The sequence below is a fragment of the Rhinolophus sinicus genome, linkage group LG09, assembly GCF_036562045.2.
Source record: "Rhinolophus sinicus isolate RSC01 linkage group LG09, ASM3656204v1, whole genome shotgun sequence".
Lineage (NCBI taxonomy): Eukaryota > Metazoa > Chordata > Mammalia > Chiroptera > Rhinolophidae > Rhinolophus > Rhinolophus sinicus.
The window spans coordinates 18,617,187-18,891,673 of record NC_133758.1 but is presented as its reverse complement, the minus strand read 5'-3'; the positions used below and the strand labels follow the sequence as shown (position 1 = coordinate 18,891,673).

The 274,487-nt window shown below is 40.7% G+C and overlaps 5 protein-coding genes, 1 long non-coding RNA gene and 1 pseudogene across 17 annotated transcripts; 3 read left to right on the top strand and 4 right to left on the bottom strand.

Moving 5' to 3' along the window:
• Window positions 1–22,591: 22,591 nt before the first annotated feature.
• On the bottom strand, window positions 22,592–44,206 carry MRO (maestro). Of its 6 annotated transcripts, XM_074339968.1 has the most exons (9): window positions 44,026–44,204; window positions 43,616–43,753; window positions 39,715–39,944; window positions 34,706–34,808; window positions 33,716–33,862; window positions 32,462–32,644; window positions 27,206–27,361; window positions 26,214–26,321; window positions 22,595–25,852 (listed from the first exon to the last, which is right to left on the bottom strand). In XM_074339968.1, exons 4-9 carry the CDS (start codon window positions 34,802–34,804, stop codon window positions 25,799–25,801), a joined length of 747 nt encoding a protein of 248 aa, XP_074196069.1. In that variant the 5' UTR covers window positions 34,805–34,808; window positions 39,715–39,944; window positions 43,616–43,753; window positions 44,026–44,204; the 3' UTR covers window positions 22,595–25,798. The 6 variants fall into 6 exon arrangements, with proteins under 6 accessions (XP_074196070.1, XP_074196069.1, XP_074196071.1 ...); XM_019721079.2 differs by lacking the exon at window positions 39,715–39,944 and having other exon boundaries at window positions 22,596–25,852; window positions 43,941–44,202; XM_074339967.1 differs by lacking the exon at window positions 39,715–39,944 and having other exon boundaries at window positions 22,596–25,852; window positions 44,022–44,202.
• A 37,065-nt stretch (window positions 44,207–81,271) lies between these two features.
• Window positions 81,272–137,668, top strand: ME2 (malic enzyme 2). 2 transcript variants are annotated; one of them, XM_019721766.2, is made up of 16 exons: window positions 81,272–81,293; window positions 95,119–95,236; window positions 102,734–102,867; window positions 106,683–106,832; window positions 109,235–109,310; window positions 110,423–110,584; window positions 110,988–111,091; window positions 113,343–113,452; window positions 113,553–113,650; window positions 113,949–114,062; window positions 116,355–116,469; window positions 118,403–118,545; window positions 123,134–123,236; window positions 128,768–128,838; window positions 129,503–129,601; window positions 134,450–137,668. In XM_019721766.2, the coding sequence occupies exons 2-16, from the start codon at window positions 95,129–95,131 to the stop codon at window positions 134,615–134,617; spliced, it is 1,755 nt and encodes a 584-aa protein (XP_019577325.1). In that variant the 5' UTR covers window positions 81,272–81,293; window positions 95,119–95,128; the 3' UTR covers window positions 134,618–137,668. The 2 variants fall into 2 exon arrangements, with proteins under 2 accessions (XP_019577325.1, XP_019577317.1); XM_019721758.2 differs by lacking the exon at window positions 81,272–81,293 and adding an exon at window positions 81,563–81,805.
• On the bottom strand, window positions 85,582–86,521 carry LOC109440832 (protein BEX3; annotated as a pseudogene).
• Window positions 137,669–140,393: 2,725 nt separating the features above from the next.
• ELAC1 (elaC ribonuclease Z 1) lies at window positions 140,394–163,901 on the top strand. Of its 3 annotated transcripts, none has more exons than XM_019721816.2 (5): window positions 140,394–140,614; window positions 142,864–143,008; window positions 146,622–146,786; window positions 152,076–152,543; window positions 153,947–163,901. In XM_019721816.2, the coding sequence occupies exons 3-5, from the start codon at window positions 146,630–146,632 to the stop codon at window positions 154,411–154,413; spliced, it is 1,092 nt and encodes a 363-aa protein (XP_019577375.2). In that variant the 5' UTR covers window positions 140,394–140,614; window positions 142,864–143,008; window positions 146,622–146,629; the 3' UTR covers window positions 154,414–163,901. The 3 variants fall into 3 exon arrangements, with proteins under 3 accessions (XP_019577375.2, XP_019577367.2, XP_019577382.2); XM_019721823.2 differs by lacking the exon at window positions 140,394–140,614 and adding an exon at window positions 140,621–141,223; XM_019721808.2 differs by lacking the exon at window positions 142,864–143,008 and having other exon boundaries at window positions 140,403–140,614.
• A 1,003-nt stretch (window positions 163,902–164,904) lies between these two features.
• On the bottom strand, window positions 164,905–180,891 carry LOC141573117 (uncharacterized). The gene is made up of 3 exons (XM_074339778.1): window positions 180,819–180,891; window positions 179,261–180,073; window positions 164,905–165,956 (listed from the first exon to the last, which is right to left on the bottom strand). Exons 1-3 carry the CDS (start codon window positions 180,889–180,891, stop codon window positions 165,853–165,855), a joined length of 990 nt encoding a protein of 329 aa, XP_074195879.1. The 3' UTR covers window positions 164,905–165,852.
• SMAD4 (SMAD family member 4) lies at window positions 179,554–229,563 on the top strand. Of its 4 annotated transcripts, XR_012498748.1 has the most exons (13): window positions 179,554–179,691; window positions 193,350–193,728; window positions 194,965–195,139; window positions 195,574–195,603; window positions 200,126–200,338; window positions 203,419–203,538; window positions 203,633–203,749; window positions 205,197–205,247; window positions 212,922–213,105; window positions 214,231–214,399; window positions 221,592–221,730; window positions 222,264–222,376; window positions 223,214–223,349. XR_012498748.1 is itself a non-coding variant. In XM_074339963.1 (12 exons), the coding sequence occupies exons 2-12, from the start codon at window positions 193,480–193,482 to the stop codon at window positions 223,423–223,425; spliced, it is 1,659 nt and encodes a 552-aa protein (XP_074196064.1). In that variant the 5' UTR covers window positions 179,554–179,691; window positions 193,350–193,479; the 3' UTR covers window positions 223,426–229,563. The 4 variants fall into 4 exon arrangements, 3 of the variants coding, with proteins under 3 accessions (XP_074196064.1, XP_074196065.1, XP_074196066.1); XM_074339963.1 differs by lacking the exon at window positions 222,264–222,376 and having other exon boundaries at window positions 223,214–229,563; XM_074339964.1 differs by lacking the exon at window positions 223,214–223,349 and having other exon boundaries at window positions 222,209–222,348.
• A 16,075-nt stretch (window positions 229,564–245,638) lies between these two features.
• Window positions 245,639–259,563, bottom strand: LOC141573142 (uncharacterized). The gene is made up of 5 exons (XR_012498747.1): window positions 259,237–259,563; window positions 251,983–252,166; window positions 250,303–250,545; window positions 249,057–249,120; window positions 245,639–248,941 (listed from the first exon to the last, which is right to left on the bottom strand). It is a non-coding gene; the product is annotated as an uncharacterized LOC141573142 (long non-coding RNA).
• Window positions 259,564–274,487: the final 14,924 nt, after the last annotated feature.

The following is a 274,487-nucleotide window of genomic DNA, read 5'->3' as shown; positions in this document are numbered from 1 at the left end:
TTTTTTTCTTCTTATTTTGACTTCTCTGAAAGGCCCTTTGATTAAAGGAATCTTCTGTTGAAATGCATCTGAGCCAAGAAGAACACCCTGTTAAGCCAATTGTGGGATTCTCTCCAAAGTGTCAGCTGAGAGTAACAACCTCACAGCTGGGCAGACATGAATGAAGAAATGGCCCAGGGGTGGGTGGATGGCTCAGTTCGTTAGAGCGCAAACTCTCAACAACAAGGTTGCTGGTTCAATTCCCGCATGGGATGGTGGGCTGCGCCCCTCCCCCCGCCCCCCTCCCCACCCCCAACCGCAACTAAAGATTGAAAACAGTGACTGGACTTGGAGCTGAGCTGCACCCTCCACAACTAGATTGAAGGACAATGACTTGGATCTGATGGGCCCTGGAAAAACACACTGTTCCCCAATATTTCCCCAATAAAAAAAAAAGAATATTATTTGAGAGAGAAAGAGAGAGAGAGAGAGGAAGGAAGGAAGGAAGGAAGGAAGGAAGGAAGGAAGGAAGGAAGGAAGGAAGGAAGGAAGGAAAAAAGGAAGAAGGAAAGAAATGGCCCAGAGCCATGGCAGAATCCTGGCTGAAATTTTATATTTGAGAAGCCTTGAGGCCTGGGCTGCTAGAATGTAGAAAAAGGAATTTGAGGCAGAGGAGTTGAGAACCCCCAACAGCAAACCAAAGGTGTCCCCTTCCAAAGGAGTTGCATGGGGACAGGCTTAATTCTCCCAGCAGCAATGTGTGACAACACGTGTCCATTATTGTCAACCAGTGAAGCTCACCCGAGCCTTGGTGTCAAGGGTTTTTCTGGGGATCAGTCATGTAGGACTCTGCCTGATCTGAGTTCCTCAGTCTTCAGCTCCTCAGAGATCAAACTCACACAGCATGACCCAAGGTTTCATACGTAGAAAAACACTCTTTGCTTACCCTTCAAGTTGTTCTCGATGCCATTAGCCAAAGTTGGGTTTACCATCCACCCCCTCGAATGGTAAATCTTGTGCTATTCCCTGCTCTCCTCCCTACCATTTAGGTGTCTGGGGAAATCAATCTCACACAATTAGTATAAAATGTCTTCAGAGAATGCCAGACAACTGGAGAGAAGATAGGAAACAAAACAGAGAACTTAAAGATTTTTTTCAAACCAAATGTTTCATATAGGATGCAAAATGTTGGCACGTCATAAAAATACGGATGTGTAAACAGCTGTAGTTGTGCTCAGTTTGTAGTGATGGGAAGTGTATTTTTACTTTGAAAGAAATTTAAAATAAAAAAGAAACACTCTTACCAGGCAGCATATTCCAAGGGCACTGAGGAGCCAGTCAAGGGGCCAGTCCTTCTGAAGATAGGCCGTCCTTTGGGATGTACAAGGTTTGAGAAAGTGGGGCCTGCTGAGCTAACTCTATACTACTCGGTGACTTTGAATATAGTTGCATCTCCTGCGACTCTAAAGTTGTGTGAGAGCTTGTCTCATGTGAACATTACAGCAAAGCTGAGGCAAGGCAGCTATTTATAACAGAGATCTCATTTGGTAAAATATGCCCACATATTTTTAAGACTATGCAGCATTATTAAAGTAGAATAATAATAAAAACATGCATGCTGAGGCAGGTGTTAGGCAATCTAACACCTGAGACGCCTTTTCTTATTGAATCATGGTCTGCCTATGAAAGCCAAGCCTATGGACAGATTTGCGAGCTCGCTCACTGCTCATTCTATCAGTGTGATTATCACCACAGGGACACTTGTGGTACATGCATGAGGAGTCCTGTAGGAAACGATCATTTCCAGCTACCCCAGGGCTGTACTGAAAGGCCGAGCTGAGGGCTTCAGGGTTCTGTGGCTGAGGGATACTCTGGTTGCGTAGCTTCCTCAGCGATGGCCACGTGAACCAAGCGGCAAAATTGAGAACTGAGGATGTCGACCATCAGGCTGAGCCACACCCAGCTCCAAGCCTCAGAAGATGGCTCTCTGGAGACTCCAGAGGTGAGAAGGAAGAGCTCAGACTCCTCACATGGGATCCTCCCAATTATGATCAGAAGGTGTGATGCTTAACTTTAGGTGCCAATTTGATTGGGCCAGGGTGCCTGGATATTTGGTCAAACATTATTCTGGATGTTTCTGTGAGTGTCTTTGGATGCGATTAACATTTAAATCAGTGGGCTCTGAGGAAACAGATTACTTTCCATAATATGGGTGGGCCTCATCCAATCAGCTGAAGTCCTGAATAGAACAAAAGATTGACCTCCCCTGAGCAAGAAGGAATTCTGCCAGCAGATGGCTTTGAACTTCAATTGCAACATTGGCTTTTCCCTGGGTCTCCAGTCTGCTGCTGACCCACCCACCCTGCAAATTTCAGGTTTGTCAGCCTCCATAACTGTGTGAACCAATTCTTTAAAATAAGTCTCGTTCTCTCTCCACACACACACACACACACACACACACACACACACACACCTTATTGGTTTTGTTTCTCTGGAGAACCCTGACTAATACAGAGGGGCAGGGTTTTACAAGTATTATGTGTCATCTATTTTAATCCTCACAACTGAGAAGGCAGATGTCATTAAACCCATTTCCCAAATGAGAAAACTGAAGCACAGAAATTAAATAATGTATCTAAGAGCAGCATAACATGAGGATTCAAGGCAAGAATAATAGAGCCAGACAGCCTGGGCTGAAATTCTAGTTCTCCCACTTACTAGCTGTGTGACCTGGAACAAGTTCCTTTAAGTTCGTGATGCCTCAGTTGCTTCATCTGTAAAATGGGGATGATAATAATAATAATACCACCTATCTCATAGAATCATTATGAGGATTAACTAAGTTAAAATATGTAAAGCACTGAATCAACTACAGTGTTTGGCATGTAGAAAATGGTATAAGGTTTAATAAATATTTAAAATAATCAAGATTATAGCAATAGTAAATGATGGATTCAGAATTCAGACCCACTAACACTGTCAATATTATGTGTTCTCTGGGGTTTTTACATTATTCTACATCAAACAATGTGGAAATTCCACTTCCCAAATCAACAACAAAAACACCAGCCTTTGGAGTATTTGCCTCACCCGCACCCTCCCTTCTCTGAGAAGTATGCTCTCTCACCCACAGGAAAGGCCTCTGCACCCAGGTACTGTACCGGGGGGAACTTCCTCCCTCACCCCTCTCACCCCCCCATAGTGCCTGGACTACAGCAGACACCTGACCCAAGTTGGGCAAACATATTCTCTCTCCTGGGAATTTAGATTGAAGATGCATAGATGCTTGTCAGGCAGGCTTTGCTGTTGCTTGAACTGACAAGCCACCTTTGGAACTACGGAGTGAACAAATTCATCATGTGTCCTTAATCACAGAGAGAGAAGAATAAAGCAGGGAGAGAGAGAGAGAGAGAGAGAGAGAGAGAGAGAGAGAGAGAGAGAGAGAGAGAGAAGAAACTGCTGCTGCTGGTCAGGTTTCTTTCTGTTTCACTCCCTTGCGGGAACCTAACTGCACCCCCCACGCCTAGTTCCTACTGGCTACCACATGACCTTAGTATAAAGCCCTTTTCTGTGCATCTCCTTTGAGTGGATTCTGCTACTTGCAACCTAGAAGAGCCCTAACTGCCTTCATTTGGCCTAGCCTGGCCTGGCCAGCAGGAGCCGTGGATTGAGCACCCATACCTGACCTGGATGTGGGGGCAGCTTTATCCCCACCATCATCCATTCACACTTTGGCATAGGAAGCTCATCACAGCAGCCCCCTGTGAACGGTGCTTTGAGAAAAGGGAGGAAGCTGAGTGGTTCCTTGAGGTGAAGGGCTCTGGGAAGGATTTGCACAAAGCCCACATCTGGGTGAACCGAACCACGGGAGAATAATGAACACCCAGTGGGAGGGGAAAATATGGAGGGACATCATGGGGCCAACTTCATCTCTGCCACAGTCCTGCCTGGGGCTGACCTGACCTGGACAGACAGAGGTCAGTCAATGCCAAGAAAAGTCCTTTTGGCTTAGCACATACACAGTGTCTGACATTCTCACTGGGAACAGAGACCAAGGACACCAGGTTATTGGTGTAATTAAACTTCCCGTCAAAATCTGTGAGCATGAGAGTTTATCCAGCCAACAACTGTCCCCTGACCATAGGAAGGAGAAGAGCCACAGCTGTTTTTACCAAATGGATTGCATTAAATTAATTACGTTACCACTGGACAGCTCATTCAATACCCTCAAGGAGTTTAAATAAAATCAGAGGCGTTAGAACAGAAAGAGACAATCTAATACATCCAACACTTCACCCTAGAAATGAGGGTTGTAGGTTCAGAGAGGCCAGGTGACGGGACACAGTCCCAGAGCGAGCTGGTGGTTCCTGGCTCATAATCTACTCTTCTTCCTTCTCCAGCAGGATGCCGTGGGGACCTGAAACATTCACTGTGATTGGCTCTTCAAAAGCCCTTTCCCGTTCCCATTTCTCTATCCTCTTGCCTATCTCCTTCTCCAGATGAAAACCTGAACACTTGAAAGATGGCCAATCAGAATTGAGATGTCTTGTAAGTGTCAAATACACACCGGATTGCAAAAAATGTAAAAAATTTCATTCATAATTATTTATATTGATTACATATTGAAATTATAACATTTCTGATACCTTGTATTAAATAAAATACATTTAACTTCACCCACTTTGTTTTACTTTTTTTGGTGTGGCTGGCTAATACAAAAGTTTTACATTATATAGGTGACTCACGTTATACTTCTGTTTGACAGCACAGTTCTGGAATGCTATGAGCTGCTTACAGCCTTAATCCTTTTACTACCATATTTCATTTCAGTGAGGTCTTCATCTTCTCAAACTAAAAGAGTGACCCTCACAGGAGACCTCCAGGCCCCATGCAGTCTCTGTGGCGGAGGTCTCTTTCAAATCAAATCAAATCAAAATAGTGTTGGCCTCTTGTCTTAAAGATGGTTTGCAAACCCACTTAAACTGCCCTAAACAAAAAAAGACGTGTTTATTAAACAGATACAATAGTATCTCTTGAAATCTGAAGGCAAGAAGCAGAATCAAGCCTCATGAGGGACTGACTACACATAAGCCCTTGAGAAGCCAAGAATCAAGGTTCTTCTCTTCACCTCCCTTTGCAAAGAGTTTTATTAGCTCTACTTGGTCCAACCCCTTTCATTTCAGTTGAAGTCCTGAACCTAAAGAGCCTGTGTATCATCCGAGTTTAGCAAAAGCAATCACCGAAGTCACCAGAACAGAGTGACGAAACAAGATGACCTGCTTACCAGATTCCAGGTAACCTATTTTCCCTCCAGTGGTGCCAGACACTGCATTTTACATTTGGGTCCCATGGCTCTGAGCTGTGATTTATTTATTAGACATGACAATGAGCTGAGTCTGCCTGGTGCATGCAGAGGAAAATTCAGTCTGGATCTGAAAGTGGAAGGAGCTGCTGCCAAGAATTGCCATTGATTTAACGGGGGCAGCGAGGGGAGGGTTAGCCACCTCAGTCTCAGGAAGCTCAGCTTTGCAAATTTAGGTCAAAAGGGATGGAATACACTTATGATAACTCATAATTAGAGATCTGCCTATATGGAGGATTATAGAAACAAAACTTCATCCCTTAAAAACCTGATAGGATTTGGTCAGATAAGAAAGCTAGACCTCTCATCACAGCGGCAGATATCCCCCAAAAGGAGTGAACAAAGCTCTGCAGAGAAGACCCCCTCACCCACTCTCTTACTCCCGTCTTCCCAGACTGCCAACATCTCTTGCATGACAGTCATTCCATTATTGCACGCAACCTGAAAGAAACAACATGTTGCACCAGCATGAGCTCTCTCACTAGCTTAGCTAGATTCAGAGCCCTGAGAGAAAAGGACAGAGTCATAGCAGTTTGGATGGGATGGGCAGGAAAAGTGTGGGCCCACCGCAGAATGAAGGGGAAGCAGAACATGCCACCCCAAAATATGCCACTTTGGCATGAAAATTATTTTGAGCTGAAGGCAATTAAGAAGTAGCAAATGTGGGGGAACCGGTTAGCTCAGTTGATTAGAGCGCGGTGCTCTTAACAACAAGGTTGCCGGTTCGATCTCCACATGGGCCACTGTGAGCTGTGCCCTCCACAACTGGATTGAAACAACTACTTGACTTGGCGCTGATGGGTCCTGGAAAAACACACTTAAAATAAATTAAAAAGTTAAAAAAAAAAAACAAAAGAAGTAGCAAATGCAGGAAGCGCTCTTTCTACCTTTTCTCTTTTCTGCCTTAAAACAGGATACAAGTCTTCCTCTTGTTGGAGACAGACACTTATCATCCCAGACAGGGCGCCAGAGGAATCTGCGAACAAATCATACTCCTTAGTGTCCCTCCCCCCCTACATTTACCTTCCCACAGTTTGCCTAAACCTGCTTTCCTTTGTCCTGTCATTTCTCCACAGACGTACTGTCCTTTGTTGAAATTCAGTCAGAGTCCTAAGCCACCACTTTGAGTTACTCTTTGTGTTAGGTTTCTCCTACGTGATGTGCTGCACACATTAACCGACTGTTTTTCTCTTGTTGATCTGCCTTTTTGTTAGTCCCAACTGAAAATCTAAGATGGGTTGGGTCAAGGCAAAATTTTGCCTTCCCTATGAGAACCTTCAAAGGAAGAGAGATGAAAGCCAAGTAGAAGACTCACTGACCACTTGGTGAAGGAGCTCGAGGTTGAACTGGACTGAGAATGAATGGGGGGAATTCCACAGGGAAAGGCGGAGAAGGGCCCTCTGGGGTGAAGAAAGAGGAGCGCTCAGATCAGAAACCCCAGGAACTGTGGGACCCCAGAGCTTGAGCTTGACTTCTTTTGCGGTGGGAACATTTAGTATTTCAGAGGCTGCCTCCCTGGGGTGGCCTGGTTAGTAATCTGAAGCCCTGTCATGGATCTTTCCTTGGTAGTGAAGTCTGAGTTGGTCGTTTCTCCTTCTGAGAACTGTATTGCCACATTTCCCAGGCAGGGCAGCCTGAGCACTAAGCCAGCCCTGTGGTAAGGAGAACAACGGGGAAGATGTTACTTTGTCTCTTCTCTAGCCTGACTTTGTCTCTTCTCTAGGACTTCTAGCCTTGGTCAATGCCTTCTACCCGTGTGCACCAAAGAAACCATTTTGAGCACCTGTGACACCTACCATGTCCTCTGTCTTCACCTCAGGCTCTGAAAGGCCATGTTTGAGGCCAAACTGTTGAGGCCGAAGGGACCCACTGTCCCATTGGCAACTGCTGAGGTGGCAGTTGCTGCAGGGAAATTATGATGAAGCCCTACTCAGAGCCCCTTCCTGTGCTGCCAGAGGCACTTACAAATCCTATAAATACAGCCATTTTACCTTTTCCTGACTCTTCCTACTGCTTCAAGGCTCCCTTCCCTTATAGGGAAGCAGGGGGATGGGCTTGGTCCCCTGAAGCAAATGGACTCTTACCAGGACCCTCCCCACCAGCCTCTGAGCAGGTGCAGACCTGCCTTCCTCCCTGGGGCTTAAACCAGTCTCTGCTGCGGCAAGTGATAAACAGGTCACTCTGTGGTTCCTCTCTTCTAAAAAGAAAGTCTATTGACTTATAAGAGGGTGGGAGGAAAGCGTGTTAGAGTTATAGGATTAGGCTCTGTGAAGCCACTATTAAAGTTTTATTAAGCACCTGGCCTGGCTGTGAGGGTGAGTATTCCTCAGCCTACCAGCTGTTCCCCGCACCACCACCCTGCTTGGGAAAGTCAAAGCAGGACTCTGGCCTCCATGCCCAGAGCGGTGGCCAGCAGAGAACTCTCACTGGTAACACCTCTGGCTGCTTGCAGGGAACATCTAAGTTGCTTTGTGTCATTTTTGTTTTTCCTTCTCTTTTCACACCCTCTGTGGGGCCACTGGCCCGAATGAATCACCTTAGTGCCTTCCCATCACTTCTTCTCTCATCTGCTTCAACCCAGTCTGGGGGAGATGTTTGGTTTGTACAAACCAGGGGAATGGCAGAAGCTGTCAGTATTTTTGGTCTAAAATCCCAAGAAGTGACTCTTCTAGTGGGAGGGTTCCTGGGTAGGCTCGGCTGACTGAGAATCAAGTTCAGAAGTGCCGACTGAGTCCTGTCTTTTGTCCAACAGGTCTCACCTGAAAATCCTGGCTGGTGCCCAGCTGTGGCTGACTAGCCAGAGTGCCAGGGCTTCCACCACTGACTTGGTAACAGGTTAGCAGCAAGGTAAAGGACCGAGGAGGACTCCCATAGGTCTGCTCGTGTGTGGCAAGGTCAGAATCCAGGCACACCTGGAAAGGATTTCCATCTGAGAGACTATGCATATTAGGTAACTAGCCCTATAGTAACCCCACCCCACATTTCCACCTCCCGGGCCTTTGATTTGCACTATGGATGGTCTTTCTTGAGCCACAGGCAAGAGTGATGGTGTGGGGACAGAGTCCCAGAGAGCAGTTTCCAGGCTCTCGGCCTCATGTGGAAAGGTGCTGGCTAGGGTAGTAGATGGCCATCAGCTATAACCAGTTAGCCATTAGCTACTAATATAACTGCTGTGGCTAAGCTAGCAAGCACGAATTGCAGCTAGCAAGTGGGGTTGGTTTGTTGGTTGGTTGGCAGGCAGACAGAGGAGTGGACGGCAGATTACGAATCGTGTTGCTCCTGCTTCCTGTGTCTCCAACCCAGCCGCCAGCGAGACTATAGTGATATGACTCCCCCATCTATGGCTCCGTGGGTGTTCCTTTTTGGCCTCACCGTATCCTGCGTTCTTGTGCAGGGAGCAGGAGCTGAGACCCTGCATGACAGACGGCAACAGAGGAAAGAACTGGAAGCCAAAGATCAGCTGGTAGCCTAGCCCAGAATCTCACCCTCCCCAAGGTGAGTTCCACAATGGTGAGTTCAGCTGTTGACCTTCCCCACAAATTGCAATGTTTCTGTTTTTAAAAAACTGTCTCGTTACATGACTCACAGCACCACAGAGATTTCATGAGAACCAAGTAAGTGATGGGTTAAAAACTATCAGAGTGGTATTTAGTGACAAACTCTTACTTATCAGAGGCCTTGATTTTTTCCCCCCTCCTTTCGCTGCCCCCTCCCCCACTCCGGTTCAAGCCGTTGTTTCTCAGTCTTGTTGTGCAGGACACAGCTCCCTGGCCCATGCTGGTGTTATGAGCCTTGTGCTCCTCCCGGCTGTATGTAGCCCACCACAGCAGCCCACGGCAGCACTGTTGTTCACAATCTTAGCTGTAGAGAGTGCAGCTCACTGGCCTATGTGGGAATCGAACCAGCAACCTCGGCGTTAGAGGCACGGTAATCCAACCACCTGAGCCACCGGGCTGGCCCCTCAGAGGCCTTGATTTTAATAGCTGTACTTCCAGGTTGGGGATGCTGTGAAAAATAATGATTGGGAGTATGGATTGTTGCGTGTGAAGATTATAAAGAAGAAAGATTTTTTTTTTTTTTGGTCTTATACATAAATCTACCTCTGTAAACCACCTAAGATGAAAGGTAAATACATTCACTTTGGGAGCTGAGCTATTTGGCAGAGGAAAATTGTGCTCTTCTAAGTTAAAAGCATCTGTCATAGTTCAGAAAATGCGTGTGTGGCAGGGGCAAGGGGTGTTTCTACAGGAAGGTGGGGACCTGGGAAAGGACTCTCACTGCAGACCAAAGCTGTGACAGCTGGGACCAGAGTCCAGGCTGCAGGCTCTCACTCTCCACATGATGACATGCAAGTATTGGGGAGGGAAATCTTTCTCTCTCCTCTCTTTGGTTCTGTAGTGGGAAGCCTGTGAATTAAACTGACAACGACAGATTAACAGGAGAAAAAAGGTTATTTGTATACACATGGGAGCCAACAAAAGAAATAGCTGTCTTGTTAAATAGTTGAAGTTAGAAGATTATATATCTAAGTTGGTAGAGGAAAGGGAAGGAAAGGCTATCATGTGCTTTAGGAAAAATAAATGGGCTTTTAAGAGAACAGCCAAGAGATAAAGTCTGTGATAATGTTAGTCTCCACAAGTATGAGGGAACTTTTTATCTCCTTCAGAGCCCGGAGAAGGGACTTGGGGTTGGTTTCATTCACATTCCCCCTTCTGGGGGTAAATCTTCTGTGAAGAAGGAATTTATTTCCCTTATTTCCCAGAACTTGCTTTTAATCAGATAAGGGAAGCCCTAAGAAGGTTTCTTTTTGCATCATTCTCAGTTGCCTTCAGCTCAAAATAATCTTTATGCCAAAGTGGCATGTTTTACTGTGGCATATTCTGGTCTCCTTCACAAATAAGAAACTTGTCAACAAACATCTTCAGAATAAAGCAGCCCCACAGAGCAGTCCATCCAGATTTCTACCAAGAACACCTTGCCCCCACTGTGCACTCACCTGCGCCGAGTATCCTTGACCTTCGTGGAAGACTCCCAACTCCCTTCTGCTGGGTGTGGGAGGAAGGGAGGGGGAGTGGAAGAAACATGACAACTATTAAAGGAACCACAAGCCTCTACCTTTGCTGCTGTTCTGTTCCCAACCAGCCTGGCGAGGGTGGTAAGAAGACCTCGAGGCCAGGAGACAGCAGTTCTGAGTCTGCTCATCTGCAGCAGGGGTGTGTGGCCCCTGGCCTGTCTATATCACACAATTGAGGTAATCCTATGAGATGGTGGTTCTGAAAATGCAATAGAACAAGTCCTGCACACACATGTAATATGGAGGATTACTTAAAAAGAAGGAGTTAATGTGGACACACACCTGGATGGATGGCTCGAGTGCCCGCAAGCAGTTTCCTTTGGGCAAGTCTCCATGGCAACGAGACCCCACAACAGGATTGGACAGGGTGAGCATAACAGCACCACTGATGAAGTGTCTGCTCTGGGCCAGGCACCGTACTTAGATCTGGGGATGCAGCATGAACAAAACCGACCCACTCCTGCCCTAAAGGACCTCACAGCCAGGCAAGGGGAGTCGGAAATGTATCAACCGTGGCTACTCCTACTTATTTCTCTGAAAAGAAGACCTAGCCAGACCATCAGCTCTAATGCATATTTTGGAGCAAAAATTAATAAAAGGCCTGGTCTTATATTAAAATAAGACCGGGTATAATATAATATAATATAATATAATATAATATAATACCAGGTATAATATAATATAATGTAATACTGGGTCTTGTATTAGTTTTTGCTCCAAAAGACTCATTAAAGCTGATGGTCCGGCTAGGTCTTATTTTCGGGAAAACAGTATACTTCGAGCATCTCCTGACTCAGGCAAAGTCCCAAGACAGCTCTTCATGTGGGGACTCATACCATCCATCTGCCACTCCTCCTGGGAAGCTGTGGACCCAAAATTGGATCAAATGCCTGGTGATGGAATTACCAGGAAGTGCAAAGACTATTGGAGGGTGTTGAGAGGGGGAGGAACGTGGGCAGCAGGCAGGGAATAGAAAGAGCTGAGGAAAAAGCAGTGGGCAGCAGCTGTAAAGGCCTGGAGGAGAAGATAATGAGATCTGGCGGGACTGCATGGAGACAAAGGAACGGGCAGGAGGGGCAGCCTGTCTGTGTCTGTTGACCACCTGCTCCAGGCTGGAAGGGGAAGTGAGCAGTCCCACCAGCCAGACTTGCTTCTGGGCTGAATTAACATTGTCCCTTCCTTTCTCACCTCCCCAGTGCTTCTACTCAGCTGATTTCTGAATTTGCCAGCCTTGTAGGTCTATGATATGATTTCAAGGGCTCCAAAATAGGCCCAAACACAAAAATCACCCAGTGAGGGCGGGTAGGAAGTTTCACTATTAGAAACCCCTTCCCCTTTGGGGAGGGCGTTTTGAGATGCTTGTCACCTGTCACAAGGCCAACATTGTGCCTTTGCAAACCAACAGATTTCATGCTTTATCAGTTGTTTGCACCTCACTGTTAATGAGTTTATCTTAAAGGAGGGGAGACACCCTGCTTGGGTCTTGACAGAAGAGCATTGGGGAAGGAGAGAAGATGCCCTGCTCCCAAGTGTTGGAGAGAGAGCAAGGAGGGCAGCTTACGCTGAGATTAAAGACTTTGGGGGAGGGAGGGAGGCAAGAAGGTGTGATAGAGAGCGGAGACTCGAGAAGAGGGGAGAGAGGAAGAGAGGGAGGTTGCAGGAGGGATAGAGAATCCTGCCTGAATGATGACATCATGTTTTTCCACTTACCTCATCTGGCACAAGCTACCCAGGGGCTTGTTTTCATATGGATTAGAATGTTCCTTAATTTGGTTTCTGTGTGTTTACCCCGACGAGCTATTTGTCCTAGTAAGTGTCTCTAACAGCTCACTCCCTGCCAGCTCCCCTCATTCACAACCTGCCCTTCTGGAGGCCCGAGCACACGTATCTCTGGACACATGCAGAACGCACCCACCAAATGGGAAAACTAGAGGTCATGAGAGAGATGGGGCGTGAACCTTTCATAACCTTGGAATAGGCCCGTGCAGAAGTCTGCGCCAATCGTCTCCCACGTCAGCACTTTCTCCAGCAAACTGGTCTCTGCTCTTCCTTGTGCGATTAGGCCACAAATATTCACTGTGCCTCCAAGACCCTGACTTACAGACCCAGAACCTGGAGCCAAACTTCCATCAGATTCAGGGAAGAAATTAAATGAGCAGGAACCGACTGAGTTTAGGAGAGAGAGAGAGATGCTGAGTGTATAAAGGCTGCGCTCTGTTGCACCACAGTCTGAATGTGATGCTTGGGCCTCATTGTTCCAGCTGACACGGACAATAAGACATGAGGACATTGGGAGGCCAAGAGACCATGGGCGATTCAGCAGCGAGTGTCAGTCTGAAACTTTTCCTGTCACTCAGCAAGAGCTCAGGTCAGGCCTCTCATCCTCCTGTACCTCCATTTCTTGACCTGCAAAACCAGGACAATTATACCTCGCTTCAATTATTCCCTCACTGAACAAATATGGGATATAGGATTACTATATCCCAGGGACTGGGCCAGGACTGGGGAAATAGATAAATAAATACAACAGCCGTTGAACAAGTAAAGGCTGAGCTAGTTGGTTCATCCACCTCCAAATCCAGGATCTCTGAGTGATGAGCTCCCCTGAGAAGCCTTTTTGGAGCAGGTCAAGGACCAAAGGCTAAAGCATAAGCTATCTGCCCCAGTACGCCCAGAAGACAATGGTGAAGAGAATAGGAAAACTGCCATACAAAAGCCAATTGGGAAAAAGGGAGAATGGGAACCACACATGGGGGTCACTGGAATAAAAAGAGTAAGGACTCCCTATGTTGGTGGCAGCCCAGTCTGGCTGCCCACGGTTCTGCTCCTGCTCCCTGAAGGGATTTCCCATGAAGCTTGCCTACCACAGCCACTTCTCAGGTGAGCATGGGAAAGCATGGCCTTTCTGGGGATCGTAAGGTTAGCAGCCCATTGTCTGAGCAACTTGAGGACTGATCTAAGGACTGTCTGTTAGCTCTGGGATTTCTTTGGCAATAAAACTTCCTTAAAATATAATAGACTTCTGGTCAACCCCACATGCTAGTAACGCAAAACCGGAGTTCTTGGCTAGTTTTAATATTGCCGTCTAGACTTGGGCCTTGGAGTTCTGTCCCCCCCACCCATCCGTTGTAAGTCAAACGTGTAAACTGGAATGACCAAGCTAGATAGATTACGATTCTCCCATCTCAGTTATAGCTCCATGATAAAGGAGACCTTACTCTGTGGAGCGAAGGGCCCATTAACAGAAATTGCTTAGTGAGGTCTGTGTAGTTAGAGTATAGAAGTCCCTATTTTAGAAAAAGAAATATAAAATCAGGTGCATGGGTCTTTTTAAAAATGGGATAAGCTTTTCATTAAAAGAGAAACTATGAAGCAAATCATTTGGACCTGAAAGGACTTTGTTATTTAACATCATAAATCCCTTCTGATAAAAAAGGACTTAGAAGACAGAGAATATTTACAACCCAGGGAGCCAAAAGGAAAAATACTTTCCTTGCTAATCAGATTGACACAAGGTCTCAAGAAAGACAATTTAATTATGCTCTGCTCAAACCACACATCACTTTTGTGTTTTCCTGCAATTCAAAGCAAAAAGATAACTCTTGCTAGCAAATTGGTTCATGCCAGAATCATTGTTTATCCCTCTGAAACCTAAGTCTAAATATGTAGCAACGTCAAGAGTTGTAAAACACATTTAGATAATTGTAGAGAATCAAAATATGGCTCATGCAGGGCATAGTATATTAGTTTTCTATTGCTGTATAACAAATTACCACAAACTTAATAGCTTCCAACGGTATCCATTTATTATCTCATAATTTCTGAGGGTCAGGAATCCAGGCACAGCCTAGCGGGGTGCACTGTTTAGTGTCACGAAGCCGTAATCAATGTATTTTATTGGGCTGCATTCTCACAGAGGCTTGAGTGAGGAAGGATTTGTTTCCAAGCTCATTTGGTTGTGGGCAGAATTCATTCCCTTGAGCTATATGACTGAAGTCCCGGATTTTTGCTTGCTATCCACTGGAGGCCAGCCTTCGGTCCTATAGACACCCTACAGCTCCTTGCTTCTCCAACATGGGCACTTCCTTCATCAAACCAAAAATGAGAGTCTCTCTAACACCTGTGCCATATTCTATTGGTTAGAAGCAAATCACCCGTCCCAGCCACACTCAAGAGAAGCACACATTAGACTGAGAGAACGTGGAGCATTAGGAATGAGAAAAACCAGTTGAATCACAGCCATACCACTTTCTAGCAGTGTGATCTTGGACAAGTAGCTGAATCTCTCTTAACCTCAGTTTACTTGTGTATGAAATGGGCTGGTTATCCTCATACGTGATTTAGGATGTTTTTCACCTCAGGCAATTGAATACCAATTAAAAGTAATAAACATTAAGAGATATATATATTCTTACAACAAGCAATCTGGAGATGGGGCAGTTTCAGGGTTAGTTAATTTTACCCTTCCGTATCTTTAAAGACAGGATTTGATTTGATTTGATGTTTTATTCTGTTCACTTCAGGGTGCTGGATGTTGTTAACACCTTCATGGTTTCAAGACCAATACAGTAGTTCTCAGCCTTCTACACACACATAAACAGCATTCAAATAAAGATAAAGGGAACTATGCTTCAGCCACCTTTTTCTCATTTCGGGCGGGCTGATGAGGTTTCAATTGGGGGGGGCTGATGAGGTTTCAATTGGGGAGGGCTGATGAGGTTTCAATTTGGGGGCGGCCGATGAGGTTTCAATTTTTTTTTAATCAATAGATTGTTTCTTAGAGCCGTTTGAAGTTTACAGAGGAATTGAAGTTCCCGTATACTCCCTCTCCCCCCTTCAGTTTCCCTTATTATTAATATCTTGCATGAGTGTGGCGCATTTGTTAAAATTGATGACCCAGTGTTCTTATCAGCTAAAACCCATAGTGGGCATTAGGTTCACTCTTTGGTTTGTACAGTTCTCTGGGTTTTGACAAATGCAGAATGACACATATCCACCTTGACAATATCATGCAGAATAGCTTCAGTGCTCTACAAATCCCCTATGCTCCACCTATTTATCTCTCCCACCCTCCCCTTGAGCCCCTGATCTTATCATTACCTCCTTAGGTGGCTTTGCTTTTCCAGAATGTCAAAAAGTTGAACTCAGGCAGTATGTGGCTTTCCGAATTGGCCTCTTTCACTTAGTAATATGCATTTAAGTTTCCTCCAGGTCTTTTTGAGGATGGATAGCTCATTTCTTTCTAGTGCTGAACAATATTCCATTGTCTAGATGTGCCACAGCTTGTTTCTTCATTCATTTTCTTGGAGGATGATGAAGGTCTAGAACTGAATAGTTGTGAATGTACTAAATGCCACAGATAGGGAAGAGGGTTTGGCACGGAGTCTGGAAGCGTGAGGAGGAATGAGCCAGCCCCAGACAACAGGGAGAGGTGTTTCCCTTGGGGCAGCCCCAGTCAAGGTGAGTGGGCAGGGCAGGGGTACCTGACAGCCCAGGGGTGCTCCTGTAGTTCTCACACCACAAGGCAAGATGACCTTTAGGCGATTACCAGCTAAGCACAGAAAAGACCAACAAATACCTATGGAAAGGCTGGAGGAAAAAATGAGACATTTCCTGCCTTTGCTGTTAGGATACCTTCCACTTCCCCACTGCAGAAGAACAAAGACTTTCTCTCTGTGAGAATTCCAAGTGTGGCCCAGAAATCTTAAACATTCTTCCTTCCTTCCTTCCTTCCTTCCTTTCTTCCTTCCTTCCTTCCTTCCTTCCTTCCTTCCTTCTTTCCTTCCTTCCTTCCTTCCTTCCTTCTTTCCTTCCTTCTTTCCTTCCTTTCTGTCTTTCTTTCTTAAATGTATTGGGTGAGATGGTAGAAGAGGGAAAAAGAGATCAAATATATGGTGATAGCAGGAGGACTGCCTCTGGGTGTTGCACACACAACGCGATATATAGATGACGTTTGATATAAATGTACACTTAAACCATTCTTTAAGCAGACGAGAATGGCTCCTAGGAGGTGAAAGACAGGATGCTGTCGCCCTCCTCTGGTCACTGAGCAGCTTTGGTTTTCTCCCTCTGGCCAAGGTGCGTAACACCAGCTTGCTCGCTGGAGAGGGGCTGGCTGGGCAGTCTCCCCTTGCTTCACGGCAGGAACGGCTTGAGATGCTCGGGAGCTGAGGTAGCAGGAGTCCTGAAGGTAGCACACCTTTTGCTACCCCACTTCACACCTGCAATGGTGCCCTCCATCCTCCTTCCTCCCATGGCGCTGGCTCCTGGGTCCCAGCCTGCCTTCTCTCCCACGTGGGCCTGCAGACCCCCACACCCCTCTGCTCATCGCTTGAAAGACAAGTTCACTCCCTTTCCATGTAAGAAGTTCACTGCGAATCCCTACCGGGAACCTGCAGAAATTACAAAGATATAATGTGCCCCATTTACAGTGCCTGACTCCTTCCTTTTCAAGGTGATAAATTGGGCTTTTACCCCAGCTTTTCTTCCTGGGGAGGGAAATCTCCAACAACCTCTCCTACAACCTTCCTAGATATAGTGAGGCCCAGAGCAACTCCTTACCTCTTCCCAGGCCAGTGATAAAGATCCAGCTGAAGAACAGGTGTCCCCTTTTTCTCAGGGAGCCTAATTTCATTTATGAAGACTTATTGGGGTGCTGCCGAGTCCCCCAGCACTTCCACCCTACCTCCTGGATCTGAGATGGCCTGGCCTTTTATGTAAAGAGCTGCCTGCTCAGGGTGGCTGGAGAGATTTTGAATAGCTTGCCCACGCAAAAGTCTTTCCCTTACAGCTGATAATTTTACCCTGATGTATCCTTAAGCCATCAAAATGACGTTCAGTCTCACAACTGCTAAGAGAAATGCAAACTCAAACTGCCAGGAGATGCTATTTTTTACTACCAGATTGGCAGAGATCAAAAAGTCTGATAAGTCACCATGTTGGTGAGCAACTAGGCAAGCACAGGCACTTTCCTATTTATTGCACATGGGGGTGCAAACTGGCACAGCCTCTGTGGAGAGCAACTTGGCAATATCTGTCAAAATTTTGAATGCACACTTTCACTCAACAATTCAATTTCTAAGTATTTACCCTGTAGATGTACTTCTGCGTGAATGAAATGACAAGGATGTTTATTGCAACACAATTTGTAAAAACAAAAGATGGTAGGAAATCCTCCACATTCAGTAGGAGACTGGTTAAGTAAATCACAATAGAACCACTCAATGGAACACCATGAATTTCTTTTCAATGAGGCTGTTTTGTATGCTCTAATAGGAAAATATCTCCAAGGTTTATTGTTAAGTTAAAAAAAAAAAAAGGTAGCATGTAGAACAGTGTAATTTTTTCACTTGAGTGGAAAAAATACACATATTCATAAGTGTTTGTAAATGCATAGAATATATCTGGAAGGAGACTCAATAAGCTGGTAATATGATTTTCAAGGGAAGGAGAACTAGGGGAGAAGCAAGAGAAAGGCACATTTTATTTGATATCCCCCTTTTTATTGTGGTAAAATACACATACTATAAAATTTACCATTTTAACCATTTTTAAATGCACAGTTCGGTAGCGTTAAGTACATTCACATTGTTCAATAACCATCACCACCATCCATCTCCAGTACTTTTTTATCTTCCCAAATTGAAACTCTGTACCCATTAAACACTAACTCCCCATTTCCCCCTAGACCCTGATAACGCCTCTGAGTACACTAGGCACCGCATATAAATGAAATCATACACTATTTGTCCTTTTGTTTCTGGCTTATATCACTTTGAACAATGTCTTCATCAATACCCCTTTATAGCTTTTAAAAGCACCTGGGGAGCTTTTCTTAAAATACTGATGCCTGGGTCTTTCCCCTAGGAAGTTTGATTGCATAGGTCTACAGAGAATAGGCATCTGAGTTTTTAAGACCCTTTAGGTGATTCTAATGTTCAGTCAGGCTGAGTGTGCCCCCAAACCAGGATGTGTATCAGACTCACGTGAGATGCTCCCAGACTCCCAGACCTCTGACCTGCGCATTCAGAATGTCAGGAATATGCCATCTTAACCAACACTGTGAGTGACTCCTAAGCAGCCAGTCTGGCCCTGACAAGCCTTTGGGAAGCCCTTACCAGGTCACACTCTGGCCTGACGGGGGGACACCACGTGCAGCCTATACCCGGCTGCAGAAATTGACATGTGTGACGGGCTGTCCCCACTGGGGACTGTGGAAACAGCATAGGGAAAATTTGCTATTTGAGAAGAGAAGATTGAGAGGAGATATTCCTATGTTTGTTTGTTTGTTTGTTTGTTTGTTGTTTTATAGTGATAATGATCATTTCCACACTTACCTGAGATAGTTTAGATTCTAGAATGAGCCTATGGAGGGAGGGAGGGAGGTTACAGGAGCAGATTTTCAGTTTCTTGTAATCTCCTCACAGGAAATGAGTGGGAGGGCTGGGAAGCTCTGACAGATCTAAGCAGCCCCTGAGGACCTTCCCCTGGGCTCCGCTAGGAAAGGTGTGTGCCTGTATGCACTGCCAGAGCACTGACCTGTACAGCCCCCCCCCACCCCCAGGGCTGTGCCCCGCAGTCCTTCCAGGGACAGCTGCTGCTCCCGGGCAGGCTGAGAGAAGACCAAGAGGCTCTCTTGCTAATCCTCTCCCATGCAGCCGCCTTTATGCATAACACACACACACACACACACACACACACACACACACGTGCGTGCTGCTCAGTAGCTACTTGGCTTCTAGTCCCAGCTACATGGCTTCTAGCTCCTCCAGGCAAGGTGACCAACCACCCCATTTTGCCTCGGACTGTCACAGTGTGTCCCTCAAAATCCTGTGACCCAGGAAACCCCTTAGTCCAAGCAAACTGAGGTGATTGGTCACTCTGCCTGGAGGGGACTATGATCAGGAGTGTTCAGCTTTGTGAAAGGTGAGGGGATAGTGGCTGCAAAGTCAGAGGGGATCCCGCATTAACACCTGTATTAACACCACCGTCGATTTAAGATGAGCAAACTGAGGCTCAGTGACTCGTCCAGGCACTAGTTCCTCAGCCTGGTTCTGTCACCCCAGATGCCACAATGACATAGCTGGTATTTTCCCTGAGGCAGAGGGACAGCCGGTGAGGGTCATGATGAGCCAGGGCCATGACAATCTCATCCAGGTTTGGGAATGTTTGCCCTGCCAATGGCTAGGTCTCTCTCTTACCTCCTCCCTCTTGCTCACCTCTATTCTAGAGACTGCAGAGTTAGCTCAAACCCACTCGCACCCATCGGAGCAACCCTTGTTCTTAAAAGAGAGCAAGTGAGCATCGCAAACATGTGCTTTCTGCGGGACCCCGGCTCAAAACCCTTCCCCACGTGCCTGGCTTTTAAGTATATATCAGAGCAGCACTGTCCACGAGAAACAGAATATGAGCCTCACCCATTATTTTACATTTCCTGGGAACCAGATTAAGAAACAGTAAAAAGAAGCTGATGAAATTTATTTTGAATAATACCTTCTTTTATTTCAGACATCTAATTCAAGATGTCTGAAATATTGTCATTTCAAAAGGTAATCAATATATCATCTCAACATGATTGAGATGAGATGGTTTACATCCTTTTTTTCGTACTAGGTGTGCAAAACCTAGTGTATATTTTGCACCGATGGCACATCTCAGCTCGGACTAGCCATCTTTCAAGTCTTCAACTGTCACGTGTGGTCGGTGGCTGCCATACTGGGCAGCTTATCCTGGAGGCACCACAAATAGCCCTGAGAAAGGCACAATCTTGGCTCGTGTGTGATCACCCAACAGCTCTGCCTCCCATGAGGCCAGGGGAAAGGGCTCTTAGGAAACAGGATATAGAATTATTGATTGTAGCAGAGAAAAGTCAAGAGCAAGCCAAGAAGAGCAGGGTCACATGGAGCTGTTGTCACCACATGACGCTGAGCAAGGGTCCCACACTGGAAATTCTCTGCCGGGATCCTTGGTCTAAGCCTGGCAGGCTAAGGGGCTGCAAGGGGTGTTCACCCTCAGGGCTGAGTGAGAAGGGGTGTCACAGGCCATACAGAGACGTGAGGAGTGCCTCACACATGCCTCGGTCCCCAACCAGCGGGGGCTGCCTCTGGCTGACCATTAACGGCAATCACATACAGAACACCTCTCTTCCAGGGCACATTCCACAGCAGCCGAGGAAGCAGAGACATTAGCTCATGCCGGCCAGCCCCGTCAGCAGGATTCTTCAGGCAGCACTTCCTAATGAGGGTCCCAGGAAAAGATCAGCAGTTCTTAATATAGAACTGGAAGAGATCAAAAGAATTCAAAGGCCCTGGTTAGTCTCTAAGGGCCCTGAATTCTTAAGAATGTAATGATGGATCAGAGAAGGGATTTATCCCTAGAACCCACAAATTAGTTGTCAAATCTTAAGTACCTCAGGAGAGAGAGAGAGAGAGAGAGAGAGAGAGAGAGAGAGAGAGAGAGAGAGAGAGAGAGAGAGAGAAGGAACCCTGGCTAGATTGGGCTATTTGCTGTGGTGGGTGGAGGTGGGTTAAAAGACGCTCCACTGAATTTTCGAGCACTCTTTGAAATATGGGTGCCTTGATAAGTTGTGTACATCTGTAAGAGTTTCTCTATGCAGTTACCCAATCATACCTGCACACACACACACACACACACACACACACACACACACACACCACAAATTTTTGGAATCAGTGGTACTCAACAGTGTCGAAGAAATCAATCAAAGAAATGTGCTTAAATTTGGTAAGAAATGACATTCTGATGGCAGGAGGGGGCGTACAGCAATATTAATTGATCATGTTGCCTTTCTTGAAGATTCTGGGCCTATGTTAATACAACTCACGCTGTTAAATAGTTCTGGAAAGGGCAGGGCAGCATGCAGTAACTGGGAGTTCTTCAGGCAACCATCAAACCTGCTGTAACAGCCTGAAGACGAAACTGAATAATAAACGTCCACTTATATGAGTAGAGCTTACATCAGGTGAAACGGTTTATTCAAAAGATCAAGGAAATATGCCTGATGGGCCCCTGGGGTGGCTATTTCATAACTTGGAGGAAGGGGTTAAGTTTTGAGGGCAGAAGTAATTTCCACCACCTCACCACACATATCCAGCTAAACCCTCCCTTACAATAAACCACCTGTGATGTGTTGCCCACCATCTCTGTGCAACACATCACATATCACGTGAACTGTATTTATTCCTCCCAGTGGAGCCAGGGCACGGTCAGAAAGAGGAGAGTAGAGGCATGAGCTAAAAAAGAGGCAAGGGGTTTTCCAGTTGTTTGTTGTTTGTTTATTTTTAATGGTTGTTTTATGGCCACCCATGAAAAAAAATCTATTGACTGTTGCTTTCATTAGTTGATATCTAAAGAATTTTGAAAATGGAAGAAACTTGAAGGTCAACCCTCTGCCATGGACTGCCCGCCATTTGCGACACCCCAGGTTTCCAGCTGTAGAAACAGTTAGAATTATAGAGGGTGTCAAGAAACAAACTCTGCATGCTGAATGAAACAAAGCAGAAAGATGAGTTTATTGCAAGGCTTTCAAACTGCCAGTTGGGAAACTCAAGGCTACGGGAGCAATGAGTTCCAAATTGCTCACAGACTAAGGGATTTTTATGGGATAAATAAAAAAGCAATTTGGCTTTTCAGCTGATGGGTTGCCCAGTGGCCTTCTTTCTTACTTGGATCAGGGTAGTTATGTCAGGAGGACACGGAAGTCCAGAGATGGTATGAACAGACTCGGCAGTGGGGGGTTGGTGTCCTCTGCTGATTTCTGAGGATAGTTGTAAATTTCTACAAGGTTAGGTGAAGTTTCCTATATGTACCTGTGTTGACCATTTCCATTTTGTCCTTGACATAAGTGACTCCATTTTAGTTTGGTTCTACAAGGGTAAGATTTGGATGCCTCCTAAAGAGGGTCTAACCCCACCTCCCCCCTCAGACACCTCCCCAGTCTACAGGCTGAGAAGGGAAATGTGTTCCCTGGAGCCAGTTGGGGACAGTCTTGCAACAATGTTGGGGAAACCAGAAGTTCAGGCTTTGATTTCTTAGGCAAACTTCATTTATTGACATGTAAATTTAAATCATAGTTAATGAAAAGACTTGTGAAATCCAAAATGCTGGGCCAGCCATTCCTTTTCTTGGGAAAGGTAAGAACAAGGAGGTAGATCCATACATAGGTGGGTCCAGGTATAAACACAGATCCAGGTAGGGCAAAGGTCTTTTAAGGCTAAACAGATTTAATTGTGCATATGTCATTATTTTCAGGATAAAATCCTTTCTTTGTTTACAGATAGTTAATAGGAAGCAATACTTACCAATAAAATAGATTGACCATCGAGTAAACCACGTTTAGTGCAATAGATTGGTTGGTTCCTTTAAGTCATAAAATTTGTGTTTAGGAAATTGAATTTGCTTTCTAAAGTTGTAAAATGAGCTCACTAGGTTTGAATTAATTTAATCCAGCATTCTGCCCATTGTCGATTCCCAGGGTTACTCTTCTCAGGCTTATAAAGCTCTAGTAAATAAACTGTCACTCTAGCAGTTTTAAATCCAGTTCAAAACATTCATTCTTCCATAACAAAGACATACATATTTTGAGTTAAATATTGATGCCAATATTAAAACAATCCAAAGGAAGCATGTCAGGTTTTCCACTATTTCTGAATGTTACTCTTCCTATCATACTGAAAAAGTTTGAGTGTCACTAAATTTTACAGAATAGATATGTGTTAAACTTGTAGACTGAATCCTATTACTCATAGCAGTAACAGGGTATTTGTTATCTGGAGAAGTATCCTGAGATAAAACAATGTAGTAAGCCTAATTTTACTGTTTTTTTATTTTTAAGATTTTACATGTCCATTGTTTGTTGCTTTTAAATTGGGGTCTATGCCAGTCTTGTATTTCATTCTTTCCACCCTTTCCCTTGTATAAATGGGCTCCAATAATGAATGGCCACCACGTTAAGTAACACTGACCTCATTTCTTGGGGTAACATTTTATAGTTTTCAAGGACTACCTCTTTTGATCCTCCGAATATCTTGTGTGGTGGGTTTTATTACAGGTGCAAGAATGGAGGCTCTGAGAGGTTATAACCAGATCATTCAGTGATCAAGTTAGGGTGCACAACAAGGTTTTCCAGGCCAAATCGTGTGTCCTTCTGGCACACATGTTGTCACATTTGGGAAATGAGCTCCTCTCCCCCACGGACGCTCTATCTGCTGGTGCAGCCAATGCAAGATGTTCGAAAGCTTTGAATGTCTGGCCACATTTTTGTTCTGGCAGAGGCATGTGCCACCAGCAGCATAGTGCAGGGAGTGACATTGTAACTCTCTGATCTCCATTTCTCAAAAACATTTTCTTCTTGCAAGGTGACTCTTTGGCCATTACCTAGTCAACATTTGCACATTGCTGCAGGAAATTCATTAGCTTGAAAGGAACAAGAAGACACTTGGACACATTAAGTGGGTGTTAATTATTAATGAGAGAGCACCCAAAAGATGCAACACAGAATTATTAGCGGAGCTGTTGGGATGGTCCGGACAGAAAGAACAGGGCTCATCCGGCCATCTTGAGAGCAAGAAAGGCACTGTTCCTGCCCTGAGTGTTCACAACACCCTGACAGGCGCCCAGTGGGAAAGAACAACCTGCTATTCTTATTCAGTTACGATTCTCCTTACTTTAATGTTTTAAGCCATTCCAAAACCTATGAGGTGACAGATTCATGTTTGGTCAAGGCACCAGCATTTGCAATTCAATAAATTCAACCAATCTTTGTTGAACACCCATGGTGGGTAAGGTACAAAGCTATACTCTACGAGTTGGGTTATTATGTCCATTTCACAGATCAGCAAACTGAGGCTTGCTGGGTTACCTTACCCAGGGTCACATCAGTAATTGGCAGAGCCAGATTCAAATCTGAGGGCCCCTAGATTCAAAATAGGAAGGAAGAAAACACATTCATGCCTGGCTCCTGCTGCCCCTCCTGCCATTTCCCACATTTTTGTCTCTCCTAGGACATACCTCACCCCCTCAACTGTGTTGCATGAGCCTGTCTCTGGAGAGCTGGGGCAGAAAACTGAGTTCCTGATTCTCAGAATGACATTAAGACCTTTCTGTAGCATTTATAATCCTCTTGTGTTTTCCATTTTCAAAATGGACATAGTTGGTCCAGGGTCTGACCTGAATACCAGGTTCAGTGGCAATATCAGAATTTCTATAGAAGAAGCTCTAGAAGCAATCTGGTTGGAGGGAAGGTGGGAGGGACTAAGAGATTTTTTTGAAACCTTATGAGTGCTGTGACCTACCTCATATAACTAAGATTGATCACCAAAAAACTGACATAATAGCCAATAGCTGATTAATAAAAATATGTACTTAGCTCACAAATTAATAAAAAACGTGTACGGTGCATTAAAAAAAGCAAAATTGACTGAGTTAAATAGAAGAGCAGAAACTGAGACTTTTTTAAATTTATTTATTTGTTTTACATTTCTAACCATCCATCAATCATTCTATGACAAGGCAGTACTGCACAGTGGTTGAATGTAGGCTCCAGAAGTCAGACCATATGGGTTTGAATTCTGGCTCCATCATTTACTGGGTCATCTTGAGCAAGTTACTTAATTTCCCTGTGTCTTCATTTTCTCATCTATAAGATGAGGGTGATAATGGTACCTTTCTCCTGGAGTTCTTGTGAATATTAAATAATACTTGCACAGCTCTCAGTGCCCAATAAATTATAAATATTTTCAGTAAAGTTTACTTATTATTATCCCATATGTTACCACCAGACTGGGGTTTTTCTACACACGCTTTACAGCTTATTTTCCTTTATTAATTCTTGTTTGGAATGATCTTTGATGCAATGACTATTGGAGTTTATGAGAAGCTAAACATACCCCTCCAAGTCACCATTTGGGCACCTGACCAACTATAAATAGGTCTTGCTGAGAAAAGGTATCAATAGCAAACAGCAAAGCATCAAAAGCAGATTAAAAAATAAAATATTTAAGGTAGTAGCTATTCTCCTAAGCCTCAGAAATTAAAAATAAAAGATAGATGACAGCACTGAAGAAGGAAAAAGCTGAGAAATAAGCACTGAATCCACATGTACTTTAAATGTCTTAAAGAAAGTGTGTGCCTTCGCATCCACTTTGTATAAGGAGAGAATGACGTATGTGAAAGCAATTTAAATTTACTTTGGACATGGTTATACAACTCCACGGTATTAGTTTTGCCGTCAATTGCTCTCCCAACATCCCCTTTTCTATTACGATCACAAGAGGTGAGCAGAAGCATCTGAAGAGTTAAAAGGGGGCGTTATTAGCCCTCCTGCAAAACACTCCTGTGGAACCATTTTTCTGCGTCTCTGTTGTTTACAGAATTTTATTTGCGTAGAGGTACTGCAGGAGCTCTGGATGATAGTGGCTCTGAAAGAATTAGCAAAGGTGCATGTGAGGGAGAGAGTCAATAAACCTCCTCAACTACACAATAAGTGGACAGTGGCCAAATGCAGAGCATGGAGACAAGGCATCTTCAGATTCTCAGAGTTGAAGGCATCACTGCCTGTGTCCATCAAATGACCTGTACTGGAAGTGCCAATACATTTTGTGCATAGTACTCCAGGCGTTTTGCCATTTACATTTCATTATGGGACAAATGCAATTGAAACATAATTGGCCTGACTGGATTTAGGGGCGATAACTCCCCAGGGTGCCCAGCCACCTTCTGCATTCACACCAGGAGCGCAGGGACCTCTGGGAGGATTCTCTCCTTCCCTCACTCACTCACCAGCTGACGGCAGAGTTTGGGGTTCCTTTGATCTTCTTCACTCTGGAAGCTGCACTCCTTCCTTTGTCTCAGATACGGGGAACAGGCTCGAAACGTTGTTTTGCAAGCCTGAGAAATATGATATTACCATCTTATTGTCAAAAATATTAGAGAAGTCTATAATCCCAAGCAAAGAAGAGGATTGCACCTCATCTGTGGTCTGGGGAGCCACTGAAAGTATGAAAGCGACATCCAGGAAGTTTGAAAACTTGAACCTTAAAGAATGTATGCTTATAAAACGATAATGTCTATAATCTGGGGCTGGTGGTAAGGGCATAGCTTTATAGTTTACCACAGCCTCTGTTATTGTCCCATCAAAAGTGGCGTTGGAGTCTTAAATCTACTCTCTCTCTCTCTCTCTCTCTCTCTCTCTCTCTCTCTCTCTCTTTCTCTTTCTCTTTCACACACACACCCCACTTAAAAAAGGACAAGTGGTTGGGTAGAACACTTTGATCCCAATGGTTTTGAAACACTCACCCAGTCCCATTCCAAAGCAGCCCTGTGATCGATCCAACCCTGTTAGGAAACACTTTCTCCAAGAATAAAACAAAAGCTCCATAAGGCACTGAGAAGCCAGGGGTGGGAAATCTATACTAGGTGCAATGGAAAAAGCTAACTGGGCATGAATAAATAGCCTCATTATGTGGGCTGCTGGCCTATGGATTAGACCTGAGCCTCTCTGCCCCACCCTCCATTAACCTGAGCTCATCTAGCAGTGAAAGGTGCAGGCATTGGGCAGGTGGGGCAGGAGAAAATGGAAAATAACACTCTTGCTCTGAGAGAGATTACACATTAAAGAGGCACTTTTCCCAGGATTCATTTGGATATGCCACTAAGTATTTATAACTGAACTGGCACAAACTAAGAGTCTGGCATCTCAACTCAACAGGGCTACAACACAACTCCTTCTATGAATGACAGAGATTTCATGCAATTGTTAGTCATTGACTTACCTTGGCAACCTGGGGGTTTCTATCCTGTAAATGGATCAGGAAGGAATCTTGAGTCTGCTTAACCTGACTGGTGAAAAACTTCTTCCATTTCCGCCCAGCAAAGGCAGCCAATTGCCCAAACAAGACAAAGGCTGAGTATCTCAGGCTGTCATTCTCCTGTGGATCCCCAGTGAACAAAACAACAAAATGCAAGTCATTACCAAAAGGCAACTGCATCAGAGAAAAATCACAACCGTCACTCTTTCTTGCATGTTACAGGGTGGACTATCAGATCCAGTCTAAAGCACTTAGCTGGCTGGGCGGGGATGAGCTGAGTCTTCAAGGAACCTCTTTCTCTGGCAGATGATAGGATTAGACTTGGCGATCATTAATGCTTCTCCCAGCTTCCCAGCTTTTTTCTTCATTATTTAATATTTTGGAAATAGAATATGTTTCTATGGTTCAAAATTTAAAATAACCACATTTCTGGTCAAGATGGCAGAGGAGGTAAATGCTGTGTTTGTCTCCTATCACAACCACATCAGAATTACAACTAAACTACAGGACAACTATCACTGAGACTCACCTGAAGTCTAGTTGAACAGAAGTCCTATAATGAAGGCCAGACAGAAGAAGCCACCTTGAGACTGGCAGGAGGGGCAAAGACACAGAATGGGCTGGTCTCACACCCACATGTGCGCATTAAAAATCAGGAGGTATATCTTGGCTTATGAGACACCCCCCTAAGGAGCAAGAGGCCTTAGCCCCATATGGGGCTCCCCAGCCCAGGGTTCCAGTGTCGGGAAGCAAAGTCCCCATAACTTCTGGCTGTGAAAACCAGGGGAGATTGTGGCTGAGTGAGATGAGGTTGACTAGATTCCCAGGCGCTCCTCTTAAAGGGCCCATATATGGACTGATTCACTGACTCTGAGCTCCAGCTCTGGGGGAGCAGCTTGAAAGGTGCCAGGGACATAAGGGGAGGAACTGAGTTGTTTGGCTTCAGGGCAAGGGCTAGAAGAGCAGCTTTCCCCCAGACAGAAGTGCTGGCAGAATCCATTGTTCCTTTGTTGAGCGCTTCACTCTCCCAGCATACAGATGCAGGGAGCCACCGTATCTGAGTCTCCATTAACCTGGCTAACACCGTTGGCCCCACCCTCGTGATTTCCTGAGACCCCACCACGCTCAATTTGCTGGCTCACCCAAGACCCTTCCAGTGGCTTTTCCATACAAATTACCTGTCTTGGCAAATGCTACAGATTTTTCTAAAATCTCTTAAAGGTTCACAAACCCCAAATAAGCATCATCTCGCCCTACAACGCCCAGTACCTCTTGCTGATGCTGGCACTAGCAGCAGCCAGCCTTAGTTCATGGTGTGGCCTCTCCCTGGCACCTCCAAGCTCAGCATGGGTGGCAGCCATCTGCAAATTGCTTTGTGGCTGATGCCAGGTGGCCCCAGGCAGGGCACAGGCCCAGCTGACCTTGGCCTGTGGTGGGGCCCCTCCCAAGAAGACCCATGGGCAGTATGCCCAGTGGTCGGCTTCAGACTGTACCAGAGCACCACCTGGCCCCCTCTGAGGACAGTACATCCAAAGGGAAGACTGGGCAGGTACCAGAGCCCTGCTAAAGTGAATCCTGCTCCACAGGGTCAGCCCAGCACAACAGCTCCTCCACTGTAGTCATGGCCAGTCCTCAGCCAATCAGCCTAAGGGTCATCCCCTCCTACTGATGACTGATGTGCAAAGAGCACAAAGGCTCACAGCTCAACTATAACATGATCCACACAAGGGACACACCTGGAGCACCCGGCTCAGGTGACCAGAGAGACTGTGCCACTGGGCCCCACAGGATACCTGCTACATACGGCCACTCTATTAAGACCAGGAGACATAGTAGCTCTACCTAATACATAGAAACAAACACAGAGAAGGAGCCAAAATGCGGAGATAAAGAAATATGTCCCAAGTGAAAGAACAGAACAAAGCTCCAGAAAAAGAACTAAACAAAATAGAGACAAGCAATCTACCAGATGCAGCGTTCAAAACACTGATTATAAGGATGCTCAATGATCTCAGGGAGAACTTTAACAAAGAGAATGGAAATGTAAAAATGGAAATAGAAAACATTAAAAAGAACCAGTCAGAAATGAAGAATATGCTAACTGAAATAAAGAATACATTCAAGGGAATCAACAGTAGGTTACATGAAGCAGAGGATTGAATCAGCGATTTAGAAGATAAGGTAGCAGAAAACACCCAATTAGTACAGCAAAAAGAAAAAAGAATCCAAAAAAATCTGGAGTGTTCAAGGGGCCTTTGGGACAACATTAAGCATAAAAACATTCACATCATAGGGGTACCAGAAGGAGAAGAGAGAGAGCAAGGGATTGAAAACCTATTTGAAGAAACATGATGGAAAACTTCCCTAACCTGGTGAAAGAAATAGACATATCAGCACAAGAAGCACAGAAAGCCTCAAACAAGATCAACCTAAACAGTCCCACACCAAGACACATCATAGTTAAAATGCCAAAGGTTAAAAACAAAGAGAGAATCTTAAAAGCAGCAAGAGAAAAGCAGTTTTTTACCTACAAAGAAGCCCCCATAAGACTGTCAGCTGATTTCTTAACAGACCAGAAGGGATTAGCAAAAAATATTCAAAGTGATGAAAAGCAAGGACATACAACCAAGATTACTTCACCCAGCAAAGCTATTATTTAGAATTTAAGGGCAGATAAAGAGCGTCCCAGACAAGAAAAAGCTAAAGGAGTTCATCACAACCACAACAGTATTACAAGTAATGTTAGAGGGACTACTTTAAGGAGACAACAACAAAGAAGAAAAAATTATGAATATTAAAATGGCAATAACTGCATATCTACAAAAATTACTTCAAATGTAAATGGATTAAATGCTCCAATCAAAAGATATAGGACGGCTGAATGGATAAGAAAATAAGACCTTTACATATGCTGCCCACAAAAGACTCACTTCACACTGAAAAACACACACAGACTGAAAGTAAAAGGATAGAAAAAGATATTTCATAAAAATGGAAACAAACAAACAAACAAAAAATCTGGAGTAGCAATACTAATAACAGACAAAATGGATATTAAAATAAAGGCTATAACAAGAGACAAATAAGAACTCAGTAATTCTACTTCTGGGTATTTATCTGAAGAAACCCAAAACATTAATTCAAAAAGACATATGCAATCATATGTTCATTGCAGAATTACAATAGCCAAGATATACAAGCAACCTAAGTTTCCATCAATAGATAAATGGATAAAGAAGTGGTACATATATACAGTGGAATGTTACTCAGCCATAAAAAAGAATGAAATCTTGCCATCTGCAACAATATGGATGGACCTAGAGGGTGTTAAACTAAGTGAAATAAGTTGGACAGAGAAAGACATATACTATATTATTTCACTTATATGTGGAATCTGAAAAGAACAAAATAAATGAACAAGCAAAACAGAAACAAACTCATAGATACAGAGAACATTTTGATGTTGCCAGATGGGAAGGGTGTTTGGGGGGCTGGGTGAAAACGAGGAAGGGATTAAGAAGTACAAATTGGTTGTTACACAGTAGTCATGGGGATGTAGAGTATAGCATAAGGAAAATAGTCAATAATATTGTAATAACGATTATGGTGTCCGATAGGTACTAGATTTATCGGAGTGATCACTTCATAAGTTATATATATGTCTAATCACTGTGTTGTACCCCTGAAACTAATATAATATAGTATTGCAACTGTAATTGAAAAATAAAAATATTATTTTTAAAAATAACAAAAAACAATTATTAAAAAAGTCTCTTTCCTACCCCCTTCCACCTGCTACCAAATTTCCCTACCTACAAGCTAGCCATTATAAATTTTGTGTGTATCCCTCCAGAAAATTAAGAAGAAGAAAAAATACATATTATATAGTCCTTTCTCAAATTTTACACAAATGGAAGCATACCATTCCACTGTTCTGCACCTTGATTTTTCCATCAAACAATATATCTGGGAGCTCTTTCTATGTCAATGCATAAAGGAATTTTTTTTTGGCTGTATCATAATTCATTTGACCCATTCCCTGTTTATTACTTCCAGCGTTTTTGCCAGGTCATGTCTCTTTACCTTTGATTTGAATTTCTCCCATCTGTAGTAGAAATAACAGTTATGTTTCTTCTCTGACACCCTGCCAACTCTTGCTGTTCTTAGTCTGACTGGCCGGTTTGTCCCTGAGTGTGTGTCTGTGGGTTTAACCCTTTCTTCCTCTCCAAGGTGCGCTGTCTGGTCCAAGTATCTTCCTTCCCAGGTGAGGAGACTCAGGGCCTTTCTGTGACTTGCCACCACATCATCAGGTAACAGAGAACCAGGATAGTAACGCCGTGTCCTGACTCTTGATGCAGGGACTTTTCTGTCAGTGTTTCTTGGTCCTGTGCAGCTCCAGGTGAACCAGAGAAAACAGGGCTGGGATAGATCTCCTTGGGGGCAAGGAGTACCAGAACCGGGCATCACAGAGACAGCAAGACTGAAGACCACTGATCATTTGGTGGCATATTTAAAAATACTGTTTTAGCACATGTGACATGCACAGAAATTAGTGTTGCATTTTCTTCACTGCTGTGTGTGTGTGTGTGTATGTCTACAGTAGGCTTACTGGTTAACTTGCACAGAAGGGATCTCAGAGTGTTCACAGTTTCAGACTAAACAACACATCAGTACATTTTTTCGTTAGCCTGGATTGGCACCTGGCAGTTAAGAGTGCAAGCCCTGTAGTCAAAAAGTCTGGTTTCATATCCACTTACTGGCTCTGTGAACTAACTTGTCTGTGCCTTGGTTTCCTCAACTATAAAGTGAAGATAATAATAGTGATAACCTCACAGGGTTATTGTGAAGATTATATGAGCTAATCCATGTAAATTGCCTAGTACTGTGCCTGGCACACACTAAATGCTCACTAGATGCTATTGTTATCGTTACATTTATGAAAGAGCATTGAACACTTACTGGTATTGTCACCATCATCACCATCGTTATACACATATTCACTTCTCTATTACAAGAAAACTTAAGGGGTAGTTTTGGAATCCTATTCTTCTTTACATCTTCCATAACACTCAGTACAGTGCTAGTCTCTCAATAAGATTTGATAATAAATAAGTGAATAATAGAGATCTTGTTCCCTGAGCAATATACTACCCAAGGCTCATGTTTCTAACCCCACTTTGATTTTCATCACCCAGAATGTTTCTGAGTCGTCTCACTTACATCATCTAACAGGGTCCTGGTCTGAAGAGTGATGTCTATGAAGAAAGAGCCCAGACCTTTCGCCTGGGTCTTGCCCAGGATGATGGTTAGAGTCTTCACACTCTCGTGGATGACTTCAGAACTCATGGGGTCATACAATCCATGTACCAGCAGGTCGAGGACAATTCTCTTATACTTTCTCACCTGTTTTCAAAGTTTGAAAAGTATTAGTAGTAGCACAGGGATTGCTCTCCTGAGTTGAAAAGCAACTCCACTTCTAATCGTCCAATAACCTAGGACTTGAACTGAGAGATTATGGCTTTCGTTAGGACCTGCCACAACAACTCTCATTAAAATACAAACACTTCCATTAAGCTGACCCAAGTCAGTCTTAGAAAGAGAACAGGAAGAGTGATCTGGAGCCTGACCAATGGGTGGCCAAGGCTGGACAGGCCATGCCAAGGAGGGCGGTACACCTGGGTGATCTAGGTTTTTAGGGCATTCTGGGTACCTTTATAGGGGACAAGAGGAAACACTCACTGAAATTGACAGATGCTAAAGGAGGAGGTGGGGAAAACATCTTTTTACTAAGCAAGCGTAAATTATTAGAAAATAAATTCACCAAAGAGGGTGATGTCCAGCTCTGTGTGAATCCTGCCAGCAGCTGTTTCCCAAGGCTGATAATACTGAGGTGTGATGACCCTAAAATACCCCCAAATGAGTCATGCCCTTGTACAGCTTCCTTCCCTTGAGTGTGGGAGGGACCAGTGACTTGCTTCTGGCCCATTGAATAGGACAATGGTCATGGGATGTCGTTCCCATGGTTACTTATGTTATATAAGACTCCATCTTAGCAGAGAGGAGTGGGTGACATGCTCCTGCTGGCCTTAAAGAAGGAAGCTACCACGTTGTGAGTCGGTGTCCTCTAGGACCTCAAGGTGGCCCCTGGCTGACAGCCAGCAAGGACACCTTGGTCCTACAACTGGGAGGAACTGAATTCTTCCAACAGCCACTTAAGCTTGGAAGGGACCCTAAGCTTCAGAAAGGAAGGCAGTCTGACCCACACCTTGACTGCAGCCTTGCGAGACCCTGAACAGAGGACCCCGCTAAGCTGTAGCTGGACTCCTGACCCAAGGAAACTGCGAGCTAATACATGCTAGGTATGTGGTGATCTGTTACACAGCAATAGATAACTAGTACATGAGGTCATGAGGTACCATATCCCTGTCCTGGGGCCTCCAGGCCATGAGGGCTGGCCGAGCACCGCCTTCCTACCTTGTCTGGGGTCTCACAAGCCATGGTTCCCAGGTTCCTCATTGCCATATAACGCTTTTTAGCACTGGGGTCCCGGGCTCTTTCGGCCAAGATGAAAAACACATTCTTCAGAGGCTCCGACTTCTGGAACCTCAGTTTCCAAGAGACCTGGGTGGTGAGTCAAAATGTATTGATTTGGGAGTGTTCCGAGTCATACAGAACTCCAACCCCAATCTCAATCCCTCCTGTGTCGCCTGCTGAATTTCACCCCTTCTTTCTCCATCCTGGATCCTTCTTCCTCCTTCAACTCTTCTCCATTTTTCTGCTCTACTTTGTAGCTAAACACCTTGAAAGACATTAGCAAAACACATCTGCACACATCTCAGGACACCAGAAGGATGCCCCATCTCAGCACTTAAGATTAGGAAAAGAAATGCATGAATAATGCAGATTGGGAAATGCTGTGTGGCTAATGCAGAAAGGTGCACATCAGTGACTGAACTCTCAGTGCAGCGCTAGCGATGGGCTACCTTCTGTGGTGTGCATAGGAGCCCTGAAACCAGAAAGGCTCTGGTGTTGTGCACAACACGGGATGTGGCAACATGTCCTGGAGTCAGAACCAAGACGATGCAAGAGGCAGTCAAGATCCGAGAAAAAGCCATGTCTCCACCATCCTGAGTAATGTGGTTGGATGGGGCGCTGGAGACTGGATTCACGGCCCTGTTGGTGTTTAGGTGACTACCATGTCTTCTCATTATTTCAGAATATTCATTGCAGTTCAGTCTATATTTTTATTATAATTTCACAGCAACCTAAATTTGTCTTAACTTGTTATTGTTATTATCTTCTTGTTATTCTATAAATATTCTATCCATGTGATAAGAACTGTCATCGAACTTTTTTCAGAAGAAGGAACCTCACAAGAATGAGCCTACTGCAGAACAGGCAAGCACACATGTTATAAAGCGGCTGCTGGCAAGGGACATCTGTTCATAACATTTTGTGTCAGACCTTGGAAAAGAAAGACATCACTGATATCCTTTTCTTCTTGGGCTGGGTGGTGAGGATGGAAAGGGGCTGGCCCAGCATTCTTCTCTGTGTTTGGTCCATGGAACTAGAAAAACAAAGTCATCAAATGAGCCACAAACACGCTTGGAAGCCTCATCATTGACAAGCGTCAAGTATCATTATACAAAGTACTGTGCTGGGGAAGAATATAAAGAAGCACCATCCCTGAAGCCTCTCCTTAGGAACCTGTCACCTTGGTGACAAGATGGGACAGTCACATAAAAAGATAAAGAGCAATTCCAGGCAGCCCGGGGAGGAATCATAGCACCAGGGTCAAGAGTGCTGTGGTTCCTGTTTCATACTGCAGTCTTCTATCAGAATCACCAAAGAAATAAAATACAGATTCTGGGCCCCACCCACAGAGCGCTGACGTAAAAAGCAGCCTGAAATTTTGGATTTTTTTAAATGCTCCCCAAGAACGTAAATTGGTACTGCATGTTAGAGGGGATTTTGATATTATCTCCTACAATTTTAAAATGAGTCTATCGGGGTGGCCGGTTAGCTCAGTTGGTTAGAGCGTGGTGCTAATAACACCAAGGTTGTCAGTTCGATCCCCACATTGGGCCACTGTGAGCTGTGCCCTCCTTAAAATAAAAAAAATGCACATATCTTTCAGCAATTTTTCACCCCACAGCTACACTGGCACATACACAAAGGACAGGCACTGTAGTTTTGTACTGAACAGTGTCATGTCCTTTAGTAACTGCAATGTAATAAATAACACATATACATTACAACTATGCAACTATCGGATGACTCCTATGCAGTCATTGAAAGGAATATTGGGCAGATCTACATGTGCTAAAATGAGCTCCAAAACGTTCTGTTGAGTGAAAAGTGCAAATCAGTGTGTAAGAGTGCTACTACTGTTCGTGTAAAAGCAAAATGAGGGAGGTAAATCTAATATATGTACATACCGTGTTTCCCCGGAAATAAGACCAGCTCTTACATTAATTTTTGCTCCAAAAGACTCATTAGGGCATATTTTCAGGGATGTCTTATTTTTTCATGTACAACAATCTACATTTATTCAAATACAGTCATGTCATCTTCTTCTGGAACATTATCATAACGTACTAAATGTGTCCATCTGGCTGACGATCTTAACTGGGGCTTATTTTCAGGGTACGTCTTATTTTCTGGGAAACACAGTATATGCTTGCATATTCGTAGAACAGGGAAGAATACCCAAGAAACTTTAATAAAAATTGCCTCTGGGGTGGAAATGTGAGCAACTGAGGTAGGAGAAAGACTTACTTTTTTCACACTTTGTTTTTACATATACAGTTTATAATTTTACCATGTGCATATATTATTTAAAATATATGGTATAAATAAATAAATACAGGGCCGACCCAGTGGCTCAGGTGGAGTTCTGTGCTTCTAGCGCCGAGGTCACTGGTTCGATTCCCATATGGGCCAGTGAGCTGCGCCCTCTACAGCTAAGATTGTGAACAACAGCTGTCCCCGGGGGCTTCCGTGGTGGGCTACCAAGAGCAGTCAGCGGCCAGCATGAGCGGCTGGCAGCCAGTGAGAGCTGCCGTGAGCTGCTGTGAGCAGCCAACCGGCCGACTGGCGACCGACTGCCCCAGCCGGAGGGAGGACAAGGCTCATAATACCAGCATGGGCCAGGGAGCTGTGTCCTACACTAGACAGAAACAATGGCTTGAACCGGAGTGGGGCGGCGAGGGGGAAAAAGGGGGAAATAAATAAACAAACAAACAAATACAGCTCACAAAGTGATTCTGATCTATAGCCTATTTGAGGTCAAGTAGTACAAGCTTCTTAGACTTTAATGTGCTCTCCAGTCATCAGAGGACTTGTTAAAAATGCAGATTCAGACTCAGTAGGTCTAGGGTGGGGACTCCAGAGTGTGCCTTTCTGATAAGCTCCCAGGGGACACCAATGCTGATGGTCCCAGGACCACACTTTGAGTGTGAGGGTGTAAAGTTAAGATCTACAAGAATCAAGAGAAGATGATGGCTGGAACAGATGGTGGAGACCTCCCACAGCATGTGGGTGAGCTTGAAAGGAGAGTCAGAAGTGTATTTGATACACTGGACTTCCAATGGGATTCTGTGGACAGGTAGTTAGTATCATGGTCTTGGTAGTGAAAACAATTAATACAGGAGAGTGGTAAAAGATAAGGCTACAGGAAGTAAAGGCCAACTGGAGGACTTTGACCGTAAAGACTTTAGTTTCAATTGTATTTTGTAGATAAGAGTGAACCATTCATTCTTTTTTTTTTTTTCAATTGAGGTGAAATCCACATAACATACAATTAATTGTTTTAAATGTTTAGGTGTTTAAACCACCACCTAAAAATTTTCATCACCTCACAAGGAAACCCTATACCCACTAAGAAGTCGTTCCCCATTCTGCCCTCCTCCCAACCCCTGGCAACCATTCATCTGCTTTCTGTCTCTATGAATTTACCTATTTTTTATATTCTGTATAAATGGAATCATTCAACATTGTGATCTTTTGTGTCTGGCTTCTTTCTCTTCTCATAATGTTTTTGAGGTTCATTCAATTTCGAGCATGTATTGCTACTTCATTCCTTTTTATGTCTGGATAATATTCCCTTACATGGATACACCACATTTCTTTACCCAGTCATCTGCTGATACACACTTGGGTTGCTTTCACCTTCTGGGTATTGTGAGTAGTGCTGCTATGAGCACTGGGGTACAGGTATTTGTGTGAGTATCTACTTTCAATTTTTCTGGGTATATACCCAGGAATTGCTGAGTCACATGGTAACTGTGTTTATCTTTTTGAGGAACCACCAAACTGTTTTCCACAGTGGCTGCACCATTTTACATTTCCACCAGCAGTGTGCAAGAATTCCAATCTCTCCACATCACCAACAGTTGTTATTTTCCAGTTTTTTAAATTATTACTATATCCATCCTAGTAGGTGTTAAGTGGTATATCATTGTGTGTTTGATTAGCACTTCCCTAATGGCATCTTTTTGTGTGCTTGCTGGTAATTTGCATATCTTTTTTGGAGAAATGTCTATTCAAATCCTTTGCCCATTTTATACTTGGGTTGTTTATCTTCTTGAGTTGTAGAGTTCTTTATATATTCTGGATATTAAACCCTTATCAGATATATAATTAACAAATATTTTTCCCATTCTGTAGGTTGTCTTTTCACTTCCTTAATAATGACTTTGATGCACAACAGTTTTCAATTTTGACGGCCTAATTTATCTCTTTTTGGTATTGCTGCTCGTGCTTTTACTGTTATATCTAAGAATCCATTACCAAATTTAGGTCATGAAAATTTACCCTCATGTTTTCTTCTAAGATTTTTATAGTTTTAATTATATTTAGGTTATTGGTCCATTTTGAGTCCATTTTTATATATGGTATGTGGTATGGGTCCAAGTTCATCTGAACCATTAACTTTTGTTTGTTTGGATTCTTAAGTTGTTTTTAGTAGGAGAAGTGACAGGCAAGGAGCTGCAGTAGTTCTCAATCGTGGCTGCTTTAGGGTCACCCAAGGAACTTTTAAACCTCCTAGGGCCCAGCTGCACCTCAGAACAAGTCAGTCATCTCTCTGGAGGTGGGCCCAGGCAGCAGTCATTTTTAAAGCTCACCAAGTAATTCCAATGGGTAGTTGGTCCAATGACCAACCAGTATGGTTAGCCTGGGCCTGAGGGGTTTTCTGGGACAAGGGATTTTCAGTTCTAAGACCAGGAAAGTCCTGGGCAACCCAGGACAAGCTGGCCACACTACTGATTGTGCTTGAGTATTGAACTTATTTCAATGCAGGCAGTTGATAGAATCCAGCCTTGTTAAACAGCTGTGCTTTGAAGCATTTGACTGACCTGGAAATGCATGGGGATTTGGCCTCTTCACCATCTTTGTTTTGTCCCCCTGGTGGTTTCAGTAATGCTGTCTTGGTCAGAAGTCATTGGAGAAGTGCATGGAAACACCTCTTCACCTATAACTCCTGAGGGCAGTTTCCAGGCTCTCGGCCTCATGTGGAAAGGTGCTGGCTCGGGTAGTAGATGGCCATCAGCTGTGACTAGTTGGCCATCAGCTATTACCAGTCAGCCATTAGCCACTGATATAACTGACGTGGCTAAGCTAGCAAGAGCGGATTGCAGTTAGCAAGGGGTTGGTTGGTTGGCAGAGAAGCAGATGACAGTTTGTGGATCATGTGGCTCCTGCTCCCTGTGTCTCCAACCCAGCTGCCAGTGAGAATATGGTGGTATGACTCCCCTATCTATGGCTCTGTGGGTGCTCCTTTTTGGCTTCACCATGTCCTGTGTTCTTGTGCGGGTGGCGGGAGCTGAGACCCTGCATCACAGCCCCCAGTCTCTATTTCTTCTTCACCTCTGACAAGCAGACGTCCCCCACCACTGCAATGAGGGACCCAAATCAAAACCCAGAAAATCGCACCCCTACCAATTAGCAAGATTTTCTTTGCTTGAGTAAAGGCATTCCTATACGCTTTACGTTAAGCCAGTGGTTCTCACACCTGAGCATGCATTAGAATCCCCTGGAGGACTTGTTAAAACACAGATCCCCAGACCTAACTCCCAGAGTTTTGGCTTCTGTACATCTGAAGCAGGGCCCATCATTTGCATTTCTAACAAGCGCCCAAGAGATACTGGGATGCTGCTGGTCTGAACACTTTGGGAACCACTACCTAAAGAGAATGAAACCACAGTATTACTATGCCATTCCTCTCCAGAATAAAGGGATTTAAAAACTCACACTGAGGCAAACAATAACAACAACAACAAAAATCCCAACACACACCACTGTGCTTAAAGGTTAGAGGTTTCCTTCTGGAGGTTTTCTGCACATGACCTTCTGTTTCAGTAGAACCTGCCACTCCTCAGGTTGAATGCTCCGTATCCGAGCTGACGGGTGCCTAACCACTGGGATGGGGAGTTGAAAAGAAGCAAAGATCCCTCAAGCTGAGGGCCACTCACCAAGGAGGGCACAGGCCTCGTCATAAAACAGCTGGTGTCTCTGTTGCAAGGCATAGGAAAGTCATGCTTGAAGCTCCTCTCCATTGGGAGGAAAGCAACCCTGGCTCCCTTTCTTTACACTTGACTTCTCAGGCAGGGTCTGCACAGCCGACGAGGGCTGCAGCCATCCAAGGCAGCCTTCCAGGCTTCAGAAGCCAACTAGCCAGACTTGTCACTTCTTAATGGCACATCTAGAATGTAAGGTGACGGAAGGCTCTTGAGCAAGGCAAAGTAAATGAGAGCTGAGCGCTCTGCGTGGAAGAGTTAGCATGTGGTGAGAAACACACACTCATACAGGGCTTTACCTCTAGCTCACCACCTGTGCTAGCAAACCCTTCCCCACCTCCCCACCTGCCCATCACAAGATAAAACCTGTGACCTAGTTCAGTTTCACAGGTTGTCAGGCTCATCTCAGTCTTTGGTGCAACAAAAGCATTTCTCACAATTGGCTGGACCTCCCACATCTGAATCCCCTGGAGTGCTTGTTATAAACTCCAGGCCTACCCCATAATTATTGGAACTGAATCGGAGGAAGCATAGTTTTTACAAGGTGGCGGGTGATGCTATACACATCCTCTGCACTGGAAATGAGATAACCCCAGAATTGACATACTGCATTAATCTGAGGCCATGCGTCAGGAGAGGCCCCGAAGTCAGAGGAGCAGCTGGGGCTCAGGGTAAGCGTCAGTGTCTTTGCAGAGAACAAGGGATTGAAGGCAGATATTTGTGAAGCACCTTGAATTTCACTTTCAAAATAAAATGCAAATCACATCGAGCTGTACAGGCTATGATTTGTGCGCTCTTCTTGGATGCTATTCTTAAACTAAGTTTCCTTAAGAAACAAAACAAAATAAGTTAGGTAAGTCAGGGTCCCAAAGCCCCTCATCTGGAGCTTTTTGTGTCTCATGAGCTTGCAGCTTCTTAAAGAACTCCCAGCACCCACCTGCCCTCCCTCTTGCCTGCAGTGTCCTCCCCTCTCCTTTCCGACAAATTAACTTCTTTAGACCCAGTCCAATCAAACAAAAAGATAATTTCCATCTGTCACAATACAGGATCTCAGAGAGGAACATTTAAAAGAAACTACGAAAAAACATAGTACGTGGATTCAAAGATTTCTTAGGTAATCTAACTGCACCTACAAGACCACTCACCCCCAAACAGCTGTTCTTTGCTATGAGATCTAGGTTTTTTCTGGTGGATGTTTCTGGTCATCACAAGTGCCTAGTCTACTGCGACCGAGGCTTGGAGGCCACCTGGCCACCTTGAAGCCATGGGCTTGGCTCTGCTTGTAGTTTCATGCATCCCCACTTGTTCTTCAATGAATTCTTCTTCCTCTGGGAAGTGCTTCCTGGGCCAATGCCCTGGCCCCTGTTTTTACCATCCCCCGACCCTGCAGCTTGGTTTCATTGCCACATTGTGGTTGTACCTGGTCTCCCTGAACACACATGGATTTGGGGTGACTTAGAAGACTGTTTGGGGCTTTTTTTTAATATTAGTTGTAATTTATTTTGAAATATGTACAAAGTTGCAAGATAAGAGATTTGGATAATTTGATATGTGTTTAAGAATCTGATTACTTTTGTAATCACTGTTCAGACTTTTTTTAAAAAAAGATTTTATTGGGTAAGGGGAACAGGACTTTATTGGGGAACAATGTGTACTTCCAAGATTTTTTCCAAGTCAAGTTGTTGTCCTTTCAATCGTAGTTGTGGAGGGCTCAGCTCAGCTTCAGGTCCAGTTGACTTTGTTAGTTACAGGGGGCACAGCCCACCACCCTTTGCGGGAATTGAGGAGTTGAACTGGCAAATTTGTGGTTGAGAGCCCACTGGCTCATGTAGGAATCGAACTGGCAGCCTTCAGAGTTAGGAGCACGGAGCTCTAACCGCCTGAGCCACTGGGCCAACTCAGATTTTTTTTTTTTTTTTAATTGATTGGGGTGAATTGTTAGTAAAATTACATAAGTTTCAAGTGTACAATTCTGTAATACATTATCTATATATCACATTATGTGTTCACCATGTTTGGGGCTTTATGCTGACTCCTAGGTGCCTTTGCAAATTTAAATCCTTCTGACTCAAAATAGTAGGTTTATGGTCAATAATCCTTTTATTTATTGAAGCCAAAAGGTATATTATAAAGGCCAGAATTGTAAAACACTTTGATCGTATCTGTAAAATGAGGAGAAGAAACTATTTGATTTCTAATAATCCTTTCAACCCTGAACTTATCAATGATAATAATAATATTAATAGCACCATTTATTGGACACTTGTATATGCTAGGCACTTTATTTTGCACTTCGTATACACTGCAGGAGAAGCTGTTTTACCTGACGTCTGCCTAACCAACTTGCCAGGTTAACCGTATACTCCAGGCCCTCTGTGAACTGTACCAACCAATGCTTTTGGCGGATAGTACTAACTCCCGACTTCCGCTCCACTAGTCCTTATATGCTTACCAAGAATCACTTTATAGCAGCTGTACTTGTTATTGTAACTGTGAAATTTGAATATTATAGAAACTGATTAAATATGCATATACAAAGAAAGTTGTTTCCATGAAAGCAAGGTTGAGTGTTTTGGAAAGTTTCAACAATGGGAAACTGTTAAAACAAACAAACAAACAAACAAACAAAAAACCCTGCTATCTAATGAGGTGTGGACAGTAAAAGTTTGGGGAAAAGTTTAATAATTTGGAATGATTATTGGAATTAGAATGATTCTGCAGAGAGTGACTTTATAAATGTCTTTCTAGATGTCATTACGTTCTCACTACATTGAAAGAAACCAAAAGTAGAATTCATAGATGAGGTATTCTGTGCTCGGCTTATGCAAGTAAGACAACTCAAACAACAGCAACTAGGGGGAAAATCCATTCAAAGGAAAGGCCATGGCCCAACATTAAAGATTGGGAAATTCAAGCCCGCCTGATGGTTGGAGCGCCGTGCTCCTAACGCCCAGGTTGCCTGTTCAATTCCCACATGGGCCAGGGAGCTGCGCCCTGTATAGCCAAGATTATGAACAACAGCTCTCCCTGGAGCTGGGCTGCTATGAGTAGCTGGAAGTCAGTGTAGGCTGCTGTGAGTGGCCAATGGGCCACTGCCTCAGCTGGCGGAACCAGGGAGCTGTGTCCTGCACAACTGCTTGAACCGGAGTTGGGGGGGGGGGGTAGGCAGAAGAAGGGGAGAAAAAGATTGGGAAATTCTATATTTTAAGGTAAAATAAAATATTTAAGGTATGTATCATCTTCTATAATTGTCTGCTTTAACCAACTTCTTCCATTAACTCTCTAAACTCTAAAATCTAGTCCCAGTCTCTCAAATGAGAAGCCTTTTCTGTATTTCATTTAATCTTTACAATAATCTTGAGAGGTAGGTTTAATTACACCCATTTTAGAGAAGGGGAAATCGGGGTTAAGAGTAACAAACAACTCACACAAAGTCAAATAGCTAATAGTGGCAGAGTGGAGTTGCAGACTCCAAAATCTATACTTCCTATCACTATGTTCTAAGATACAGCCAGCTCCCAAGCAGTGTCTTCCTGTGCGCTGACACACTGTGTAGACACTTCAGTTTGAAGCATCACTATCTTCCCTTCAGTCCCCTGTCATCCTAAAGCTGTTTGCTGATTTAATACAATGGTCTCTAATCCATCTATTGGTTATAGATGGATCGATATAGATTGGATTGACATAGTTTATGAAAAGAAAAAAGAATTGACTTCACGGTCAACATTGCCCACTTCAGTTTTACAAAGAGAACGTCAACTCCCTCTGATACCAGTGACCGAGTGACAGTCCAGAAAGGACTAGGGAGTCCCAGGGGACCTGGCCTTCTACCACTGCAGCCCGGGCTGGCCCTTACCTGCGGCCGTCAAGTGATGAGGTGCTGCTGCGCCTGCGGCTGGAGCGCTGGTCCAGGGCGACTCGGAGGGAGGGGCTGCTGCTCTTGGCGTGGTTGCCAGATGGGATGACTCGGCTCAATTTTCCCAGCCCTGAATTCCTAACACAGAAGAAGGGAATGAAAAGGTGAAGCAGGGTCTGTTCTGGATAACGAGTCAGTACAGAGTTTTGGAAAGTGAAGGGGAAAAAAGTCAAAGTTTCGACGGTATTAGGGTGGGGGAGGGATTTGTCCTGTGCTACCGACAAGGTTGTTCTAGGTGGGCACAAGCATCACTTTTGCCCTTTACCTCCTCAAACTGTGCTGAGGTGTTTTTCCTCCTCCCCCTTATTGTATTTCCCCCGTATTCTCCCCTCACTTCGAGTCTCACCCACTTTTCTAAAGAAAGGACTGCAATTCTGAGGCTCTTCTGCACCAAATGGAAACGGCTCTGCCCAGTACCATTCCCCCGTGGCGCCACTAGATGGCAGCATCACTCAATGGACGGGTTCCAGGCAGCCTCCGCACCAAACCGCAGCTGTAGCGCTCCCTTCCATAATCCTGTTAGAGCAGCATTTAATCTAAGGCCGGGACACTGTGTTCCAGGCCAAGCAGCCTCACTGTGACTGATTGGTGCACCAACAACTAGAGCTTTAACTGTTGATGCCCCTTCCGGTTCAACAAGCACCACAGGTCCTGAAAGGACTGATTTAAACTCTCAACAATTTAAGTGATTTATTGGTAACACAAAACAAACCAAAAACCTGGGTGTAATGGTACTTGCAGGATTTGGGTCCTCCCTCCCCTCATCCTTCCTCCTTCCCTGGACTCTTCAACCACGTGCATAAATCTATTTATCAATAATTATTTATTGTCTGGTTCTGTGTTGGGTATGGATAATATATCCAATGTGGATAATATGTCCAAAAAGGGGGGAAAAAGGTTATATTTTCAAAGCTCTAGGAGCATATTGTTATGCTAATAGGTAATATTTATTGACTGTTTCTTCTATGTGCCAAACTTTGGGGTAAATAAATACTTCAAATACTTCATAGACTATCTTGTTCGATTCTTACAGCAAACCTAAGGTAAGTACTCTTACCATCTCCATTTTAAGAATGGGGAAATTGAGGCACAGAGAGATGACCTTGCCAAAGGCCATGCATTTACTTAGTGGCAGAATTAGAATTCAACCACAGGCAGGTTAATTAATATCAGAGCTTAGACTCTTAGCCACAATGCTATGCAGTGGGCAAGTCTGGGCAATCTAACTAGGAGAGATAGGCAAACAAATACAAACCGGAGAAGTATATCAGAATGGAAGGTTGAAAGAAAAAAGTGGAGGGGGAAAAAACGATGCCTCTGAGAAAGTAAGACTGAGGCTAAAACAATACCCTTTTCGGACTGGGCCCAGAAGGGCACCCCTGGTGACTTCTGTGAATGCAATTTCAACAGCAACGGAGAAAGGAAGCTAGCAAATCTAAGGGGTGATGTGGAAAGAGGAAATTGAGATATCTTGCTGCAAAAGGAAGGCAATAAATAGACTAGAAAACACAACAAGGTCAAGCAAAGGCATTTCGATTCTTTAGTGTGCTTTTAAAAATAGAATAAAGCTTGGGCACGTTAGAAAACCATTGCAAAGGAGAACTAAGATATGGGAGTGCAAGTAAGTAGTAAAAAGTGGAATAGGAAGAGGCAGAGGGTGGGACCAAAGTGACGAGGACAGGGTTAGCTCTGGAGAGGAAGAAGAGAGATGCCCCCCCACTTTGTGTCTGAAACTGGGAGATAACCACAGAGATGGAGATATGTCCACAGGAAATGAGAAGGACGAGAAAGTCCAAGTCATCAAATTAGCCTTGATCTTTTCAGTAAAACCAGAGGTGGGTTAACTGCCAAGAGTAGGAATACGATTGGGGGAGACATACTGGCACTGAACTAATCCATAGAGTGCTTAGGATGACCAAAACGCAGATAAAATTAAACCAGGCCACAGAGGAAACTGAGGAAGAGAAATTGGCACTGCAAGAATCGGGATTACCTGCCAGATCTCACTGGTGAACCAGGCCTGACATTTATCTCGACAGCCTGGACAGAAACACAACAGATACACTATTAGTGACCCCTTATTCTGAAGTGTCTGTGTATTAAGGTGTTGAGACATTTGACAGAGAAATAGCGTCTTCCTTATTTGCCTAATGGGAAAACTAAAGTGCGGACAAGTTTTCCTGTTTGGCTTAAAACCACAGGAAAAAAAAAAAAACAACCAGGAGCAGACCCAGAATTAGTATGCAGAAGCCTTTCTGATCCAACTTGACATCTATTAAACACATCTCACAAAGGACCTGGCCATGGCTATTGGCCCCAGAGAGTCCTAGACGCCACACAAACTTGGGAAGCTTCCAAACCAGGGCATGATGCCCAAGAGAACTAAGATTCTCATAACGTGGCCTTAGGGAACTTTTCGGGGAATGAGAGGGAAGTTTCTTTGGTAATTCGATTGCAACATACTGATATAATGATGACATGATGTCCTCACACCATAATTATTTAATTTTATTGTTTAATGATTCCTTTCATTCTCAGTTAATACGTCCTTATCATCAGAAGTACACTAGGGCTGATGCAACTGAAAAAGTCAGAGGGTAATTATTTAGTCTGCACTCCTGAAAAGAGCAGCAGGCAGAAGTCAACTAATCAATGATTCACTTTTGATTTAGACAAATGACAGGTAATCATCAAAATACTTTCTCTTCATCATCAAGATTTTCAGAACACCTTCTTTCTGTGTATTGCCTAATCAGGAAACTTGTCTAAAAGGGATGGTTTTTAGTTTCCTCCCTCTCATCTTGTTTCAGGAAATACCCACAGCCAGACCAAGCCCTCTCTTGATTTTCACTTCTAAAAAGAAATGACATCAGCGGCCTCCTCAGCCACAAATCAGGAATACCAACTTCTCATTCATTCACTCTTCCTTCTTCAAATGTGTTCTGAGATCCTGCTTTCGACAAGGCAGACTGCTCGTCAGGTGGCACAACACTCAAACTGTGCCCTCCAGGAGAACTGGCTGCGAGAGGAGTTGAGATGCTGTGTCCATAGGAATCAGTGAGTGCCATAGAGGGGAGCTGACAAAGAACATGGGGTCAACGGGCAGTCCAGCAGGAGAGCCTCTGTAAAGGAAGGCACATGTGTACCTGGGCTTACCGGAAACAGAGTTTAGCAGGCAGAGTCAGAGAAGAAAGGCCTTGTAGAAGACAGGCACAGCACAGGTGTAGGCACCCGGCCAGATGACCCCAGATGAGCCAGGGAACCTCATGTTCCCCAAACTCTTCCACAAGCCACCTGCAACGATGGCAGAGCCGGCCTGCAGCAAGCGGACATTCCCTGGGAGGTTCATCTCAAACTTCAGGCCCTGTTTGCTTCCCACTCTGCTACGCATCTGGTTTGTTTTAATATAAGAGCAACAATCTTTTCGTCTCAAATCTTTGAAAAAAGTAGATGTCTCAGGGAGAAGCACCGGTTTATCCCTTGGCTTCAAACACCCTCTGGCAAAGGGAAGCACGGTCTAAGCCTTCTGCTACTCGGATGGGGAGGTGGCCCGAAGCCTCCCAGTTCTGCAGACTCTGAACAGAAAGCTGCTCTCAGCCGTGTCCTGTCCGACCCATCGTCTGGCTGTCCTGCCTTCTATTGTCCTAACTTTATTACTTGACAGTTCTTAGTAGTACCAGGATGGAGGTTCAAGCCCTTCAGTAAGAAGACTGAGATCATCTCTGAAAATGGTTCATTACTCGTTTTACCAAGAAAACCCTGTGAAATCATGCAAGTCAAGAGGTTCAAATCTCCGTGTTCACTTTATGAACACCCGTGAAACTGACCAGACCAAAGGTATGCATCTCTGAAAAGCCGCCAAGTCTCTGAAAGATGTTACTTGACAGAAGCAATGTATGCCACTCCATTGTTACAATAAATAGCGGGGTGCCCAAGCCAGATAGTGGGGAAGGACACAAGGTCCATGAGCCCAAAAGAGTGCCGACATTTTGCTGCGCATGCAAAGAGTAACGCAGAGAGTAATGCTACCCTTAAGAGTTTAGAAGTCAATTCCCTGCTCATTGAGCTCATCCAGATGAACAAAGACCCCGAGATACATCTCTGGGCTTATAGAGCTCATGGCCCGACTACCCTACCTGAACCCCTCCTGCTACATTGAGATGATCCTTACTGAAAAAAAGAGTAGATTGTTGCCCAGAAGAAAAAGATATCCCAGAAGACACTGAAGCAACTAAAACTTATGGCCCAGGAATACATTCAGCATAAAATAAATGCAAATAAAGTTCAAACCAACAAACAGAAGTTCCAGCGTAAACACCTTTCCTATCTGAGACATTAATTACCCCACACATCACCAATACCCCTACTTCCACACAAGAATCATGAACATCTATAAACATTTTCAGCCCAACTGCTTACATCTATAGCAACCTGTAAACTGTGCTGGACTACAATGTTTAATAGAATCGGTTGAATCCAGAAAATGCGGTGTGCTGCCGTACCTGACCTAGGCAATGAGGTCGGCGTCTGCCTCAGAATCCACCCTGGCGAAAGGCGAATGTAACTAATCCCAGGGACACTGCTGTCCTTTAAACAAGCTTGGGACCTGCTGTAAACTGCGTTTTGTCCTTGAAGAAGAAACAGAACAGATTAGCGTTTCATCACAAGAGGGAAACACATAATAAGTCCTTTTTAGGCTGTCTGCCCCTGATAATTGCTAGAAATACATTACAGGCCGTGCCGTTTTGCCAACCTTCAAGATTCTCACATTAGTTTCCTATTTCTGCAAGGGTCCAGTGAGAAAATGACACGTGCTTTATTGTTGACAAGAACTGGATCAATAGATAGCACATGAGAGGCCTAGTCAAACCCACAGACATGACCCTGTGTCATTGTGTCCCTGTTTTTAATATCCCAAAGCATTCTCCTACTGTTTGGTGATTTTGTTCTCCCAATCTGGGGGTGGGGAGAGGGAAGGTGGGGGAAAGGTCACTCTCATGCCTCTTTGACAAGTAGGGAACCTGAGGGGCAGAGTGAGTGGGGGACTTGCCCGAGTCTCAAAGTGAGGTGCTAGGACTGGGTTCTGCTTCCTCTCCTGCTTTGACCAGCCAGAGTGCTTCTGTGGATTCTGTCACTTACCTCTAAAGGCCATTCTTATTCTCTATGGCCTTCCTTTCTCCCATCCCTTTTATCTCTTCTCACCTTGTTTTCCTCTCTGCCCCTCCCCCCACTTCCTCGGCTCTGTTTTAAGTTTGTTGTGGACATTGCTTAACACGTTCCTTCCTCTCGATCTAACCATAGTCTCAGGATTGCATCTGCTTTTCCTGACCAACGTGCAGGCATTTTTATGACAATGGGAACAATGTCAGGCATAAATTGACCAATTAAAAGAAATACACTCATGTCCAAAAGTGCTTTATTATGTGTGCTGCTGTCATTGAATACCCAGACTATTACTGGGATAGCTGACTCTCCCATGAGTGATTGGAGAAGACTATAATATTAATAATAGGGTATTCTTTTACATAACCCACAACAGATGTATTTTAGCAATCCCATCTTCAATCCCATAATACCAGCCTCCCACCATAGCTCCATCACAGCATTACTGCACCTTTCCGAATATTGCTCATTTAATTCTTCCAGAAAAGAACAAAAGAAGATGATTTTATCAACGCATATATGTTCAGGAATCAACTCTGTAAACTTCAGGTGCTCTCGCTACAACAGCTTCTTTTCTTTCCTGCTGGTCTCTGCTCCTTTAAGGGACTGTGCATTAGGTCAAAAGAAAGGGAAACAAGCAAGTCACTCCATTTTAACAATTGGGAATTTTGTTTTTCATAGCTTTTAAGTATTCCTGTTCTTGTTCTTTCTTATAACCTCAGGTAAATGAAAGTTGACCATGGCTTAAAACAATATAGTAAGTTTTAGATCTTAGAGTCAACCACTGTCTCTGTTAAAACTGATATCTATTGGTATAACTGTTTTGGAGGGAGAGTTGACAATATTTATCAAAAGTCCATGTATACATACACTTTAACTCAGTAGTTCTGTTGATAGGCATTTACCCAGGGCTCTGATGATTTTGTGCGGATTAGGAAAAGGAACTCCTTCCTCAAGACATTGTAAGTCTAGCTGCCAGAAAATTATCATAATAACTATTTAAAGTAATGATGTCTACAGAGTTACTGGTGTCCACACAGATGAGGCACTTTGTGCAGTGTACAACCTATGCAACTGTATGCGTTTGCCCCAGTTAACTTATGAATATATATAAAGTACAGTATCAAGATATATGTAAAAAGGTGTCCATTGAAACATTCCTTGTAATAGCAAAAAGTTGTTGCAAATGTCCAGCAACAGGGGACAGGATAAATAAATAAATTAGGGTACATTCTAAACCAAGGTATAGAGCAGAATTTGTTATAATTCAATGTGTATAGATTTTTAAAAAAGAAATACATGCTGAAATAACCTTTTTTGTTTTTTTGAAAAGACACTCAAGAAATCATTAACAGGAGTTTCCCATGAGGAGAGTAATTGGATGAGGAAGGAAGTTTTTAGTTCAAATGTATACTTTTATGTATTGTTTGAATTTTCTTACCGAAAGCATTTATTGCTGTCAATTAAAAAAATTGATAGGGATTATCAGAATAGAAAGTTATAGGTCTTTTTATTTCTTGCACTTTAAAGTATTAAAAAAAAATCTCAGAAACATTTTTTAATTGCTGTGCCCATCCCCCCACAGACTACATTAAAAAATAGACTGCAAGGTTTGTTTGCTTTGGTTTTTTTTTTTCCCCGTGATTTCATGACTTATTTTATTTTTTTAATTATTTATTTTCAGTTACAGTTGACATTCAGTATTATTTTATATTAGTTTCAGGTGAACAGCATAGTGGTTAGACGTTTTGTTTTTTCATAGCAGGGGCGCCAAGGAGGAGAAAGGCCGCTGGTGAATCGGAGAAGCAGAGCCCTCTCTGTACCTCTGTTCTCTTTGGGCATATTCACCTCTCAGTTCTTGAATTGAAGTCAAATACTAAATTCATTTGTCGATTATACAATTAATATATTTAATTGTAAAACAAGAATGTCATTAATTTCACTTTCTTTTATTAATTCAGTTCTAGTTGAGTATAAACTCAGTGTTTCTAGAGTTGCCCATCGTTTAAAAACCCAGGGACCTGTTAGAGAGCTACTACTGACTGGTGTTTCCTTCATTTTACAGTTCTAAGTGGAAGAATGATATTAGATATCTTTCTCACTTTGATTTTGGTCCCTAAAGAAAAGGGGATTCTAGCATTCTATATGTACCTGAAATTTAAACGTTTGCTAGAATTAAAGTAAAGCTGAATTCATTACTACAAATTTTGTGCTAAGAATTCACTCCCCCAAATGAATATGTATTTAGGCTATACATAATTTATTCCAAAAAATGATGAAAAGAAAGATTTTCTTTGGAGAATCACAAATACATTTAATATAATTAAGTAACATAGCAGCCCCAAATCTAACAATAGAGTGACATTATATCTTAAGAAAAAAATAGAACTATTGTGTTTCTTTAAAAAAAAAATTCCTTTCAGGAACAGATGTAGGAGGAGAGTATTCTCAATGTTATACATGTTACAGAACATTTTTCTACTTTGGAGTTTTACCGTTTTGAATTATTTGTCCCAGGGTCAAGGGTATCAGGCCTTGATTTTGATTACAAGTTATACACATTTTGATTATGTTACAGGCATTCCATTCTGCTACACATTGGGAAATAGATTTTAAATACTGAACTCATTCCAGGGCAAGGTCTTCTCTCAACACATTAATGCAACAAATGCTCTTTCATACCTGGCTGAGTTTCTGTTTGCAGACTGATTATTGTAGAGCCCTAGTATTTATTTGCTTACCACACTTGCCTTGGTTAACTTAATTGTGTCATTAAACATATTTATTAATTCAATAAACATTTATTGAGTCTTCTCAGTCCAGGCTCTCTGCCCAACATGAGGGCGTAGGGAATATAAAGATAAATATACAGATAAAAAAATATATGATCCCTGTCCCCAGAGAGGTCACCAGCTGGCAGCCCGTGGGCTCTTCCATCCAATGTCCTTTATGTTTTCTCTGCACAATCAAGGCCAGGGCCTAACGTAAGACAAGAGAGACACCTAGAACAAAATTTTAGGAGATACTCTCAGGGGTATGCAAATGTAGGGGAGCGCCCGCGAGTGAGGGTCTCAGGAAATTTTGAACTCTAAGGTTCTCCTACCTTCACCCTCCCCCTGACCCTGAATGCGATAGTTTTCTTTGGCAGGAAAAGCAAGATCGTTTCATGTCATTTTTACATGTGACAAGAGACTCTGACTTAACTAGGACTATATAGATATTAACTGGCTACCAGCTTCCTTAGTGATGGTGTATATATATTAGTCAAGGTTCCCCAGAGAATCAGAGCAAACAGGGTGTGTGTGTGTGTGTGTGTGTGTGTGTGTGTGTGTGTGTGCGCGCATAGAGAGAGGTTTAGTTTAAGGAATTGGTTCGCAATGGAGGAGGCTGGCGAATTCAAAATCTGCTGGGATCGGCTGGCAGACTGCAGACCCAGAGGAGTTGCAGCCCGTAAGTAGTCTTCCGGCAGGATTCCTTCCTTCTCAGAAGAAGTCAGTCCCTGTTCTATTACAGCCTTCAACTGATTGGATGAGGCCCACCCATATTTTGGAGGGTAATCAGCCTTATTCAAAGTCCACCGATTTAAAATCTATCCCAAAAACATCTTCACAGAAACACCCAGGATAATGTCTGACTAAATATCTGGGCACTGTGGCCCAGCCAAGTTGACACATAACATTAACCGTTGCAGCATATAATGCATTAGCATCTCCATCATGTGTATTTGAGGACAATTGTTCTTAACTGTTCATCTTTGCATGTCAATTTTTAAGATTTCCTTTCCCATCATGATTTGAGCCTGTTCTCCTCCCTACATCTGCTCCAGTGCTGGCACTTCTGTGGCCCCCGCTGAAGCGTCCTAACTGAGCTCTTGTCCTGAGCCACCCAACATGGTACTTCTGGAGCCTTCTTTCAAGAGTACCAAGACCATTGTGCCACTCCCAGGGCTCCTCGTTACTAAGTCTCCTCTAGGCGGAGGCTTAGTCTCAGTCTTGTGCTCGGGCAGGGTAGACACCTAAGCATGCGGCCTCAGTAAGCGCTGAGCTCTACGACTCCTACTTTCCCCCTAGGCCTGGCCTGCCAGTATCCTAACCCAGCCACCTTGCTGCCCAACCTCTCCACATGGCCTCCTCATCCCATCCCTTCTCCCAACTCACAAACATACGCAGGCTCATCTCAAATACTTCCCCCAAAATGTCTACTTTCTGTCTATTTTTCATGCCTAGGGGTTTGCAACCCTCCCTGTAACCACTTCTTCAGGCCTTGCTCAAACCCCACACCGAAAGGCCTCCCTAGACCTAAGAGCTTAATCGATTTCTCCCCGTGTACTTTGCACTCTTATGATGGCCTTTTATCACAGCCAATTTGTATTCAAATTATTACATAGGAAGCTATCTCCTCCACCTTGGGTTGTGAGCCTGTGGAAACCAAGGCCTGTGTTCCAGTCTCTCTGGGACCTTCCTCCAAACCCGTGGCACCCAGCACGGTGCTTTGCACATGGTAGGTATCTTAGTCTGGTCAGGCTGCTATAACAAATGACCATAGACTGCGTGGCTTAACAACAAACGTTTATTTTTCACAGTTCTGGAGGCTGGGAATTCCAAGATCAAGGTGCCAACAGATGCAGTGTCTGGAGAGAGCCAAATTCCTGGTTTGCAGACTGCCACCTTCTCGCTGTGTCCTCACATGGCAGACAGTGGGAATGGGAAGCAGCTGTCTCTTCTTATAAGGGCACTAATCCCATCCCTGAGGGCTCCGTCCTTGTGGCCTAATCACCTCCCACAGGCCCCACATCCTAATACCTTCTCGTTCAGGAGATGTGCCTTAAAATGTAGCAAAGTTGCAGTGTGAGGGTAAATAAAGAGAAACTCTCACTGTTCAGTAGACATGCTTCTGGAAAGGTGTGTAAAGACTGAAATTCTGTAAAATCAGTGAGATTTTAAAATTAGTTCATTGGGAGTTGATTATTTTAAAGGAAATGTGAATGAAGAATCATCAATTTTATCTGCTTCCAAGTTTTGACTTTAGGGCTTTCTAAAAGTATGGGGGTTCCTCAAAAAAATTAAAAATAGAACTACTGTATGATCCAGCAAGTCCAGTTCTGGAATTTATCAGAAAGAAACAAAATCACTATCTTGAAGAAATACCTGCACCCTCATGTTTATTGCAGCATTATTCACAATAGCCAAGACATGGAAACAACTGTGTCCACCAGTGGATGAATAAAGATAATGTGGTACATATATATGACATATTATTTGGCCATAAAAAATAAGGAAACCCTGTCATTTGCAATGACATGGATGGACCCTGAGACCATTGTGCTAAGTTAAATAAGTCAGACAGAGAAAGACAAATTCTGCATAATCTCACTTATATATGGAATGTAAAGACAATGAACTCAAAAAACAGAACAGATTGGTGGTTGCCAGAGGCAGGGAATTTGGGATGGAGTAAATAGGAGAAGATAGTTAAATATATATATATTTTATAACTCATGGAAATTACATGAAATTCAAATTGATGTGTCCATAAACAAAGTTTAGTTGGGACATACATACATACATACATACATACATACATACATAAAAGTAGCCTGCCAGTTCTTTGAGGCTCAGGTTCCATGACTACAGACCTGACCCATAGAGAAAATGCTGAAGGGGAATCTATACATACGTCACTCAGTACCCGGTCCTCTGGGATCATACTCTTCATTTGAATTACTAATGGGGGGGGGGAGGAAGAGAATGTCTTGCCCTCTGTCTTGGATGTTGTCTCTGCCACCACACATCTTGCTACTCTGCCTTAGTGGATTTGCCAAATTTAGTGTTTTCATGAAATCACCAGATTGAGAGTGACTGCTAGCGCAAATACTACCAAGTAACTCACCCTAATTGTTGTTCATTCGTTCTTTGAGATCGCCTAGAAGAACTACAAAAATTCCAGAGTCTCATTGCTTCAACCTTGAGCATGTGTTTCTTGGTAATGTCACTTCATTGGTTTGAGGGTAAACAATTATGAGGAATATTGTTTGGAAGCATATCGTGGACATAAAGTGGCTTATATGCACCAAGGATACCAAATAGATTAAATCTCTGCCCTTTAAGAAGTTTATAGATGAATTAAAGAAACAAAACAATTTCCCTGACTTCCTTCTCTGTGCGGTTCACACGGTCCCACAATCTTCTGAACTAAGATTCCACAATCTTCTAATCTTCCAACTAATCTTCTAATACCTTCAAGAACTTTGTAGGATCAAGCTGAGGCTCCTCATACCGCTCCTCAAAGCTTTCCGGGCTCTGCCTCATTTTACCTCTCCAACCTTACCTCCCTGGGTCCATTACCTACATATATTCCGTCTCCCCCTAGACCCACCCAGCTCCACGCAGCCCAAAGGTCCTCCAATCCCTCCAGTATCCATTGTTTGGTTCAGTCTTCCTGTCATTGCTCATAAAAGATCACCACAATGGCACTCATCAACAAAGGCTTTTTTTGAAGAGATCACGCTAGAGAATGAAAACCTATTTTAAAGATCTCCTATGGTGGCCGGAGCTAATTAGCTTCCATTTCTCCCCTTTAGACATACCCATTATTATCCAAATGATAAACTTTTATATGTAGTGTGGACAAAACAAGAAGTTCTACAGAAAATAACCCCTCTCAGGGGGATCTCATCATAAATTCCTAACTGGACAGGTCATGGTTGGTAGTCAGGGCCCAGGCATATAATTAATTTCTTTAGTAAAAGGTTTATCTTTGCATTAAGCAAGCCCTGCCCATTGTTTTTATGCATCTAGGTTAACACACTTTTGAAATATACTCCCTTTCAGACCCCTCAAAATCTTAACTATCCTGTAATCCAATCAGCACCTTGCTTTTCCCAACGCCGTATAATCTTCCTTACAGTCCGTCCTTAATCGCAAATACATAAAAGAAGCTGCAAAACTGTTATTCTCCAGAGCATTTGAGATCTTGCTCCCCAGCATATGTTGTCAGTTTAGCTCAAATAAACTCTTACAAATTCTCCACAGGTTTGGACGTTTCTTAGGTCGATGGTAGTGAAACTACATTGATTTTTATAATTTGGAACTTATACAGACAAGGGTTAATTTGAAGTTTGATTTTTACAACTGACAAATAGCAAATAATATACAAGCAAATTTGTTTGGGGAAAGGTTTAACTATCTGAAAAGATCAAATGTTTTTTGAGCATCTTCAAGTATTTTAGGAATATCTTTTCCAAAAACAAACAAACAAACAAAAAACTGGTGAATATCAAATATATGGTGATGGAAGGAGAACTGACTCTGGGTGGTGAACACACAATGGGATTTATAGATGATGTAATACAGAATTGTACACCTGAAATCTATGTAACTTTACTAACAATTGTCACCCCAATAAACTTTAATTAAAAAAAAACAAAACAAAACATATCAAACATCAGGTTGATTGCATCCAGGTGAAATAAAAATGAGATTTTTGGTTAAAAACAAACAAAAAAACAAAAAAACTGGTGAATATCAAATATATGGTGATGAAAGGAGAACTGACTCTGGGTGGTGAACACACAATGGGATTTATAGATGATGTATTACAGAATTATACACCTGAAATCTATGTAACTTTACTAACAATTGTCACCCCAATAAACTTTAATTAAAAAAAAAAATCAAACATCAAGTTGATTGCATCCAGGTGAAATAAAAATGAGATTTTTGGTTAAAAACAAACAAAAAAACCTGGTGTACTAATTAGAAACAAATCTTAAGAATTTATTATTAAAGCACGATTTATAAGGTAATCTACCAAGATTTTTATTAACTTAATTGAGATACCATACATACTTCAAAGTAATCAAAATCCATTTCCTTTACATATTATGTAATTTAACTTTTTCTCTAATTTAGATCCCTTTCATTTATTGCAAATGAATGAAACATTATTCATTTGAAGACTTTATTCATGTAAAGATCATTAAAATAATTCTTTATGCCTAACTCCTGGCTCTAAGGTTTATTGTGTGACTATTGGCAAGTTATTTTAACATCTATAAAGCTCAGGAATGTCATCTATAAAATGGAAAAAAATAACACCTCTTGTGAGATTTGTTGAGAATTAAATGTGAAGGTATCTGGTATAGAGACGGGCCAGTGGTAAGACACTCAATAAACATCAGTTTCCTTATCTTCTTCCTCAGTGATTCTTAAGGGATGTCATTAGCTTGATCTTTTGGTACTATAGTTTTATTTTGGGTATGACTTAATCACTTTTGTAAGACCAAAACCCCTTTATTGGCATTCTATTAAAATAAATCCAATTGTTTTCCATTAGTTCTAGTAAGTTTTTCTGATAGACCTGAGAAGAGCTGGTCACTGATATATCCCATATCAACTAGGAATGCATTTAGCTGCAAGTAACAGGATAGTCAGCCCAGTGTCTGAAAAAAAAAGAAGAGTTGTTTTTGTTTCATTTTGCTTTGTTATGTAACACAAAAATCCAGAGATAAAGTTTACTAGCATTGGTTCATCCCTTCAGGGGTGCCCCAAGGATTTCCGTTCTTTTCATCGTTTTACTTCCTCTGCTATTGTCATTATATCAGTGCTTCATCCTAATTCTTGGCTGAGATTGTTATCATACCTCCAAGTATTGTTTAACATTCAAGATTAGATGAACAGGAAAGGGTTATCAGAATTCCCCCAGCACACTTTCTCGTATATACAGAGGGTGCCAAAAAAAAATGTATACACATTTTAAGAAAGGAAAATATTGTATTAAAATTACACTGATGGTAACCACTTTGAGCACCTCTTTGATGGCAGAAGTCAAACATGACTTGTATTCATCTTTTGTTATCGGTATATATTGAGTCTTATAACTTTAATACAGTATTTTCCTTTCTTAAAATCTGTATACATTTCTTTGGCCCCCTTTGTATTCTTGGCCCAAAATAGCCACATGGACGCCTCCAATTGCAAGAGAGGCAAGACAATCAAGTATCTGTCAAAGGAAATTCTTTAAAGGCAGAAAGGTGGATCAGATAATTTCTTAAGATTTGTCACAGATCCGAGATATGATTCAAAATTCAATATAAGAACCATAAGTGTACTATGTACACTTCTTAAATAAGTATGAGAATAGCTTGTATTATGCTCTTATCTGGACCTTATTCAAATTATGATCAGTTAGAGTGTCAAGACCTTTTTCAGAAAGTCAAATCTTTTTCTTTTTATTATATTTCCTCTATAGATTTACTAATCCGTACTTTTCTCTATTAATACCTTTCCAACCGATTTGAATCAGTATCATTCAGTCATTCTACAAACATTTACAAAGTTCTTTGTGCCTCACTCTGGGAATATAAAGATGGAGAAAAAAACCTTTTTTTTTTTTTTTTTGGTCTACAGTTTACAATCTGGGAGAGAGAAAGGTTTCTAAAGTAAGGAATAGGATGTCATAGGTGCTATGAGAGAAATTACAGAAGTGAAGGGGAGAGAAGGGCAAGGAATGGGTAGTTCTTGATCAAGTAAAGTAAGAATTCTAAGAATCTGAGTCATTAACATCAGAGACCTTCTCCAGAACTAATTTTTCCTGGACTGACTGTGTGTTTTCCCTTAGTTAAAAGCTTCACTTTAATTAAACTCTTTCAATGAAAGATTTGTTAGTAGGGAAAGTCTTTGTGTTTTCAGTGATGACAGCGGTCATCACTGCCTATCAGGATGACCTCTAATTTGTGGGAAGATAGATAAAGAGAACACATTGATTTCCCAGTTTCCTTCAAGATCGATGGGAAATCACTCATTTTTTTGCCTTTTGGCCACTTGGCGCCTCTGACCCACATTTGTGCATGACACTAGGAAGTAAGTAAACATCTATTTGTGATCACCAGCTTCTGAATTCATTCCGTCAACTTTCAGCTAAATGAAGATGCAATAACAAATTCAGTAACTTAATGGGTCAACTAGTATTTTCCAAACTGCAGACTGTGACGCGTTAACAGGTCATGAAATCAATTCAGTGAGTCTTAATCAGTTTTTTTTAATTTAAAAAGTTAGAATAGAAAAAGAATAGAATAGAAAATACCAGAATGCATTTCACCTACTAAGATAAAAATTGTTTGATGAAAGTTTTGTTGCAGCTGTGTGTGTATATGTGTGTGTGTGTATTGAGCCACATGTAAAATGTGTTTCTTACTGTGTCACAGTGAGAAAGTCAAGCTACTGAGCTAGACTCTAATCCCCATGAAGGCACTTATTAGCCTCCTGGCAAATATTTGTTGAATCGAACGGATTTGATGTGTGTTTGTGGATTTACTCAACAAATATTTAAATTTTGTGAAAACGCAGGCCACCAGAAGGCTCTCCAGATCTTAAATCAGATTCAGTAAATGCTCCTTTTTAGAAATAAATCATCCCATTTACCAGGACAGCTTCACAATCTTTAACCTAGCTTAATCCCCACCTACTGTATAAAATAGACCCTAAGGTCTCTAAACGGTGTCCAGAAAAGGGTTTTATGAAAGTGTGAGGAGCAGTGGGTCAGCAAACAGAGCCTTCAGATTCGTGTTAGTCCTTTTCTGGCCCAAACACATCCCTCACAGTCAATCAGAGCAGATCTGCAGTGTCCTTGACCCCAGCATCGATGATGATATCACAGGTCCCTGTCCATGGTGTTCCTTTTTTAGGACTTGGGTACTGAGCGCTTATCGTTTCTGGCTATCATGACTTCCCCATCACCACTACACTGCCACCAGAGACTTTGCTCTTCCTGGAAGCCACATACATTCTTACTGTCCCTCAGTGGGCAGAGCCCCCCACTATCCAGAGCCATCACAGTTCTCAGTGCCAAAGATGTGCCCCCGAGGGTCCTGTGCTATGCCCGGGGGACTGCAGCTTGCCAGCTCTGGGCCAAGCCCGAAGTTGCTTGCACCATCTGCTCTTCCATCTCCCTGCCTGCCTTGGACAAGAAGGCCAAGCTGTGGCTGGGGCATCAGGTTAAAAGTGCAGTGACGGCTAAGGCAGCCTCCGACCTGCTCGCTGCCTGATGGAGGACATGACACTGTGATGAGTGGCAGATAAGTGAGCAACCAACCAGGAGTTTGGGCAAGACTCTCAGAGGCCCCTCCTCTTCCACCCTCCCTACTGCAAAAGAGAACGCACACCTGTGCCCCATTAGCAGGGGCCAGGACTCTAAGTGTTTTCACAGCCTTGACGACAGTGTGGGTACCAGTGCGTCCTGGAGCAGGGTCTTATCACGTCCGTGTCCCCATCCTTGAAGGTGAGGCATGTTTCTAGCATAGTATAAGCTCTGAAGCTCAGGTGACCCTTGTGAAAGTCCAGCCTGGGTCAGTTAGGCTCCAGACCACATCGGCTGCATTCCTCTGAGATTTCTGAACTCCAAACAGGCAGCAGGTGAACAGGCAAAGGGTGTGAGCACTTGCCATCCAAAAGTCATCTTCTCCTCTGTCCTGAACTGGATCTAACTTATGCTGAAGGTGAGTGGATTGGCCGGTGTTTCTCAGCCCCATTTCCAATTTAGCCTTTGACTGTGGGCTGGTTCTCCTTCCTCCTCTGCCTAGACTTCCTCAGGCCCCGGGAGCCCCAGGGACTGTTGTTTTTGCCGACGCTTGCCTCTCCTGTGAGCTCCTTCCCATCCTGAGTCAGGAAAAGAGTGTCCCAGTCAACAGGCAGCCGGGGCTGAAGTGTTGAAGGAAGCACAATTCGTCCTTTCTTCTACCCGTTACAAATCCCCTTCAGTAGCTCATCACTGCGGACGCTGCCTGGTTTGTTTTGTGGAGAGTCCAGCTGTGGGGACAGAGTCCCGGAGAGCAGTTTCCAGGCTCTCAGCCTCACGTGGAAAGGTGCTGGCTCGGGTAGTAGATGGCCATCAGCTGTTACCGGTTAGCCATTAGTCACTGATATAACTGCTGTGGCTAAACTAGCAAGCGCGGATTGCAGTTAGCACAGTACATTGCAGTTAGCATGGAACATTGCAGTTAACAAGTGAGGTTGGTTGGCAGAGAAGCAGATGGCAGGTTGCGGATTGTGTGGCTCCTGCTTCCTGTGTCTCCAACCCAGCCACTAGCGAGAATATAGTGGTATGACTCCCCTATCTATAGCTCCGTGGGTGTTCTTTTTTGGCCTCACCATATCTTGCGTTCTTGTGCAGGGAGCAGGACCACAGACCCTGCATGACACCAGCGCTTCAAGGGGCCTGTAGATTCCTGTGGGGAGAGCGGGAAAGGAGAGCAGAAGTGGTTTGGTGGGATGGAACCCCAGAGCCCGCTACCCAGACAGAAAATGCAAAGGGGTCCATTTTGGTCTCCTTGGTCCCAAATCAAAATATCCCATTGGTTTGATGTCTGTCTCAGAGCACACAAGAGTTCCAGAACCTCAGTGTGGATAACTCATGAATGGAGCACCACAAAAATATTCTAAATGAAATAGAATTCGCTGAAACTCCCCTAGGAGCCCCACTTCAGAAACTGAGATACTTGGTCATTCCTATGTGATCTGGAAGATCAACTAACATTCCAGAATTTTCTTCTAATTACAAAAATCCAGCAACCAACAGGAGTTTTTAGGCTGTCAGTTGTCTGGTTTTGGGCACTGCAGCAAAATGGTTAAAAACTTATCTTTGGAGTCAGATCTGGAATCTAGTCCCAACATTGCCACTTAACTCTCTAAGCCTCAGTTTCTCTGTCAATAAAACGGGGATAATTCCACAGCCAACCCAGTAGGTTGCTATGAGGATTGATTGAGAGAACCTATGTTAAGCACCGAATACAGTATCTGGCACAAAAGAAACTATAAATGTTAACTTGTTACTATTATTATTTTGAGCAGTTATGAGAATTGGTGAAAGTAGGCTACGGTAATTAAGATAAAAACAAGTGATATAGCATTTATAGCGCTGGGTCCTTACTTCAAAGTAAAAATTAAACTGATTCTATTTCCATGTATTCCCCTTGTTTGCTTATCCACCTGCCAATGCACTAGAGACACAGAACATAGTATAGTGGAAAGAAAATGGACTTCAGAGACAAACTGTGCTCACGTCCCTCTCTTCCACTTCCTGAGAGATTTGGGCAAATGACTTATTCTCTCTAAGCCTCAGTTTACTCATCTACAAAATGAAATAATAATTTGCAGGATTGTGCTGAGGATTTGACAAGCCTCTTCTCACCCTCATCTCCCTGGGGGCAGGCAGCGCTTCCCATGTGCACAACTATCTCAGGTACCCCAATGAGAGCCCCTGTCACGTGGCACTGTATAGGCTCCCCTGCAACAGTTTAAATGTCTTGATTGAAGTGAGTTTATTTTGGGTGTTTTGGGTCAATTTATGGTATTTAGTGCAGACTTTGGACATAGGCAGTGCTCAGTATAAGCTTATTAACTGACGGAATGAAAGAATAACTGAAAATGGCAGAAAAATCAAGTTGGTAGGAAAAATGAAGTTTCTTTGTTACTCCTGTTCCAGGGGGCCATCTTAGCAGCTATAGCATAAGCGAACTGTGTGGTACGCTGAGAGTTTCTCACTGTAGTAGATGTGATTTGATTTGTGTTCCATCCTAGTAAGGGGTATCACAATGTACCCCACCATATCCCTATGTCCTCTGGGTTCTGTGTTCTCTAACCTTGCTTCTGAACCGTCCTCTCCATGGAAATCTTTTCTTCAATTATGACACAAATCACACATGGTCACCAAAAACACAAGTCTGGATAAGCTAAACTAAAAACAAACCTAAAACACTGCAAATCCTACCACCGAATAATTAATGTTAACTTTTCGGATTTAGCCTTCTAAGTTTTTTTTAACAGTCTTATTAAGATATAATTCACATATTGTATTAGTTTTCTAAGGCAAAATATATTACTCAGGGTTTTCCAGAGAAACTGAACCAATAGGGTGTGTGTGTGTGTGTGTGTGTGTGTGTGTGTGTTTGTGTGCATACAGTACTGAGAGAGAGAGAGAGAGAGAGAGAGAGAGAGAGAGAGAGAGAGATTAATTTTAAGGAATTGGCTCACGCGATATTGGAGGTGCAAGTCCAAAACCTGCAGGGTAGGCAAACAGGCTGGAAACCCAGAGTATATTGCAGGCCAGAGACAGTCTTCTGGCAGAATTGCCTCTTTCTCAGGGGATGTCAGTCTTTGTTCTATTCAGGCCTTATATTGATTGGATGAGGCCCACCCACATTAGGGAGGATAAACAGCTTTACTCAAAGTCTAGGGGTTTAAATATTTAATCTCATCCAAAAAACACCTTCCTAGAAACTCCAAAATAATATTAACCAAATATCTGGGCACTGTGGTCCAACCAAATTGACACATAAAAATATAAATAGCAGGTTGCCATGACAAAGTACCACAGACTGAGGGCCTTAAACAGAAACGTATTCTCTCACAATTCTGGAGGCTAGAAGTCCAAGGTCAACGTGCTGGCAGGGTTGGTTTCTTCTGAGGCCTCTCTCCTTGGCTTGTAGATGGCCGTTTTCTCTCTGTGTCTTTACATGGTCTTTCCTCTGTGTGTCTGTGTCTTAATCTCCTTTTCTTATAAGGACACCAGTGTATTGGATTAGGGCCCACTCTACTAACCTCATTTCAACTTAATTTCTTCTTTAAAGGCCCTGTCTCCAAATGCAGTCCCATTCTGGGGTACTGGTGGTTTTAAAACTCAACATATGAATTTGGGGAGGGTGGGGAGAAGACACAATTCAGCCAATAACACATACCATACCGTTCACTCATTTAAAGTGTGCAATTCAATGTTCTTAACATATTCACAGAGTTGTACGGCCATCATCAAAATCAAATTTAGAACATTTTCGTCACTCCCAAAAGAAATCCCGTTCCCCATTCGTCACTCCCCATCCCAACAGCAGAGGGAAGACCTAAAGCTCTGTTCATAATTGAGGCCCAGAGATTGGTCCAGGGCTAGAATCCAGCTGAGGAAAACAGGGCTTCCACCAGAGAGGAATTTGAGATACTGCTAGACAGTCACTTACTCAGTTATACTAATTTTTTTTAAGTGTCAAAATGAAAATATCCCCAGGAATTTCCCTATCTGTCAGAAAATCCCATGGCTCGCCCAACCCAACCATTTGATCATGTTGCTAAATACGCGTATTTTATTCTCTGGTTCATCAGCATGTCACAGCTATATAGTTCAACATACTGTTTATTAACCTTGGTAGTAGGTACAAAGCGCCCTTCTCAGGGAGTGAAGAGCCATCCAAATAAAAAACATTAGCTATTTACCACACACCTAAGGTTTAGCTCTTCACATGAATGTCAGCAAAGAACCATGATGTTAATTTAGAAACGTTTCCACAACATCCCCACTTGGAAAGGACAAACCACTTAGTTTTGTTTACATTACTTAGGAAGGGCAATGTGAAATGTCCAGGTAAATTATGTCATGGGTTATGTGGTTCTTGGGTTGAGCAACAAAACCAAACACAAGGAGAGGAATTCCTTTCTAGTTATGTGTGTCCCTGAGGTACTGGTTCCTTTTGACTTTGAGTTACGTTTGCTTACTAAAGTGACTTCTAGCATGACATTCAGCAGCTACCTTCAAACTTCTAGCCCCATAAATTTCAAGTATTATCACTGTGCAGTTTGAAGATTTTTCACCCAGGATACTACTGTTTTATAAAACAAGTAAGTAAAATGATTCTGGGGAGGTAGGGTTTCCCATAAAAGAAAGGATTGTAAGTGACAAAAGTTACAAGTGATTGAAAACACTGTTCACAGCTCATTATGGTGGGCTAGATGGTGGTAAGAGGGAAAGCCAGGCACCTTTCAACAGGGCTAATGTGTTTTTTGTGGAATCCAGTTAACTAAATTTAAAAGCCTCAAAAATTAGGAACACCATTTTCTGCAATGTTATAAATGCAGCTGTGTACTTTTGTCCTCTCTTTATATCAGAACATTCAAGACACCTCAAAGAATTGCAGAATTATCTAGTAAACTCAGAATCCCCTGTGGTTTGAAGGCTGTATTCAAACTTTTAGCCTGCTTACCAGAGTCAGATACTTACCTGTAAGATAGGCTTATAGTCACACTTTGCTTTATTTTGCAGTATGAGGATATTCCAGGCCTGAAATCTGGGAACAAACCCAATACTTCTTGAGTCGAAAGTCAGAGCACAGCCCAAGTTGTTATAATTCTGTTCCAATTCCCCTTCTGGCTTGATAAGCCAGTCCACACCCAAATTTCCAGCTCTTTTTGTCCAAGAATAGAACCAGAGATGTGAACCACCCTCATTCTAGAAAAAGACAGGGATGCTACAAAGGTGCACGCTTCTGCCCAGATTGTGTACCTCTCCCACCAGCTAGAACAAACACAGACCTTATCTATTGCTGGCATAAGTAGTCAAAAAGCATAATCCAGAATTTACATACAGACTGGTTTTTTGCTTCTCTGTGATGCAAGTACATATTAATAATAAAAGAAGAAGCTACCGTTGACAGCATTAATTGACTTTCAGATTAACTCATGGTGATATAGAATCCTGACCTGAAAGTACAGATAGATTCATATCAACAAGGAGAAGAAGCAAGAAGTCCTAGGACCAAAACAGTATCTTCCCCTCAACTTAGGGTAGAGGCTTCCTTCTCAACCCCCGCCCCTCCCCCCAGCTTTGTCTAATGCCATCACCAATTTCTCAATCACTTAAGATTCCAAAATTTGGAGGAGCATCTGTGACCCACTCTTATTTTTTGTCTCCCTTATCCCCCTAGTCATCAATTGTCAGGCATTATTTCCTTGAAAAGTCTTAGGTCCTTCCTTCTTCTGTTCTCAGCTGAGGCAGGTCCTCAGTAACCACACATTGGTTATTACAACTCTTAGTCTAGGCTTCTCTCTATCCCATCTGCTTGGCACATCTTTACCAGATATCCCTGAAATGCCATCTCCATTGAGTCATTCCTCAGTGCAAATACATAGAATGGAAGCCCCCCGGCACCTCCAACATCAGTCTATAATCCACTGCCAGGTTTTCAAGGTCCTTCATAACTGAGATTCCTTCATTAGATTTTCACCTTCTGGATGGCAAGGCTGGTCTTGCTGATCCCCCATTGTAAGCCGGCACAGCATATAACACAGAGTGGGCAGGGAGTGAATCCCAACCAAATGAACCAGCAAATCTTGAAGCCCATGGAACAGGTCATATCACCACTTGATTATAATTACGGAACAGAGTAGTTAATGAGTAGTAGGGATGTTTTGCATTTGTGCAGGTAAGAAAGCACAAGAAGGGCATTTTGACGGGTCAATGCTTTGCCTGATCTTGTAAGTTCTTGAGATCCTTCTTGAGTGCAGAACAATAAAGCACAGTTATTTTATAAGTACTTATAAATTGTAACACAGACTCAGACGCATTGATGTAAAAAATTGCTTAAAGTTTGCTAAACACAAGTCGAGGTTATGAGGAATAAATACCCTGTCTTGTAAGAGCTCATTGATTTTTTGGAGGGGGGAGGGCGCGGGGAATCATGTATGCTTACACACAAATCAGAAACACTATAAATAAGATCACTTGAAAATGTGAAAATGAAAGGACAATTGACTTTGAGTAAGCCACTTGACATTTCTGGGCCTGAAATTCCTCATCTGTAAAATGAGGAAGTTTGTAAAGCCATATGGTTTCTGTGTGCCTTTCAATTCTGACGTTATTTTATTCCGTATGCAAAAATTCACCCTCTGCGCCTTAAATCAACAAGTTTATTAGTTTGAAAATTTACTTTTACGATTTCATAGGCCAGTATAGTCAATGGTATAGTAATAGCTATGTACAGTGTCAGATGGGTAGTAGACTTGTTGGGGTGATCACTTTGTGAGGGGTGTAAATGTCTAATCATTATGTTGTTTTGTATACCTGACACTAATAATAACGTGTGTGTGTGTGTGTATTAAAAAGACAAGATTTCATAGGCCAGTAAAATTCCCTTATCTTCAGTGTTCTTCTGTGGACTCTTCATAGGGTTAGAAGCCTTTTATTTTAACAAGAAAATAATTATTTATTTTTTAAATTTTTATTGAGGAACAGTGTATTTTTCCAGGACCCATCAGCTCCAAGTCAATTCGCTGTCCTTCAATCTGGTTGTGAAGGGCGCAGCTCAATTCCAAGTCCAGTCGCCACTTTCAATCTTAGTTGCAGGGAGCGCAGCCCACCATCCCATGCGGGAATTGAACCGGCAACTCTGTTGTTAAGAGCTCGCACTCCAACCAACTGAGCCATCTGGCCACCTAGAATCTCTTATTTTTAATACCACCATCCTACAAAACACTACCATGATGTATTTTTAACAAGCCATTTTAAGACCAGAAATTTAATCTTTGGATAAAAGATAATCCTCCTGTTTAATACAGTTAGGGTTTTTTGTTAAAAGTTATTGCAACCTCCTCATTTTTCTCATTCCACCACAGACTAGTGAAAACTTTGCCACAGATTCATATCTGCTGTCACTCTGACTTACTACTTTAGCTTCCCCATCTGCAACACAGGGATACGAGTAAATCCATCATTTTATCACCTATAAATATTACAAAATCTAACTTTTTAGCATTAGAAAGTACATTAAATAGAAGTAAGGATAATTCGGTACATCCATCCATCAGAAAGATGTTTGCATCTTTCTACCAAACCACCCCCAGCTCTCCAAACTGACAGTTGACACCCGGCAGTCCTTTGATTCTGAAGGTGGAGGTTGGAACAATACCAGGTGACATGCTTAAAAATGCTTATTTACCACCAGCTTCCCTCTTAACAAATCCCACATCAGCCTTTCTGCTCTCTGAAATTAGACTGTGAAACATGAAGGCAGTCAAGTGTATACATTTAACGTAATACTGAAAAAATGACCCATTTCTGTATGTTTAAATAGTCTCCATATTCAAGGGTCAATGGAAATGTCTCCTCCTCCAGGAAGTCTTCCCCACCTCTCTAGCCAGAAGAAATCTAGCAGATTGTTTGACCTTATCTTTTGGCACTTTCCAGTTTCTTCCACCTTGGTGTTATAGTAAAATATGTAAAGGGTTTATTTCCTCTACTTGATTGTAAAGTCCTTGGTGTCAGGAACTGTCTTCGGACAGTATATGTAGCCAGACATATTTAGCGGGGTATATCTTACAGGAAATGGATTCTCAGTAAATAGAGAAGAGAATGAAGCAAGGAATAAAGAAAAAAAAAGCCTGTTACAAAAATGAGAGCTCTTACTACAGGGAAAAGCCCTTTAAGGGCGTATTTAAGAGAAGGTGAGGAGGTGGAAGAGGAAAGTGAACTTTAAAAGCCAAGGGATTGTGTCGAAACAAATAAGCAGAAGATAGAGGAGGAAGAAGATGGGCCTCGGATCGTGTTATCTTAATGGGTGATACTTCACAGCCTGACTTTCCTTCTTCTCTCACTGGTTGCTTTTCAAGTCCACTTGTTGAATGGGTTTACTTGCTATCCTTAAAGAAGTCGGAGCGAGGCATATGCAATAACCACAGGCAGGCTTAAACTCTCAGAAGCCAAGTTAATTCTTTTCCTAGAATGCAAGCACTATCTCTCTGACAGCAACCAGCTGACGAAGTTATAAACTTCACTGCAAAGGAGCAGATTTGTTCCTGCAACTAAATCACTGGACAGTCTTGGTCAGCCACATTATGTCTTCTTCAAGGAAACCTACCCCTGTGCTCACAACGCCAGGCTGTTGCTTCCTAACCCAGGCCTGTCTTGACAAATCAACTTAGCCTGAGTCAGCAGGGGCATTGGGCAGAACCTTCTGTCTCTGGTTGGATGAAAGGTCACATCACCCACACGTTGCCTATCAGATCGCCCTTCCCAACTTTGATCTTATTTTCAAAGGATGTTAGGTTAGTTTTGACCATTGAACCCCATCAGTCCAGAGCTGGCTCCCCACGACTGAACTGTCTTCACAGAGCCAAGCACCTCAAACTCAAGTTGTACAAAATGGAACTCTTCATCTTTCTATTCACACCAAGGCTGCTTTTCTTTCTGGTTTCTTAATCCTTGATAAACATATTTATCTCCCAGGTCAGGAAGCCATATAGGCCTTTCTGCTACCCAGCCCCAAGCGCTCTTGCTTTCCTGGGCCAATTCAGATGCTGGAATTTCCTCTCACCTTTGCTGCAAACTCCAGGGATGAAGCCATAGTTCCCCTCCTCGTCCAAGGGATGCCACCAATGCCAAAATTAAGTCTAAGAAAACTTAATCACTTTTCTAGGAAATCCATGAATACGCTAGTGGTGAGTTTAGTCAACAACTTTTGTCTATAGGTAAAGAGCTTCAACCTCAACCTATACATTTTCTGAAATTGAGTCTTTTCCCGGGAAATTATGTTAATCATTTATTATATAATCATACTCTCAGCCCAGAGGTAATCTATACAGGGATAAATCCAAGTGAGTTCTATTCCAGACAACTGTGCCTACCTGGCACTTTACATAAGAACCAACACTTTTGTAATCTCTGTGAGTCAGGGCAGGGAGGAAATGAAACCAGATGAGTAAGGAACATATTCAAGGTCCCCAGCAAATAAAGGCAGAGATTAGATTTACAATGTTGCAAAGTTGAGGGAAAGGTTTGTGCTGAGATCCTGGTTTTCTGAGTTTTCGATTAGTCATCCACAAAGGTACTGATTAACAAACAATAGATTTGAACAGAATTGGGACTCGGTGATAAATGCATTACAGGGGATGAAGTAAAAAATCACATTCAGATTCCATTGATATCTATTGAACATTTATTATTTTCCTGGTTACACACCTGGGTGCTTTCACATGCCCATTTAATTTGGTCTCCAGAACAACCCTGCAGAGATAAGTTTTGTAAGAGGTGTTGAGAGAATCACCACAATTCATGGCTAGGAAATAGTCGAACAGAACTGGAATCCAGGTGTCCTAACTCCCGGTCCCATGTCCTCTTCGTGACATTATGGATCTAGAGAAGTGACATTTACAGAAATGGCAGAGTTGGGAGGAGTGGCCCACAGAGGGGAAATATGCTGAGTTTGAGTTTGATCCCATGAATATGAGCAGTGGTGGGACATTCAACTGGGGACATTCTGCACTGACCTGGCTCAGTCTTCTTTCCATCCCAATTCACATAAATGCCGCCCCTCCACTGAACCTGTGACCTCCACTGCATGTCTCCTCTTGGATCACACTGAGTCCTGCAAGCTCAGGCAACTGCTTCACCCAGTTCCCTGTTTTTTCTCTATGACTCCCCAGGCTTTCGGGTTTCCAATTCTCTCATTCCCCTTCAAATGCCTTTGACTTTTTGGAAACATCAGCTCCTCGATCTTTTATTTTCTTCCGAGTTTTTTAATTAGTTCTTCCAGGTTTCTCCATCTCCCCAAATGATCCTAGACTCCTTGGCTGATTTTCTAAATCCTGCTCTTAAACCAGCATCTTTGATTCCCTCACACCCCATCCTTCTGGAGCATCTCTCAAACAACACCCCAAGGCTGGCTCAACGTTATAATCCACCTTCACATTTACTTAGTTGTCAGAGAAAAACTTCTCAGTCTTGCTGAGAACACTTACAAGTCCATGATCTCCAACCTTGCCTAACGCTCAGCAACCCCCTCAATCCTTTCTTTTCGGGGTCTCTTTCTATTGCCTCCTGTATCGTGGAGAAAACCTTGAGATGGTCATGCATGCTCTCCCCATCATCCTTCTATCGATAAATGTGGCAACACCCACCCCCTTCCTTACTGCTTTTCCTCCCACAATGCAGAATCAGCGGTCCCTTCTGCCCAAAGCCAGGCCCCACCCACCTCTCCTTCTTCAGGACTCCGCTACTTCATAGCACTTAATGTCCGCTCTCTTCCCCTGCCGGCCCCTTTCAGCTTCTAAACATGCTCCAACCTCTCCTCCTTGACCTCCCTTCACCTCATAGTCACCTAGCCCTTGCCCAACTTCTCCCCTGCTTATCCAAACTTTTCAAAACAGAGTCAGTCTCTGCTTCCTCATCTCCCACTTGCTCCTCAACCCACTGCAGTCTGACTTCCAACTAGCTAATGAAACTGCATTGCTAAGATCTTAAATGCCCTCCTAAGTGACATACAATTTTTGTCTTCCTAGACTTCTCATCTCTACTTTTTTTAAATTATGGTAAAATATAGATAATGTAAAAGTTACTGTCTTAACCATTTTTAAGTGTGTAGTTCAATAGTGTTAAGTATATTCACATTGTTGTGCATCCATCTTACAAAACTGAAAGTCAGTGCTCATTAAACAACTCCCCGCCCCCCTCAGACGCTGGCAACCAGCATTCCACTTTCTAAGTCTACGAATTTGACTACTCTAGAAACCTTACATAAGTGAAATTATACAGTATTTGTCTTTTTTGTGACTGGCTTATCTCACTTAACATGTCTACAAGGTTCATCCATGCCAAAGCATGGCTGAATTTCCTTTTTAAGGCTGTATAATATTCCATTTTATGTATATGCTACATTTTGTTTATCCATTCATCTGTTGATGGCCATTTAGGTTGCTTTTACCTTTGGCTATTGTGAAAAATGCTGCTCTAACATAGGTATATAGATGTCTCTTTGAGACCCTGCTTTCAATTCTTTTGGATGTATACCAGAAGAAGTACTGCTGGATAATATCATCTGCTCCATTTTTAAAAGTCTCTCATTTCCTCATTCTCTGTTCTCTGCTACACTGTTTCATGAGACACTGGCATCATTCTTACTCCCAGTTCTCTTTGTACCCTTCCTTCTCAGTCTCCTTTGCAGACTCACCCTCCTCTGTCTGCCCTATAGGTCTGCGTCAGTCAAGGTCCCATCAGAAAAAACAGAAACTGCCTTTTAAATAGAGGGTGTTCGATGCAGAGAGTTGGTTATACCAACATTGGAAAGGTGAACAATATGAAGGGGAATGTTGAGGTAGCCCAGATCAATAACTGCAGGAAACCACTCCCACCCATAAGGCTGGGGAACAAAGGAAGGGGTGAAGTTACCCCTCACCTTTAGGAGGTGACTAGAAGTTCTCAGAGAGTCCCCACCCCCACTGCACAGCTGGAACTTGGACCTTTGCCCATGGTGCTCAGCTGGCCTATGCTGACAGCTGGGGGAGGTACCTCAGCTGGTGCTGGGAGTGAGTGAAGAAGCTTGAGAATGGAACTGTGGCATCCTCAGTGCCTTGAGTAACAATCCTAACAATTAGAAGCAGGAAGAAAGCCTATTCTGCCCTCTTCATGCCATCCCATCTCCCTGTAGTGGCTCTAATTGGCAGAAGCCAGTAGGAATCCAGCTGGTAAGGGAAATAGGAAAACAGTTTGCAAACCCTGGCCAAAGACTCAAAGGGCAGAGTCTAGAAGGGTGGACTTGGAGCTGAGACAACGCCCAAATGACCAGCCCAGGGCTCCATCCTGGGTCCACTGTTCTCACTAAATACACTTTCTAGGAGTGGTCTTAGTTTCCTAGGAGCAAACCCTCATGGCTCCTGGTTCCGACCACTACCTACATACAGTGACTTCTGAATGCACCCATCCAGTGCAGACTCCTCTACTGAAGTTCAAGTGCATCTTTTCTTCAGGTGCCTGCTAGAAATCTCCACCCTGATGGCCCTGGAATTAAACCCGCTTCAAATTGGACTTGTCATCATTCTTCTTCAAGTTGCATCTACTCCGTTTTCTGTCTCAGCTGGTGGCATCACCTGTGCCACTTAGCTAATCCAGAAGCCTCGGAGGTCCTTCTCACTTTATTGGCTCCTTCGCCTCCCAAATATTTTTCAAGTCCCCCCTCCCCTCTGCTCCATCACTGACCTCTGTCCCTGTTCAGGCCTTTGGTCAGTTCCTCCTGTACACTCCTCAGGGTTCTGTTGAGCTTTCTTCTTGGCCCCCCCTTAAACTCACACGGTTGCCCAAGTGATCTCTTCACAATCCAGAAATGGCCATGTCTCTCTTTTGCTTAAATAAAACCCTTTAGTAGCTCCCCATTCTTCTGTCGTCTGTTCCTGCCTCCTCTCCAGTATCATTTCTTTCCCCTCCCCACACTGTCCCCTGCTTCAGCAATTCTGAATTTCTTGAACTATACTATTTCTCACATTCTCTTCCCTCTGACTAGAAAATCTTTCCTCCTCCACACCCCCTATGAGTGAACGCCATTCATCCTTTAAAACTCAGGTCAGATGCCACCCCCCAAAATCTTCCTCCACACTTAGATGAAACATACTCAAATCATGCGGTATGGGAAATGGTGAGGTGTGTAGAGCGGTGTCTCCAACCCTGCAGCCACTGGTCTACAGGCTGCTCCACTGCCATGGTCATAGCCAAGCCACCACTGGACTCCCGAATGGCCCAGTCCTGCTGCCTGACCACACACCACTGTGCCCCCCAACTTTAAGACCACTGTTCCTCTACCTTATTGTAAAAGCAGCTCCTCCTGTGAGGCTTTCTATCTACACCTCGTTCTCACCACCCACATCCAATCACCAAGCCCTATAGTTTCTCCCTCCTACACATTTCTCAACTCTGTCCACTTCTCCCCATCTTTACTGCCCCGCAAGACCAAGCTATCCTTAACTTTCATCTAGAAGATTGCAATGGACTCTTCTCATTAGCTTCTGCCCCCTGCCTAATCTGTTATCGCCCTGTAGCCAAACTGACCTTTTCTGAACGGAAATTTGATCTTGTCAACTACCTGTTTACAAACTGTTGGATGGTTGGTCTTTGTTTTTAAGATAAAGCCTAATTATTTAATTACAAACCCCTTCAAATCAATCACCTTTGCCTGTCCGCCTCACCTCTTTATCTTAGTATCAATGAAGCAGTCCTCTGTCAAATAAATTCTCCTTCCTTTGAGTCTTGATATACTTGGATTACTCTTTCCTCACTTTGCCTGTTTTCAACTTAGCTTCAGGCCTTGGCTTAAATGTTATTTCCTCAGGAAAGCCTTCCCTGATTCCTAGGCCCCATTAGATCCCCCTATTAAACACTCTCTGACTCTTTGTGATTCTCTCTTTGTAGCATTTATTATAGTTATAAAATTGTATGACTCGTTGCATGTCTGTTTCTCCCACTTAGTATATAAGGGCAAGGCCTGTCTGGTCACTCTTATAGTCTAGTGCCTGGCTTGATAACTGGCACATAGTAGGTCCTTGCTACTGTTTGTTGAATGAATGTTAATTAATATTTGTTGAGTTAAAATTAATTAAGAGTTCCCCCATTCCCATTAGTTAGGTGGCCCTTCTCTATGTCCCCATTATACATTATAATACTCATTTCTATCATTGGACTGACATAATTATTTGTATTTGTGTCTGCTTCCCACCTCTCTTCACTCTTCAATCCTTCACCTATGGCCCCTTCTACCACCTGGACACTCTTTGAGGGCAGAATTTTATGCCAATCTCCTCCTATCAAGAGCTAGTGTTGTGGTTGGTTGGTTCTTATTAGGATTGCAAGATGCCCTTCAGCAATAAACATAAGGAAGTTTGAACAAATAAAGGCTTCTTACTTAAAGAACCTGGAAATTACATAGCACACCTGGGGTCATACATCAAGGTTGTGGGGTGGGGTGGGAGGCAGGCGCACACAGGCCTGGGGGTCCGCTTTCATTGGGGTTGAGTGTGAGGGCCTAAGGTTTCCTGGGGTCACTATTGGGGAATTTAAAACATAACAGTGGCAATGTAAAGTGCAGGAAGAAAAGAAGAAACAAGTGGCCCAATTGGTCAGTTATTGAAATCAATCAAGATTTCGAAAACAAAGGAACCTCAATGGTGGATGCATCCTAGATCTTTATCTAGTTGTGTGGCTGACATGTATTTATTCAAAACAGCCATCCTTGAAGTGGATGACTCTTGATTCCTTGGCAAGCAAAGCTCTAGTGAAGTGGGTGGCTTGGCAATCAAAGCTCTAGTGAAGCACCTGCATTACAGAAAAGAGAAAAAAACAACTGGCAGGGCTTGCACGGCAGGCAAGGACAACCAGATGTTCATTTGAAATCAAGTAAATACTCAAAAAAGTGTTGACTGACTGAATGGAGCCTTTGTGGGGGTAAAGGACAGGATCGAAGGTGAAAACTCACAATGGAGGACCCAGATTTGTGAGTCATCTCACTGGATTATGTTTAGGATTGAACCTTGGGGATCACCCTTCATTATGGGGCAAGAGGAACAGGAGCTGTCAAAGGCAGGGCCAGCAATCCAGAGGAGTGTTGTCAGGGAAACCGAAGGAAGCATCCCACGGAGGGAAAGGTCAGTTGGGTCAAATTTTGCTGAAAGAGTAAGGAAGCTGGGGACTGAAAAAAGGTTGTAATTCCACCAATAAAGAGAAAGTTTTGCACAGTTTTAGTCAAGTTGTGGAAATGGAAGCCAGATAGTATGAGATGAAGAAGGTGCTAGTTTAAGGAGAGCAGAGCTGCAGGCTGTTTGTTGAAAAGGCTGAACAACACGGAGGTGAGTGAAGCTGTCCCACTGGACAGAGTAAAAGAGCTCCAGAAGGTTTCTTCTCATGTTTTCATCTCACTTCTCCTTTCTGTCTTAATAAGTGCAGAATGGGCTGAATTCATGACAGGAAATTTCAATTTCCCTTTTGTCACTATTGGCATGATGTTTTTTGAATGTTACTTTCACAGCTGCATGAAATAAAATTCTATTCCTTCCCCAAACTTACACGAAGATTACTGTTGTTTTTCATGCCTACTCAGAGAATGTGAATGATATATAAAAACACATTTTTCTTTACAAAAGGAGCTAAAATACATTTTTCTACCAATAAAAAATTATAAAATGCTTTAAAAAAAAATCCTCGTAGTAGGCTGTCAAAAAAGTATTCTAGAGCAGTTACTCCAAGAATAAGAACATCAGTAATAAATTACATTTTTTTTTAAATTTATTGGGGTGACAATTGTTAGTAAAATTACATAGATTTCAGGTGTACAATTCTGTATTACATCATCTATAAATCCCATTGTGTGTTCACCACCCAGAGTCAGTTCTCCTTCCATCACCATATATTTGATCCCCCTTACCTTCATCTCCCACCCCCCTTACCCTCTGGTAGCCACTAAAATTACTTTCTTAATGTGTCTAACAATATGTGCCCCTGGCACAAGGAGAGTCCTAAACAAATTCCTCTTAATAACGAACAGGATGACGAAGAGGTTTTCTAAATTACAATAAACCTTAGAGGTTGGGAAATTTGGCCAGTTTTCAACTTGAAAGCAACTTCTGTGATGCTAATCAGGTAAGCCTGCATTTGTGTCAGAATGCTGAGTCCTCCTGCCACCGGAAAGCCCAGGTAACATTGTGCCAAGCAAAGCTGAATACATTTAAATGGAGTAGAATTTACTGAGAGTCACAAATGACCTGTTGACAGAGAATGTCTCCAAATAACCTTGAAATTAGAGACAAAATTGCTACAGGAAACTATTTTCCAGTATCACAAGTTGAACTCATAAATTGCTCATAGGTAGAATAAGGTCCTTACTGGAACTTAGATAAAAACAGATAACCTAGTACAGGGAGCTTGTGAACTTGGACTGAAAAAAATAGATTATTTTCACTAATCTCTAACTGGATTTTAGCATTTTCTTCAATTATGAATATAGACAACAAACAACTAGGATTAACTGCAATCACAGATCTTTTATATTACCGGTATCTTATAGTTGTTGCAAATACTGTGAAATAGCTTTTTTTTTTAGAAGGGCGCAGCTCACAGTGGCCCTTGCGGGGATGTTATTAGCACCCCGCTCTAACCAACTGAGCTAAACAGCCACCCCGTGAAATAGCATTTATACTCATCACTACTGGTTATTAGACCCTCCATTAGATTTTGATTTAATGCATTATAAAGTAGCACATGTATTATTATATCAGAAATTTGGGGTTTAAAAATATTTGGATAACTTTTTCATTATAATTGGATTCTTCAGGTATTCTATGTGTTTTGCTTAAGGCACTTAAAAAACTATTCTGCAGGCTTTAATAGACTGTCAATGGTGTCCATTATACGAAAATGATTAAGAACTGGATCTGGTATTCTATGAACGAAGCTTATGGTTCATCATTTCTACTTGCAGGCATAAAGAGAAAAACAACAGATTCTGTTTGCACTACTCGGTGCACTTAATAAGTTGGAATCTAGATATAATTTTTGCAAGGTTGTGTTGTTTAGGATGAATCATTTAGTCCATGTTTTTCTATGCAATGGAATGTTGGTTCAAGTGTAAGGAAAGATAGTCTACCTCCTTTGGATGCCTGTTAAAACAGGATGATCCTGATTAATTGCTATGCCTGGAACAGACCCCAAGATGGTCAAGTCTCAATGTGAACCACTGGAATTGAGTCAAACCGTCCCCAGACATTCCTAAGGTAACCAATGGCCGTGGAAGGAACACCTGGAAAAATTCTCAGCCCAGGAGTGCAGCTTGGTGTGTGAGGTGATTCACTTTGCAAAACACTTCAGAATGGCAGCAAGTCTAAAGTTAAACAGTATTGGAAGGAAAGGTACATCTGGGAGATTTCTTTGTGGTTAGACCGCATCTTGTTGACATAAAAGATGAAATATTCAACTTAACAATTTCAAAGCTTTTTTTAGCGTTCTGATATCTTGTGTACCAAAGAACCCACCATTTATTACTCAGTAGGAAAATGTATTGGATAATCAAAGCCATTTTTTCAATTTAGTTTCCCTTAAATTACTATACCTATTATAGTTACTCTCTTGGCCAGAGAAATCTTGAACCCTTTATAGAAAAAAAAGTCCCTGTACTGCCCTCAAGAGATAGAATCTCAGAGATACCTTTCACAGTCTTAGAACTATGAATTCTGCAGGATTTAGTAAGGACCCATATGCAGAATTATGCTCAGGATACCAGGAAACACTATGTGAATGATCAAGGCAAACTCCTGGGCTTTTTTTCCCCTGGCATCAGCCAGAGATTTTGCATCCATCCTATTTGGTGCAAACGTTCTATCTAGCTGGCGCCTAGTTCATAACTACACATCTGATGAATGAACAATACAATTGTATTGCTCACAGTTTAAGCATAACGTAGTCTCAATATGGGAAGGAAAGAACATCTGTGTTTGCTTTGGTACAGGAACTTTCTGAAGGTAAAGGAAGTATCATGGGCTTCTTACTATCTCATATCTAGAAATAGAAATCCATTCACAGCAGCATGAATTCACAGAATCTAGAACTTCAGGGTTCCTCCATGCTTCTCAAATTTAATGTGCATGGAACTACCTGGGCATATTGAAACTGCCTGGGCATGTTGGATTCTGATGCAGCAGGTCTGAGGTGGGAATCCAGATTTCATTTTGTTAACAAGCTCCCAGGTAATGCCAATGTTGCTGCTCCTTGAGTCTTTTCTTAAGGGCTTACAGAAAATGATGGGGCCAGGACTACAGTTTAGAATAAGTAACACCAAGCATCCTATGATTCAGGAAGATTTTAGGAGCATCCTTATCAAGACTGAGTCACTTTCATAAATGAAAGTTGTTATTTCCACAATGACATGGTGCTAGTAAATTTCTGCCTTACTCTTTCTAGGTTACCTAAAAGTCCTAGAAAAAAATCAGATGTGGTACAATATTATCCATAAATATCAAAGTGCTATTTTTCCTTGAGGAGTAAAAGTTCTTCTATTGTGAATAAGCCTATGATAGTAACTTCTTTGTTCTTCACAAAAATTTCTAGAACTTTCCTTAAAATATTTTGGTAATGAAGACACTGCTTATCATAAAGTTATATTTATTTATTTATTTACATAAATTTTATTGGGGAATATTGGGGGACAGTGTGTTTCTCCAGGGCCCATCAGCTCCAAGTCATTGTGCTTCAATCTAGTTGTAGAGGGCAAAGCTCAGCTCCAAGTCCAGTCGATGTTTTTCAATCTTTAGTTGCAGGGGTGCAGCCCACCATCCTATGTGGGAATTGAACCGGCAACCAACTGAGCCATCTGGCTGCCCACTATATTTATTTTAATTATATAAAGAATTGTTAGTACTTTTTGGGGAGATAATTATCATCATTAGCACTTCATTGTATTTTGGGAATAACAAAAACGTTATTGTTTCTTAATGATAGTACTTACCTACACCAAATGCTTTCATGTCTCACTTCCACAGTAGGTTGACAGGTTTGTTTCTGCAGTGCTTAGCACAAATGCTTTTAGATATACTATTTACTTTCTCTTGTATTTTTAAAGAGTTTGCATTTTTAATGACCCTAATTTATTGGAGGATAATTCCCAGCGGCACAGTCAGCATTCATTATTAATGTTTTCTGTTCTAAGGCAGATGGGCTTGTGTAAATCTAAACATGTGATTAGCACAGTCGATCTGCTTTTGCTATAGATGATGTGTCAACCTAAAACCAACAATCCTACTTACATATGCTCTCTTTACAAAGAGAATTACTTTCCATAATTCTCTGAAACTCAGCGATATGGATTTTCCTTAAGGAAATACATTGTGGTGTTTGGATGAAATAAAGCTGCTCTATTTTCATGGCAATCGATACGGAAGTTTTTCCAAGCATTTTCCTATGAGTTTGAGAAAGATGGGTGAATATGTGTCCATCTTGAGATAACTGGTATACTCATATATATCACTTTAAACTGCCTACTGAAGAAATTTATGGGAAAGTCATGTGGCTAGGTGTGCCCCTAAAGCCGCTCCCATGTCACAGGGGAACCACCCAAACTGAAGACAAAGCCTCAACTCCCAATAACGCAGGATTCACACAAAGTGATCCTCACCCACATCCCTCCCCCAGAGCTACCAGCATCAGTCAGTAAAGTGGTTAGATTTAAGGAGGGTGGGTAGGGGGTGGCTGGAAAGAGGCACAAGGGAATGTTCTATATCTCAGTCTGGATGACAACTACACAGATGTGTACAGATGTAAAAATTCATCAAGCCAGAGTGAGATACTTTACACACCTCACTGCATGAATTTTATAACCATCCCAACTCACATATAAAATAAACCATTTGCATTGTGCATTGCTGTTTCTTTGGAGTACATGCCCCTGAAACACTTGTGGATCCAGTGCCTTCCTTATAGGTTTCTTCCTTGGTGTACTGCTCTGGACCCAATCAGAAAAAGGAGGGGACGGTTCTTGGCTGCCCAGAATGTAGCCGATAAGGCTTTGTAGAGTTGTCAAAAGGGTCATGCCAACAATACAAACAATGCTGAGCTCAGAAAGAAGACACAAGCTCTTTTTGGAAGGATGAATTACAAAGCAGGGGATCATGTAAAACAAGGTGCCAAGGTCTAAATCAACAGGAAACTGGGAGGAGGAAATAGGTATCGGGGCTTGGTCACTGAACAAACCAGACCAGCAACCAAATTGACTAAGAATAACAAGTGAATGGAGTGGACCAGCCATATCACAATGTCTGCCTCCTCCTTGTCATTAACAGGTATTTCATTCAAGGAATGAATTGACCTCAATTTAACCAAAATAAATCCCATCCATCATAGCTCTCTGCAACCCTTCAACCTGGGATTCTTCTAATATAGGACAAACTGGGTTTCAGACAAAATAATTTTACCTCTATTAATGAAGCATTTATAATGACACATGTAATTTTTGAGGTTCCCCTCATTCAGCTTGCTGCATCTTGACAATTTCTGGCAAGCAGGGTTATTGTAGGTCATGCTATTTATAGTCCCTCTTTTACTGCGGTGGCTATCGCATTTATCATCTAACTACAGTGTTCTCAAACATGCCCCGCCCTTCAAACCTCAGACTGGCACAGTCGTTCCAGATTTTACATAGTTGTTAAAGTGTTTAGGAGAGGATAATTCACTTTTCTCTGCTTCTGCTCAGTTTTCTCTTATTTCCATCACTTTCAAGTTTCTCATTCCATCTGCCTTGCTTCTTTTTTTATCTTTTATCTTTATTTTAAAATCATCATTACAATATTTTAAGAGTACACAAACTCGATTAAAGAATTTTTGTGATAACATTTTCTGGGAAAAATGAGTAAAGTATATCCACCAATATCATAACCGTGGGTGGGTATACATGTATTAAGTTATGGTCCCTGCTTCTTTCAAGATAACAATTTAGCGTTCCGGTGCTTTTCTGAGAGAGAGCATTGTATATCTATTTTTGGTGACTGTTACCGTAGGGATCATTTGTAAATGCCCTGAGGGCCAATAATTGTACCAGCAGCAGTGGAGAGTGGCAAAGAATCACACATCCTTGCATGTCCTAGATCCTCCCTCCTCTGCTTCTCCATTCTTCTGAAGATCTGTAGCCAGCTCTTAAATCTCTCCACCATCCTCTCCCAGCCTCCACTGGCTGTCCAGGATGGCCCCAAACTCTTAGGCTTCCTCTCGCGTCCTGCGGCTCGACCCTGCGACTGGTACCCGCAGGCATCCCTCGGCCCCGCCCGCGCCTGCGCAGAGCCTCTTCTGGCGCAAACGCGCTGCCAACACTCCAGACAACCCCACGAGCCCCGGGGATGCGAGATCCGCGGTAAGCCAGCCTCCTTTTGTAGAGCGACGGGTGTCTCCTGTATCTCCGGACTCCTACTAATCTGCACGGCCCCTCTCACATTCCTCGGGATCGCGTCCACCGGGCTGCGCGATTGGCCTCAAAACTGACTTCAGGGACCCCGACCGAGAAAGGTCCTGTGCTGCAGAAACCTGAGCGCGCGGGCCGCGAAGCCTAGAGGCGCAGCCCCGCCCCTCGGGGCCGACTTCCTGCCTCCGCATTGGTCCGCGCGCCCGTCAGTCTCCGTCCATGGGGCGTGGCCGGCTTCTCTCTTCGCTCTTTCTGCTCTTGGATCCCTCCTCTCACTAAGCTGCTTTGCTGGCTTCCTCCGCCGGTGACTGGCCACTCGTGCTAGTAGGAGCCTGAGCTACCGCTGGCTCCGGGGAGCTCGGAGAAGGGGAGGGCTCGCCCGCAGGAGCTGATCATCGCTTGGGTGGGCGGCAGGTCCGCGGCCTCTGCCAACAGCACCACCTGTCGCGGGGACGAGACGTCGGGTAAGGTTCGCGCAGCGCGCAGCTGCGGGCGGCCTGGCGCGGCGGGGCTCCGGGGGAGGGTCGGGGAAGGGTCCGGGAGGGATCCGAGGGGAGCTCCGGGAGGGGAGCGTGTGCTGGCGCTTGCCGTCCAGCCTGGGGAGCCGAGGGCCGAGCCGCCGCCGGCCGCAAGGTTCCCGCTTGGCGGATGGCGGGGCGGGGTTAGAGGAGAGCTCGCCGAGGGCGCGGGGAGCCGTCAGGTTGCGGCCACCCCACTTCGACCGTCCGCGGCTCTTCCCCGGCGCCCGGTTTTGGGGCGCGACTTCCCGGTTTCTCGACTCGCTGGTCCCAGGGCGAACCCCTGCCCTCCACCCAGTGAGGCCCCGTGGCTTCCAAAACGCGAGCATCTCTTCTTTCCTCCTCCGCGCTCTTTAAAGAGCGATTTTGTGGCTCGAAACCCCATCAGTAAGTAGATCTGTTTTTCTGCAGGGGTGAATTAATCGTGAGAGTTAGGCATTTGTGCGTGTGTGTGTGTGTGTGTGTGTTCGTTCTTCGCTTAAAGGAAGTTTGTTGCAGGCTAGAAAGTTCTAAGATTGGAACGGTTCTGTCCATTCAGGTGAAATGGAATCTGTGGACCAGGATTGGCAGGTGGTTGACGCTGGTGATAACGATCTCTGCTTGTGTGTTGTTAACATTTGTGGTCTGGGTTTGACTTTCTTGGTTCTGAAAATAATTCTAGAAAACATATGTTGCCCTTTGATGAGAAACGTTAATCAAAATAATAATAAAACAATAAATAAACAGAAGTGCTTCCTTACAGAACGGGTTATCTCATATCTGATCTACCTTCCTAATGCTGTGGCAATCCCTTCTAAGCAAAGCAGTTAATAGCATTGTTACTTCTTTTAGTGTTCCAATTGATGATGACGATAACAATATAACTACGTATTGGTTAATTATGGGCCAGGAACTGTTCAGAAACTAAAGGTTAGGAGGGTAAGTAGCTTGCCCAGGATCACAGGTTTTAAGGGCAAAGCCTGGATTCAGACTCAGCAATTTAATTTAATAACTCTAAGCGCCCTCTGAACCAGGTACACTTCTTAAGCATTGTTCATATTGTTAAGCTGATTGCAGTGTTGCACTCAGAAGTTTTGATCTTTAGTTGCCAAACATTCTGGAAGTTAGAGAAGAAACAGTTGTTCCATATATACATACATACGGAATATAGTACACACACACACACACACACTCGTTATAGGAGTTACACAAAAGATAGATAAATATATATCAATGTAAGAAACATCCAAACCTGTAGAGAATTTTTATGAGTTTATTTGAGTCGAACTGAGGACATGTGCTCAGGAGACAGATCTCAAACAAATGCTCTACAAAATAACAGTTTTGCAGCTTTTATGCTTATGAAGTCAAGGAGGGAAAGTAAGGAAGCTTACATGGAGGTGGAAGAAAGCAAGGTGGGGATTGGATTACAGGATAGTTCACAAGAATATGTGCTCTCCTGAGGGTGGTTACCTGTTATTTCAAAGGTGTGCTAACATAGATGCACAGAAACAACAGGCATGCTTAAGGCAAAATAAACCTTTTACTAAAGAAGTTGTATGTCTGGGGTATAACTACCCACCATGACCTGCCCAGTTAGGAATTTATGATCAGATCACCTGTGAGGTTACTTTCCATAGAACTCCCTTTTTTGTTCACATATGTAATCTCTCAATTGTGTAACTACAGTGTTTACCCGAAAATAAGACTGGGTCTTTTATTTTTTGTTCCAAAAGACGCATTAGGGCTTATGTTCAGAGGCTGTCATCCTGCAAAATCATGCTAGGGCTTATTGTCCGGTTAGGTCTTATTTTCGGGGAAACACGGTACTATAACTAGTTGAGTTACATGTTACTGTTACATGGTTTGCAGAGATACAGAAAAAAAAGTTTAACTCCATGGTCTAATATTGGACCTGTAATCTACTGTGAACACTGATTTGTAACTTGTGTCTAACAGTTTATGGTGGTGATAAAGACATATAAGTTAGGCATAGAGACCAGAAAGGCTGATAAAACCTTTACCATACCTTAATAGGAAATGTTGGGCTGTGTTTTTGCAATTCTTCATTCTCTTGAGAAGTAAAGCATGCTCTTGCTCAGTAGTTATCCCTGAGAAAGAACTGCTTATGGATTTCACTCTTAGAAAGTGTTTATAATGTTTTTGTCTTTTAATGTATTTGTTATGAAAACACATTAAAATTCATTAAAGAAAAACTCATTTACCATGTGAGAATTTCTTTTGTAAATTAACTCCTAATGCTGTTCATGCACAACTGGTACTTAATTTCATATGAAAGTAAGTTATTCTAAACTAATATTAAACTGTATATTAAGTTAAACTAAAATAAATTCTAATTTATGTTGGAGAATTTCAGACAAACTTAACAACCATGTTTTAAAACAACACTGAAACCTGTACTTTATTTACTGAAGATCAATTTAGAGGACAAAAGTCATACTAAATATCAAAATTACATTTGATTTTATAAAAAGGTAACTATTTTATTAAAAGCTAATTAGTTTATTTATAAGTCAGTATTTTTCTTACATGGCTGCATATTATACTTCCTTTGATCAATATATACAAATTTTAAAAGTAATGAAAAATATTCATTCTGTAGATATTGTTTATGATGACATTTGATGTTCCCTGGGTCTGTATAGCATCTAAATTCTCGTTCTTGACCTAGAGATTTATTTGAAATAGTTTAAATAAATGTTAACTGTGATTATCCTCATAACCTTTTAATATGGATTTCACATTAGAAGATGTTGATGCAGAAACTAACAGGCATTTAGAAGGCACTTCTAACCACCTTAATGCTTAGAGAACTAATATTCATAGAAGATGTAGAGGGCACTGTGATAAGCATCTTACATATATTATCTAATTTAAATCTTAAAACAACCCTATTTAGTAGGTCCTTTTGTTTACCATCCCCATTTGAGTGATGAGATTGTAACTTACTCTGATTTACTCAAGATGACAGAGCTAGCAATGGCAAAGCTAGGATTTACATCCAGCAGTTTGATTCCGGAGCTTGCCTTTGACAAGTGTGCCAGATTGCCTGGATATGTATTTTACTGAATAAACCTTCAAGTCAAGTAGTCATGCTCTTTATGACGATGATAAAGATCTAAAGGATTGATGCTTTATATATATTATTATCACTGTACGCAATTCTGCAAAAATAGTTTCCCTCCCCTGTTTTATTGATGAGAAAAAAGACTTCTAAGTAAGTAGTTCCCAGACTTTTAGACTTCATGGGCAAGTTTAAAAAAAAAATGCGTATAGAGAGCAATTGGGACCAGATATAAGATCACTAACTTAATTCTGTTAAAGACCTCCTTTCTTCCTTCTTTCCTTCCTTCCTTCCTTCCTTCCTTCCTTCCTTCCTTCCTTCCTTCCTCTCCTCCTCCTCCTCCTCCTCCTCCCCCTCCTCTTCCTCCTTCTCCTTTTCCTTCTCTTTCTCCTCCTTCTCCTCCTCTTCCTCTTTCCTCTTTGCTTTTTAATTGCTTTATTAACTTTACATTTTCCCACTCCAATGGGTGAAACTACTGGTGACAGAAACTTAAAACTGGGTGCCAGTAATACAGAACTGGTAATACAGAACCCACCTGACACATGGAAATTGCATAAAGTTCACAGCAAACGGATCAGTAAAAGCATATCAAGAAATGCAAGGACTAATAAAACAACAGTGGGAACCACAGTATTAATCTCATGGAAAATGGCAGGAGTCAAGGCATAAGGCAAAATCCATCACGATGGTCCCGGTGATTAGAGAGAGCTCCTCCATACGGATACACAGACAATTCCTCAACTGCAGCTCCCTAAGTTTTCTCCGGATTTCTCTCATCTCCTCCATGAACATTTCCATATCATCTCCATCTCTCCTCATCCATCATTGACCTGCCTATTGGGTATGGCCCCTCGGGAGTTAGGGGCAGGTCAGTGAACTTGTCCCTGTCTATGATTTCCTGCTGGCTGGTGGCCTTCGCCCCCTCCCAAAGGGCAGTCTTCCTCTCCATTCTGCATGGGCTGCTCCGTTTCCCTGTTATCCTGGTGGATATGTGCTTTAATGAGATTTGTTTCCTGGTTGTTTTTCTGGGTCTCTGCCTGCTGTCTCCTCCTCCTCCTCCCAGTTCTCCTCTCAAGTGTGCGGCCCTGACACTTGGACCCGCTGACCTGCTCCGCTTTGCCCGGCCTGATGCCAGCCTGCTGTGTGAAGGGCAGCAGAGAGCTGGTACCCAGACGGGAGTGACAACTGTACCCACCCGGTTAAGGACCTTTTAAAAAACTACTACAATCTACCATCCCCATCCTTTCATAAAAGAAGGGACATTTTTGCTACCAAAAAGGTAGAAATATCATAATTACAATGCAAACACAAACATTAGTATTGTGAAAAAACATGTGGTTCTAGTTTTTCTCATTTGGTCACAGACCAATGGAAAACGTGTTTCAGACTAACACCAATTCAGAGACCATTTGGGAATGCCTGGGTGACACACCAGATTCCAAACTGGTAATTAGCTGAGTTCAGATTCAAATTCAAGTCTTACTTTAGAGTTGCTCACTCCTCCAAGTCATGACCTCTCTAATTCTGACGTCCAGCACACTGACCTTCTCCTTTCCACCCTGAGGTAGGTGGCCAGGGGAGTAGTCTCCAGCACCCATTGCCCTAACAGTTTCAGCCCCAGACCAGTTTATACACACCACCCAGAGAGGAAGTTCTACTGGGCAAGGCAGTGGGAATGACACACCTGGAGTAGAAACAACAGGTATATCTCAATATCCAAGAAAGTCAAGTAAGCAGTTTGATTTTACATATTTATTCAAAATTAGAGCTCCACATTCTTTTTACTTTACTCATTTTTTACAGTTCTGTTTCCATGATATCTGTATAACATAAGGAGCTATGTGTGATATTCCCCCCCCCCATTTTATCTTGCCTCCAGCTGGTCTTAAGCCTACCTGTCTACCTGTCTGTCTGTCTGTCTGTCCCTCAATCCTTGGTTCAAATTTTGGCAGAGATTGGTTTTTTCCTTAAGTTTTTTTTTTTTTTAATGTATATCTACTTGTTCTCAAGACACTATTAATATTATAATTGACCCTTGAATAATTTGGGGGTTAGGGGAGCTGACCACCCACACAATCAAATTTCCACATATAACTTAAGTTGCCTTTCTGCATAAGCAGATTCCTAACCATGGGTCAAAAATACAGTTGATTCTTGAACAGTGCAGGTTTGAACTGCCAGGGTCCCCTTATATGCAGATTTAACTCCATTGCAGATTTAGATGTGTTGTTCAAAGGTCAACTGTACTTTTATATTTTATTTTATTCTTTATCACTTAGTAATAATGTAATAATTTGAATGATGTCACACTGCTTTTAAGTCTTTAATTATAATAACTTTTTGCGTATATTTTTTCATTTGATCATCATAGTTATGAGGTAGATTTGACAGGTAGTATGAGCTTTATTATACAGGCTAAATTCAGTGTTTGATAGACGCAAAATTTTAACCAGGAGCTGAAAGTAGAAGATGTCGTATATCAGAATGTTAATCCTAACTACTGAAAGGAAAAACGTTTTTCCTGCTCACAAACTCAGTTCTTCTGGCCACCAAATGGGGATTCTTTTTCCTCCACACCCAGCAATTCTGATCAGACACTAACAGAGAGCGCTGCAATTTAACTGAATTCTAACCATGTGGAGATATCTTCAGATTATACAGTTTTAAGAGCTCAGTCCCAAAAGACTCTCCCCACTTCAGATGCCAGTCACAAGTGAGTTGTGACCTGTGCTTCTGACCAACCAGCTATAAAGCAAAGCTTCCCATAACTGCTCCTCAAATTGGATAATTTGCTAAAATGGCTCACGGAACTCAGGGAAACACTTCCCTTATGTTTACTGGTTTGTTATAAAGGGATACAACTGTTAACCTAATAATAAAAGGCCAAAGAGAGAGGCAACAAACATTTATTGGAGATCCAAAAAAAAAAAAAAAAAAACTATTCAGGAAGCATTGAATCAGGCTGAAACCCAAATAGTGTTCACTTAGGAGGTGAAGGCAAGGGGTATTTATGAGAAAGGGAAGGGGAACAACCGTGTTTCCCCCGAAAATAAGACCTAGCCGGACAATCAGCTCTAATGTGTCTTTTGGAGCAAAAATTAATATAAGACTGGGTCTTAAATAATATAATACAATATAATATAAGACTGGGTCTATAATATAATACCGGGTCTTATATTAATTTTTGCTCCAAAAGACGCATTAGAGCTGATTGTCCGGCTAGGTCTTATTTTTGGGGAAAGATGGAATTACCTGGGGAGAAGGAAGGAATCTTTATAGATGCAGATAAGCTAACATAATGATGCTAATTCTAAAGCCTGTCATTAATTTTTAGTCCAGCAGGCCTAATGTCTGCTTTCTTGTTGTCTTCGCTTACAGTTGTTAGGGATACAGTGCTGCTTTAGGCTCAGGCCAAAGGCTGTGTTGCCCAGTTTTAACATTCTAAAGGTTTGAGGAGTGAGCTGGGATGACAGATCTGACCCCATTTTAAAGTGGCTCTGTTTATATTATTTTTCATATTTTCCCCTTTGGATCAGATTTTTCTTTGAAAGTATCACTGGTCGGTCATCGGAAGGCAACACTGATTAGTTATTAAAAGTGTCTTTGGTTCTCCATTGCCGGGAAGGCTCCTTCCCTGTGTGTCCTGCCACTGTTGATCCCTCGTCACCAGGAAGGCTCATTCCTGGTATGTCATATCCTCTGTAGGAAGGAAAGTGGTTTTCTTAGGAGCCTTGGGCCACATCTGAGCAACAAGAGCAGCCGACCAAGGAAGGCTTTACTGTCATGTTCCTTTAAGGTCAAACATCGTCTTTAGTTTCCTGAGGTTTCTCATTGGATGTCTCTTAGGTCTTAGTGATCATCTCTAAACGTTGGGCAATCGTTATCTGAGTGGGGCATCAAGCTAGACAAAGCAAAGTTGTGTAACAATAAAAATTCCTATAATAATAAATAAAATGTTACGTCCAATTTGGGGAATAAGTCTGAACCCGGAGGCAATGTCTGAAGGCAGTCAGCTGAGAGTATGAGAGAACCATGAGTTGCCAGTGGACACTGTATTTAACCATTTGGCATGTGACCAGATTTTATCTAGTTCCATCTGTACTTCACCAGGTGTTTATCCAAGTACAAGAGGTAGTAACAACAGAACAAAACCTACCTTGTTCGGCTAGGGTATGGTCAAGAGCAGTTTTAGCTAACATAACTCGTGCAAAGGAATTTAAAGATTTTTTTTCCTGGTTAGTTCTTGGTTTGGTGGTAGCTTCAGCAATTTCCCTTAAGGTTTTTGATAAGTTTCTAATTATGTATTCATTCATTGCAATGCCTGCCTAAAGAAAAAGTGTTCTTCCAAACGTGGCATCTTTACTGGGATTGGCACCACTAGGCATTAAATACCCCTGACAGTGTTTGCAAAGAGCTGCGGATTTTGATCTGTGAAGTAGTTTTAAAGATGATGCCCAATGTTAGGTGATCCTTGCAGGTAGGAATTTAAGAGGAAAGAGGAAGCAGTAACTATTATAGTGAGTGCTTCTCCTGTCGTGTTATTTGTGAGATAGGAAGGAACTAAAGTAAGGAAAAATGAAAGTACAGATTATACAGGCCCGGCCCAGAATTTTGGGTTATCTTTTCACAACAGATGTCGTCTGCTTCACTTCCTAGTAATTTTTAATTTCAAATCCTCTGTTGGTTGAGCAGTCCAGTTAGGTGCAAGAGCTTTCTTGATGGGAAACATGAATTCACTGGTCAACACCTTTAAATTTGGCCTCACACAGATTAGTTAAGAGTACTTAATAAGGTCCTTTCCATCGTGGTTATAAAGAGTCCTTCTGAAGGTGTCTTTTCCAGTCACGTGGTTGTAAATTGTGTTTAATTTCTTTGTCTCCTTTAATGAATTGGATATCAAAAGCAGAGAAGGCTGAATGCGTAAGTCAATCTGGTAAGGTTGTTGTAAGTAAATACCTGACCAGTTTTCCCAAGGAGGCTTCCCTAAGTCGATCTTTGTTCGTTAAAGTTGTGTGATCATATCTGGAACTATGCATGTCTTTCTCAAACGTGACAGTCCAGTCAAAGCTTTGGTAATAAAATCAATATTTCCAGTGTTGTTACAAGGAGAACAAATTCTTATTGAACTTAACATAAATAATTACCTGACAGCGACAATAGGGATACTCACTAAGTTTCCAGATTCCGGAGGGATCAGGTAGGGAGGAAAAGATGAATGTTTCATTTCTGCCTATAAAGGCATAATTTACCAAGTTGCTGTGGGTCATAGGTAGCTTAGAAGAAAAAAATTTCCTTATATCTAGAAAACAAAGACCAAAGAAAACCCCAGTAATATTTGAAATAAAGTCACAGAAGTTATAATCATCCTCATAAATTCATTCAGTCCCATGGTAAGTCTTAGTGATCTTGGTACCACATTTATATAAAATATCCAAACTTTTTGTTAGCAGTTTATTTTGTTTTTGTTTTTTTTAAATTGGGGAATGTTGGGGAACTGTGTTTTTTTTCCAGGGCCCATCAGCTCCAAGTCAAGGTGTATTTCAGTCTAGTTGTGGAAGGCGCAGCTCAGCTCCAAGTCCAGTTGCCGTTTTCAGTCTTTAGTTGCAGAGGGCGCAGCCCACCATCCCATGTGGGAATTGAACCGGCAACCTTGTTGTTAAAAGCTCAGGCTCTAACCAACTGAGCCATATGGCTGCCCCTCTGGTCAGCGATAGCTCATTTCCTTTCAATCTAGTTGCGGAGGGCGCAGCTCACTGGCCCATGTGGGAATCGAACTGGCAACCCTGTTTTCAGAGCTCACGCTGTAACCAACTGAGCCATCCAGCCACCCCAAAACATAGGTTCTTTTACTGCAAATATATTTAATATGTTTTTAGAAACGTGCCCTTTTTAACAGTACAGTCTTTCAACCCTAATTTATCTTTTGGTTTCTCTGCAATAAGAAGTCAAAAAACAGACTTTATTTAACAATTAATGTTGTATTTTATTTTATTTGGAAGTGATCTAAATATTCAGTAACTTTATATCATTTAATTTAGCCAGCAAACTTTAAAGTTTCAAGTCACAAAAAAATTTTAGGAAACCAGTTCTAAGCACATACATTTATTTGAGATCCAAAAGACTACCTGTATTATCAAGGCTTTGAATGAAATAGTATTGCAGGTAAAATATGATGGCCATTTATTGGCTTGGCTTCCTGACCTCACAAGCTTTTAAGAGTTCAATCGGAGATTCTTTATGAGAGGATTCAGAAAGCAGTCTTAGAAAGATCAATCACTATTCTTGTTGCACTTAGGTAATATGGACGGAAAAGTGGCCACATACTAAACCTACAAACTCAAGAGACCGAAATTAACCACATACTGTGCTTCCCCAAAAATAAGACCTAGCCGGACCATCTGCTCTAATACGTCTTTTGGAGCAAAAGTTAATATAAGACCCAGTCTTATAATATATATTTTATATAATTATATTAAAATTTTATATTATTATATTAAAATAAGACTGGGCCTTATATTAATTTTTGCTCCAAAAGACGCATTAGAGCTGATGGTCCGGCTAGGTCTTATTTTTGGGGAAACATGGTAGGATGGTCCGAACATCAAAATTCCTAACTAAAAGCCAGTCATGGTGGGTGGTCACATCCTTGGCAAGTAACTTCCTTGACAAAGATCAATCTTTACATTAAGTGAGACTGTTGTTTTTTTGCATCTAAGATAACATACCCTTGGAATGTCAATAATCCCTTTTTCCAGACACGTCAGGGCACAACCTGCCACACTAGAGCAAGAGACCACAGAATCCCTTATTGTTATCTTGTTCTCCGAATGCCATCTCTGTGCTGTAAAATGTTAATTGTTAACTATCATGTATCCTCCAATGTAAAAGAATGTGTCTTTCCATTTTAGTTTTTATCCAATCCCGGAGATTTCCCCACTTTGCTTTCTCCCACCCCTTAATCTATCTCCAGTGGATTTTGTGTAACCCTCGTTCTGTCTCCTTCGATTCTCATGTGTAAAATAATCTTGCAAAACTGCCATTTGCCTGAACCTTCTCTTCATCTGTTGAGAGTTTGCTTCCTGGCAGTTGTCATCAGTTCGGCTCAAATAAACTCATTAAACTTCTCTATGGTTTGGACATTTCTTACATTTTCGACAGTAACTGATCAAACCAAATTTAATGCAAACAAATTAGTTCTACTGTGATTATCTTTGGTAAAAACTGGGGCTAATTGTCAAGAGAAAAAGTATGTTTGTACCTTTGTAGGTATTAGATTCTAATCCTGTTGAACGTCTTTAAGGTTTTGTTATATACCTGTAAACTGGACTGGATCCTGAATTCTTCTAGTTTCCTCCAATACTTGGCTACGACATGGCTCCACAGTTCACTCCAGACATTGGGAATTATCTTGCTCCTACTAATCATGATAATCATCCTGGCACTCTGTATTCTCTCAAAGGCTTTAAATGCACGTGCACAATGGCTAACCACCGAGCAAATGATCTTCCTAAGACTGGCATGTCAGAAAAGGACTGAAGAGAATGACCGATGTAAAGAAAATCGTGAACCTGAAGTCATGACCTATACATACCATAGAGAATCAGCAAAGAAAATAATCACACAGAAGATCAGTAAAAGCCCCAGAACTATATAGAGCAGTAGCCAAGAGTGGGGCAAGTGCCTTAGATTTTGATCACATCTCAGTTAGGAGTTAGGCTGAGAGTCTGATCAAAAAGGGGGAAATTGTCTAAAAAAAGTAAAAAACACAGGGCCAAAATGGAGTCACTTGCTCCCAGGACAGCAAACCAAGATTTAATTGCAGTTTTAGTCTCTTCCAGGAGTGAGACCTTTTAACCAATCAATATGGCATTTCCTGATTAGCGCTGATGAGGTGATCTGCTTGATAGACCCCTGCCCTTTCCCCAAAGGAACTTTACGTGCCTGAAATACTCCTTGCTTTTGTTTATGACTTCCTTGTCCCCCCCCGCCCCCCCCCCGCCCCACCTCGCATTTAAAAACTCACCATTCGCACAGCTCCTCAGAGCTCCTTTCTGTTTGCTAGATAGGTTGCTGCCCGATTCATGAATCATTGAGTAAAGCCAATTAGAATCTTCAGATTTAGTTGGTTGAATTTTTATTTTGTAACATGTCTTTCAGGACATTAACATTTTTTGAAGAAAACCCGTTATTTTGTAGTATGTCTCGTGATTCCTTTTTATTATTACTATCGAAATATATTTGACATACAGCATTTTGTAAATTTAAGGTGTACAACATGTTAATACATTTATGTATTGCAATATTGCCATTTTAGTGATAATTAGCACATCTGTCACATTGCACAATTATCACTTTATTTCAGTGTTTAGAATAATGAAGCTCTAGTCTGTAGCAGGGCCCCATAGTAGAGACCTTGCCAGGTCCCCAGCCTCACCTTTCCCTGACCTACCTATAGCCTAACAATAGATCATCCCCCTGTGGCTTGAGGCTTGAGCTCGGCTTGAGCTCGGAATGTCCTGTCCCACATCCCACACAGTTCCCTGCTTTAGAAAATTGCCCTGAAATATACGATTAATACCCTTAGGTTTATTGATCACAATCTCAATGGTCTAGCATTCTTTCCAGGCCACTCCCATCATTGTTCCTGGGTTGCTGATGCCCCTGGAGAGCCCTGTTGCCAGAGGGAAGGCTCCTTGCAAACCCTTGGAACCTTGGTAGCCTCTGGAGGAACACCCAGATTTTCTCTTAAGTTCCCTAAGTTGGTCTGAGAATGTTAAGGCAGTTTTGAAGGTGTTAACCTGTTGCCTCCTCGGACCACTGGTGCTTTGAAAATAAACGCTTATCCTAGAGCCCAACTCCTATGTTGATCTATCGACGCGGCTCAAGCCCCGGACTTGGTTGCCCTCCGGTTTCAGTCTCAGCAAGTTTGTTCATTGTAATACAATATGTCTATATTCACTGTACTGTGCATTAGCTCTCTAGGACTTACTTAACTACCTGTGGCAAGACTATACCCTTAAACAACTTCTGTCCCATTCCCCACTTCTGTCCCCATTTCTCGTGATTCTTGGTATGCTTATGATCGTATAGATTTCTTGATTTTGTGGTTATATTTAGGTACCACATTTATATGAAATATCCAGAATAGGTAAATCCACAAAGACAGAAAGCAGATTGGTAGTTGCACTGGGGGAGGGAGGACAAATGCTTAATGGGATGGTGTGTGCTTCTGGGATGAGGAAAATGTTTTGGACCTAGATAGAGATGGTGGTTGCATAACGTGGATTTTCTAAATCCCTCTGGGTCGTGCACTTCAAAATGGTTAATTTTATGTTGTGTGAATTTCACCTCCCTTAAAATTAACTTAAAAAAATCCCAATGTAAATGGTTTTGCTGCACCCCTATATACAGGCCATAGATTTTTCAGCAAATAGAAATTCCACTAAAAAACTTATTGTATGATAATTGCAATGATGTCTAATGATTAAAGTAATTAATGAGCATTGCAAATTGATTTTTGGTGGGAGAATTGATAGGCCGAAGAATCTATTATATTCCTATCAGTAAATATTTAAGTATTATGTAGAGTTTTCCATTTTGAAAAATTCCTATCTTTGGGATAGATGTGAAAGGACAAAAACATGTTTTCCATCCAATTTGAATGATACTTTAAATATTAAATAACAGGTTTTTCTAAAAACAAAATTTTAATACATTAAATTTAAACATTGAATATATACATTTAAAATTTTAAGTCGAGATAAGAACCTGGATAGCTTCTCTCCCTCTGAATGGGTATGTTCCAGGGTTTCTTATTATGTACTTTTTCACTTCAAGCTAAATAACTCCCACACTCATTTACATGGAACACCACTCTACTAAATGTTACCTTGTTTTTTAACCTCTCAACTTCTTCCTCTCCTAAGTAAGAGATACATACCTTGCCACACTTGCGTGCTACAAAAAGGACAAATGTTTAGCACACTGTAGTAGATACCTACACATAATAATGACGATTATCCGGTTATCCGATTATCCAAGTGTTGTCAGGAAAGTAAGTCTTGCCTTCACTTTATTGTTAACCGTTTATGACCATGACCCCTTGTAGAAACATAAATGCCTTTTGGAAACTGATAGGTGATGTACATGCAGTTGTATATGTCTCAGCAGTGGTTTGTTTGCTTTGTTTTCCCAGGTGAGAGAAGATGCTGTCCCGGTTAAGAAGAGTTGCCACTCCCTGTGCTCTGGCATGTCGTCATATACACACAAAAGAGAAAGGCAAGCCACTGATGTTGAACCCACGAACAAACAAGGTTAGTCACATGGATGCTAACGTACCTTTTCTCTCTTCCTGGTAAAAGTTTGATTTGATGTATTGTAGACTGACAAAGTGAAAGTTTTGTATTTTGTAGCTTTATACTAAAACTATGCAGAGGCATTTGCTTTTCCTGCGTGAACTTTTTCACTTTTCTCCATATGGCAAGAATCATGGCTGCTTTCTACCGCCCAGATTTCACCACTCACCTACTTCTGCCACCAGTAAGGGATTGACGTAATTTCCAAGTTCTGGCTAAGAAAAACCCCCAGAATGGCAGGCTGGCCAGGACTTTTGGCCAGATGTGGGATATTTAGATTTACCCAGCTCAAATCAGGTACTCATCCTGGACCAATCAGTTGGGCCCTTGGAAGATGGGGTCCGAATTGTAAAATGAAATTTTATCTAATGTCCACCCTGCACCCCACCTCCACACAGCTTTTTGGACACAAATCATTACATGCAAGTGATTGTGCCCATTGTCACACTACCCCTATAAAGGAGAGAAACTTCTGACCCTTTTTATACTCTTCGGGCAGAAATGATGGGCAATTTCGAGATCTAGTCATGCCTTTATTCCTTATCCAAGCTGGATTCAATGAGCAAGTCCCTCTTTGTTTTTTAGGGGCAATATTAAATAAACATAATTCTGGAAAGAGATTTCTTACAGGAAGCTTGCAAGAGGATACATTGGGTTTATTACAATATATGAAATTTACCTTTCGGGAATGGTGCATTCAGATTAAGGTGTGATTTATTTTAAAACAACTGTAAAAAATTGGCCAGTTCCATTTGTTTCCCATTTTGGGGGGATAATGAATTGGATAATATGATATGTTTTGAGGGGTTTCAGTCCTACAAAGGGGAATTTGACTAAGGGTCACACAGAGTATTTGATCTTTGCATTTTTGGTACCTGGCACAGAATGAGAATTCAGCAGGCAGTAAATTACATGAAGCTTAGTGAGGGATATTCTAATCTCTCTTGTTTCTGCCTCACCTCCCCAAATCTTGCTTTTCCTTCAAAATGCAACTCTTTCAAAATCCAGTTCCCTGTAGAGCCTTTTCACACCACCATTGACTGGAATAATTACATCCCATCTCTGAAATGCTGTAGTAGTTTTTATCCTCCTATTCCTATGGGAAGTAATCAATGTATGTTGCTTTGTGCTTCTTCTCATGTCTTACTTAAGCTGTTGTTGGAAAAACTGATATAAATACGTTTTCATGACTTTGTATTTTTAAAGTATATTTCAGGTTCCTTTTGAGTAGGGACCATTCAAAATTTCTTTGTATCTTTTATAATGCCATGGATATAGCAAACATTTGATAAATATGTTGGTTTTATTTTATTTTTATCCTTATAAAGACTATTTAAAATCTACTTTGTGGGGGTTATAAGAAATATATAAAGTACATTGTGTCAAATGAATTTTAAGGAGGAGGATAGTCTAAAATACATTATAATACTTCTATACAGAAAATAAGGTCTAATGCTCTGGCCTTTTGAAATCTCTAAGGTTGGATTGCATCTGTGTGGTTACCTCATTGAAGGACCACTTCTGAAAATCCCTGAAGAGTTTTTTTGTTGTGTTTGTTTAAGGAGGAACATAGACTAATTTCCAATTTATGGGTCATGCACTCTTTGGGGACTTACCACATAAAGAAGTCAGGTTCGTGCTTCAAACCTTATAGACTAAATTAATAATTTCTTACATATTTACAAATACTGTTATGACTATGTTGCTGCCTTGATTAATAAAATAGTAATTAAAGGCAGTAGTGAATTAATTCTTTCCAATATATGTCGGTAATCATTGTCTACTAAAGGTATGCCTGTTATTATGTCTGTAGAACTTTCTTGTTATGGTAAACATAATGTACGTACTTGTAAAATTGACAGTTTTAACCATTTAAAATGCAATTCAGTGACATTAAGTACATTCAGTGTTGTGCATTCATCGCCACTATCTAGTTCCAAAACATTTTATTACCCGAAAATGGAAACCCATTTCCCACTAAGCAGTCTCCCTCCATTTCCTTCTTCCCTTCCTCAGCCCCTCGCAAGTACTGCTCTGTTTCTGTTCCTATGGATTTGACTTGCTGGTATGAATATGAAATTTTTAATGATTTTTTTTATAAGTCCTTTTACTTTAAAGGATGGACATCATTATGGTGAATTATGAGCAGAAGATTAGATGCTAATTTGAGCTCGGTCATTTACTAGCCATGGAACCTACGCAAATCATTTATCCTCTCTAGGTTTCGGTTTTCTCATTTGATGTAGGTAATATAGCATTTTGAAATATTCAAAGGGTTGTACAAGTAAGATTGTATTTGTAAGACTGTACTTACAAGGGTTGTAAGATTGGATTTTTCTTTCTCTCTCATGCTCATTTGGCTAATTTTTCTAATAGTTTTTTGAAACTCAGTTCTGTATCTTTTCCTCCAGGAAGTTCACACTTCCTAGTTTATTTCTGGATCTCTGGCTTTATGGTTCTCAATTCTATGAGGGTATTTGTTTGTTTTTAACTCCCCCCAGCCAGTTCTCTAAGAGAAAAACTAGTTCAAATATTTCATGTGATTCTTATTATTTATACAAATAACATTACGACAAAAGAGAGAAAAAATCACATTCTTACCACCCCAATATATCATCTATTTTTATTTTGCCCGGATTCTCTTAATAAAATATACTTAATATTTCAGATTATAGCTTATAGGTGTTTTTTTTTAATTATAAATTTTGATTCTTTTTTAAAAATTATTTATTTATTTATTTTCTTAAGTCAAGTTGTTGTCCTTTCAGTCTTAGTTGTGGAGGGCACAGCTCAGCTCCAGGTCCAGTTGCCGTTGCTAGTTGCAGGGGGCACAGCCCACCATCCCTTGCGGGAGTCGAGGAATTGAACTGGCAACCTTGTGGTTGAGAGGACGCACTCCAACCAACTGAGCCATCCGGGAGCTCAGCAGTAGCTCAGTTCAAGGTGCCGTGTTCAATTTTAGTTGCAGGGGGCGCTGCCCACCATCCCTTGCGGGAGTTGAGGAATTGAACTGGCAACCTTGTGGTTGAGAGCCCACTGGCCCATGTGGGAATCGAACCGGCAGCCTTCGGAGTTAGGAGCACGGAGTTCTAACCACTTGAGCCACCGGGCCGGCCCTAGCATATAGTTTTATAGGCCATTTTATCACTGGGAAAAGTATGTTAAAAATAATCCTCATGATGCCTCATAAACCTATGATACCGTGGCTGCATAGTAGTTTAATTGGTAGATTTGGGGTCACAAAGACAGATGAGAGTCCTAACTGGACCTCTTATTGACTGTGTAGTCTTCAGCGTACATGTGACGACCTCTTTGGATCCCAATTTCTTCATCTAGGTTGCCATAGAGAAGAAAAGAAAAATCGTAAAGCTACTTTAGGCATATGTAAAATACTATGGAAATGTGAGTTACTCCCTTCAGGTGATGTTTTATAATTTAGTTAGCCATCACCCTGTTGTTGAATATTGTTTCCAGTTTTGACATTACAAATCATTAATCACTAGTTATGTCACCAGTTTTATAAATAAGTGTTTGGTAATTTCCTAATCCTTGGCTGATTATTCTAACTGCACCTGGAGGGAAAGAAATAGGAGGGGTCTTTTACTGCTCTCCAACCATGCTTTACCTGCACATTCAAGAGTCTAGTTAAGACATTTTTATGAATATTGACTTATGTGGAGAAACAACTTGTGTGTAAAGGAAAATAGGTCTGAGGATCTTTCAGAATCACCTGCAGGAAGTATACTTCTGTGTAAACTGGGAGGGTGTTGGGGCTGCATAAATGAGGAAAAGGCAGATTTGGCGGGACAAGTGACATTGGGAGATGGAGGAGGAGAAGAACAGGTAAGTGGAAGATGGTTTCTGCTGTTAAAGAACTAATCAAGGCATTCATTTGAAACTAATGTCATCTTTGCAGGCTTGTTTCACTTACTAACACCAGACTAGCAGATTTCAGAATTTCATCAACTATGAACATAAATACTTAATACATAAAATTATGTATTTAATAATCATTTTAACTTCTACCCTGAATTATAAATAAATGCTTTTGAGTATCTCTTAAATCTAAATAGGAGATAGGCAGTGAAACCTTGTATATCCAATTCATTTATCTTCAGCAATAGTATAGGTAAAGCACTTCGAAATGAACTGTATAGTTATTTAAACATCAATTTTAGCCTTTTCATTTTAGCCTTTTACTAGAGTTGGAAAAAGGAAGTAAGAGTGACAGTTTTGGTTTTACCTCTATATTTAATAAAATCTTATAAGATGAAATGTGAGATACAAAAGATTTAGTGATTTCAGTTCTCCCCTTTTTTCTTTTTCAGTCTAGCTAAAGGTCTGTCAATTTTGTAGATCTTTTCAAAGAACCAACTTTTGGTTTTGTTGATTTAAAATATTTTTCAATTGTTCTATTTTCTGTTTCATTTATTTTCACTTTAATCTTTAGTTTGCCCCCTGCCTCCCAATTTCTTAGGGTAGCATGTTAAGTTATAGATTTGAGATCTTCCTTCCTTCCTTCCTTCCTTCCTTCCTTCCTTCCTTCCTTCCTTCCTTCCTTCCTTCCTTCCTTCCTTCCCCTCCCTCCCTCCCTCCCTCCCTCCCTTCCTTTCTTGGCATAGCTCACAGTGGCCCAAGCAGGGATCGAACTGGCAACCTTGGTGCTACCAGCACCACGTTCTAACTAACTGAGCTAACCAGCCACTCTCTCTTTTTAAAATATGAGCATTTACAGCTATAAATTTCCCTAAGCATTACTTTCACTACATTCCATAAGTTTTGGAATGGGTGCTTTAATTCACCTCAAGTATCTTCTAATTTCCCTTGCGATTTTTTCTTCGACCAGTTGTTTACTTAGAAGTTTGTTGTTTAATATCCAAATATTTGTGAATTCCCCAAATTTCCTTCCGTTATTGATTTCTGATCTCAGTGCATTGTGGTTGGAGATACCTTGGATGATTTAAATCCTTTTAAATATATTGAGTCTTGCTTTATGGTCTAGCATATGGTCTGTCCTAGAGAATATTCCTTGTGTACTTGAGAAGAAAGAAGTGTGTATCCTGGTGCTGATGAATATAGTGTTCTATAGGTGTCTATTAGGCTTAGTTGCTTTATAATATTGTTCAAGCCTTCTATTTCCTTGTTGATATCCTGTCTAGTTGTTTTCTCCATTATTGAAAATGAGGTACTGAAGTCTCCAACTTGTTATCTTTCTCCCTTCAATTTTTTGTCAGTTTTTGCTTCACGTATTCTGGACCTCTTTTGTTAGAGGTATATATGTTTATAATTGTTACATCTTTTTAATGGATTGAACCTTTCATCATTATAACATGTTCCTGTCTAGTAACAATATTTGGTCTGTTTTGTCTATTATTTTTTGTTTTGTTTTTTGTTTTTTTTGTTTTGTTTTGTTTTGTCTATTATTAACGTAGATGCACCAGCTCTCTTTTGGTTATCCTTTACATGGTCTATATTTTTCTATCCTTTTACTTTCCACCTATTTGTGTCTTTGAATCAAAGTGTGTCTCTTATGGATGGCATTTATTGGATCATGTTATTTTATCCATTCTGCCAATCCCAGCATTTTCGCTGTAGAGGTTAATTCATTTACATTAGTTTAATGATTTATAAGGTTGATTTATATCTGCCATTTGTTTTCTAAATGTCTATGTCTCTTTTGTCCTTCTCTTCCATTTTTGTTCCCCTCCTTTGTATTAAACAGGTATTGTTTAATATACCATTTTAATTCCCTTGTCATTTCTTTTACTGCCTATTTCTGATTTATTTTCTTAGTGGTTTGCCCTGGGGATTACAATTATCATCTTTATAACAGTTCAGATTGATACCAACTTAATTGTAATAGTACACAAAAACTTTGCCCCCGTATAGCGCCACTCTTCCCCCTTTTGTGCAGCTTTGTCATACAAGTTATGTCTTTATACATTGCATGACCATCAACACAGATTTGTAATTATTGCTTTATGTAGTTGTCTTTTAAATCAGGTAGTAGAAAAAAAGACCTACAAACAAAGTACTTTTATACTGTCTTTTATGTTTTCAACCCCCCTCCCCCCCAGTGGACGTCTCGTTCCTTAGCTTTTCCTTTTCAGCTTTTTGCTTAGCGAATTAATTGTTTGGCTCATCTATTATTCACTGCTTTAGGGAGTTACCATGTTAAATAACTGCCTCTGATTGTTTTTGACAAGTTTTTCTGAGGAAAAGTTTATTCACATTGGGTGAGCTCCAAATCAGGTCAAATAAAGACAGCCTTGCAAGTGGGGTCTTCAAGGGAACCACCAGACAGGTCAAATAATGACAGTTCTGTGGGTATAAGGTTTTAGAAGAATCTCCAAACCCTTCTGCCCTCTCCCGTGGCTACCAGGCTCTGTTTTTCAAAGTGATTATTTCATAGTGGTTGCTATTTTCAAGGCTGCTGTGTAGCCGGGGAGACGAGAGTAGGAATAAGGCAAGTTAAAATGCCATGAAACTTGCTATTCTTGCTGAAATGCAGCTGTTTTTCTTGAATAAATGCTTCCCTATTGCTGAAGCCTTTGGTTAATTTTCAGAATTCTGAAAAAGTTGATTCTCATCATTTGGCCAATGTTCCTGTTGCTTTTATGGAGTAAATGATTTTTGTCATTTTCACTGACATCACTCTGATACGAAGAATTTACCCCAGGGCTGAATCTAGAAATTGAAAAAGATTTTATGACATAGGTTTTTTTTCCTTAAATATCATTTCTTCCTTCCTTCATTCTGTCTTATTCCTTTCTAGTGAGGGTAGCAGCCTCTCTTACCAGTTTGGTTTATGTTCTTTCAAACTATGTTCTGTTGATTTCCTTTCTAAATGTATGCATGCATCTGTGCATATGTACTTTATTGGGATTTTCTAAACATAACAGTTAAGAGTATGTGTGTTTTGATTTGCAACTTGCTTTTTTTTCTTAACTGTGTATCTGGGAGATCTTTCTACTACATGCTTAGAGATACGTGTTTAAGTATGTTGGTATAGAAATATAGGTTACTTAACTATTCCATAATTGATGGACTTTTAGTTTGTAATAGCCAAGAGAACTAGAAACAGTGCTAGAACTAATCTTTTTGTATATGCCTCTCTACTCAATGTATGAATATTTATCTAGGATGGTTTTCTAGAAGTAGAATTACTTCATTATAGAATATGTGCATTAAAAAATTTAACAGTACTTTAAAGTTGTCTTCCCCAAAGCCTAGTAAACCAATTTACATTTCCAGCAATGGTATGTGAGAGTAACTCTTTTACCCTACCCTCTCCAATACTAGATCTGATCAATCTTATGAAATTTTGAGCGTCTGGGCAAAAATGACATCTCATTGATTTTTTTAAAAATTTATGTTTAAATTACATTTTGTGAGACAGCGCTGTTGCTACCTCAGTAAGTAATCGTTTTTAATCCTTTTATTCTTCCTTTTTAGGGAATGGCGTTTACATTACAGGAACGACAAATGCTTGGTCTTCAAGGACTTCTACCTCCCAAAATAGAGACACAAGATATTCAAGCCTTACGATTCCATAAAAACGTGAAAAAAATGACTTGCCCTTTGGAAAAGTAAGAGTTGGTTAGACGTTTAGTTTTTTATTGATGTTATGATCAGAAAACTTGGGAGTTTCATAGTTATTATGGCATGAGAAATATATACAGTCTCATAATGAAGTTTGTGTTTTAGTCAGTTAACTGTTATTTTTATAATGTTTCCTTCACTGCAGTGAATACTTCACTTGTGCTCACTGTTGCAAAATTTAGCAGAAATCAGTTTTCTTTAATGCTTAAAATCAGAGAGCATTTCAGGTTTGAATGGAATATTAGAAGCAAAGGCTATCATCTAATCTGCACCCATTCTATTCAACAACTTTTATTGATCACCTACTTTGTGTGTGCCACTGTACTAGCCACTGAGGATACAAAGTGGGTAATAAATAGGGTGACCATATAATATATCATCCAATCTAGGACACTTTGAAGAGTGACAAATAAGGGTAACTGAACTTGGCCTAGGCGAACTAGAGTGTATATCCTCTCCGGTAATACACAGCCCTGCTACCTAGGAGCTCGTCAATAGATAGGTGACCTGTGTCTGTCATTGTACTCTATACTACAGTATACAGGACAGGAGGAAAAGGTACATGCAGAGTGTATTCTGAAAGCGCAAAGAGGGGCACCTAATCCAACCTGTGGAATCAGTTAAAGCTTCCAGAAGAAAGTGATGCCTGGCTGAATTTCAACCAATGTTATAGGTAGCCAGCAAAATGAGAAAGAAGGGCAAGGTCTTTTGGGTAAAGGGATCCGTCTAAATACAGGATTTAAAATATTTGTTGGGTTAAGTATAGGAGATTATTGATTATTGGTGGCAGGTAAGAGTGGTTTCTTTGTGATGGGGCAAAAGTAGACTATAATTGAGAAGTGAATGGGAGTGGAGGGAATGCAGGCTTGTTCAAGAAGTTTAGATAAGAGGGGGAAGAAAGACATTAAACAGTAAGTAAAGCAGGACTCAGGTTTAAGTCGGGGTATGTTTCAGGCTGGAAAGAATTTGAACACAGCAGTGAGGAATGAGCCCAGGAGAAAGGGTAATGAAATAAGATCCCAGAGGAAGGAAAAGGGCTGAGGGTCAAGTGCAGAGGTAGAAAGGCTGGCCTTGAACAAGAATAAAAGAGCAGCTCATTCTCTGAGGCACTAGCAGAGTATAGGAATAAGTAAGGAGAAGCTATGCAGGTGATGGAGCACAGGTTGTGAGATCTCATCATACCCGATGACCTTGATTTTCTTTATGATGTAGAATATGAATGGAACTGATGAGGAGGAGGATAAATGTTTGGAAGAGCCAATTTAGCCACAAGGTGAAGGCAAACAAGAAAAGGTTCAAGGGATGAGAGGAGGTCCTGAAGGCCTAGTGACATGATCTTGTTTGTATTGATCTCATTTGGCCCAGGAAAGGTATTTCTCCATGGGAAAGGTGAAATGTAACATTGATTCATGTTTGCGGTTTGCTGGGCTGGCAGAGATGCTACATTAATTCATTCAGCTAATATTAACTCAGGACTGTTATGTGCCAGGCATTATTCTAAGCTCTGGAACTACAAAAAGGAAAAATTCCAGCCTTTGTTTTCAGGGAGTCCACAGATAGAAAAGGCAGACACTGTGGAAGGGTAGTGCAGTGATAAAGATATGGAGGGAGGTTCCTAAATGGTAATGATGGTGAGAGATTGGTTTAGAGTGAGAGACTTGATCATGGGATCCAGAGTGGGGAAAGAACAGGAGTCAGAAGGGAGCTAATAGGATGGGAGAAAATGGAGCAATCAAGGAGCTAGAGATCCCTCGGGGAACTGAAACGAGGGCATTGTAGAGCTAGCCAAAGGATAGAGGATCACAGAGGGAAATAATGGCATTCAAGATTTCTGAGCTATTAATATAACAGTCCTAGGCGAGGACAACAAGAGCCCATGTGAGGTACTCAGAAGAGTGACTGAAGTGGAGGTGAAAGTGATGACATTAAGGAGATCCACGAATCACACAACTTCCCTCTGTCACGTGCCTGATAGGTCATCTGTTCTTTCCTTAACATTTCTGCTGTTTATTTCATAAAGCTATTCAGTCTTAATAGCCCAGTTGTTAGTTTTCTTCCCTAGACTGAGGAAAAATCTCCTTCCCTTTAATTTCTACCTATTGGTATTATTTCTGCCCATGGTAGCTATATAGAAAATGTTCCTCTTCTAAATGGAATCTATTCAATTTTCTCACCAAATATTTGCACACCAGCTATAGTCCACATACCGTGTTTCCTTGAAAATAAGACCTAGCCGGACCATCAGCTCTAATGCATCTTTTGGAGCAAGAATTAATATAACACCCAGTATTATATTATATTACATTATATTATATTATATTAACCTGGTCTTATATTAATTTTTGCTCCAAAAGATGCATTAGAGCTGGTGGTCCGACTAGGTCTTATTTTCGGGGTAACACAGTACTTTGGTAGTTCCTGGAAATACAGAAATATATAAGGCAATAGTCCCTAACTCATGCTATCATCTGGGCTGGCGGAAAGACAGAAAGTCAAGATTTGGAGTGAGGGTTACAGAAGAGGGAGTAGGGTGTTATGGAACCTGAAAACAGGAAAATCTAAGGGTACCTATGATGGGGATGAGGAACAGGCAGAAAAGGACCTCAGAGAGTGAGCATGCCCTGCTGAGCTGCTTTCTGAGAGCGTCAGTGTAGGCCTCCGCCTGGATAGAGGGTGTTCCAGGCAAAGGGTGTCTCGTAGGCAGTAATTCCAAGGTAAGGGTTGTGATGCATTTGAGGAGCTGAAGTAAGTTCACTATGAAGATGAGGCTGGAAAGTAGGTGGAGGTCTTGATAACTCTTCAAGGAGCTTAAGCCTAGTAACTGGTTCAAGGAGAGTAGATATGGTCAGAGTGAAGTTTCTGAGAGAAGAATAGATTGGAGCAGGGGAGAAAAAACGTGTATATAAAAAGTAGTTAGAAAGTTCTTGAGGCTGCCCAGGTAAAAAATGTTGGTGGCTTGGACTGGGTGAGGGTAAAGGAAGGAAATAGATGTATTTGAAAGAGATTTAGCAGGTAAACTCTGTAGGACTTGTCGATTTACTAGACTGTGGTAGGGGAAGGTAGGAGGGAAGAAATCTAGGATGGACCTTGCAATTCCCATTTGTTCAGATGATGACAGGAGGAGAATCACATCTGGGGAAAAGAATGAGTCTGGTTCAGATATTTAATTCAGGGTGATTACTGGTTTTTCAAGCCAACGTTTCCATACTCTAAGCTTTATATTTTTAGAAGACATTATTTGTATATTTATGTGAATTGACCATTGCCCCCTTTGTGCTCCCTCTGTGCTCTGACGAGGCCTTGTAATGTGTATAAGCCTACTTACTGGATTATAAACTCCATGAGGACGGGGTCACTTTTTACATCCCTGGAGGTTAGAATAGTGGCTGACACATAGTTAGTATTTAGTAAATATTTGAATGAATGCCACTTTATTTTGCTTGTTTCCTTATTTACATGTCAGTCACCTTGAAGATTAGTTCTTTAAGCGGGTGGGGTGTGGGGTGCTCTCGTGGTAATTGTTGCATTTCCAGTGCCTGGTGCAGAGCCTGACTCACAGTAAGAACTCTGAATGTTAGCTGTTGTTTCTGTTATTCTCTTCATCATCATCATCAGCTACCATTTATGTACAATTTAATTTTTGTTAACTTTAACTCTTGGGTGTTAAGTTATGATAATTTAGGGTTTTGGTTTCCGGGAGGGGGGTTGGCCCTCAATTTAAATGATTAGATTTAACTTTCAAAGACTAAAACTTTAAATTAATACTGGCTGATGTAGACATTTTTACTGTGCTTAATTCCAGATACATCTATATAATGGGAATACAAGAAAGAAATGAGAAATTGTTTTACAGAATACTGCAAGATGATATTGAAAATCTAATGCCAATTGTATATACACCAACAGTTGGTCTTGCCTGTTCCCAGTATGGACACATCTTTAGAAGACCTAAGTAAGGCTTATTTTTAAAAATATATTTGAAAATGGTTATTGTGTAAGAAAAAATCACTCCATGACACCTATTACATTTCTATTTTATTTGTCAGCAGTCTTATCTCAACTACATTCCCCACGTCACAAAAGCTTAATTTGGACAAAAAAGGATTAACAAAAACTCAACATATTCATAACTTTTGTTTTTGTAGAAGTAGCACCATTCTTTCCTAATTTTCTTTAAGCTATTATGATTGTTAGAGGAATTGTGCATTTTGTACCCCAAAAAAGGGTATTCTTAATTCTGGTGGCAGATTTTCCAGAATTAGTAATTTTTTTGACAATCTGACCAAATTAAGATTGATTGTCATTTTTTTGTCAGCTTTCATTACTGTTGTTTGTTCTTTTTATGAACTTTTATGAATTTTAATTTCAAATAGCACCTTCAAATATTTTAAGTGGAAAGAGACTGGAGTGGGCATTGCCTCGTCTTTGAGCAAGTCACTCTATCCCTCTCCATCTGTTTTCTCATCATAAGATAGGGATATCAGCACCTATCAAAGAGCTGCTGTGAAGGTCAGACGAGGAAACTGATGTGATGGTTGTTTGTAACCTTATAAGTATTATATAACTGCTGTTTTTACTTAATTTGAGTTTTCCTGTCTTGTTCCTCTAACCAGTCATTTTCCTTAATCCTTATACCTTTCCCATGTCCTACTTGCATATGGCTCCAAACAGAGAAATTCAAACCTTGTGTGATAGCATTTATCTTCAGTCTCCCTTCATCTAGCCTAGTGGCTTTCAAACTTGACAATGCATATGAACACCTGTGGGACTCACTTAAAATGTTGATCCCTGCCAAACTTCCCTGTCTTTTCCACTCCTAAGATTCTGATGAAAAAGGGAAAGGTCTGGGGTCCGCACGTAATGAACACGATGGGTGATGGTCTTGCAGGTACCATGTTTCCCCGAAAATAAGACTGAGTCTTATAACGTATTTCCCCAAAAATAAGACAGGGTCTTATATTAAGTTTTGCTCCAAAAGATGCATTAGGGTGTATTTTCAGGGAATGTCTTATTTTTTCATGTACAACAATCTACATTTATTTAAATACGGTCATGTCATCTTCTGGAACATCGTCATAACGTACTAAATGTGTCCGTCTGGCTGACGATCTTAATTGGGGCTTATTTTCGGGGAAACACAGTAGTCCCTGGAAGACACTTTGAGAACACTGTCTGTTCTGTCCTATCTGGTGCCATCAGTGAATGTGTCTGAAACATTTCTATGGTGTTACCCAGCTCTTTTATAGTCTCTTTTTCACTTAGAATAGTGGTTGTCAATTCAGATGAAGGGACAAAAGGAAACTTAAAAAAATACTGGTGCCTGAACCCCACCCGCATAGATTCTCCTTCAGTTAGTCTAATTTGGGCCCAAGTTTTGGTGTTTTATAAAGCTCCCGGTGTGTTTCTGATTGCACCCAGGGCTGAGACCTGATTTGAAACAGAGAGCATGGCTTTGCATGAGGACACATGCTGTGTATCACTTACATCGTACACTGACTGCTGCAGTGGGGTTTTTTTTGTTTGTTTTTTACCTAGAAGATGGTCAGTAAATCATGGTTAGTGAAATTGATCTAAACTACAGGCCACTTAAATCAGAATCTCTGGGGTGGGACCGTAGCATTTTTAAAAAGCTCATTGGATTATTCTATTATGGTCCAGAAACTGTTTAACTAAAGAGATTTGAGCTGGGATAATAATGCCAAAGGGAAGATACCAATGAGAAAGTTAGGTATAAGCATCCACGCGAACCTGCTGGCCCTCCTCTCTGCTTAGAACCTGGGTTTTTGTTGGGTTTCATTTTTCCCTCCTTCCCTTTTTCCCTCCCTCCCTTCCTTTTTTGAAATCTAGATGAACGATCTCAGTGTGTTTTAAATAACTCTTTGCTTTTTTCTAACGCTTCAAGGCTGTCATCTTTTATGTGAAATTACCGAATTTTCTTCGCTCCCTTCTTGCTCCTTCAAATTTCAAATTTTCAGTTTCAGTGCGTTTTAGCAGTAGTAGTTTATTTAGCCTTATTATGGTCTCCTGCATTGTTGGTTTGTTTTTATATTGCTGTTTACTGGAGGTGTATTGAGTGTACTTGAAAATGATATGTGGGTACATTTCTTCCTATGTAACATGGTCACATCATTTAATAATCTTTGTTGCAGCCTCTATGCGAGCAATGCAGTTACAGGGCCTATCATTTGAAGTAGTTGAAAATGTTTACCAGTGTGACTTAGCTAAATCTGCTTCAAAATTATACTGTGTCTTGATGTTTTATTAAAATACCTAAATATTCCGATTGTGAACGAAGACTCAGAATAAAACCAAAAAACTGTTGTGAAATGCAAAGGTGTTTTTGTTCTGTTGCAGGGGATTATTTATTTCAATCTCAGACAGAGGTCATGTTAGATCAATTGTGGATAACTGGCCAGAAAATCATGTTAAGGTACTAATAGCACAACCTTCCTTTTCACAATGCTTTTTCTTTCCTTGTAAGTTACCTCTAAATTTCCAAGAAACAGTTTTTCATTGTTGCTGTGATTTATTTTGCACTTATATACATGCAGATTTAGCGCTCTGAGGAGATCATAATAGTAATAACTATAAAATGGGTTATTGGTATAGAGTTTGACTTTGGGAAAGAAATTGGAGCCTAGTACACAAGGTGAGCCTGCTGCTGTCTCCTGCCTTCTCTATGTTCCTTTTCTAGTTCAATTATTATTTTCTATCCAAGTAATATTATTCCATTTCAATTAATTAATATTAATCCGTTAATAATACTATATTATTAAAATGTCATAAAAACTTACCTTTGGGCAGTGGGAGGACTCCTATGCCGTTCTTCTAAATCTAGATTTAGATCCTTAAGCAAATATAAAACTCTTTAGAGTTGTAAATCTAGCAAATAATTGGTTAATCTGGCTGTCTTTTATAAAATAAAATCTAATGACTTAAGATCTTTCATTAGGCTTTCGTGTTTATTACACACAGTAATCTTACTTGCCTTTATGACATGTCTTCCTCACTAAAATAATCTTTGATGAATAATCATTAATTCTAATAATGTAGAAAAAATTTGGTCATAATTAAACTCACAGTATTATCTTAAAACCTTGTAGGTAGGTATATTTTTTATTCTAGATCTTTTCTTCTTTCATTCTTGCTAAAATTTTTCTTGTTTGGCCTAGGTTATTACGTTGGAGTAGCATGTTGTTTATTTCTAAACTTTTATTTTTCTCTTATGGGTAAATCTCTCTATCAGAAGTTGTTCTCCTCTCCCCTATTTAGTCTTTGTGAAGATATTTAAGTTGATTTTCCAGTCAGAAGTATTCTGTTCCTAAACCAAAGACAGAGGAAATCAAATCTAGTTAATTCTCTTTTTGACATCTAGATTCTAGAAATTCTAGAATTTTAAGTATTCTTGGTTGATTTACTTTGGAAGTTAGTCAAGAAGCAATTTTATTTTTAAAAGTGAGAGTGAAAATATAAAATCTTTTAAAAATGCTTTTCTTTATGCCCTATTTTTGACAACTTTTGTTTTTATTTTTTGTACTTAAGGCTGTTGTGGTGACTGATGGAGAGAGAATTCTGGGTCTTGGAGATCTGGGTGTCTATGGAATGGGAATTCCAGTAGGAAAACTTTGTTTGTATACAGCTTGTGCAGGAATACGGCCTGATAGATGCCTGCCTGTGTGCATTGACGTAGGAACTGATAATCCAGTAAGTAAATTGATTTTTCCCCTGTGATCCTCCTCCCATGTTGAAAAAAAATTTGTTTTGCATTTTTATAAGAGTTTATTTGAGCCAAACTGATGACATATGCAAGGGAGCGAAGCTCTCATATGTTCCACCAATTTATTTTCATTATATTCCTTTTTTAAAGATAATATAAGAAGGGATATTTTTGTGACTAGATGTTAGTCTTTATCTTAAACTCTGCTTTTAATATTTATACAAATAATGGTAAATTAAGCTTATTCAAAGTTTCTTAAAGAAGAGCAATAAGGTTTAAAAAACTCGCATTTTTTTATTTTACAATTTTTGTTTTATGGAATGTGTTTAAACTGGTTAAATTGGTTACATAAACAAAATGACTTATTTTTACATTTGGTCTATTTTGTAGGCACTCTTAAAAGACCCATTTTACATGGGGTTGTATCAGAAAAGAGATCGATCACAACGTTACGACGACCTGATTGATGAGTTTATGAAAGCCATTACTGACAGGTATTTTTCTTTTTAAGTTTGCGTATATAAAAGCATTTTTAATTTAAGAAAAATCACAGTTTTGTTTTGTTTTCCTTATCTCTTGTGAAGATAGGTAGAAGGAGATTAAATTTTTGAGACCTTCGGTTCTTTTCCTGCCTGATCAGATATGCTGATACATGGTGATACCCTACATAGTCTGCCTTGCTTTCCTGCGTTTTCTGACATCTTAAGTGAAGTCTGCACGCACTGCTCTTATCATACCCTCACTGTCTCGTTCTCTCAGCCCTTGCCATCCAGGCTCTCACTTCCCTATTCCAGTGAAACTCTTTTACAGCTTTCATGTTTTAAATTCGCTGCCATTTGGTCCTCTTCTGTCTCCATCTCTCTGCAACATCTGACCAAGTGTTGCACTCCTATGTCCTTGAAATTCTCTCTTCTCCTGACTACTAAAAGACTTTCCTAACTTGGTCTTTCTCCCATTTTTTATTTCTTTTGTTGTCTTCACTGGTTCTTCCTGTTCTCTTGTATTAAATGTGGATGAGTACATAGTTCTCTTCTCTTTGAGTCCTGGAAGCGATGAGCTTTATGCATATGACTCCAAAACCTGTGAAAACCCATCTGTGTAGCCACACCTCTCTCTGAGGCCTACATTTCTAGGCCTCCATCAAGACATTCTGTTGCTCTTTCACATTCGTGTCCAAAACAACTTCCCTTTCCACCTGCTTATCTCCTATGTATCCAGCCTCTATCAATGGCAGTAACATTCACCCTGTTGCCAAACCTTTGATCTTGGTGTTATCGTTGATTCTTCCTCCTTCTCCATCAACCCCCTACACAGTCAGCCAATCCTCAACTCCAGTTGTTGCTACCACATAACATGCCTCAGAAATAGATCTCTCTTCCATTGTCACAGCCTTTCTGCAGATTCTCATCTCTCTTCTGGATTCTTTTAAATTTTCCTCCAATTTCTCTCCTCTCCAGTTCATCTCCACATTGCCACCATATTAATCTCTTTAAAACGTACTTCATTATGTCATTCTTTGGCGTGAAATCTCTCAGTAGTTTCCTGTCGCCATAGGGTAAAGTTCAAACTCTACCTTTATGACTTAGCCCTGCCCTACCTTTTAAATTATTGCTACATACTTGTAGAAGATGTTGAAAAATTAATTCCTTTTCAGAGTCAAAGTTGACATACCAGAAACTAAACTTTTCATAATCTGAGAAATACCCATCCTTGCCCTTCCCCTCACTTGCCTGCCTTAGACAACCAAGTAATATCTTCCTTAGCTACTTCTCACTTCTCAGTTGGTCTTCATCTTCAAGTTCTGCTTGTTTGTTCTAAAGTCTCATAATTGTCTCTTTCACTTCCTATGGCTTTTGCTTCAGATCTTTTTTGTCCTCATACCTTGATAGCCTCCCAGCTGCTTCTCCTGTCTTTTTCAGTTCTCTCCACACCAATATGTACTACACATCAGTGTGGTAGGTTTATCCTTCCTAAGGGAGTCTTACATGAACTCTTCCCTTTTCTGAAGCCTTCAGTGATTCTACATCAGACACAGAATAAAGTCCCCATTCTCTAAATTGGCATTCAAGATTCTCACTTATCTGGCCCCAACCTACCTTAAGCAGTTTCTCCCTTATCTTTTTATATAAACCCTGAAATATATAGCCAGACTGTTGAAAATTCAGGGTCACCAACATACACCTTGCTTTTCTTCCTTCCTCCTGATTATTAGTTCTTCTTTCAGGGTCCAAATAAAGTCCCACCTCCTTTGCAAGCCTTCCCTTATTACCCCATCTCACCAAGATGATTCACGCCTTTTTCTGAATGCCGGTGAACTCATACAGCAATTATTTCTTAGCCTCTCGTTTGTATATACTTCCTCTGTGCGGTTTAACTGCTAATGTAATGAGAACATATATAGGAAATTTATTTGAGACTCAGAGACAACATCTCTTTTTAGGAAGTTATTTAGTGCCTGTATGTTTTCTGCACCCTTCTAGGCACTTGGAAATAGTTTATACAGATTAATATCCCATAGGCTCACCATGGTACTGCATTCATTTTAAGCGGCCCACAAATTTTTTGAATAAGTAGATTTCTACGTTTTGAGTCCAGTGTTTCACAGGCTCTGAAAATTGCCAGATGGCCTTAAATGAACTAATAATGCATTATTTTTTACTGCTATCATAAGGAATATTAGACAGGAAAGCTGTTTAGAAGTGATATTTTCAACCCAGCCATTTGGGGTTTTGCTGTTTTTTTTAGATATGGACGGAACACACTTATTCAGTTTGAAGACTTTGGAAATCATAATGCGTTCAGGTTCTTGAGAAAATACCGAGAAAAATACTGTACATTCAATGATGATATTCAAGGTAAAGCAAAAAGAAAACTTTAGGATTTTGATTCCTACCTTTTAAATGCTTTTTATGTGACCATTTTTTTAAATTTTTAATATCTTTATTTTTCTTACAGGGACTGCTGCAGTAGCTCTAGCAGGTCTTCTTGCAGCACAAAAAGTTATTGGTAAATCAATCTCAGAACACAAAATCTTATTTCTTGGAGCAGGAGAGGTGAGTTTTTGTAAGCTTTTTAGAATTTAAAACCAGCACTCTGTTTAGAATTGGAAATTGGGGCATAATGAGCTTATAACTTTATTGAGATAGATAGATCTTATAATTCAAGAACTCTTGTAAAGTAGTTAATTTAAAATATGTTTAGAGAATATCACAAAGAATCAACTTTTGTGTGATTCATAAAGGAAGAATAAAGCAAAAATTCCTCATAACATACAACATTCATATATAAAGTAATTCAAGCATTGCATCATATTCTAGTCTTTATATTTTAAATTTATGTTTTGTTGGACAGGCTGCTCTTGGAATTGCAAATCTTATAGTTATGGCTATGGTAGAAAAGGGCCTCTCAGAAGAAGCAGCGCAAAAGAAAATTTGGATGGTTGACAAGTTTGGCTTATTATTTAAGGTAAGGTATTAAAACTTGGTGAAGCAAAAGAATGTAGTTGTAATTATATTTTTAGTTTGATTTTTAAAATATTATCAGTTCTTAACATTTTGTATCTCACTAGACTATCTAAACTACTAGTTATGGACCTTCTAGTATATTCTCAACAGAAATCCTCCAGTCTCAAACTTCTGTCTTTTATAAAGATTCTTGCTTCATATTCAAATCATAATCTTTGTTGGCACCAGACTTATTCTTTCTTGTTTTGTTCTCTGACTCTTAAAAGATCAAATAGTCATACAAATAAGATTGTACTTGACCCTTCTAAAACTAGGTTTTTAATGGGAACTCAGAAGTTTCTATTCAAATTTTTAGCAGGACATCTGATATTTGAGCGTAACAGTTACTTTTCATTTGTTTCTTTGGAGCAAGCTTATCTCAGTGTACTTTGCTTCAGTTCTGAAATCGTTTCTTAATTAGTATCAATATTCTATTAGTACAAAAAATGAAATGAAAAAGTGTGCAAGAGAAAACTCTTGAGTGATTCAATTATACATAATTTAAAGTAACAGTAGTTTAAAATATACCAGACAATGTGCAAACACTTTACATATATTATTTCATTCAATCTTCTCAAAAACCCCATAGAATTTTACAGAGGAGGAAACTGAAGTTTTAAAAAGGTCAGGTGACTTTTCCAAGGTCATCAGCTTATAAGTGATCGAGGTAGGATTCATACTCAAGTAGCCTATGAAGCCTGTGCTCTTAACCATTCAACTGAGATCCCTCTCAAGTGAGCATAAACTGCTCTCTTTGCTTGTATGTATGATGCGAGGATTATAAGACATCATACTTTTAGAAATCTGTAAATATATGGTGATGGAAGGAGAACTGACTCTGGGTGGTGAACACACAATGTGATTTATAGATGATGTAATACAGAATTGTACACCTGAAATCTATGTAACTTTACTAACAATTGTCACCCCAATAAACTTTAATTAAAAAAAAAGAAATCTATTGGGATATGTATTTTTACTAGTACACAGTTTGGTGCTTCTTTTTGTATGTCGGTTTTCACAAATGTTTTGTGATTCTTTATCATACTTGTAACAGGTCAGGTCTAGAATGAATATAGTATTGGTTAGCACAAGTGAGAATCCCCCTGTTCATCTGCAGGTTCAGAGTGTATTTTCCTCTTAGGCTGTGCAAGTAGCTTGATCTATACATAGATTTTAGGCTTCCAATCTCTCCTGGTGAGTCAAAACATTGCCCTCCTTTTGGAGACTTTGAGAGTTTCCTGTTGAACCACCATCTTGGAGATCTGTGGGCCTCCTGGACACGAGCATAAAAAGCCACTATTCTGAGAACCTGCATCTGGTGAGGCTGTATTTCAGTCCTTTGATTAATTTCCCAGGCAAACGATGATGGTGTGCAGGTTTTCCAAGCCCCTGCTGGTTTTCATCTGGGGTTATTCTGGAGCTGTGATGGAAAAAGTCACCTTTGGACATCTCTTTTGCCAAAATAAGGATTTAGATTTCTCAACCTGGCTAGTTTTTGCATCCAATAGGTTTGGCCTGCTTTAAATCATTGAGAAATTCTTCATTGTTCTCGTTTGTCACTGGTACTTCTCCTGGCTTTGTGACACTACTAAGGATTTGTTTTTTTACAGTTTTTGACCAGGGACTTGGGGAGGAAAGCATTTTTCTTCATTCAGCCATCTTGAACCGGAATTCCCTGTTCCTCTTGTTTCTGAACTCTTGGTAGTCCAAGTGCAATTCTGAAATCCTGCAAGCTCTGAAATCCCACTTTTTTTTTTGAAATTCATTTGGTACAGATCTGGCTGACCTGTACTTACCTGGTGACAAGACCAGAGTAGTGTTAACCTTTTGTACTTGGTGTGATTATTCATAAGTTTTGTTCAGTTGTCGGGTACCCACTGGGAGGCATGTGTAACATTTGATATATTACCATAATACATTTCTAAAATACAAGGAAGATTAAATTTCAAACTGCATCAAGCCCAGATACAGGATTGTAGGCCTTTGTGCCATATTGGATTTAGGAGAACTTCAGAGTAAATGAGTTTTTGAGAGGGATTAGAAATTTTCTGGTTATAATGGAATTTATGTTTTATATTTGGCTTTATGACCATTATGAAAATATTAATAGCATTAGAGGATATGGGTTGAAGAGAAAAGTGAATGAAAATACGTTCCTATTGTAGAAGCAGTGTAACTCATAATGATGTCTTTTCAGTTAATCCTCAATAAGCATTTTCCAAAAACTACTGTATTTTATGTAAAAATACAGGGGCGGAAAGCTAAAATAGAGAGTCATCAGGAACCATTTGCTCACTCAGCCCCAGAGAACATACCAGATACTTTTGAAGATGCAGTAAATATACTTAAGCCTTCAGCTATAATTGGTAAGTAACATTCACAAATCATTCTCTTAACTGTTGCCAGTCCTAACTACCATGCAGGATTATTAAAATGAAATGATAGGTTTTACCTAACTTTCAGCGTATATAATGTTTTCTGTGATAATTGTTTGATTACAGTGTGTAAAGTTCAGTTACTATATGTTGCTTGTATTGTTAAGTGCTGGAAACTATGGGATTGATCATGCTTTGCTTTTAGAGTTGATTTGACTGTTGGGCTCAAAACCTGAAAAAAGATCAAGGTCATTTGACAGACTGGACCAAGAAAATCCTCTGCAGAGTCAAAGATTTTCATTGGTAACAAAGCTGAAAGCTTTTGGTACATTTTGAGAGTCAGGCATTGGCTAGCTGACATGAGACTATGTCAACATGGCATTAAGTTCACAGCAGGAAATCTAACAGTCTTTAAAAGAGGAACTATTTCATTTCCTGTACAGCTGTAAGATCTGAATTTACATGTTTTTCTTTTAATTTTATCAATTTCATGTAGGAGCCCTATTGAATGTTAAATAGTAAAACAGTCACAGTCAAGTTTCTATGGTCAGGAAAAGTATGTCTTTATGAACTTCTTTGTTGATTAGAGCTCACAGTTTTTAGAACAAAAAGAAATCTTTAAAGATTATCTAGTCTAAGAATCTGTCCACTGACTCCATCCCTGGAGGGTAAAGGCAACAAAAAGAAAAAAGAAAATTGTTTTAGATCTCCTGGACTCCTAAGAATACGTCCAAGAAGCTCCACATGGAGAAACACCAGTAGAAATTCCTTTTTTACATGAGAAAAACAGGTCCAGAGATGTTAAGCAGCTTGCCTGAAATTTGTGAATGTTTCATATCACCGGGCGTGACAGCAAGCACTAAAACTGATCTCCAGCCAGATCAGTATTTTTCTTTATTACATAACAATTTATAAGACAGACTTAAAAATTAATTATTTGACTGTTGAATCTAAGTCTTCTTAGCGGATGAACCGGATAAATTCTCAGCAGAGGCATCACTTAGGGCAAGTGTTCTTCCTCCATGCAGTGTTTCCTTTGACACTGCATACCTAGCACCTGCGAAAGGTTTTCGGATTTGCTCTTTGTTGTTTGTTACCTGTACGGTGCCTGCCTTATACCCATTTTTATGTCCAAATGGCCTAATACAGCGTCTGAGACATTGTAAGGGCTTAATAAAAAGTCATTAAACTGAACGGGAACAAGAAAGTTGATGGCTTTTATCTCTTCTGAATTCCTATTATTTTCTAACAAATGCCACAGTTTATTTAACCATTTAACCCTTGAGTTGCAAGTTTTTATCTTCTTTTATTAAATTCGTAATTGTGAAATACACATAACATAAAATTGGCCATCAGAACCATTTTTAAGTGTACAGTTCAGTGATGTTAAGTGCGTTCACATTGTTGTGCAACCATCCTTCTCTTGCAAAAACGGAAACTCTACACCCATTAACAACTATATTTCCCCCAGTCCCTGGTAACCACACTCTACTTGCTGTATCTATGAATTTCATTAGTTGACGTGCTTCATATAAGTGGAATCATGCAGTATTTGTCTTTTCGAGACTAGTTTATTTTACATAACATAATATTCTTAAGGTTCATTCATGTGATAGCAAATTTTATCTTCCTGATTAGACATAGTGATGGAGATAGTCTTATGTTCTTTTTTATTTTCCACAATTTACTGTATCATGGGTGGACAATAAATATTTAAGTGAAAACGTAGCATTTGATTGTTTTTCATTTCAGCTTTTGAGATTGTGTTCCCCTAGCACTAAGCTCAGCATTGCAAAATCAGTCTTTGTACTGGGAGTTAATGGGTGCTTTTGTTATGTTAAACCTACTATAGAAATGCTGTTGATAAGAATTGGCTTTATTTTACCTGTAATGAAGTTGCAGTTCTCCCCCTTATGTATTACAGGGGTGGCAGGAGCTGGCCCACTTTTTACTGCGAATGTAATCAAAGCCATGGCTGATATCAATGAAAGGCCTATAATATTTGCATTAAGTAATCCTACAGCAAAGGCTGAGTGCACAGCTGAAGAAGCGTATACACTTACAGAGGTATTAATAATAATTGAATGAATTGGTTGTGTTTATTTTTCCCCCTCTATTAACCTGTTCATTATACATTCTTGCTTAATTCTTTTCATGATTACTCTGGAGATTATAACGTGTGTCCAAGGATCATCAAATTCTGATGTAAATTATTGCTTATAACAAGTCTGGAAAGTAATGACCTCTATATTAACTCTATTTTGACACCCTTATGCCTTTTGTGCTATTGTACACTTTAATTCTCTATATTGTAAACCCAAAAGACATTGTGGTTTTAAACAAAAATTATTTATTTAAATTTACCTACATTTTAATATTTTTTATTGTCGTTCGTTGTTCCTGCATGTCTGCTTCTATCTAGGATCATTTTCCTTCCAGCAGAAGAACTTTCCTTTCTATTGGTTTGGTGAATTCCTTTGATAATTTCTTTCTTTTGCCTTTATTTTAAAGGATATTTTCACTGTGCATAGAAGTAAAAATTGGTAAATACTTTATTTCAGCACTTTGAAGATACTCTGTTGCTTTTGGACTTCTGTTTTCCTTTTGATACATCATTTTGTCTTGGATTTAAGCAGCTTTACTACAGTGGGCCTTAGTGTGGTTTTCTTTGTGTTTATTCCACTTGAGGATTGTAGAGCTCCTGAATCTGGCTTAATGTCCTTTGTTGGGGGTGGCGGGGGTATTATTTTGGAGATACCTGATTTGGCCACATTCTCTCTCCTCTTGTGGGACTCCAATTATGTGAATGTTTATCCTGTTTGCTTGCTATGTTTCAACCTGGTGATTTTCTTTGGACTTATCTTCCAGTTTGCATATTCTCGTTTTAGCTATGCTACTCTGTTATCAGAGTCTTAATTTTATTGTATTTTTCATTAGTAGAATTTTTTTTGATTCTTTTTATAATTTATTAATTTAGTAACATAGACTTAAAATGACATATTTTAGAAATAATCAACTTACAAATACTGCTTTCTAGCTCTTGTGTTTCAAGAAACAATTCTTTTTACCCTCTAAATGTTTTACACCAGTGTTTGTTTTTATGTGGGCCATTTTTTTGACTCACCTGACAGCTGTCTGGAACAAATTTTTACTTTCATCTAAATTGTTTAAGATTTAGTTCTTTTGAATTCTTTGACACTGCCAATCATTAGGTTATATCCCGGTTACGAGTATCTGCTTATATGCCATTAGGACAATTATTTTTTTCCTACTATTCTGTAGGAATATGTTTGTAATTTCTACAATGTAATCACTTTCTGTATTCTTATAAGTGATCTTCAAGCGACTCTAGGAAGTGATTTGTAAAGGCTTGCTTACAATGATATCCAGCAGTAATCATTGTTAGGTCGTGCCCTTGAGAGTAATTAATAAATCTGTGATAAATGTCTTTGTCCTCACTCTTAAAAAACTTTTTCTATTATAGAAAATTTCAAACACATAAAAGTAGAGAGACTAGTGTAATGAACTCCTATGTACCAATGCCAAGCTTGAAAATAATCAGCTCTTTGCAAATCTTGTTTCTTCCACATTTTACCCACCCCAGATTATTTCGGAGCAGATCACAGACATATCATTATAAATATTAAAGTATATCGCTCAAAATTTAAGGATTTTAAATAAATACAATCAGTATCATACATCTTACAATTTTAACAATAATTTTTAGTATCATCACACCTTACAATTTTAACAATTTTTAAATACTTGTTTGATTCTTTTGTCTGACTTGCAGTTCTCTGCTAAAATTTTCTATCTTAATTTCTTGAATATGGGTCATAATTAAAGTTAATATCTGATAGTAATAAATATCTCACTCTCTGTCAATCCATTTCTATTATCTGTCTTTCTTTCCTCTTCAGTATTTAGTTCTTGTCTTTTTTATTTTTGGTATTTTACTTTTTTGCTTTTTTTCTTTATTGAGTGCTAAATAGTGTGGATGAAGAATTGTGGCAATAATTTGAGGCTCTGGATAAAGCTTCCTTCCTCTAGAGAGGGTTTACCTTTTCCTCTGGTGGCTCTTAGGCCGGGGCAGCTCCTTATAATCTAATCAGGATGCTATCCATGTGAGGCCTAATCTGTTTCCACAGTTTACCCTTTCTCTTGATGTGTATGTACCCCTTTGGGTATGAATCAAAAGCCCTGGAGTATTTATCAGCACCGCTCATCCATAGTGATCCCTGAGCTATTTCTCTCTCTCACATCATGAGATTCCTGATAGCTTTGCTGCTCAGCCACTCAGCCACAGATTTTGCTTTTGAAATCAGCAATCATCTTGAGGGGGAAAGCGTCAAATGCTGGGCTCACATATCTTGTTTTTCACTTCTTTTGGATCTTGGTGTCTCCCACCTCCAAACTCTCACTGTCTTGGTAGCACTCCTGCTTCTTGGGAAATGTTTTTAATATATTTTACTTAGTGTTTCTCATTGTTACCAGAGGGAGAATTGGTGTAAAACAACCTAGAAGACCATTGCCAAAGCAGAACGCTTTCTCAGAACTTGCTGAACTTAATATTCATGTACTTGATAATATGTTTTTTCTTTTTTTATTGAATATATTTTTTCTCTTTTTTCTCATTGTTCAAAATTTTATTTTGACACATATAGTCTCTCAAAATTCCTTTTGCTTCTATGTCACCACTCTGTGTTAGTCAAAATAAAGTTTCTTGAATATTGGTTTCTAACAGTTATAATAATTATTGAAATCTTTTCTTTTGTAAGCATCCTCAAAGCATATAGATACCAAATAAAAATCAATTTTTTTAGTATACTGTCTTACTTTTTACCAAAGTATGGTATTATTTTTAGCCTGATTGCTCATCCTACTCACGAGTCTTTGCTACTTAAAACTAATGGTTATTGCCTCCTAAATTAAATCTTAGTCTTACACAATGACTATTGGATAAATACACTCAAGGTATCATGACTGGCATTTCCAAAATACAAAAATATTTAAATGTTTCGAGCAATAATATCACCAGAATACTGTTCAAACATTTAAGAATTTTATTTTTTGAAAGAATATTGTTGTAATATATATGCATTGTTAGAATGAATAAAAACTCCCCAAGGAGACTAGTTTGATGAACTGTATTTCACCAGTTTTAAGATGAAAACTTCTTTCACAATTTTTATAACTTTGAAATTGTGTTATCTCTTAAATTCTTAAAAGTGATAAGAAAGCATTGTATCATTGTTTAATTTTATGTAATTTCTTTCTTAGTGTTACATAAAATAATGGCATATACAGAGGGGTGCCGAAAAAATGCATACACATTTTAAGAAAGGAAAAAAACCACTAAAATTGTAATACTCAATATACACCGATAACAAAAGATGAATACAAGTCATGTGTATACATTTTTTTGGCATCCCTGGTATTTATGTATTTGAAGTCACTTCTTACATTTTTAGTCTTCTTTTGATTTCATAGAGGTTGTCTTGGTGTTACTCTTTCACAAGGCAACATGCCATTTTTTCTGTGGTTGATAGTGTAGTATAGTGTAGTTATATACCAGTGCCTCTTTCCTAAGCTATCTAACTGGGGGGCACATTATAGCAGAACAGAAAAAGACCATAGGCTTTGGAGTTATAAAAATCTGGATTCTAGCTTAACTGCTACAATTGTGATGTGTGACATTTTACAAAGTACTTGGAAATAGCTAGGCTTTAGTTTTCTGATTTTATTTTTTCAATGAAATGGAGATGATGATAATCTCATAAGGTTTTTATGCAAGCTAAATTAGCTGAATAAACATGTAGAAAGCCCCTGGTACAGAGCTAAAGAAAGCATATGGTAGCAACTTAATATTTTTATGTTTTCACCTACATTCACAGATGTTTATATCAATCTTTAGTATTTGGGATGGTATTTATTGGCCATCTACATTTTTAAATTTTTTTAAAGGAAATGGACGTGTCAAGTTTTAAAAAATTTATTAATGGAAAATTTTCTGCTTTATTCGTATGTATGTTACGCATAAGCCTCATTCTAATAAGCATTTTAATGAAAGAATTATGTTATATAGTAAATTATGTCTGTTTGTAAGTAAGGTTTCCAGACGGGAATTCCCGCCCGTCCTCAAGAATTATTTTCACTTTCCCGGTCCTGAATCCCAAGAAAAGTTGATCAGGAAATCGGGAAAATCGGCTACTTGAACCCAGTAGTACCCACAATGGGAAATAAACATACTATTCACAATGTATCTCTTAGACATTTTTCCTATTTATTGCTAGGGTTTCTGGGCGAGAATTCCCACCCATTCTCGGGAATTTTTTTCACTTTTCAGTTCCCGAATCCCGAGGAAATTTGGTCGGGAAATTGGGAATATTGGCTCCTTGAACCCTGGCGATTGGTAGTGTCGGCTGTCACTTTGTGGAAACGATTCATCATGGAGAACAGAAAATAGTTTATATCTTGGGATTCGGGACCGGGAAAGCGAAAAAAATTCCTGAGAACGGGTGGGAATTCCCACCTGGCAACCCTATTTCGGAGTAATGTATTGGTCTACTTTGCTATAGGATTCAATTTTGTTTGAGTTTACCTAAATTTTCTAGTTCACATAGAGTAACACAATCGGTTATTTCATTCTTAACAGGGAAGGTGTTTGTTTGCCAGTGGCAGTCCGTTTGAGCCAGTGAAACTCAGTAATGGGCAAGTGTTTACGCCAGGTCAAGGAAACAATGTATATATTTTTCCAGGTAAATGCCACCATTATTTATGTTATAGAGTAATCATTAATTACATATGAATACTTCATGAATAGAATTTAAGATTAAAATGAACAGTAGTATTTATACTGTGTTTACCCGAAAATAAGACCTTAGCCAGACCATCAGCTCTAATGCGTCTTTTAGAGCAAAAATTAATATAAGACCCAGTATTATATTATATTACATTACATTATATTATACCTGGTATTATATTATATTATGTTATACCATACCCGGTCTTATATTATATTAAAATAAGACCGGGTCTTATATTAATTTTTGCTCCAAAAGATGCATTAGAGTTGATGGTCTGGCTAGGTTTTATTTTCGGGGAAACACAGTAGGATTTTGGTATGAATGTGCAGGGAGACTCAAGGAATTCAGCAAATCCAACTTCCTCTATTTCCTCTGAAAATTTATTTACATTGTTTGTTAAACTTGTTTTTATTATAGAAATAATGTATTCGTGATTAATAAAAATGCAAAAGAAGCAGAATGTTATAAAATTATTTAACTCTATGTCTCCCCTTGGTACCTCCTTATCACAGTTCTCAACTGTAACTACTCTCAATGGTGAAATACACGTAATAGTGTACACATACCTTCTAATACCTTGCTTCCTCTACCTCTCAATTTGTGTTATTACTACTTTTAGTTTTCCTAGTAGTTACCTTATTATAATATACTTAAAGAGCTTTTGTTAACAACTTAACTTGCCACAGTGAAAAATGAAAAATTCTGGTGTTTAGCTTTCTTCTGTCTCCTTATTCCATCTCTCACTTTTGGATAGTTACTGGTTCTCATTGTAGAAAGGGGTATTTTGACATATATGTTGTGTTCTCTTGCTTTCCCTGCTTTATCTATGGATTGATTCTGAAATTACATGATCGTGTAAATGTTATTCACCATCTAAACAAGAGTGTGATTTGATAAATATAGAATATGTAATTCTATATCATAAAAATCAGTCCTCAGTAGCTCAGTGAAACCCATGTGGGATAAATTTTAAAAATTCACATCTGAGAACATCACTGTAAAGCTTCAGAAAATAGCAAAGAGATGACTATGAAGAATGCAGTCAGAGCAAAAAGCTTTCCTTAAAGGAGCCGTTGTTAAACTGACCACTGACTCCTCAACACCAATGAGATGCCACAACGCAGTGAAATGATTTGTTTAAGTTGCTTATACAAAACACTTCCTAAGCTAGAGTTCATTACACAGTGAAAATATCTTTCAAGTATTAAGGCAAAATGGAGACATTTTCAGAAAAAAACAAAAACGGGATTCATATCTACAGACCTGTAAGAAAGGAAAAGAAATTTTAAAGAGTGTTCCTTAGGGTCAAGATGGTGGAGAACAGCATGGGCCAAGGAGCTGTGTCCTACACAACTAGACTGAGAAACAACGGCTTGAACTGGAATGGGGGGGGAGACGGAAAAAAGGGGGGAAAAAAGTTGGTAGAGTAGGTAAATGCTATGCTCACCTTCTCCCATGACCACATCTAAATTACAATTAAATTATGGAACAACCACCCTTGAAAACCACTTGAAGTCTAGCTGAACATAAGTTCTATAACTAAGGAGATAAAGAAGAAGCCACATGAAGACTGATAGGAGGGTGGAGATGTGAGATGGGCTGGTCCCACCCCCACATGTGGCTGTTGGGAGTATGGGGGGATATCCTGGCTGTGGAGGTCCCCACTGAGGAGTGAGGGGTCTCAGCCCCACACTGGGCTTTCCATCCTGGAGCACCAATGACAGGAAGAAGAGTCTCCACAACAACTGACTGTAAAAATCAGCAGGGAGTCAATCTGAGTGAGATGGAGGGCTGCTGTCGACCCAGGCATCCTCTTAATGGGCCTGACCACAGACTCACAGACACTCCTCATAAGCACCAGAGAAGGGACAGGAGCTCGAAAAACATTAGGGATATATGGGGAGGAACTGAATTATCTGGCTTCAGGGCACTTCAGGGGGATCACTTTGTAAGTTTATATAAATGTCTAACCACGATGCTAAATACCTGAAACTAGTATAATATTGAATGTCAACTGTAATTGACAAAAACACAATTACATATTTCCGTGTTTCCCCAAAAATAAGACCTAGCCGGACAATCAACTCTAATGTGTCTTTTGGAGCAAAAATTAATATAAGACCCGGTATTATATTATATTAATTATAAAGACCCAGTCTTTAAAGACCCAGTCTTATTTTACTATAAGACTTATTTAATTTTTGCTCCAAAAGACACATTAGAGCTGATGGTCCAGCGAGGTCTTATTTTCGGGGAAACACGGTACCATTCTTTTGCAATCTCTAATGAAATAATAGATGTAGGCATTAAGCATCAATGGCTGCTAATGTCACAAAAAGTGAGTCAACCAGATATTTTGTACCTCCTTGTGAAAGAACACAATACTACCATTGAGATATTCTTCTCCGCACCAAAAGCAAACCTGAATCTGATAAAGCCTGTAGGCCCAACCACCAACTAACTGAAGATAGAACAAAAGAACATGAGGGTGCAATCAGCAAAGTCCCGACAGTGGGAAACTCTACAAAGTCAAATGATCCCCTTTCTTCAGCCAGTGTATTGTGAAGAGAATTGGTGGTTGGGGGTTGTCGGGGCGGGAAGGAGGAGAGAGGAAAAGAGATCATGTGGATTATAATAAATATTAAAAAAAGGCAAAACTAAACTATCATGTTTAGGGATGGATATATGGATAACAAAACTACGAAGGAAAGCAGGGAAGTGATTGCTGTGAGGGCTGAAGGAGGAGTCATGAGTAGGAGGGGTGCTTGGCAATGTTCTATGTAGTTCTCGACTGAGGTAGTCAGTAGCTTAAATTAGGATGTGTACTTTGTAATAGTCATTAAGTTGTAAATTTACTTCATGAAAAAAAAAGTGTTCCTTAGGCAGAAGAAAAAAGTCCTAGCTAGAAGCTCAGAGGTGTAGGAAGGAATGAAGAGCAAAGAAAGTTGTGAATATGTGAACTAAACAAAATGAATGTTGTATAGAGAGAGCAAAACAATAATGACACGTGGGATTCTGAAAAAATACAGAGACAAAGTTAAAATGCACAACAATAATAGCTTATCATTCATTGAAGAGCATTAAATTGTAAAAAGGGACTTGCTTTGTCTGGCAGGGTGGTAAATTACAAATCAACATGGAATTTAGATAAGGATACATGTTACAAATTTTAGGATAACCTCTAGAAGACTAGAAAAATGTCCAAACTATGGTAAGAGAATGTTAGGGGAGGAGATGAAATATTTTTTTAAAATTCTAAAAGACAAAAAGAAGAGGAAAAGGAACATGGAACCGGCAAGACAAATATAAAAGAAGACAATAGATTTTGCTCCCAAACATTTAAGTAAGTGCATTAAATGTAGATGGACCAAATGCTGTAATTTAAAATTTTACATATATATATATATATATATATATATTTTCTGGAGGCTGGATTAAAATAAACACCGGATACTCTTCCCATCCCTTCCCATCCCTCTGTTGGAATACTCTTTGAATAGTTTAAAACAGAACTTCTAGGCTGGGAGACGATAGACACAGTTGAGGACAGAGGTGCCAGAAAGTAGGGAGAGTAACAGCCAGGTCACTGCAGTTATGCTTAGAGCAGGGAAGCACCATCCTCGTGCTCATAACTACCAGTGCTTTTGTTTTCTTAGTTCCTAAACCTTACATATGAGACACACTCAAAGATTACTAGTCATCTAAGGAAAACCTCTTACATGAAAGATTTATTTCATAAAAGACACTAAAGCAGACAAACAGAAAAGGGCAGTTGAGGAAAAAGCAGGGATTATGTGGGAAGAAGGAGAATTACAAAAGTTATCAATATCCTCATAGAGATGAAATATTATATCCCCAAAACAAGACTATTTTATTTTTTTAATTAGAAAACAAAAATAGGCTCTTGAAAATGAAAAATTTTGTAGCCAGAAGGATTAGAAGAAAAAGTTGAGTAAGTCACCTAGAAATTGAGCAAAGAACAGGAGATAGAAAATAAAGAAGAGAATTAGAGAAGTAGTCCAGGAGGAACAATACCAGATAATGGAAATTTCAGGAAGAGAGAACAGAAAAATCGAGGGAAGGATTATCAGATGAGCATTTCCCCAAACTGAAAAACTCAAATTTCCAGATAGGAAGGGCCTACCCATCAAGTGACAGACATGATGGGTGAAAAATAACACACCTCAAGCCATATCATTATGCAATTACAGAATATTAGGTACAAAAAAAAAAAAAAATCCTACATACTTCCAGAGATGAAACAAAAAGATAATCACCAAAAAAGGACATGGAATCAAATTGGCACGGGACCTCTCTCACCAACAATGCTGGAGGCTAGAAGGAAACTTATTTCCAAACTAAAATTTTAAACTTAAACTATCAAATAAGTGGAAAGTAGTACAAAACAAAACAAAAGGGGGGGGGGTCTTCAGAAATGTAAGATTTCAAAAAAAAATGTATCTCCCATGCACTATTTTTCAGAAAACCACAGGAGAATATATCCTACTAAAACAAACAAACAAACAAAAATGAGTAACAATAGGAAGAACTGGGATTTAGGAAATGGACTCAGGAGTAGAAGGAATTCCCATGATGATAGAGGGATTTCACAGGATAATTACTCCATATCTAAAATGGAGAAAAACAAGACCAGATTGGAGCTTCAGCAGAGATTTACTCAGAAGACGAAATTACAGAGTATGTGAAGTAGCTGAAATATTAGAAGATAATTTAGACAAGTGTTTTGGCGTGAAATAATTTTAAGTACTGAAAAACCAAAGTCAAGAAAAAAAGCAGGACGGTAACTTTAGGGAAAAAAAAAGTTATGCAGAGAGGAAAAGTTATCATGATATAGTGTTAATACGGGGCTCAGCTGTAAATACATTTATGAAGTCATAATAATATAAACACTGAATATTAATTCAACCAAAATTATGCTCTAACTATATTGAGAAGAAGAGAGAAGGCTGGAAATGTGAAAGAAAGCTAAATACCTATTTCCTACAGGAAGGAGTCGGTGATCTCTAAAACTCAAAAGTCGATCAGAAGAACTATTAATATAAGCAAGCAGTTTAAGAGTAAGAGAGATGAATGAATATTAAAATAATCAGCTGAAAGAATTGAAAGTGGTTGCCTCTGTAGGGCAAGAAATGGAGGTGGGCTGGGAATTAATATTTTTTGTAACAAGTGTTGATGAATTGCATTCATTTATAATTTGGTAAATGTAAAAATAAGTTGAGAAAAAACTTGATATTTCTAAAATTATTTCTTCTAATAAGAATTGTAACGGTTGACAAAGATCATTTGATTGTAACTCAGATTTCTGTTTTCTCTGGGTAGCTTTGTCTTTTGGGGGGGTTGGTGTTTGGGATGGGGGGGTTACCATTAATTTGCTTTAAATCTAGGAATTTATTTGGCTCCTTTCACAATTTATTTGGCTCCTTTGTGACCTTACTAAATAAACTATTTACAATGTTTTCTAGGCGTGGCTTTAGCTGTTATCCTTTGTAACACCCGGCATATCAGTGACCATGTTTTCCTAGAAGCTGCAAAGGTAAATGTTTTAAATATTGTTTGATGATTTTATAAAGCATGAATTATTAAGGTTAAAAGCAGAGAGAAAAAGAGAGAATGGGTTAAATCTGCTTCATGAATGGAGAGGAAGTTATTCATCCATTGCTTTTTTGACTTGCCCATGTAGTTTTGCATAAAATTATTTTTTTATCATGATTTTTCAAATGTTTGATGGTAAGCTATTAATCCTTTCATATGTATAACACATCTGTACCTGTATCATATATATCTGAAGGTATAGTGTAATATCATAGATAAGATATAACTCCTTGCATTTTTTTTATGTCAATAACTGTCCCATTGGCGTGTTGGCCCATCGGAGCTCCAAATTTTGCAATATGAGTTTTGAAGAATGCACATTAATACAAATATTAATGTCTATTTTCATAGTAGCTGTGGTAATTATGCCAAATTCTCTATGTTGAATGGAATATGTCAATAAATCTTTAAATCTGGTTATTTCTTTATTGTTTAATAGTGAACAGTTTTAATTTCTGCAGTGTAAGTGTATTCCCGGTAGAAATAAGGAGAGTTATAATACCTGTGTTATTCTCTGCTCAGCCCCCCCAAAATCTATTTTATTAGGTCTTTATTATTCTATGTTATTTAAACAAACAAGAGTAAAATGCAGTTTTTCTCTGCAGGCACTGACAAATCAATTGACAGATAAAGAGCTGGCTCAAGGGAGACTTTACCCACCTCTTGCTGATATTCAGGAAGTTTCTATTAACATTGCTATTAAAGTAAGTAATAAGTTATACCTCATATAAATTTTAATGGCATTTTCTTATGTAAGTAACACATTTATTAGAGACAAATTTGAAACATTTAGAGGGTGCAAAGAAGAAATTTTAGGTGACCGGTATTCTTCCTACCAGAATATAACTGACATTATTTTGGGTTTTTTTTGGGCCTTCTCCTCTGTATATACATATGCTTACACATGCACATTCTCTTGTGCCTATTTTTATGATTGGTTCTCACTGTACCTTTTTTGCATATTGTAAGCCTTTTCCAATGTAAATCAATAATCATTCTCATCTGTGATCATTAATGCTGCATGGAATTCTCTTTGTTATTGTATCATAAGAATTGAACCATTTCTCTATTTCCAGACAGTTAAGTGTTTTTTGTTTTGCTAGAAATAATATTGTAGTGAACATCCTTAGGTAAGTGTTCATGTTCATTTGTGTTTGTTTTTCCTTAAGATAAATTTCTAACCATCAGGGCAAAGGTATTAACATGCTAAGGCTTGTGATATATATGCCAAATATTCAGAGAAAAAGTACTGATGTGCATCACACCTGTTAGAGCGGAGTTTATCTATTTTCCCACACCTTTGCCAATACTTAGAATTAATTATTTTTTTTAAATCTTGCATATTTAATAGGTAAAAATTATCTCATTTTTATTTAAAGCATTTGTTTTTACATTGAATTATTTTGTTTATTGAAAAATCGTATTTCTTCCCATGAACTACCGGTTCATGACCTTTTGTCGTTTTCGTATTATGACATTTGTGTTTCTGCTTTCTAATACTAATTTATAAGAGCTCTTTAGTAAGGGTAATGATCCTTCTCTTTGCTATGGTGCAGGTATTGTCCCATTTGTCATTTGTTTTAACTTGGAATTGTTAGATGTGCCATTTTCAAAAGCTTTTTCATAGAGTGATCTGTTAATTTTATGGATTGTTTCCTCATCTTTTATGAATGTTAAAGCCTTCTCCCCCTCCAAAATTATATAAATATCTACTTGCATTTTCTAATAACATAAACCTTCTTTCTTTTTTTTTGAGGTAAAACCATTAAACACGGTTCATAAGAAAATACAATGAAAATACTATTCAATTACAAGAGTTTGAAACCTCACTAGTTGTTCATACACTTTTAAAAATTCATACAACTGTACAGTCTACTTAAGCTAAGTTTGTTGTTAACCAGAAGACCAATATCAAAGACCTAGACACTTGACTACTCTTGCAGTGGCTATAGTTTTGCGACAACAGAAGATTAACTGTTCCCCTGTAAATATTCCTCACTTCTTCAGAAACCACTTGGCTGGTGATGTGGACTGTTTCCTCATTCTTTGGGGGAGGTGTGTGAGAACAAACACCTGTTCTCTCATGTCAGATTGTGTAAAATAGCTATTGCCCCTCCATGAATATGGGGATTGGGAAGATAGTCCTACAGTCTTCTTCATGTATTTAGGTGTTTAGACAGGCCAGTTGAATTTTCCCCCAAAGCTTTCTTTCGAATGTTCAGATCCTGTTTTAATCCTCACTATAGATTACTATGTGCCTGGGGGTCTGAAGGAGGACAGTGATGCCACTTTGAAACATTTAATGTATTTCTTCCAACTAAGCCCAGCTTTGAAATTTCATTTTGTTACTGGATACCTCTGTTTAATCAATACTAAAGCCTTTGGGATATTGCAGATTTGCTTTAGAGGTAGATAAAACAGAAATCATGCAGCTAAGTCAATTGAGAAATAAGGAATTTGCTGTCTTTAGAGAGTTTCATGACTAGAAGTTGATCTTTTGTTCTTGGTGCTTGAAGAACTTTGCACATTTTACATTTTTATCTGTTTGGGGGACATACCCAAGTCTTACCATAAAACTTTTAATCTCTCTGAGATTTATTTTAGTGTATGATATGAGACAGAAACATTTTTTCTTCTGAATAGTTAACCAGTTGCCCTGCTACCAGTTGATTGAGAATATTCCTTCTATAAACACAAGATCTTTGAATCTATTACTGGGAGTCTGTTCTTGACCATATTTGCCTAAAACATTAGGCACTGTTTTAATTATTATAATATGTATAAAGTATATTATTCGATACTATATATTTCCCATCATTATGGTTTTTCAGTATTGTCTGCTCTGAGCTGTATTTTATTTATTTATTTATTTATTTATTTATTTATTTATTTATTTTTATTTATTTAAAGGATAATCCTTTTTTTTGGCAGGGGGGAATATTGGGGAACAGTGTGTTTCTCCAGGGCCAATCAGCTCCATCGTTGTCCTTTAATCTAGTTGTGGAGGGTGCAGCTCATTGGCCCATGTGGGAATTGAACTGGCAACCCTGTTGTTCAGAGCTCGCACTCTAACCAATTGAGCCATTGAGCCGCCCCTGAAATTGAGTCTTTCAGTAGTAACTCTTCCCTATTCAGTATCTCTCTCCACTTGTTTCTCTTTTTTTAGGTCTTGCAATATAATTCTGTTGTTTTCTTAATCTTAAATGTGGTGTGTCTCTTATTATTTTCCTAGATATTAAAACGTTTGTTATTGTTTATAATAAAGGTTTTCTTTCCATGTATGTTCCCTCACTGGTCATTTCTAATATATAGGGAAGTTGTTAATATTTATAAATTTACTTGATAACCAGTTTCTCTGTTGAACAATTTTGATTTTTGTGATAGTTTCTCAGTTAATTGTTTTGGAATTTTTGGTTTTGAATCATCTGCAAATAATTTCTTTTTTAAAATATGTATAGCTCTTTTTTCCTCCCTATCTTACTAAATTAGTTGATACTTAAGAGCATTTTTAAGCAATTGGGTCGATAATGGCATCCTTATATTTTAATATATGGTGATGGTAGCTTTTGGTTGAAATAACTATTTTTTTATCTTTTTAAAGAAGTAGAATTCTATTCCTAGTTTACTAAGATTTTCTTAGACATTAGGATTAGATGTGAAATTCATCAACCATATTTTTGACTTGTACACTGATGATCATAAGATTTTACCCCTTTGACTCTTAATGTTGCATTATTTTAATACTCATAAACTAAGCAAAGATTGGGATTTGGGAAAGGGTGACGTGCTTAGGAAATAGTAAGCAAACCAGTTGAATTGGAGTCTAAGGTACAGGTAGGAAAATGGCATTAGACAAGATTTGAAAGTTATAAATTTGTACAGACACACAAATGCCAGACGGAGGAGTCTGAATACCTTACTATTGTGAAACAGTGGAAGCTTTTAGAGCCCAGAACTAGCATGAGTAGAGGTCAGCTTTAGAATTTATAGAATATTATAAGTGGGACAGATTTTGGAAGATAGCAGTCAGTTAAGAAATTACTGGTGTGTCTCAATGAAAGGTAAATACATGAGGAATCAGGAGATCTGTGCTGGGGGTTGGTATAGGCGCATAGCCTCAGGTTCACATCTTTCCCCCTTCCCCGGCATAGAGAATTTGCTCCTTCTCCACTGGTTTAAGGCTTTCCTTTTTAGAAACAAGGGATCAAAAGAGTAGGCAATGCTTTATATCTGTCCCCCACCCCAACCCACAGCCACTGAGCGTTTCCATAGCCACCAGTCACCTCTTGCATGCCCATATGACCAAAGAGAACTCGGATCTCATGCCTTGCTCCCATTCTTTCTTTTCTACAGTAGGGTAGAAAATAATTGAGACACGTTTTCCATCACAAAATATAGTGAAATTGAGCTCCTGGAACCAAAGATTATTTTTAATAACCATAATTTGTTAAAGTTTTTCTTTAAGAAAGCTGAAATAAACTTTGACAGTGGTCACCATTTGGATTGGGAATTGGAGGAGGAAGAGAAAGATGGAATTGTTTGAATTATTTTTTACCATGAGTTACTCTATTTTTTTAAGTTAAAATAAAACCATGACTTGAATTTACTATGCAACAAACAGGCACTGTGCTATCCGGGGAGGAAGCTTTTCATACTACCTCATTTTACATCAGCACTTAGGTTCAGAGGGTTAATCCTCACCACCAGTCATGGTGTGTGGCCTGGTTACAAAGATCAGAAATTCACTGATGCCAGTGTAGGTGGGAAGTAAGCTACCTTAACCGTGTAGGGTCTGGGATCTAAAATCAGAATGCTTTGGGGTTGAAACACAGCTCCCCTAACTACCTTGAGCAAGTTGCTTAAAACTCCTCATGCTTTGGTGTCCTCAGATGTACAATGGGAATAATAATAATAATAGTAATAGTAATAGCACTTACCTCATATGGTTCTTGTGAGGATTAAATGAGATATCCATGCAAAGCACATAGAACATGCCTGGCACTCAATGATGGTGAGTTGCCATATATAGGTTCTAGCCTTAACTTTGAGTTCTAGTGTCAAACCCCTGGTTTATAATAGTTTCTGTGTCTTCTAACCCAAATTCTAGAGCAAAGCATTTGGCTCACTTTGGGTGAGGTTTTCACCTCAGTCCCATCAGCTACGACTAGGAAATAGAGGCTCCTACACACTGTGCCAGCAGGACTGTCAGGGAAAGGGACATGGGCTGTCCAGGTCAATCCACATAACTGACACAGAGTAGAGCTTAAAAATGTTTGTTGGATTAAAGTATTAAGGAAATGCCAATAATTCAGGGTGGAGGTGACATTAAGCATGTCAAACTTGTGGTAAGAGTTCAGATGGTTTTTGTTTCATTTTTTAAACTTTTAATAGTTTACAAATGTTTTGAAATGAGTCGAAGTAATGTTATTTTTTATTTTGAAAGAAGAAAAATGCCATTCTTTTAAATTCATTTCTCTGTGTTTTAATAGCCCATTTTGTTTCAAACAGGTTGATGTTCAGCGCCTACACAATAATCTTACTTTATTTTCCAGGTTACAGAATACCTCTATGCTAATAAAATGGCTTTCCGATACCCAGAACCTGAGGACAAGGCCAGGTATGTCAGAGAACGAATATGGCGAAGTGAGTACGACTCCCTGCTGCCGGATGTGTATGAATGGCCGGAGTCTGGAACAAGCCCTCCCCCACTACCGGAATAGAAGCACCCTCGAGTAAATACTTTCCAGGCTTCAGGGAACCGTTTTTTCAGACAAAAAGATAATATTCTCAAATGTATGGGTCTTTTCTGTGTTTCGTCCTCCCCCACCGCTTTGCTTGACTTATTTTTCTCCATGAATCTACACTTCTGTAGAAGGTACATGTGTGGACTGCATTGTTAATCCCACGCTGCCATCAAATAAATGTAATGCTTTCCTTCTGATTTGTAGCTCATCCATATCAAAGAGATGTTAGAAATGTATTTGTACACGTCTTCACTTGTGCTTTTGTTCACGCTTGCCAAAGGATTTTCTGTTTACTAGTATTATAGATAGTAATCTTCTCACCCAGCTCTTTTAGGGCTACTAAAACAGAAACTTAACTTCTGTGGCGATGAGCACAGAATTTTGAGAAAAAGTCAAATTTAACCAAATTCTAGGGACAAATTGTCAGTATCTAAAAATGTTCTTTTATTTTTTCTTCGTGATCTGAAATTCCTTTTCAGTAGATAGAACAAGAGAAATATGAAAAATCTACCCTATTATTTATTTCCTAGAACTAAATTGAGACTTAACTATATAACATGGTGAGAGAGAAATGAGAACTACTACTGCCTTTAGACAAATAAACAAAATAGTCATTGTTTTCAACAGTGTATAAAAATCATAGTGTAAACTTTTTATTTAATAAAGGTAATATCTTACATTTAATTGCTTCAGTTATGCTATTTTATTGCCCAACTAGAAATTTAGGTTTGCTTATTATGAAAAACATATTTTTCTTTATTTCTAGATGAGTCTAACAATAAGATACTTAATGCATAAATTATGACTGACATCATATGACTTTTAACAAATTAGTCATATGTTTCACATCTAAATGAGTTATATTTAACTGAAGAGGTCATACCCTTATTCCAATAGTGATGCTTGAGATAATTTTGAGTCATTTCTTTGAATATCATTAGTGACAACTCTTTCTCAATTGAAGATGGATTTAATTTTTTGAAACCACCAAAATTAATTTAGAGCTAAGTGGGGATGAATAAGGTAAGTGTTCAGGTCACTTTTAATGGTCCATTTTCATGCCATTTTTAATCCCAGTTAAATGGGTAATAATTGGCTAGTGAGACCAGTGTTTTTGTGTGGCTTACATAGTGGAGAGTTCTAAAGGAAAAGCCAAAATCATTTTGAGAAATAGTGGTATGTATGTGCCTAACATGATTACTTTGAGGGAACAAAACTTTTAAATGCTCATTCTACACTATTAACTACAAAAAATTAATCACAGCTACATATCAGCATGTACATAATTTGACATTTCTCTCTACTGTCCTTGATATGTTAGATGTGATATTCTGTAGAGAAGTTGCCTCCAAATCACCACGAAGCTTCTTTAAGATGCAGAGGCCTCTTCCCTTTCCATCCGGGCCCCCAGGAACACCTGGGGCGGAGCCCTAGCAGGTGTATTTTCTGCAGGTCCCTAGGTGATTCTGACACACACACTTGCCCTGCCCTTCCAGTCACTGCCGTAAGGCTGGTATCTGAATCATCTGGAGAATTGACCGATTCCTCTTGCTGATGCAGTGGGCCTGCGTGGGGCCCAGGATTCTGCATTTCTGACAAGCTCCCAGCTGATGCCCACGCTCCTGGTACAGAGACCAGCCTGAGGGGCATTGCTCCAGAGTGCTGGGTGTGGTGTGTAGTGCTCTTACAGTGTGCACTTCATGTGAGAAAAGATAACTGAAATTATGTGCTTACACAGAATTGGCCTCATCTATTTTTGTTATGTATAGTTTTTAAAGGATGTTTATAAGAACAAACATTAATACAGAACTTGTAAACATTTTTCTGAAAATACTTAACGAGACTACTGTTCAATTCTAGATTGTGGATTTTTAATGTACTTATTAAGTAAAGCCTGGCAACCCGTTTTCACTTATAAAAGCTTAGCTATCAAATGGATATTTGTTTCTTCTCTATTCTTGTTTGTCTTATGATATGACTTAACCCTGTTCTTGTCGTTTCCTTCTCTATATTATCAGCCTCTGGAGAAATAAGATCCTACGTTCTCCTTTGCAAAGGAGTTACTAATGAATTAAGACCAAAGCATAATAATTATTAAGGGTGTAGAGCATTATTTATCACTCAGATAATTCAGATAACTAAGAAAATTCAAAGGGAATGATAGGAAAGTGGGAAAAGCCTTACCTCAGGAAAACTACTTCCTTCATCCAAAGGGTCCTGTGGCTTTTTTCCAAACCCATCATTTCAGTATTTCGCAAAGATAACTTCATACTGTTGAACAGCTCCAGTGTTCTGTTGAATTTACCAAAATGGAATCGGCTCTGTTGAGCATACATAACACTTGAGAACATTAACATAAATCTCAGCTCTCTACTGGGATTCCATTCAAAGGGACTGTCCTAAAGAACAAAATAGGACCAATATCATATTTACATCCAAGGCAAGACCACACACATTGAGGGGCAGACACATTGCTGACTTCACAGAAAGCGGCATAGATTCATTATCTTCTTTGGCTGTTGACCAATTTGTGATTTGCACTTTGATGTGCATCTAAATGTTAAAATGAGAAAAATCCAGACAAGCTAAATAAAGTAACATCCTTAGTATTTAAAATATTCAAGACAATTCAACTACAGAAAACTTCCCTCTCACCTGAAATCAGGATAAGATGTTTTCATGTTAGCAGAAAACAGCTCACTGCTTTGGTTCAAATTTTAACATTCAGCTGGGCCTAATTAAGACAATGAGTCTTACTGCCTAATTCCCTTAATCCTTGCCAAGAATTACTCAGATAAACTAGTGATTAGATTTAAAAACAATAATTATTTTTCTTTGTTGGATAAGAAAAATTGCCTCTAAAAGAGAAAAGTCAGGGTATGATGGAAATGTATTCATAGTTCAGATGCATAAAATAGACAAATCATGACTTGGATGCTTAGTGTCTTTCTGTAATAGGTTTTTGCTAATAAACTTTTTCATATGTCTGTTTTATCTTGTTTTTGCTAAATAAAAACTTACTTGCTACTTCATTGTTTGGGAAGTTATCCCTACATTCAGCACAGTTTTTACACATTTAAAACTAAGGGGGAATTTGTGGGTATGTATTCCCCAGTTTTCAGTATATCCTTTATTATTTTCCCTTTCCTAATTTTAAGTGTATGCTCTAGCAAGTTATTGATTCCTATGTAGTTATTGAATTAGCACCAATATGTTAGGTATAGCAAAATACCTAGCAAATAATGATAAATAAATTTTATGAAACACGTACTTTGTGCCAAGCATTCTTCTAAGCATCGTGCATGCATCATCTTATTTAATCCTCACAGTCACCTTGTGTTACTCCACCTGCTTTACGGGGAAGGACTTTCATTTCCTTTTGTTAGCTTCGTACTCTATTTCTCTCCTTATTTAGTTTAATCATAGCAATAAAGGAATTATTTCTCACCTCTTCTCCCCCACCACATACACATTCCAAGACCCTAATAAGAATACTAAATCAGGAAAGATTAGAATACTAAATCAAAAAGTACTCAGCATCACCTATGAAGCTGACTTGCCAAAAAATAGAACCTGAATCAGAACAGGCCTCTAGATCTAACTCCCATGTAATAGGAAATACAGAAAGTAGAGAAATGTCAAATGATAATGTTTCAGCCAAGTCCAGAATTTGCAAAATTCTACAGGACAAATGACCTAATTTTTCCTACAAATTTATGACAAAAGAGGAAGAAGAATTCATTAAATTTTAAAAGTGACCAAGAGACTTATAAATGCAATGTGTAAATCTTTGGATCCTGATTCAAACAAACCAACTACATATAAGATATTTTGGCAATAATTAGGGAAATTTGAACATTGAGCAGTTGCTAGATGATATTAAATAGGGATGTTATAACGAACTAGACTGTTAAGGAATTGCTTTATTTCAGCGAGACAATAATGAAGTTCTTTAAAGAGAGCTTTTTAAATTTAAAAATTTTATATGGTAATTTATTTTCTGACTTGAATAAATAGGCTCCAAAAAGTTCTGAGATGATCAGGAAAATTGAACAGTGACTGGATTTGATGGTATTAAATTAGTGTCTTTATGATAATGATATTATGGTTGTATTTTTTATGTGCTTTCATGTTTATACACTGAACTGCCCACCATCATTCTGTAGTGATGAAATTTTTAAAAAGAAAGGTTCCTTAAATGCTTATCGAATTGTTTATGGCTAAAATGATATTGTGTCTGGAATTTGCTTTAAGATAATCCAGGGTTTTGTTGCTTTTGGAGGGGCATGGGTTATATATGAAACAAGAAGGACCAGATATTGCTAACTGTTGAAGGTGAGTGATGATTACACATAAACATTCACTAAACATTTTCTCAGCCTTTGTATGTGTAAAATTTCCCATAATGGAAAATTTTAAACATGAACAAAAAGTTCTATCCACTATTCTCTAAAGAAGTAATAACCTCTAAGGAGTTGTAGGAAGCCTTGATGGGTGGACAGAAACAAGCTATGAACCTCCGAAATGGTCTACGGAGGGTACTACTGTGGGGAACACCTAGCTGAGTTGGGATCAAGAGTTAGCTGTAGAATATTTTTTTTTTTTTTTAGCACTTCTTAGCAAGTATCAGAATCAAGTTCAAAATCTTTGCTAAATCCAGTGTTTAATACTATGCTAAATCAGACCTAACGTGACCAAATACACCTTAATTTTTCTATCACATTAGTTTAAGTCAACCATCCTTACAAGACCTGCTCAATTCCTACCTCTTAACTAATCTCATGACTAGTGATCCCCCCTTTTCCATATTCTGATCACTCCTTTTGCTTTCTCATTTGTTCCCTCATATTATTAGTGGATGGTTTTCAGATACATCTTTTTCCCAACCTCAACGTATGCTCCTAAAACCAAGGACCACGACTTAACTTTTAAAATTCAGCATTAAAAATAATACTGTCCCCAAAATCGGAGCTCAATATTTGAATAAATAAAAGCTTCGAAGAGGCCAAAAAGTAGATTACTTAATGCTTTATTGAGCAAAGTAGTCTGGTGGGGGAGAGGGGTGGGGTAAAGTGTTCTTGATTCCTCTTTCCCTGGTAGTTTCAAAAAACCCCACAAATAGGAGTATTTGGCTGCTGATTACTTTGACCACCTCGAATTCGTCAAGCGAAAATCTGCATCTGGCACTGCATCGGAGCTTGAAATACTTTTTCTAAATGTTGGGATTTATACCGAATGAGTTTTTCCCCCCTTGTGATTTCTATCACCTCGTGCAGCTTCTGCACACAGCAGGCCCGGGCTTTCCACTCGCGTCCAGCAGGCTATGCTGTGCGCAACCTAAGAGAACACGTCTGCAACGCTTCTGGCGAGTACAGCACAGGCAGCTCCAGATTTTAAGTATTCCGGTGTGTTCTTGGAATAGGGAAGTGGAACACGAGTGGAGACGCATGATCAATAGTAATGCTGAGAGGAATGAACGCTGATTCAAAGACACTTTGCGTTTTTCTCTTAAGGCACCTCAAGCTTAAACTTTTAGGTTTCGTGGCTGAAAGATTCATCCCAACGAAAGAATAGACATTACACAAACAGATGCATGAGCAAAGCATCAGGGACAACACTCTTGCTTGAAAACATGACACGAAACACAAACAACAGTAAACGTTTTCATTTTTGGCGCTCCGGTCCTCGCGGGTTCCTGCCACCATCCTATCTAGCGAACTGGTGCGGGCAGGGAGGGAGGAAAGGGCCCCATTGTGGGGCCGAGAAGGTGTCTCAAGCCGGTGCCCAGACTCCGGGCGCAGAGGGGCCGGGTGGGCGCCACTGAGCGCGGACCTCCGGCGCGTCCTAGAGCGGCCGCGCGCGGACACGGCCGACGGCACACTTCCGCCTGCGCCGGTCGCCGCCTCGCGGACAGCTGGGCCTCGGTGTGGGCCTGCGCCTCCCTCGGCTCCCGCCGCGGGCCTCGGGGAGAGGGTGAGTGGGGCAGGGCGCGCCGGAGGGGTTCGGGCCAGGGTCTGCGCTGCCGCCACCCCCGCCCGGCCACCGTGTGGCCTGGGTCGCGCAGGCAAGCGCGCGCACTTTCTTCCGACTTGCGCGGCCCGGGCCCGCGCGGAGCACCCAGGCCGGGAAGCGCCCTGGAGCGTAGACGCCCCTCGTCCACCCCCGCAGGCGGGAGCCTCCGCTGTCCCGCCTTTCCGCCGCCGCCCACCCATCCTTTTGGGAGACTGACACTGACTTGGAAGAGAGCCTGGGCTGGCTAGTGGCCGGAGACCTGGCCTCTGGCCGTGACTCTGCCTGGGCCACTCACCCTAAGTCTCCAGGCCACGGCTCTTTAATCTCTAAAATGGAGGATGGCAGTATCTGCCCTCCCTGTACCACGGGGATCGCAGGGTGGGCACTGCCTGCCTGGAACCTGAGTCTCAACCCGGCAGCCTTGAGACTCATTTGGGAAGCCTTCCAAATGCTAAGGCACCAGAATCACCGGGAGATTGTGATACGCGGCGGGGACTGAAAGGCACTGGCCCATGGTGACAGTACTATGGTCGCGTGCTGTGACCGGACAGAATACGCACTTCGTCCAAGGTGCATCAGTGATAGTCATGAGAAAGCAAGCGGTAGTGTTTTTGTCCCAGAAGGCAGGTTTCTTTTAATTCCTAGTGCCTAGAATGGTACATGTCACAAAAACATGCACCACTGATTGAATAAATACTTTGTGATTACTTCCCGACCTAGTGGAGGGGTTTTGATTATTTGGTGTGTGTTTAAACTTTTTATTATGGAACCTTTCAAAAATATACGAAAATAGGATAGTGTACTGAATTCCCAACTCATGATCAATCCTGTTGTATCTATTACCCTCACCCCCACTGGATTATTTTAAAGGCAATCGGAATGTACCCTTTCATCCGTTAAATACTTGTTTATGTTTATAAAACACAATAACTCCTTTTTAAAACATAAAGCCATTATCAGTCTAATAAGCATTTCATGTTATCATCTATCCAGTCAGCATTTACAGTTCCCCAGTTGTCTTTTTTCCCTCCCATTATCAGTTTGTCCAAATGAGGATCCAAACAAGCTACATATGTTACAATTTATTGACATCTCATATCTCTCTTAATCGTTTTATTCTCTCCCTCTTTATATATATGTATGTATGTACATACATATATATGTATATACATATACATACATACATGCACACATATATATTTTTCCCCCTGTATTTCACTTGTTGGAAAAAATCAAGTCATTTATCCTGTAAAGTTTCCTGCATGCAGGATTTTGTTTTCCATCCCTGTGGTGTTCTTTAATAAGCTGGTATTTAGATTCCAGCTTTTTTCAGTTTCAGGTTCTTTTGGGCAAGAAAACCTCATAGTTACTATGTCCTTCATATTGCATCACACTAGGAGTTAGATAAGGTCTTGTCTGTCTTGTGGTGTTAAGATTGATCAATGAATCTTTTCTGTACAAATTGCACCACAGGGTAACTAAATAATTGACCTGGGATATGCAGAAGGATGCCAGCTAATAACTGCAGAAGGAATGAGAGACTATCAGCTTTTGGCAACTCCTAATGTGATAATGGATCCTGGCAATGATCATTAATGGCTGTTAACATCAGGAAAAGAGAGACAGCCAGAAAGCATGTGCTTCCTGGTGGACGGTACAATGCCACTTATCAAGTGTTCTTGGATGATGGGATTGGGGGATATAGATGAAATAAGATTGGCCATAAGTTGATAATTGTTGAAGCTTGGTGATGGGTATGTGGCAACGCAGTATACTAATCTCTCTGCTTTTGTATGTGTTTGAAATTTTTCATAATAAGAAGTTTTTTTTAAAGATTGACTGACTAGTGAGTTCAAGTCAGCCTGATCCGGTCCGTTATAGTTCTGTTCTCCATTAGCCTTTCACTAAGTGGTTCATAGCTCTGACTGCACATTAGAATCATAGGGGGAAAATTTTTTTTTTTAATACTAAAACACGTCTCATTTGCAGAATTGCCTGTCTAATTGTTCTGGGATGGAGCCCAATCATTGATATGTTTAAGAGCTGATTCTAATTTGCTCGAGGGTTACATACCACTGGCCTAGATCCATTATTTGTTAGGGATTACAAAGTGATTATATTCTATTATTCCTTCTGCATTTGTTAGCTTTTTATATTTTTAACTTTCTTTTTGTTTATTCTCACCTCTCCTGCAAACTGCAATCCATTAGGAAGCCTCTGCAAATTAAACTACTGAATTATCAGAGGAAGGTTCGATCTTGAAAGTGAAAATGTGGAGTAACACGTGGAAGAGACACTAGCAGTAACCTAAAGGCTTGTGTTTGAAATGGAAAATGTACCACTTGTGTGTGTCAGGTGTGTGGGGTGACGGGACTGGGGAGCCCACTGTATCCCCAAATTGAAAGGAGGATTAGGTGATACGTAGTTAGGACAGCATGTTCAGCCTATGACACCTTTTTAAAATCATCAATATTAAATAAATACAAAATAAATTAAAATTAAGTAAATTAAAGGCTGTTTGTAGCAACCAAAAACAATTCAAAGACTCAAAAGAAAAAATAATATCCCCCCCATTTTAATCACCCCTGAGATAACCAGTATTAGCAATGTGGTATGTATCTTTCGACACCAGACATTGATGTCTTATATAAATGTAGGGAGTTTGGACATTATTATAAAATGAGATCATGCCATAGCCATCTGTAACTTTTCTTATTGTCATACCTCCAGGACAAGAGTTACAGACCTGATTTAGCTTCCTAATAAACAGTTTATGGTATGAATGTACAATAAAAAATTCAATTGTTTCCTGATTTTTTTTTTCAGATTACTTCCAAATTTTAGCCACTTTAAAAGTACTGCAGTCAACATCACTGTACATAGATCCTTTATTGTTGTAGATTTCCCAAAATGGGATTGCTGGGTTAAAGTGTGTCGTAATTAGCGACATTATTACTGTTAGTAACATACATTACCAGATTACATAATAGCAATTCACACTTCTACCACTAGTGACAGGACTACCATTTTTTCTTGTCCTCGTTAGCATTGGCTAACATTAGTATTCGCCAGCTGATTTGTGGAAAATATGTCCGTTTCTTTCATTTGCATTTCCTCTGTGGGGACAGAGCCCCAGAGAGCAGTTTCCAGGCTCTTGGCCTCATGTGAAAAGGTGCTGGCTCAGGTAGTAAATGGCCATCAACTGTGATTGGATGGCCATCAGCTGTGGCTAGTTGGCTGTCAGCTGTAACCAGTGAGCTATTGGCCACTAATATAACCGCCGCGGCTACGGAGCAGAGTGGAGGAGAGTCGGTCGGTTGGCAGCAAAGCAGACAACAGGTTGCACGTCGTGTGAACCCAGCCTCCAGTGAGACCATAGTGGTGTGACTCCCCTACCTATGGCTCCGTGGGTGTTCCTTTTTGGCCTCACCATATCCTGCGTTCTTATATGGGGAGCGGGAATAGAGATCCCACAAGCCGCCTCAGGCCGCCTCGCACGACACATCTAACTACCTGGAGACTGAGCGCTTTTCATGCTTATTTTCTGTTTGGATTTCTTCTGTGAATTTCCTGTATATATCCACTTTTCTATTGTATCAGTTATTATTTTTTAAAGATTTTGTTGGGAAAGGGGAACAGGACTTTACTGGGGAACAGTGTGTATTTGCAGGACTTTATTGGGGAACAGTGTGTTTTTCCCAGGCCCCATCAGCTCCAAGATCAGTTGCTGTTGTTCAATCTTAGTTGCAGGGGGCGCAGCCCACCATCCCTTGCGGCAGTTGAACCAGCAGCCTTGTGGTTGACAGCATGCGCTCCAGCCAACTGAGCCAGCCATCTGCCCTGTATCAGTTATTTTTGAATGCAGTTACATGAATTTTTTTTTTAGGGGCCTTAACGCTTTATTACACAGTGCAAACAGTTTTCTCCAGGTGTTTTTTTGGCCCTTTGACTTTATGAGTCTTGATATATGAAAGTTTTTATGTAGTGAAAATGCCCTTTCCTCCCCCCCCTTTCTGGGTTTCCTATCTTGCCAATAAGGGCTTTCCCATCCCCCAAATTATATACATATTCTCCTAATTTTTTAAGCAGATTTTATTAGACCTTTAACAGTTAAATTTATAAACCCCATGGAATGTATTTTTATATACAATGCAAAGTGAGAATCTTACTTTCATTATTTTCTGCAAAAATAGTCAATTATGACAGTGCTGTTTATTAAATAAGTCACTCTTTTTACACTTTTGTTATATATTGATTCCCATGCATACCTATATTTATTTCTGCATTGTCCCTTTCACCTCTTTTTGTGCCAATATTATTCTCTTTTAGTTATACCTGATTAGTGTAGTAAGTGTAATATCTAGAAAGGGAAGTCCCTACTCACTACTTTATGTAATTTTCTTGCCCATTCTTAGACATTTAGTTTTTCTTCCATGTGATCTTTTGTTTTTTGGTTCCAAGAAAACTTTCACTGGGAATCTAATAGAATTTGCATTAAATATGTCTACATTAATTATAAAAAATGAACACATTAAGTCTTCCTATCATGAAACCTAATGTGTATGTGTTTGGGTCTTTTAGGGCCTGTTCCTTTCCTATTAACTGTATTTCTAGTGATTTTATAAGTTTTTTGTTGTTTCTTGTGAATGAGTTTTCCCATTTCTATTTTTATCTGGTTATTGCTAGGACTGAGGAAAATTATTGATAGTTTTGTATGTTTACCCAGCTCTCTCAAATATTCTTATTTTAGTATTTTTTCTTAAAATTATTTATGTTTGTTTTCCTCCCTGCCCTCAGTGTGGATAATCTATAATTGGTTATGTGTAAATTTGAATTTATTCTATTTGTTTCACAGCTCCCATCACGGAAGTATATCAGAAATAGTAGGTGTGCTCAGAAATAGTGAAAGGAAAAAGAGAGATGCCAGCAGTAGGCAGAAATCTACACACTCAGTAGGTTATTGCTGATCACTTATAATAGCAGAAACCCAAGTTCTAACCAGTCGTGGACCCTGTCATTTAGGGGAGTGAGATATTCACTGGGCATTCCTGTGAGGTATCAGTATTACTGAAGTATTGCAGAGCAATGCTATGTGTATATTTGTTCAGAGAAAGGGCTGATCGCCATGGGCACCAGAGATAGTAAGCGTAATTAAACCCCATCTCAGAATCTCAAATAGAGTGGTTGTTATTGTTTAGTGATAATTAGAAGAACTTTAAAAAAAAATCAATGCGTGGAAAGTACAGAAGTTCCTATATGCTTGTCTTCACACACACACCCAGGTGCCCAGTTGTTAATAGTGTGGCATTAGTGTGGTATCTCTGTTGCAGTTGATGAGCCAGTATTGATACATTTTTTTTATTACTGTTTTTTAAATTTTATTTTTTCTCCCTTCTGCTGCCTCCCCTCCCCCATTCCGGCTCAATCCGTTGTTTCTCAGTCTAGTTGTGTAGGACCCATCTCCCTGGCCCGTGCTGGTATTATGAGCCTTGCGCTCTCCCGGCTGAGGCAGTCGGTCCACGGTCAGTCAGCCGCTCACAGCAGCTCACGGCAGCACACAGCAGCCCATGGCAGCTCACTGCAGTTCACACCAACCTCCGGCTGCTCACAGCAGCCCAGCTCTAGGGAGAGCCATTGTTCACAATCTTAGCTGTAGAGGGCACAGCTCACTGACCCATGTGGGAATCGAACCAGGGACCTCAGCATTAGGAGCACAGCGCTCCAACCACCTGAGCCACTGGGCCGGCCTTGATACATTATTAACTGAAGTTTACATTAGGATTCAGTCACTCTTTGTGTTGTATATTCTATGGGTCTTGACCAATGTATACTCGTAATGAAGAGTCTATCTACTGTATGGTACAGAATAGTTTCACTGCCATAAATTACAGTAAATCTCTCAGGAACCTGTTTTTGATGATTTTGAGCAGTGATGTGAAATAATCCCTCGGTGCTGTTTCCATTGCAGGGTAGAAGATGTCTATGGATGTGACGTTTCTGGGGACAGGCGCAGCATACCCATCCCCAACTCGGGGTGCCTCTGCCCTGGTCCTTCGGTGTGAGGGTGAATGCTGGCTCTTTGACTGTGGGGAGGGAACCCAGACACAGCTTATGAAAAGCCAACTGAAAGCAGGTTAGTGTGCATTCAGCTATCTCATTAAGACTGTCTTTTGTTCTGCTTCCTTTCCTTGGCTCTCCTTGGCCCTTTGCTCAGAAACAGCCGTGACAGTTGCATCCCACTTCAGTACTAAATCCTGACACGACGGGGAAGGCCCTCAGACATTTGGCCACACCCACTGAACTTCATTCATTTATTCACTTTTCATTCATCCTGGAACTGTTGACAGCAAAGATTTATAGAGGTTCAGGGGATAGAGGATGGAGTGAGATACAACAGGCATATTAGATGGCTACTGCACAAGCAAAGGAACAGTGTACACCAGGGGTGTCCAAACTGCAGCCCGCAAGCCATTGTTAATTGGCCCGCAGCAAATTCCATAAATATATTTAGTTTACTTAAATAAACCAGGTGAGGCAATACATACTTCACCTCGAGTGAGTGGCCCGGCTATTTGTGTATTTTACCGCATATGGCCCTTGGTGAAAAACATTGAAAAAAGTTTGGACACCCCTGGTCTACACACTTATTTCCACCAGGAGATAGTTGTAAGTATCATGAGCGATTGCAAAGGGCAGTAGAAGTTCACAGAAGGGACATGCTCTTTTTCCACTTGGGGTTATCAGGGTAGGCATCTCAGAGAAGGTGACTTGTGAGTTGTTGAAGGAAGAGGAGGGATTCCCTGGGCTGGAGAGAAGAAGGGCATTCCAGCCAGAGGGAATGGAGTGAGCAAAGGCCCAGCAGAAGGAAGACCGAGGAGTACAGTGGTAAAAAGCCTCGGCCTGGAGTCTGGCAACCCTGGGTTCCAGTGCAGCTGTGTCTCAGCTTGTGACCTGAGCAGATCAGCAAACTTAACCTTTACCTTCCTCATCTCGAAAATGGGTAAAAACTCTACTTACAAGGGATATTATGAGCATTATATATAATAATCCCTTCTCTGTGTGGTTGTCTCCTTCTCATCAGTTATCTCTTAGCTCAAGTACCATCTCAGCGGCTTGGAACCTCCGGGTGAAGTAGTTCCTTCCTCAGGCATTCTGCTGCTCCATCCTATTTGTATTGACTTCTGAGCATCATCAGTGTCTAAAATGATGTTATTTCAATTGGCTGTTGCTGTGTGCACTCTCTCCCTGGACTACACTCAGTGAGCACTTATGGACCTAGGAGATGCCTAGTAAAGGGCCGTTCAATTAGTGCCTGAATAAGAAGTCCAGCAGTTACTACAGTGCCTCTCTTATCAGGTCTTGATAAATGGTGGTTACTGAGTTATTATTCCTGTGACTCAACACAGTGCATGGCATTTGATGACTAAAGGAAATACAGTTGTAGCATCCAAGGCTCTCTGGGTCTCTTGGTGGAAACTGACATACAGATAGTCATAGTGTAATGTGATAAGTAGAATAATAGAGGTGTCTTCTAAGTAATTTTGGAGCATGAAGGAGGGGGCATTCACTGTATCTGTGTGTTCAGAGAAAGCATCCCAGAGGTGGTAACACTTGAACTGAGATCTAAGAGATAAATAGAAGTTTCTCTGGGGAGAGAAGTAGGTTTGTACATTCAGGGGACAGACAAGAAAGTGAGAACAAGTAAGGGAGTTCCCAGGAGAGAAATGACATGTTTGAGGAAATACTAAGTCATCCAGAGTATGGGGTACTTGGCTGAAACGGGTGAGAGATAAGAACACTGTAAGTAAGTAAGTGCAGTCTTCCATGGTATATTAAGGTATTTGGACCTTATTACTCTATTGGCAATAAGGAACCATTAGAAGTTTTTAAGCAGGGGAATGACATGGTCTGATTTGTGTTTTTGTTCAGAGTTTTCCTATGGCAAAGGTGTTGGGAGAGAGCATAGCATTAGGGATACCAGCTGCAAGAAGAGAGGATGAGGATGTTGAAGCAGGAAGAAGGGATACAGATGAAGGAGAGAGACTCAATATAAGAGATACTTGTTGAGCCAACAGGTGGTGGTGACTGATTGAAGGTCTAGGGTGTGAAGAAGTGAAAAATGATTACAAGTTACAGATGGTGATGTCCCAGATCTGGATAGGAAGTTAGGAAAAGAGCTGTTGGAAGAAGAAACTAGGGAATATTACTCGGGAATCCTGGCCCCGAGGTGCACATAGGTCAGTTGTAATGATATACCGTCTTGTGCTGAAACCCTGAGGTAAGGGCAGGTACTATGCTTTATGGCCCTTGGATCACACAGGGGCTCCTTTAGTGAGAACTCTCAGGGTAGGTATAAACCACCAGTGGAGGCTATAATTTTAGCAGTTTAGATATTAGAAGTTGAGGTGGCAGCATAATTAAAATAGAAACAAGAAACAGTTAAGTGTGGGTGCTAGAGGTTTGGGTATGGTGAATAAGTCTTTACTTTTTACTAAATACTGTATCAGGTATCTATTGTTGCATAACAGATTACAAATTCAGTATCCTGTTTGCATTTATTATCTTATAGTGCCTGTGGATCAGGGACTTCGGGCGTGGTTTATCCGGGTTCTCTGCTTTAGGGTCTCATTAAGCTGCAGTCCCATTATTGGCTGGGGCCAAAGTCTCATCGGAGCCCCAACTAGAGGAAGAATCTGCTTCAGAGCTCACTCAGTTTGTTGGCAGAATCCTTATAGTTGTAGGGCTGAGGCTGCCCAGAGCTCCTAGAGGCCTCAGGCAGTTTCTGGTCATGTGTGTTTCTGCTTGATGGTAGCTTGAAGTGGAACCAGCAAGGGAGAAAGAAACTCAGGAGGAAATCTACTGGCAAGGTAACATAATCACATTGCATCCTGTGCCACATTTTACTGGTTAGAAGCAAGTGACAAGTCCCACCACTCAAGAGGAGGGAATTATAGAAGGACGTGAACACCAGGAGCCAGGGGCCATGGGTACCACCTCAAGTCTATCCGCCACAATACCTTTCTCTAATATTTTATAGCTTCTTTACATAGTCGTTTTCAAGTAAACAGTTTGCAAAGCTAAGCCTGGCAAAGCATTATTTAATTAATTAAATTAAGCCTAAGAGAAACCTTAGCCTATTAAATTTTTATTGGCTTAAAAAAATGTCCTGGCCTCAGAGAGGAAGGTGAGGTGGTAATCACAGAACATTCTCTATGACTCTGTAGCACTTCAAAAGCCCCCAGTCTCAGACTGGCATGCAGTACCCTCCATACATCTTGGTTTCTCTCAATAACCCAGTAAGGACCTATCACCATTTGTTTCATTGAAACCCTTTCAGCGTGTCCAACCTCCTGGGGTAATAATATTTCATGAGGACGTACTTTCTATTTACCCAAACATACTTCTTTCCGCCTTCCATGGTCCTACCCTGCAAGTGCCTGATTAACAAGTGTAGGTTTGCCACGTCTACTTCTTTCATAATTTTAAAGACTGAGCGTTAAACCTTCCTTTTTCCCTTAAAAATGACTATAAAAAGTATAAATGCTCATTGTAAAAGTTCAAAGAAAGCAAAAATGTATAAATAAGAAAAGCCTATATCCCCATCTCATAGGTAAATTTTCTGTACATGTAGATATGGCCATGGTGTAGGGGAGTGTGTGTGTGTAATTTTCTATAATGGAATCCCACTATACTTGCTGTAACCTGCTTATTTTCAACTGAACTAACATACAAGCAATATATTGCAGACATCTCCCTAGGACAGTAAATATAACTGCATCATCACTTAGAGTGTGTTTAGTATTCCACTCCTCAATGGATGACATATTCTCCTGTAACTTTCTTGTTCTCAATTGAAAGGGAACTCATTTTTCTTTCTTCATCTGATAGCTTTGTCTCACCTTTGATAATTGTGGTTGCCATTCCTTCTCCCTCTGAAATCAAAGTGTCTTGAAAAAGGAAATGTTTGTCTTCCCTGAACATGTGACAACTGTGGGAAGCAATTGTGTACTTACTTAATTTGTCTCACTTGCTTTGGGTTCACAGATTGTTTTGGTTTCAGTATGGCTCTGTTTTGCAGCAGATAGTGAGAGGGCACAGAACGTCTGACCCAGCACTTTTGAGTGAGATCAGGACTCAGCAACCGTTGTAGGCCTCAGGTCACACTTGTGGGTGCCTTGGCAGCCTGGATAGCAGGAAGGGGTTCTAAAAGTCAAAAAACAGTAAAAGGAAAGACTGAAAAGAGAACACAGAAAGGAGCATTTGAGGAAACGTCTAGAGTGCCTCCTGGGGATTCTCAAGGTCCAAAATCAGCCTCTGTCCAATCTATTGTTCTCTGCCTCAGGGCCCTGGGCTTGGTGCACTAACTCGCTCGGGGAACATTTTTGCCTTGATGTCACAGGACAAATCACATTACAGCAAACTATTCCTGTTCTTTTATTGTATCAATGAACTGGTCCTGTTCTTTTATGATAGCAAGTATTTGCAATAGGTGGGCCATGTGCTAAGACCACGAGCCTCTGTTATACTAAAAATGTGTTGATTGTGATTGTTTTAAACGCTTGTGGTGCATCTCAGGAAAATGGTGATGTGGCGTCTTTCCACCTACCAGCAGTAAATTCTGTTTCCCATTGGGTAAATCAACTTACAACCTAAGCCAATATGCACTGAAGAAGCTGTTGTGTTAGTTCAGACTGAAGGGACGGGATGAGTCCACATACCTTTACATAACACCATAGGGGATCTGCCTTCTAGCTTCTGTGCCCACCTCCTCCCCTCTCAGTCCTTCACGCTGGTTCGTCTCCTGTCTCCTGCTTCCTCCCTTTTCCCTTGCCTCTCCCTCCCTCATCATCTTCCCTTTTATCCTCCCCCTTCAACCTCACTGAGACAAGCAGGCTCTAACTTGGTTGATTAATCTCTGTCCAGTGTAGAAAGTCCTTAAAAGGCAGTTTTGATTTCAGTCAGTTGGAGCCTGGGGAACCTTCGTTTTTTTTGCTGGGAATACATAATTGCTATTCTCGGAGGGAGCCATAGGGGGCAGTGTAACTGTTAGTTGCTTTTGACATCTGAGGCCAGTCTAGTTACTTAAGTGAATTAATTTGGTACAGTTCCTTATTGCAGCTGCTTTTGTTGTTATTAAGAGGATATGTAGGAAAATACTCTAAAAACTGTAATACTATATAATTTGAAGATGTTTTATTAGAAAAATTATGTCTTGTTAAAACCATCTAGTGAAATAAAGCCTGTCTTTTTTGCTTCTGGAATCATATAGAAAAATATTAAAAAATAAGTTTATGGTGATAAGTAAAACTCTAAATTCATTTCACTGCTTTCTATGTAAGCTGTTATGCGTGTTTCAAGTAGTTTTGTATGGATTTGTAGTTCTGAAAAATTCCCAATGTTATTTCTCTGCCTCAATCAAAAGGGAGAATTACCAAGATCTTCATCACGCATCTTCACGGAGACCATTTCTTTGGCCTTCCTGGCCTCCTCTGCACAATCAGCCTGCAGAGTGGCTCCACGGTCACCAAACAGCCTATTGAAATCTATGGCCCTGCAGGGCTTCGGGATTTTATCTGGCGAACCATGGAACTGTCTCACACAGAGTTGCTCTTCCCTTACGTGGTTCACGAGCTGGTGCCTACGGCAGATCAGTGTCCCATAGAGGAGCTAAAGGAATGGGCACACATGAATAGGACAGACAGCTTTTCCCAAGAGGGAAAAGGAAGAACTATCCTATTAGACTCGGAAGACAACTCATACCTTCTGGTTGATGATGAACAGTTTGTTGTAAAAGCATTTCGCCTCTTTCACCGAATTCCCTCCTTTGGGTTTTCAGTTGTGGAGAAGAAACGCCCAGGTAAACTCAATGCACAGAAACTGAAAGACCTTGGTAAGTGTTTTGTTTTGTTTTTTTCCTTCTGATCAATCAAGCTGTTGTTAGCTGAAGTAGTTACAAGTGTCATAGTGACTTTCCTTTCCTGTCTCCCAGGCCTAAAACTGACAGTTTCTCCATTTATTTCTTTTGCTCAAGGTTTGCTTATTAAGGGCAATTCCTGGGGCCAAAAGGTGCTACTCAGAGCAAAACCCAAGTGTGTGTTTGACTCTTTCTCTCTTCAGCTCCCCTGATGCACATTCTGTCTGTCTTATCTTCAGCTTACCCTATCTTGGTTGGCAGGGTAGTGGTTGTTGTCTTAGGTCTAGGCTTTTATTTTCTCACGTCTTCCTTCTGAAATATGTTTTCAATGATACCTTTGGCCTGAGAATATTTGCTATATCATAACCTTGCAACTGCAACCAACAGCTTTCAGGGTTTTCCTTCTCTGCCTTGATTGAGTTAATCTGGTGTTCGGTGCACCGCGCCTCAGCCATTTTGCCTACCTGGGTTCATCATAGTTGAAAGCAACCCCCAAAGATGGGTTTGGGGTCCACCTGAGGCTGCGTGCCTCCTCCACGCTCGGCCTGTGTGCCTGAGGGCATCCACAGTGCCTCTCTCCAGGCGGTGTCCACCACCTTCCTTGGCACGGCCATGGCAGAGCCATAAAAAGCACGATGGTGTCTGTCGTGTGTTTGTTTCTTTATTTACGCACCGTCTTCCTTTCCCAACTAAAACAAAATGCAAAATAATGAGGAAAGATATTTTTCTTATCTAAAAACCTGTGGAAATACTCTTATTTTGAGAAACTTTACATATGATTCATGTTGGAATCAGTGCACACATTCTGTCTGTGTTGAATGTGTCCAGAGTGATGACCAGTGTTTTTCTAAGTTAGTGTGAGATTTAAGCCCAGTGGGTAAGCGAGGAGCTGCCCCATCTCCAAGGAAGATTACGTAATTGCCGGAAACTCTCCTTGATCCTGTGACCCAAACAATGCCCTCTAACCATTTTTTTATTAAGCGAGTTAGTTTGTAGGTACCTTGTCATTATTTAAATGGACTCTTTAATTTTGCCCAAAGATGAACTTATTAAAAAAACACTCACAAACACTGTTATTCCCACACAAGCAGAGAATCAAGGCTGTTATCGTAACTGTGAGATGGTCCTAGTGGGGCTTGAGAGCTTAAACCTCATCTGACACTTGTGCTTGGGAAATGTTTTAAGAACAAGGGCATTGCCAACACTGAACGTTTAACAATGTACAAATATTCCAGTTTTCCACAAATAGTAAAATATTTATAACAATTATAGGAAGAATTGGCTGCATTAGCTATTTGCTATTTGCCGTGCTGTTAAAACAGAGTCTCGAGTCATAAATTCCATTCCCATGATGTGATGTTATCTGCCTCCATCATTAGGTGTCCCGCCAGGTCCTGCCTATGGGAAGCTGAAAAATGGAATTTCTGTTGTTCTGGAAAATGGCGTTACAATTTCTCCCCAAGATGTCTTAAAAAAGCCCATTGTTGGAAGGAAAATCTGCATTTTGGGTGACTGTTCTGGGGTTGTGGGTGATGGAGGAGTGAAGCTGTGCTTTGAAGCAGACCTGTTGATCCATGAAGCGACGCTGGATGACGCCCAGATGGACAAAGCGAAGGAGCACGGCCACAGCACACCGCAGATGGCAGCCGCCTTTGCCAAGCAGTGCCGAGCGAAGAGGCTGGTTCTCACTCACTTCAGTCAGAGGTACAAACCAGTGGCCTGGGCCCGAGAAGGAGAAACAGATGGCATTGTAGAACTGAAAAAGCAAGCAGAATCGGTGTTCGATTTCCAAGAAGTGACTCTAGCAGAAGATTTTATGGTGATTGGCGTTCCGATCAAGAAATGAAAGCTGTGTTCCTGAATGCATATGCCCTGTCTATGCACATGTTACTGACCCCGCAGCCAAGTTTGTTGTTGTTGTTGCTGTTGTCGTTGTGGTTTTGGTCGAAAATTATTTGGGTCCTAATAATCCTAAGAAGGATGGAGCTGCATTGCTGAACTGACTCCGCAGGGAGAGGGAGCAAACTTTTTGATAATAAATCATTTAAAAAAGAAAACAAATAACAGCATCCTTTTTAAAGTCCAACTTGGACAAAATGATAGACTAGTCAGGTACATTTTGTGTTGTGTGGCTGTTGCTTCAGATACACGCCAGGACCCCGTACAATCCTGGGCTCAGCTTCTGCCTGGCTTCATTGCTGTTGTTGGCAAGGTACACAGGGCTTGGCCCTCTAGGCTAGAAATGGTATTTGGCCGTTGGTATTGAATCTGTTCGTGTTATTAACAGAAGAGAGAGAAGTGTAAGGAGACATTGGACATGCAGGATTGAAGCTGGCATGTTCAATCTTGAATTCTTTGCTGGAATACTGAATGCAGGGGTGGGCCAGGTGTTTATCCTTCAATTAATATGTTATTGAACTTTCCGGTTTGCTCTGAACCTGTGGTTCTCCTCTGAGGATGATACCACTCCCCTAGATGGAGTTTTCAAATTGTTGAGGATGTTTCTCGTCAAAATGAGTGGGAGTGGGGGGAGAGCCCTACTGGTATTTAGTTAGTAGGAGCCAGGGATGCTAGATCCTGCAAGGTTTGGGTCAGTCCTGTACGATGAAGAATTATCTCACCCTAAAATACAAATTGCAGGTACATAGCAACTTAAAACCTATACTCCCAGTGTGAATATGCTTTATCAAAATTGGTGACATAATGAGTTGAACTACTAGGAAAGTCAAATTCTACAACAAACCCTAAAGAAGTAGCTAAGTAAATATGTTGGAATTAGAATGTCATATCAAATGTTACTTGACAGAAATGAGCCATGAGCTGGAGCTTATGAATCCAGAGGTAAATAAATGATATCTATTTTCAACTGAGGTTTAATTTAGGTGTTCCTATTAATAATTCTTTGAGCACAATTTTAATAAGTATTCTTTCTAGAATAGCATTTCCTTCTGAGGTGTCTTCTACCTCCCTTCTGTCTGCCATGGGGTATCTCTGAGTCATTGGCCCCACAATATTTCTCAAAATGTGTTACATGGAAAGCTAGTCTCAAGTACTGATTCATTCAAAAGGGCTCCCTAATCAAATCAGTTTGGGAAACCCTTTATGCTATGTGTTTCTCTGGGAGTGTTCTAGTGTCCATTGATATATTAAAAACAGTACTGCTGGAGTGGTCCAAAACCAGTCTTCGGTGCCAGGTAGACCTGACTTCAGAGTCCCATTGTGTACCTTCTGGTGGTACCTGTGCAGTCTGGAGCAGATTACTTTCTCTGAGCTTCTGCTTGCTTATCTCTAAAATGTGAAAAATAATACCTATGTCCTAGGATCATTGTGAAGCTTAAATAAGACAGTGGCTAAGAAGAGCGTAGCACATTGCTTAAAAGCACTGAGAAGTCCTGCAGTCCTGAGCCTCTCAGCTCTACTGAACCCCACTTTTAGTCCTGTTTCACCATATACTGTTTATTATCATCTCAAGAACGTAGAATTTTATAGTACACGTAACGTATTTGGAAGTATTGTCATGTGTACACTGTTAAGTTTCTTTGGGTTCTGGGGTTTCTTTAGTTAAAAAAAAATACTCCTGGATAGTTCTGGAGTCCCTGAAGTAGCGATAATCAAGATGGGTCTAGTTCCTCAAGACCTCAGTCATTCTGAAGCAGCCTCCAGAGGGTCTGATTCTGGCTCTAGGCTCTCGGACCGCGAAAGTACCAGATTTTGACCAGCCTTAAACTTGGTTTCTGAACTCAATTCAAACAAGCATTTATTAGACACTTAGTGTGTGCCCAAACCTGCATAAGACGGCATGGCTAGTACTAGTACCTCTACTGCATGGAGCTTTTGAGGGTGAAGGCTGTGTGTCTTAGTCACCTCTGCATTTTTAGAAATACCCACCCATAGTAAGCATTCAGAAACGTTTACCGAATGAAATGAGGCCTTGATATCGTGAGCCTGTGAACTTTAGGACCTAAAGTTCAGGACCTGTGCCTAGCCCATTTCATTACTGTATTTGTCCAGAACATTTTACCCAGTTGGTGGTGCCCCATTCACTGAGTACCAACCAAGTGCCAGGCTTTACTGTGTTGGGAGTATGTAAAGGAACATAAGACAAAATCCCAGGCTCACTGTCTAAGTGGTCGAGACAGATAAGTAAACAAAAGTAAACATGCAGCTCTAATCCTGTAGCCTGGCACTCAGTTTGCTGTTCCTGAGCATTATTTGGTAGCTGACCTGAGCTGTGCCCTTAGAATCAGGCTCTATTAATACATGTGGGCTAAGCCCTCAGAGACCATAGGAATGTGGGAATGAATTGATACGTTGGATCAAGTGTAGGGTATCAGTCCACAGTGAGAATTCTTTCTTGGACTCTTTTGGCCTAGAATTTGTTCTTAAGGGTAGGACACACTCTAAGAATTTGTGGAGCTAGAGTTAAGAATGAAACGTATATTGGACTTCCCAGATCCTGTATTCTGCTTGTGGTTGTAGGACTCTAAGAAGGGATTAGAATATGTATTGTGCCTGAACTTATTCAATCACTGCGTCCTCTATTGGCAAGGAACGTCTTGGAACCCTGAGAAATGCTGTTGTTCCTTAATGCTTCCCCCAAATTATTATATTTCTAGTTTTTACCTGCACCATTGATTGAGGTAATGAATTCCGTATCTACACTCAGTTGGCAGGAATCCACAAGTAACTGCTTGTTTTAGATAAAAAATACGCACTTTCCAGTTCTCAAAAGGTGTTTAGACTTGCCCAAGTAGACCCCAAATTAGCTGTTTTCTAATACTCATGCCTCGTTAATATATTTTCAGTGAACTTTTAATCATACAGGCAGCACATGCTCAGTAGAGAATTTTTTTAAAAAAGGTTCAAGCAAAGAAGGTGATGACCCCGAATTCCACCCACCAGAGAGCTACTTCTGGCCCAGTGGTCCTGCAGCTGAGGTGGAGTCACTATTCCACAAGGTCGTACGGAGGTAGGCAAGGGTGTAAGGAGACAGAGATCCTTGGGCTCTGATTACAAAGACGAATTCAGTAGTCCTGGGGTGGGACCCAAGAATCTGCATGTATAAATAAGCCCATCCTCCCCCATTATTCTGAAGTATATGGGTGGCAGATCACCATGGGAGAAAAAAACTGTCTTTTTTCTGTGCACTAAAAAAATTGGAATGTGTATAGATATTTTATATATATCTATATATAAACATATAACATATTTACATGTGTGTATATTATACACATGCATATTTTTACATGTAGGTTGACCTCAACTGTTTTTCTCATTTAACATTATGAGCATTTTCCCACAGCATTAACTGTTCTTTGAAAGCATGAATTTAACGATTTTATATTATTCCAGTCTATAGTTCTAACATAATTTAACCATTTTCCTACTTTGGGGGCATTGAGATTGTTTTCCATTATGTGTAAATAATATACTATTTGAATAATAATATGAATATTCTCGGGCGTAAATCTTTGTATCTCTGAGTATTTCTTGAGGATTGACTTCTCTGAAGATCAAAACATCTGACTTATGTTTTTAGACTCTGCATAGGAATCTCCCACTTGTTTTCTATTCCACACTCTGCCGCAGCGTGACAGAGGCCCGTTTCATTGCTCCATCATAGATGATAATGGAGTATCATCAATTAATGACCTTTAGATCACGTCTCTTTCAAGACATTTGTCTTATAAAATTATTTTTGCCTCCTAGTACAAATAACTATTATGTCTTTCAATTAGCACATGTAATTCAACTGTGATTTTTTTTTTTTCTTATAATAATCTTAAGCCAACTTAAAAATTTGGTCGTTTTTACTTAGAGGGATATAAAAATCCTTACTGCTACAAATATGTTCATGACAGATGTACAGTGAGGTACTTTTGTCTTCACAAAGGTATAAATTTATAATGAAATGTACTGATTCTGTCCTTATTGATGGATGTATTTTTCAAGTAATGAATGAGTCAGTATTTTTTTTTTCTTATATGAACAGAATAAAAAGGAAATGCTGGTAATGCTTTGAATGTTTGCTCTGGGCAGGATAAGAACAGAGTTAAGGAGGGGTGTGGCAGGACATGGGGCAAGATCAAGAAAGATATTTTCTTCCATAGTAGGAACTAAACAATATTTAAAACTGAAAAATAAATAGCACTTTAAGCATATTATGTTTTTTAAAAAAGGAGGGGAGGGTAGTAAATACCAAAAGAGTAGTTAAGAGTGGAGGAAGGGATCCTTAGTGGAAGGTGCAAGGGGTCTGTGAGGGGCAGTCAGAGGACTACTGTTTCTCATAAGCCTAATAGAACTAGTGCTGTTTGATATTTTGAACTAGTTATGCGTGTTTGTATTCATTTAGCTGAAAAATTACATTAAAACACATGCACATAGTAAGATACTGCTCTGAATAATTGTATCAATTGCTGGTCTCCAACTTTTTTCAAAATGTAAATCTGAGCCTAGCACCACCCCCGTCCCCTACTTGAAACTTCTTAATGGCCTTGCCTTACCCACCCTGTCCAACCTTTTGCAGAATGCCACTCACTTTTGCAGCCCCAACCTTCTCTTAGTCCTTTGTGGGAGGTTTCTGTTCTTGCACAGCCTTGGCACAGGCGGCTCCTCTGCTCCCTGGACCTGGAATGTTCTTTCTCCGCTCCCCACGGTAACCCTTACTGGGCCTTATGACGACTGCTGTCACATCCTTTTGGAAGCCCTGGACGTCACCTCTTGGTAGCATGTTCTTCTCACAGCTCCCGCGACCCACCTTCCTGGTGCTTGTCCCTTTATATTTTCATGTTGCTTGTGTGAGTATTTGACGTTTCTCTTTCTCACTAGAACTGTAAGCTTCACAAGAGCAGAACTGTCTGATTTTGTTTCCCTGTGTGCCCTAGCTCTTAGCTCAGTGCCTGGAACATATGAGGCACTCAGTAAGTGGTGACTGGCTCCATTTTCCTTGACATCCTGTTCTTCTATTAAGATGCAATACCTTGTTCTCCTAGGGATGTTTCCTGATTAATAACAACAAACAACAAACAAAAATCCCCACCTTTAATCTCTGAACTAAAACCGGGAGGAAGACATCGGTTACTTGTGACCTTAATGAGGCCAATCCTTATAAATATTAATACTAATTCTAAAGCTTTAGCTTGGTGTCGTAAGATGTGCAGATAGTTCTCTAGAGTTAACTAGGGAAAGGGCTAGAAAAGGAGTTTCTCTGCCTAAGAAATTTGGAGTGTTGGCTTTTGCTATGCATAGGAAAGTCAGAACAAAGGTAATACAGAATGAGGGGAGAAGAAGGCCAAATGCCGCGCAGGAGTCTGGAGCCCTACCAGGGGATGGAAGTGGTGGGAGAATCTGATGTTAATTTTATGGTGGCTGCATTGTTTGGAAGTAAATCCCTCCAATTCCCCCAAACTTTCTTTGAAGGCAGCTAGACTCATAGCATTTGTGGACCCCTCCCCAACCATGCACACCACCAAACAAGAACAAGTTCTGAATTCCATGAGTGGGCTGACCTGGGTAGAAAAGGGACAGCAGGAGTGAGAGACGCAATCCAAAACCGAGGCAGTTCACAGGAGCTGGAGTCGGAGGTGACCGCGAGAACCTAAGTCTCCCAAGAATTTTCAGAAACATAACCCATAAAATTGGGAGGCAGGAAAGGCGTTGAGCCAATTTCATATGTATCTTAAAGGACAGAGTAACGCCAGCTGACATGTGGATACAGATATTTCTGTGTCCTTGACAGACATATTGTAAGGATTAAAAAGCTGTCATATCTAGGATAACAAGGAAATTGAGGAGGGTGCTTAAGTTCATCCAAAGTAAAAAAAAAAAATTTCCACTCCTAAATAAAGCTAGCAGAGAAACACTATTGCTCAGATGTCACCATGCTAATTATATACCCAGCAGACTTGGCAGGTACAAAGATGAAATTTGCCCACAAAAAAAGTAAAAGGGGAAAGGCAAGGGATCAAGTTTCCCAGCTATGTAAATCCCAGAAACTAACTGCCAGAAACTGTTCAAGCGGCCTCAGGTAGAGCTCAGCAACATTTAGTTCAGTGTCACCAAAATGAAACCAAGAGTATCTTGTCTAGGTGGTTCTCTACGTTGTTGTGACTTCCAGAGGTCATAGGCTTGTCCAAATGAGACCATCTCCTGGACTGGAGATTGCCTTGTAGAAATACCCGTGCCTGGGTAAGCAATCAAATGCTGATCCCAACTGGCTTACAAAGGGCCTTACCACGAAACCATCTTCATACAGCCAGTGGATACTGAACACGATCTCCCACGGGCCTGTACTGAGAGGCAGTATAACCTACTACTGCAGTGGTCTTCGAATTAGGTTATTTGTACCCCTGAGGATATGCAAAGACTTTTCTAAGGATACACAGGCGTGCTTTCACATGAAATACTTCCTGAAATCAGTCTTCCTGAGAACTAGCGTAGAGAGTCTTGCTGGTTTCATTGCATAATGCTCCAGGATGACAAACATCTGGGATTCCAAAGAAAGAGATAATTGAAATATTGTATTGGGGTTTATACATGAATGATTAGGTAAGAAATTTTTTTGCAAGTTGGGTAGTTTCCAGTTTGCTGCTTTGGACAAAATTGAAGGAGGATCTAATCAAATCCAGATCAAGGAATATTTCATCTGTCCAATGACAGATTTTTTAAACAATTTTATTGAGAGATAATTCACATACCATACAACTGCATGGGTTTTCATATTTTCACAGAGTTGTGCAATCATTATGACTATATTTTACTATATTTTAGAATATTTTCATTATCCCCCAAGAAATCTCATATCTTTTGGCAGTCACTCCCACTTTCCTCCCAAACTTCTTAGCCCTAAGCTATTTTCTACCACTAATCTACTTTCCAACCACTAATTTACTTTCTGTCTTTATAGATTTGCCTATTCTGTGTATTTATATAAATTGAATCATATAATATGTGGTCCTTTGTAACTGACTTCTTTCACTTAGCATAATGTTTTCAAGATGTGTCTAAGTTGTAGCTTACGTCAGTACTTCATTTCTTTTTATAGCCAAATAATATTCTGTTGTATGGATGTTCCACATTTTATGTATCCATTCATCATTTGATCCAATGATAGATTATTTACAATATACCTATATTAGGAATGAAAAAAGAGTGCTGCAGAGCTTACAAATATTAATAAGTTAAAAGGATACTATTTTATACGAAATAACTTTAATTTTAGATAAAATTACTAAAACAACATCCTTAAACAAAATGTGCCAGAACTGACACAAGAAAAAAATCTAGGACTATTCAGATTTTCTGAGTTTGTGATTAAAACCCTTCTAAAACTAGACAAAAACAAAAACCACTTCCAGGCCCAGATAGTTTTGCTAGTGACTCATTCTAAACAATTAAGGAAGAAATATACCTTTCTTCCACAAACACTTCCAGAAAATAAAAAGGAACACTTCCCAACTCATTTTATGAGGTCAGCATAACCTTGATGCCAAAATTTAAGGATGTTAAAAGGAAGGGAAATTACAGACTAATTTCTCTAATACAAACCCTAAAGAAAATAATCAGCTAATTGAATCCTGTAATATGCAAAGAGTAAAACATCCTGGCAAAAGGAGCTAATTTCAGGAATGGAAGGTTTGTTTAACATTTGAAAATCAATATTATTTGGCACATTAACAAAATTAATGGGAAAAAAAGTAGTAAAATGATCTCAATAGGTACATTTTTTGACAAAATTTATTACTCAGTTATACTAAGAATTCTTGCATATGAAGAACAGGAGGGAATGTTCTTAATGTGATAAATATTATCTGCAAACAAATACTGTAAACATTACAATATTTAGTAATAAAATATTGAAATCTTTCCCCCTTGGGATGAGAAACAGACAAGGATGCCCACTGAATACCACTTCTACTCAGACCCAACATTGCTTTGAAGGTCTTAGCCAGTGTAATAAGGCAAGAAAAATGAATGAAAGGTATAAAGATTGAAAAGGAAGAAATAAAAGTGTCATTGTTAGCAGGTGATATGATTATATACATGGGAAATCCAAAAGAATAAGAAGATAACCTATTAGGATTAGATGCTCCCTGGCCATCGGTCACTTAGTAGTCCCCTCCATTATCAGATCGACTGTCATGGTATCACAGTGCTTGAGTTCAAGTGACCCTTATTTTACTTAATAAGGCCCCAAAGCCATTCACATAACTTTTATTATAGTATATTGTTATAATTGTTCTATTTTATTATTAGTTACTGTTCATCTCTTATTGTGCCTTATTTATAAATTTAACTTTATCACAGGTATGTACGTGTCAGCAAAAACATAGTATATATAGGGTTCAGTACTATTCATGATTTCAGGCATCCAAGGGGATCTCGGAATGTATCACCCATGGATACAGGGGGACTACTCTAATATTAATAAAAGGAAGTCAAATGGAAAACAAGCACAAGGTAAAAAAAGGAATGGTGAAAAATTTCATCAGGGGACCACTGGTATAGTAGATGAGAGCACAGACTCTGAAATAAGACTGAAGTGGTCTTGAATAAATTATTTCATCTCTCCTATACCTCAGTTTCCTCCTCTGTAAATCTGGAATAGTAATAGTATTGCTATGAATAAATTGTTATGAAGATTAATAACTTATTATAGATAAACATTTAGAACTGTAAGTGTGCTGTACAAATTAGACATGATCATTATTAAACCCCAAATTGGAGCCTAGGTTGTTCCCTCATCGTTTAGATGTACTTCCACTCCCAGGAGTTTGGGAATGCCCACAGAGTGCTCCACCAGCTCAGAGAGGGGGTAGGGAGTGCCTGCAACCCCCCAGCTTGGGATGGGTAGGGCCAGGGTACATGGCTTTCCATCTGTGTAAAAGCCACTAGCCACATGTGCTGTTGAGCACTTGAAATGCGGCTAGTCCAAACCAAGATATGCTGCAAGTGGAAAGTACTCACTAGATTTCAGACAGTATGAAACGAAGAGTCTAAAACATTTCAATCATTTTTTTTTTACATTGATTATATGTCGATGTGATATTTTGGACGTATTAGGTTAAATAAAATGTATTATCAAAATTAATTTCACCTGTCTCTTTTTACTATATTTAACGTGGCTACTAGACAATTTAAAATTACATATGTGGCTTACATTATATTTCAATTGAACAGTGCTGCTTTAGACAGTCTGTCTCAATGTCAGCAGTCAGATGATCCTTTAGAAATATAATTCAGGTCATGTTTCTACTCTGCTCAAAACTCTCCAATAATACCATGTTTCCCTGAAAATAAGACTTAGCTGGACCATCAGCTCTAATGCATCTTTTGGAGCAAAAATTAATGTAAGACCCGGTCTTATTTTAATATAATATAAAACCAGGTATAATATAATACAGTATAATATAATATAATATAACATAATATAATATATAATACCAGGTTTTATATAATACAATATAAGACCAGGTATAATATAATATAATATAATATAATATAATATAATATAATATAATATAATATAATATAATATAATATCGGGTCTTATATTAATTTTTGCTCCAAAAGACGCATTAGAGCTGAGTGTCCGGCTAGGTCTTATGTTCGGGGAAACAGGGTACCACATCTCACTCAAGAGTAAAGGTCAATATTCTGACCACGGTCTACAAGGTCCTATGTGATTAGCCCTACCCACTGTCACCCCCAATCTCTCTCCGGTCTAGGGTGAGATCGAGAGTTTGCCGAACCTGAAGCTTAAATCATGAGCAAAAGGGAAGAGGAAGAGGAACATGCTGAGGGGTCTTTGCTAAGGAAAATAATTCAAATCACAAACAGAAAATCAGGTAATAGAATTGAAAGTTAATTTAGAATGGGAAATTAAATCACAACAATATAATTCAGGTCCCTTTCTTCTGATACCTGTTTAGGCAATTTACCAGACACGTTTGTATGGAAATGATTCCAGATTGCAGCCTGGCTCTGCCACCCCACCTGGGACTCTCCGCAAGCCCCGAAATTCCCCTCAAGAGCAGCAGTCTAGGCGAGTGACATTGGCTTCGCAGTAAATCCCCCTCTGCCCTGACCTCACCTCCTATCACCTCCCCACTCTTTTCACCTCCTTGCTGTTCCCCACACCAAGTCTGTACCCACCATAGGGCTTTTCCACTTAGTGTTTCATGAGCTTGAAGTATTCCATCCTTAGCTATTCACACAGCCCGCCCTCTCATTTCCTTTAGGTCTCTGCTTAAATGTCATTTCATCGGAGCAGCCTGACTATCCTATAAACCCCCAGACCCCTCTCCCACACTTCCCATTCTCTTTACCCTGCTTTAATCGTCTCTGCGACCCTTACCACCAGCTGACATAGTATGCGTACACATGTTCAGTTGTTCATTACCTGTCTCCCTCCTTTATTTAGAACGGAAAATTCAGGAGGACAGGGACGTTGTTTTGTTTCTGACACGTACACCCAGTACCTAGAACAGTGCCTGGCCCTTGATAGACACTGAAAAAAGTGTTGAATGAATGAATACAAACTGAATGACAGGGAAGCCCTACCATTTTTTAACATGGAATCGATTCTTTAAGGAAATAACCACTCCACGCGCTCAGCCCCTCTCCTCATTCCTCACTCCATACACCTACTAGGAGGTGTGTGGCAGCCATTGTTTTGACTGCCCGGCATGTCTCCACATCATCCTCTCCTCAGTCCCGCTCGGCTTCTGCTGGGAACCCATTTCCTGGCCCCCAGGGATAAGAAGCACACATTCCAGGCTTGGGTAATGGGAGTGCTCCCGAGTGATTGGTCAGAGATGAGATCATGGCCTAAACTTGGCCAAGCGGAGATCTCCTCAAGATCATTCTCACTGGAGATGGGGCAGAGGAAGAATCCCCTAGACTGCTGTGTTGCATCGTTCAGCTAGCAGTTGGTGCGTCAAGGGCTTTGGGGGATGTGTTTTCCCTAGACAGAGGCAGAAATGGAGTGAAAGAAAGGCACCCCAGTGGCGTGGAGCCCTGGGTCCAGTCTCTGGAGTTCCTCTGCTTCCTCCAGCTTTTGCTCTTCCTCTTTCTTCAGCCCAGGAGCTCTCCCAGCATCCTTCCAACACATTTATTTCTGCTTTAACAGAGGCCAGCTGGGCTCCTGTCACTCAAGTTTAAACCTCCTCACAGGCGCTGGGTGGGTCAGCGAGGATGCGATGATGACGTGGACTGTATCCTTGACCTCAAGGAACTTACAGCCTCCAGGCAGAGACAGGGAGGGAAAATGATTTGCAGTATGAACTTACATAATGGACGTGGGACTCAGCAGAATCAAAGCTCTGACACGTCTCTCGTGGCATTGGTCAACTTCTTTCATTCTTATGGCGATTTTCTGTTCAAAGCAACCTAAGTATCAAAAATAATATTGCCCATGATCAAATCAATAAATACCAACTGCGCACCTACTATGTGCGAGGCTCAGCATACCTGCTGTGATACAGACCTATAGAACATTCTAAGAGGGGTAGGTGTACTTCTAAAAAATAACAAAGAATACATGGTGAATATAAAATGAAGTCATAGGGACAATCTATTCCTATCTATGTCTTTCGATAAGAGCATGGTGGCTGAGAGTGTAGGCTTTGGAACCCCTGCTTTGTCACTCCCGTGTGACCTTGGGCAAAGTCACTTAACCTCTGTGAGATTTCAGTGTCCTCTGTAAACTGGATAATGTAACAGTATTTATTTCACAGGGTTGTTGGGAAGATTAAATGAGTTGATATGAGTAAAACACTTAGAATAGCACATAGTGAGTCCTTAATGTTAGCAAGCAATATTATATCTAAATCATATAGATTATAAACTCTTCAAAAGCAGGAGGCCTTGCCTTTTTTGTAGCTCAGCTAACATGTAGAGACCACTCTAGATTTTTCTACTTGCTTGGCTCAGCAGTATTAATTTATTAGCAGATGCAGGCATTGTCTTGCTTGCTGGTTCCTCCATCTGCTCTAAATTTAGTACTAAATAAAGACAGCTGTGGGGGTGGAGTAGGTTTTAGAGATATCTGGTCCAAATTCATTGGGTTTTTGTTTTGTTCGAAAGCTGTAATTCAGAGAGAGTTTAGAAGCATGTGGTGAAGACCATTTTTAGGCATGTTTTGCAGAAATTTGTAGCATCTATTTACATTGTATGTGCATCCATACTTTAAGTCTTCAACCGTTTGCATATAGTAATATCCTAACTGATGTTCCAAATTTGATGCTACTCTATATGTGAACCGGCATATTTCCTAACTCATTATAATATATGCATATGAAATAAGTTGGTTTATAAAAAAGTAATTCACTTTTTCGATCTTGGTAAGTAGAGTGGTCCCAATCCCACAGTCCCAGGTTTAAGGGAAGGTCAAATGTCACCTCCTCAGACAGCTGTCCTTATCACCCTATCTAAAATAGTACTCCATCCCTCTCTCCAAACCTAATCACTCTCTATGGTCTTTTCTTAAATAGCAGTTATTACTATTTAATTATATTATTCTGTTGGCTCCATGTTTGTTGTCTGTATCACCCACTAGAATGGACGCTCTTTATGGATAAGGAATTTGATACATACACCATTATTCCCCCATCTAGAGCAGTGCCTGGCAAACAGTACACAAATTTTTGTTGGATTATGAGATTTTCATTTAACCCTCAGGGAAAAAATTTTAAACAAATGTGATGATACCTACCTTTCCAGAGGAAGTAACTGAAGCTGAGAAAGATTCAGTAACTTGTCCAGGAACACACATGGTGGCACCAGGGTTTGAACACTTGTCCCTTTGATGCCCAAGCCTATCACAATCTCCACCTCACTGCTACTATCTCCTAATGAAGTAGGTCTAAGCACACAGAACAGCAGGAAGTCAAGGATGAGATCCGCTGGGATGGAGTCACTGGGCTGCATGGATGGGATGCGAGGGAGGGGGCGAGGACAAACCTCAGGCCTGGGCCTGATTGTCCACAGTGGCCTTTTCCTTGGCTGAAGAATCAATTCTAATTTGCTCCTGGGGGAGCAGTGATGATGGAGGGCGGACTACAGGGGAGGACAGGGTAAGCCCACATTCCTGGGCCTTTGGGTCAAACCTTCCAATAAAGAATGCTTTCCAAGGAGCCTTTGTGGACTGTGGTTAAGACCTGTGTCAGCAGCTAACCCGGGTAGCCTCAGGCAAGCTCGGAAGAACTCCCAGTGCTCTGTGTGCTGGGGAGGGCAGACAGGTGTCCAGGCTGGAGAGGGGCTTTTGAGTCAGGGCATCTTTCTTAGAGAGGATCAGTGTTATTTTTAAAGCAGGTAGGAGCTGAACCGAAAACAAGCCTCCCTAAAATGGAGAAAGGAGGGAAACAGCTACACCACCACTGGCCTCAGGGGCCTGTGGCCCTGTGGATGTTGAGTTCTTATTTCCTTGCTGATGAAATGTGCGTGCTTAGATGCCCAGGTACCCAAGTTTTGGAGGAGGCTTGCTTGGCCCCAGCACGTTTTAGGAGCAAATCCTGCAGGGCTTCTCCAACGGGTCAGTGGGTCACCATGTAGGGCAGGCTCTGCAAGCTGTAAAGCCCTTCACAGGCGGGAGGGAGCACCGAGGGCAGGAAGTTTGGGGAGAGTTAAAAGGCAGCAGCTGGGTGCAGCTGGTCAGAAGTGCCAGGGAAGTGAAAGTCAGCCAGGGAAAGGGGAAGAAGCAAAAGCCAAGAGGCAGCAACCAGCACTGGGCGAAAGGGAAAGAAAAATCTCAGAACTGCAAGTGTTCTGGGGCCTGCAGAGAGGTGAGGGCTCTGCGGGCCACCTTGGAGGAGGGAGACTGAAAAGGCTGGATCTTGGAACCAGCCAGCCTTATCCTTCACTTACCTGGTTTCTGAGTTTTTTACATAAATATGTGGTATGTGCTGCTCAAATGCTCACAGCATCCTTCTGCAAATACCTCATTTCCACCTCTAAAAGGGAGCACTTGATTATCCCTCAACTTTTCAAAAAACTAGTGACTGAAAGTTTTGTTCATGGTAAAGTGAATTATTTTCCTTAAGGTCTCCCAAGAAAATACTTTTAAAATAAGGAAAGATTTTGGTGATGTTAAGGTAAGATATTCCCCCCTCTCCCCCGCAGAGTTGAAAGCTAAAAAGCCTTCACACCAATATCCATTACAAGATTCTTTGTCACTAAAATGAGGTCACAGCACTAATGCCAACTGTTATTTAAAAATGTTTTGTGTTGTTTGCTTTTGATGAAATTGTCATTTCTAGCACTCCCTGCCTGCAATGTTCTGTCTTTTGCCTGTGACACTGAGACTGTCAGATGCTGAGCTCACTTGTTGGACTGAAAACTGTCTAGATTTAAGGTTGATTTGGAATCTCTGGGAGGAAGGGAAAAACTGGGTAAATGATAACTGTTTCAGTTAATATCCTTTACCATTCAATTCCTCTCTCTAAAGTATGGCACGCCGTAGGATCACTGCATGTTTACTAAATAAAAGGATGCTTGAAAAAGGAAAGATGAACATCTCATTGCAAAGCCCTTGAAGTATGTAGAATCACAACTGTGGACTGTCTCCTAAAACACGTACTGTTCCTTTCCATTATTCTCCTCCCCACAAAGTTTGAAGTTTAAGCTCTAGAGGTCTGGGCCCTAGAGTCTAGGGCTTTGTCTCTGGAACTGCTGCCTGGGGACCAGCAGTATCAGCCTCATCTGGGAGCTTGTGAGAAATGTAGACTCTCCAGCCCAACTTGGATCCCCTGAATCAGAACCTGCATTTTTAACAAGATCCAGGGCCAGATGGGTATGTGTGTGGGGGCGTGGGGGGCAGGGAACAAGCACAGCCTAAGAGTGAGTGGCCCCCAGGGGTTCCTTAAATTTTGCACCCTCGGAGCTTTGCCTGCCTCACCCTACTCCTGGCTCTGCATACACGTATTGCAGTTAATCAAACTCAGGAAATCGACCATTGATTCAATACAATTATCTAATCTATTATCCATATTTCAATGTTGTTGATTGTCCCAATAATGTCCTTTGTAGCAAGTCTTTTTCATACCCAATTCCGGATCATGCATAGCATTTAATTGTCCTATCTATTGGATTTCTTTCAATATGGAACAATTCTTCAGTCTTTCTTTGTCTTGCAGAACATTGATATTTTTGAAAAATGTAGACCAGTTATTTTACAGAAAATCCCTCAATATGGGGACAAGTTATTCTTAATCTCTTGATGGTTCAGTGTCACCACCTACAGATTGAGAATTAATTCCTGCTTCATGTTGAATCAAATAAATAAAGACATGTAATCGACTTGGCATACAGCAAGTATAGGGGGACTGAAAAGTCGCTAACACTGACTGGCCTTTGGTCAGTACCATGCCGCGTGCTTTATATACATCATTTCATTGAATCCTCCCTACAGCTCTGTGACACAGGCGCTGTTTTCACCCCCATTTCTCAGATGAAGAAACGGATACTTAGAATAGTTTGTCCAAGGTCCCATAGCCACTAAGGAGTGAAATGGGGACCTGAGCCAAGTCAGTCTGCCTCCAAGGCCTATTTGCTTAGTAACCATGCTAGTGATACTTACCTAAAATGTAAATTTTTAAGATAAATTTTACATAACATAAAATTCACCATTTTAACTGTTTTCTCTTTCCCCCAACTTTATTGACAAATGATTGACATATGACATTGTGTAAGTTTAAGGTGTACAATGTGATGATTCGACGTATGTATATAATGCAAACTGACTACCATTGTAAGGTTAGTTAACACATATATCACCTCACATAATTACTATTTCTCTTATGGTGAGAACACTTAAGATCTATTCTCTTAGCAACTTTCAAATATACAATACAGCATTGTTAATTATAGTTACCATTCTATATATTAGATCCCCAGAACTCATTCATGTTATAACTGGAAATTTGTACCCTTTGACCAACATCTCCCCATTTAGCCCACCTCCCAGCCCCTGGCAACCATCACTTTGTTTCTATGAGTTTTAACCATTTTAAAGTATACAGTTCAATGTCTTTTAGTATATTCTCAATGCTGTACAACCATCAGCACCATCTAGTTCCAGAACACTTCCATCATCCCCAAAAGAAGCCCCGTATCTCCCAATTCCTCTTTCTCCTATCCCCTGACAACCACTAATCTACTTTCTGTTTCTATGGATTTTCATATACAAACAATGGAATACTACTGAATAATAACATAAAGGAACTAACTACTGATACACACAATAACATTTTGGATTTCAAAAGCATCATGCTGAGTGAATGGATCCAGATACAAAAAAACTGCACACTGTAAGATTCCACTGTGGTTTTCCAGGAAACTCTAGAAAAATCAAAACCTGAGTAACAGGAAGTGTATGTCAGTGGCTGCCTAGGGCCAGGAGTATGGGGGTGGGGACGGACTACAAAGGTCCACGAGGGAACCTTTCGGAGTGACAGAAATGTCCTACAACTTGATTGTGTGCTAGTTGCACAATGTATACTCATCATACTTACCAAACTCATCTAACTCTCTACTGAAAGAAGTTTATAAATGTAAATTATACCTCAATAAAACTTAAAAACAACAACCCCAAACAACAACAACAAAAACAAACGTATCTGTTCCCCAATGAAGTTCAAATCGTCATACTTGGGCCCCAAATCTACCTCCCCAGTCTCATCTCCGTCCCCTCTCCTCCATGCATTCATTCCACAGACATTCTCAGCCACTTGCTGTGTGTAGACCCAGCGTTAGGCACTCAGAGAAAGTGAGGAAAGAATATCTGTCTTCAGGGAACTCACAGCCTAGTCTGGGAGCAGAAAAGACACCCACACCTGACAAACATCAGGGATCCTAGAGGGTCACTGAGTCTTAAAGGAGAAGAATAAAAAGATACATGCCAGTCACTTTGAATTTTAAGTTTGAGTCATTTCAGTTTAATTTTTTGAGTAGGTAATACATTTACATAATTCACAAATAAAATTATACAGTGAAAAACTCCTCCCACCCATCCCCCATCTGCCCAGTTCCCACTCTACCCCATGCAACAATAGTTGTTTAAAATACGTATTATCTTTCCTTCTTTTTAATATAGGACAAATACGTATTCTCTTCCCTCCTTTATAAGTGTGTCATAATAGACACGTTCTGGACCTTGCTTTGTCATTTGGCAGTAACCTTTGAGATTTTTCCATGTAGGTACAACGAAAAATTTCACTCTATTTTACAGTTACCTATTGTTCTGTTTATGGATGTGTCATAATTCACTTATCCAATCTCCTTTTGGTAAACATTTACTTCCAACAGTCTGTGATGGTAAACAATGCTGTAATGTGTAACCTCTTACAAATGATGTTTATGTTTTGTTTTGTAGGTGGCAAGTATATCTGTAGCTACGTACTGATTTTTTTTTTTTCACCATGCCACAAATACACCAACCACTTTCATCTCTCTCGGCTGTTTTCTCTGCCTAGAAAGCTCCCCACTGAGTCCTCATCTATTGGCAAACTCCTACTTTACCTCCTTCAGCGTACCTGCTACTTTCTTGTGAAGCCATCTGAATCCTCCCCAGCAAGATTAGGTTGCTGCTTCTCTTTTCTCTCCAAATATTCCATTACCACATTATCACACTGGTCCAGTCACACTTCACTCTTTCCCCACTGGCCTGGGAGCTACCGAAGGGCATGTGCTGGGTAGATTTCTCCCCGGATCCCTTAGGACCTGCTATCTGTATTGAGTAAAAGGTTCATTGCATGGATGGTTAGGGCTGGCAATGGGGTGTTGTACTGCTCCTGCCCCTCACTTTCAGCTGCCTCCCAGCCTCTGTGAATACTTAGAGGACTGCTGCCAGACAAAGGTGGGCTGTAATTTCCCTTCCCGGCCCACCTAATTCCTTCCTGCCTGCCTCCACCCATTTCTCCCCTTGGGATTCTCTCCACAGCTGTCCTTGTGGACCTTGTTGGATCTGGCATGGATTGCAGCTACTATAACTTTTTAGAAAATAAACAAGTAAGTAAGTAAATAAATAAATAAATATATAAATAAATGAAATAAAGCATTGGCTCCACCCATCTTCTCTCTTCTTCCTTAAGTCTTGGCCTCCTCTGAAGCTGAAAGAACAAATCACTTGATAGTCAAATGTACATTGGTCACCCTCAGACATCACTTCCCACATTTTAAGCCAAAGGAGATGACAGACTTTATTATAGTACTTATAGGAATGTGGGAAACACTATAATATTCAGGCTAATTAATGCTGATTGATTTCCAAGGACAACTTGAGTCATTTTTAAAAACATTGGGTTAACTCTAAAATGTCGTGATGCTAAGGTGTGCCTGGAGCTGTCCGTTGCTAGGTCCTTTCCATGTTAATGTGTTATTCCGTTCTTCCTAGATGGGCCATGCTGGAGGTGAGAGCCTCTGTCTCCACCTCTGGATCAAGCTGCCATTCAAATGAGGTGGAGTCATCAAAGAAAAGAAAAGGGAAAGAAAACTTGCAAGCCTTTGCCAGCCCAGATCAGAGATGTTTCTCCTGGAGAAGTCTCAGGAAAGGTGGTAGTTCCCTCAGAGTGCCCTGGAACTTGCTTGCTTACCTCCTCAAAGAAATTTGCGAAACTATGTTTCTTCTTGTTATTTTAAAGGTCAGATCTAAAATGATTTATTTTGTTTAAATAATGGCAAAGCTTGTCATTTCTGACATAAGTATTGGCATTTTAAAATAAGATTGTTACATCATTCTTTAAGCGTATCCAAGGGAATCTAAAGATCATAATGCATCCATCATCTATTTAAAAAATACATGAACAAGCTTTTTTTTTTTTTTTTTAAAGAAGTTTTACATCACTCTTTTTCTCCTTATCTTGCCCCTGAACATTTTAATATAAGATTTTACGCTGGGAAGTTTTATCGATTGACCTATCATATTTCCCTCCAAAAATTTTAAAAAGAATCTTTTGACTGAGTTTCTAAGTTTAAAAACCTCATCTTGATTTTTTTGTTGATACAATTTTGAATACCTAATTGATCTGAACAACATAGAATATTACAAATTTTGATAAACTATTAAAATGTAAGCCTAGAATATTTTTGCTGGAATGAAATAGGATTCAGAGTCACCTCTATTCCTAGTTTTCATTTAATGGACAGAAGCATGAAACACCTTATTCGTTCATTCAACAAGTATTTATTGAGCATCACCTGTGTCAATAGGTATCTAGGCACTTGGAATACATTAGTAAACACCGATAAGTCCCTGCCTTCGTGGAGCTTACATTCTGGGGGGGGGGGGGGATAGACAATAAGCTATAACTCGTAAGTAAATAATCGAGTATGTTAGAAGAGCTATGAGGAAAGAGAGCCGGGTAAGGGGGATCTGAGGTGCAGAGGGGAGGTTCAGAATGGGTTGTGATTTTAACAAAGTCATTAAGAAGGCGACATTTGATTAAAGTAAGGTGAGGGAGCTAGTAATGCAGACATCTAGGGGAAATGTGTTCCAGGCAGAAGGACAGCCAATTGCAAAAGCCCTAACTTGGGAACACGGCTGGTATCTTCTAGGGTTAACAAAGTAGGGCAGTCAGTCAGGCTGCAGCAGAGTCATCCAAGAGGAGAATAACAGGAGATGAGATTAGAGAGCTAATGTTGGGGGTAGGGCGGTGGTACCCCCACCTGTGTCAAGGTCTTGTAGAATCCTGTAGGCTGTTGTTAAGGACACAGACTTTTACTCTGAGTGACATGAGAAGCCACTGGGATTTAAGCAGAGGCGTGATATGATCCGACAGGTTTTAGGAGGGTCACTCTGGTTATTATGTTAAGAATAGACTCCAAAGGGCAAGATGGAGAGCTGGGAGAGCTTTTAGAAGACGAATCCAAGCATGAGATGATGGTGGCTCAAACCAGGGGTACAGTGGACGTGGTGAAGGGTTCTCTGACTCTGGACTAGAAGTGAGATGTAAAAGAAAGAGGGAAGTCCAGCATGACTCGAGGATTTTTGGTCTGAGTAATATGAAGGGCGGACTTGTCATCAACTGAGATAGGGCAGTTGGTGGGTTGAAGCTTGAGGAAGGTTGCCGTTCAGTGTGTGGCATGCTGAGTATGAGATGTGCAGTGGACTGCTGGGTATCAGGATCTGGAGTTCAGGTGGCGATCTGAGCTGAAGATATAAATTAGGGAGCTGTCATTATAATGATGATATCATACATCTTAGATGGTATTGAAAGTCAGGAGACTTGATGAGATCACCAATGACAAGAGAAAAAAATCCAAGGAATGGGCCCTGGGCCATTAGAAGGTTAAGAGGTCTGGGAGAAGAGATGGAATCAACAACGAAGAAAGAGGGACCAATGAGGAAGGAGAAAAACCAAGAGGGCGCAGTTAAAATGAAAAAAGGTGAATCAAGTGATTAGCTGTGGCAGCTATTGCAGACAGGTCAATTAAGATGAGCTGAGATTAGGTCATTGGATTGAGGCAATGCGAAGTTCATTGTTGACCTTGACAAGAGGAGTTTTGATAGAGCGTTAAGGATGAAGGCAAGAATGGGTTAAAGAGAAGGTGGGAGACCCTCTCAGTTGGAAATCTAAAATATGCTACATACTTAACCTTTGTATTATGATTTGATTACATACGAATGTAGTCTTATACACATTGTGTTTGTCATGTTTTTAACTTTATATAAATTGTATCTTATGGCATCTATTCTGCTGCTACAGAATGGGCAAAGAAGTAGAGACAGAAATTATAGAAAACGCTTTTAGAAGTTTTGTTGCAAAGGAAGTGGAGACATGGGGCAGTGGGTGACAGTGGAAGTGGGTCAAAGAGAAGATTTTTGTAGGATTGGAGAAATAACAGCTGCTTGTAAGCTTAAAGGAGTGACCCAGTGTTGTCACACCGCTGCCTTCCCGTTTGTCCCCTCGTACCTACCCCTAAAAAGAAAGAAGAGTCTGTGAGACTATTCCTTTCAGGGACATTGCTTCACCTTTATGCTATTTCCTTGTTTGGCCCCAAAGGATGGCTGGCTAGCCAATGATGGGTAAGATTCCTCAAGAAAGGAACGACCTAAGACAGGCACAGTCGTGTGGGGACCACCAGGAGAAGTCACAGGGATGACAGAGGTGGGCATAGACCCCCACCTTCCCCCGTCTAAGGAGAGCTTCTGCCTCTGTGGCTGTATTCCTTCCCACAACCTGCTTGGGAAGTGATTGTAGATGTGATAACATCAGTTCTCCATCTCAGTAAGTTTTCAACATAAAGGTTTTGTCCTCTGGGGAGGTACAAACAGTAATTATTTACACATCATGGGACTTTCGACAGGCAAGGGTGATTGGTTTGAACCAGTTTTCTGGTATGATGTATGAGACTCACAGACCGTAGTAAAAACAATGCTACTTCCTTGTATGTGCATCAATAAAAGCCACAAGGTGGCCTGATTCGGGGCTCTCAGTCCTTTGAGGCTGTGAGACCCTTGGCCCTGTTTCAAAACTTTCTTGATTTCTGTTTCTTTCTTAACCCTTCCCTGCCCCTTCTCATTCTCTCACTGCCCGTGTTGCGCTGGACGCGACAAGCCAGTAGAGAGGGAAACATTGGTAATATAGAAGAGGGGGGATAACTGCTGGCGTGACAGTGATGATCTTGATTAGACAGGGCAAGGCTGGGAGCTTGGACTTAGAAGAGGGACTGGTTTTAGCTAGGAACATGGAAAATGCACCGTGTACCGCAGGGGAAGATGAAGAAGAGGTTCCAGATGCTGATATGTGGCCAAGGGTAGGTGAGATAGTGGGAGTCTGCGGAAGTTTTCATCTCATTGCTTCAATTTTATCAATGAAATAAGCAAGGTTATTAACTGAGAATGAGGATGGGGGAAGAGGTGTAGATTAGAGGACAGAAAAGGTATGAAATCCAGAAGAATGGAGAAGGGAAGTAGGATACATGGGCAGCACGAAGGGCCCACTTGAGGTTCCCGGTGATGAAATTAAAGTGAAACTAGTCAGTGTGATTGTGTTTTTCTCTATCCATGTTCAGATACATGGTGGTGGCGTGGAGTAAGTAGGCGGAGAACTGGCTTGAATCAGGTCTGTGGTTTTGCTGAGCAAGCACGACAAAAGGGGAGTAGAGTAAGGGGATTCAGAGTGTGTGCAAGGGAGTGATTATGATTGGCCAGGGTAAGGATGAGAGAAAGTGGATACGCGGGTTGAAGAATTGTTGGAGTTAGAGTACGATAGGGAAATATGGAAACATGAGGTGGTGTTCAGAGCATGACATGTTTGAAATTGTGATGATGAAGAAATTGCAGAGTTTGATAAGGTTTCTGTGATTATGCCCATGGGAGCAAGTGGCTGAGTTAGGGCAGGACAAGGTCCTTGAAGGAAAAATCAAGGAACTGAGAGATCAGGGTAATGGGGGAGATCATCTAACTATATATTAATATCATATTAAGACAGAAGTGGTATTGAAGTGACTGACAGGAGCCAATGGTTAAAAAATGAAGGAGAGGGGGTGGCCAGTTAGCTCAGTTGGTTAGAGTGCGGAGCTCTTAATAACAAGGTTGCCGGTTCGATCCCCACAGAGGCCACTGTGAGCTGCACCCTCCACAACTAGATTGAAACAATGACTTGACTTGGAGCTGATGGGTCCTGGAAAAACACACTTAAATAAATAAAAGTTTTAAAAAAATGAAAGAGAATGAGAATAAGATGACAGGTACTGGATAACAAGATTTAAAGCTGCAGGTTAATAGGGAGGAGAGAGGGAGATGGTCTGGCAGCGATGTTGAGGAGCAAGGAGAACACCTACCTCACCTCCAGACACAGTCTAAGGGGCTCATGGTTGAAAATACAATTGAGGGGGAAAGGGAAGCAGTGTGCCAGGGGAAAATCAGGTTTCCCTTAGCAAGAAGATGAAGGGAACCTGAAGAAAAATTCTGAGATTGAGCTTAGAGGGATTGTAATTTTGCACAAATAATTAGAAGGTGCAGTGGATAGACTCGTTCTAATGTGTTCCTGTATGATCCCCCCTCCTGGTATTCATGCCCTTGTGTAGTCTCCTTCCCTATGATTTGCTTCTGGCCAAGAGTATTGCAAAAGTGACAGGATGTATGTGATTATGTTACATAAGGATGTAACCAGTGTCTTAGACTCTCCCCCTTGCTGGCTTTGAAGAAGCCAGCTGCCATATTGTAACCTTCCCTATGGAGAGGGTCACATGTCAAAGAACTGAGGGAGCCGACAGCCAGCTAGGGACTAAAGCCTTCAGTCCTGCATCCTGCAGGGAACTAAGGGCTGCCAACAACCACAGGAGCTTGGAAGTGGATCCTTTCCCTGTCAAGCCTCACTTTGTGATCTTGCAGAGAACCCAGCTAAGCTATGCCTGGACTCCTGACCCACAGAAACTGTGAGCTAATACATTTGTGTTGTTTTAAGCTGCTGTGGCAATACTGTTATACAGCAATAGATAGCAAATACAGATGGGAATGGAAGTTTAGTTATAGCAATGTTACTCAACTCTTTTAACTCCAAGTGAGGTATCCTGCCCAAGAATCACATGTTGCTCTATCATCAAGTCACCTACTGTTGTTAGATCTTCCGAAAGACAGTTTTGAAAGGGGATGCTGTGTCTTCAGGTGCTTTCTGAAGCAGAGCAATTTCAGAAAACAGTAACTATAGCAGTGGAAGATCTGGAAATGAATTCCCTTAAAATTAGTCTTGGAAAGTCTTCATCAACCCCATGGATAAGGGGACATTAGTGAAGATGACCGTTTTAGAGGCTTTCTGGTAGAAGAGGGAAGAGCTCAGGCAAGGACTGTATGGGGCTAGGGGGTCGGGCACTGTGTTAAAGGTAGAGGGGAGACTAGGGAGTTTCCGGGGCATATAGCTTAAGAATCAGTTTAGAACTTTCTAATAATTCGCCTTAGTGGGATCCCCCAGCAGAAGTATTTCCTGGTTGGTGAAAATGTACATAATTAGTATCTTCTGAAACTTTTTAAATATAAAAGAAATACATGCTTCTTATAAAATTTTGAAGTAAAAGAAGTATGAAGTCAAAAGCAGAATGTATGCCCTGCCCAACAGGTAACCTAGTTAACAAGTGTGTTGTGGGTCCTCAAAGGTCCCTTCCAACTTTGACGTTCCACCTAAATCTCTTCCAACAAGAACCATTAACCTTTAGTAACACTGGTCAGGCTCTCAAACGTGTGATTCCTTGACTACCCCGTGCATCTCTTTAACCCAAGGGGGAGTCTCGCAAGTTTAAATACGTTTGAATCTAGTGATCCAGGGCTAGTGAAAGGGAAGGAAGGTGCAGACATCGACAGTTTCTTCTCAAAGTAAACCGCTAGCTGTTGAAGTCTAATTTTTGTGCCCACGGAGGTCCTCAAAAACAAGGCCCGGCTGGTCGCTAGTTATAAGCACTTACTGGACGCCCACTAGATGCCGAGTTCTCTCGCGCTGCTTGGGTACTTTTTTGCAAAGGGACGCCAATTTCTCTTGTGACCATTCCCTCCAAGCAGCCTTTCCCCCCACCATTACCGGGCAGCGCTTCCCTGCAGGGCCACAGCGCTGGATCCCAGACCTGGACTCCGGGCATCCCCTCGACTGGTGCGCCTCTGTGGGCGCCTGCGCAGAGAGACCCTCCCTTCACTCCGGGCGGGAGGCGGGGACAGCCTGGAGAAAGGAAAGCTGCGGGGGGGAGAGGGCCAGCCCTGAAATTACCCGGATGTGGTCTCCGCGCGCGCATGCTCAGTGTCCTCTCGACAAGTTGGCAGCAAAACCTCGGTCCTGGTCGTCGTCGCCGCTGCGGTAACGGAGCGGCTCGGGTGGCGGAGCTAGCGTTCGCGTCCGCCCGCTCTCGGGAGCCCCTTTCCTCTCTCCCTTCGGCTCCGTGGCCGCCTGGAGTAGGGGAGCGGGTGAGGGGAGCCGGGCGCCCCGCGAGAGAGGCCCCCCGCCGCGGGGCGGCCCGGGAGCTCGAGGCGGCCCGGCCCGCGCGGGCAGCTGCGCGGCCCCGAGGAGGGGCGGCCTGGCCTGGACGCTTCGAGGCGGGGGCCGAGGAGCGCTCCGGGCCGCCGGGGGAGCGACGGGCCCGGCGCCCCCGCGGACTAGCCCCGGCGGGAGAGCGAACTCGCCTCGCCATCGCCCGAGACCAGGTAACGCGCCCTGTCCCCTCCCCTTCCCCCGGCCGGGCCCGCGCACCCCGCCCGCGGCTTCCCCGCCCCGGGGCGGGCTCCCGGCGACGGCGGCAGGGAGCGCGCGGGAGGCCGGCGATCCGCCGGGAGAGCGAGCGGGGTCGCCTGATGGGCCTGGCCGGGCCAGCGGCCCTCAGGCAGGACGGGCCGGCCGCGGTGCCTCGCGTCCCTGGCGTTCCCGGGTCGGTCCTCCGGCCCCGAACTCCCTTCTCAGCTTGTCGCAGAATCAAGTGAAACTCGGACTGGGACTCCTGCTGCGGCTGCCGCTCCTCTTTGTTGTTCTGGAGTAGTTTCTCTGTCGTCCTCCCGGGCCGAGCGCGTTGGGTCGCCTGGAGCGTGTCTCCTTAGGTGTCTAAATGCAAATTGTAAATGGCTTGTCTTAATGTCTTTTCTCAAGCAAATTTTTGTTTTCTCTTTGTCCCTTATTTTCTCTCCATAGTTTAGGTTTCTGGCTTTGATTTGTTTACTTCTTAAGTATTGTAGGTGATGGCGGTATGCGGGAAACAATCTTAGCACCTAACTGATCCCTCCCCTAATAAAGAAATAAGACATAGTTTATCTTTTTCTCAGGATTACAAGTGCTGGGTGTGAAATTGGTGTAGGGTGGAGGGCGGTGGCTCCATCACTTACCCAAACTAGATTTTCAAAGAAATGGGTGTGTGTATTTAGCTAACTTGAAAGGTTTCTTTGCGGGTATAGAGACGTTTTAAAAAGCCCTGTTGAAGATTAATAACTATTTCTCTCTGAAAACCCTAGTGATTTTTAAAAATGAATATATTTATTTCTTATTATTTCGAATTTAGTTTCTAAACGCCTTTAGTTTTTCCACCATAGTTTAAGGTGAAACCCGGTTATTTAGGAAAAATAAATGTAAGATAGTGTGGAGTCATTTTGATTACTCTGAACTGGCTTTCTAAAGGCATGCAGTCTTGGCTAATTTTTGTTAACAACCTTTGACTTCTGACAGAATTTAGCATCCTTTTAGTCTTAGTAGCAGTTTGATTATTCCGGGTGTTTAAAAAAAGTAGGTTCAGAACTTTTGCTGGAAGAAACCATTTAGTCTTAATAGAAAATTCAGAAATACATACTTTCATAAAGTAATTTGATTTGAAACATTGCATTTGAATTTTTATTGTGGATTTCATAAATTGCCCTTGCCATGTTGTATCGAGACTATATTTCAGTTGAAATGTAGCATACCAAGTTGTAAGTGTGTTAACTTCTTTTTCTGTGAGGGGTTAACTTTTGGAAAGTTAGTACATGACATTTCAAGTTGTAAATGGTAGATATAATAACATTTTGAAATGATTTCTTATTAATGTTTTTTCCGTAACGTCATGATTTTTGTTTTCTTATATGGCTTTATTACAGAACAAATGTAATATATACAAGCCACACATTTAAGATTTGATGAATTATGTAGGTTTAAGTTGTTGAACTTAAAACTAAAAGATTTCTAGACAAAATTGATGCATCTTTTTGTGAGTATTAATAGAAGAGTCACAAAACGATATATCAATTTAATTGAAATGTTTGTTTGTTTGTTTTGCAGGTTTGGGGGAAGGTTTCTTTAAAGAGGTGTTGCATCTTAATTGTTTTATTTTTCAAGTGGGAGTGCCTAAGTAGAAAGTTCTTTTGTTCCACTGAGTGCCTTTATTTTAAATCTTGAGCTTAAAAAACAACTTCAATTTGGTTTCAGATTTAATGAAAATCTGTGCTGAGAAAGTCACTTTGAAATTTTTAAGTTTTATATGGATCATTGACCTGTTCTGATGGCGTTGCTACTTGAAGCAATTCTGCTTATATGAGGAAGCAGCAAATCTTATTTCTACAAACCTGTGCTTCACTGTCTTAAGTTACATTTTAGTTATTTCTCCATTTATGTGTGAATTCTTTTTTCTGCATTCCCCTTCAGATTCTCCCACCCCCCCGGAAAAAAAAAATTAAAGAGCAGTATAAAACTAATTTATGCTGCCCAGTCACACGCCAGCTTGGAAGTTGTTTTTTTCCTGAGTGAGCTGGTGTTATAGTAACATCATTAGACACTATTGTAATTGAGCTGTGAGTTCTTGAGCCTTCTACTAGGGCAGTTAACCCTATAGGACCTGCCTCGTTTATTATATTAAAAATGTATATTTAGTCTTGCCTAAAATTTTGCCTCTTTTGGTGAGAACATTTCATATGTTATTTGTCTTATGTTTAAACTTTACTTATTTCAGTTCTATTGTGTTCCTCTATAGCTCATGCCTAATTTTTTCTGTTTTCATTCAGTGATTTTAGAGTGAATGGTTTTTAAAAACATCTTATGTTAGCCATTTCAGTGCTCATTGTACATGTTTGGGTTTCTTTTTTTTTTTTTCCTTAGGCAGACTTTTGTTTTGTTTTGTTTTGTTTTGCTTAAGTGATGATTAAAGGTGACTCTGAGGTAATGTTTAATCATGTGTAAAACTAACTGGTTTCAATGATTTCATTTTCTACACTAAGTGAAAAAGTTAAAGCTGTTAGATCAGCATACATAGAATTTAATACAAGTTTGTGAAATTATAAAATTTTGGGTGTTTTGCTTGACAGTTGATGAAGATTTGATTGGTTTAAAAAGAAATTCAAACCCTTGACGAATATGTCTAGATATTTATTTGAGTGACTTTCAGTATGATACTGTTTGCATCATAATATGCCAAAACATATGCTTGATAATGAGTCAGATTTAGAATTTTTGGATTCTTTTCTCATTCTGAAATGTGTAATTTTGGTGGTGGGAAATGTGGCTGGATTTCACTTTCTCAGGAACAAGGTATTTTAGGTTGTGTCACCTTGACACTATTATGTGGTGTGATTGGCATCCAAGAAAATTTATTTTAACCATGAGAGTGGATAAAAATGAGGGCAGTGCTTACCTATGTAAAACTAGGATAATAAGTGGTCAGAATCTTATCATTTAAGTTTTGATTATTTGCTACTGCAAATTATATCAGGTAAGATAGAAAGCTGCCAGAGACTGATTATAAAGAGTGTCTATTGTTGCATCTTAAATTCAAGTTGGTGATAATTATAAATACCTTTAAGGTCAAGAGCTATACTTTATTATTCATATTTTAAATAAATTATTTGCAGTTTGGAAAACTTGTAACTGTGGGCTTCATCTTTTTATTGTCTTTTTTTGCTCAAGATTTAGGGCATAAACTTTGGCATTCTCAACTTTGGCTGCACTTTGAAATCCCTTGGAGAGCTTTACAGAAGACCGATGGCTGGATCCCACCCCTAGAAATTGTGATTCAGTTGGCTTCTGTTTGTAGTCAGATAGGAATTCTGAAGTGGTTGAGCTATTAGGGGGCTCTCTTTTTTTTTTTTTTAACTTTCACTTGTGTCAGCTTTCCCTTCTTTAATGCGGTGATATACATATGTACAGTGTAATCATCTCACATCTAACTTAATGGGTCCCTTGGAGGTATTGCCACATTTGTTTTGCTCCCAAGTCTGTTCCTTCATCTGTCCTTCTCCCCTTTTTTTCTCCTCTTTCTTCATTTTTCAATTTATTGGAATTGTCTGGTAGCAAGTTTTAAGACACTATTTCCTGTGATGATAGATCATCACTATTGGTATATCATCACTGTTCTAACTAGGAAGTTGATTTTTTAAAGTACTCTAAAGTGCTTACTTGGGCTCCTTTTAGAGACTAATGACTTTGTTTCGGTACCAAAATTAGCATCCAAACTCCCAAAGGAACCTGATCTTCATAGAGGGTTAATCTGCTTGGAAACAGTAAAATTTTCTAGGCACCAATTAACTGATCACTTCATTGGTTCCTGAGATGCAAGTTGCATTGATTTAGCTTTTGCTGTCAGGGTTTAACTTAGACACTGCGAGAAAGTTGCTCAGCAAGCCCAACTAGTTGGTAGTTCTTTAGAGATCAATTATGCGGGCATGTTCAGTTCTTCATCTCCATCACCCGAAGCGCTGGTCTAAGAGTAGTTGTATCTCCGTCTCTGGAAGAGCTTTTTTAAAAAACAAAATACTCTTTTCCTCCTTCCCACACTCCACCTCAACACGCACGCAGTCAGAATGGGAATGGAGTGGAGGGAGCATGAGAATCTGCGTTATAAAAAAAGTACCTCTTGATTTTAAAAGCTTTGGATATTTGAGTATGGTTATCCTGTTGCTTTATTTGTTTTAATACAGTACAAACTTTATTTTACAATTATGGGTGTACTGTAGTAATTTATTTAAAATTAATCAAACTCCAATTTATATTCCAATTTATATGTTTAGAATGCAGATCTTATTCATGATTTGAAAAAAAGGACTGCTAATATTTGTCTCTTTAGTAAGATGTGATTTCTGTATCTTAATGTGGGTGAATGTATATGCAATTCAGGTCTTTCAAGTCAAATGTATTTCTAAATATAAAACTGAATTAAAGTTGTTAGTGGTATTCACTAGTGAATTCTAGAGCATTTGGTATCAGTAGATGGCCAGTCATTATGATTGAATCATCTGGGGAAAGGATGACCGGAAATAGTGCTAATGGGGTAGGATAAACCAGGAACCATTGTACATAAACACCCTACGTGCATCTGTGTCATAGGTATCTCTTAATAAAATTAATTGAAGGAAGAAATTTATGTGTATAGATGTGCAGGTGGCTAATAGTAAAGTGACATAATTTCCATGTAATTAGGCTTTTAATCAGTTGCATATATTCATGATATTGTAATTTGTTTCACTATCTTTCTGGTAATTTAGAAAGTGAAGTATGTAGACTAGCATGTAAAACTGACAGCACGTCAGACTCCTAGAGTGCTTTTTAAATGCAGGGCCTCTTGATACATATTTAACAGGGCTGGGCTAACCTGAAGAGGGTTCTGATACCGCCCCTTTTGAAAGAATAAGCTAGATGTCTTGATAGTCTCCTTCATTTAAAAGATTTTATGAAATGTATTTTTCAGTTATCAGTTATTAAAATTCACCTTAGTTTCCAGTTTTCTAAAACAGTGTTTCCCAAAGTGTATGTCACAGACTCCTGGGCTATCCCATGACCCTTTTCTTCTAGGGGATTTATGAAGTCAGTTATTCTCATAATAAAACTGAACGTTATTTGCCCTTTTACCGTGTGACATTTGCACTGATGGTGAAGAAGCAGTGGTGGGTAAACCCTGGTACCATAGCATGAATCAAGGCAGTGGCACCAAACTCGATGAATCTTCATTGTTCTTCACAGCCAAACACACATGTTAAGTGTTAGGGGGAAAAAAAAAAGCCAGTTTCACTTAATATCCTTGGTGTGACTCTGGGTGGTGAACACACAATGGGATTTATAGATGATGTAATACAGAATTGTACACCTGAAACCTATGTAATTTTACTAACAATTGTCACCCCAATAAACTTTAATTAAAAAATAAAAAGAATATCCTTGGTGAAGCAGTAAAAAGTTTTTATTTTTAAAATCTCTACCCTGGAGTACATATCTTTTTAATGGTGTGGTTAAATGGCAGTGTGCATAAAGCACTTCTGCATATCACAGTGCAAGATGTATCTCTAGGAAAAGCACTTGTGTGACGGGGCTGCAAGCTAAATAAGCTACTTTTTAAAAAATGGAATACCACTTGTGTTTTTACTTAAAAGAATGACTGATGGATAAACCATAGTTACTCAGACGTGGGTGTTTAACAGGCATTTCTTTGAAAATGAGTGAATTGAGCCTGCCACTCAAGGAAAATAACTATTTGTTGCCAGTGATAAAATCTGATCTTTCAAGTGAAAATTAGATTTTTGAAAACTTGTATCTGCCACCATGGGCTTGCCAGCTCCTCAATACTTAAGACTTTTCTGATGAGATTGGTGGTGATATTAAGGAATATGATTGTGTGTGTGTGTGTGTGTGTGTGTGGTATAAGGAAATGTGTTAACATTTGGAAGATCTCTAAAACTCATTAAACCAGTATGTTTTCAGATGACCAATGCATGATGTCACAAAACCATGCATGGGTAGGAGACCCATTCAAAGTACAATATAGACCAAAGGATTTTTATGTAACTGAGTCAAGAAGTTTATTGATATGGATTCAGATTTCACATTGCAACTAACTTTTAAGAAGCCATTTGTTGTATTTTGGTGTTGAATGAAGGAGGAATATCTATTATTATCTTAAAAGGCTGTTAAAATGCTCTTCTCTTTTCCAATTACTTATCTGTGTTAGGCACATTTTCTTTACATACTTGAACCAAAACAGCATATCACTACAGATTGAATGCAGAAGCAGATGAGAATTCAGCTGTCTTCTCTTAAGCTAGACATTAAAGAAATTTGCAAAAATGAAAAACAGAGTCTCTCTGAATACTGACTTTTGTGTGTGTTTTGGAAAATTGTTACTTTTCATAAAACATATTAACGCATAATAGGATTATTTTAATTTAATAAATGCTTACAGTTTTTAGTTTTAATTTGTATTATAATATGGTAGCTGTCAATAGATATGACTCACATAAACAAAGGCTATTTGGAATTCTCAATAATTAAGAATGTAAATAAGGGGACCTGAGACCAGAGAGTTTGACAACTGCTATTTTTAAAGTAACTAGTTATCTATATTATTGACTAGATTCCATTGTTTATGTGGTTTGTATTATATTACTGTTATTTCTGAGAGTGTTATTAATTCCATTTTTGTTAAGTAATTACCTACTGGGAAACATGTAGCAGTTAAACTCAAGTAAAAAGGGAAATTCATTGGCTTGGTCTGGAAATAGAGCTGGCCTCAGAGTGTTGGATCAGGGTCACAACCAGCCAATATCATCAGCACTCGATCTCTTGGTTTTGTTTTCCTTTCTTTTAGAGTTTCAGGTAGGCTCAAGTCCAGCAGAAAGAGTTCTTTTCCCCTCTGCAGTTCCAGCGGAAGTCCTGGAGCTGTCATTGGCTTGACTTGGGTCCTCTCTCATCTTTGAAACAACTAGTGTCGCTAGGCCGTGGCTCTAGTTAGTCGGGCTAGGGATTGTCCCACCTGCCCAGATGGGGAGATTCTCCTTGGAAAATCAGAGTACTGTTATAGAAGGGGAAGTATATGCTTGCAGACAAAAGCAGCTGTCAACTAGAGGACTTTGTTGATTCTTCTTTTAACAAGCTCTAATTTATCCAGAAAAATGTTAATTTTTAAATAAGATTCTTTAAGTTGAAGCTGGTGTGCCAATATGACATTTAAATCTAAGATCTATGGGTAAAGAAGGACACCTCTAAATTTGTTCCTTGTAGTTCATCTTAAAAGTTATCACAAAAGCATTATGATTCTTGTATTCGCATCTCAGGTTTTTCTAATCATTGATACCTGTGTGTACAATCCTTTGTACTTTTAGCGGTTGTCCTCCAACTGCCCTCAGTGTGACGAACCTCAGCTCCCAGATGTTCCTCTGTTTTGATTCGAGGCTACAACTTGTGCTGCAGGCCATTGAACTAAACCTACACACACTTTTTTTTTCCTTGCTCGTCCTGCAGGCCATTGAACTAAACCTACACACGCTCTTTTTTTCCTGCTTGTAAGCTTATGATTAGAATGTCTTCCTAGTGATGTTTCACCAGGCCAGGCTTTTCTTTTTTTTTCTTGTTAATCTTAAGCACTTTTCTCAAATATTCCTGTATTATTACCTTATTGATAATTGCTTAAAATACCTATAACTTCTAGAAAATATATGTCTCATATAGAATACAGCCAATAATTCAAAAGTAAACAGACATCTGAGAAATAAAAACATGTCAACATCCATTAACTAAAATTTATGATTTACGTGGAAGCCCTTCAGGCCAGTACTCAGCCTTTTTATTTTTAGAGAGTAACTTACTTAGCTTGGTTATCTGGCTTTGTAGTCCATGAAGTTGCTATTAAACCTATGGTCAACATCAAGTGACAATTTAGGATTAATAACAAGGCTAGAGACAAAACACACAGTCGTTGGATAGATACAAGAATAACCTCTTCCTTTTGCTGATTTTCTACCTCCCATTGTCCTTTCACCAGGGGATGGTCTGAATTACACGAACTTTATCTAATATCTTTATGTTAGAGACTTTGAGATCGGCTTAACTCCTCTACTTAGCTCTTCAAAACTCAGCATACTTCACCTCTTCAATCTTAGTCTTTCTTCATCCTTCAGTTTACCTAGCTAGGAAGTGGGTCACCTTTTGACTTTTCCTTCTTTTTACCCCTTATACCTAGTTGATTAAAAAATCTAATCTGTTCTACCTAGAAATATTTTATTGGTTCCCCCTTTGATTTCGTTGCCCATGCCTCTAATCTAAGCCCTATTACTCTTCAGATCACTGTCGTTTAACTAGTTTTCTGTTTCCCTTTCCAACGCTGTTCTGTATCCTCTCACTATGGTTTTCTTTCTAATACAAATTTAATGTTATTTGTCTTCTTTCCTATTATGAACCTACCTACTCTAGACATTACACCTGTATTCTTATCCCTCTGCTTTTTCCTATGATTTTCCTTTAGCCTGGTAGTTCTTAGTACTATTCCACCAATAATCTAATGGCTCTCTCCTGGCACATAGTAATATTGCACTTCTCTGTCTCCTCTCCCACCTTGAAATTAGGCATGATCTAGTGTTTCTCAGCCTTGGCACTATTGACATTTTGGCCTGGATAAATTTTTGTTGTGGGGGGCTGTCTACTGCATTGCAGGGTGTTTGTGAATAGCCCTTGCCTTTACCCCTAGATACCCAGTAGCAAGCACTCTGCCTCCCACTTCCTCATCCAGTTGTGACAATCAAAAATGTCTCTAGACATTGTTAAATGTCCCCTGAGGGGCTAAGCTGTCCTGGTTGAGAACCACTGACATGGCCATATGACTTTGGCCAATCAAATGTGAACAGAAGTAGTAGTCAGCCTTCAAAAGACATGCCTGAGTTATCCTATCTCTTCTCTTGCCATTTACAGACATATGTAGGGATGGAGCCTTTGTTGGCCTAAACCCTAAGAGATGACAATGAGCAGTGCTCCCAGTTTATCTGTGATAGACGTATAATTTATGCAGAAAATGCACCCGTTGTTTTAAGCTACTGATACTTGGGAGTTGGTTGTCACTGCACATGGCCTAGCTTGGCCTGACTAATACATCATGCAAAGACTTGTTCTACCTGTGGACATTCCATGCTTTCTCATTTGTAGTCTCAAATCACTTTAACACCTACCTCTTTTAGCGACTATTAGTGTAATGTGTTCCGATCTTCTAGATCAGTGGTCCTCAATGGAATAAGTACTGCTCTTTAAGGCATGTTGTGGAAATTAGTGGGAGAAGCTTTGGTAGACGGGGGCCAGAGATGCCCTCCTGCGATGTGAGGGACTTTGAAGAATTACCTTACATCCCACAATACTTTCAGTTGCCCCAGAAATTAATGAAGGAGGAAACATATAATTAGTCTAGAACCCAACTCCATCCTAATTTGTACTCAGTTTTTCAGAAATGAAATGTCTTAATTGAAGTTGTTTTGTTTGGAACTTTATCAAGTTGCCAAAACAACACACCTGCCTTGGAAAGTTTGAATTTGTAGCTGTCATTTTTATGATGATTCTACATAGAAGTGCCATTTTTATTATACTTTTAAAATTTGATATGCCTGAGCGTTTTTATTAAAATACATAATTTATATATTAATATTTTTCTCCTTTGTATGATAATCAGGGCACTGTTAATTAAAAAAATTTTTTTTTTTAAAAACGTGTAAGTGGGTTAGAATTGTTTTAAGATCTCTAATGGGTGATACAAATTATTTGTTACAAAAATGGCATGTTTATCTCAGAGTTGAGAACTATTTTCTGATTATGTGCTACTTTTTTGTGTGTCTAGTGATTTGCATATGGTAGATACAGTGTTTGTTGAATTGGTCAATTTATGATTCCCAAATTGCTTCTATGTATGTATACTGTTGCATTTAATTAGCATAGTGCCTCTGTAAAGTTGGCAAGGCAGATATTGTTCCCATTTCATAGATGAGAATTGAAAGTGATGTTAACTCAATCATGCTGCTGCTAGAGCTTTAATTAGAACATGTAATTTTATTTATACCAGTCTAGGGCCCTTGTCTACTATCATTACATACCACTCCTTAAAAATATTATAATCTAGAGCTATTTAATATAGGAAACATCTGTGTACTCTTGCTGATACTATTTTTTATATAAGTAACTTTTAAATAATGTTTTAAGCACTTGTGGTCATAGGGATGCAACAAATCAAACACATGGAAAAGCTATGTTTCTTTAAGAAAGCAAGAATATTTTCATTAGGTTTCAAAGAAATAAGCAATTAATACAGTTTCTGAGATATCATAAGGCCCAAAGATAGCTTAAATTTTAGAAGTGATAACATCTCATGGTGAGATTGTGGTGAAATATAGTCAAACACTTTAATTACATAAGAAATTGGTACAAATCTTTTGGAAGTTAGTATCAGAAAATGAGTTCAACAACAAGGTATTCGTAGTCTTCAAAATTTGTTGCAAGGAAATACCACAGAATAAAAAGCTATAGTCGGGCCTGCCCAGTGGCTCAGGCGGGTGGAGGTCTGTGCTCCTAACTCCGAAGGCTGCCAGTTCGATTCCCACATGGGCCAATGGGCTCTCAACCACAAGGTTGTCAGTTCAATTCCTCGGGAGGCAAGGGATGGTGGGCAGCGCCCCCTGCAACTAAGATTGAACACAGCACCTTGAGCTGAGCTGCCTCCCGGATGGCTCAGTTGGTTGGAGCGCGTCCTCTCAACCACAAGGTTGCCAGTTCGATTCCTTGACTCCCGCAAGGGATGGTGGGCTGCGCCCCCTGCAACTAGCAACGGCAACTGGACCTGGAGCTGAGGTGCACCCTCCACAACTAAGACTGAAAGGACAACAGCTTGACTTGGAAAAAAGGCCTGGATATACACACTTTTCCCAAAAAAGTCTTGTTCCCCTTCCCCAATAAAATCTTAAAAAAAAAGCTATAGTCAATCACAAACTTTTGCCTGGTATATGTCAGGAACTGCTGGGTGCTGGAAATTTTTAAGATGAGAAAGGGTTGCTGTTTTATCGAACTTCTAGATTTGTGGCAACAGAGTGAGAGACAAATACATAATCAAATAATTAGTATAATATGTTGAGTTGTAATTCAGGTGTGTTTTAAATTTGAGGGAGGGATCAAGTAATATACTAGGGAACACGCAGTAAACAGACCAGGGAAGTAATTCTCCAGGATTGGCGGGGGAGAAGACAGTGTATTAGGGAATAGTCTTGGAGAAAGTGAGACATTTAAACGGCACTTGAAAAATGACTAGTACTTACCAAGTGGATAAAATGGAGCTGAATGTTTTAGGTAAAAGAAATAGCATGAGAAAGAATCTGAAAGCACACACAAAAATGCATTCATTTGATAATAAGGAGCACTTACGAGTATATGACCTAGGAATTGGGTATATAATGATGAATAAGACAAGTACAAGCCCCGTTTCATAGAGCTTTCAGTCTAGAAATTAAAATTGTTATGAGTTAGCGTTCAGAGATTTCAAACTGGTGGTACCGTTGTTGGGCCAGATTTGAGTTGAAGGTGTGTCTTGTTTGGCATACACAGTGGTTTCTCTCTCCACTCTTCTTCCTCCTCTTGCCCAACAAGTAAATTGCCAGTACTTACAAATGAGATTTCACATACAGATAGGCATTGAAGGCATGGCAGGCGCCTAGCATACTCAGCTTGCACTTCCACCAGAAGCGAGTGGTGGCTGCCCACTTAGGGGAGCAAGCACCTGTACTCCTCCGTACTTTTCTTTACACCTGGCACGTTTTACTCATATAAAATTTGCTTGGCTCCTACATGTCTTTGAGTTTGAGTTGTGAGTCCTTAGGTGAGTGGTTTACTTTAGTTTCTGCTCTCCTAAATTTTCTTTGACAAATTTTAATAGGAGAAAGTGCAGAAAAATGCATAATGCATTTTAGGAAAATATATTTTTAAACCAAAATAAACGTTTTAGTATTCAGACAATAGCTACTTTTTACTGAACGTTAGGTGTTAGGCACTTCACACTAGGTTTTCTCATGTGAGCCTCTATATTCTCCTTTTAATCCAGGTTCAGAGAGTTTAAGTAACTTAGTTTGTCAAACTACTTAGTGTCAAACTACTTAGTGGGATTCTAATTCAGATCTCTGACTCAGAATACCCCCATGCAGGTATTCTTTGGTTATCCAGAAAGTGTACCTTCAACATGTATTTATTGAACGTGGGCACATGTATTCAAAGATACAAGAAAAACTGCTTCTTCTCTGCATGGGGCTTATAATAGTTGACAAGACAGGCATTTATGTAAAACAGGTAACAATAGAGGGGAGCACGTGGTAAATACCAGGTGATTGATAGGAATTCTGAGGAGGCCCCAAACTGCCGTGCAGCTGTGTCAGGGAGAATAGAAAGGAGGATGCTGATAGAAATGACTAAGGTAAAGAATCATGTAACTTTGTGAGACAGTGTGGAGGTAGTGAAAGAGACGTAGGTCAAAGTAGGGTTACCCAGCTTTCCGATGCTGGGTAATGGAATGGAATTAACGCTTTGAAGTAAAGGTTATCAGAAGAGAATAGGTTTTCATATATACTGATGAGTTAGTTTTACTTATTTTATTTATTTGGTGGGGGGCAGATTTTTAAAGATTCATGTAAATAGCAAAAGAAAATAAAAGCAAGATAAACATGGAATGCAACACCGTCAACAAGCAAATAAAAACAACCCAGCATACAAAGTACAGCCTCCACTCCTGCTTTGTTATTTATTCTTAGGTTGATGGCCTTTCCTTAGTCCGTGTGGGATCTTTTTTTTCCCCCCTTGTGTGGGCGTAGGTTTTCAGTAATCTTGGGTGGAATTGTTAAGAGTGCAATTGCTGGGTCATGAGGTAACTCTATGTTTAACATTTTGAGGAATTGTCAGACAACTTTCTAAAAGTGGCTGCACCATTTTGCAATCCCACCGGCAATATATGAGGGTTTCGTTTTCTCCACTTCCTCGCCAATACTTACTGTCTTCCTTTTGATATATCCAACCTAGTGGGTGTGAAATGGTATCTCCTTGTGGTTTTGATTTGCATTTCCCTAATGGCTAATGATATTGAGCATTTTTTATATGCTCTATTGGCCATTCTCCTTTGCCCATTTAACAATTGTTATTCATCTTGTTATTGTTGTCAGCAGTCTCGTTTAACACAGATGGGTGTTAACTGATAAACAGCATTTGGTACTAGGTGATGGTGAATTTTTCATGTGTATTAGTGATAAATTTTTAGGTTTAACTAGTTGTTAATCAAGAATATTTTAAAGTCCTGGTCTTCATAAGTATTCCTTTTAGATCGAAAGTCATAAGATTTTACTTTGGGTGACTAAAACAGTCAAGAAGACTTGACTGAGCATGCCTCTATAATAATGAGAAGGCCTAACTTTAATATTTTTGGAATGTCAGAAATAGCAACATTTTAATTAAGTCATTAAAAATCTAAGCAACCACATTTTCATTATGTGCATTGAGTCTGAGTTAACTGGAACAATTCTATCTTTTCCCAAGTAATTGAATCTACTTTGTAAAGTGTATTCTAATATCTGTGTCTCTCTTTTTTTTTTAGGTTATCCTGAATACCACATGTCTAACAGTTTTCCTTGCAACGTTAGCCAGTGTTTTTCACTGCCTCCAAAAAATCAAAATTGCTCTGGAAATTGGAGACATATTTGATTTAAAAGAAACAACTTTAACAAATGGACAATATGTCTATTACGAATACACCAACAAGTAATGATGCCTGTCTGAGCATTGTACATAGTTTGATGTGCCATAGACAAGGGGGAGAGAGTGAAACATTTGCAAAAAGAGCAATTGAAAGTTTGGTAAAGAAGCTGAAGGAGAAAAAAGATGAATTGGATTCTTTAATAACAGCTATAACTACAAATGGAGCTCATCCTAGCAAATGTGTTACCATACAGAGAACGTTGGATGGAAGGCTTCAGGTTAGTCTTGTACTAGAGATTTTTAATACCTTCTGTAGTGGCAAATTAAAATAAGTCTTGTTTTCTCAAGTTATTTGGGGATAATTTAACCCTTCCTCCATCTCTTTAGATACTATATATCCTATACTGATAACACTTGATGGGAATATATGGAACTATGTCTTCCATATAATAAAGATATAGCTTAAGAATTTTTAATGTTCTGACAGAAAAAAGTTGAATATAGAAAATTTTGAACATAAAAATAAGTAGAAGAAAACTCATACCTTTAGCACTTTGGTATTCATCCTTGTTGTCTTTTTTTCCTTTTTGGTGTTATATGCACATTTTAAAAACTGAGTTATACTTAGCTCTTTTGTAATTTAGAAATCTGATATTGTATGTTTGGTATTGTTATATGAAAAACAATGTAGAAGAATTCAAGCATATCTTTAAAACTAAAACTTGAGTTAATTTACAAATCCCCCCGCCCCCCACTCCGGTTCAAGCCGTTGTTTCTCAGTCTAGTTGTGTAGGACACAGCTCCCTGGCCCATGCTGGTATTATGAGCCTTGTCCTCCCTCCGGCTGGGGCAGTCGGTCGCCAGTCGGCCAGTTGGCTGCTCACAGCAGCTCACGGCAGCTCTCACTGGCTGCAGGCCGCTCATGCTGGCCGCTGGCCGCTCATGGTAGCCCACCATGGCAGCCCGCGGCAACACGGCAGCCCAGCACCAGGGAGAGCCATTGTTCACAGTCATAGCTGTAGAGAGCTCAGCTCACTGACTCATGTGGGACTTGAACCAGCAACCTCGGTGTTAGGAGCATGGCGATCCAACCACCTGAGTCACCAGGCCCGCCCACAAATTTTCTTTACCTGTTATTTTGACTGGTCACATTTTTCATGTAGAACTACATAATAAGTGCCTGTTTTTAATATTTTTATAAAAAACATAAGAATCTTATATCGTTAGATTTAAAACTCTTATTTCTAGATTTTAGGCATAGTTTCTACAACAAACTTCTGCTTTTTTGCATCTTTAAAACCCAAGCACGGGCCTTGAAATCATACCTGAGCTCACTGCTTTATGACTATGGCCAAGTAAGTTATTTTGAGCATTAGTTTTTCTCATTTATGAAATGGGAATTATAATACTGACTTTGTAGAATTGTAAGGATTAAATGAGAGCACGTATAAAGTGCCATGCATAATGTGGGCTGAATAACCGATGCTCAGTAAATGGTCGTTTATTTTTCCTAGGTGGCTGGTCGGAAAGGATTTCCTCATGTGATCTATGCCCGTCTCTGGAGGTGGCCTGATCTTCACAAAAATGAACTAAAACATGTTAAATATTGTCAGTATGCATTTGATTTAAAATGTGATAGTGTCTGTGTAAATCCATATCACTATGAACGAGTTGTATCACCTGGAATTGGTAAGTAGACTTTGCTTTTATCTTAGAAGCACAAAGGGAAAAGATCTCAATACTATTTAAATTTTAAGTTAAATTATAAATTTGGAGATGGCCCAGGACTTTCAACTAAGGTTAAAAAATCGGACATTTTTAATGAAATATAAATATTTGTATTTGAACTTTGCAACAAACTTTTATTTTGATTGTTAAAACTAAGTATATATGGTTGTTATTTTGACCATTCAGAATATTGTTTTTGAAAAATAAGATGGAAAGCACGATAGAATTGAATACTTCATATGTTGTCAGATAGCTTTTATAGTGCTGTTCTTGAAATGATTCATGAAGTTTTGAATCTGGCTTATATTTACATTCTGTAATTTTAAGTATAATGGATAATATTTTCATGGTAATGATTAATGTTTCATTTTCTTTTCTCCTTTAAAAAAATTAAGATCTCTCAGGATTAACACTGCAGAGTAATGGTAGGTAATCTGTTTCTTGTAACTTTCTTTGTTTTCTTTCATCCTCTCCCCTCCATTTTTTATTGACTTAGAATTAATTTGTGTGGATGCTGGTAATATTTATGAGAAAAAAACTTACTGCTTTGGAAATGTAGATTTTCGGGAATGGGCATGCATCGGCATTTAAAACTGGATTTAAATAGGCTATTGGCTTTCATGATTTGAACTGCTATTTATGAACTAGTTTTAAAAATACGATAGGAAAACATAAAACATACAGAGGAAGAATATTTTTTGAATTGGTTAAAACTGTTTATTTTGGAAGAAAATCTCACAGAGCTAGTTTAAGTGGGTATAAGTAAATACCTGTAATGTTTGGTAATGGGGAATCATATATAACATCTTTTAAAAATACCAGTATGCTGATCTTTATTCATTTCAACCAAACTTATTTTTATGAATGACAATTTTAAAAATGATTTAAAACTACATATATATATATATTTAAATATTTTTTCAGTCTTGTTACATTTTGAGTAAATAAAACAAGGCTACTTTATAGTATATGCTGATCACAGATAACCTAGTCCCATTTTAAAAAGGAGACAGTGTTTTGAGGTGGGGAAATGAAACAGATAGGTGTGTGTGTGTGTGTGTGTGTGTGTGTGTGTGTGTGTGTGTGGTGTTATTTTTTTGGTTTGTTTTTTACTGTTTTATTTGAGAACAGAAATCTGTTAAAACTTTAGCTATGTTGCTTACAACATGTTAATGAACTCAGAATTCTGTAGGAACACTGATAAAGAGCCACTATCATCTTAGAAAGTTGTGCCATTGTTCTGGAGGGAAATTAGTGGCTCAGCACCTCTTTTGTTGCGGAATCTTAGCGGTGGGTCAGAAATATAATCTGACCTTAAACAGAATTTAGGAAGAGCATGAAAGTCTGCTTGTTTTCATTCTCCACTTTTCTTTCATGTCACTAATGATAGAGGAAGACTTTAGTGCCTTTTGGTACTTGTTAATGGTTAGTAGGTTTCTGAGAACAGTGGGTTGGTAATGGAAGCTGTTGTGATGGTCTGGGAAGGGTAGTTTTAAGACTGGGTAGAGCTCTTTTGCTACAGACATTGAATGATATGTCACTTCCCATCTTCACCATTCTCCATCCGTGCTTTTGGAGAATTAAAGCATTTAGCTCAAAGGGTGTTAGGGGTTGAGAGACTGTAGTGATGGTTATATCCGAATCTCCCTAGGAGGGTGGTTGTGAGGGGATCCAATTGTGAAGATTCATACTCCTACCCTCTCCTGAAATACTGCCGTTATTGAGTACCTTTTATTGATGGGATTGTATGTGTTCATGGCCTCTTTTTAGTGGCCCTAGGGCTGTCTTCAGCCTGTAGATCCCTCTGCTGGTGGTTATATAAAGAGCAGCTTCAAAGGCTTATGTCCTTAGAAAACAACAGGTGTTTCTCATAGCTCCTTCTAGATTTGGACAAAAAAAGAATACAATGCTAGGTAACTGAAAGTTAAAAAAAAAAAAGGGATAATTCCTTCATTTGTGGTCTCATCCAGCCTGTCTCGTCTCTTTTATGAAACTTTCCATGACCACAGTGACCTGTGTATTCATTTTAACAAATATTTAATGAGCATGTATTGCCTGGTACTGTGTTAGGTTCCAGGGACAATAGGAGAAATAAGGTGCATTTTCTCCCCTTAGGGAGTTCATAGTCTACTAGAGGGGAGAGAAGGTAAATGAGACAGTGACAGTATCATCAGACAAGTGCTGTGGCCTGCCTGCTCGTGCTGATGAAGGGCTCAGACCCAGGATGAGCCCAGTGGCTTCACTTTTCTGTTTACTATACATTCCTTACCTCTCATTGAACATTTTCTAATCACTATGTACATGTATAAAACCACTCTAAAAATATGGTTAAATCGTAATAGCTAATACTTACTAAGTACTCGTTTTGTATCAGGTACTGAGCTAACTGATTTACGAGTATTGTGTCATCATTCTTATAATACCTGTGCATGGTAGGTGGCATTATCCACACCTTATCAGATGAGAGACTGGTGCCTGGAGAGGTAAGGAACTTGCCCAGGATCAGGCAGCTAGGATGAGCTGGAGTAGGTGTGCTCACTCGTAGATATTTAAACAATACAAAAATATTATGAAAGGCTGTAAGCTCCATGGGGCAGAAACCTTTCTCTTGTTTATTGATGTGTCCCAAGTGCTAGAACAGTATCTGGAACATAGGTGCTCAATAAATATTTTTTCAGTGAATGAATTTGTTGAATGCTAGTCCATAAAGAGAAATACTAAATAGTTTGGTGTCTGTTTTTCTGGACTTTAAAAATATATACTATATGTTTTTTTAATTTTATTTTTTTGAATAGGCAATACATGGTCCATAAATCAAAATACTATAAAAAGGTATACAGTGAAAAGAAGTGCTCCCACCCCTGCCCCCATTCCCCCCTACCTCAGGTAATCACTTTTATTAGTTTCTGGTGTTTCCTTCCAGGGTTTCTTTATGCAAAAATACATGTATTATTTCCCTCCTTTTCTTACACAAAAAGCATATTGTGCACTTTTCTGGACCTTGCTTTTTTACTTAACGGTATGTGATTTTTAAAACATGCATATGATCATAGTGTATAATAGTGTTTTGTAACCTACTTTTTTTCTCTTGGCGAAAATATACTGCAGACATCTATCCTTGTTGATACCTACAGTTTTACCTAAGAAACATATGTTTTAAGTTAAATCAATAATAACATGTTTTAAGTTATTTGATTAAAGAGACCTGGAGAATGGTAGTAACCCCAAACTTACATTTGGGAAAGTTTAGCCAATGTATTAGGGAAGAAAAAGTTACGAAGCATGCTTCTTTAAAAGCAGAATTTAGTTGTTATGGTGGCACATGAATCCAGAGAATCAGCTGAAAAGCAGAAGCAAAGAGTATCAGTTTGACTGGTTCTATCCTCAAATCACTAGCTTTCTCCTAAGCGTTAGCAATGTCAATGTCTTCGTAAAAAGAGCCTGGTCATTTATAACAACAAAAAGTAAGATGTCAAGGAATCAAATAGAAATGTCAGGATCTATCTGAAGACAATTCTAGAATTTTGTTGGAGTATAATTTTTTTTAAAAAAGATTGAATAAATACAGTCATACCCACTTTATGTCCCAAATGATTATTTCTTTGCATTTTTATAATTTGGCCAACATTAGTGATAAGTGGTTGGAGTCAGTTTTTTTACTGACATACAATGATGTGTTAAGCATCTTTTTGGTTACCTTTTTGTTTTCATAGAATTTTCTAAAGAGAAACTCTTTGGAATGGAATTTATTGGTCTTAAAAACATCAATGTCTTCATGACTTTTGATGCATGAAAATGCCCTTTAAGAGATTGTACACAGAAATTTGAACAATGGATTATTCTTACCATTTTGAAATATTCTCATTTTAATAAAAAAAATAGCCATACAACTAATTGGTATTTATGTGTAAGAGTTTTTCAAAAATTGACATAGGGAAAGATAAGGAGCACTCATGCTGATTCTTAATGGAAAGGAGAATGTCTTTTTATGGACTATTAATTAATTACTCTAATAGAGAACCTAGTATTAGAGTTCAATGGATTGTAAAATTCTGGGGTAGTGTTAGTTCAGAAGCAGTAAAGGGTTACTAGCTAAAGATAAAAAGCAAACCCCAAAACAACAGCCCAAAATCAAATTTGGAGATTCTGGATAGTGAACAATTGACCTTACAAATGTAATTTCAGTTTTCTTTTTTCCTCACAACAAAGCCAACTATTCCCTGGTTTGTTCAAGGAAAGGTGTTATGTTGTATCAGTCTAGCTTTGCTTAGTAAGGTGTAACCACGTAAGTAAATGATACTGGTTACTGAGTTATTTTCACACCACATACTTATCAAACATCATTATTTGGATTGGGTTTCTAGAAGGAAATTTGAGTTTGACTTACCATTTAGGATTTTTCTGTCTTGTTCTAACCCTTTAGGGGATATTCAGTACACTTCACTTTCAAAGATTATGTTATTTAACAATAATTCTAGGTCCTGGAATTGGATAGCTATTCGATCCCACTCATACTTCTATAGGGTGTGGAATTAGCAAAAAGATAGAGCTAAGTACTCAATCTCAATTTGGTCCTCTCATCTAGAAGAACATTTTCCCCAGCCATTTTGTTTTCATCTACCTCAGGTTGTATATTTAAGGTGATTATTACTTCTAGGTTAATCAGGCAACTAAGGAATACCTCTTCAGGACCATTGCTGGAAGTTGTTGGAATATAGTCTAGCTTCAAATTTCAAGGAGTCAGTCAGATTGATTGATGAAATACATCTGATGCCACTATCTGTAAATGGCTTTTGCTGATAAAATAGAATGCTTTTAAAAACTGAAAAAATTCTGAGTTAGAGTTATTTACACTATGGTTGATTTTAGGTGTTGTTATATTATAAGATTTTCTTTCTGGGAATAGAAGCTTATACGATTTTAAAATATGTTTAATTTTTTGTGTAGCTCCACCAAGTATGTTGGTGAAGGATGAATATGTTCATGACTTTGAGGGACAGCCATCGTTATCCACTGAAGGGCATTCAATTCAAACCATCCAGCATCCACCAAGTAATCGTGCGTCCACGGAGACATACAGCACCCCAGCTCTGTTAGCTCCATCGGAGTCTAACGCTACCAGCACCACCAACTTTCCCAACATTCCTGTGGCTTCCACAAGTGAGTGGTAGAATCAGATGTAGTCAGCAGGTAGAATTTTCCTAACCATTGAATATTTATATATAGTCACTTGGAAGAAAACTCCAAGTAAGTGAAAATTAAAAGTACTATGGTATCTTTTTCATAGGTAAATAAGTATTGGGTTGGTCTGGAAAACATGGTGTGTATAGTTTAAATGTTTTTATATTCGTGTGCAGTCACTTGGAATTTAAGTAATGACTTTGATTATAATATTGATATAAATTAGTAGAATAATTTGTACTTTATCTCCTATTACATGCAGAAGTAAAAAGGCTTTTGAGCTTTCAGATACATTTTAGAGAAATATTTAAGTAGTTAAGTAGTTTTAAACTAAGATATTTAGTAAAAACGTCTGTTAATGGAATTGTGAGCTTTCCTTTAATAAGGGTTTTTATTTTGGTTTATCTGGCAGAATATTATTTTATAACAGTCATCTCAGTTTCCCATTGTGCAAACTTAGAAGAAGGGATCTTGATAGACTTTTTTATAACATATACCTCAAGATAGACATCAAGTTCTAAATAAAGCTAAATTCTACATATCTAACTCTATGTATTTTTTTTAAATAAGAAATCTATTTCAAAAAGGTTTTTCCCATGATAGAGGTGCCACCATCCCTGCCACAGGGCTGTTAGGTTCAGCTTTTCTTGGGGCCTGATCAAGGCAGTAATGTCCTGGTTCTGTTAATACTGGTATTTATTTTCACAGTCGCCAAAGGTTGGACAGTTTGCTGCTAAGTTGATTTTTTTTTTTTTTAGTCACAGAGCAGAGTCTTGGACTGTGGATGGTGTTATTTGCACCTGATTGCTAAGGAGATTGTATCTAAGCCCCTCCCCCATCAGCACAAGAATGCTGATATATCTAGACTGATACTTGTTAGCTGCAACCAAAGGGAGAATTATTCTGTTTGCTTAATAGCAGATCAGATTCAATATAGAAATTTGATCTTTGGAATAAATGGAGGACACTGATTTATATAATTGGCATTTTCAAGTAAAGTATACCAACTTTCCCCCCCTTTAATTCATTTCACCTCTTCAAAGCAGTATCTTTTGGATTTGCTACGTGAGATGACAGTCTCACCGTAGAGACTCAAATATAGTCTCTAAGTGAAAATACGTGAGCATTGTCTCATATTCTAGGTGGGTCAGGTAGGTTAAGCCCTACTTTAGAACCTGGTCTCTTAACCACTTGTTGCCTCTGTTATCTGTCTGTACTTTATTTACCAATTTGGGAATACAGTTGACAAAGTAGGTAGTAATGGAGGATAAAAGAAGGCACATTACAACAGATTTGTGCTAGGAGCACAACTACTTACCTCTGTTGATGGTTGATATTATCTGGAAGTTGAATTTGCGTGCTATTGTCGATGCTGGTAAAGTGACTTCACTTTAACTGTTCTGTTCCCTGGGGCCCAGTCCTATGAAGACCAGAAAAAGCAGCACGAGTGCAATGCAGATAATTGTGTCTTGGCAATTGTTGGATATATTTTCATAATCGAATAGTAATTACTGTAGGTTTTAGAATTTGTTGCAAAATGTTTCTTCCATTAGATCTCAAAGAGTATTGATTAAATTAAAAGAAAGAAAAGAAATTTGATTAAAATAGAGGAATTGGAAGATTATTTTACATGAGTTGATTTAATTGTTTCATCTTATATACTTGGAATTGTGTAATAGAAATATTCAGTACCGATAACTGCAGTGGACTACTTTATTTAGTTTATGTTCATTTGGTACCTGAATGTCTTCTAGGTTTCTTTCTAAATATAACTTAAAATGATTTAATTTCTCCCATATAGTGACAGTTTTTGTAAGTTAGCTAAGAGTATGTAGCATGTTCAGTTGTTTAAAGTAAGAGCAAAAATGTAATTATCATTTAAAGGTAACTTGCAAAAATGTTGGGATGAGTAGGACGGGCCGTTACTATAAACATTTTCTTGAGAAATAAATAATTTGGAGAGTATTGAAATATTCTCTTTAGCGTTTAATTTTACAGTCTGAGCCTTAAGGAAATGTAATTTGTAGAGAGGAGAAAAATGTTTCTCTTCTTTAATACTTTGAGAAGTGGTCATTTACTCTCTTCTCTCTCATTATACTCCCATTTAGATGAGAAAAGATTGAGGTGATGCCAGTGACAACAATTATGAAATTTTAGTGCTTTCCAAATGAGATAAACAATTGACAGTTAATGCTTACTTGAAGAAATCACGCTTTTTCCACTTAAGGGGGGGGACCTTAAAAGTGTAGGTCAGTAAGCAATATCATAGGATGGTTTTGAATCGAATAGTAGCCAGAAGAAGCTTAGTTCTCCTGATATATTTCATATAGACAGGGCAACTAATTTCCTATAAATCCAGGAGTATGATAGTGTTCATGGAAGGAGGTGATTCTTTGTTTTTAAAAGTACATGAAAAAATTTCAAAGTAGACTGATAATCTGATGTGTGTGTATATACATATATATATACACACACACATATGTGTGTTTTTTACTAGCAAATGCTATATGACTGGACAGTGGAGCTTGACATTTTTTTTTAACTTCTTCGCCTTACCCATCACATTCCATTTACAATATTTGCCTGCTCTGCTTTTCTTTTATCAAACCCTAGCATTCTGTCATTACCAGTACCAGTGCTGATAATAATGAACTTTCCAGTTTTGAACATTTTCTTGATCGTGGACTTTTGGAGTCGTAATCAGAAAGGTCCAGAGCTGGATGGAGTGGCCAGGGTTGAGCTGATGTGCTTCTGAAGTTATTATGATGGACTAGACATATAGTGGGATTTTGCTGGCATTTGAAGAATATTGTAAAGAAACAGGCCATGAAAATTAGCTAGACATGACTTAAGATAGAAGAATTTGTACTTCGTCAGTTTATGTTTTGCTTTTGTAGAGGACTTCAGGGTTTTCCATTTGATGGGCCATGAATGAGTTCCACTTTTTGTCCATCCTTATAGTTGTGGATGTCAGATATCATTTGGTCCTTCATTTACTGTATAAAACCATGGGGTTGCATCTGTAAATGTACCGTGTTAATGTCTTCTTGTTCCTCTAGGTCAGCCTGCCACTATATTGGCGGGCAGCCATAGTGAAGGATTGTTGCAGATAGCTTCAGGGCCTCAGCCAGGACAGCAGCAGAATGGATTTACTGGTCAGCCAGCTACTTACCATCATAGTATGTACATGCTTTTTAAAATCTTTTAAGTCGTTGAGAAAAAACAGGCAGACTTTATAAAAGCAAATTAATCCATGTGGGCCTTAATTTTTAGACAGCACTACCACCTGGACTGGAAGTAGGACCGCACCATACACACCTAATTTGCCTCACCACCAAAACGGCCATCTTCAGCACCACCCGCCTATGCCGCCCCATCCCGGACATTACTGTAAGCTCTTGTTTTTGTTGTAAGGTCCTTTTTGAGGACTTTATTTATTTATTTTTTCTATTTTTTGAAAATGGTTTCACATCTTTTATTCATCTTATAATTTAGTTTTATTAAATGATTAGAGCTTTTCAGTATTTTTTGTAAATAATATTATTTATTTTTTATGATTATGTTGTCATACCTTTGTTTTAGAGGAGTGATGTTTACTAAATACATTTATTTCTCTGTTGCTAATGTTTCATTAACACCACATTGATTTCCATTCATTTGTTTGTTTGCCTTGTATATGTTCTTCGATCTCATGTGTATCTGTATATCCACTCTAAGTAGATTGAAACCCCTTGAGTGTCAAGATCTCAAGGTTTCCCTCACCCTAGTATTCAGCATACCGTAGACTCTCAGGTGTTGAATCTGTCATTCCTCTGCGCAGGCTTGATTGGGAGGGATGCCCTGCTGACTAACCGTAGCTTGTAGTTTCAGGCAGAGTAGGAACATTGTCCATTTGGCTTAGTAAAATCAAGAGTGTAAATCTTTCATACATGTTAGATCCTTTTTCCTCCAAAATAAGATTAATAGTACCACAGAAAACTTGGAAAATACAGAAAAGTGTAAATAAGAAAATAAAATTTATCCAGAATCCCACTACCCAAAGATACCCACTTGTAATATTTTGTTGTATTTTCCTTGCAGTCATATAAATGGGTATATGTAAATTTGGGGGGGAAGGGGTCATACTGTCTATATATATTGTTATATCCTGTTTTGTTGTTGTTGTTATGTTACTGTTTTTCCATGTCTTAAGAGAATATACTTTTTAATGGCTGCCTTAGTGGCTAAGGGTGCTAAGTTTGGACCCTTAACTGGCTGCATGACCATTGGCAAGTTATTTAACCTCCCTAAACCTTAAGGGTGATGATAGTTGTATCTATCTCAAAGGATGTTTTAAGAGGTAAATGTAATAATTCTTGTGAGATGTTTAGCACAATGTCTTAACACATAATAATCTCTCCAGTATGTTAGCTACCGTTATATTATGGAAATATCATTAACTTAATTAACCATAAACACTTGTTTTTAAAATGGTCCTAACAATTTGAATTATTATTATGTATTGTATTATAATTTGTACTGTATTACATGTTACATGAATGTATTTTTAGTTCACAATAAATTTTGCATGTACAACTATTGTAAATTGTTTAACAGCACTAGGCACATAGCACTAAAATGTTAGTTATTAAATATCCATAAAAGTAATTCAAGACTATTGGCTTATTATAATTATAAAGTAATCTAAGCTAAGCTTTTAAATTGTTAGACATTGTATAAGCTCGATTGAAACAACTCTTAAGGTGTGATAGTTGTATTTAAGTAAGGTTTGTTGAAGGTTTTAGTATTGGTGAACTTTTAATAAATAAAAATGGGATTTTTATTGTCTTTTCTTTAGGGCCAGTTCACAATGAGCTTGCATTCCAGCCTCCCATTTCTAATCATCCTGGTAAGTGTATTTCAAAATTGATTCTCTGTATTTAGATTTCCTTTGTGGTAATAGAAACACACACACACACACACACACACACACACGTTTTACTATAATTATGGAGTAACTTAAATTTTCATATAAGTATAATACTCATTATGGCATTAGTTAATCAATAGTTTATGAGTAGCAATATAGTCACGCATAAAATGTCTCTATTTGATTCTTTTTAACTGTCCCCGAAGGAAAAGACAAGCACTGTGTTTTTAGCTAACATATAAAGTACCAAAATGCCGGTTTTAGCATTGACTACATAAATATGCAGCAGAAGAAAACTAGGTTTCAAAATAGGACTGCTGTAAAACTGTAGCTTGAAAAGCCAGGGAAGAATCTGAAGTGGATGCTAAAAAGAAATAGAATTCCCTGTATCTGTCTTAGAAGATGGAATCAGGAATCTCCAGTTAACTGAATTTAGAAACTGATTGACTTATTTTCAAGAGTAAATAGCTAAGTAGATTTTCTCAATTCAGTTTGATTATAACTTTTTAAACTATAGAAGTAATAAAACAAAATTTGGAAATAAGAGAATATACCAAACCTTCTTAGTATAAACATAGAATTTTGATTTGTTTTCCTTTCCTCTGTCCCTTAATATCTTTTTCTCAGCTTAGAAAGATCCAAATATATAATTTCAACTCATCTTAATTTTCCCCCAATTAAAAAAATGTTTTATAATAAAGAATTTCAAACATATGTCAAATACGAGAATAGTATAGGAATCCCGTCCCCCAACACCCAATTGTGCTTATCCCTCGATTTCAGCTGTTAACAACTAACACTAATTTTTTTTCATTCATACCCTCACCTACTTTTCATTCATACCATCACCTATTATTTTGAAGGAAATCCTATGTAATCATTTTATATGTAAATATTTCAATATATATTTTCAATAAAGATTTTTATAAAAATGTAACTGTAGTAACCATAATGAATAAGTTAAAAGATAACTTACAGTTCCTCAAATAGATCTACATAATTTTCTTAAACAGTGTTCTGTTATTTATGTTGGTTCCAATTTTTCTTCTGGCTGTTAAATATTGAGAGTAAGATCTTTATGCTTGTAACTCTTCTTATATTTCAATTTAAGAGATTTAAAGAATTTCTGGATCAAAAGGCCAAATTGCTTTACAGTGATCACATTAAAGTATTAGAGCCAGTTTTACCATGCTCACCAGCAGTAGATGTGATGGTTTAATAAACTTTGTGCGATTTAGGAGGTAAATAATATTTGTTTTGATTAGGAGAAAGATTCTGCTGGTTGGGCAGAAACATTTTTTAAACATATAAATTATGTATATGTTTAAATTATCATCTTTAATGGATTTTCTGTGTGTTATTGTTCATATTTGTTGTGGTTTTAAACATTTTTGTTGGTCAAGGGGTCTTGCCTTTTTATAAACATTTTAATTGAGAAATGTAATACACAGAAAAGTACATGAGATCTAATGAATAAATTAAAGCCAACATCTGTGTAACCACTACCCAGATTGAAAACTGAAACAGTGCAGCACTCCAGCAAACCCTCCAACTGCGTGCATTTTGTCTCAGAAACTTTCCCTCTCGTCTCCCCAGAGATAACCATTCTCCTGCTTTTTATGGATATTATTTGTTTGCTCTTTGAAAATGATGAATTATCCCTGAACAATCCAGTGTAGTAGTTTGGTGTTACTTGTATTTGAAATTATGTAACTGAAATCATTGTATCAGAGTCTTAATTTTGTTTGTGAATAAATACATTGTGATAAGAGGTGAAGAATCTAGAGTCTTAAGAATAAAAAATTTTGCTGGTTTTGAGGCAGCATCATTGAGAGTCAGTAGCGGCCGCTGGTAACTTGCAGGGGTCTCCGAATTCATGTGGTTTAGTGGAAGGTGATCTGCAGGAATGAGAGTAATTAGGGCTCTGAAGAAAGACCTACCGTGGGTGGAATGGTGGAGTGGGGTTGGGAGTGGTGGCATTTAGCTAGTGATTTGGACTCAGTTTTGGATTCAGCAATTGCTTTTAGCCTCTTGATAGATTTACCTCGTTCTTACGACAGAACTGATGTTGAGGCCTAACAGCTCCTGATAGTTAGGGAATAACATTAACTAGTTCTGAGGATATGCCTCTGTATCACCTGCACTGGCATTAAAACCTCTGTCTGAATAGGATGGGAAGGGACTTGATGGCGAGGACGATCCTGAAAGGTCTCTGTGCAGCTGGTTGTGGGAGGGGATCAGCTCTGTGGATACACCTTAAATGGACTCAGCTGGTTGGAACCTAGATGGCTATGAACTCTTTGGCTGTGAATACTAATGGGCTCCAGAGCAGTTTTAGATCACAACTGTTCATTTTTCCTCTTGTACCGTTAAAAGAAGATTGTAACTGATCTTTCTATTGAGAGAGCTTCCAGTCATAGTACCCCCCTCCCTACTACGTATTAAACCTCTACTGATCCTCAGTATTTCTTTGAAACTTTGAGTCTAGTTGTTATTTCTCTGCTGAATTACTTGCATAGATTCCCCTACTCATTGCTTGGGATAAAGTCCAAATTCCGTAGCTGGGAAGAAGGCAGTCTTTGATCCTGGTCTCTGCATACTTCCCTAGTCTCATCTCTTTTCTTTAACCGTCTTGAGCTGCTTACCCAAGCTTGCTTGGCTGTATCATCCCTCTATGCTTTTTTTTTGGCACATGCTGTTCTTCTCCTTATATGTCTTGTACTCTGTATATTCATCAAATTAAATCTGTTGTTCTGCAACAAATTACTCCCAAAACGTAACAGGTTAAAACAGCAATAATTTATCTTACTTTGTTTCTGTGGGTCAGGAATCTGGGATTGGCTTAGCTGGTTTGCTCTGGCTGAGAGTCTCATGAGGTTGCAGTCAAGTTGTTGGCTTGAGGTGCCATCATCTGAAAGCTTTTCTGGGGCTGGAGGATTTACTCTTACCGTGTTTACCCGAAAATTAAGACCTAGCCGGAAAATCAGTTCTAATGCATCTTTCGGAACAAAAATTAATATAAGACCTAGTCTTATTTTACTGTAATGTAAGAGAAGAGAAGAGAAGAGAAGAGAAGAGAAGAGAAGAGAAGAGAAGGGAAGAGAATATTATAGAATACCAGGTCTTATATTAATTTTTGCTCCAAAAGACTCATTAGAGCTGATTGTCCAGCTAGGTCTTATTTTTGGGGAAACATGGTAGAGTGGTTTATAACATACCTGGCAAGTTAGTATTGTTGTTGGCAACTCCAGTTTTTCTCTGTGGGGACCTCTGTAGAGCTTCTTAAGTATCTTCACATGACAGCTAGCTTCTTCCAGAGTAAGTGAGCAAGAGAAAGCAAGACAGAGCCTCTGGGTCTTTTAAGACTTAGCCTCAAAAGTTGTTACATCATTTCTGTAAGATTCTGTTTTATAGGGAGAGGACTATACAAGGATGTGAATATTGGAAGGTGAGAATCATTGGGGGCCAACTTGATGTCCATACCACACATCCCTACTCCTAAATGTGGCAAACTCTTAGGATCCAGCTCAAGTACAACACTATTGGGAAGCCTTTCATAATCCCGTGTGTCCCCTGCTATCTAGTACTTCCTAATCCTGTTACTTAGTTATTAGTTTACATATCTGCTGTTTTATTTCATGAATAAGTAGAAAAGAAACCAAAGTGAAATTATCTGTATTAGTTATGTATGGTTAATGCAGCCCCTTGAGGTGTAATTAAGAAATCCTAAAATATTTAATCACAAACTTAGGACCATTTAGGAAATATGCATATACATCTGAATATACAAAATATTTTAAATGATTAAAAAAATCATCAATAATGTAGTGAATCTACTTTGAGAAATTATTTTTGAAGATAGTTACATAAATGTTTTGGGAAATATAGGTGACATAAATTGTAGAAAATGAAAATAATTAACACTGGTCATTGTCTTGGTGTTAAAGATTTCAGATAGACCACATGCTTGGTAATTTCTGGGCTTTGACTCTGATAATTAAGTTGAAAAAACATTTTTGGAAAAGGTTAACATTTCATTTCTTTTTTTATGGGCGAACTCTGTTTTTGCTTTTTCTTAAAGCCAAGATATATTCATATAATTAAATGCTGATTGCAAATTAAGTGAAGAGTTTCCTCATTGTCTTTGAGGTTGTTTTGGTAATTCACAAATGGATTCAAAATCCACAAATTTCCAAACTCAGATTGTGTTCTAGTACTTTGGAACTATCCACCATCCAAGAAAATACCTTTATGTGTTCATATAAGATTCTTACAGGAAAAAAGGAGATTCTCAGAGGGCATCTCATCCAGGTCTAAAAATAAAAAGAATAAGTCATAGTGTCTCAAGTGCTTAATGCAAATATTCAACTTTTAAAAAAGAACCAAATTAAAAATTTTTTTTGAATGACTTTATTTCAGAAACTGAAGGTAATAATGCCTTGGAGACTTATATTTTCCATTATAATTGAACAACATTTATTTGCTAAAACTAGGCTTTATAATACATTTCCCATTACAAAACACTTTTAGCTAAGTTCTTATATTGTAAAAAAAATTTCTTGTTGTTAACTCAGTCTTTTAAAACCTTTGGCCAGTGAAGAGCAGCCAATGCACTTCATGAGACCAGCTCAACTTCATTAATTTAGGAACAAGAAACTAAAAATACCAATGTCAGCAAACATATAACAATCCTACTCCCTTTCAAATGATTTGGGGTATTAGGAAAGCTCTCTCTGAACTGAATACTTTTGTTCCGCTGTTGATGCTAGTTTTGAGAAGGTGCAGGCTTGTTACTTATATGGCATTTGGTCCTTGGAGCAAAAGAGCAAAGAGAGATCCAGAAAGACTTAATGAATTTCTATTATCTTTTCCTGTTTTAAAAATAAGAATGTTCCCTCTTGGCTGGTTAGCAAATTTAGAGTGCAATAGAAAAGTTTTTCACATGGTATTTTGTATCCCAACACTGCCAAATTCTCTCGATCCCCCTCTAGCCCGCTCTGTCCTCACAGATATTATAGTAATTTCTTCCTCTTCTTTCCTAGGCCATTTTAATAGCCTCTTAATAGATGGTGATTTTTCATCCCTGGTCTGTGGGGAAACTCTGATGCCAGTTTCTTTTTATCCACAAGTCTCTTAAAACTCTTCTTCCCAGTGCTAGCAGGTCATCTCATTCTAACTCTATTCAGAGATACAGCTTTATGTAACCATCATTGTTGTATGGTGTCTGAAATATTAGGCAAACAAAAAAGCCCTTGGAGACTTGGAAATAATATTATAAAATGAGGTTTAAATGCAGTTGCAGCAGTTGCAATTCATGATGATAAAGTACATTTAGCTTATTTAAACATTGAGATTATACAACTCCTTTTTTCTTCCTGAATTGACTCATGGAAAAAAGGTTGCTCTTCATGGAACTTTACTTTCGGATAGTGTTCTTCATTGTGAACTGAACTAACTAGGAAATGCATGTACTTGGACCTCATTTTTTCACTCAGCATTGTAAACGTCCCTGGCTCAAGGGCGTTGTTTGTAACAGAATTTACTGTTTGGACTGATTGTGTAAAGACCTCTTTTTTTTTTTTTTTTTTTAAATTAGTTTCAGGTACACAAGACAAAGTAATACTTAGACATTTATCATTTATATCCCTCGCACTGTGTGAACGCCCCTCCCCCCATCCGCTATCCCTCTGACATCGCACAGAGCCATTACATTTCCACTGTCTCTATTCCTAATGCTGTACTCCGCTTCTTGTAAGTATATACATACATATATATACATATATATATATAAAATTATAGTTGACATTCATTACTGTTCAGCTTCAGCTTCAGGTGTACAGTGCAGTGATCAGGCATCTACATCATCCCCAAGGTGGTCTCCAAAATGAGACAAGTGTCCATTGGATACCCTACAAAATATTTACATTATTGATTACATTCCCCAAATTAATTTTCAAAACCCTGTGGCAATCTTGTGGTTACCGACTGTTTTCTAATCCCCTCACCTTGCCCCTTATCCCCACCCCCCCGCCCATCTAGCAACCCTCAGTTTTTCCTCTGTCTCCAAAACTGTTTCTGATTAGTTCATTCACTTATTCTTTTCTTTAGATTCCACATATAAGTGAGATCATACGGTATTTGTCTTTCTCTGTCTGGCTTATTTCACTTAACACAATGTTCTCTAGGTCTATCCATGTTGTTGCAAATGGTAAGATTTCTTTCTTCTTTATGGCTGTGTAATACTCCATTGTATAAATGTACCACAGTTTCTTAATCCAGTCATCTACCGATGGGCATTTCAGTTGTTTCCATGTCTTGGCTATTGTGGTAAAGACCTCTTTTGAGTGCTCTTATTGGTTTTTGCTGCCAAAACATTGGGTAATTGATACCTTGTCCTAGATAACCTCTTTAGTTTAGCTTCAGTCAGTATACCTACCAGTTGTTTGCTGAAGCTTTTTCATAGTATTATGTGATATCTTTAATAAAGAATTTTACTATAAGGAATAACTTCATAAATATTTCAAAACTGGCTTTTTAATAAGGCACTTTAGTATATCACTAATTTTCATGTTTTAATGATCAAAAACATTTAAAGGAATGTTTGTATTCATGATTTGTTGATTTGATCTGTGTGGCAAAACATTTGGAATTTTAAGTTTCTGAATCACCGAATCTTCATGGTCTGTTTTATTCTTTGTTGGAAAGGACTTTCTTCCTTGACAAAATTTTGAAAATCAATTAGATACACAGACTTTACAAGGGTTTTAAAAAATGTATTTTAAGCATTAATCAATCATACTTCATTTTAAGATTCTTTGGGGGTTTGAAAAGAATATTTTTTGTCATTCTAACTGTCCTTTGAGGTTGTTGAAAGTTTTATTGTTTCGAATTCCAGTTCAGCCAAAGTTCATAAATGGCACACTAAAGATGCAGATAAATAATTTATTGGCAGAAAACTTTACAAACCAAATCAAGTTGTACCTCCTTTTCTCCCAGTCATTTAAAATTATTTTAAATCACTTATTGTTCAAATGAATACATTAAATACATTTTCAAAGTTAAAATTGTAGTAGTTAACATTAATTGACTTCACTAAAAATAGAGATGGAACAAATGACCTTTCACTCAAGAGACAATTGAGAATTCCTACTCACAGCAACTGGGTAGTTGGAGTGTAATTAACCTTGACTCGGGTCTGTATGATTCTCTTACTTATGCCCTTTCTCTCAATTAGGGATCTAGAAAACATGCTATGGATTGATGTTTTCAAGAATACTTCCCTGGAATATGTTTTAGAGTCAGTGTGCTTTAAAACAATGAAAGTTCAGACTACATAGAAAATATGTGCAGTCAAATGAAACATCATGGTAAAATAATTTATTTTAGGTTCTGATTACTTCTTTAAATTTTCAGTTGACTGGGTCCTTTGAGGTAAGAACCAAATTCTGGGTTTTAAAAATGACTCGAGTTTCAAGAATGCTAGGGACTGAAATGAAAAATAGAAGACATGAAAATACCTCCTTTCTAATGCATCGCCATTTTAATCATATTTTTTTGGGTGCTTTTCAGAAGCCTCTCCTGTCCCTTCACTCTTTCTTTTAGGAAAAGCTTTTGTCTTACAGAGTGACATTCGCTCCCGTTTTTCTCCCATAGCTCCTGAGTATTGGTGTTCCATCGCTTACTTTGAAATGGATGTTCAAGTAGGAGAGACATTTAAGGTTCCTTCAAGCTGCCCCATTGTTACTGTTGATGGATACGTGGACCCTTCTGGAGGAGATCGCTTCTGCTTGGGTCAACTGTCCAATGTCCACAGGACAGAAGCCATTGAGAGAGCAAGGTATTGATTGTATAGTTAGTTATTTTAAAAATTGAACATAGTACATTGTCTTTTATTCAGTTACATTTTTCAATGTAGATTATGTAAGTTTTTGTCTGTGTTAGAAGAATAAAAGTCATCTTGAAAATTCAGAATTTGTAAACATTCCGTTTTAATTGTAGATGTTTGTTATTTAAAATATGATAAAAGATGGCCTTTTTTAAAGTTCATGATGTTTCTGTGTTTTGAATAGTAACTAGACCTTTTGGAATCCAATTTTAAAACTAGTTTTTGTTCCCTCTGATCATATATTAGTTTTACAAATCTATTGAAAGGAAATAATATAAAATGAAGACAAGTTTCTGCGAATGTTATTTATAATACTGGAAAACTTATAATAAAAGGGATTAAATGAATTTCAATAAACTTTCCTTTTTATGTAGTCATTAAAATGTTAAAAAGTTTATATAACCAAATGTAAATGCCTAAGATGAAATATTATAGGAAAACATACACAATTCTAGGTACTGTGTAATCTCTTTAAGAAAATGTGTGTGTGTGTGTGTAAGTACATCATCTTGGCTCTATCACTAGGTGTATGACTTTGGCAAATAACCTACTCGCTAAGCTAGTGCTGTCTAATAGAATTTTCTGTGATTTTTTATATTTGTGTTGTCCGGTATTGTAGTCACCAGCCACATGTAGCTGTTGAGCACTTAAAGTATGGCCATGTGATTAACTGAATTTTTAAATTATTATTTTTAATTTAAACAGCCACTTGTAGCTAGTGGCTATTGATTTGGACAGTGTAGCTATAAGCCATAGTTTCATCATTTATAAAATGGGAATAATAGTATTTAGCTCATTGAATTGTGAGTGTTCAGTGAGAATTCGTGTTACATGTTCCTGACACATAGTAAGCATTATGCATATATGCTCATCATTATTATATATGAATAAGATATTAAAAAAAGAAGGAAATACATAAAAATGTTAACAATGGCTGTCTTTTGGTTATGGTGCTATGTGAAAGTCCTTTCTTTACTCTTTTTAATTTTTCAAAATTGGGTATGCTGTATAATCTGAACCAATACCTATTTTTAAATGTTTCCCCAAATGAAATAGAATTCCCTTTTTCTTCCTAAGGTTGCATATAGGCAAAGGTGTGCAGTTAGAATGTAAAGGGGAAGGTGACGTCTGGGTCAGGTGCCTTAGCGACCACGCGGTCTTTGTGCAGAGTTACTACTTGGACAGAGAGGCTGGGCGCGCACCGGGAGACGCCGTGCACAAGATCTACCCAAGTGCTTATATAAAGGTGAGCGGGACCTTTAGTCACGTTCTGGTCCTGGAAAGCTCTTTTTGTTGTTTGAAGAATTGAGATGGAAGTGAGAGGAGTAGAAAAATGTCTTTTTATGGATTAAATATCGGAAATCATGTTTATGTATAAAACATGTTTCCTGGGAGCATTTATTGATATGACCAGTTATCTAGTTTTGTGGTTGCAGTCGTGCCCTATTAGCAGATTTATTAAATGTTTTAGAGTAATACACAGGCTCTTCAAAAATATTGAGTGACACCCCCAAACTTACATTCCTGTGTTATAAAATGTGTAAAATTTTGGAATTTCATCTTAGCAATCTTCAGGATTTTATGGAAGGGAATTCTAAAATGAATAACTTTTCAAATTAAGAACCTGAGCAATGAAAAATTCTTCAACACCAGATTTTTTTAAGGTTAGTTATTTTGCGCATTAAATGAGTTTTATTTACTACATCATTTTACAAGTTAAGGCTAAGGTACTTTTCATTAATTATAACATTCAACTCATTTTAATTTTAGTTAAAACATACAGTGTTTGAAAGAGAAAGATAGTTTAATTGGATAGCCTAAATATATTTTTAATTTCGGATTTTTCACAGTCATCCTAAACGTCTTTATTTTTAGCTATTGTAAATTACTGGAATTAACTGTACTTCATTACTTATTCCCAAGAAATTGCTTAGCATACAAATAATATAGCCAAATAGTGTCTAGAAAAATATAAATACTTGATTGCCTCAAAATAACAAACCCAGTATCTCATTTTCAGTCATCACTACAGGTCAGTTAAAAGGTAAAGGATCTTTTTAAACAATGAAACGTTCAAATACATCAAGTATAGAGAAAATAATAACTCCCATGTATCCATCATCCAGCTTTAACAGTTGTCAGCATTTTACCAATCTTTAATGTGTTTCTTCCTCTACATTTTTTCCTGTAGTAATTACAGCCAATTCCAAACATTATAGTATTTCACTCATAAAATACTCTAGTATGAATCTCCAATTTATAAATACTCTGAAAAACATTCGCAATGCTGTTTATCGCACCTAATAAAATAGCAGTAATTCCTTGTTAAAAGTTTTGACAATAGAGGACCATTTATAGTTTTGATCTCTTATAATAATGAAATAGAATAGAATAATAAAATATTAAATTATATTTATTGTAAGATATCATGGTGTGGAAAATTTGGTATTAAACAATACCTAGACGATGATTCCCCCCCAGCTTTTTTTTTTTTTAACATTTTTTTTTTCAGTTTTTCCCTTTTTCTTTTTTTTTGTTCTAAGGGGAACAGGACATTATTGGGGAACAGTGTGTACTTCCAGGACTTTTTTTCCAAGTCAAGTTGTTGTCTTTTTAATCTTAGTTGTGGAGGGTTTTGTTCAGCTTCAAGTTGTTGTCCTTCCAGTCTTAGTTGTGGAGGGCGCAGCTCAGCTCCAGGTCCAGTTGCCGTTGCTAGTTGCAGGGGGCAGAGCCCACCATCCCTTGTGGGAGTCGAACCGGCAACCTTGTGGTTGAGAGGACACGCTCCAACCAACTGAGCCATTCGGGAGCTAGCGGCAGCTCAGCTCAAGGTGCTGTGTTCAATTTTAGTTGCTGGGGGCGCTGCCCACCATCCCTTGCGGGAGTCGAGGAGTTGAACTGGCAACCTTTTGTTTGAGAGCCCGCGCTTCAACCAACAACTGAGCCATCCGGGAGGCAGCTCAGCTCAAAGTGCCGTCCGTGTTCAATCTTAGTTGCAGGGGGCAGAGCCCAGCATCCCTTGCGGGACTCGAGGAATTGAACTGGCAACCTTGTGGTTGAGAGCCCGCGCTCCAACCAACTGAGCCATCCGGGAGCTCAGCAGCAGCTCAGCCCAAGGTGCCGTGTTCAATCTTAGTTAAAAAAATAAAATGTCATGGGTATATTTGTGTGTGTGTGTGTGTGTGTATCCACAAGTCTAGAATGGTGTGTACAATGTCTTACCTGGCTGGGAGGTGGAATTATCTTTATTTGTATTTTCCAGTTTTTTCACAAGGAATTTTAATTATTTGTGCTTTATTATTTTTAAATGGTGTCGGGTTTTCTCATATGCTTCATAATCTGTATTTGTTGACAAGTTTGCCTTGAGAGAATTATATTCATTTTATTTATTTTTTTCCCCCTCACTATCATTGCTTCTTCCTATAGAGCAATTTTGCCTTAGTCTGGCACCCAGGGATCCACATCTCAGAACTCATTCTTTTATTTAGGAGGTAGAGGAATTTTGTCCCTTGAGGAAATTGAGTTCCAATCCCCAGGTATGCTCAGGGTGCTCAGGACCTAATTCCTGTGGGTAGCTTTTTCTGATGCTTACCTCTGCCATGGGCAAGAACTTTGTTCCTAGGTGCATTTCTGAATTAGCTGTCAAGATATTTTACCAGCACTTGATTCATGAACAGGTAGATACCCAGTTGTTAGCCCTGAAAGTCTGGCTATTTATTGTCTCTTTCTGTATTACTCTAATAAGTTGAATTCCTATCCTCTACACCTTCTGTTTTTGGTCCTGCTACCTCAACTACATCTTGTGTTAGTTCTTGCTTTCCGCTGTAGGTTTTACTTATCCATCATCAGTTGATGGATGTATGGGTTGTTTCCACTTTTTGGCTATTATGAATAATGCTGCTATGAACAGTCACATGTAAGTTTTTAGGTCGATATATATTTTTATTTTCTTGGATATATACCTAGGAGGTGGAATTGCTGGATCATAAGTAACTCTATGTTTAACTTTTTGTGGGACTGCCAGACTATTTTCCAAAGTGGTGATGCCATTTTATATTTCCACCAGCAATGTATATACGAGGGGTTCAATTTCTCTGTATTCTCATCAACATTTATTATTATCTGTCTTTTTTATTTTGCCATCCGAGTGGATGTAAAGTGGTATCGCATTGTGATTTTGATTTGCATTTCCCTAATGGCTGTTAATAGTGAGCATCTTTTTATGTGCTTATTGGCCATTTGTATATCTTTAGAGAAATGTCTATTCATATCTTTTGCCCATTTTTTTATTATTGAGTTGTAAGAGTTCTTTATATATTCTGGGTATCAGTCCCTTATCAGATACATAGTTTATGATTACTTTTTTCCGTTTTTTGGCTTGTCTTTCACTTTCTTGATGTGACTTGCAGCACAGAAATTGTTAATTTTGATACAGTCTAGTTTATTCTTTGGCTGCTTGTGCTTTTGGTGTCATATCTAATAAACCACTGTCTAATCCAAGGTCATAAAGATTTACTCCTGTGTTTTTTTCCTAAGGATTTTATAGTTTGAGCTCTTACATTTAGGTCTATAAGCCATTTTGAGTCAATTTTTGTATATAGCGTAAGGTAACTGATTCAGCTTCGTTCTTTTGCATGAGAATATTCAGTGTTGCAGCAGCCGTTTGTTGAAGACTGTTTTTCCCGTATCAAATTATCTTGACACACTTGTTGAAATTCAGCTGACCCTGAATGTAAAGGTTTCTCAGTTCTATTTCATTATTGTAGCTTTGTAGTATGTTTTGAAATTGGGAAGTATGAGTTCTCCAGCTTTGTTCTTTTTCAGGATTGTTTTGGCTATTGCCACCCCCTTGTATTTCCGTATGAATTACATGATTGGCATGGAGGATGTCCATTTTTAATAGTTTTTCTCTCTTTTGTATATGTTTGGAGCAGAGAGAAGGTGGTTATGCATACCTACTCATCCATCTTGACTGGATGTCTCTGATTACTTGTGTAATTTGAAGTGAATGGATAGAGTACTACAGTGTTGAATATATACTATGTGCCAGATAGTAGTTACGAACTTATCAGATATGGAGTAGTATTTAAAACATTTGAACTTCAAAAATGTGTAATCCTATATTATTAAACTAATTACTAGGATTGTCAAATAAATGTAACATCTCTATTTTGGTGCAAATTACCCTTGAAAAGCCCCCAAGAGATGAGGCATGTTATTATTTGGTTACATCTGCAGATAAAAGGCACAATGTTTTAAAATTTTATCTTTGTAGTTACCTATAATATGTGCTGCTGTTGTTAGCATAGATTTAGGCTAAGACTATCATCATTGCGATTGTTTACAACATTGTAAAGAACCTATGTGTGAAGATCAATTGGTTATTTTTAATGATTCATTCAAGTTTGAGAGCATATGTGAACCCTGGGAATTTATACGTAAGTTTTATTCCCTACTCCCAGATAATAAGTTTATGTATATGCCATACTTGGTTAGTGATGGTTAAAAAAGTTTTAAGTGGTTGTAAAGACCTAATAGTAAAACACAAAGCTATAAACCTAAAAGATAACACAGGAGAAAACCTAGATAACCTTGGGTATAGTGATGACTTTTTAGCTACAACACCAAAGGCACAATCCATGAAAGAAACAATCGATAGGCTGGACTTCATTAAAATTTAAAACTTCTGGTCTGTAAAGACGATGTCAAAAGTATGAGAAAATAAGCCACAGACTGGGGGAAAATATTTCCAAAAGACACATTTAATAAAGGACTGTTATCTAAAACTGAGCAATTCAGAAACAAACAACCTGATTAAAAATGGGCAAAAGACCCGGATAAACACTTCAACAAAGAAGATACATATAGAAAGTAAGCATATGAAAATATGTTCACCGTCACATGTCATTAGGGAATTGCGAATTAAAACAACAGTAAGATACTATTACATACTATTAGAAAGGCCAAATCCCAAAGCCTTGACAAAACTAAATACTGGTGAGAATGTGGAGCAACAGGAACTTCATCACTGCTGGTGGGAATGCAAAATGGTACAGCCACTTTGAAGACAGTTTGGCAGTTCCATATAAAATGAAACATACTCTTACCATACTCTTACCATACCATCCAGTAGTTGTGCTCCTTGGTAGTTACCCAAGTGAACTGAAAACTTATGTCCACACAACAATCTGCACATGGGTGGTTACAGCAGCTTTATTCATAATTGCCAAAACTTGGAAGCAATCAAGATGTCCTTTAGCTGTTGAATGGATGAATAAACTGGTACATCCAGTCAGTGGAATATTAACAACACTAAAAAGAAATCAGCTGTCGAGCCATGAAAAGACATGGAGGAACCTATTGCATGTTACTAAGTGAAAGAAGCCAATCTGAAAAAGGCTACGTACTCTGTGATTACAACTCTATGACCTTCTGGAATAGGCAAAACAATGGAGACAGTAAGAAGATCAGTGGTTTCCAGGAATTAAGAGGGACTCGAGGAGTTGAACTGGCAGCCTTTGGAGTTAGGAGCATGGAGCTCCAACTGCCTGAGCCACTGGGCTGGCCCCGATCTTCCAATGCTTTCTATTTTTATTTTTTTTATTGGGGAATACTGGGGAACAGTGTGTTTCTCCAGGGCCCATCACCTCCAACTCATTGTTCTTTCAATGTAGTTGTGGAGGGCGCAGCTTGGCTCCAAGTTCAGTTGCCGTTTTCAATCTTAGTTGCAGGGGGCACAGCCCACCATCCCATGCGGGAATTGAACCAGCAATCTTGTTGTTGAGAGCTCGCGCTCTAATCAACTGAGTCATCGGCCACCGCACCAGCAGCTCAGCGGCAGTTCCTTGTCTTCAATCTAGTTGTGGAGGGTGCAGCTTACTGACCCATCAAACCCACAACCTTGTTGTTCAGAGCTCATGCTATAACCAACAGAGCCATCAGGCTGCCCATCTTCTAATGCTTTTTAAATGCAGATATGAGCAAATACATTATTTTAGGAAGTTTTTTTTGCCTATAAAAAAGGTGATGTGATTTATCATCCATAATTTTTTGCTTACTGAAAGAACATTCCTGTACTTTCATGAGGATAAGGATAAAAGTGGCAACCCTTGGGTCGGCCTGGTGACTCAGGCGGTTGGAGTGCTGTGCTCCTAACACAGAAGGCCGCCTTTTCGATTCCCACATGGGCCAGTGAGCTGCACCCTCTACAGCTAAGACTGTGAACAACTGCTCTCCCTGGAGCTGGGCTGCCGTGAGCTGCTGTGAGCGGCCCACCAATGCATGGCGACCAACTACCTCAGCCGAGAGGAGCGCAAGGCTCATAATACAATACCAGCATGGGAGCTGTGTCCTAAAACTAGACTGAGAAACAATGGCTTAAAAACCGGGGGTGGGGGCAAAAAAAAAGTAAAAGAAAAACTCTTTTTTAAAAAAAAGGTGGCAACCCCTTCCTTACCATGCCAGCCCTTGGCAAGGCTGATAGAGAACACTGAAATTACTTATGAACTCCTTAACTCATCCTGAAAGGAAAATGGCTACAGGGAGGCCAAAAACAAAATAAGTAACAGTTATTGACAGCAGACTATATACTATGCCAAGTTTACAATAACCTTGTGAAAAAGCATGTACACTTAGCATTCCCATTTTGTAGATGAGAAAATTGAGGTTCCATAGAGGTTAATAAAGAACCCATGTAATTAGCAGGTATTAGTGATAATATTCAAAGCTAAGCTTTTTAAAATGATAAGCATTTTAAAAAATGTACAGAAAACTGAAGAGAAACTAGTTTAATGAAATCCCGTTATCCATCACTGAGATTCAGTAAATTTTATATTTGCTTAATCCTTTTTATCTTTGTTTCTTTTTAAATTGAGTTTAAATGCATTTTCTTTGTTTCCTAAGTATTTTAAAACAAGTTCTAGATAGCATGTTGTTTTACTCCTATGTAGTAAAGCATGCATCTCTAAAAAACTGCAGATGTTTGCTTATATAGTGACAATGCCATTTATTAAACTGCTCCAAAGAGCTAGAATGATAAAGAAGTTGGCCAAATGACAAAGGTGATCAATTCAGCCTAAAGAAAGCTCACAGCAATTTGGTTGGACAGGGTGGGGTGATTTCTTAACTGTTGATTTTACACAAAGGGGTGGTTTTTTGCAGGGGCAATAATGGCTGACCCACACTGAGCTAGGTAAAGGATACAGAGGCATGTGGTTGCCACAGCTGTGTTGATGGTAAAATGTGCCTCTTGATGAACTCCAAGCCATCTTTCCTAACTACCAATTATAATATACATAAAAATTAAAATTAGTAATTAATTATTTTCTTCTGAGAGCTAAATGAAGCTGTAAGTTTTAAATAAAGTGTGCATTGGTTTTTAATGTATGGGATATTTTCCGATGGACTCATGGCATTAAACTTACACTTTCATTTAAAAGGTCTTTGATTTGCGTCAGTGTCATCGTCAGATGCAGCAGCAGGCTGCCACTGCACAAGCTGCAGCAGCCGCCCAGGCAGCAGCTGTGGCAGGAAACATCCCTGGCCCGGGATCAGTAGGTGGAATAGCTCCAGCCATCAGTAAGTATGCTTTCGGTTCTGTTGTTTTAAGTGTAATAGTTGGTGTTTTATCTTTATTCACTCATTTGCTTTGTTACTTTAAGCAATAGTAGAAATTAAAGTTCTCTTTACTGGGATAATAACATTTTTGAACTTGTGAAAAGCTGTTCCTCCATAATAGTTGCCCTTTGTCTAGGACCCTATTTTCATTCTTTTTGTATCAAAAAGGGAGTCATGGGATAAAGAAGAAAAGGGGTTATTGTTATATTATTGGTCATCTCCCCTTTTTTTGTTAATGATTTTAATTCCTGCCTCACTAGCCAGGGTGGGTTGTTGTCACCAACATGCTTGGCTTTATTCTAGAAAATTGAAAGCATATTTCAATTTGAGAATTAGGCACCTCCATTTTTTTTTTTTTTTTTTTATGTATGCTAAGCATGGAGAGAAAACTAAGTGAGGGTGGTATTTTGATAACTTGAAGACTTTTTTTTAATTTTAGGGTAAAATTGAACTGTGTGCCAGGTTTCACACTGATGGGGAATTTTTTACTGCAGAGTTAAACTCCTGACTATAGACTTTTATGATGGAAACACGTGGCACCCATCTTCCACGTCTGAAGGCATAACTAGTGATTCATTCAACCCCTGTTCTTAACCTCTTCAGTGTGGTAAGCAAATCACACTGGCTAAGAAACCTGCGGTGGCCCTGCAGGTTTCTCTACAGTACATGCAAATTCCTCCCGTTAGTTTCATTGTAATATTGAATGCAGATGGACTATATGACTGTATGTTCTGACTGGAAAATTAGATGCAGAGTCTCCATTGTGACTTACGTTCAGGAGTTTACAATATAGATAAGGCATACTCATTTACAGAACTTGATTTTTTTAAAAAAAAATTTGGGTATCTAAACCAGTTATTTGCTAGTTTTGGTGTTATAAACATGCTTTTACTAAAGAGTCCAGAATTATTAAAATTTTTTATTCTCATCTACTGCCCCCATCGAGTAATTGTATATTATCTCTGTTCCCTTGGGAAATTGAGAGACAGACACATTTGGTCATCTAAGAAGTTTTAGTGGAACCAGGAATGTTAACTTTCTCATTCTTAGTCATGTCTTACTGTGAATTAGGCTGTTTAGACAGACAAGAAGGTTCTTAGAACCAGCTCGTGGACATGCACTACCTTGTACAAAGTTGTTTCTTATCCCTTCACCTCCACTTCTAAAGAGAAAAATTGTTGGGGTATTGCTAGATTGTAGTAATTTACTTCATAATTGGTGGGAGCTAGAAGAACCATGTGGAATGTAAATTGTCTTAACCAAAAGTTTTCAGTCCCCATTGATAAAGTTTAGATCTGTACTTACTTCTTGGCACTTTGACAGAGAAGTTATATGCTGGGGAGAGTGAAGTAAAGAGAGCTGGTCACTTTATTAATGTAAGATGTAGGGAGGATGGGAAGAGACCAGCCTGTTCCTCTGACGTCTTCCAAATCTTTTCTGTTAGGTTTGTCTGCTGCTGCTGGAATCGGTGTCGATGACCTTCGTCGCCTGTGCATTCTCAGGATGAGTTTTGTGAAAGGCTGGGGACCGGATTACCCACGACAGAGCATCAAAGAAACACCTTGCTGGATAGAGATTCACCTACACCGGGCCCTCCAGCTCCTAGATGAAGTACTTCACACCATGCCTATTGCCGACCCACAGCCTTTAGACTGAGGTCTTTTACTGTGGGGGCCCTTGACATTCATATCAGGATGGTGGACTATAAAATACAATCCTGTTTATAATCGGAAGATATATTTCACTTTTGTTCTGCTTTATCTTTTTCATAAAGGGTTGAAAAATAGGTTTGCTGCCTTGCTCCTAGCAGACAGAAACTGGATTAAAACAAAAATTTTTTTTTCCTATGTAGAACTTTTCAGGCATGGCTCAGAGCTTGAAGATCAGGAAAAACACATTCTTATTAAATCGTCACCAGTTATTATGAAGGAATCATTCCAGTGCTGGAAAATTTAGCCCTTTAAACCGTCTTAGACCCTTTTCTATGCAGAACATCAGTAAGTGTGTTATTCTACAGAATAAATTCAATATTGCTGATTTTAAAGGCAGAGGAGTTCTCAAAGTTAATTCACCCATGTTATTTTGTGTGCAAGTTGTTACTGTTGAACACACTTTACTCCAAAGTATTGTGCCATGTGGGTGAGTTAATTTTACCAAGAGCAACTTTACTCTGTGTTTAAAAAGTAAGATAGTAATGTATTATATAACCTTTTATCCAAAATATTTTTTTGCAAGTTAAACTAGTGAAGATGATTTCAGTTCAGATTGTCTTGCGACTTCAATTTTATTTTTGCCAAGGCAAAACACTAATCTCTGTGTGTATACTGAGAATTCCTTAAAATTACCAGACAAAGAAATATCATTTAAAATTACACTTGTTATCCCTGTTGGATAACTGTTTATCAAGTAGTATACTTTTGCCCTGTTAAGCAGTAGATGTATTCTATATTTCTGGGCGTGAGGTTGGTTACTAAGAAGCCTAGAAGAGGAATTTCTTTCCTTCATTAATTCATAGGGAAAGGTTTTGTATTTTTAAAAACACTAAAAGCAGTGTCACTCCACCTAATATCTCACCATTCTACAAAGGTGGCAATGCTTAAACTAAATGATGAGTATTTTGGAAACTGCTAAATTCTATGTTAAATATTGTGCAGATAATGGAAACATTGCGGTTCATAATAGGTAGTTTGGATATTTTTGTACTTGATTTGATGTGTGACTTTCTTTTCATATACTGTTTAAATCATGTATGTTATGACATTGTTTAAAATTCAGTTTTTGTATCTTGGGGCAAGACTGCAAACTTTTTATACCTTTTGGTTATTCTAAGCCCTTTGCCATCAATGATCATATCAGTTGGCAGTGACTTTGTATAGAGAATTTAAGTAGAAAAGTTGCAAATGTATTGACTGTACCACAGACGCAATATGTATGCTTTTTACTTAGCTAGTAGCATAAATAAAACCGAATCTCAACATACAAAGTTGAATTCTAGGTTTGATTTTTAAGTTTGTTTTCTATTTCTTTTGCACTTTTGAGTCCAGCCTCAGTGGCGAGACACCTTCTACTAAATGACAGGCAACAGCCAGTATTGCAGCTTTGGTTTTTCCCTCACACTCTACTGGGACTTCCCCACGGACATTACGTATCAAGTGTAGAGTTGGTTATTTTTTTGAACTTTTACTGTAGCAAAAATAGGCCTGATTGTCTACGAGATAAATAGGTTGTCTACAGGATAAATAGTGTGAAATAAAATTATCTTCCAGATGCTTTTACTTTTTGCTTGGAGAGCAGTTTGAGATACAGAAGCACTTATGCATGACAGTCATCTTTATAACGACTTAGATAAACAAGCCTTCAGCCTCCTCGCTCAGAAGATCTTACGACCATCCTAGAAACCACTGAGTTTGCTTATTGCTGTGAGTTAAGCATAGCTCTTGATCCGGCTACATGTCTTTTGTTTTTAAAATAACTTCTCTACCAGCTCATTGTACTCTTGAGTACTTACAAATACCTTTGTTAAAGACCTCATTTTAATCTGTAGAAGTTTGGTGATTTAAGTTTTATTGGCAGATTTTTTAAAAGCTACTACCTTTATTTAGAAATTATTGACTTTAGGTCCATTTTACTGTGAATGAATAGGAATGAGAGGAAAGAGTTTTAGAATGACTGATTTTTAAAATCCAGTTTATTTGATTAGAACCATAAGCATGCTATGATATAATCTATTGCCTCCTTTTCTACTTTACGGAGGGTTTTCATGTTTAATCATCCGGGGAAAGTATGTGGAAAATACTTGCTAAGAAGTCTGTCTTTGAGGCCAAGCCACCTGTCTTGGTTTCTTTCTGCTAAGAGCCATAAAATTACTAAAAAGTACATACAAGTACTTCTAGTTATTAATTGTTCTGTATTTATACCTAGATGCAGTCACATGCTTTTGAGAAAACATCTAGTATGTTAAAATCAGTTACTCCTGAGAGCTTAGTTGTTAAATGGTACTTCCATTTTTTAAAGGTAGTCATCTTTGATGAGTAAGAATAAAGAATCAGTAGGTTTAAAATTGGTGCCTACTTTAAGGGTAGAAGACTTTCTGCAGCTCTCGGAATCTGATTATTAATGAGAATATGATTCTGGGTGGGTTTTCTCTCGCTAGTTTGTATCGCAGAGACTCTCAGAATGTTGAATTTCAGTGAAAGCTGAGTGAGAGATGAACCAAGTATGAACCTTTATAATCCAGTATGAGGCCCATTCCACTTTTGTCCAGTGCCTTTCTCTGCATTATCAAAGGGAATCCGTAATGGTGTTGCCTTCATTTTCCAGGGAGTAGATTCTTTTGTGGGATATAGTCTTATCTCATTTTTTAAACTATACTACACCTGGTATACAAAGATAATGATAATAAATCATTGCCATAGAACCTTGTTTTTCCAGAAGCATGGCTCATTTGTATTGGCCTAACTACTAAATAGGTCACCTATCCCATTCCTCCTGTAAACATTGTAGGTTTACAGATTCGGTGGTCTGGCTGAAGGGTAACCAAACAGCCACATAAACTGAACCATATTAGTTGTGTTGTATTTCAAAGTTAAAAATCCATTTCTGTGGTGGAAATGGCAGTATTTGTAATAGAAAATTTGAAGGCAAAACATAATGCCCTGTCTTCCAGGTAATAAATACCTTATTTAAAAAGTTTATTGCAGTTTTCTTTTTGATTGTCCCCATCTGAAGAAGGGAAATTTTATATTTTCCCAAGGCATTCCTTTACTATCTGTGAAGGGTAAAGAATAAGAACATAAGGTGAAATATTTTTATTCCTGGTTTGGTGGTACCTGGTCAATTTAAAGTTACTCATTAGCTATTATGCAAAATCAGATTAGTTCACATCCTTTTTGAGAGCCTTTTGGAAGAAGCAATTTTCTTCTGAGTAGGGTAGAATCCTTTTTGTTGATAGTTTTTAATGAGTATATGAAAGCAATTATCTGTAAAGTCAGTTAACAACTCTTTTGTACTTGGGGCTTGGTTAAGACTAGCAGATAATAGAATAAAGAAATGCATTCTTTTTCTTTCCAAAGGCAGAACCCATCTTATTGCAGATGGCCATCTGTAAATAATCGCCGAAATCCTCCTTTGCAAGATTATAGAAAATAGGCTATGAGAAACTTTTGTTCAAGCCTTTCCATTTTTTCCTGACAGCTAGATACGGAAGGATGTAAAATGTTCGTGGCCTATCATAGCAGCATCCTCAGGCCCAACCTTGCCCTATAGTACTTGTCCCGGTGTTGCTAGGTTGCTTATCTTATTTATCTGGTATCACTGTGGAATGGAACTTCCTGCATAATCCACACTTGCCTTATGTAAGCAGTAAAACTTTTGCTTTAGCCATTTCTTTGATGGAGTTATTTAATGTGCATATCAGAGAACATACTGGGTATAATGTTTCTTTTTGTGTCAAGCTGTCTTTGTAGACATTAGGGGCGGCTTTGACAGGCAGGACTGTTTCACCTTTACTAAATGGTTGCCGACTGCTATGGTTTTGAATGTTTCGTGTTTTTACACACCCACCCCAGTCTTCTCCCTCTCTGACAGTGGCCACTTCCTGTGTGTTGTTAGTGTACCATAGTAGTATCGTCTTCCCTTTCTGATGAATTTTTTGTAGCTGCTCGGGCAAGGAAACCAGACAACCAAACTTATCAGAGCTTTCTTGGAAACACAAGGGCAAACTGGGACGGGGCCCAAGAAACTTCCCTATAAAGTATTGAAAAGGACTTCTGTGCTTTGGCTTTTGACTGCATAGAGTGCTTCCTGATTCTTGCTGAGATTCAGGTAGTTGAGGTAGAGAGAAGTGAGTCATATTCATATTTTTCTCCTTTGCAAGATTTTGAAAGGTTTTGTTGCTTCCACTTGAATGCTGCTCACATAAAAATTGGGGTTCCAAGGGGTACTAAATTAGTATCAATAGTCAGAGGCAATACCGTTGCTTAGAGGTGACACCAGCAAAAAACAAACAACAAAAAAACGAAAAACCTTGGGAAACGAGAGAGTCATTTTTGTTTCGTTTTGGTGTCCCCTTTTGAGCCCAATGTTCTGGCCTTCCTCCTCTAGATATTTTTGACCTATAGGTGCCTTTATGAGAATTGAGGGTCTGATATCCTGCCCCAAGGAGTAGCTCAAGTAATTGCTGATGTTTTCAGGGGTTTTAACATCAGACTTGAATAAATGAACCCCCACTTCCCCCTTTTCTTTAACTGTAGGAAGGACTGAGGGGAAACCTCTGGTGAAGACAATCATTTCTCTCTAATGATACAGATAGTTTTCATGGTTTATTTAAGATGCTTTCTCAGTAGATGTCAGAGCCCGTGTTCTTGTTCAATCTGAAACGAGTGGCTCTGGGCTGGGGCCAGACAGTTGTACTCTCTAGTTTGCACTCTGCCACTAGTTTGCTGTATGACCTTGGGCAAGTCATTTACTTTCTTTGGGCCTCAGTTGCCTCATCTGTAAAATGAGGGAGTTGGACTAGATGAGTTCTTCCAGCTCTGAAATTTAAGTGACCTTGCCTACCTTGCAGCGATTTTTGATTTCTTCCTTACCTTTGCTGTTTGAGGGGGCTTTTTACTTATTTCCATGTTATTCAAGTGAAACTAGGCTTGATATTTTATTACTACTCGCCTATGGACAAGAAGTTACATAATATGTCCTTAAGACATAAATTCAACCAAAGGCCTAGCACCACCTTGGGGGCTGCAATAAATATTTAAAAAACAAAAAAAACACTGAAAGGGGGAAAAGCCTTCATTTATTTTCCCGTCATCTATATTAAAGGTTTATTAAGGCTTTTTTTTGAGTCATGATGTTCTCCCTTTTGGTTTGGTATGTGTGTGGCACCATCCCCTTAAGTGCTGTGTGCTGATAATATTCTTTTTTCAATTAAAATGGATTGAAAACTTACTGTAAATGCCTAATGATATTACAGGTCATCACTTTGGGTCTTTGGTTTCTTAACTCTTCTATGCTAAAAATGGAAATTCCTTTCAACTGCATCAATTAAAATGGTTTATATAACTCAAGAAAACAATACCCGTGGATGATTATTCACGTTATCCTTGGCTCTTTTTAGGTCTATTTTGATTAGAAGACTTTTGGCCGGAGCATTCCTGTCAGAGTTCTCTTCCAGCCTATCCTTGGATGAGTGTAATTAATGAACTTGGCTTTTTCAAGGACCTTGAGAGCCTTTCTTGGGGTTGGGTTGAGGGTGGGGGTTGGGGAGTCCTGGTAGAGGCCAGCTCTCTGGTAGCTGGAGAGGAAGTGATGAAACCAGCTGCTGTTGCTATGGCTGCTTGTCATTGATAGAAGGACTCATGGGCTTGATTGGTTAACAGGCTAAACATGGAGCCAGCAAACTTCCTCCAGGTATTGGGTTCTGGCCAAGGCCTTGGACATGTGATATAAGGGAAACGTGTGAATGCTTGTAGATGATGAAACCCTGGTGGGCTGCAGAACCATTTGGAGGAAGTGACTGGGGGTTGGTACAGATTTGGTGGTGGTATTTCCCAACTCTGTCTTCTCCCCTGAACTCCGAGGAATGCAGCTATGATAAAACCCGGAGAAGAACCACACTTAGCTTCTGCTTTTGGGAAAACTGGTCAGCTAAAGTTGTGGTAGTTGCTTTGTGGCTTTCTGTATCCTTTTGCCTGGTTGAAGTCTGTGGCTGAAAAATAGTTAAAACTTTCCTGAGAACTCTGTAACAAAGTATGTTTTTGATTAAAAGAGAAAGCCAATTAAATAATTCCGTGCTCATTCTTTTTCTTAAGCTTGTGGATGTTTTGGCTCTGGAAAGAGTTCCTAATCACATAGGGAATTCTCAGACTTGCAGACAACATTTTCTTTCATTGTTCTATGACCACTGAAATGGGAAATAAGGCATTTAAAAAAATGACAATGGAAGAACAGTCCCATTCTTTTTTCATTTCTAAAAGGAGAGATTGGAGTCATGATGGTTAGAGAAGATGTAGGTGCCAGAGGATTATGAGAATGAAGATGCTTAAAGGAGAGACAGAAATTGGAGATTGGAGACCCTGTCATTGCCCATCTAAGGATTAAGGAAAGCGACTTCCCCCTAGCTACCTCCTGTATGAAATGGGGGTCAGCATGAGAGGTATGTGTCAGGTAAGGTGAGTCTACGGCAGTGGCTTATAAAAAGCATGACTAAATTAATATCTTTCTGATCTTGCTGGCATGAGTTCCAGAGATGTTTATGAGAGACTCATTCTCACCTGACTGAAAGTTGACAGTATTTTAGGCTAGAACTTGAAGAGTGTAGTAGATTGGTATTCTGTGGGGGAAAACAAACATTCCTTTGTGGAGCACTTCAGGAGAAAGGGCAGGTTTATGTATTCTTGTATGCATTCTCTCTCTGCCCTCTGCTTTTTACCCTTGATTCTTTGGGCTTTATTCTATCTCCTGCCTTATCACAACTCCCATAAATGGCAACCTCAAAAGTTAGGGCTTTCCCAACTTCCTTTCAATCCCTTCCCACCCCCGTCTTCTCACTGTGATAAATTGCAGTGCCCTTTTCCCTTAGCCTTTTCTCTTCTAAAAGAATAATTATTTCAGTTCTGACCCTTTTTAGTTTTGGCATCTATATTTTGATGTAGTCCTGTTGGGCCACCACTTGGTCTTAGATAGACGGGATGGGTTCAGGGAGACCAGACAATTTTGCAGACCCACCCTAAAAAAACGGTTAAAGGAAGTATTCTAAACAGAAAGTAAATGATAAAAGAAGAAAAGTTAGAACACTCGAAGAAATTAAAAGATCGTAAGCAAAAACATGGGTATTTTACAATAGTCTTTTCTTCTCATCTTGAGTTTCCTAAATTATTTTTGATAGTTGAAGTAAAAATTATAACACTGCTTAAGATGATTCTAAATATATACAGGAAATATTTAAAACTACTGAAAAAACTATACCAAGGGACAAACTCAGAAATATAGATAAAATGGAATTCTAAAAAGTGTTCAAGTAATTCACAATGAAGCAGGAAAAAAAGCAAACAAAAAAAGAGAAAATAAAAAATAAAATGGCAGACTTAAGCTCTAATGGCAATAATCACATTAAATACAAATGGCCTAAATATACCAATTAAAAGACAGATATTAGCAGAATGGATTAAGAAACATGACCCAACTATATACTGTCTATAAGAAACTCAATCATGTAGGCAGGCTGAAAGAAAAAGTATGGAAAAATACATACCAGGTAAATACTAATCAAAGAAAAGCAGGAGTGGCTATGTTAATATCAGATAAAGTAGATTTTAGAGCGAAGAAAAATACCAGAGACAGATAATAATATGATAAAAAGGTCAGTCCATCAAGAAGACATAATCCTAAATGTGTATACACCAAACAACAGAGCAAAATATGGGAAGCAAAAAGTGATAGAACTGAATGGACAAATAAATTCACAACTGTAGCTGGGGACTCCAGCACACTTTTTTGAACAATTGATAGATCAACTAAACATAAAATCATCAAGAATATCGAAGAACTCAACAACACCTCAACCAATACAATCTAATTGACATTTAAGACATCCAACAACAATGACATACGCTTTTCAAGTGCAAACACAACATATATACCAAGATAGACCACATCTTGGATAGACCCAAAACTCAACAAATTTAAAAGAATTGAAATCATACAGAATATTCTCCAACCACAATGGAATCAAAGCCGAAATCAATAATAGATAATAGGAAGATCTCCAAACACTTAGAAAACATAAACAACATACTTCTAAATAATCCATGGGTCAAAGAAGTCTCAAGGGAAATTTTTAAAAAATACACTAAACTGAATGAGAAACGAAAATAAAACATACCAACATTTGTGGAATACAGCTAAAGTAGTACTAAAAGGGAAACTTATAGCACTAGTTATAAACATTAAAATAGAAGGAAAATCTAAGTAAGTTTCTACTTCACATACCTAGACAAAGCAATCATAAGGAAGGAAATAAAGTTGGAGCATAAATCTATAAAATTGAAACAAAAACAATAAGGAAAATCAAGGAAACAAAGATCTGTTTCTTTGGAAAAATCAGTAAAATTGACAAACCTCTAACAAGAAAAGAGAAGACAAATTACTAATATAAAGAATGAAATGGGATATCACTACGGACTCTGTAGCCATCAAAAGGATAAGGGAATACTTCAAACAAATTTACACACATAAACTTGACAAATTAGATGAAATTGACCATTTGTGAAAAATAAACTACCACAATTCATCCAACATGAAGCAGATTATTTGAATAGCCCTAGAGCTATTAAGGAAATTGAATTAATTTTCAAATCCCTCCCAAAGAAATCTCTAGTCCCAGGTGGTTTCACTGGAGATTCTGCCAAAGGAAGAAGAATTAATATCAACTACCAGTTTTCCAGAAAGTAGAAGAGAATACTTCTTAATTTATTTTATGAAGCTACTCTTAAACTAATACAAAACCAGACAAAAGCAATTAAAAAAAACAAAACAAAAAAACTACAGACTAATATCCCTCATGAGTATATATGCAAAAAATGATTTAAAATATTATGAAATAGAATTCAGCAACATAAAATTATACACTATGACCAAGTGGGATTTAACCTAGGAATGCCAGACTGGTTCAATATTTGAAAATCAACCAGTTGAATCACATTATCAGACTAAAGAAGAAACATCGTAACAATTGATGCAGACAAAGCATGTGACAAAAGCCAATATCCATTTATGATAAAAACTCAGAAAAATAGGAATAGAAGGGAACTCCTTCAATTTAATAATGAGCATCTACAAAAAACCTACAGCTAACATACTTGTTGGTGAAAAACTGAATACTTTCCACCTAAAATCAGGACTAAGTCAAGGATGTCTGCTCTCACTACTTATTAATCATAATGCCAAAATTTCTAGCCAGTGTGATAACACAAGAAAAGGAAATAAAAGGCATACAGATTGGAAAGGAAGAAATAAGGTAGCCTCTATTTGCAGATGACATAATTGTATACATAGAAAATTCCAAGGAATGTATTAAAAGAAAAAAAAAACTTATAGATCTAGTGAGTCCAGTGAGATCACTGAATATAAGACTTATGCACAAAAGTCAATTGTAGTTTTATTATAAGCAATGAACATGTGGACACTGAGATTAAAATACAGTACTATTTACAATCCCTTAAAGAAACACTTAGGTGTAAATCTAACAAAACATGTATAGGACTTGTATGCGTAAAAGTACAAAATGCTGATGAAATAAACCAAAGAAGATCCAAATAAATGGAGAAACATGCCATGTGCTCATGGATTGGAATACTCAACATAGTAGAGATGTCAGTTCTCTCCAGATTGATATACAGGTTTAATGCAATTCCTATCAAAATCTCAGCACGATATTTTTGTAGATAAAGGTAAGATTATCCCAAAATTTATGTGGAACGGCAAACTAGAAAAGCTAAGACAGTTTTGCTAAAGAACAAAATAGGAAGAATCAGTCTACCCGAATTCAAGATATTATATAGCCACAGTAATCCAGACTGTGTGGTATTAGAGGCATAGACACACATTCTGTTCTATGGAACAGAATAGGGAACCCAGAAGTAGACTCAGAAATATGCACAACTGACTTTTGATGAAGGTATAAAAGCAGTTCAATAGAGGAAAGAGATTTTTCACCAATGGTATGGAGAAACTGGACACACATAGATAAAAAAAAAGAACCTTGACCCAAGTCTTACAGCTTATACAAAAAATTAAAAATGAATCAGACAAAATAAAAATGAATCACAGACTTATATACAAAACTAAAATTATAAAATTTTTAGAAAAATCTTTGGGATCTAGGATTAAGCAAGAAGTTCTTAGACTTGACACCAAAAAACATAATTCAAAAATGGAAAAATTGATAAATTGGATTTCATAAAATTCAAAATGTTTGCTCTGTGAAATACTTTGTTAAGAGGATGAAACAAGTTACGGACTGAGAGAAAATATTTGCAAGCCACATGTCAGATAAGGACTAGTAATTATTAATACAATACATAAAAAATTTTCAAAACTCGACAATGAAAAAAATCAAACAATCCAATTATGAAATAAGCAAAAGACATGAAGAGACATTTCACTGGAAAGGATATACAGATGACAAATAAGTACATGAGAAGAGGTTCAAAATCATCAGCCATTAGAAAAATGCAAATTAAAATCACAATGAGATATCACTACACACCTATCAGAATGGATGAAATAAAAAATAGTGACAACATCGTATGCTAGCAGGATTGCAGAGAAAATGGGCCATGTATATACGTTGCTTGTGGGGATGTAAAATGGTATAGCGACTCTGGAAAACACAGGCAGTTTCTTAAAAACAAAACAAAAAAGCTAAACATGCAGCCACCACATAGCTCATCAAACTCACTCCTGGGCAGCTGTCCCAAGAGAACTAAAAACTTATATTCACACAAACAACCTGTACCTGAATGTTTTATTGAAGCTTCAATAGCTAAAAACTGGAAACAACCCAGATGTTCTTTAGCAGATGAACGGTTAAATAATCTGTGATATATCCCACCATGGAATGCTACTGAGCAATAAAAAGCAACAAACTACTGATACATGCAGTAGTTGAATCTCCAGGGTACACTGCTGAGTGAAAAAACACAATCCCAAGAGACTACAAATTATTCCAATTATAGAACATTCTCGAAATGACAAAATTACGGAAATGGAGAATGGATTTGTGGGTGCCAGGGGCCAAGGGGCCAGGATGGGAGGTCAGTGGGTGTAAACATAAAAGGGGGGCGGAGGAATCCTTGCAGTGATGGACATGTGTGTTGAGGGCATCAGTGTGGGTAGGGGTGTGGTGGTGCACTTTAGTGTAGCAATGTTAGATGTTACTGTGGGGGATTTCGCTGTATCCTTTCTTACAAATGCATGTGACTGTAATCTCAAAAAGTTTAATTTTTAAAGTCATTACTGTGAGGCTTATCACGAAAGACAGTGTGTCTTCAGCCCTCCCTACTCCCATTTCTGTTTCTTAGCTTTTTCCTGGGTTTTTCTCCATCTTTCGAAGTAGCATACACATGTCGCCATTTCTTGATTGATTGATTTAAATTTAGAGAGCCACTGACTGCCTCCTCTGAAAAATGAGGATTTAGCGCTCACACAGCATCACGACCACCATTAGTACCCATTCACCAGTGGAATTAAATCACAATTTCTGATTAATTCAGTATTCACAGCTGAGCCATTCGGTATACACTTTCTTTCTTATATGACTTGGTTTTGCTTTTTTTCTTGAAGTCAATTGCCTTGATGTTTTAATTTGCTTATTTTTCTGTGTAGCTCTTATTTTAGCCCCAAACTTTGCAGCAGACTGCCAAAATTCCTTTCATAATGGTCATCCATATCAGATAACCTTCCAGTTCCATGGATGACTTTTCTGAAGGTGGCCCTGTGCCTTACTGCTCCAGTTTGGACAAGGCTTACCTCACATTTGTCATCCAGGGACATCTCTTCACCGTGAATGACAGGATTCTTGAGGACGACCTCCTTGGGACCAGAAGGTGAAGGTGGGCAGTGGGGGGATGTGACATCTTAGTGCGTTGCCGGTGAAAACCTGGAGAAGTGGGCCAAGCGAAAGCATCGCCCAAAGATAAACTTAGCAGAAGAAGCAGTGAGGGACTGGATGAGGCAGCCATGCCTCTCCACCAGCAGCGAGCTGATGGGACCAGGAGAATCCATCCCTCTAGTCCTGGCAGCAGTGACAGTGGCATCAGCGTGGCATCAGAGTAGCCTGGTGTGGCATCTAACCCAGTCTACAACCAGAAGTCAGGACAGGCCGTGGGAGCAGCCACTCCCGGACGGTCCTCTGTGTACTCGGAGAGCCCACTGCACGCTGTCGTGGGCTTTCCAAGATCCCTTCTAACTTTGTAGACATCCGCCCTCTGCTATAGTTCTCGGCAGTAACACTTTTAATTAAAACAGTACCATGTAATATTTGACAAATAACAACGAATGAACATAATGTAAAGGATGTGGCATGCAATAATACGAACACCCACAGACTCAATCCCCATCTTCAAGAACCGCTCTGTACAATCTCATGTGGGGTTGAGTGCCCAGGACTGCTGGGGCCTTGGGAAAACCTTTCGTGGAGAAATCCCTGCAGGATGGCCGTGGCCAGCAGCCGGCTGCCACAGCTGCCGTCTTAGGCAGAAAGCAGGGGCAGCTCAGGTCCCAGAAACACAGGGTGAGGGCATGGCTGCGACGCCTGTGACCGCTGCTGTCCTCTTTGGTGTTCCCGTAGGACAGAGCCCCCAGAAAGCACCCCTTGGCTGTGGCGTGACCTGCAGGCTCTTTAGGGCCTCCTTCCACGCCTTCTATTTGCGACAGTGGAGCCAGCTCTCTCCAACCACTCTGAGTTCCCGGGGAGCACGGCCTGCCAATTGCACTGGGTGTCCCGCACCTGAAATCTAGCTCATGGGTCTGTGATTTTTAAGTGCTCGGTTGGATGCATTGATTGGAGGACTGGAAATGAGCCATGCCCTCTCAGTCCGGTGTTGCTTTCCTACCAGGCTGATCTCCAGGAAATCACACATCCAGAAAGAACTTGCTCCCCTGGGCTGTTTTCCCCGGAATGATGTATTCAGCAGATTCTCCAGGTCATGCTAGAACCGTTTGGTGAGAGAGCCCCAAGAAGTTGCTCTAGGTGAATCCCAGCTCACCACCATGCTGCCCGGAAGCTCTGGCTCTGGAGGGAAAGGGAGCCCTGAGCAATCCTGGGGCACAGGTGGTCTTTGGACCTGCAGATCTCACAGCCACGTGGCCATGGGGAGGGACACCCTCACGTCCTACTCTTGTTAAGCTTCTCTTCTGAAAATCCCTGAGTCACTGAGCGATCCCTCTGCTTCTGAGCTTCGAGCTTATTCTACCCAGTTTAAAATTTGTGTAATACTACCTCTGTTGTTCCCTCTTGTTTCAGGGAGTCTGTGCATCTTGTCTAGAGTGTGAATTCCTTAAGAGCACAGTGTATCTAATAAGCAAAGAAACCAGCTCTGGCTAATTCAAGCAAAAAAGGATTTAATATTAAAAGGATCCAATTTAGTCATTAGAATCTCAACCAGAGCCAGAGAGGTGGGCTTGGAATCCACAGAGCCAGGCACTGTCCGTATCGCATTCCAGAACTGGTCAGCGAGGCCCTGACACAGCAGCGAGCTTTCCCTGCCCACACCTGGCCATGCATTGTTGCTGCCTCTCGAACCTGGAGGGAACCGCCCCTGTCACAGCCATTCTTGCCAGCACAGATTCTTCACGGTCCCCACGTCTTCTTTCAGTAGCCTACAGAGCAAAGTACACAGGATTGAAGAGCCTAAGTCATGTGTCCATGTCCTGCTGGGAAGACAGGCAGGGAACCAGGTATGTGGCGTGTGCTGCTTCTGTAGTGGGAGGTGGGCTCTGGCTGCAGAGGCGGCAATTCCTCTACCCCAGGAGGCTCAGATGCTGAGGCAGGACCCTGCCTGCATGGGTTTGCGTTTCTAGTGCTTGTCACATGTAATTAGCAGGTGGTGCCCAGCTTGTGATGGGGCCATGACTCAGCTAAAATCTTGCCCAGGATGAGCCACAAAACAATACAGGGTGCATGCATTTGTCACTGTTTCTGGTTTCTAACTCAATTGGTTATCAAAGCAGCCTAGCTGGAGGCACGTAAGAATGTCAGAAACCTGTATTTTGGTAAAATGTCAAGGTTGTTTTTTCACTATTATACATAAGGCTGCTGTGAACATTTATGTACAAGTCTTGGGATGGATATGTGTTTTCCTTTCTCTTGGGTAAACACCTAAGAGTGAAATTGATTGCTTGTATGCTAAGTGTATGGTGAACATTTTAAAGAAAGTACCAAACTCTTTCCTACTAAAATAGTAGGAAAATCTCAGTTGCTCCACATCCTCACCAACACTTGGTATTGTGAGACTTTTTAATGTTACCCATGCGAGTGAGTATGCTGTGGCATCTCACTGTGGTTTTAGTTTGCATTTCCTGATGACTAACGATGTGGGGCATCTTTTCATGTGCTTATTGGCCGGTTCTATGCATTTGTTTTGTGAATCTGTTTAAGTCTTTTGCCATTTAAAGAAGCAAATTATTTGCCTTTTGATTGAATTGTATCATTAAAAAAAAAAGTTCTGTATAAAGATTCACATCAGATATATGTGTTGTGAATACTTTCTCCACAGTTTACCTAAGTCAGTTGCTGGCATGTATGTCGGGGTTCATGGATCTTGGCACTGTCAGATGTGGCTTGCCTTTTCATGTTCTCAATTGTGTCTTTCAAAGAGCAGTTTTTAAATTGTGATTAAGTCAAATTTATCAAATTTTTCATTTACTGTTTGTGCTATTTGCGTCTTAAGCAGTGTGCCGTATAACATAACCTAATCATAGGTGAAGCCATAATCTTCACAGTCCTGGAGAGCAGGTACACCTGGGGCGCAGGAAATTTTGGGGGGTGCTTAGAATTCTGCTTACCACACCACCTGAAAGAGGTGCAAAAGAGAGAGCTTTTACACTGGGTAGGAGGTTATAGTTGAACACTCCTCTGTGCTAGGCATAGATGGTGGTGGTGGTGGTGGTGGTGGTGGTGGTGTGTGTGTGTGTGTGTGTGTGTGTGTGTGTAAAGGACCTCAAAGAAGCCCAGGTACAGTTGCCACCAGGAGCTCATAGTCTGATAGAATCTTAGCAGTTGAAAGAATCTTGGGCCACAGGACTCCCCAGAAGTCTTCTTTTTCCCAAGTAAACATCCCCAGCAGCCTCAGCTACTTCTTAAGTGAAGTGGCCTCTAGACTTCTCTCCATTACAGCTTGGTAGGATCGAGGCAGTGGGGGAAAGACATAAATTTACTTTGGACCAAAGCAGCATGTGGTCAGTGCCTTAAGTGAAGGCCAACCAGGGTCACCAGGCTTTTGAGGAGGAAGCTGGAAGGCTTCCTGGAGGAGGTGGCCTTGAAGATTGGGGAGAATGTCAAGAGGAAGAGCTGAGTATGGGGAAGAGATGCCAAGAATGACCCAGCAGAGGCCTGGATACAGAAGTCCAGAAGTCGTTGCAGACATTTGTGGGAAGGGCAAGCAGCAGTGTGCAGAGAGCCCCAGGAGTGTGTGATGGAGGAGCAGCAGCAGGTAAGGAGAGTTGGGGCTGGACTGGAATGAGGCTTCTGGGCCACAGAGAGGTGTTTGGAGTTCACTATGAATGTGAGGTCAGTTTGACTTATTTTGCCATGAGAATGCTTCTTGCCACTTCCCAGGAGGGAGGGGCTATATTCCAAGTTAATATTCCATTTTCACTCCTAACATGAAAGAGAGAGGAGTAAACGCCATCATTACTGTGACCACAAAAGCATCCCTGATGGACTGATATGAAGGGAAAGGAGTCATGGGTGAAACAAGTACCTCTTTGCACCTCATAAATGCTGCTGACCTTTTGCTTGTGGTGACAAACCAAGCCCTGAGAGCCTTGATTTTAACTGAAAACCAGACCACAAGCAAATGGGTTGAATTGTGTCCTCCAAAAAGATGTGTTGAAGTCCTAACCCCTGGTATCTATGACTGTGACCTTACTTGGCAATTGCAGATATAATCAAGTTAAGATGAGGTCGCTAGGGTGGGCCCTAATGCAATATGACTGCTGTCCTCATGAGAAGAGAAGAGACACAGGCTGACCACAGAAGAGGCTTCTGGAAAGATGGAGGCAGAGATTGGAGTGATACAGCTACGAGCTAAGGGACACCAAGATCGCCAGCCACCACTAGAAGCTGGAAGAGGCAAGGAAGGAACCTCCCCTACAGGTTTCACCTTTATGGTGTTTGGTTACCGCAGTTCTAGGAAATCAATGCAGCATTCACTTGTTCATTCATTCATTCTTTTATTCTTCAAACATGGAATGTGTACCCGCTGACCTGGGCTCTGTGCTGGGGGCTTGAAGGCGGCTGCCCACGGGGTGAGGTGATGGTAGCACACAGGAGCATATGGTGGTGATATTCTGACCTGTTAGTCTGGATTTTCTAAGAAGTCAATGTTGAGCCAGGCCATGTCTCAGTGTCCTCAAGGGAACTGACCCTCCGAGAACGAGAGCCTCAGTCTGGAAAGACAACAGCCGAGGGGCAAATGGGCGTGATGAGAGCGCCTCTGCGAAATCTCCGAGGGCATGAGGGAGGAGGACTTGGCTGATCACCTCCTGGGCAACGGGAAACGCCTCTCCTTGGTACACTGAAGACCACCAAATAAGACTGCTCAGACCGGAGTGGGAGCAACGTGCAATCTTCCATGGAGGGGGAAAACATCATGGCGGTAGTCATCTCTGTACCGCTTCACCTAAATCAGTAGCTGGCAGCACCGGGAGGCCTGTACATTGGGGTTTGCGGGGCTCGGCACCGTCATACGTGAGGTTTCTGATTGTTTGTTGCACCTTTGACAACTTCTATAACTTCTTCCAGCTTCAGTTTTCTTTCTCTGTAAAACATTGACAGGCATACTTAACATCTTAGTTTTGATGTGAAGATAAATTGAAAAAAATGTTATGTAAAGTATTTAACAGTATGCCTGGTGCATAGGAAGGGGTTAATCAAGCTTAGCTACCATCATCATCATCATCAAAAGAAGAAGACCCTTAACGGAAAACCAGTGTGTTTTGGGGATGCCCCTTACCTTTGAAATGTATGGGCCTGACTATCAACGTGCCAAAGGGAGGGGGTCATCTTCATTTGGGCACCGGTGACCTCCTCTCACCCATGTGCGCTGTCCCCCGCCCCCCCAAGTGTCAAGGGAGCCGTGATCTGGCATCAGTGGGACTCACACTCCAAGCTTTGGGCACCGGCAGCCGAATTTCAGGTACGGGGCAAGCAAGCTGTTTGCCAGGTGACAGCAGGAAGGTGAGGACACCTCCGTTCCCCGGGGAGACTCGTCAGCACTGGCTCTGAATTCCCGCAGAACTGCCGACAGGAGCCTGGGTGAAGGGGCTGGCAGGGGCGAGGTTTACTGGGAGATCAACAGGCAGCCAGGGAACAGGTATCCTGTGGGGAGACTAGAGTCAACTGGCCTGGGCAGGGTTTGTCCCCGGGAGGGGTGGCGGAGCCCGGGCACGCGGCGTTGGGGAGGAGCTGGAAGGGGCCGGAAGAGCGCAGTCCCAAAGCAGGGCAGACCTGAGGGGTCGGGCACCGGCCGTGACCGAGAGGGGATGGAAGGAAGAAGTAGGCGACGAGAGAACCAGAAGACGAGCAGGGAGGTGCCTCTGCCGGCTTTCCGCTTCCTGCGATGACCACCAGGTGTCGCTATTGCCCCGCGCAGGCAGCGGGAGTGTTGGTCCTCAAAGGCTCTTCTTTCCTTCCGTCTTTCTCCCAGCACCTCCGGAGTTAGACAGCGTTCTGCAAAGATGACACGTACCGGGTCCCAGCCTTGAGTCGCTCGCCTAGTAACAAAGCCACAGGGAGAAGGTCTGTGCAGTGTACGGGTCTCCAACTGCAGACACGTAGGCTAGCCCATGGAACCAGACTTAACACTGATGCACCTGAAATCTGGATTTCAGCATATTAAGGATCTTTAATTCAATGCTGTAAGGACTCCAGGGAGATAGCCTATGACAGCTGTCATTTTAGTCCACAAGACCCTCGAACTTGTAGTGGAACTAAGCCAGGCCCTTCCTTGTCTAGAACCTGGAAGGTGGCAGAATCTGAGCTCCGCTCAGGACAGAGGCCCCTCTCTCTGGGCACTGTCCAACCTGAAAGTCTGCAAGCGTCCTGAGCCCCTTCCCCTCCTGGGGCCCAAGTGGGCTTGGAGGGGCCAGAAGCCTCCGCCTGATGCTAGTGGGTTGGCTTTCAGAGCATTGGAAGGAAAGTTGTTAACCTCCCACCCAATTTCAGCTCTCCAAAGATCCCCTGATACTGGAAGGCTAGGGGAGACCCCCTGAGCACGGGAGCTGTAGGCCTGAGAGGAAATTCTACAGCCAGGCCCAAGAGGCGTGAAAATAACAACAGCAGCAGCAACAAACATTTAGTGAGCACTTACTATGTGTCAGGCACTGTTCTAAGCATATTACCTGTAATTATTCATGGAATCCTCACAAAAACTTTATAAGGGCATATTACCACTGTTTTACAGATAAGGAAAGTGAGGCACAGAGAGTCTTAAGTCTCTTTGGGACTCAGTTGCCTGAAAATTCAACAGTTTTGAAGGAAAGTGCCCTAAAAGACTCCATGTCAAGGGATTTAAAGGACTTGTGGGTTAGGAGAGAAGATCGTCACCCCTCACCGTGTTAACCATAAATTATTTTACTGAAATAGCAGGAAATTTCATGGTGAGTAAGTAGTAAAATGTAGGGGTGAGACCAGGAAAATGTATTGTTTGGATACGTTGCAGTGGGAAGAGCCCTAGAAAAATTGCTGGAGAATCTAGAGGAAAAGGCTTCTAATGGGCAGCCTGTGAAGTTTTCTTTTACAGCGCCCCCTGGTGGGGAGCACAGGCAATGCCGCTGCCCTGGCAAAGTTCCCGGGAGGCCAGCCCCTGGAAGTGCTGTGTTCACACCCTGTTAATGGAAATACCAGCTTTGTCCTCCAAATGAGAGAGCATCGCGGTGTGGGCAAAGGGCAGTTTGGCTGCTAGAAAGGCAGCTTGGGGTGGGGGTTCACACGTTGAATTACCGTCCCGACTGGTGGCCCACTACATAAATGACAGGCCACTAGATAAAGGCGTGTGCAGGCATGTGTGGTGTGTGAGCCGCCTGGTGACGACCCTGCTGGGCAGAAAGCGATGCTGGAAGGGGCTGGTAAGCAGTGGTTTGAAGCTCCGCAACAGTCTCAGAACTGCTAACAATGTCAGAAATTCTATCACCAGAGAGAAGAGGACATGGTACAAGGCTGGGTCCTAATTTTGCCCCCCTCTGAGTTCAGAAAATTCTTCCGAGGGCTGAGGCAAGCTCCGCCCTCCCCCATCACTTCCTTCCAGGCTCAGAGAACTGGTCTCACCAGTTGGGCATCTAATGCGCCAGGACGAATGAGCTCGTCAGACACTTTCCGGGGGAGGGGGGCGGCGGGGCAGACAGTGAGTGGAGACCCCTGGCACAGCTGGAGGACGGGGGTGTCCACCATGTTTAAGAGCTGCCTCTGCACTTAGAGTTCAAACTGCCACCACCTGCTGCCTAGGGTGTGGCCGTGGGATGGGCGTGGCAGAATTGTCCCAAGGGCCCTCACATTGCCCTTTTGGGTTGGCAAATAGCTGTTGGAGACATTTCTCCTTGAGAATGAGGTACCCTCTTTCAGTCGGGGTGCAAGGACCTTCAAGGCTATTATTACAGAAGAGACCCCCCCCACCCCCCCCCTTCGATTGCCAGCTCCTGGGCACAAGTATCCCATCTCATGTCACTACTGTGGTGGCTGCCTGGCATGGTAGACACCCACCACATAAGCCTGACTTCAGCTTCCAAAGAAAGAAGTTGCCCGTGTCCAGGGGCAGTCCCCATCCTCCATGGCAGCCACAAACAACGTGACATGAGCTTTGAAGTCAGACCTGAATGTAAATCTCAGTAACACCATTTACCAGCTAAAATATCAGGGCAAGTGTCCTCATTTGTAAAACAGTGGTGGCAGTGACACTGGGGAGTGAAAACTATATTATGGGATGTTGGGAAGATGAAAAGAACACCCCATCCTGGGACTTTTCACAAAGGGGAGACAGAGGGGACCCAGGCACCCAACTCTTCAATAGCGGGGTCCCCTGCAGGATTTCAGCTGCTGGCCCCACCCTCTCCTCCCCTTCCGGTCCCTAGGCTCTTTTGCTTAACCTTTGGACACGTGCTCTGTAATTGCCATTCCCTCCCCTTCCACAGGCCATTGCCTGACGTGGTCCTCAGGACTAGGCCTCCGCACTATATGCCCCATTTAGAATTACATGAGGGGAATGTGGGAGGGAATGTAGAGAGAAAAGAAAATGTTTAAAATAACAGAAGCTTCTACTTTTGAGGGAAGTCTGAAAAGACGTAGATGATTAAGTCCGGGAAAGAAAAGACTGTAGAAAAGAGTGAAGAAAGGATGAGGATTCAGGTCAGACTCAGAACTTCCTACGGTTGGAACCACGGGCGAGGGAGGCCAAGGGCTGAGCAGTGGTCATCAGCAGGAACCCTAAGCCAGACTGCACGCGTCTAACCCCAGCTCTTCCGCTCAGGAGCGTGGCCTTCACCGGTCTGTGACTTGGCTTCCTCATCTGAAGAATGGGGACAGTCATACCCTCCTAGGGCTGTTACAAGGATTCAATAAGTAATGTTTATGACTCATTCAGCGCAATGCCTGACTTGTAGTGAATGCTACCGTGTTTCCCCGAAAATAAGACCTAGCTGGACAATCAGCTCTAATGTGTCTTTTGGAGCAAAAATTAATATAAGACCCAGTCTTATTTTATTGTAATATACGACTGGGAATAATATAATATAATACTGAATCTTATATTAATTTTTGTTCCAAAAGACGCATTAAAGCTGATTGTCCGGCTAGGCCTTATTTTTGGGGAAATGTAGTAATATTATTTTTCCTTTGAAATGAAAACTTGGAGAATTAGGGGAGATGAGCAAGGAGGGCCCATAGGGCCATCTAACCTAACCGTTTCTTTTACAGGTGAAGAAACTGAGCCTGGAGAGCTGCTGTCCCCACTAACAGCGAGAGGATGCTCCAGCCTGGGCATTGTGCCCACCACCTGCCAACTCTTTCCTTTGCCAGGTTGCAGCTAAGTAAGGACTGTTTCTGCAGCATTCCTGGAAGTCTGGGTCTTACCATAGCGCAGCGCCTGGGCAGGGGGCAACATGACCTATCTGTTCATCTGTCAGGTTGCCAGGGACAGGCAATCCAACATAAAATAGGTTAAGGAAAAAAAAAGCAATTCCTTATGTAACTAGGAGGTCTGGGGTGCTTTTCAGGCACTGGAGGATCTGGGGCCTAAAATGATTCCATCAGGATACACTGTCTGTCCTTTGTGTTTCTTTAGGGGCACTTCATTCTCAGGTAGGCTCTCCTCCTGGGGGGTAAGGGGGACCACCAGCAATGTACATAAGCATACATTGTCCTCATGTTTTAAAACGTAGGTTTTATTATTCAGGTATGGTGAGGCCAACAGATCAGGAGACAATTACCATTGAAAAGATATTAGGTTGGTGCAAAAGTAATCATGGTTTTTGCAATTATTTTTAACCTTTTAAACCACAATTACTTTTGCATCAACCTAATAGTATGTCACTCACAGTTCCCAAGAGGTGGGGGCTCACCCTGCCATGCAGGGCCACACAGTGAAGCACCAGGGAGGGTCAGGAAGCAGAGTGGGCAAGAGGAAAATGTGGGCCAGAGACTTTACTATGGTTTTTGAGGGAAAGAATGGGCCAGCAGGGTAAGCAGGTTTAGGATTGGCTAGTTTGAGAAATTTCAGAAGATTCTGGGGTATAGGGACTGCCCCTAGGGGTCTGATATCTGGCCCTGGGGTATTTAGGGCAGGGGTAGAGTAGCATGGAGTATAGAGTCCAACAAAGGAGATGGAAGGGGGTGGGGCTCTGGACTGGTTAGTTTGCATATGAAGGGCCCACTTCATACGCAGGAGAATCATTTGCTATCTTTAGAAATTGACTAGACCTGGGAGGGGCCGTCTCTCCAGTCAGCAAGTCCCCAGATGTCAAAGCATCAGAAATACAGAAAATTAAAAAAAAACCATAATTAATGCATCTCACAACTATTGACCTCAGTAAAGAGTTTACATCTTTCAGCATCACCAGCTAACATCTGGGAGGAGCTCTGATTGGCCCACTTGCGTGATATGCTCTCCACCAAATGCTGGCCAGGATGTGGAGAAACTGAATCTCATACATTGTTGATGGGAAATGTAAAATGGGACAGACACTCTGCAAACTGTTTGGCAGTTTCTTAAAAAAACTAAGCAGACACTTACCACAGGACCCAGCAATGGCACATTTATCCTAGAGAAAATGGAAGCTTATGTCTACACAAAAAATCTCTACACGAATGTTCATAACAGTGTATTTGGAATAGTCTCCCAAAAGTTAATCTCAAGATGTCACATGCTGTATGATTTCATTAATACAACATTCTGGAAATAACAAAATTGGAGAGATGGTGAAGAGTTTACTGGTTGCCAGGGGTTAGAGATGGGGGAATGATGGGAGAGGTTCCAGGAGGGATACCTTTGTGATGCTAGAATAGTTCTTTCTCCAGTGGGGTGGCAGTTACAGGATGAAATGGCATGGCACTACATACATGTCAATTTCCTGGCTTTGATACTGTTGTATAGTTATGTACAATGGAGCTTTTGGGGGAACAGGGGGATGGGTACGTGGCACTCCTCTGTCCTATTTTTGCAACTCCCTGTGAATCTATAATTATTTAAAAATAAAAAGTAAACAAATCTTAAAGAACTCTTAGCTCTGAGGGGCATAAAAACCCTTCAAGGGAGCTCCAGCTGTTAGGTCAATGAACAATCACAGTCGCCTTGGGGAGAAGGGCTGCGTCCCGGCTGTATTTTTCTGCTTGTGTACTGGGAGAAGAAAATCTCTACTTTGGTTTTCCATTCACCCCAGCTGCAGCTATGGTTGTGCTGAGTAATGAGCTTTAGAGCTAATCAACTGGTGAGATTTAGAAATAGAGAAATAATTACCATGAGTCTCTAGAAACAAGAAAGTTGATGGGATTTTATATATCTGACCTGGCTACCTGGGAAATGCTTATGATGTTCAGTGAAACAATTAGGAGACCATTTTATGGGCCCTATGATTGTATCCATATACAAAATATAAAGTATATGGCTAATATAGTGATATATGTCAATTACTTCTCAGAAAAACGGGGGGGGGGGAAGCATATGGATAAAGCAGGAGAGAATAAACACAAATGAATATACCTATGCTTTTACAGAGTGAGATCAAGGGTGGGTTTTCTGCTTCTGCTTTTTAAACTATTTATGAAGTTGTTTGTGGTATTTTTACTTAAAATTTCATTTCATTTTTTAAATGTGTACTTTGAGATACCATCATTCTACCTTGTCCCCCACCAATAGCTTTTGTTACCTTCTTGTGTATCCTTCCATATTTTCTTGATGTAAATCCAAACAAGCCTGAATAATATTCTTATTTTTTCCTCATTCTACCCTAAAAGCAGCATTCTTAATGCATTGTTTCTGTTCCTTTTTTATTTTCACTTAGCAATCTTTCCATATCCACACATGGACCTTTTCCCCTAAATGAACAAAGAAAGGAGAAAAATAAGCAAATAGAAGTGTGAATACTGTGATTGCCAAGGAAGTAAGCAAATGAGGATTCTGCATTTAGAAGGTCACCTGGCTGGTCAAAGCAGTCAGGCCACCTCCCTCCATTCCAAATCTTTCTCTCCACTCATTTCCCAGTGAAATGTAGGACTCACCTCCTGTGCTATTTATCTGGCAAGCATTGCTCCCCATTCCTGGCAAATGGGCAAGTGTCTTTTCATGGTGGTTCATCACTTTGGGGGACAGATGTGAATGGGCTTCTGCCAGCTGCTGGGGCATCCACCTGCTGTGCACTTGTCACTTACTGTCTTTTCCCCAACCCCAAATAAAGTGGCCTAATTTTTAGCAATGTCAATCATCCTTAGTTATAACTCAAGTCCAACTCCTTCCCCTTCCTTCCCCTCCCGAGGCAGCCTGCTCTCTCTTGCTTACTCATTTGGCTACAGGAAATCCCCCATAGGTTTCCTGGGACAAGGAAGAGCTTCCAAGCCGTTCAGTGTGGGGAGCTGAGAGGGCCCTTGGCTCTGGGGGCTGCCCCACTTCAGTCAGGGTGCTGACTCCACCAGGAAGGCCTTGTCTGGGACTCCCTTTGGAAAGCTGGAGGTGTCTGGGTGTGGCCGGCCCCACATATCCTGGGAGACAGGACTGGGTTCCGGGGCCCCAGGGTAGGATACCATCAGGGACAGAGGACCTGATAGCAGGGGAAGTACAGAAATGCTGAGCGAACATCTCACCAGCAGTGAGCGCTCTCTTGGTGGTCTCCTGCCCTCAGTCTGGCTTAATCTGTGTCTTCTTCTTCTGGGTGGGTCCTGGGGAAAAGCCGTGGGAAGGCTGACTGTATCACTTTTTGCCTCCTAGAGTTACGTATCTGTTCTTGATGCAGAAGCTCCTGCAGCCCTGGCGGAGAGATCCTGGCGACTTGGCCCTGGACGTTAGAGAGCTGGAAAGGACACCCTGGGCCTTGGGGTCCCCCCTCTAGAGCCAGCTCCATATAAGTGGATGGCGGCCTCTCAGCATGTCAGTTTCCTCATGGAAAATGGGTAAAGTGGCCACTTTCTTTTTTGTCATGGGATGTAAAAGAAGCAAATGGGATCAGATGGCAAACTCAAGTGCCCATGGTGAGTAGGGAGGGGATGCAAATGGGTAGAGCAGCTGGACAAAAAAATATGTATTTTTAGAGATAGAGGTGTGAAAACCATTTCACTTTCCTCTTGCCTCTAGCGATCATGTTGATTACAGCAGTCAAGTTCCCCTGGGCCTCTGCGAGGGAGATGATGGGCAGGCTGAGCGCTGTGGGGAACAGAGGGGTCTGATGCCACATCCACAGGGCAGCAGCTATGGAGTACCAGTGGGCTGTTGCCAGGCAGGAAACAGCCAGATGTGTGGCCAGATCTAATTTTTCAGAAGTTGGAACCCTTATTTTTATTGACGTTTCCTAATGTTGAAATGTTGGCGAATGATTCAAAAAATTGTAAAATGCCACGGGCCAATCAAAACAGGTCTGAGGGCCAGATTTAGGCCTCAGGCTGCCAGTTCGTTGACCTCAGACGCAGACCTCTTCAGGGCCGTGTGCCGTCTGCTGGCCCGCACCCAGCCATTTCCGCCAGCAGGAGGAAAAGGTCTGCGGACTTGACTTCCTCACTCCCCGCTGTCATTCAGCTATGAGACACTGAAATACTTCATTCTGAGGCAAACATGTATGAGCGATTTCCTAGAAGTTTGGCACCCATCTTTCCCACTGTTTCACAAGAACAGTTTGAAAATCACTTCTGGGCTCTGCAATGACGCTCAGCGGCCCCAAGCCAAGCCAGTCACTTCTCTCTGGGCCTCAGTTTCATCATCTGTAAAATGAAGGGGTCCAATTAGACACTCATCCAGATCAAACCTTCACTGGCTCTAGAACCAATTTTTCTTTTGGAGGGGTGTGGCGGGGGGGGGGCAGTTTTTGTAACTTACTTGAGTCTCTAAGGCCGCACCATCCAACAGAAATATGTAAGTCTCGTACATAATTTAATATTTTCTAGTAGCCACATTGAAAAATTAAACAGAAATAGGTGAAATTAATTTTCATAATACATTTCATTTAATGCAACACATAAAATATTATCCGTTCAACATGTAATCAATATAAAAAAAACTATTAATAAGATATTTTACATTATTGGAAACCCAGAGTGTATTTCACACTTACAGCACATCTCATGTGCTCAGTAACCACATGTGGTTAGTGGCTACTACGTTGGACAGCGCAGCTCCAAGGCAAGAAGTGACAATTTCCACATTCCTAGGTCACCTATGTTGGAATGAGTATCCTGCCTTTTACCTAGTGGGTGAAAGCAATGCATACCTCCCCGTTCTGCACAAAATTTTTCTTTCCACTGAAAAAATGTCTTCATGGTGAGAGGCAACCATACCATATTCACTTTACCCAGCATGCACTGCTCTCACGCAGTCAGACAGGTATGTTCCTACCATCTGTCCATTAACTCTGGGGACAGTTCTAAGTAGGTAAGACCTGCCGGGGAGAGATAAGGAGCCCACTTTGGGACTTGTAGCTGACCACTGCCTATAGCCTGTGAGAGCCAGGGGAACAGCTCCCCTGTCCACCTCTGAAGGAGCCAGAGGCAGCTGTGAGCAGGAGGAGGAGAAACTTGAGGTAGGGAACAGAGAAGATACCCACCCAGGCTCCCTTGGGAAACGCAGGCTCCCAGCGTTCAGCAGCCCTGGGTGGGAGAGTAAGCTTTCATTTGCAATGAAATTTGGAAGGCCTAGATTATTTCACTGGACTGGGCTGACTCATTACTGAACTAAGGCTATTTTGTTTCTAAAAGTAATCAGAGGGTTTGATTTAAGATTCCAGCAAAAACAATGTCTGTGTGTTGTGTTCTGGGGAGTTGGTAATGGATTAAACAAACATGATTGTTGATAATTGTTGAAGCTGGGTGATTGGTTACACTAGGGTTTATTACATCATTTTCTTTATGTTTAGTCATGTGTGAAAATTTCCGTAATACAAGTTTTTAAATAGTGACCAGAGGACATTTTAAAATTGGGAGTGAATAGGAGAAGTACAGAATCGGCCAGAGATTCACTTATGGGTAGGCTCAGAGATAGCCCTCCAGAGCAGGTTTCAATGGGTACATGATGCACAAAAATTATAAAACAATAAAACTGTTTTCCGAGTACATCCCATGATACCCACCAGTCCAAAGCTCTGGTTGTTTTTTCTTGGTGGTTGAATTTATATGTTCCCGTTTGCTAACCATTGCCTTCCATGTTCCTGGGGATGTGCCTTCTGCCTGAGGCTTCCCCAGTGCTCTCCCCAGCAGGATTTGTGCTCCCCAACTTTTTTTGGGGGGGGGTTTGATGGCACAGTAGCTCCTTGCGACAGACATCCAGGTGGGTATTCCCAAAGTGCAGAGACCCTTGGAGCACAGGACAACCTCTGTGAAGAGAGCAAAGCGGGGCCATTAGTCACCAAGGATCATCTGACATTTGGAAATGAACTCCTGGTCTCTCATAAATAAGCTGGAACACTGAATCACGCCTGGGGGTTGGGCACTTTTACATAATGTGCTTTGGGGATACTTGGTATAATGTCTACATGTGTGTAAAGTGAGTAGCATGTGTGTGAAGGGGAACTTGCTGGCCTCCTTTAGGCCCCTCGGTTTGGGGCCACGGACCCCAGCAGCTCCCGCTGTGTGGGTGGGTGATTTCAGTCACTAGCCACATTGGTGACAAGCTTTTCTTGACTCCTCCTCTTGAACTTACCCCTCAAGCCTGAGGCCAAGGGCCAGGGGCCTGTCTGACTGTCCTTTCTCAGGTCTGGAAGCCGCTCAGGAACGAAAAGCCATCGTTCGTGTCAAGTCCATACCTGGCACTGACGCTCACTCCTGAGGCCTCCATGGGCAGCTACATCTCTCGGAGAAATGCGCCTTCCACTTACAGTTTTGACTCTTTTCCTGAGTGAATTCCTGAGGGCTAGGCATTGTTCAATGCTTTGTGTGAATTATTTAATCTTCACAGGAACCCTGGGAGGAGGGGATTATCAGTTCCCTGCTATGTAGATGAGAAAGGAGGGGTACAGAGTTTGCTGCTAAGTGACTTGCTTAAGGATACACAGAGCGCGAGCTGTGACCAGACTCAGCCCAGCAACCACTGTGTTACCCCTCTCCCAGCCATCCAGGCTCCTTATGGAAATATGTCCAAAAGTGCCTGAGGCATGGAAGACTCCCAGCAGTGTCACATTTCTAAAGCTGTGCAGTTATGGGACTTGCCAATATGTGCGTGGTGAAGAGTGGCCCTTGCCAACCAGGGGTTCTCAGGTGACCTGGGAGGATAATTGATTAAGAATAATTTGTGATGAAGTCAAATGTTTATTTTGAAGTGGGGGACAGTAGTTTTCTGGGCTAAAGCTTCCCTCTCCCCAGTTGGCCGTGCACCCTTTATTTGTTTAGCAAATCCTTTCTTCAGTGGTCCTGCAGAGGCTATCTGAAGAAATAAACTGAGGTCGAACACTTTTACGTTTACAAAGTGCTTTCCTTACACAGCTTTGTGTTTCTCTCCATAACATAGCAGCGGGCAGTTTAGATCCATGATAAAGATTAGGACACAGAAGCTTAAGGTGGTCAGATCCATTGCTTGGCAGCTCAGCCAAGACTCAAACCATAAATTCAAAATTGGATTTTCTAATTGAAAAAAAAAAAAAAAATGTAAAGGGCAAAGATGCCAAGCTAGTGAGGTTTTAGAACAACCACCCTGTGCATCTTACAGATTTCTCTCAAGCCTAGTTCCTCTGTCCTTACTTGTCATACACATACTCTTTCCCTCCCTCCACCCACACCGTGCTGATGAGAAAACAAGATCCTTTCCAGTCACTCACCTTGGAAAATGAGGGCAGCGTTATAGCTGTACGTGCAGGATTCTGGTCCAGGTTTCAACATGGAGACCCTCTGGGCTGGATGGTGATTTAGGATGAATTGACCTTGAATTGTTATTGGAGGACTTAGATCCAGCACAGGGATATCGAATCCACTGACACCTCTTTACGAAAGGCTGAGGAAAGCCTAAGTGGGGAGACAGGTGGGGTGAGGAGGGGACATGACTTGTCAAACACAGAATCATCTTGGCCCCATTTGTCCAGCGGGAGCCCAGGGCAGTTAGATGCCCTTTCTAGAAGCAGAACGCCCGGCCAGCACATTTGATTTCCTAGAGCTCTTCTGTGTACCCGTTGGCCTTTTTTCTCCCCCTTTGCTTTGTCCCTTGGCCTCTGTCCCCTCCCCTGCCCCCACCAGCCTGCACAGAAACCTGGCTACCCCAACCAAGAGGCCTCTAAAGCTTTACTGTTCACAAAGAGCTTCGGTGCACGCTTTTGAAGCTTCCTTTGCCAGCCTGCAGATGAGGGTGCAGAAAGCTGGAATGGACTTCTCCACGGTCACACAGCCAAGATGTAACCTCCAGTTTTCTGTTGAGCCCAAAGATTTTCCGCTCCAGCTCTGAGAAACAGCAATCCTTTCTCTTTAACTCCTACTGCCTGGGATGCCTTTGAGATTCATCTGTGAGTGAGTACATTTCACTCGCCAGGAATTCTTCGATTTTTTATTCACAAATACATATCTCCCTACCTGAACTCTAAGCCTTTGAATCAACTCAATATCAAACAAACAAAAACACTGCAAGCCGGCAAAACAAAACAAAACAAAACAAAGTACACTTGTCCCTGGGTAGGACTTTATCCTTAAATCTCCTGATTCCTCCTACCCCCCTGGACACCCCACCCCAACAGCTAGTGTGTGTGTATGTGTGTGTGTGTGTGGGGGGGTAGGGTTCTGTTTCCAAAGTTCTCACAGTTACAGGTGCCTAACATGGATTTGTTTATTGAGCTCCCCAAATCTAGGGAGTGCTCATTTGCTTGTGTGGGAATCAAAAAAGGAAAATTATATATATATATATAATACATATATATGTATTATATATACCGTGGCAAGGGCTATATATATATATATATATATATACTGTGTTTCTCCGAAAAAAAGACCTAGCCGGACCATCAACTCTAATGTGTCTTTTGGAGCAAAAAAATCAATATAAGACCTGGTCATATAATATAATATAATATAATATAATATAATATAATATAATATAATACCAGGTCTTATATTGATTTTTGCTCCAGAAGACGCATTAGAGCTGATGGTCCGGTTAGGTCTTATTTTCGGGGAAACATGGTATATACATATATAAAATGTTAGTCATTCACAGAGAGCAGAATCTGGTTGACGTGTTTTATCCATTTCAGTAATTATCCTTGCCACCCAACTTGTCCCATATTTGGCCAGTTGGAATTCTACTTGGCTCCTGTGTCTTTGATAGCTTCTTTCCCATCCCCTATGACAGGCACTCCAGGCTTATCTTATACCTTTCTATCCCAGACATTTCTCTTTGAAGCACTGGTTTGGTGGAAAGTGATACACACATACACACAATTGTCATTTTGGTTGTTTAAACTTCATTCTCTACTCGCTTCCTAAGCCAAGACTATAGAAAAACCAATTTTCTCTGAATTTTTGCATGTTGGTATCTGTAATATTTAGATTCAAAAGTCAGTTTGGTTAGATAACAGTCCTTGGCTTTCCTTTCCTTTCCTTGAGTATCTTAAATATCTAATTCATTTTTTTCTGGCATTAAATGTAGCTATCAAGATGTTTTACATCAATTGAATTTTCTTTTCCTTATAAATTGCTTGGTGTTTTTATTTGGATGTTCAATGGATTTTTCTCCTTTTTATTTTTAAAGTCCAATATTTTATTAGAATATGTCTTGGGGTTGGTCATTGTCGGTCAATTTCCACAGTTAATTGGTGTGCCCTTTCAAACCTTTTCAGACTTGTTGGTTTTCCCTCATAGTTTCTGGGAGAAATGTGTTACTGTCTCCTAACTATAATTATGGATTTGACTAATTTTTTCTTTTAGTTGTCAACATTTTGCTTTCTATATTTTGAGGCTTTTTTTTTTTAAGGCGGGTGCAGCTCACACTGGCCCATGAGGGGATCAAACTGGTGTTATTAGCACCATGCTCTAACCAACTGAGCTAACTGGCCAACCCAAGGCTATTTTATTACGTTCCTACAAATTTAGATTTGCTTGATCTTTCTGGTTAATCAAACCTTTTATTACAAAATATCTCTTTACCTTGAATAATGCTTCTAGCTTTTAAATCTATTTTTCTTCTGATATTAACATGGCTATTTCAACATTCTTTCAGTTTTTGATTGCTATACCTTTTTCCATAATTTAACTTTTAATCTTTTATGTCTTTTATTTTAGGTGTGTTTCCTGTAAGCAGCTTTAATTGTGTTTTGGTTTTATCATCAGACAATCCTTATCTTTCAGTTGGAGCATTTAGTCCATTTACATTTAATACAATTACTAATTCGCTCGGGCTTACATGTTATTATCTGCTCTCTTTTTGTCCCAATTACTTTGTTTCTTTTTCTTTCTTCCCTTTGTACAAAAAAGATTTTTATGAAAAACATAGCTAGCATACAATATTATATTAGTTTCAGGGGTACACCACAGTTATTCAACATTTATATACCTAAAGAAGTGATCACCATGATAAGTTCAGCAACCATCTGACATTATACTATGCTATCACAATATTATTAACTATATTCCCCATGCTGTACATTACATCTCCATGACTTATTCCCCCCCTTTCTTCTGCCCCCCCCCCACTCCGGTTCAAGCCATTGTTTCTCAGTCTAGTTGTGTAGGACACAGCTTCCTGGCCCATGCTGGTATTATGAGCCTTGCACTCCACCCGATTGAGGCAGTTAGTCGCCAGTCCTCGGTCTGCCGCTCACAGCAGCTCATGGAAGCTCTCGCTGGCTGCCGGCCACTCACACTGACCACCGGCCACTCATTGCAGCACACAGTAACCCACAGCAGCACACAGCAGCCCATGGCAGCACACAGCTGCTCATGCTGGCTGCCGACCACTCACGCTGGCCACCGGCTGCTCATGGTGGCACACAGTAGCCCATGGCAGCACACAGCAGCCCGTGGCAGCTCATGCCAACCTCTGGCTGCTCACAGCAGCCCAGCTCCAGGGAGAGCTGTTGTTCATAGTCTTAGCTGTAGAGGGTGCAGCTCACTGGCCCATGTGGGAATCCAACCAGCGGCCTTTGGTGTTAGGAGCACGGTGCTCCAACCACCTGAGCTACCGGGCAGGCCCCTCTGTCATTTTTTTATGCTTGGTGTCTTTGTTGAAGTTCTCACTAACTTCCTTGAGCATCCTTATAACTCTGTTTTGAACTCAGTCTCTGGTAAGTTGCTTACCTCCATTTTGTTTAATTCATTTTCTGGATTTTTCTCCTGTTCTTTCATTTGGGACACATTTCTTTGTTTCCTCATTTTGGCTGCTTCTCTGTGCTTGTTTCTATGTATTAGGCAGATCTTCTATGTCTCCCAGTCTTGACCAAGTGGCCTTATGTACTAGGTGTCCTGTGGGGCCCAGTTGCATAGTCTCCCTGGTCACCTGCTCCAGGTGCTCCAGGTGTATTTCTTGTATGGGTTGTGTGTGCCCTCCTGTTATAGTTGAGCCTTGATTGCTATTGGCACATCAGTGGGTGGGATTGACCCTTAGACTGGCTGTGGAGTTTGGCCACATCTCCAGCTTATGGGCTGCTGTGCAGGGGGCTTACCACACTGAGTGGGATTTTCTCCAACGGACTCTGGTGCCTGTTGAAACCACCCTTTGTGTGTGCCGCTTGTGGGGCTAATTGGGCAGTGTTCTGCAGTGGTCTGAAGGCAACCTCCAAGTATGTTAGTTCTGGGGCCTCTTGAGAGGGACTCCAGTGAAGGCATAGGTCACCCACTGTCTGTGACTGTTTGGGGACTACCTGGTAGGAGCTACAAAGTGATCTGTGGTTGTTTGCTGCCTGTGCTAAACCTGGAGGCATGTGGGAGAGGCCATGCTACGAACTGAGGATGTCTGCCACCAGTACCGGGCCGGGGATAGTTTCACAAAAAGCCTGCTGCCACCTGCTGGCTCCCTTAAGGTTTAGAAGCTGATAGAGCCTCATGCTGTAAGGAAGTTGGGTGAGGCATTGTCTCAGGGAGTCACTAGAGTGGGAAGAGTTGTAGTAACCTGGTTAATGTAAATTCTGGTTTGGTGCAAGTGCTGAGCCTGGAGCTACTCAGTAAGTCTCAGAGAAGACCAAGGCCAGTTGCCATCTGTTGGGGGCCTGCCAGGCTCCCATAGTTTTCCAAGAAACAATGCAACGCAGACGGAGCTGGCTGCTCATGGAGAAAGTGCCTACAGCATTGGGGGAATTGGGTGGGGTGGGGTCCTGGTGAGTCAGCTGGTGGGAGCAGCAGAGCTCACCAGGCCAATCAGAATCAGATTTGGCCATGGTGGGGGTGGGCTCAACACAAGAAAGATGGCGCCCGCCTGTCGGCCACACGAGAAGACTCCTCACTCGGAAAGTGCTGACTGTCCTCCAGTCCTTCCCTCAAAGCCACTCTTCTCAGCCTGTCCCCCCTGAGGACCACCCCGAGTCACTGTCCCTTCGCTGGATCTCAAGGTGAGTGCCTGCGAGCGAGTGAGTCTGCTGCGGTCGTTTAAAAGGACGTCTGGGTTTCCTGCTGCCTTCCGTCCCACCCGGACAGTCAGAATCCCCACTAGATGCGGGGATAGCTAGATGTTGTGGGGGGCTTCTCTTCCCTGCACCAGTATTCCAGGCTGGGGAGCTTGGTGTGGGGGGCTGGGGTCTCTTGTTCCTCTGGGGTTGGGGGGAAACCTCCACGGCCAAGGTATTTGTCCTGATTCTCAAGTGCAACGGGAAGGTTTGGGCCCGTTCCTCATCTCTGCACCTCTTATCTGTCTCAACGTGGCTTCTTTTTTTATATTTTCAGTCATAGGACTTCTGTTTGGCTAGACTTCAGATGGTTCTCAAGGCTGATAGTTATATAATTTAGTTGTAATTTTCATGTGTTCACGGAAGGATGCAGGCACGGTGTTGTCTACTCTGCTATCTTGTATCTCTCCTACTTTGTTTTTTGTTTTGTTTTTCTTTTTTTCCGCTTTTAAAATTTTATTATCTTTTTTATTATTTTCTTCTTTCTTCCCTTTTTAATTTATTTTTACATTATTTCATCTTTTCCTTTCTTAGTTTGGCAATTATACTTTAATATATACATATATACATATATACATATATACATATATATAAACATATATATATATACATATATACATATACACGTATATACATATAAATATACATATATATATATATATATATATATATATATATATATATATAAAACTTTAGTGGTCAAACTTGGAGAGTACAATACATTTTTGAGTGATCAAATTCTAAAAGAAATGAGCACTCTTACCTCTTCTTAGACAATATGAGTACCTGAGAAAAACTTTAATTCCATTTACTCCACTTCTGATATATATGCTATTGTTTTTGTGTATATTTGCCCAGTAGCCTATGAAGCTTTCACAAGCAATGCTCAGTCTCTCATTTGCTTTCTGTGTAATCAGCAAATGCATCCAGGCTTTGAACACCTGCCTTATCCACCTGAGTTTCTGTTCTCCACCAAATCTTGGCCCAGTAAATTTTTACTCTCCTGTTAGCTCTGTGATGCCTTCAACAATTTTTATATTTGGTCCAGTTTTTCTAATTGTTTTTGGTAAAATGATTGGTCGCATTTACCTATCCTGTCATAAATGGAGGTGGAAGTCTGGTACTACTAATTATGCTCTACTAGATGAAGACTAAATAGCGTCGTCTAAATCCTATGATCTTCAGCATCTTTGGTGCCTGGGAAAGCTGACTCACAGACCCAGCATGTGATGTACTGGGGGCGGGAGTATGTGTCAGCCAGCTCTGGGAGCTGTACGTATTGCTTAGCTGTCTGAGTAAACATAGTCCAAAAGGGCACCTGAGGTGGCCTATGCTGTCCTGAGCAGATTTTGGATCAGTGCCCAGGGCCCAGCGCCACTGTGCTACCTAGCCTCTACAGGTCAATACGAAAATAGTCTCTTTGTTCCACTTTCACAAAGATGAATACAACAAGTGCTCCGTGCTGGTTCAACAGCCTGTAGTTCAAAGGCAGGAGTCTGGGCCAATGGTCACAGTCAGCCAGTCCTTAACAGGGGCTGAGGATAAAGGTGAGAGACAGGCCATTGTTGGAGCTACTGCACAGTCTTCTTATGAATATGAATTAAGCTGCCTTTGCAAGGTAGGGGTGGGGCTGGGGTGGAGGTGGGGCTCTGCACGGCCTCCATTAGCAAGGACACAGCTCAGGTCTGGAGCGTTTACACCTTGCACAATGCTGTTTTCTTGGTGCTATGGACTGAATTGTGACCCCCCAATATTTGTATGTCCAAGTCCTAACCCCCAATACCCCCTCAGGATGTGACTGTATTTGGAAATAGGTCTTTGAAGAAGTAATTAAGGTTAAATGAGGTCATATGGGTGATCCCTTATCTAACAGGACTGGTGTCCTTACAAGAAGAGGGAGACAGAACAGCAAAAAGGCTGCATGAGGACACAGCTAGAAAGCGGCCACTTGTGAGCCAAGGAAAGAGGCCTCAGGAGAAACAAGTCACTGATCTTGGGCTTCTAGCCTCCGGGACTGTGAAAATAAATTCCTGTGTGTAAGCCCCCCAGTCTATAATACTTTGACCAACCTAGCAAACAAATGCACTTGGGTGGGCTCAAACCCTCTCCACTTACCGGAAGCTGCAACCTCCCTGGAAACACAGCCCCCCTCCCCCAACTACCCGACCTGGTCCTGAGGTATCTGACTTTGGAAAATAACTCCCCAGTGTGTTGTTTGCTCCGTTTGTGTCTGGACCTATTTGCCAGCCTTATTTTATCTTCCTTTACCAAACATCCCTTTCCAAATGAGAAGATTCTAGGAGGTTCTTGTATCAGAAGGCAGACAGCCCAGATCTCTGGGGTTTCTGTCCCAAGGGGGACCTAGCCCCCGAGTGCCCAGCTCTGCTGGAAGCACTGGGACTACTGACTGGATCTGCTCCTGGGTGGGGTCCCCACACTGCAGAGAGCAGGGACACTTGATTGTCACAGACTTGGGCATGACTTGCATGAACGTACCTTTTTGAACTCGATACATCTTGCACTGCTGCGTTTCTTGTTTTGCTCCTGAAGACAGTGGGGTTCTTGGGAAGTCTGAGAAACAACCCAAACCACGGGGTGGCTCTTGCCCTCCCTGCCACGATAACCCACACCTGACTGGTCACCAGGGAGGGAGGCCAGTGAGTGCGCACAGCTTCAGTCCCCAGATAGGAGGCGGGGAGCAGGCGAGGTGCCAGCTTCTCTCCCAGTGCCAATGACCTCACCTGCCTGCAGCTGCTCCCCGGGAGACAGTGTGCGTATGTTCAAATCATCTTTCATTTGGTTCGTTAGGTAACAGCACATACATTAAATTCACTTTTTACTTATTGATTACAAAGCATTAGAAATGGAGATTTCACAAGTTATGGCACAAGTAATGACGCTGGTGATAAACAGTCTGCTTAAACCCAGGGCCTAGTAAGTGTCAAGTAATAAATACCTCTCTCCTGAGCCCTCTCTTTGCTGGTCCTAAACTCTAAAAGACTGTGCCACAATTCTTCCAGCAGAAACCTTCATTCTAGATAATTCCAGACAGCTGGTTCAAACACCAAAGTGATGATTTTTACAAAGGAAACCAAAAGTTGTATGATCCTCCCAGGGATGACTTCAATTATTTTCCTTGTCTTTAAACTACCTCAGTAAGTCTGAACACAAAATTATTTAAACTCTGTATACTTCATAGCGCTTACATAAGTCTAAAACCGAAACTAGTGTACAAATGAAATACAAAAAGTCCCTACAAACCGCTGAAACTCAAGTTAGCACACTTATTTTTTTTAACATTGGTTTTTAAGAAAAGAGATATAATTGACATATCACATTGTCTAAGTTTGATTTTTTTCTTAAACAGTGACTTTTAAAAAATCACACTTACTTTAATGTGACGTGCCATGTTATTTTTCTGAACCCACACACCATATATCGCGCTCAGTGACACCACCCCGTGTGTTGGGATGACGTCATTCCTCCATATCTTTCCCCCGAGGGAAAAATTGCAAACATTTCACGTGTACAGAATACCACTTACGAATGAAACCCTCGCCTCCATTCATTTTAAAAAGTAATACTATTTAGCCCTGAAATCTCTAGAAACAATTATAAGATGATCTTTCATAGGATGTGGATCATATTTACATACACTTTAAAGATTTTCGTTCAAATGAAAATTAAAATTCTCAGAGGGGTCCCGGACCTGACCTCCCGAATGTGTCTGGTGGTTTGTAGTGTGTTTGTGGACCCGTTTTAAAATGCCTAGATTTCTGGCTTTCATGTGAGACGGCTCTCTAACCTCTTTCCTCTGGTCTGAGTTTATCTCTAGTTCCGCGCAAAGGTTTGTGGGGTAGGTCCCCTGAAGGTGCAGGGGCCTGCCTTGTTTTTTGTCTGGCTTTTCCTGGCTGGGGCCCGGTGTACTTTACATGTGCAATTCAGTCAAAACACAGAGAGCTGTTTAACTGCCCAAGAGAATGTTCCCGCTCTGCTGCGGTGCCCCAGCTGTCTGTGGGGTGTTCCCATGTCTCTGTCCTGGGGCTGGCCGGCCAAGGGAGGGGTCTCTCCCACACAACTGATCCTGGCTGGGGGACTGGCTGCTAACTGTGTCTCCAGAGGAAAAAATAGCAGTTCGGTCCTTGGAAAAAACGAGCGACTCACACGACCGGAATAGCAACTGGAGACATTTAAAAACAGAAACACCTGCCTCTCGGAATTGTGACAGGAAATGAGATTTCAGAAATGCCAGATGAAGCCGGTGAAGCAGCAGCCCCTCCCTTGTCTTTCCCCTGCTTTTCACTGCCAGCTGGGGCCTGTCCCCAGGGAAAGCCCCAGCCCAGGGCCTGCTCTGTGACCTGCGTGGTGGCCCTGAGGCTGGTGGCTGGCTTCAGAGTCAGGGGCTGGTGGCCTGCCTGGTGCTGTCCAGCAGCCAATCCTGCCAAACTGGCCTCAGTGAGACTCCACAGTCCTGTGTGCTAACCTCTTGGGTAGTGACAGAAAGTCCGAGAGGCTGGTGGGAGCGATGGGGAACTTGCAGGCCCTGAGACTCCCTCACTCAGTCTTCCCTGGATGTGCTGCATGGCTATGGGCAGGTGCTCTTGACGGAGGGTGTTTCTGGAGGGGCTGTTATGGGAAGAGGAGGGGTGCTTTGTTCACTCTGCAGCAGGGGTCTCTAAAGTGGGGTACACACATTCCAGAGCGTGTGGATGACGGTCCATGGGTTCAAGGAAAGAAAATAATAGTCCATCTATTTAATGCAATGTTTTACTTCAAAAATGAAAGAAAAAGGCAGGCAATGTTATTAAAGTTGCAGCTCATTGCAACCTACGTGTGCCCATTAAAGGGACTGAGGGATTCTATTTTCTCTTTTTTTATTATTAGTTTCAGGTGTACAAAACAATGTAATAGACATTTCACCCCTCACAAAGTGATAACTCCTCTCCCCCAATCTATCGCCCCTCTGGGAACGTATGTCTATTATCTTTTTCTAAGTAGACTAACTGTCACAAAAAAAAACAAGTTGCTTTAAAACATTGCAAAAAGGAACCTTGGGCTAAAGGTAACATAGTGATTGGCCCCAAATGGCAGAGCTGACTGTTCTCTGAGCCTGCTTACTACGAGCTTCTTGTCAGCCATGTTATGAGGTAAAAACAACAGTGCTGAGAAAAACCTGACAAAGAGTTGGCCAAATGTGAAATCATCCAGAACACTAAATACAATAGGACTTTACATCCATAATCATTCATGTTGAAAGTTGCCTGATGTGTGTGTACATTGCGCTACAAGAAAGTAACAGGACATTTGAAAATGTTATTAATTTCACTTTTATCTCATGCTTTAAAATCTTTTTTTGGATGTTTTACATTGTACATAATATAGTACAATAGATACTACATAGATATAATTTATAAAATTAGATAAATAATCAGAACTTGTGTGGATGTGTGAACAGCCTGGTAAGGGTGAGTGACACAAAAACTTGAGGGCAGCTGATCCAGTGCAGACGTTCTGAAATCTTAGGTGCCTTAGCATCGCCGAGGGCTTGTTAAAAACACAGGTTGCTGGGCTCATCTGTAGAGTTTCTTTTTTAGGTGTGAGATGGGATGTGAGAATTGGCACTTGTAACAGGTTCCCCAGTGATGCTGCTGGCCTGGGGACCAGACTTCTGGCCTTAGAAATGACCGTACCCCAAGGGGAAGCAGGCTAAAGGGGGGGGGGTGCGGCCCACCTCTGCCAGGCCAGCCTTCCTCTCAGTGAAGACGGGGGTCCCCTGAAGACCAAGGATACCCCTTGTCCCCCCCCCCCCCCCCCCGCCTGACACGCTGTCTGGAAGCAGCCCTCAGAGACGGATTCCTTCGTCTTAGGCCTGGCTTGCAACCACCTCTAGAAAGGGAGGAGCTGGAGACAGTGCTAAGGAACAGGGCAGGGGTGGGAAAGGCAGGGGGAGGACACAGGGCTTGGAACATTCAGGCTTTGACGGCAGAGAGAGCTGATGGATTTCCTGTGCAGCCACTCTAACCTTCCATAAGATAATGTATGTGCAACAGAAAAAAAAAAGTGTATTTCTCATTCTCTTACTGCCTTGGAAGAAGGGTGGGTCTTGGTAGCTGACGGCTCCAGGGCGTTGGGCTCAGTGAAGTGGGGGGTATGCCAGCATGGAGAAGCTGAACTGCCCTGCGAGGGAAGTGGGCGGGTGGCAGGAGCTGGGCCGGCTGGAGGCCGTGAGAGAGGGAAGGAGGAGGAAGCTGTGGTCAGCACGGGGGAGACACGAGAAGGAAGCTGTGAGCAGTAGGGTGTAGGCCACACACTGCTCCTCTGTCCCCCCACATCATCAGCATCTAGGGTAGGGAGGGGAGGCGGGGTCCAGAATCTGAAATCTGGTGGCAGAGGCTTGATGCATTGCTCCTGGGCCCAGCACAGTATGGGTGCCTTCTTCATGCCCCTCTGCCCTGCAGCTGCCTCCCACACATGTTCACATCCAGTTTTCTTTTATATAAATGTAAACACACACACACACACACACACACACACACACACACAGGGTGCCAAAAAAATGTATGCACATTTTAAGAAAGGAAAAAACTGTATTAAAATTGTAATAATATATACTGATAACAAAGGATGAATACAAGTCACGTTTGACGTCTGCAGTTACAAGAGGTGCTCAGAGTGGTTACCGTCAGCATCCAGACACCTGATGACGGCGAACACTGTTCAGTAGACTCTGTGGCGAGCGTGTGAACTGTTCCAACACCAGAGCAGAAGCAGCAGGACTTGCGAGAACTCCCGGATCTTCCCTTGTGCACGTCACACACAGCACCGCGCATCTCAGACTTATCACGAATGCGTGCAATTGTTGGGCGTGTTGGAGGTTCTGGTGCACACTCACGCCCCCGTTGTCGTTGTGCTTCCACAATGTTCTCGAATTTCAAATACCACTGCAAAATGGTCTTGTGCTCCTAGAACAACAATGGTGCTTCCACCCTTTTCTCTGCCTGTCCTGCCTGTCGCATGGTGACGCTGGCATTTATCTGATTCATGCCATCTTTTGAGTGGACGTCATACTACGCATTGCTACCTTAATTCAATTCAACTTCGGAAAGTAATGCATAGATAACAGCTCTTAAAATGTGTATACATTTTGTGGGCACCCCCGGTATATATAAAACACAGGCTGGGCAGTAGAGAGTCAGTGTCCCTTGTACTGGGCCCTAGTCCCATGCCTGTACATGCAGGCTGCTTACTTCTGAGGGAAGGCCTACTGTGATATCAGTTTTCTGCACCTGCCTACATTGGCTGCCAATGGCAAATATTAGAATCCCAGCCCCAGGCATGCAGCCTGTGGGAGAAGGGAACAAACCATGCACAGGCCCTGCTTAGCCCCGCTAAGGGAGGCGTGGGGAACCCTGGGCTCCCTCCTTTCTCAGAACTCCTTCTCATGGGGCCCAAGCTTTGTCTTTACGATTAATTATGGAGCCTCTTTTACCGTGGAGACTACTAGCCTGGAAAAGGATGCTGAGAACTGTGTGGAGACAGGCCATGGAGTCTGTGAGACCTGGGTCCAAATCCTCGCCCCACCACGGCCTCAGTTCCTTGCTCTGCAAAATGGGAAGATGAGGGAGCCGACTGCACACGGTCACGCGAATGAAGCGAATGTGTGTGACATGCCCGTCGCATGCCCCCTTGCATCCTTATGTGCTGATCCAGTTTGACTAAATCCCAACAAATCGATATTGAGTGCTGACTGCATGTCAGACAATAAACTAATAAATGTGTAAGAACACATAGCGATAAATGGCATTCGGAAAGTCTTTCTGGGAGAGCTAGTCATGCGGAAGGACGTTGGGGCTCTCGTGAGCCTCCCTGGAGACTAAGCTGTGAGTGGGGTGACACAGCTGCCCTGCCAGTGGACTGAAGCCCAGGCAAAGCAGCAGAAGAATCACAGAAGTGCTGCTAGGACTAAAGGCCCACAGTGAGACAGGGGAGGCTGAGGCTGGAGGGACTGGCCCAGCCCCCTCCTTGCTCGGGGTGTGTGTGAGCTTGCTGGTCCTGGCAGAAGCCCTTCTCTGCACGCCTACCCCCTCAAGTCATCCTGGGGCAAGGAAAGCTTCTGATTCAGACCTTGAGAGGACAGACCCAGATGCAAACCCTGATCCCCCACTCTGAGCCTCCATTTTTCCATCTGTAAAATGGTAATAATTACATTTTTTTACTTACTTTGCTCAGGAAAACAAAATGAGATAATAAAAGGAAGTGCTTTCAGATCAACAGCATCTTACACCCAGTGTCTACCACGTAGCAGATCAAAATGTTAGTCCATGGTGGCAACCGCAACCTCCTCCTCAAATGGGCTTTTATAGTTTAGAAACAAGAAAGCCATGATAAACCGCTTAAATGCAATGGCAGCATGGAGCCCTGTGACTTTCCAGCCCGTTATGGTGAGGCAAGGATCCTGCAACTGGATGTGGGGAGAGAAAAAAGAGCTGAATATTGGTGTAGCTGTGAGCGGAACGGGGGAACAGCGAGCTCACCCTCAGCCTGGGACAACAGCGCTAAAGCCACAGGTCTGTGAGGTCTGAAGAGCTCCGGCAGGGGCCCAGATGCAGTGGCTGCACAGACAGCCCAGTGGGCAGCTGCCCCCTTCTAGATGGGCCCGGGAGATGGCAGCGTGACAACAGTGGTCATACTTTAGATGGCAGTGACCTGTCTGCACTCCCCACTTTCCTGCCTGGGACGCTCAGTGGTCTCCTACTCACTTAGTTCCCCCACCCAAGCCTTTCCTCAGAACCCCCAAAGCACAGCCACTGACTGAGGACACCTAGAGCAAAGGTCTGGCCTTTTATCTGCTGCTGTATGACAGAGCTAAGAACGGTTTTCACGCTTTTAAATGGTGTGAAATGCCTCTCTAAAGAAGACAAATATTTTGACACGTGAACATCATGAAATGTAAATGTCAGTGTCCATACATAGTGGCATTTGTGCTTTAATTCACACTCAAGCCTTAAGCAAAAGAGATGAAGCTCTAATGGTTAATTTGGGCATCTATCTACGACAGATGGCTTCCTCCAGCCAAACTTTCCAGGGAAGGAAGGATGTGGGGAAAATTAGAGCCAGGTAACGAAGAGGCAGCAGGATGCAAAACAGGAGACTGGAGTTTCTAATTCCAGCTTCAACTAACTAATAACTGTGATTTTGAGCAAAACGGCTTTTTAAGTCCTGCTGCTTTTCTCATCCATCCAAGATCTTCCCTCTTGACCTCAAACAAGATAATAGCTGTGAAATGCTTTGAAATGAAAGGGCCTCAAATGCAAAGATTATCCAATTCTAGAGCCTCCTGATAAGGTCCATGTCTTCATTTTGAGGAAAGGAAAACAAAGACGGCTATAGGTGTCGCAACCCGATTCTCAGCCCAAGTCAAGACCCTCGATTTGACAAGAATACGATAGATCCTCGGCAGCTGTGCAGTGGACATTTTCGTCATCCCCAAGTCACCCGAAGACCCCTGTGCGGTGTATTTATCATTTTGCTGAGGCACAGATCTGAGTTACTTGCTACTGAACAAACCTAGTGGAAGGCCCAGCCTCCTCGTCCCAGGACAGATCTGTGTTGTCGCCTTGGTACAACAGACATCGTAATTAATGAAGTGATTAAAAACCTTTGTAAATAAATGCTCTGTATTCATGACCCTCTCAAAAGTCTCAGGCGAGACTATCCGTGACTGATGTGGGTCTACAGTGAAGTATTTATTTACAAGCAGGAGACTCTGGCCTGTGGCAGTCATTTCTCCATGCCATCGAACACGCATGACTTTAGAACAGCCCCAGGAAGTGGCTTCCTTTTATGGCGGCTCAGTTTATGGTTCCTAGAAATAGCTGATTTCAACAGCACCTGATGACCACAAGTTACCTGCAGGGGCCTGAGTCCAAGGATGGATAACAGCCACATTTTATTTGGATACTAAAGCACATTACCGTCTGATTTGCAACCACACCGGGAAATGGTCACAGAGAATGCAACAGAATTTTCACTTGATGTGTCTATTTCTGTTCCACTAAAGGAATATGTGTGCTCTTACAAATGCAAAGCCACACCCCAGCCCATGCCAAAGACAGTTGCAACAAATTGCATCACCTGGGTTTTTTGTTTATAATACTTAGCCCCGTTGGCAGTGCAAATTGGCCAGTTGTGTGCTATTTAAAACCCTTCCTGCTCCTTTTCTCATTTGTGCCAAGGGCACACAAAGCTGCCCAGAAGGAAGGAATTGAATCAGCATTAGAAGAATGCACTGAAGTCCTGTTTCCTAAACCCCAGGGGAGATCGGAGTGGGAGGAGGACCCAGCTAACTGAGGACAGAGTCTGTTTTCTGTGTCTGTTTCCCCAGGCTGAATGCTGGGCCCAGCTGACAAGTGTTAGTGGGAGGGAACAATGGAGGGTGGCTGGATAGCAAGGAGAGGCCTGGGAGGAGGAGGGGGTGGAAGCACTTCCTGAGCACTCATCCTGGCTGAGTTTTCAGCTGTCTCCCCCAGAGCCCCATCCCTCTGCCTGGCCAGGTCCAATTGGCCCTGGCAGAAAGGGCTGCAAGAGGGACGAGCCATCACCCTGCCCTTACCAGGACCCCCACCCCAGGCCAGAAACCTTATGAGACAAGCAGCTCTCTTCAGTGGCTGGTCCAGTCAAGTATATGGACTGCTGGGCTGAAGGTCACCTTTATCTCTGACGTCTCCCCCTGGTCAGTCTCAGAATTTATACATTTGTTCCTCTCCGAGTCTCCTGCCCTGTGTGGAATGGCATGTGGATCTCACTCTAACCCACAAGGTTTGGGCTGGCTGGGCTGGCTGCCCTGCCTGGCTGACAACTACACCGCCAGCCGGCCTCCCAACTCTGAAGAGGACCATTCCTCAGGTTGCCATGTGTCAGTCAGGATGGGGTCCCCTCCAGGCACACGTCCCTCCCTCGTAAGGCCTCCCAGGTGTCGAAGCACAGGGTGTGTCGTGGGGATGTTGGGAGGGAGGCAGCGATGTGGGATCAGGTCCACCCTAAGAGAAGCCCCACTCTGCTCGGTACCTGCTGAGGGGAGTTTGCACATAGTAGGATAGCGTGTGTGAACCCCTGGCACGTGCCTGTAGAACAGCAAACACACCGATGTCCAGAGAGTCTGATGATTGTGAACACCACAGAATAGACAGGTGGTTTTATGAATGAGATGTTTCACACCCAGGGGCCTTGGCTTTACCATAGTTAATAAATTGAGTTGTGAATTCAGGGAGCTTTCAACGCTGAAATCGTTCTGAGCAAAGATGGCTCCAGATGGGCACGGTGGGAGGTTGTTCCCACCAAGTGACGGGCGTGGGCTCCGCTTCCCGTCCTTGTCCCGGCATCAGAGCCCCCTGGTTTCCAGGTTCAGCAACCTCCTCGAGCCTCTTTCCCCCTCATCTAGAAAACCGGTAACTGGCCTGTCTCACAGGACTGGCAGAGGGTCAAACGTAATACTGTAAGGAACTCTTTCTGGAATGAAGGAATAACAAGAAAGTGAGGCACTGAAGTGACAGCACCAGAAACCCCCACGTCTGAAGACTCTGGAGGTAGAGGAGATTATCCCCCTGGCTTGGGTCTCAGCAACCCCAGCTGTACTCTGTCAGGGCCCCCACCACCCCATCTGTCCCTCTTTCCTGGTCAGAAGAGAATGTTACTCAAGCACAGAGGTTTTCGTTCCTCTTACACTTGCGCTTAGAAGCTACTGCAACTCTGCAGCCTTCCACGCTCCAGAAGAACCGGACCGTGGGGAAATCCAGGCTCCGATTCAAGTGAGAACGGGATTCCCAGAAGCCCAAGGAAAATAAATCATCAGCTGCTGTGAAGTTGAAGGATTTCCTCTCCCGACAAAGCTTCGTGGACTGAGAACATGAAGGGTGTTGAAAGAAGGGTTTTTCTTCTGCCTTGGAAGAAAGCTGTGATACCGTAGGTATGCGGTATGTGACAGGCACCTTCTGGGAACATGTAATTTACTCTTGGAAGGGTGTGTGGGGAGTTAAGTCATTTAAGATATCTTAATATCAAATGTGGAGGTTGCTCAGAAAATGCAATTCATTCATTGATCAAGATTAAATAAACAGAAGGCTGTGACAAAATTTCAGGTTTGCAGCTTAGTCCACCAGCCTGGCTTTTGGAGAGTTTACCACCTCCATCCGCACCTCCTCACCATAAACATCCCGGCCTGGCCCACCCCACACCGACTGCATCAGGACTTGAGGGGCAGGTCCAGCATCAGCGCTTCCAGAAACGCCCCAGGTGACTCTCGTATTCAGGTGGAATTAAGCAGCTCTGGCTCAAGGTTCTGTTTGCTCGAAACCCAGGGTAAGAGGTGGAAATGTCTGGAGGCCACTCCCTCAGCACTGGGTTGTGGGCTCTTTGTAGATGAGCTAGTGATTTCTTTGAGATCTGACCTGGCAGAAGACCAAGGACTCACACGTAGGTGATTTTTTCCATCTTTCCCCCCCATATTTTGAGACTGGGGAGTAAGTGATCTAAGGATGTCTGTCAAAGCCCTGTAAGACAGCTGCCCCCAACCCTTCCTGTGGCTTGGAGGTGATGCTTCTGAAGACCTCCGGTTCCTTCATGGAACCAGGGTCAAATGGGAAAACCACCGAAAAATGGGACTTCCCAGAAAGGTGCAGATGTCCCACATTCTCGAATAGACTCCTGGCACCCAGAACGTGGTTCTTGGGTAACTTAGTTCTGCACTATTTGTTCCACAAACAACATAGTATCTTTCCCCAGGTAGATTGTGAGGCAAGTTGCTGGAGCTGCCCAGATGGCAAGTGAAGCTGAGGCAAGGCCTGATGAGCTATGAAGCCAGACCTCAGGGCATAGTGGTTTGGGGTCTGGCAGCAGAGAGATCGCTAGAGTGCCTGGAAAGTGCAAGAGACAGCTTTGTGAAGAAGGGGGCCTGAGACTCAGGGATCCTGACTGGCACCGCAGCGAGAACGTCAGCTGCTCCAGGGCAAGGAAACAGTATAGAGCAGGGGTGGAGAACATCCGGTCCTGCCCCATCACTGTGCGACCTTGGGCAAGTTCATTCATCCAAGATGGTCTCATCTGTAAACGCGGGGATTCTCCTTCCCTCATGGAGTTTAAGGGTTGTAAGCAACTGTAGATAAAACATTTAGTAGCATGCTTAATTCAAGTACTAATAAATAAATGGTGGTTGTTACAGCCATTTAGAAACGTTTTTCTGTCCCTTGGCCATAGAATGTCTAGTACCTGGGACTTGCTCAAGTTAACTAAATGAGGGCTTGCTCAAAGGTGTACCTACAGCAGTGGTTCTCAAAGGCCCCACACCCCATACTCAGGGTACCACTGGCAGTGTCGGAGGGCCTTTTGAATTGTTGCAACTGGGTGTGTGTGTGTTCAACTGACATCTAGTAGGTGGAGAACAGGGGTGCTACTAAATATCCTACGAGGCACAGGACAGTCTCCCCACCCCGAAGTGTCAATAGTGCTGAGGGTGAAAACCCCTTATCTAAAGGGAGAAGCTGGGATTAGACAGGGGAGGGGCCGCAGAGAGGAAAACTCCTGCAAACAACCCTGGAAGGGGAATCCTTTTCGCCAGGCACCTTTAGCAGGTGTAACTCATAGGGTTGTTAGAGAAATTGAACTCACAATCAAGACTTGTGTTATTGTGACTTATAAGAACAATATAAATTTGGTCAGATGACTGAAACATATTTCTCATGTATATTTGGTCTTTACCCGTGGGTTCCTGACTCCCACGGTTCCCCAAACCCCTTGGAATTTCCTAAGTGTTGAGAGTGACAATGGTTGTCTCTAGTTATGTTCACGAGGTGACTTTTGGACCTCATCTAAGAATGGGGGCTGGAGGAAAATGCATCGCCAACGGCCAAGGACTTAATGAATCATGAGTATGTAATGAAGCCTTCATAAACACCAAGAGGACAGGGTCTGGAGAGCTTCCGGGCTGGTGAGCATGTGGAGATTCAGAGGAGGGTGGGTAGCATGGGGAGGGCACGCAAGCTCTGCGCCCCTTCTCCACACCTCGCCCTAGGTGTCTCTTCCACCTGGCTGTTCCTGACTTACATACTTTTGTACTACACCATTGAGCTAGTGGTAAGTCAAATGTTTCCTAAGTTCTGTGAGCCTCTCTAGCAGATTAATGAAACCTGAGGGGGTCAGGGGCACCTCTGATTTATAGCCAGTCGGTCCACAGCACAGGTAAACGTGGGCTTGCGACTGGAGTCTGAAGTAGAAGAGGTCAGTAGGAAAGAGCCCTTAACCTGTGGAATGTGACGCTGCCTCCGGGTAGATAGTGACAAGAGCAAGTTTCTGAGATGTTCTAACTTAAATTGCAGCGGGCTGCGGAGTGAGAGGAAGAGACAGAACAGTTAGCTTGGTAAGAGCTGGGAGCCAGCTAACAAGACTGCTCCCATTCCTGAGTGGATGTGGGAACTTTGAGTTAACCTCCAGGTGGCTATTTCCTCGATTATCTAAGAGATGAGCCAGGTGTCACCGAACCCCAGGAGCCTCTGCTGCTTGTTTATATGGGAGCTTTCCGACTGCCATCTATAACCAATCCCAAGGGATAACACTTCTTCCGTAGAGACTCGGCGCCTATCCCAGAACCAGCTCCGCGTCACCTCCTCCAACTCCCTTTACAGCTAATGTAAACTCACGCAGGACAGCTTTCGTCTTGCTCCCTCATACTTGAGGCATAAAAACGCTCCCCAGCTGCAGGACAGAGGCATGTTGACTTTTCCTACTGGCACTTACCGCTGGTGGTTTAGAATTCATGCCCTAGAACCTGGTTTTATTTTTGCTAGCAATGGCCCAATAAACCCTTTCTTTTAGAAAAGACTTCCAGCCATGGAAATTAAAATTTTAACGTGTCAGAATTGAATTCTTGGACACCCTGCTGGTGTCTCAGAATTGCTTGTTGGGGGCGGGGGTGTGGGAACCCCCAACACAGTACACGTGGAAATTGTGATCTCAGCACACCAAGCGACTCATAGGTCAGTACACTGATTTAAACAAGTAGCTGGAGGGTGATACATTATCCGGTAAAATAGATGAGGTTTGTCCCCTATTTAAAATTTTTTCTTTCTAGGATAAGGCAAACTACACACTAGAGAGACTATAAGCTCTAAATAAAGGGAAGTTCTGGAAAGATTAATGATTCTGGAAAGACTTAATTCCTCAGAAAGTGAACAAAGTTGACTGGATGGGCCAGTATCTGCTCATGCTATGGCCTCAAAGATGAAATTAAAAACCTATGTAAAAATTCTGGTTCGATCATTTCTGGTCAATTTTGACATTTCGTTTGCTTGGCAGAGCCCTTTAGTGCCCAGTTTGAGTCCACAAATCAATTTTTAATCAAGAATTGGTGCCTTGGGCTAGATTTAGTCCAAGTCCTTCATGGTCATGAGAGTTTGAAAATACAGATTAACCCTATTATATTAAGAAGTGCTACTGAAATCTTTTTGACTGGCATGTAATTCAGAACCACTGAATTACATGAAAGAATGCTCACATCTCGGTTATAAGCAACTGAGACATTTTCTATGAAATCTTTCTAAAAATGCTTTTAGATTTGGGGATTTTTATTTTTACCTTAAGCCAGTTAAACTCTTAAGCCTCAGTATTTTTTTTCTCTGTAGAAAAAGGAGATAATAGTCCCCACACCCTTTGGGCTGTGGTAAAGATTAAGTAAGATTATACACCTGAGTTCAACTTTGTACTAACTGGGTCACTCAGCGAGTGTTCTAAAACCAAAGGCTTTTTACTTTAGTTTCTTACTTGCATTTCATGTGGTCCACACAGGTAATTATTTCCATTTTACAGATAAGGAAAATAAGACTCAAAGTACATAATCTGCAAAATATAGGATTATATGTCCTCTACTGAAGCCAGAAAGAAATAAAAGGAACTTGAGTTGAAATAGAATCCAAAACTGGAAAATAAGTTTTGTAGGCTTAGCCCAGGAACAGTTTCCAAGACTAAATGACCAGGAAAAACATGGGGAATAACTGAGAAATCACACGTATTCTAAAAGGTGGCACAGTCAGTTCCCTTCAGTGCTCTACTTGGACTTAAAGACCTCAGAGAGACAGATTTGGAGTCCACCTGATTCCATCTTTTACCTGAAGGGCTTACCTAAGGCTGGTAGTGGATGGGATTCCAGGATGCTATTCCTGGGGCAAGAACTGAGGTGAGATCATGGAAAGGGTTGAAGAAATCAATCAAGAAAAGAAAGTGAAAGGGCCATTTCTGTGCTCCTTCACCACAAATACAATCTTTGTGAGGGTGTTATTATTATTATTATTTTAAAATTAGAAATCACCTGCTTGAAAAGAGAACATAAAAAAAGGATCCTGACTCAAAAGTCCTTACCACAAGCTTCTAGGCATGAGAATAAGATCTCATTGGTTTTCTTGTGGTTCAAAAGATACCAATGGGAACGGGCTAGGAAAACTAGACACTTCTCAACTTTAAATGAGATGGTGGCTTCACATAATACGAATTCTGAGAACTCTCATCCATGTATCGACAAGACAAACCTAGGAAGATACGTGTAGCCTGTAGGTAACTGTAACTTCCAGAATTAAAAAGAAACATCCTAAGGAATAACATTTGAGTCAAAAATGTGCAAAGTTCCCAAGAAGCTTGGAATCAGTAATGTACAGAATAACAAAGTAAAGTTGCTGTTTAATCCAAACACAACCAAGAACTCAGTCATCATCCATTCTTGGTTTTTATAAATAGCCAAATACAGGGGGAGGGGGAAGCCCTTAACCGAGGTAGTACAGACTGTTTTAAGAAAGCAGCTTTAACTGATCACTGCACTGTACACCTGAAGCTGAATAACGAATGTCAATTTTATATATATATATGTGTATATATGTGTGTGTGTGTGTGTGTGTGTGTGTGTGTGTGTGTGTGTATAGTCACAAGAAGTGGAGCACAGCACAAGGAATAGAGAAATAGAGAGTGGAAATGTAACGGCTCTATGCGATGTCAGAGGGGTAGTAGATTGGGGGGAGGGCGGGTTATCACTTTGTGAGGGGTATAAATGATAAATGTCTAACTATTACAGTGTTTTGTACACATGAAACTAATGAAATTTTTTTAAAAAAAGAAAGCAGATTTAAGACATCCACACAATTATTTTCACATATACAATTCCAAATATCATTTCCAGCAAGTTCTTGTAGACTCCAACACGGAAGAAATTAACTAGCCCATCCCTCCAGTTTTTCTCTGTGGTTTTAGTCTTTCAGAAAATTTTACTTCATGGAACAATACTCAGTAACAACTTCTTCATAATAGGCATGGTTATTCGTTTTTAATTCTATTATCATATTCTTTTGTCACCTAATAGTGAACCTCAAACTTTAAATTCTAGGTAATTTACAAATGTTTAGCATTAGTGAAATCCACAGGCTATCGAGTATTCCCTCAATCCTTTTTGCAATCTTAGCTTTCTAGTTTTAGATGGAAAATACAATGCCTAATTTCCATACTTCAGCACTTCACACCTATGACTCAAGTAGGCTTGAAACCACTGTACCAGTCAAGGCTCTTGTTATAATGCTTTGGTAATTCCCCTGAACTTGCAGGAACAGATCATGTCAGAAGTTCCACTGTGTTTGCTTTTGATCTTGGGAGATGTCATGGGATAGGAGCCTTGGTGTTATAATATACAGAAATACCTAGTTTATTTTCTTTCCAGTTTA

Bases quoted from the DNA above. Each gene is read 5' to 3' on its own strand.
- MRO (XM_074339968.1), bottom strand. From the start codon at position 34,804: ATGGACCAAACACAGAGAAGAATGCTGGGCCAGCCCCTTTCCATCCTC. The intron at 27,362-32,461 runs GTAAGTGAGACG...GGGGATCCACAG, and splicing joins CCAGGACCCTGTTAGATGAT to GAGAATGACAGCCTGAGATA. The intron at 25,853-26,213 runs GTGAGTGAGTGA...TAATTCTTTCAG, and splicing joins CCAAACTCTGCCGTCAGCTG to AGCCACTATCATCCAGAGCT.
- ME2 (XM_019721766.2), top strand. From the start codon at position 95,129: ATGCTGTCCCGGTTAAGAAGAGTTGCCACTCCCTGTGCTCTGGCATGT. The intron at 113,651-113,948 runs GTGAGTTTTTGT...TTTGTTGGACAG, and splicing joins TATTTCTTGGAGCAGGAGAG to GCTGCTCTTGGAATTGCAAA. The intron at 128,839-129,502 runs GTAAATGTTTTA...TTTTCTCTGCAG, and splicing joins TTTTCCTAGAAGCTGCAAAG to GCACTGACAAATCAATTGAC.
- ELAC1 (XM_019721816.2), top strand. From the start codon at position 146,630: ATGTCTATGGATGTGACGTTTCTGGGGACAGGCGCAGCATACCCATCC. The intron at 146,787-152,075 runs GTTAGTGTGCAT...CTCAATCAAAAG, and splicing joins GAAAAGCCAACTGAAAGCAG to GGAGAATTACCAAGATCTTC. The intron at 152,544-153,946 runs GTAAGTGTTTTG...CTCCATCATTAG, and splicing joins ACAGAAACTGAAAGACCTTG to GTGTCCCGCCAGGTCCTGCC.
- LOC141573117 (XM_074339778.1), bottom strand. From the start codon at position 180,891: ATGGCAAGGGCAATTTATGAAATCCACAATAAAAATTCAAATGCAATG. The intron at 180,074-180,818 runs GTATGTATTTCT...TAGACACCTAAG, and splicing joins AATCAAATTACTTTATGAAA to GAGACACGCTCCAGGCGACC. The intron at 165,957-179,260 runs GTAATTTCAGGG...TTTGATACTTAG, and splicing joins CGCGCGGAGACCACATCCGG to GTTGCTTTGAACAGAAAATC.
- SMAD4 (XM_074339963.1), top strand. From the start codon at position 193,480: ATGGACAATATGTCTATTACGAATACACCAACAAGTAATGATGCCTGT. The intron at 195,604-200,125 runs GTAGGTAATCTG...TTTTTTGTGTAG, and splicing joins ATTAACACTGCAGAGTAATG to CTCCACCAAGTATGTTGGTG. The intron at 214,400-221,591 runs GTGAGCGGGACC...TTCATTTAAAAG, and splicing joins ACCCAAGTGCTTATATAAAG to GTCTTTGATTTGCGTCAGTG.